This window comes from Bradysia coprophila, chromosome X (genome assembly GCF_014529535.1).
Source record: "Bradysia coprophila strain Holo2 chromosome X, BU_Bcop_v1, whole genome shotgun sequence".
Classification (NCBI taxonomy): Eukaryota; Metazoa; Arthropoda; class Insecta; order Diptera; family Sciaridae; genus Bradysia; species Bradysia coprophila.
The window spans coordinates 5582870-5839882 of record NC_050737.1 but is presented as its reverse complement, the minus strand read 5'-3'; the positions used below and the strand labels follow the sequence as shown (position 1 = coordinate 5839882).

At 35.0% G+C, this 257013-nt stretch overlaps 17 protein-coding genes and 9 long non-coding RNA genes across 58 annotated transcripts; 14 read left to right on the top strand and 12 right to left on the bottom strand.

Moving 5' to 3' along the window:
* Positions 1-12815: 12815 nt before the first annotated feature.
* LOC119085495 (copper metallothionein 2-like) lies at positions 12816-13780 on the bottom strand. The gene is made up of 2 exons (XM_037195914.1): positions 13627-13780; positions 12816-13561 (listed from the first exon to the last, which is right to left on the bottom strand). Exons 1-2 carry the CDS (start codon positions 13669-13671, stop codon positions 12917-12919), a joined length of 690 nt encoding a protein of 229 aa, XP_037051809.1. The 5' UTR covers positions 13672-13780; the 3' UTR covers positions 12816-12916.
* A 3101-nt stretch (positions 13781-16881) lies between these two features.
* Positions 16882-18700, top strand: LOC119085485. The gene is made up of 2 exons (XM_037195904.1): positions 16882-17102; positions 17158-18700. Exon 2 carries the CDS (start codon positions 17483-17485, stop codon positions 18491-18493), a length of 1011 nt encoding a protein of 336 aa, XP_037051799.1. The 5' UTR covers positions 16882-17102; positions 17158-17482; the 3' UTR covers positions 18494-18700.
* An 8212-nt stretch (positions 18701-26912) lies between these two features.
* On the top strand, positions 26913-28510 carry LOC119085477 (HSPB1-associated protein 1). Its single transcript, XM_037195895.1, has 5 exons — positions 26913-27472; positions 27546-27667; positions 27735-27856; positions 27958-28068; positions 28131-28510. Exons 1-5 carry the CDS (start codon positions 27012-27014, stop codon positions 28497-28499), a joined length of 1185 nt encoding a protein of 394 aa, XP_037051790.1. The 5' UTR covers positions 26913-27011; the 3' UTR covers positions 28500-28510.
* Positions 28511-31850: 3340 nt separating this feature from the next.
* On the top strand, positions 31851-35957 carry LOC119085676 (ionotropic receptor 40a). The gene is made up of 13 exons (XM_037196124.1): positions 31851-31997; positions 32066-32374; positions 32463-32726; positions 32781-33019; positions 33069-33090; positions 33210-33261; positions 33316-33459; positions 33512-33600; positions 33680-33854; positions 33920-34016; positions 34111-34251; positions 34312-34394; positions 35878-35957. Exons 1-13 carry the CDS (start codon positions 31851-31853, stop codon positions 35955-35957), a joined length of 1842 nt encoding a protein of 613 aa, XP_037052019.1.
* A 2217-nt stretch (positions 35958-38174) lies between these two features.
* LOC119085457 lies at positions 38175-39989 on the bottom strand. Its single transcript, XR_005089299.1, has 5 exons — positions 39860-39989; positions 38879-39074; positions 38646-38809; positions 38461-38578; positions 38175-38404 (listed from the first exon to the last, which is right to left on the bottom strand). It is a non-coding gene; the product is annotated as an uncharacterized LOC119085457 (long non-coding RNA).
* A 2913-nt stretch (positions 39990-42902) lies between these two features.
* On the bottom strand, positions 42903-53491 carry LOC119085442 (CTP synthase-like). 2 transcript variants are annotated; one of them, XM_037195865.1, is made up of 6 exons: positions 53156-53489; positions 51821-52905; positions 51366-51510; positions 51183-51306; positions 50919-51115; positions 50558-50772 (listed from the first exon to the last, which is right to left on the bottom strand). In XM_037195865.1, exons 1-6 carry the CDS (start codon positions 53376-53378, stop codon positions 50645-50647), a joined length of 1902 nt encoding a protein of 633 aa, XP_037051760.1. In that variant the 5' UTR covers positions 53379-53489; the 3' UTR covers positions 50558-50644. The 2 variants fall into 2 exon arrangements, with proteins under 2 accessions (XP_037051768.1, XP_037051760.1); XM_037195873.1 differs by lacking the exons at positions 50558-50772; positions 50919-51115 and adding an exon at positions 42903-43428 and having other exon boundaries at positions 53156-53491.
* LOC119085467 lies at positions 47432-48544 on the bottom strand. Of its 2 annotated transcripts, none has more exons than XR_005089304.1 (3): positions 48303-48544; positions 47675-47783; positions 47432-47616 (listed from the first exon to the last, which is right to left on the bottom strand). It is a non-coding gene; the product is annotated as an uncharacterized LOC119085467 (long non-coding RNA). The 2 variants fall into 2 exon arrangements; XR_005089305.1 differs by lacking the exon at positions 48303-48544 and adding an exon at positions 47875-48048.
* A 646-nt stretch (positions 53492-54137) lies between the features above and the next one.
* LOC119085433 (protein C3orf33) lies at positions 54138-56338 on the bottom strand. The gene is made up of 6 exons (XM_037195853.1): positions 56060-56338; positions 55837-55896; positions 55597-55773; positions 55387-55530; positions 54435-54598; positions 54138-54372 (listed from the first exon to the last, which is right to left on the bottom strand). Exons 1-6 carry the CDS (start codon positions 56132-56134, stop codon positions 54267-54269), a joined length of 726 nt encoding a protein of 241 aa, XP_037051748.1. The 5' UTR covers positions 56135-56338; the 3' UTR covers positions 54138-54266.
* Positions 56339-58057: 1719 nt separating this feature from the next.
* LOC119085343 (putative thiamine transporter SLC35F3) lies at positions 58058-86839 on the bottom strand. Of its 16 annotated transcripts, none has more exons than XM_037195726.1 (12): positions 86628-86839; positions 84520-84734; positions 77434-77659; positions 76804-76908; positions 76413-76749; positions 75901-76274; positions 75640-75829; positions 75477-75566; positions 75186-75315; positions 74561-74630; positions 70939-70968; positions 58058-60678 (listed from the first exon to the last, which is right to left on the bottom strand). In XM_037195726.1, the coding sequence occupies exons 3-12, from the start codon at positions 77632-77634 to the stop codon at positions 60457-60459; spliced, it is 1749 nt and encodes a 582-aa protein (XP_037051621.1). In that variant the 5' UTR covers positions 77635-77659; positions 84520-84734; positions 86628-86839; the 3' UTR covers positions 58058-60456. The 16 variants fall into 16 exon arrangements, 12 of the variants coding, with proteins under 12 accessions (XP_037051621.1, XP_037051634.1, XP_037051627.1 ...); XM_037195739.1 differs by lacking the exon at positions 86628-86839 and adding an exon at positions 86559-86574; XM_037195732.1 differs by lacking the exon at positions 86628-86839 and adding an exon at positions 85221-85372.
* On the top strand, positions 78501-83215 carry LOC119085423. The gene is made up of 5 exons (XM_037195841.1): positions 78501-78745; positions 81963-82048; positions 82102-82415; positions 82473-82986; positions 83053-83215. Exons 1-5 carry the CDS (start codon positions 78710-78712, stop codon positions 83162-83164), a joined length of 1062 nt encoding a protein of 353 aa, XP_037051736.1. The 5' UTR covers positions 78501-78709; the 3' UTR covers positions 83165-83215.
* Positions 86840-89219: 2380 nt separating the features above from the next.
* LOC119085308 lies at positions 89220-93283 on the bottom strand. Of its 2 annotated transcripts, XM_037195662.1 has the most exons (9): positions 92706-93283; positions 92469-92627; positions 91974-92254; positions 91752-91904; positions 91337-91691; positions 91145-91281; positions 90805-91068; positions 90470-90749; positions 89220-89665 (listed from the first exon to the last, which is right to left on the bottom strand). In XM_037195662.1, the coding sequence occupies exons 1-9, from the start codon at positions 93142-93144 to the stop codon at positions 89340-89342; spliced, it is 2394 nt and encodes a 797-aa protein (XP_037051557.1). In that variant the 5' UTR covers positions 93145-93283; the 3' UTR covers positions 89220-89339. The 2 variants fall into 2 exon arrangements, with proteins under 2 accessions (XP_037051557.1, XP_037051567.1); XM_037195672.1 differs by lacking the exon at positions 92706-93283 and having other exon boundaries at positions 91974-92129; positions 92469-92560.
* A 5975-nt stretch (positions 93284-99258) lies between these two features.
* On the top strand, positions 99259-100670 carry LOC119085335. Its single transcript, XR_005089277.1, has 3 exons — positions 99259-99401; positions 100205-100475; positions 100533-100670. It is a non-coding gene; the product is annotated as an uncharacterized LOC119085335 (long non-coding RNA).
* Positions 100671-105786: 5116 nt separating this feature from the next.
* Positions 105787-111683, top strand: LOC119085312. 2 transcript variants are annotated; one of them, XR_005089273.1, is made up of 5 exons: positions 109786-109929; positions 110824-110942; positions 111000-111200; positions 111289-111415; positions 111474-111683. It is a non-coding gene; the product is annotated as an uncharacterized LOC119085312 (long non-coding RNA). The 2 variants fall into 2 exon arrangements; XR_005089272.1 differs by lacking the exons at positions 109786-109929; positions 110824-110942; positions 111000-111200 and adding an exon at positions 105787-106166.
* Positions 107758-109270, top strand: LOC119085329. The gene is made up of 2 exons (XR_005089276.1): positions 107758-107892; positions 109223-109270. It is a non-coding gene; the product is annotated as an uncharacterized LOC119085329 (long non-coding RNA).
* Positions 111684-112778: 1095 nt separating the features above from the next.
* LOC119085316 lies at positions 112779-113774 on the top strand. The gene is made up of 2 exons (XR_005089274.1): positions 112779-112906; positions 113727-113774. It is a non-coding gene; the product is annotated as an uncharacterized LOC119085316 (long non-coding RNA).
* Positions 113775-114311: 537 nt separating this feature from the next.
* Positions 114312-116291, top strand: LOC119085322. Its single transcript, XR_005089275.1, has 5 exons — positions 114312-114450; positions 115415-115533; positions 115591-115791; positions 115880-116011; positions 116070-116291. It is a non-coding gene; the product is annotated as an uncharacterized LOC119085322 (long non-coding RNA).
* Positions 116292-120647: 4356 nt separating this feature from the next.
* LOC119085300 lies at positions 120648-121613 on the top strand. The gene is made up of 2 exons (XR_005089271.1): positions 120648-120775; positions 121566-121613. It is a non-coding gene; the product is annotated as an uncharacterized LOC119085300 (long non-coding RNA).
* Positions 121614-124232: 2619 nt separating this feature from the next.
* Positions 124233-126650, bottom strand: LOC119085288 (kanadaptin). Its single transcript, XM_037195649.1, has 4 exons — positions 125916-126650; positions 125252-125857; positions 125013-125192; positions 124233-124950 (listed from the first exon to the last, which is right to left on the bottom strand). Exons 1-4 carry the CDS (start codon positions 126513-126515, stop codon positions 124285-124287), a joined length of 2052 nt encoding a protein of 683 aa, XP_037051544.1. The 5' UTR covers positions 126516-126650; the 3' UTR covers positions 124233-124284.
* Positions 126651-129530: 2880 nt separating this feature from the next.
* LOC119085240 (V-type proton ATPase 116 kDa subunit a1) lies at positions 129531-149187 on the bottom strand. 8 transcript variants are annotated; one of them, XM_037195600.1, is made up of 10 exons: positions 142456-142603; positions 141491-141493; positions 132753-132813; positions 132465-132549; positions 131543-132401; positions 131382-131479; positions 130379-131311; positions 130092-130311; positions 129850-130021; positions 129531-129785 (listed from the first exon to the last, which is right to left on the bottom strand). In XM_037195600.1, the coding sequence occupies exons 3-10, from the start codon at positions 132782-132784 to the stop codon at positions 129689-129691; spliced, it is 2496 nt and encodes an 831-aa protein (XP_037051495.1). In that variant the 5' UTR covers positions 132785-132813; positions 141491-141493; positions 142456-142603; the 3' UTR covers positions 129531-129688. The 8 variants fall into 8 exon arrangements, with proteins under 8 accessions (XP_037051495.1, XP_037051468.1, XP_037051477.1 ...); XM_037195573.1 differs by lacking the exons at positions 141491-141493; positions 142456-142603 and adding an exon at positions 149000-149187; XM_037195582.1 differs by lacking the exons at positions 141491-141493; positions 142456-142603 and adding an exon at positions 143624-143817.
* A 4581-nt stretch (positions 149188-153768) lies between these two features.
* Positions 153769-157761, top strand: LOC119085279 (CUE domain-containing protein 2-A). The gene is made up of 5 exons (XM_037195637.1): positions 153769-153913; positions 154146-154311; positions 154380-154518; positions 154582-154965; positions 156640-157761. The coding sequence occupies exons 2-5, from the start codon at positions 154146-154148 to the stop codon at positions 156824-156826; spliced, it is 876 nt and encodes a 291-aa protein (XP_037051532.1). The 5' UTR covers positions 153769-153913; the 3' UTR covers positions 156827-157761.
* A 5809-nt stretch (positions 157762-163570) lies between these two features.
* On the bottom strand, positions 163571-166407 carry LOC119085227 (deoxynucleoside kinase). Of its 2 annotated transcripts, none has more exons than XM_037195543.1 (6): positions 166208-166407; positions 165276-165481; positions 165075-165208; positions 164280-164398; positions 164052-164203; positions 163571-163981 (listed from the first exon to the last, which is right to left on the bottom strand). In XM_037195543.1, exons 1-6 carry the CDS (start codon positions 166224-166226, stop codon positions 163826-163828), a joined length of 786 nt encoding a protein of 261 aa, XP_037051438.1. In that variant the 5' UTR covers positions 166227-166407; the 3' UTR covers positions 163571-163825. The 2 variants fall into 2 exon arrangements, with proteins under 2 accessions (XP_037051438.1, XP_037051445.1); XM_037195550.1 differs by lacking the exon at positions 166208-166407 and adding an exon at positions 165708-165925.
* Positions 166408-168073: 1666 nt separating this feature from the next.
* Positions 168074-168750, top strand: LOC119085218 (U1 small nuclear ribonucleoprotein C). Its single transcript, XM_037195532.1, has 2 exons — positions 168074-168455; positions 168527-168750. Exons 1-2 carry the CDS (start codon positions 168192-168194, stop codon positions 168647-168649), a joined length of 387 nt encoding a protein of 128 aa, XP_037051427.1. The 5' UTR covers positions 168074-168191; the 3' UTR covers positions 168650-168750.
* A 2640-nt stretch (positions 168751-171390) lies between these two features.
* LOC119085210 lies at positions 171391-171974 on the top strand. The gene is made up of 2 exons (XR_005089254.1): positions 171391-171550; positions 171613-171974. It is a non-coding gene; the product is annotated as an uncharacterized LOC119085210 (long non-coding RNA).
* A 1780-nt stretch (positions 171975-173754) lies between these two features.
* Positions 173755-244724, bottom strand: LOC119085168. 5 transcript variants are annotated; one of them, XR_005089248.1, is made up of 9 exons: positions 244503-244724; positions 241436-242096; positions 195943-196217; positions 190653-190924; positions 190356-190583; positions 184595-187203; positions 177538-178924; positions 176735-176830; positions 173755-176016 (listed from the first exon to the last, which is right to left on the bottom strand). XR_005089248.1 is itself a non-coding variant. In XM_037195469.1 (8 exons), exons 2-8 carry the CDS (start codon positions 241803-241805, stop codon positions 176788-176790), a joined length of 5184 nt encoding a protein of 1727 aa, XP_037051364.1. In that variant the 5' UTR covers positions 241806-242096; positions 244503-244724; the 3' UTR covers positions 173755-176787. The 5 variants fall into 5 exon arrangements, 4 of the variants coding, with proteins under 4 accessions (XP_037051364.1, XP_037051385.1, XP_037051372.1 ...); XM_037195469.1 differs by having other exon boundaries at positions 173755-176830; XM_037195490.1 differs by lacking the exon at positions 176735-176830.
* On the top strand, positions 191990-193541 carry LOC119085193. 2 transcript variants are annotated; one of them, XM_037195507.1, is made up of 4 exons: positions 191990-192170; positions 192253-193117; positions 193238-193374; positions 193431-193541. In XM_037195507.1, exons 1-4 carry the CDS (start codon positions 192165-192167, stop codon positions 193521-193523), a joined length of 1101 nt encoding a protein of 366 aa, XP_037051402.1. In that variant the 5' UTR covers positions 191990-192164; the 3' UTR covers positions 193524-193541. The 2 variants fall into 2 exon arrangements, with proteins under 2 accessions (XP_037051402.1, XP_037051409.1); XM_037195514.1 differs by having other exon boundaries at positions 192006-192170; positions 193238-193378.
* Positions 244725-251065: 6341 nt separating the features above from the next.
* On the bottom strand, positions 251066-252383 carry LOC119085675. Its single transcript, XM_037196123.1, has 2 exons — positions 251250-252383; positions 251066-251176 (listed from the first exon to the last, which is right to left on the bottom strand). Exons 1-2 carry the CDS (start codon positions 252381-252383, stop codon positions 251066-251068), a joined length of 1245 nt encoding a protein of 414 aa, XP_037052018.1.
* Between the last annotated feature and the right edge of the window lie 4630 nt (positions 252384-257013).

The window sequence follows — 257013 nt, the reverse complement described above, 5'->3', positions numbered from 1 at the left end:
ATAAATTCGAAACTAGATCTGAGTCTAAACAACTAAATAACTTATGATCTGGAGTCTAGAAAAGTTGCTTACGATCTATCGCTTTTGGTGTACCCAAATACTTCACAAGTAACAGATAATCGTTTCCTTGTATCCAACGAATTGTCTACAGTTTCTGTTAAAGGTGAACATCCGACTTGATTTCTGATATGTTGATTTGTTGCTGTTTTTGCGAAGGTCAATTGTGTCTAGTCACCAACAGACTGGCCAGTCCACCTGATCACGCGTATCGGCGACTTACAATCGTAATACAACAGTCTGCCAAATCAAGAAACATTCCGTATTTCACCTTGTTCCGAGATCCGTGTATCAAAATAATTTAAAATGCGCTCCTTACTAACTCTGTCGGTAGATGCGTCAGGGAGAATAAAAAAATAACCTCAGTAACTGACAGTGCTCATTTAACAACCTTGTCTGATCACGGCTCCGTCTGATCCATAAGTGTGAAACATATCATAATTGAACTAACTCCGTGAAAAAGGCTTAACTGTATTTTTGACGAAGTGTACGCTGATGACACGGCGTTATTCAATGAATTGTATCAATATGCGTGTCAGCAGTATACGTTGTAGTGTTTTTTTCCCATCGCAGTAAGGATAAAATTGGAATCTGCTCCATTTCGTCGCCACGGTTTGACCTAAATCAACAAGCACACATCATTGATCGCGACATCAGATGCGAAAACAACGACCAGAATCACAGACAAGAGGTATTCTGACGAAAAGACATAAACAAATATGCATACCGAAAAAATAGCGAAAAATACGAGTGAAAGTTCGGCTCTAGAAACTGGTCAGTTACATGGATGGATTGTTTTTTTGTGCAGAGGCTGCTACGGGAAGAGTGTAATAGAATTTTTTTAGAGGAATTCAAGTTAGACAAAGAAAGCCTAAAAGTGTACTCGAACTGATCCTTGGCTAAGACATAATATAATAACCAACATATTTACAATTAAAACTTTTGTTTAAGAATGTGACGAATTAAATTCCAACCATGTTACGTTCTTTCCCACGTGTAAATTGCTAACGCTTGGACTTATGTTGATGGTCTTTCCGGTCGATATCATATGTGTCTGAGGTCTCGTAATCCCTTATACAGAACAAGAACCAGAACAGTTGAAGAACTGAATGAGTAAAACTTTAAAATCTCAAGTCTAATATCTAAAGTTATGTAACAGCTGAGTACACAAATTAGCGTTGATATTAAAATAGCGTATAATACGATTGATATAACTCTTAAATTTGGTCCTCAACTCTAAGTCACATCTGCTTGTAAATTCTCTTCCGTAACCAGCATGACCTAATTTTTAACAGACTGTCGTCTGAGAGAAGTGCTGAAAAGCTTGCGGGAACTAATATGATGTTTTATGCACTCATAACACAGAGATGTCAGTGTGAGAAGGAGCATTTTATAGGCTTAAGAACTTCAAATAGGTTTGCAGTTCAATGAAATAAATAACAGTGGGGCAAGTTTGTAAGTACAGGTATCTAACATTTTATTATTGATTATAAGCTTCACTAAACGGACGCTCAGTTCCGCGCCATACGCTTTCAGTCGCTCAATCATAGTACTTTAATGAGCATCAAGTACGAGAAAATGTAAATGAAAGTACAGAAGTGACATATCAAATGCAACGGTAAAAAACTCGCAGCGACACGAAAGCGAGACGTATGCCGTATTGCATTTACGAGCATGTTGAACAAGTGGACATATAAAATACATTAGGCGTACCCACGTTGAACGTATCAATCATTCCAAGATCAGTGAGATTACACATTAACGATGGTTTAATTCTCTTACAACTTAGTTTCCTGAATCAATTAACATTTGCTATGTTGACCCAATCTCACCGAAAAGTCTTACTAACAGTATCGCACGACAGAGCGAAAGTTTACTGTATTCCAATTAACAAAAATTTTAATGAGCTTTTATAAAGCAGCGAAATATTGCAAAAGCAAGGCACGTATTGTCGAACAGGAAAAATCTGTCTCACAAAATATCGCTCGTACAGCGTTTCTTTATGATAATATGTAAATAAATATCACGATAAAATTCCACAAATTTGGTAAACATGTGCTGCACACAGACGTTTAGCACATAAAATTATGTTGTTTCGAGCGGGAAGTGTTGATTTTATGTTTGCGTTTAAGCACTTCGTGATAGAGTAACAGAATATTTCGAAACTTGCTGGAATTATTATCACAATTTCCTGAGTTTTACACCAAATACTGTTTGCGGATACAGAATTCATGTGTAAATGAAAACAGATTTCTATTTGTAATTTCGTTCCCACTTGTGTCAGTCCTTTTCCAAAAATTATTTAGCATTAGCACATTTATCGACGTGTTCATCTATATAAAATGTCGCCAAAACAGTCATGGGTTAACTGTCCATCATCTAGAGTTACATGTCTGTGTTTAATGGCTGTGTAAGGATTTGTACACAACTAAGTTGAGGTGGACCGGATTTGTTCGAAGAAAGTTTATAGTGCTAGGAATGGAAGACCTTCAAAATTATCGATAATATCAATCGAAAGAAATTATCGGTAATCGATTAATCATATCGTTTAGATAATTTAATAATTATCGATAATATTCAATATATCGAAATTCGATAATTATCAAAAATATCGATATTTTGATATTTATCTGAAAATTTAATGATAATATAACCGGGCAGTTCCACGCTCAGTGAGAACTTACAAAAATGTATCCGTAACACTTTTTGTTTGTTACCGGTATTTTACAGAAAGTAGTACGGTTTTTGGTTGATAACGTATTTGGTGTCATAAATCCTTGTTTTTAATGTAACACAGCGCACAAAGCGCTATTTGTATACCAATAATGCACTTTAGTAGCGTTGTGTTCGAAAACTTTTGCCTATCTGTATGGTATTTTGGATTTTTTTACTGATGAAACGTTCGGAACGTGATATTTTTAGTTATTTTATACTTATTTTACAATCAAATTTAAGTTAATACGTGATTAAAATGAAGTTTGCACTTATTCTTATTTTAAATCAACTAATGATTCACATTTTGTTACGATACCATAAGAAACACCTTTGCCGTCGATGACTGCATACCAATTTTACAAATTTTTCATAATACTTTATATTTTTTTTGTCTTAATATGAATATGAAGATTCATCTTTATTTATCATTTAGAAACAGTTTTTAAATCATTTCCAATGTTTAAAATATCTTTATTTTGTATTGAAAAATTGCCATGCACGAAAATGTTACAAAAGAACATGCCACCGATTTATCGGAATATATCGATAAATATTAGAATTTCGGACCGAAATATCGATATATCGAATTATCGATATCTTGATATCTTGATCAAAATATCAATAATTTTCTATTATCGATATCTTTTTGATAATTTTCGATAAAAAAAGTCGATAATTATCGATAATTGATAATTATCGATAATCACTATCATTTAGCCTAATAGTGACCACAGATAAAGTTTCACATTTCACATATTTCAATTTAATTCATCATATATTCCATACATAGTGCAGGCAATAAGTTTCACATGACAAGTTGACAGTGTTCAGTGTGGAATGAACTGGCGTGAGACCTTTGTATGGAGCCGCTGTAATACAGCGGCTGTATACCACGGTTAAATAACGGATAGAAATTTTATCAACAAGGTAAGAGTGGTTCTTTCTCTTCTTTTGAAAACCATTAAACACGACGATGAAATTTCTGCCATTTACTATTCGAATGCAATTGCTCTTTAAAGAAGTCTCTCTCTCTCCAATTTCTCAGGGTAAGTGTCCTCTTACTAAATTCTGTGTGGCAGCACTTTAAATGACCGAATTTTATCTTCCTTCCGAACATCCAACACAATATTGAAAAAAGGACCTAACATTCGGTGGATGTTATTAACAATTTCATAGTCTTAAAGTGATTGATTTTCGCATTATCCGTTGTGTCTTGTAAATTAATTACTGATGATTGATTTTTCCAACATTATGCTGCCACAGATCTCTCTCATGTTCCCAAAAAAAACCGAGTTTGTAAACACAACATTATTCATCTAATTATTAAACTCTACATTCAACTTGTGCAAGATGAATCGCGAGATTCAGATCGATTTTTACGTCGTCTTATGAAATATTTATGCAATATCTCAAATTTAATAAGCAATCTCGTTTCCATCCTTTCGTTCGTTCCTTTACTGAAATATCGTATACGTGTGTAACGTAATATAGACGAGATATAGACGAATATACTCACAATTGATTGATGACGTAGTAAGTATTTTGCAATTAAATAAGTGTTGAATACAGGCATTTGCTTGACCCCAATTCCAGAACGGCTAAATACATTGTAATAAAATGGAAAATTGATTTAGTGTACGCTTCTTTTTGTAGAATTTTTTGCAAAAATCAGATATGAGCCCGCTTAACAAACACCCCAAAAAAATTCAATGAAACCATAAGAACGACGCGACGTAGGTAATTTTAGTACTAGGAAAATCCTCGTTTTCTTTCGTCAATACAACGCCGCTAGATCCAAGAAACACTCAACACACACAAGTTTGTTGACATGACATTGTTTTTTGTTAACACGTCAGAAGCATTATTATAAGCATTGAATGGAGTCATTTGAAAACTCGGTTCTCGAATTGAACCTCGTCGAGCTCTGTCGAGCTTATTACGATTTTTTTAAGATTTTTTGGGGTCACAACTGTCGAGTTCATTTTTTTTGCTACCCTAACTGACACATTTCATTTACAATTCAAAATCCAATGAATTTCCTCTCCCGCATTCTGCACAAATAAACTGACTTTATGTTAAATCCGTGCGGATATCCAAATGAAAATAATCGATATCATTTAAAAGACATTTGATTCAACCGTAAACCGTAATATTTTCCTTTACGCCACCGCATACGAAAGCACAAAAACAACCGAAATTTCATCACTTCAAAAACAGCGCACATATAACTTTTGTGGTCTCATTTCATTCCGGAAGCATGTTAAAAAAAAGGAAGAAGATGAGGCACAACATACATAAAAGGCATTTCATATAAAAATTCGATTCAATTTGTTGAAACGCATAAAAAACCCATTGACCGGAAATTTATTGGCCGCCCTTATGTTCAATGGCAAAAATTCTACGTGATTGACAAAAAAAAGTGTAATAAATTATATGTTCCGAGCATACCCATTCCAAATCCACCGCAACAAAAAAAAAAAGTTGAATCAAATAAAATGGAATAAATTGATAATTTTCAGGATATTGTTTTAATGATTTGCATACTGAAATTAGATTCGTTCAGTTTGTTTGGTTTCCATTTTATTTTATTTTTTGTATGGCGCTGTAATGCGACTATAATGTACTGTCCACTAAGAGGATATTATGTGTATTTTATGCGCTCATTACGAATGCTAAACAGGGTCGCTTTACTGTGTAAATAATCACCATTTAAAGCAAATTTTCAGTTCGGTTTCATTTTGAATTCTTAATGGAAAAAGTTTTTTTTTTGTGAATTTCAAGCCATTTTCACAATTTACAAACATTTAAAGTAGATCAGGTGGAAGAGCAGTTGCTTCTTTAAATGACTGTTGCTGATTGCTACTCACTACTTTATCTCTCGCGGCACTGGCTTATTATTTGAAATTAAATTCAACGAAAAATACGAAAACTTTAATTTTTGAAAGCTTCTGACACTTTTCAGAGTTTGAAGAACTTAGAATAACTTTGTTCGCTACATTTTCAAACACTTTTAAAATAAACTAAGTCGGATGCTGGAAGTAATTAATTAATTCGGGACAATTTATGAGACTCGCGAACTCACTTGTGTGTTTTAAGTAACTCGCTTGGACACTGTTATTTTGACTCGTGTAAAGACACTCTACACTTGTCAAAATTACTGTTTTCCAAGCTTGTTGCTTAAATACACACACGTGAGCTCGACTCGTATCGCAAAATTGAACCTCCAATGAATGACTTCCGCAGCATCCAACGTAATCTACTATTTCACAGTCACAAACATTGATGGAAAGTGAACTTTACATGCTACATGCGTCGAAAATCGTACTTTTTCACTTCTTTTGACGTCTTCATCATGTAAAATCCATTACATAACTCGGGATAAAAATGAAAAGTCTTGTTTCCGTGTGTTTATTGAACTCGGCTACGCCTCGGATCAACAAAATTCACACGAAAACTTTTCATCTTTTTATCCCTGTTTATCATGTTACTTAAATACTCATGATTTAATTACGATACAACACTAAATACTTCTCTAATAAATGTGCTAGAAGGAGAGGCTGTTACCGCACAAGAAGCAGACGTTCGATAGATTAATTTTCGCCGTAAAGAAAGGGCAACATTTTCTCAAAATTTGTGATAAACCCAAACTAAAAAGCTAATAACTAACGGGTAATTGCAGTCGATTACAGCAATTTCCAAACCAATAGAGATACAGAAGATACGTAATGCAGTTATACTATTGTTGTTGGGTTTTCAGCTTGACCCGATCGATAACATGAATTTTTTGGACCAATTTTTGTAACGAATGCACTTTCCAGTCTTAAACTGCCTGCTAACATCATTGCTCACCCAAAATAGCCGTGTAATATAGAGAGTAGGTCAAAAAATAAGTCCAATTTCAGTCAGTTAATTCTAAAAACTCCTTAAAGGATTATCTGCATCATTGATATTGTGGACAGTAGTAAAACTAATCCACCAGAATCACAAGATGGCATCGTCTTGTCTCTCATCCAAGCAATTCATTGCTGGAAATATCAAATAACATCAATTTTATGTTTGTGTGTAATGTATCGAATTGAGTCGACACTTAAAAACCCTTGACATTTTCGTGTAATTTGGGTGGAACGTTTTTCCAACAACATCTGAGTGGATAAATCCGCAATTTGATAAATTACAAAACATTCAACATTGCAACATCTGAAACTGATATTCCGTTTGAATTTAAAAAAATGAAAAAAGATTGATTTTCGTTCTAGCATATTAAAACTTGCTAATTCTTTTATGTAACTCAACTCTATTATAAATGTATACTTGTTCGCGGTCGTTGCATTTTTCTTTCTTCCCTTTATTTCTCTTTTTTTTTGCATATGTGTCATTATTTCATTTGCAGCAGCCATTTATGTGTGCATTTCTTTTGAAAAAAAATAGTTCGACATAATAGCACTTGAGTACGACACAACGACCCATAATGAAATGAGATTTTTTTTCTCGCAAATTTTTTAAGAGAGAACTTTCAACTGAATGAATAAATGAATAATGAAGTTATGCAAAGAAAATGCAACATTTTCCGAGAAAATTTTCGTAGAGCAAGAATAAATTTATAACATTTTCCAACATTATCTGGCATCCACTTATTCAATACCTACTTGCCATTTTCTTGATAGCGTTGTGCTCGTTGTGCTGCAGAGTGAAAATATACTTACTCCTTTTAGATGATCACATTGTACCTTTACATGATGTGTGTCTTAGACATTTTTTACAGTTCATATTTCGTAAAAGTAAGAACATAAACAGACAACATTTATGTTATGACGATGTTGAGGACGCGCACAAGTTGAAATTCTTTCATGAATAAAGGATATGGATCTACTATACGTTATGAGGTTATCCAAAAACTGTATTGACGTTGCTTTTAAATAATTGGTTTTGTTTAATTGGATTGGAAAAGTTCAGGAATCCACATTATACACCCGTTTTACAAATACTAAAATAAAATCAGCAAAGATTATCAATATTCATTACTGAGCTGCTATATTCGATCGATTACGAATTGTCCCGTTTTATAAAAGCACCTAGCAGTAGCTTATTCCGTAGCAGCTTATTGATGAATCTCTTTCGCTGTGTTGACCACAGCCCTGCTACTAGCATGAACATGAGAAATATTCGGAGGCTAACGCTATCTTAATAGGCGTTGCATTTCTTTCGTAAAGACAGGAGTCACGATTTGTTAGTGTGAATAAAAACCCACACACATGCAATAGTACACGCATACATCTTTGAGATTTGGAGGCTATTTTGACGTTGATAGAATGAGTGCTCGAGCTAGCTAGTAGCAGTGCTATGCTTAGACTTAAAATTTTAATTTTTCTTATGTTTTTGACAGAACTTAGAATTAACTTTGTTCGTACAGGGGACGGGACGCCCGTGAAATTTAGACATGAATTTACTGGAGTTGTTTCTCGCCTGTTTCTCAACTAACTATGCAAAAATGTACGGAACATTTGGAAAATGAGAGATAAATATGAGCAATTATTTGTGAATGGCCTCTTACCGTGACGACAGCTACTAATAACATTCATGTGAAAAAATTCTGAATAAATATATATATGCAATTGTCTGTATTCTGTACCACTTTAATTACCTCACAGTTGCCATTTCCGGTTTTTTCGTAAGCATGGGAGAATTTGAAAATTTTCGATTCTATCCATCCAAGCTGAATACACACGAGCAAATGTAAATCTGCTTCGATAAAACTTTTCTTTGTTTTAATGTCACTTTCGAAGTTTATCGAAAGTATTGCAAAGACAAGTTTGATCTAACAGACTTTTAATTGTTCGTTGTAATCGCACATTAATCGGAATAATATTTAATCTGTAAGTTAGGTCTACGACATATTTCCAAGATATTTTGAAGACGCGATAAGTCTTACTATTGAATATCGATAGCAATGATAGAAAAAAGTATGGATTTTGTCGAAACCGATTACATTCCCATTATAACCGTCACTTCTATATGGAAAGAACCGCATATTTTTGTAGCTATGAATGTTGAATGCAAAATAAATAGTAGATCGAGGCATGTTATAACATACCTACCTACATTTTTTTCCACATTAAATTCGTTTATAGGACAAAGAATTATCATATACTCGTTACTTAATGCTGATTCATCCTTTTTCATTTTAATTTTGTATCTCAAGTACGGCTTAAGATGCAAATAGCGTCGTCGTTCAAAACCGTACACTCATCAAAATGAAGACATTTCATTTTTAATTAAATCTTTTCGTTCCAACCCTCCAGTACCCTACAACGGATTTACTCGCAAGATGAAAAGATAAAGAAGATAACATTACCTCATCATATTTGTTTGAGAGTCAAACGGAACGCGTATTAATATACTACACTATACGAAACCGTCAACCAGAAAATAATATGATCAATCATAATTACAGTTCTGTAAGAGGAAACTTTGCCAGACAGTATGTCGTCCTGTCACAGTGTTTTCATCATTTTGATGCGGAAAGAAAACAAAATTTTCAGTCGAGTCGGATTAGTTTTTGCGAGAACGTTGACCTAATCATATAGGAATCGACAGTTCACTGAGCATTTTGGAAGCGAGCATTTTATAATTAACAGGAAAGTTACGTCGTGTCTTTGTAGCAACCATAATAATGCTTCATTGATTATCGTGAAGTTTATTGAGCGGCGAAAGTATATTCAAGCGCTGCAAGGTAATTATCATATATCACATGAATCACTAGACAGTTCGTTGGCCAGGAGTAGATTACAGTGTGTTCAGTGAACATTGTTCATCTTTAATGAAGTTGCCAGTCGATTAAGTTCTTTCCAGTCTATGATATTTTGGCGTAAAATTTGAATTCACTAAGAGATTTTAAAATTTTGTGCCAAAATATCATAACCTCGAAACACTTTGTTGACTGGAAACATCGATGACTATTAGAGTCAAATATGTTGCTGACTACAACAATAATCCTGTATATCCAAAAGTGCAGATGCACAATTTATTCGTCCACTTAAGTTTCGCACAGTCTGAAGAATTTGTTACTATCGAAAAGTTGTAACTATCGAGAACTCGTACCAAAGCAACTGTTAGAAGATAGTTTTGTACAGTCCTTTAAATAAAAATATAAAATGCTATGCGCCCTGAATGACTGATGCCTGTAGTACTAAGAGTTTGCAATGTGATCACAATTGTTTTTCTTTATATTGGTCAAACACATCATAATTTACTCATTTATTCGTTCAACTGCTGATTCGTCTTCCGGAAGGATCCTACATGATTTCGTAACACAATGCCAACACTCCTATAACATAGATATGCTGGAACAGTAAATATTTGCATCAATTAATAAAACAAACATTTGTAATTTGCATTTATATCCCATAAAGTAGATAATTCTGTAGAGAGTTCCATTCGGCAATTCAATGGTAAAATTAAAGTAAAAAGAGAACAGAATTTGTACCATACAAAATACACATCGTACATATACTACGTGAATATCCATAAATGAATACGAGAACAGGATAATTTCCAAAACACTTTTGACGAGAATGACTAAACCGCTGTTCAAATGTACACACATGTATACGACTTATTCCATGATGGAACGCTGTAGAGTTAAATCATTTCATACCGTGACATTGTGACAGCTACAAAAAAGCTTCGCTTTTCTCCATGCAAAGCTGTTTATCTCGGCAATATGGTTTCGGTACAAACAACCGACCGTTTGCTTTGCACAAGTGTGGTGCTAAAATTTTCTGATAGTTAGACTACATCAGGCTAGAAAATAAAAAAAAATCTGCGATTTGCCGTACGTTTGGAGTGGAGTGACGAGACGAAACGTGGACAACCGTCTCTGGTGTTTTCACCACATTTTAACGCGTTTAAGGTTGATGATATTCAGGACCCGTTTGGCCCAATGGACACTAGGGCGATGGAGGGCAATGAAAGGCTTTTACAAATTTTCTTCATACAACACCTGATGGACATTTTCGAGTCAGTTCGGCCCTGAATCATAGTTCGTGTGGAAATTTGTCTATTGTTTCTTTCAGCTCTTTCAAAATTGATGCATTAAAATGTATAATTTCACACATCTTCGGCATCCATTGAAAATTTCTACCTATTCCAATCTCGACTCGAGACTTTTTAAAATTGTGGGATACGTTTTCTTTAGCTTTTTCCAGCTTGTAAAATACAATTTGCGTCTTTGTCAAATATGTGAGGACATTCTGCTACCTGTAGCGGACCAAACACTGAAAATTACATTGATACATGGAACACGCATGCAATAAGCCAGATAATATTTATTGTACCAATGAATTAAATTATTTTTTAGCGTGTTACAGCATTTAAATTAGAATGTTGATTGATTAAAAAAGAGGAAAAAAAAATCAACGAAAATACAATGAACAAAGTTGGGCTTTCAAAATGTATTACCATTTCTCTATACATAGTAGAGTAATCTGTAAAATTCGTTTTCATTAATTGCAATTCATTGAAAATAATCAAATCAAATTCACAAACAAATTAAATGCAAATCGGACCTATACTATTCTGTGCCTATAATTGCTGAGCAGGTTTCAATAAGTCCAGTTGCTCGGTGTGTTCTACATGCTTATCAACATCAACGAGACTAAAGGTAACATTATAATGTACACCCAATGTAGCAGTTAAAGCAAACGGATCAAAATGATGCTAAATCAGTGTATCCAAGCCATATGTTTCTTAGATGGTACTGCAAATTGTATGTTAAATTTTATAAAAAAGCGAAACACATTGAAATTTGAAAAATTTTCTTAATTCAGATTTAGAGTTGCACAGTAGGTAGGAGATAATGGGAGCGTTGCTGAACCATGTGAGCCATGATGATTTTGTGAGATAAATCATTGACTTGACCTAAAGATTGGTATATTGCATAACCAAAAACCAAAAGCAATAGTAGATTATTCACCTCTGTCCACATGTTTATTTAGACACTTGGGGAGTTGTTGCATGAGCCGAAGGCGAATGTTATAACCCCAAGTGTCTAAATAAATATTTGGACAGAGGAGAATACGCTATTTTATCTACCGACGGCGAAATAATAGCACTTTTTCACTGCTATTATTTCACCTAGGTAGATAATAGTTTTTTACATAACTAGGGATAAAAAGATGAAAAGTACAGTTTTCGTGTGAATTTTGTTGATCCGAGGCGAAGCCGAGACTTTTCATTTTTATCCCGAGTTATGTAATGGATTTTACATGCTGAGGGCGTCGAAAGTAGTGCTTGAAAAAATACGGTTTTCGACGCATGTAGCTTGTAAAGTAATTTTAAATTCCGCCTAAAATTTCTTAGTAGAAATATTTAGTGATATTTCGCATTAGGTGTTACCTGCGTGGAGAATTGATAGCAAAAAAAAAATCGTGAGATTTTCAAATGTTTTTAGAATTTTAGATGAAACAATGCAGAGATCTACGATAATTTCGTTTCCAATAGGAAAGTCATTCACTCAAAAATTCTTGTCGAATGGTTTTTTCGATAAAGCATATTGAAAAATGTAGATTATAACGGCAATGGTACTTTAAATAACTTCTCCGCTAAATGTTTTGAGAAAAAATTTCATTAAAACGCTGACATTAAACGTGAGACTTAAATTTCTTGGCTCTGACGAAAGAACATGGAAAAAATATTTTTTTTTACCTTTTGAGACTTAATTAAGTCGAATAATAATTTATTCCGAAAAATCGAGAGTAGACTTTTTAAGCGCAAAATGACTCAACGGGATGACTCGTATCGGAAGTCAAAAAATTTTCTGAACGGATAATTGTTGATTTATGCATATTCGAAAAACAAACACCAATTTTTGAACAAAAAGTGTCCACATCATCAATTCAATATACACTGAATGAGCTTAATCACAGGTAAAATAAAAGGCCCTTGTGTCAGGCGCACGAAGTTATTTGTATCAATATCGATGAAAATCAAAACATTAGTATATTTAGAACATAAGAAGCGCGAGATAAAGCCATCACACTCTCAAATTCACCAAAAAACATTTTATTTAACAAAGAAAATTCGATAAATAAGTTCGAAAAAAAACTTCGAAAAATCTATTTGATTTAAGTGATCATACTCAGTGGAATTAGCTATTCCTAGACTGAAACGATGCTACAATTGCTCGTAATTGAGCCAGTGCACGATCAATTGCACTTGAATTTACTGAAGCGGAATTTTGTTTTTGGCATCCACAGGTTTTAGCTCCTGGTCTTGTACCGCATGCACATTTGTCACCACATGTGCATTCTGGTTTTGGTGCAGGCTGTTGCTGTCCACATTGACACGTCCCCTTACAATTGCAGTCGGCTGATGGTCCGTTAGCACCGCAGCTACAGTTGCTTCCGCATCCACAACTCAGAGCGGCAACTGGTTTTGGCTCAGGTTTTTGTTGTCCACATTGGCATGTACCTTTACAAGTGCAGTCAGCCGACGGTCCGTTAGCTCCGCAGCTACATGTTCTTCCGCATCCACACGTTGGAGGGGCAATTGGTGTTGGTGCAGGCTTTTGCTGTCCACATTGACATGGCTTGTTACATGTACAGTCAGCCGATGGCCCGTTAGCACCGCAGCTACATTTACTTCCACATCCACACGTTGGAGGGGCAATTACCTGCGATTGGGAATCAGGAGCGACAATTGGTTGTGATTGGACATCGGCTATGATGGCTGGTTCTGTGCGTGGTCTTTGTGCGTTGCCTCCACCATATGGAGCTGCGACATTATGACTCACCTAAAAGGTATGCTAAATGTAGCTCTAGTGTTCTGTGAACAAGGTAGGAAATATGTTTCTAGTACCTGCATGAGAACAGCCAACGCAAATAAGATTATTGCGAACTTCATTTTGATAATCTTTTTTTTTGTTTTTCTTTATTATTATAAGTTTGTATTCGACAGTGTCTATCCACAAAATGATTACTTTCAGTTATCTACATCGAGAAATAAAGGAACGTGCTATTCGTAAGTAAATACAAGTATTTTTTTCGTGAAATTCAGAACAGACATCTCCAAAATTTTATTTGAACAGATTGCACAAACAAAGGAATGAGTTGAGAAAAAATAAAATTTTAAGTGGAAACTTGGAAGGTCGTTTTTCTTGCGTAGTAATTTTTAACACGAGATGTATCATACACACAAAGAACAACAATACCCAAAGTTTGGATCGATTATGTCGAACTTCACGTAATGCTTGATAAAACTAAATGCATCGACCATAGCTCTTCTTACTTGTGTGTGCAGTTGATTTACAAAAGTAGTTATTTATGACATCGAGTGCAAAATGCTATATTATGCACTTACGTATAATTATAGCGCGAGTCCGCAGGTCATTTGTTACAATACACATCGTGTGCCTAATCAAACACTTTGCACCTTCCTTTTATGAAACAGTGACATCTAAAGTTCGCAGCTTTCGAACATTGTGAGGCTGAGTTGCATAAATGTACTTACGATCCAACAGTTTCAATCCAAATAATTCTATTCGTTCTACATAACGTAATTGTATGAAACGGTAACGTCGATATCGCACGTGGAATGAGTTGGATTGAAATCGTTGCATCTAACATTCCACGAGTGTAATCAGTCTAATTTGCAACAAAGACTCTGGAGAATAAAAAAGGCAAAAATTATTAATTTACCCCACTGTAAATATGAGCGCAATGAATCTTTGCATCGCACTTGTTATTTTATTTGTAAGAATTATGGAGTCGTAACTCACAAGCCATAATTGTATGATCTGCTCCTCTATCCAATCATAGTTTTTTTTGCGTGTACAGACACAGATCGAGTTTTATTTAAATGTCATTATGAAAATTGTTGATCTATAAACAAAATTTAAATTTTGGGTGTTTTGCTTTATAATGATTGACTCAGGGGTTTTTACCAACATTTGCATCTATATTTTACACGATTTTCAACAGCTGACAATTAAAGCCTCACGCATCTAATGCTCAAAACAAACGAGGCATTGAAAACGTATTTTGGTCCTAGTTTTCATTGACAGATGCAGCAGTCGCGATTTTGAATAGAAAAAGTTCTAACTTCATTTGACAGTTTAGAAAATTTCGTCATGAAAAATAGGACCAAAACACGTTTTCAATGCCTCGTTTGTTTTAAGCATAAGAGACTTGAAATTGGTTGTATTTAAGTGGGAAAATTACAAAAATTTGTTTTGCGATAATTGCTTGCTCCTAAATTGAATCCCAGGCTTTTATGAAATCCTAACTGCTCACTAATATTTCTATACTGCAAACAAACAAACATCGAACACAATGAATGATTCCTCATTTTTAGAATCAGAATTTAACACTTTCTATAAGGTCTCTGTTTTCTATATGTAATCTGTAATCTCCTGCCAGAGATTATAAAGGCTGGTAAATTTAGTTTATTGTCATCATTTATTATTGTCTCTTTATATAAATTTCTCGATTCGAATTTTCGACGACACTACCCAACAGAATATTGAATCGATTTTAGAAGTTTTTGAAGTATGTTTTTTATCAGAAAACTATTTTTCCCATGGTGTGCCCAAAATTTGTATCAATATTACGAAATCAATTGTTGAAGTCTCGGAACAACTGGACACCGCTTTTCTTCATCTTATTTTTTGGACAAGCCTATTATTGAGAATTTTTTTTTATTGAATTTACCAAAATTTACCGAAAATAAAAGTCTTAATATAGTATCAATCTCGATCATCATCTTGTATCGTCAGACACCAATAATATTTGAGAAATATAAAATTAGCTAATTGCAGGGCACACAATTTACCAAAATTTACTGAAACTTACCGAAATCTACCGAAAATTTACCGAAATCTACCGAAAATTTACCGAAATAAATCGATGTTTAGATAAATTCGGTAAATGTTCGGTAAAAATTGAAAAATTTGAATTAAGTGATTTCGAATCGAAACATTCCCATAAGATCCATATATCCACAATCCACACACTTATAGGTTACACTATACAACACTAAACTTTTTGTATTGCCAATTCTAGTTTAACAAAACAAACATTTGAGAACAAAAAGCGATTGCATCAATCAGAACAACAAGGACATAATTAAGGACTAATCAAAATTTGAAAGGATTTTTTGTAATGACAAGAGGTCTGCCGATTTTTGAGGCTTTTTTTCGAATTTGAGGATTTATATCAGAAAATTTGGTAAATGATTTTTTGAGCGGCATATGATATTTGTACGTTTATCCGTCCCTCGTCGTACGATGAATTTATGCATTTCAATTTAATTCTAATTTAAAATTGAAAATATTTAATATTTGTAAATCGCTGTATAAAAATAGTCGATTGTTATTTTCTACTCGTAATCTTGGGTACTTCGTACGGGCTTTTGTAATTGCGCTATGCGCAATTTTCAAGATGAACACTTTCAGTAAATTTGCATATTTCGTTCTTTGGAAAGGTAGGCAATAATTGCAAGTACTCAATAGGGTAACGGACGCAGAAGAGGGTTGGCGACGTATTAGGGTTACGGGCATACTAGGGCTACGGGACGTATTATAGCTACGGACGAAATAGAATTACGGGTTGTACGGGGCTTAGTCGTAGCAAACGCTCCGACTGTTCTGACGGCTTGTTTTCTATTACCCTGCTAGGTGCATTGACTGGTTGCAATCCCTAGATTGGTGAAAGAACTGCCTCACAACGTCACAGATTAATTCAAAATGGGCCAATCGAAATATTTTGAATTTGTGCAGTAAATACTCTATCAGATTCAAGCAGAACCTGCAACCTCGGACTGTCATCCTCCCTTATCGAAAAAATGGGGAAAAAATATTCCGCCGTGTACACGCATGCGCTTCAACTGCAACAGACAGTATGTACAAGAAAAACCAATTTCATCGAAAACAAAAAGTCTGAATAGATCATTGTCAATGTCGTTTGAGATGTCAAATGAGCTGCCATTTTCACAAAGCTAACCAAAATGTTACAAAAATTTATATGTAGCTGTCATTGTTTGAGGTTAGCTTTGTGAAATTGACAACTCATTTGACACTATTTTGAGAGAAGAACAGCTATTTGACACTGATCTAATGGTACCATGAATATTAAAAGTGTCACGGTCGGCTAGTCAAATGTATCGAAAAGTATCAATGATAAATTTAAAGTGAAAATTTACAGCTAGTTTAGTTCAAAGATTAAAGGATGGCTAATAGTTTTTCCAACAAGTCTGCAACGATGAATGACCTGCCGAACGAGCTTCTGACATTCATTTTTGAACATCTCAATATCAAGGACGTAATACGATGCAATTTGGTACGTTTTTTTAAAAAGATAATCGATCCATCAGATAAAATGTCCCGTCTTCCAGGTATGCAAGCGTTTTAAGTTACTTTGTCAAGACGTTAGAATACCTGAGCTGATAATAAGTAATAAAATTGAAAATATCAAGGACTACTGGTTCTACACAAAAAAAACAATTCAACCATCAGGATGCTATCGAAGCGACAACATTCAATTTATACCGGTCGATCTTCAGATTGGACAAGTTTAGACGACTCTACTTCGAGGGATGTCAGTCAAAATACGTTCAACTGAGAGTAAATGATTTCACGCAGCTCCAACAATTGAGAATTGATGTTAAAGATGTGGTGAGCGTAAAACATGAAATTCACATCGATCTACCAAATTTAAAGATGCTCGAAATTGATAGGGATTCGTCCGATCCTTCATGTTGTACATTCGTTATTACATCACCCAAACTGGAAATGTTGAGTTGCTTTGATTTTAATGATATTCACTTAACTTACTGGAATACCATTACTCATTTGGAAACGAAATTGTATACCGAAAAATTTCATGCACTGAAAAATTTACAATTCCTCCAAGTTGATTATGGTTTCCCCATAGAGATCATTCGGCCAAAAATTTTCTCAATATTTCCGAAACTGGAAACGTTTGCATGTTCTCCAAACGTCTGTAGAACATCATATAAAAACTTGATCAAAGAGAAACATCGCCTCCAGCGGCCTGGACTGAGAATATATTTTCAATCTGTTGAACTGGATGACATAAAAAAAATCCGCGAATATAAACAAACCGTCGATGAGTTTGTGTTCCAGATCAAGAATTACAATAAGCTAGCTGAAATTGCTGCATGTTATTTCGCAGTTAGTTACAATGAACTGATGGATTTAATGGGAAACAAAATACCTGATGACTTTTACAAGAAATATTTCAACGCTCGACATATCACTGTTGCAACAAAAGTGGAGAATCCAGAACATCTGTTCGGATTTCTTAAAAACTTTGACTATTTGACCATCCTATACTTGTGTAGTGACTCATTGGATCAAACTTTTTTCAATGGTCTGGTCGTGTTGGATCAGTTGACCGAACTGATAATAAACAATTCAAAATCGATTTTCAACTTCGATTTTATTTTAAAGTTAAAAGGCTTGAAAAATTTTAGAACAAACACAGATTCTCCGAAACATTTCGATTTGATGCTTGCATTATTCAAACATTTGAAGTATTTCTGTTCTATAAAGTTCGTTTTCGAGGAAAGAAATTTACTCATAACCAAAAATAAAGCAACAAACGACTACAAAATCGTATCTTTCGCTTACGAAAAGAATGAACTTGATTTTAATGGACTGATTCGTGAGGTGGACGCACTAAGACGTCAACATATTGATCAAGATTAAGACAAATTACGTACGGATTAGATAGATGAAACCAAGGGTCTGTATGAAATTCATTTTGGCTTACTTCTCCGAGAACAGTAACGTAGTACGGATGCAAAGTGACAATGAAAATGTGCGGGAAAATGTGAGAATCCCATGTATTTAAAAATGTAACGTGAGAAATGATTATCGAGAAAACGCTTCCATGGAAACGACAAATACGACGAATGATCATTTACGAGAGAAAATAGCTGGTTGACCACATCGAACCAACGAAAAAGTCGACAAACGTCTAGAACTCGATAACTCGACTCGACTAAAAAGAAATCGTCTGATATGGCAGACGATGAGAAAAATGTCTCAGGAAAATATTTTGTTTGTCTAGTGTTGAAATACACTACAAACAAAACGTTGTTCCTAACTTATGCTAAGAGGCTTTTTTAGCGAACGAGAGGTTTCCAGCAAGAGCCGGAGGCCTAAAATATACCGTCCACAACAAATACGTAAATAACTATTTCATGGTATTTCATGCGAAAATCCTTATTTTGTCAATTATGAAGCAGTGGTGAAAATGGCGTTTTGTTGCTACTCTGAGAGGCGCCATTTTAGGTGAGAAAATAATCATTTTCTCCCCTAAAATGGCGGGTCCAGCCATATTGGGTAAGAAAATAATCATTTTCTCACCTAAAATAGCTGGTTATTTTATTTTCTTCAAAGTGGACAAAAATGCGGATTTTCGCAAAACGCAAGCATGAAAAACGTTGTGTTCACCTCAGTGAGAAAATAGGAAATTCCAACACGGGCGAATTGCGACCCTCACTTCGTTTTGGCCGCAAACTTTGCCCTGGTTGGAAATTCCTATTTTCTACCCTTGGTTAACAAATAACTATTATAAAGAAAATTTTACCGAAAGAAAGTTTGCGTCACAAAGTGGCAGATGTTGAGAAAAATATCCAAAAAGAAAAACATGAAAGCCGAATTATCCGCCACTTTGTGACGCAAATAGTTACTTCAACATTATGTTATGTTACCGGAAAGCTGCACGCACAGCACATGACTTTTTCATTTTTCCTTTGTAATAACTTGTCTTGACTTATTCTTATTCAACTCCAAAGATGGCTATGACTTTAACGTTTTCAAGTAGAATGCTTCAGTGCGATAGTAATATGTTGTAAATGAGTCAATGTGTTTACTTAATATGTTTAATAAATGTTTCTCATTTAAAAAAAAAAAATTAAATAAAATAAAACTTATTCTTCTAGTTGAATATGAGCATTACATCCGATTTGAACTCGTTGTGAACATTTTCATCGTAAATATATATTATGATAAGCAGGTCAAGGTCAGCCTTAGGCTGAACAAACGATCCCTTTTGCGTTGCTGAGGTGGACAATTATGCTGTAATTTCTATTGTAATCGAATTTTCACCAAACAAAAGAAAATACAGCATAAGTGTCGATCTGAGCAACGCAAAATTGAGCGTTTGTTCTTAGCCTTAAGTTCGCAACTCCAAAATCGGAGTTCTATAGAAAATCTACTGAATTCGAAGTTTAGAAGATTCTTTAAGAAAAAAGTATCGATTTCCAATAATTATGTTGAACTGTGTAGGTATAAAACTCTTTATCATCATGAAAAATGCATTAAAGAAGGGGCTTCGCGAGCACAATACGCCACTTAGTTGTTTAAACATTAATATCTCGACGGGTAGGATAGTAGTTATTAACATAACACAAGGGAGTTATGTAGTGGATTTTACATGCTTTTGAAACCTAAACCAAATTTCACTTTCGACCCTAGGGAAAACAAAAGCATGTAATAGTATTTTGCATAACAAGGGGCGAAAGTAAAAAAATTCAAACGTGTGAAGTTTGCAGCCCGCGCCGCAGGCAAGGGCGGCAATCACACGATTTGAATTTTTTTACTTTTGCCCCGAGTGATGCATACTATTTTTTATGCCAAATACTGCGGAAGATTTGTATTTTCGGTCCGAAACTAAACATAATTTTAATTAAACTGTTGAGTTATCAACAAAATTTGCTGTAGAAACACCAAAATGCCGAAAAGTGCGGGGGTCCAGGGGGCGGCAGCCCCCTGGTATAAAAATAAAAACAATTTAACAAATGAAATTACTGTAAACATACATTCACTTGCTCACAAAACATTTGGCTATCGTCAACACAACACTACACTCAATGCGTACTTTCAATCAAGTGAACATGTGCTTTCGTGACATATGAGGACCGAAAGTAAAATGATGACAGTGACATTTACTTTCGGCCCGCAAATACGCAAGCCCACGGGGCGAAAGTAAAATGATGACAGTGACATTTACTTTCGGCCCAAGGCCTGAATTTTTTTACTTTCGGTCACCATTTGAGGACCGAAAATACAAACTTTCGCAGTATTTGGCATAAAATAGTTATTTAAATCACATGGGTCGAAAAACGATTTTTAAAAATTCGAGGTGTAAGTGTGAGCTGAGAGGGCATTGTAACATGAGAATGCGTGTTTGTGAACCGAGGTTTACCGAGGTTCACAATCGCATTCGAATGTTACAATACCCTCGAGGCTCACACATACACCTCGAATTTTTAAAAATCGTTTTTCGACCCGAGTCATTTAATGGCTTTTACATTCGCCTTTCATCGAAAATCACGAAAAACACCAAAAATTATCAATTTAATCGAAAACTAAGCACCAAACAAACACAAAATATGTCGATCACTTCAATAGCACACAAAAATATTGCAACAACACGACAACGATTCTTGACAGCATTCGTTTTTGAAGAGAGAGAAGTCTCTCAGTTTGCTATGTCTACTACAATTATGATCGATTTGTATCATATACACGGCGCTTTCCAGTTTGTTAACTCTAGGTTAACAATTTCCAATATTTCATCCCTAGAGATTACAAATTCCAATATTTCATCCCTAGAGATTACAAATTTGTCTATGTGTTAGCGGTGAACATTTTGACATTTTCTAAATATGCGAATTCGATTTAAAGTCGTATTTTCGATGGAAGGCGAATGTAAAAGTATTTTCATACCTTGGGCGAGTCAGCTCATCAAAAAACAACTGTCTAAACGAGTACAGAATGTACTATATATATATTCATTTACCGGGAAATTTCGCTACTCTGTTTTATCAAATGATCCATATAGTCCAGAGAGATGCTAAGATAACGGCTGGGACGCCGTTTCGACGGATAGAGGGAATTTGTCAGCAACATATAACGAATGAAATGTCAAAAATGGCTGACTTTTTCCAAAATTGGTCGGTTGTTTACAAAATAATTCGTAAATGATTCAAGAAGCAGAATATGGAAATACGTTTGCACCGGTGTCAAAATTAACGTAAAGAGTTTTATTTGCAAGGTACTTTCGTATTATCTGAGATATACGCGTTCAAAAATTGGTCTCCAAAATTGCTTTTTTCAATTCGGAAATTGTGTACGAATACTGAATCTGATTTATAAATAAATGGACTTACGTTCATTCTGATCCCACAAGGATCATGTTAGCAATTTATTTCATTAGAATTGGTGATGGACAAATTCCCTCTATCCGTCGAAACGGCGTCCCAGCCGTCATATTAGCATCTCTCTGATATAGTCGTAATATGGTCAGCGTTGTTTTGGACCACTTTGTGATACATTGTGAGTATATGTAATATTTCGTTCGTGTCACATTTTTCCAACGACGTTTCCAAATTTTAAACAAAACTCGACTCAAATTTTAAAAAAATATTTTTAATTTTCTGAAGTTAATTAAAAAGCATAATCGGTATGGCAATGCAGTGGGTAAGCTCAAAAAGGTATTTATTTTATTAAATAAATAAATTAATTGTCCGCAAACCATTGTGAAAGGTTGTAGAGCACAAACGAATGTTTGAAAATGATTGGTCAACGGTGGTCGGCGCGACCCACTCATACTCATGCCCACAACGACTTTTATCAATTTCGCGTACCATCCTGCAATCAATAGACTTTCATCGTTTAGATAAAGGAATAGTAGTTAAAAATCCAAATGAAAGTATGCCTGAGCGTAACGAGAGACGAATGGCATTCGTGAAGGACGGAAGTCAAAATAAGATCACAGTGATCGTTTATCAAACCCCACTAACGGCAGGTAGTGGTGGGTCCAGATGGCAAATATATTTTTATGTGTCGCCAAGACACCGTATGCAGACATTGGAACACAGAATTGGATAAAAGTAAAATGCAGATCACCACGTCAACCGGTAGCGAACAAAAAAGCGAAGGAAGACAAGATAAGGGAAATCGATAGATCGATTAGTCAGGAATTGGCAATGTATAAAAATAAACACTAACCCACGCTCGACATAATGGAAATTGCGGATTACGAAGATGGTTTAGCTGCTTGGAATTGTGAGAATCCGGACACAGAATTACCAATGTCAACTAAGTCCCAGAAAGATTGGAGTTTAATAAATGTCCAACGTATATTAAAAACCATTCCCGTCGACAATGACGGAGACAGAGCGAGAAGACTTGCGATTTCCGAGCCGGAATCGGGCGCCTTCAAAGACAATTGGCACGCTACTGGACAACAATGTGTTCCGGATATGTGTCGGGCTAAGACTTGGAACTGACATTTGCAAACCTCATAATTGCGTCTGTGGTGCACCAGTGGATAGGAAAGGCCGACACGGGCTTCACTGCTTAAAAAGCGCCGGCCGTTGGCCAAGACATGCGGAATTAAATCAAATCATCAAAAGAGCCCTCGCTTCAGCGGATTGAATTTTGAATTTGATTTTTTGTGTGCTAAAATGTGATATATGTACCAATGCTGATAAATAAAAGTAACTCTAACATAAATTTAAAAATTTTATTCGCATAAAAATATAGGGCTACTAGATTATTCAGGTTCCTAGTCAAATCAAACGCTACTGCTTGGTTTACTTTACTCTGACGTGTGTAAATTCCAACGGAACAGTGAAAGAAGTGAATTGATTAAGGCACATGCAGTTCTAACAGCTGCAATCCAGCGAACAAAGACGAAAATCGAAGAAATGAAAAAACAGAAACCGTAAATAGAAAAATAGTTACTTACGTAAAGTACTTTGTTAAAGGGTTGATATTTTAGAATTTAAAATAGGCCGTTTGTTGCATCGTGAGCATAATAAAGATAAAGTACTTTGCATTGAGTCAAATACAATATTTTATGCCACAGAGGCATCTAAAGTTTGCAGTGGCATAAATAACTATTTTGAACCTCAGTTGGAATGTCTGCAATTTTCATTATTAAATATTAAAAATATGTCCTACATGTCCTTCGGTAGGACACGAAAGTTTTAGTGAGACCACTGTAACTCAGACTACAGGTTTCGATGATGTAGTAAATAGTACTTCGTCCTACGTTACGAGAAAGTTAAAATATTTCGAAGAGAAATTGGTCCTTCTCGAACACACATTCAAACATTTAGCAGCAATTAGTTCTTTAAAAACAGGTTACAGTTTACCAATGATTTTGGATAAAATGACCACTCGTTAGTTTCGAAATTGCCCAAGATCTTATTATTATACAAATTATTTGTTGTGAACGTTAATTACACACAGAACTCGTGAAGTCTCTGGAAATATATATCAACTTCAGTCAAAAATTCTTGTGGCTATGTAAATTGTATCGAATGAATACACCTTTCGGATTAGAATACACAAAGAGTAATGAATTTTATGCCCCACACGCCTTTCACATAACCGTTATTCAACTATTAAGTTTTCTGCATGGTCGTTAGCCACTTATCATTCATAAAATACTTTCGCTTTCAAACGTGTACCAAGAGAAAAGGCGCACAGAAAAAATAATTTCAATTGAAAAAGAATGTGCCCTAAAACGTTAATGACACCTTTTCACGCAACACACACATTTTTCACACATGAAAACAACCCCAAACCTCCCCATCCAACAAAATAAACAAACACTCAAGATGGAAAACGTAAATAAGTGCTTGCTTTCTTTTCAGGTTCTTTTTTTAACATATGAATGGAGTAAAAGATCCACACACCCTGTTATAGAAGAAGAGAGAAGAAAGAAAAAAAAATCATCCGAAAATATTACCGCGATGCGGTATAAATAACAACGTAACTACGACGTCGCAGATCTCTATGAAGCAATTTAACTTCACGTTTGTTTCACTAATAAAAATCCACTAATTTTTCTGTTTCAGAAAACTTGCTCCCTTCATAAAATGACTGTTTTTCCAGACGCAGAAACATGGAACATCTTTGTAGGCATTAAGTTTCTCGTTGTTAAAGCTGATTTCTTGTTGAAAGAAACTGCCTCAACTTTAAAAGATAAAAAATAACGGTGTGGTGCGATGTATTCATATCTACGCAAGAAATGTGATAAACAAATCAAGTGTGTGTTTCAATGGCTATCATGACCAACCGATGCGCGAAGGAGACTTTTGAATACTAAATATTTGTGAGTGAAATTAAAAGGAAAACTGTTGATAATCCACACGAAGTGTGTATTTGTGGTAAATGGGGAATTCGAGAAGGAGAAGTATATTTGCTCCTTATCCCGGTGGCTCAATATTTTGATGGTATTGAAAAAACATTTTCTCACACATCTAAACGTCGCTTTCTCCACAAATTTTGATATATTTTTTCAACCTCTTCAACTGCCAAATTACAAATCGAAAATTTGAATTTTGAAATTTACGTCCTTACGTGCCTTGTGTGATTTTATTCTTGATAGGAGTGTGGTTCGTTTTAACACTTTTGTCCCATTGATTGTGTAGCCTCAATGAAATCACCTACGAAAAAGTCATTCTTACATAGATTCCCCTATCGTCAGTTCAAACCTCGTTTCGCACTTTTTAATACAATTTCCTTTGAAAATTCTAAGAAATGTAGTTTTCAAACTGGCCTCTCCATTGTTATCCTCTGTTTATTAGATCCTTCAACCCTTACACCATTCAATGTTAGAGTTTTACGTGGTATGGTATATCCTTTCCGGTATACAATACAAAATTTATCAAAAAGGAGATGCCATACCCATCGAGATATTCACCCCTCTTTAGACGAAAGTTGCTCAATTTTCAAATGCTTCAAATGAAACCCTTTCAGTTAATTATTTTATTAGTTCCTGAAAATTTCTAAGGAGGTCCATCTTAGTTACCCTCACACTAGAACTTTTTTGTTACTCAGATGCAAAAATTTCTTTTATGCCACTCAGCTTCATATTATCTAAAATTTGAAAACTTTAGATGCCTCTGTGGCATAAAACGTTGTATGAAACTCGATGCAAAGTATTTTACGTGTTACGGTATGTTTCATTTTCATTTACATTGCCTAATCACGTAAAGCATTGTACTTACGAGGTTCCAAGTTGTTATTTGACAAGTGGGGAATACAGCCCTCCCCTTCGGGTCGGGCTGTAACACCCCACTTATCAAATAAACAACTTGGAACCTCGGAAGTAATATACTATTATTAGGGTCACGATGTGTCATATTTACACATCTAGAGCCTAATAAAGTACTTTGCACCTCGATTGCATAAATAACTATTACATACTACATTTTTTTCGACAGCCTCAGCATGTAATAAATATCACTTTTTATGTGTCGATGCAAAGATAAATCCGAACTCCCTCGCCGAGCTGATGCATAATGTTAGTCTTATCACTCAGCGACATATAAAATCCATTACAACTCAGTATTAAAAAGGAAAAGTCTCGTTTTAGTGTGTTTATTGAGCTTTTCAACTTTTTATCCCTATATAGTTATGTAAAATACTAATTTCTCAACTCAGTGCATGGTGTGGTTGAACAAAACTTAAATTGAGTCGCGATACCACCTCTGATTTTTCTTCATGTTCTTATTGAGGTACTCGAGTACTATAAGGAAAAGGAACCACATTCAGTTCGCGGATCCATCCAGCCGTTTCGGAGAACCGGCACTCATGGAGTCAATTTGAATACAGATTGTTATCGCAACGGATAGAGGACTAAATCTAAGCTAATTCGTGTTAAAATAGCTTCCCTCGACAACCTGACCACGTAACCACAGATCATGTGCTACCCTGATGTGTATGATTAGAGGTGCAGTCACTCATTTTTGGCAAAACATTTTCCCATATTTTTTGGAATTTTCCTACATTTTTTCAAATTCCCCCAAAAACATTTTATCAAGAAAATATGTTAGAATGTTTTCCCATTGCGCCTTTACAACAGACCATTAGAGTACATGAGTAAGTACATATGTACTCATATGTACTCTTATGGTCCGTTGATAACGCGAAATGTCAAATGTAAACAAAACCCGTCAATTTATATCAGTAAGAAACGGTAAGAAACTATCAATCATCAGATTAAAAAATTCCCGCGAAATTTCGTAAACAAAACTTTGAAAATGATGGAACAACTTCGTTGTACACGAACATGTTTAACGTCATTAATGATCGTCAGCTGTTTTTTGTCAGACAGTTTTCACTGTATCCAACAATAAAAATCATTTTGTTTTGAATGTAAACAAAACACTTTTGGCCCGTACCCGAACGAATTAATATGTTACTTGAGCCGATCGACATTAAACATATACTGCTGAATATCGACAAACCGTGCATCATCAAAAATTTGGACTTGGATTGGGAATGTTTAAAATCAATGAATTTAACGCAATGGTGTTCCTATTTGGACCAATCATTTGAGGACGGCATACCATTCGAAGTAGCAAACATTAAACACAACAAATATCCGCAATGGGAACGGCACCGGCAATTATGTCGAATGACGATGGACGAATACATGACCAGGTTTCATTTAGCCGAAAATCCCCAACAATGGGCGACATTCAGCTACAAGAGCCTAAATGTCCTGCCAAAGCAATGCTGGAATGGAGTAGACTTTGAACGATTCGGATTCCCCGATACGGAATACATTAACTTTTGGTTCGGATCGAGAGGAGCACACACTCCAGCTCATTTTGATTCGTATGGATGCAATATTGTCGTTCAGGTGTATGGCAGGTACGACTTAATAACACTATAGTCACTCGGACATTTAGGAAAGGGAATTGAAAAATTTCTTTCCAATTATTAGTAAGTCATGGCTGCTGTTTCCGCCTAATGAACGTTTATCTCCAACTCGGGTACCTTATGAAGAGTCAAGTGTCTACTGTAGCGAAAATTTTTACAGTCCGAATGACCTGGACCAATTTCAAAGTAAGGGAAAGCACAACAAAATGTCCAATGAACGACGCTAATTTTGCTCCTTTTATTGTTTTGTCAGACATTGCGCAACCACATCACTTAATATTAAAAGCCGGCGATGCGTTGATAGTTCCTCGTCATTGGTGGCATTATGCCGAAAATTTGGAAACATCTTTGTCCATCAATACATGGATTCCTCTGGTATGTGTCTTTAAGCCTATGGAATGAATCCCCACAAACTTCCTTTGCCAACGAGGTGAACACTTTAAGAGAAAATAAAATCTTCCATTTTGTTTTCAAAGGACATTGATGTGCAGTCACAAATTGACGAATGTATCGTACAGACGCAAATATGTGGCATCACAAATAGTTTAAATGACAATCTGCGATCAGCTGTCTTCAATCCCAATGAGGTGATTTTTCAACGTGATACATCAAGGTGATAAGATTCATCAAAAATTTCATTTTATTGCAGATTGAAACACTGACCGAATTTGATATCACCTCTCACATGAAACTGTTGAAGAGTCTGTTGTCATACTCAACCGACTCGATAAACAAGCGACTCAAAGTCAACAACTTTCCCTATAAATATTTATCGCCCGACGAACTAGCCAAAATACTCGACAAATGTGACGATGTCATCCAATCGAACGAATGCATAACGAAGGACGTGTTCATCGATATACTGAAAACAAATGCAAAGCGTTTCGACCCAACGGTGGAAGATGGAATTGAAGCCGCTGCTGAATACAGATCGATTCATTCGTTTATCAATTCAATTTGTCGACCGAATGTTATTGAGATTGCCAAAGCTAATTTAATAAATGAAATTAGGTCATAAGAGACGACAAATGCAGCAAATGTAGTTTAACTTTCCCGGAAATACGAAATTAGGTTGAGAAACATGTGACAGCGCTTGCAAATCTTTTCCTCCGTTTATTTTCATTGATTGAATATCCTGTGTAGATCGTTTGGGATCACTATAAATACCCACAGCTGAAATACCTATAGATGAATTGCTAAAATACAACGAAAGTAATAAAAGAAAGCAAAACAAACAGAGCTTTTACTCTTCCCTACCCAGTACCCACTCATGGTAAAGCCATTCGAGTAAAGGATCAACAGCTTAAAATTGTGGGCAACAGTAAGAAATAAATAAATTGCTACGTTTTTACAACCCTTTTTCTATGGCATCCAGACAAGGCTCATTGCGCCAACATTGTCGGCAAAGCTAAGAAAAATCTTAGGGTACAGACCACAAACATAAAGAGAACTGCAATATTATCTTTAAATCTTTCTGCTTATGTGATGTCAACGTTTCAGAAAAATGAAATTAATTGATTCCTTGCTGCACGGATGCTAGCTCTGCCTCAGAGCCTCTGAGCCGAATTTCCAAAATTGTCATTTTATACCAGCTGATTTTTATTACCCTTTAGTTCAGATGGTGGAGATGTAAGTTTGAAAAAGGTGCTAATATTATACCAATTGAATTTTCTTTTGAGATGGACATAACTTAAAAAGCACTTTCGTCCAGTTTCGCTATAATGTGAGATCGCACACATAATAACTTCTGGATCGGTTTCGCGTTTGCTATGCACTTACAAAAAGATATTGCTAAATATATTGCAACTTCATAACTCATTTTCGTGCTGTGTTCACAATTGTGTTGTTAAGTTAGCGTAGCTCATTAGCTCAGATGGTAGAGCGTCATTTCAAAATCACTTCAAAAGTTATGAAGGCCGGTGGTTCGAGTCCACCATGAGCACATTATTTTTAAATAAATGAATGGTGCTTGAACTTTGGGTCTCTTTTTTTTGCAAAATATTCACATTGGGATGTGGCATCCAGACAAGGCTCATTGTGCCAACATTGTCAGCTAAGCCATGAAACATCTTAGGGAATGGACATTAGAGAACCGCAATATTGTCTTTGAACCAGGGCCTACTTTTTGGAAACTAATTTCTTGAATTTCTTGAAATTTCTCGAATTTTCTCGAATTTCTTAAAATTTATCGAATTCGAGAAATTCGAGAAACTTCAAGAAACTCGAGAAATTAGTTTCTTGAAATTTCTTGAATTTCTCGAAGTTTCCCGAATTTCTTGAATTTTCTGGAATTTCTTGAAATTTATCGAATTCGAGAAATTCAAGAAACTTTGAGAAATTCAAGAAATATTTCTCGAAATTTCTTGAATTACTCGAAGTTTCTTGAATTTCTCAAAGTTTCTTGAATTTCTCGATTTTCTCTAAAAGTTTCTAAAAAGTAGGCCCTGCTTTGAACCCTTCTCGGTTGCATCTCAACAGAAACAATGAAATTGCTTTGTTCCTCGCTGCACGGTCTGAGTAGAATTTCGAAAAAGTTTAGGGAAAGTATACACTCAACTTACAATTGTGTACTAGCTACTTGTTATGGAATATTAGCCACGTTGGGTTCATTTCCTTGCAATGACTCATTCAAAGATAACCTCGCTACATCGTTTCTATTGCGTTTGCAAAGAATTTTGTGGATATTTTGCAAAAATGAGAACCAAAGACTCGAACAACCGGCCTTCAATTATTTTCAGTTTCGAAACTGACGCTCTACCATCTGAGCTAATGAGCTAACACAATTGTGAACACAGCACGAAAATGAGTGATGAAGTTGCAATTATTGCGTAATATCATTGTGTAAGTGCATAGCAAACGCGAAACCGATCCAGAAGTTATATGTGTACGATCTCGCATTATAGCAACGCACTTCAAGCAAAAGTCAAGTTATTATTTTTATCTGTCTAGAACGATAATGTCGAGCTTATCCCTCTAGGGAGTTTTTGTTTATCTCGACATATCTGTTCTCGACAGATAAAATATGATATGCACCTATTGCCAGACTGTTATTTTGACGTGTAGGCATTATGGCCCACGCCTTCGGCTCGGGCAATAATGTCCTACACGTCAAAATACCAATCTTGGCAACAGATGCATAATATATAATAAATGCGACAAAAAAGACAACTCCCAATTATTGCGCAGCCGGTAAAAAATCGACCTTTTCAAAAAATTAAAAACTTTACAGTAAATAAACATCATCAATCTTCTTCCCTAATGTTCCCAAAATACAAGCAGCGTTATCACGTTGAATGTTGCGATCGAGATTCTTTGCAAGCGGTATTTTTTCGATTTTACCTCACCCGTTGCTTTGTTCATTATCAATAAATTTCTTTGTTTCCGGACCCATGCAACCTAAAGTCTCGAAAGCAAGTGGGGTTAGCAAATAATTTTGTTTCAAAGAAATATAATGGTTATGCTTATGTCTCTCTGCTTTTTCAGCAATGGACCGTGCTTTCTTTGATGAATCATTAATATATGATGCGGCAATAGTATCCCGGACGGTTACATCCCACGAGAGTGATCAAACATGACTCCATGGTATCAAAGGCATACCGTCAGGTCTTTTACCATCTTGAAATACCTGGGGGTATTCGGAACACTTGCACTAGAGAAAACATAAGCGAAGCTAAATTGTTTCATAATGAAGAACTGAATTGTAACGAAAATGTATAAGACAATTCTATTAATACTAATACTTCTGAAGAATATGGCGAATCCTTAATTTTTTAAAAGGTGCGATACCATTGAACACCTTCTCTCTCTCTATCTATCTATCCTAACGAAACATTTCTAGATTTGAGTTCTCTAATTTGTTGGTGTGATTGTAGTCCGTTGTAATATCGCTGTAGTTTTGCTTTGATATAAATACCACTGACACACTTCTGCCACTTCTGAATGTGAATTTCCCTTATAAGGAACACTTTTTAATAATTGTCTGGATAACGAGGCAATTATTTCGTCAACGTCTCGACGTTTAACATTTAAGCTTATTTTCAGGTCAGTAATGGGGTGGTGAATTTATGGATTCGATTTCATGAAATTTAATTTAATCTGAACTGTTCCACGATGAAGATATCCAACGTAATCGATAAAATAGTTTTATTCGGTCAGCTTTCTTGCATAAGTGCTAACATCGACTATCAGCAATCCTCAAACATCTCTGAAATTACTATAGGTCTGCCGGACTCGATAATTTTCACATTTTTATTTCTTCTAATGTGCTTTCACCGGAACAGGTTTAACCGAAATAAGTAAAGCTCAGAATGCAAATTCGATAAACATTTTCGCATCGAGAAATTCCAACGTAACGGATATTGACGACATAATGAAGTACATCCATGAATCGTCCGAGCTGAAGACTTGCATCTTCTACGATTTCGAACAATATTTTCAAAATATCGAAGAGAATCAGAAAGGTTTCATTGAGACGACCAGTTTAATTTTCGCTGAACCATTTCATATTTTGCGTGAGGTGAGTGAGATTGTAGCAGAAGCCTTGATCGTTGATGCCGTCAAATGATAAATGGAATATTTTGTCAGTTACGTAATCGAAATCTAGGTCATCGTTTGAGTTTATTCGTATTTTTCTGGAATGCAACCCATTTGCCGAAACGTCGTGATGCCTATCATTTCAGCGAACCATTTCGAATTGTACTTATAATTAGATCAAGGTTAGCAGTACTTCGAGTGTACTACAATCAGGCGACGCCTCATGATATGGGTGAACTAAAATTGGTAAACTGGTATGATGCAAACAGCTTAGGACTGTTCAAGGTGCCATTGCTGCCCAGTCCGAAGGATGTTTATCGCAATTTCGGTGAGCGCGTTCTATCTATCCCTATTATTCACGTAAGCATTTCATTGATTAGGTACGGGCTGGAAGGGCCGGTCCTGTTCTTATTTTTACTAGAATCTATGCTAAAGGTTTATGTTGCAGTCACCGCCTTGGTATTTCGTCAAATATAACAATTACTCCGAATACAATGATAACAATGACGAGAATGGTCTTGGTGCAACAAATGAAAGTCTGTTCCATGTGACTGGTGGACGAGACTTTAATTTGTTGAAATTGATTGCCAAGAAAATGAACTTCAACGTTAACTACATAGATCCGTTGGAGCGAACGCAAGGCTCATCAATAATTGAAGCAGACACGGATAATCTCTCGTTTTCTGGAGCACTGGGCAAGATCCAGAGACGGGTAACTAACAAAACATCTTCACTCTACCTGCGAATTGAATATTTTCTCTGATAGGAAGCCGACTTACTTCTCGGCGATGTTGGAATCACTTTCGAACGAAAGAAAGCTGTGGAATTTTCATTTTTCACGTTAGTCGATTCGGGTGCGTTTGTGACTCACTCACCACGCAAACTGAGTGAAGCATTTGCATTGATCAGACCTTTTCGGAAAGAGGTGTGGCCATTCCTGATTTTAACCGTTGTGATATCGGGACCAGCTTTCTACTATGTCGTTGCAATACCATACTGGTGGCAAGATTCCACCTCTCGAAATTGTTTTAATTTGTGCGAAAGCAAACGATGTAAGAGGACGAAGAAGAAAAATGGTTCGGCGCTGAGGAAATGTCATGTTTTTAGTGAAGTCTACTTGAAAGAAATGAGTTATGGCATTAGAGATGTTCGACTGATTAATCGAAATTATGTGGATCAGAAAACCATTCCAAAGCATTTATTCCAGAAGTGCATATGGTTCAGTGTCACGCTATTTCTTAAGCAAAGTAAACCAGTAAACGCTAGAATTGATCCAGCCTTCAATTTGTTGTAATTTATAGGCTGTAACGTTTTCCCCTTTTCTGGGATACGAGCAAAATGTCTTTCGTCGATGCTATGGCTAGCTGCCACCTATGTACTGGCAGATGTGTATTCTGCACAGCTCACCTCGCAACTGGCTAGTCCAGCCCGTGAACCGCCAATAAGTGTAGAGAGTGTCAAGAAACGATTGTAGAATTAAATTTACTTTCATTTTAGACACACTTCAACGATTGGAGACAGCAATGTTGAATAAAGGATACCAACTATACGTGGAACGTCAAAGTTCATCGTTGAGTATACTTGAGGTAATAATATTGGCTTGGTAGAGACAATATGTAATGATTTTTGTGTCCTTCCACTCACACAAGAAAATTTCTGATTCAGAATAGCACCGCAATATTCAATCGTCTGTACAGACTGATGAAGCATCAATCTAATAGTCATAACCATGGCTATTTAGTGTCTTCAGTTGAAGAAGGCATCAGTTTGATTAAAGAGGGTTCTACTAAGGCTATTCTAGGTGGTAGAGAGACATTGTACTTTAACATGAAACGTTACGGTATGTGAAATTGTCCGATGTAGAATCAAGCAGATCAGTTAGTATACTGTTTTCATAATGTTTAGGAACGCAGAATTTCCAAATTAGTGAAAAACTATACACAAGATATTCGGCGGTAGCTGTCCAGACAGGATGCCCATTTTTGGAGAGTTTGAACGAAGTGTATGTGTGAACATTTAATCGCTTGTTACCGACAGGAATTGAGCTTATTTACGGGGTGTTTGTATTCTATGTAAATTGTGAATGTTTATTGTAGATTAATGCATTTGTTCGAGGGAGGAATCTTAGAAAAAATGACCAACGCTGAGTATGAACGAATGATTCAAATGAATCAAATGAATGAGGAAAATTTACGAACCAGCTCAGTTGAAAATACCAATCATCAACAGCCGAGACTGTAGGTATTTATTTTGTATAATTTATTGATGTCAGTACTGCATTTCGATTATTTTGATAGAGTCGAACCAAAACTACAGCCGATCAATTTGCGTATTTTGCAAGGAGCTTTCTTCGCCTTAGCTTTTGGATATGTGCTTGCAGGTAGCCTTTTCAAAAATTTAATCCAAGCGAGAGAAAAATCCTTTGTTTTCGTTCTCTAGGTATCTTACTGTTGCTTGAAAAACAGTCTCAAATTCCACATTTGAGGAAGGCAAAAATTTTATTTAAAAAATTCAAAAGCATCCTGAAATTGAGATCAGGAATCGCTTTTAAAAAAGTCAGAAATCATTTGCATAGAAAGCTGTAATAGATCTGGTGGATAAAGCACATGATACACATATGGTATTCCTAGTTTTGCAGTTGCTGGTTTTCCGATGCTTTGATGGTCATCATTCGAAGATCTAGAGTGATCTCAGTGTTCAGTGTAGACAAGAGGTCTTTATTGTAGGAATAAAGTTATCAGATTTGTCGGAAAGGCTTTTCATCTTTTTTTTCACGCGAAAACTCTCCTAATATGTTACAATTCACTATTCTGATTCGTTCGATCTGAAGATAATCAAAAGTCAATGTCCAAACAAACGTAAGTTATTATACGTAGTTAAGTGGTAAACCTCCTCGGAAATGAAAACTACTGCAAATGCAGGTGAGGGCCTGCGACTCAATTAACTTAAGCCAAATCAAGGAAAAATTCTTGATAATACGTACGGCATGTATACAATTCACATGCAATAGTCATTCGTTTATTGGTTATTGTATCTTGGAACTACACTGCAGCTCTATAAAGCTTAGGAACGGAACAGGTACCAGTAAGACAAGAAATCTTTAGTAACATTTCCGATTCTCTTCATAAATGTCGTTGAAGGTAAGCAGAGTAAGTGCAATCCTTTCTCCTCATATATTCCTTATTAAACTCGAGTCGTTACCATCGTATTTTTCATGAGTTCTGAATCAAAACAACTTTACTATCGCTGCCATCGTAATCAACTCACCTGTGAACCTGTTTTCTTAGAACCTAGAGTAATTGAGTCCCAATTTTTTTTTCCATTCCTGTCACATTTGTCATCTGTGGTGCAATGTAAAAATGTAGAAAACGACTAAATGAACAAAAATGACCATTACGGCCTTACGCCATGAAGTTTATGGTAAAAATGTACTTTGGTTTGGTAGAATTTCCAATTGATTTATCGATAAAAGCGTTGCTTTTTGTTGACAGCACGCGAATGTATTATGATCCGGTCATTTTATTCTCTACGGATCAGAATATTCCTTATAAATTTCCGTTTTCAGTTATTTACGAATAGAGGAAGACAAAATACTCGTCTTTTTTTCCTCACTTTACTATACTTCAATTCGCTGATGTCAATTCGATTTGTGGTGAAATGTGCCCGAGATCGATCCTAACGTCTCTTTTGATTTTTTTAAAAATTATAATTAAAAAATATTTTCTTCCGTTTCATTTCACTATTTTTGTTGACAGTAAAATTTGTCAGTCCATAGAACATCGTCATAAATTGTGAAACCTTCTTGACAAGTCTACTCTAAAAAAAAACTTCCACAGAATTAAAATGAATTGCATCTCCGACAGCTCTGACGATACTGATTCGGCTTTCGTCCAACACTTGTACGATCAAACTTCATCAGCTAAACAATAGACCTCTTGTGTAGCCACTTGATTGCGTATGTGTGCTGTCCACTCGCTCTAGCATTGGCAAAAAATTAAGATACAAAAACTCGTTTTTAGCATTTCAATGTGTCCGTTTATTTTTCAATTATTTGAACAACGATGTTCACCCGAATATATTCCGAATGATCTGTTTCAGCTAAAAACGTTGCTTCATCACCTATCACCGTGGCGCAGGTGGTAGCACTCGGGATCGAAAGACTGAAGCGCACCCAAAGACCGCAGGTTCGATTCCCGGGGAAAAAGATTGGTTGAAAAGGGTTGTTCAACCGGTTGATATTGTACATTCAGCCCCAAACGACAGTACCGTTCCTTACAAAAACAACTATCGTTCCTTAACGCACTATAAGTGCAAAACCACACTCTAAGTGTAAATAATGTGATCTGATATGTACCATATCAATTGGGTCCGAGACCAATCTTTTTTTTTTTTTTTTTTTTTTATTGGTTCGACCAAATGCACATCTCCATTCTCATCTAAATAAAAAAAAAGAAAACGATAGGATTATATGAGGAATGAAACAAGACGAAAAAAGTCTCAACACTAGAAATCGCGAAATGACCTTCTAGAGGAAAAAATTGTGCGGTGGACTTGGACAAGGCAAATCGATTGATAAACATTTTTAGTTTCTGCTTTTCCCATAAATCAATCGAAATTTCTATTAATCAGAACTTATCGATTAGAGAGAAATAGGAACGCAACTTCTTGCACTCGAACAATAAAGGCATATAATTCCAGAAAGTCAAAACTCAAACAAAATCGAATATTTTCACTGTTTAGATCTATGATCGAACATAAATTTAGTTATTAAAAATACTGGCCATCCGCAATACCTTAAGCACATTCACTGAATTGAAATCTACCGAATTCTACACCAACGTTCACTTTTAGATTTAAATGGGACCCTTGTTCGGTCCTTTTCAATTTCGTATCGCAATGAACTTACCTATTTCGCAGGAAAACAATTTTCCCATGGTAAGGCTTTAGCCAGATGGTATGAGCTACTATTAGACGATGATGTTATTTGTCCATAGTTTGTTACAGCCGGACACCGTGTGTTGTGCCTAGCAAAATAGTGACTGATTTTACTTTGTACGTTCTCCGACCTCATTACCTCGCAATGATAACATTTTAGGTGAACCATAATTTCAGGATGTCATTATTACAGCTGCCTTTGCTGGCATTTCTTCAGGTAAAAAAGATTCGGTTTCGTTGAAATAGGTTTTTTAAGTAAATTCTGTGTCACCTTTATGACCGCTGACACAGTTGAAAAAATGGAAACCGTAAGTAACGCGATTCACCACGATTTTTTGGAAGAAAAAAAAATCATATTTTCTTTCACATAATGTAACTCTAGTAAAGGTACGAAGGTTTTTGACACTGAATATTGAAAATAACAAATTCTCTACTACCTGATGTGAAGCCTCAAACAATAAAATGAATATTGTAAATTTGCAAACCAAATTTGTAAATCACAGTTCTACAGATTTGTCCCAAAATCAAATGATTAGTTTTATCCAATTCACCGCTTCAAATGTACATTTGAATCCGAACTTGTAATATAGGCTCAGTAATAATGAAATAATCAAACTAATAGCCCGTGGCATGTGGATTACTTATTGAGGAATGATTATATTGATAACCAATGTTATCCTCAACGATGAACGTATGTAGCTCAGTCTTTTATAACTCCTATAAAAGAGTTTTCCACTTTATGCAGTAAGAAAGCTCAAAATTCCTGAGAAAAAAAAAGTTTGAAAAAAATTAGTCTTAGGTGGACTCGAACCCCCGACCTTCATAAAACTTGTGTTTGTAAGCCGACGCTCTACCGTCTGAGCTAATGAGTTACTTTCATCGGACTGTATAAAGTAGAATTTTTTGCGACATCTGACAATTTAAGTCACTCGAGTCCACTATTTCCTTTAGCTTTTCAAGCTTAGTTTCTGTTGGAGCTAACTCCTCAATGCTTCAGATTATTTCACTTAAATTTGGTTTTAGGATACTTACCTAAAGATGGTATATGACGAAAAGGTCTAGCACCTAGACAATTTTGAGTCTTGACAAATTCCAACGTTGCGAATTATTAGAGAAAGTATTGCTTTTATGGCTTATCAACTACGTGACAGATTTACTGAGAGTTCTGCAAATTCTTTATCCAATTCACCGACCCAAATATGAATTGAAAAGCACAAACTCCTTTGATTGTGGCGTTTATTATGGAATTCTGTGCACAAATATTCCATGACTTAATTCCATCACAGCTTTCATTCCGAATGATTTTCTAATCTCAATTCTACGTTGATAAAACAAAACGAAGAACCACTGGCTGGCGATGCCTAATGATTACCGACTTTGGACGATCCAGCCGATGTGCGTTAAACAGGATGTTACTTTCTGCATGCTCATGATTTTGAAGTCAGCCTAACATTTCTGAAAATGCAAATTTGGTTAGAGATCGCAATGTCGATACATTTGCACGTTTTTACATAGGAAGTTCGTCATGGTGGGGAAGTGGCAGGAAGTAAGAATTCAGCATTTCGTCAGAAATATCTTCGAGTCTTGATCGTTTCCACTTGACTTCATCGAGTATCATTGCTCGCTAGCCTTGAAATGATGATTGAAAGTTGACTAAAAACACAGATTACGAATCGTTAAGAATTAATTAGCGAACCTTTGACCCTCTCCCTACGTTTAGCGTTTGTCGAGCCCATTCGGCCCATTCACGGCCGTCTCCTTTCAAAAATACTTCTTCCATTGATGATTCACCAAATGTTCGGTTCATTCTTTCGATACGTTCGGTTGATGTAAAGTCCGTTTTCATGTTTCCATGTTCACCTGGAGTATAAAGCGATCATTCAAAATTCAACATGAAAATTGAAATGCTTCATCGACTGGTATTCTTACGATATCGCCAATTGGACCACCTTATTCAACTATGCGCACTTGCGGTGTAATGTTCTCTTTCACTGATTATTACCCACACGTTCGCCGCATTATATTATTGAACGGCATTTGTGATAAGTAGAACCTTTTTCGTCAAATAGACGTTTCGATGACTTGCTGACAGATTTTCTCGGTAGTAATGTTACGAACACCTCACCTGAAAATTTAATAAAATTTTCTTATCGTCCTTGCAGTGGGTCTCAGTTTTAGTTCAAATAAACAGATAGGAGCTGTGTCTGTACAATGCATCCAAAAAATATCCGCTTTCAACAACACGCTAAAAAGCCTAAAACCGCCGCCCAAGAGAGACATGGATGTTAATATTGCGAAGAGCATATGGTCACTTGCAGTTAGTTTTCATTTCTTCTGATAGGTACGGTTGACCCACTAACATTTTAACAGACAATTCAGGGAGAGTTGAAGTTTCGTCAGTTCTGTACTTGACAAATAATTCACATGAGAGTTACTTCGATATAGCGCATTACGGACATTTTTGGTTAGTTCTTCGAACTATGTGCTGAATTTATAGGTGTAGCACATTTTAAGATAATTTTTCATAATTCTCCACACTAAAAAAGGAGCTCCATGATAAATTTCATTTATTTTCCCAAGCTAAAAACTGATTTGTCTTGACACAAACCGAATGAATTATGATCAACCGTCCAGTATTTTCTACGGATCAGAATATTTCTCATAGACTTTGTTCGTTGAAATGCTCATAATAGGAACGAGAAATTGTGCGGAAATGACAACTTCAAATGTTTTCAGTTGACGAATAAAAGAAAACAAAACTGGACATTTATTCATATCTTTACTACTTCTTGGCTGCTCGATCCACAGAGCCTCATTAGAGAAATAGTTAAGGTCGTTGATTTCTAGTGTACTGGGCCCGAGTTCGACCCCAAAGCGTTCAATTTATTTCAATTTCTTTTTTTTACTTACTTTTTTTTAATTTCACTATTTTCGCTAATAGAAAAGGTTCTTTAGACCATCCAACAACATTTCCGTCATACATTCTTAGACCTTCTTGACAAAAAACTTCCACAGAACAAAAATGAAAGTTGCATCAACGACAACTCTGACGATACTGATTCGGATTTTCGTCCAACACTTGTCCGATCAAACTTCATCAGCTAAACAATAGTCCTCGTGTGTAGACACTAGATTGCGTGTGTGTGCTTTCGACTCGTTCTTGCGGCCATAGACTTGGATACAAAAACTCGTTTTATGCATTTCAATGTGTCCGTTTATTTTACAATTACTTGTACAATGTGTTCAGAAAAGATCTAACGAATACATTCGGAATGATCTGTTTCAGCTAAAATGTTGCTTCATCACCTACCACCGTGGCGCAGGTGGTAGCACTCGGGATCGAAAGACTGAAGCGCACCCAAAGACCGCAGGTTCGATTCCCGGGGAAAGTTTGGTTGAAAAGGGTTGTTCAGCCATCGGTTAACATTGACATTGTACATACAGCCCACGAAAGCTACCTTATCAGGTCCGTCCATTCTGTATAATTTAGCATTAAGTGTAAATATGTATAAATGTAAATATTAATTGGCCTGAGCTCCATCCGAGACCAAGCTTTTTGTAATTTTCAATTTTTTTTTTTCGTTTCCAGCAAATGTACAGCCCCATTCTCATCTAAATAAAAAACGAAACGAAAGAACTTTTTGAGAAGTGAACGAAAAAAGTTTCTTAACACTAGACATTCAATTTACATCGCGAATTAACTTTCAAATAAGTTTCAGAGAGAAAAGATTGTTCACTCAGTGAATATAATCGATTAACACACCAATTTTCACGTTTAGATTAAAACAGGACCCTTATTCTGGCCTTATTATTTTTTGAAATGAACTTACCTATTTCGCACGAAACCAATTTTTCCATGGTATGGCTGTAGGAAGATGCTATGAGCCACTATTAGACGATGATGTTAATTTGTCCATAGTTTGTTACAGCCGGACAGTATATACGTGCGTTTGCCCAGCAAAGTAGTGACTGATTTTGGTTTGTATGTTCTCAGACCTCTTTACCTCGCACTCACAATATTTTAGCTGAATCATAATTTCAGGATGTACATTATTGCAGATGCCATTGGTGGCATTTCTTCAGGTAAAAAAGAAATATTTTCTGAGATCCTTTTGCTAAACCAAATGTTTCGTTAGATGGTAACTAATCCTGGTTTCGTTGAAAATGGGTTTTAAGTAAATTGTGAAGTAGAATGAGTGTCGCCTTTATGACCACTTTTACAGTTGAAAAAAATGGGAACTGTAGGAAACGCGATTCACCACTATGGTTTTTTCGAAGAAGAAACAAAAAATTATATTTCCGTTCACATAATGTAACTCAAAAGGTGCAAAGGTTTTGGCAATGGATACTGTAAATAACAAATTCTCTACTACCTGAAGTGAATATCTGAAACAAAAAATTTATTTTTTTTTCCATTTGCCAAACAAAATTCATAAATCCCAGCTATAAAAATCCTTTCTATGTGAACGAGTCCGATTTGTCCGAAAATAAAATCAATATTTTCATTTTTATCCAATTCACCGGCTCAAATATACATTAAAGACCAAACATCCTTGAATCCGGACTTGTATTTATAGACGTTTGGAACAGACATTCGAAGAGTTTTTTCAAAAACAATTCCGAATGATTTTTCTATATTGACTCCTAACAATCATGAAATGATCAAACTAATAGCCACTGTCATACGGATTACACATTGCGGAATGGTTATTGACAATAACAGATAAGTTTTTATTTTTGGGTTTAAAACACAACCAATTTTTAATTGTTTCGATCACAGAGATTAATTCCTGTTACCTCCTATAAAAAAGATTTTCGGTTTATATATAGTGAGAAAGGTAAAATATTTGAGTAAAAAAATTTATTCAATAGTGGGACTCGAACCCCCGACTTTCATAATATTTATGCTTGTAAGCTAACGCTCTACCACCTGAGCTAATGAGCCACTGTCAAGGGGCTAAAAAAAGTTATATTTTCGACGACATCTGATAATTTAACTCAATTGAGTCGACTACTTCCTAAATTTTAAGCTTAATATCTGTTATTATTTCACCAAAATTGGTTTCATGGACACTTACCTTTTGGCGAACAGGACTATCACACAATATCTGACAATTTAATAGCTGCACCTACGAAATTTAAGGTTTTGGCAAATTCCAAAGTTGCGAATGTTGGAGAGAGGATTGCTTTAGTGGATGATCAACTATAGTATACATGGAAACCGTGGACTCTTCAGCATCGTCGGCTCACATGGAATGCACGACCTATTTACTGAGACTTACGACCCAAATGTGGATTGAAAAGCACAAACTCTATGACGTCTTTTATGGTATTCTGTGTACAAATTACAAATATTCCAAGACTTATTTCCATCACAGTCTCATTCCGAATGATCTTCCTTAAGAATGATTCGCAATTTTGTAGTGAACTGATGTCGTTGCGCGATGTCGGGGAATCTGGTACACGGTGCCAAAAGAACACATTTTTAAACTAAGTAAAAGGTGAAATCGCACAGGCCCGCGTTCTGATTGCACGTGAACATTTCCTATCTGTTCAATAAGAGAGGAAAGTCCAGCTACCACGAAATTTGAAATATCTTTAAGGCGTTCTTCAAAATTGTATGCCTACAGCCTCGAGTGTCGATCTAAATATCTAGTGTGTAAAAACGCATTCAAAATGTGTAAATTTCGTTTAGATGGCTCGATAATCCAATTTTGAAGATTCGATTATCGGTTCATGTAAGTAAATATTACCGCGCATGCCATTTTCAACAACACGGTTCAGCCTTTAACACCAAATTGGTTACTGGACCGCGAGCAATTGTTATTTGTCGATTAACATGTGACGTCGTTCATCGTATGATCGATGTGGAAAAATGAGATGAAATTCACAAGCAAAGACTGTAAGGTTTACGAAATTGTCAATAACAAGAACTCTAAAATTTGTTTCATCTTCCTTTCAAAAATGCTTTATTTTCATGAATTTAACGTACAATTCTACAATATGTGTCTCCCAAAGTCAGTGAGACGACCAAGCTTTCTATTTATAATTTTCTCCAGATTCATCTGTACTATGAACCTTTTCATTCGGTTTGAAACATGAACTATGCCCATCAATACGAGGACTTGCCTCCCCATCTGTTGAAATTGAAATGTTTAATTGAATAGCAGCGTCGATCGTACACCTCGTACACTATGATTCGTGACTCTATTTCACGTCATGCTGGTTATAAGATCTTTGTCGTCACTGTTCTAACATTTAGTGCATTTAGTTTAGACAGACACTAAACGGATTCATTGTTGTCATTTTTGCTGATTCGTAATTCTTAAATCTGAACTAGTTAGCTAACACTACTCATATCACAAAATTAAGCTTAAAAACGGCAGACACAGTTACAGTGGTCGAGTAAGATATTCCGGATGCATTGTAATGCCACATATTATGGAAGATCATCCAGTTCAACTACTTCCATACGTTTTCTGAAATACGAAAAGAAACAGCAAATTAATCAGTCGTTACTCGGCAGTGGTGCACACAGTCATTTATCATTTATCGATTTCGATACTCGGACTGACTCAATACAATTTTTGACTATGTCTGACTTTGATTTTCTCCCAAGACTTCACGACATAATTCCGTAATTACTTAATTGAGAGTGGAAATATTTTCTAGCAGACGACGGCACTCTTACCTTCAATCGCAGTGCGAATTCGATGACTTTCCTTCGATGTCGCCAATTGTACCACCCATTTCAACTATGCACAATTAAATTGCGCTGTAATGTTCTCTTTCACTGATTTGTTAGCCACACGTTGAGATCTACTCCTGAATGGCATTTGCCACGTCGTTCCCTTTGGATGACTTGCTGATACATTTTTCCGATAGTATCGTCATTCTCACTATGCAGTTTGATATCGCGGAAACATTGATAGTAGGTGAGATTCAAGCCCACCTCTCCACCGTCATCCAAACGAAGAGCTCGCCTGAAAATTCAACAAAATGGAATAATTGTCTTTTCTGTGTGTCTCAGTTTCGATTCAAATAAGTACATATCTTCTGCCCGAGCTGTGTCAGTGGGAGAAGATTATGACGTGTCCTAAATGATCTCACTTTCGTCACGAGTCTAGGCATTTTGCGTGCTATAACACGGAACAAATCCTAAAAACCGCAGGCCAAAATAGACTTGCACATTGCTATTGCGAACAACATAAGTATATGGTAACGTGCAGTAAGTATCAGACACTTCAGGGAGAGTTGAAGTATCGTCAGAGTGATTGGCTAGTTAGTTCGACATGATGCATGTACGGATATTTTTGGTAAGTTCTTCGAATTATACGCTGAATTCATACGTGTACACAGCACACGATGGCGATATTTTATGGTAGAGTTACTTAAAACGAAACCATTTTTTTCAATAATTTCCCATAATAGTTCAAAATTAAAAGGAGTTCCATGATAGGTTTCATTTAATTTATCTTAGCTCCAAATTTCTAAATTATGTCAATGGACATTTTGATGTGTTGCTTTTTGTGGTCATTATATTCTCTACGGATCAGAATATTCCTTATAAACTTTATTCCGAAAAATGTTCATGATGCGGACTGTGCAAAAATGTCAATTTCGTTTACCGTTTTCAGTCATCACTTCACTACTTCAATCAGCATAGCCTCATTTGAGTAATAGTTAAGGTCGTTGATTTGTGGTGAAATGGGAACGCGGTTCGATCTCAGCATCTTTTTTGATTTTTTTTTCTCAATTATACTTACAAAATATTTTCTTCCGTTTCATTTCACTATTTTCGTTGACAGTAAAATTTGTAAGACCATAGAACATCGTCATAAATTGTGAAACCTTCTTGGCAAGTCTACTCTGAAAAAAGACTTTCACAGAACAAAAATGAAAGTTGCATCACCGACAACTCTGACGATACTGATTCGGATATTCGTCCAACACTTGTGCGATCAAACTTCACCAGCTGAACAATGGTCCCCTTGTGCTGTCCACGTATGTGTGTGGTCCACTCGCTCTAGCATTGGCAATAAATTTAGATATGAAAACTCGTTTTATGCGTTTCAATGTGTCCGTTTATTTTCAATTATTTGTTCAACGATGTTCACCCGAATATTTGCCGAATGATCTGTTTCAGCTAAAAACGTTGCTTCATCACCTATCACCGTGGCGCAGGTGGTAGCACTCGGGATCGAAAGACTGAAGCGCACCCAAAGACCGCAGGTTCGATTCCCGGGGAAAAAGATTGGTTGAAAAGGGTTGTTCAACCGGTTGATATTGTACATTCAGCCCAAACTAACACCAAAAGTTACCTGCCCAAGTAAACTTCCGTACTAAACACTCTAAGTGTCAAGACCCACTATAAGTGTAAATCTGTGATGTGATATGTACATATCAACTGGGTCCGAGACCAATCTTTTTTTTTATTTTTTTTTATTGCTTCCAGCAAATACTCAGCTCCATTCTCATCTAAAAAAAACGAAACGAAAGGATTGTTTTAGGAGTGAAAGTTTCTTAATACTAGGAATTCAATTTAGTTCGCGAGTTGACCTAATATCTTTTAGAGAAAAAAATTGTTCGGTGCACGAGACAATCCATTGGAACATAAATTTTCAGTATCTGTTTTTCACATAAATCATGCTAAATTTCTGCAGAACTGCGCTAATCGATAACAAGGCAACTTGCTTGCATTTTCCTAATTTTTTTGTTATTAAAGAAGCGAAAAATGTCTTCACACCTTCGATGACTAACATGTTTCCTTTTACAACCAAACGAGCGATTTTAGTTTTACAAATTATGTTCAATTAATGTTAAGATCAAATTAAAACCGATATTGTACGCCCTACACTAATTTGTAATTTTCCGAAAGCTTTGTGACCTTTTACTCAAAAATATTTTGCTTGAGAAATAAGTCTGAAATCTTTTACATGTTTTCCACTAAGACATTTTCGATTTGAATGACACTTAAGGCTGAAAAATCGCTAAAACGAGATCGACTTTGTAGGTGCACATTTTCACTATTTAGTCACGCAAAATTTAGCAACTCTAAAGAAAATTGCCAAGTGGATAAATGAAATGGACTATGAAACATGATCTTCATGACTTCAAGCTGCTTATGTTTGGAAAAACCGAGCGAAAAAATTAGCGGCCACCGAAATGGTCGGCCACCGGAATACCTTAAGCACATTCACTGAAGAAAATCTACAGAATTTTACTCCAATTTTCACTTTTAGACTTAGAACGTATACTCGTTCCTTTGCAATTATTTTGTGTCGCAATGAACTTACCTATTTCGCACGAAACCAATTTTCCCATGGTATGGCTGTAGGAAGATGCTATGAGCCACTATTAGACGATGATGTTAATTTGTCCATAGTTTGTTACAACCGGACACTATATACGTGCGTTTGCCCAGCAAAGTAGTGACTGATTTTAGTTTGTACGTTCTCCGACCTCATTACCTCGCACTCATAATATCCGCTTGAAACATCATTGTTGCGAAATTTACTTTTCAGATGAATAATAATTTCAGTATGTCTTCAGGTAAAAAATAAATATTTTCCGAAATCCTTTTGCTAAACCAAATGATTCGTTCGACTGTAAAATAATCTCGGTTTCGTTGAAAATAGGTTTTAAGTAAATTCTTAAGTAGAATGAGTGTCGCCTTTATGACCACTTTTACAGTTGAAAAAAATGGGAACCGTAGGAAACGCGATTCACCACTGTGGATTTTTCGAAGAAGAAAAAAATCATATTTTCGTTTACATTATGTAAATGTGCGAAGGTTTGTAGAAACAAAAAAAAACCAAATAACCAAAATACCAAATTCTCTACTACCTGAAGTTAACATGTGAAACCAAATTTATTTTTTAAAATTTGCAAAGCAAAAATTCTGAACTCACTGTCCTATCTAACTGTAAGAGTTCGATTGATAGGAAAATGATATGATCACTTTTACCTTTACCTCATGTGTCGATGAATTCAGATCTGTGCTATGGACTTACGTGAACAAATATTTTTATTCCTACAATCATGAAATGAAACTAATAACCACTATGTAACCCATATAAAAATTATTTTCAATGAGAAAGCTAAAAAATCCTATACTTTAACAAAAAAAAAAAATTGGAACATGGTGGACTCGAACCCCCGACCTTAATAAAAATTGTGTTTGTAAGCGGACGCTCTACCATCTGAGCTAATGAGCCACTGTCGTCGGACTGAATAAAGCAGAATTTTCGACGAATTTTTGATAATTTATTTCAATCCGAGTAGAGTAAAACCCGTTTTTAAACATAACTTCTGTCCAGTTTAACTGATCAATGCTATACACCACTCAATGACCGACCATTTCATAGCTGCGCCTAAAACGTTTGTATTCTTAACAAATTCTAATGTCGCGATATGATGAAGAAAGGATTGTTTCACTGCCTCAAATATGGATTGAAAAGCTCAAACTCTTCTGATTGTGACGTTTATTATGAGATTCTGAGCACAAATATTTCATCACTTATTTCCATCACAGCAGTCTCATTTCGAATGATTTTTATTTGAACCCATTGATGAAACATGATGCGTCTCCTAATGATTAGCAACTTGGTAGTGAACTCTTTTGTCATTGCGTGCAAAACGGGATGACAATTTCGAAGTCAGCTTTTCTGAAAATACAATTGTGGGTAAAAAGATCGCAGTGTAGATATATTTGCAAGTTTTTACATGGGGTGACGTAGTTGGGAAGTGGCAGGAAGTATAGATGCATCATCTCGTCAGAAATATTTTCAAATCTTGATCCACTTGTCCTCATCCAGTATCATTGTTCGGTAGCCTAAGAAAGAATGATGAGTGAAATTGAATGCGGGCACAGTTACTCGTGTTGATTTCTAATCGTAAGAATTCGTTTGGAAATACTAGCGAACCTTTGATAAAGTCATGGGAGTCCAAATGACTCATGTATAGACGGTATATCATCTGCATACACTCTACTAACGAAAGTCCAGGGCACTTGACGAAAAAAACATTCAAAATTCGTCGGTGAGCTGAGCAGCCATAAATAAACCTAAATTGATCGTTTCACATAACTTTCAGTCAATGCCCAGTCTTTCCCATATAGAAGCCAAGTTTTCCTTGTAGTCTCGGCAGAAAGGATGAATGTATCCTATTTTTGAGTCATAGCTGGTCGGGGAAAATCTCGGACATAGCCATCGGCGATGCGTTCTGCAGCTGTTAATTGAAATACTAACTTACGAACCCATTACAAATCAATCGATCATATACACAAATGTGGGTTTCAGGCATGCAAACGAACACAACAAATTAAGACATTTGTATTTTTTCATCACTTTACTGCTTCTTGGTTCCTGAATTCACAGCGCCTCGTTTGAGTAGTAGTTAAGGTTGTTGAGTTGTAGTGTACTGGACCCGAGTTCGATCCTAGCGTCTATTTTGATTTTTTTTTTCGTTTCATTTCACTATTATCGTTGATAGATACATTTCTTTAGACCCTGCAACAACATCAGTTCTTAAACCTTCTTGATAAGGCTACTCTGTAAACAAACTTTCGCAGAACAAAAATGAAAGTTACGTCAACAATAACTCTGACGATACTGATTCAAATGATTCTTCCAACACTTGTGCGATCAAACTTCATCATCTGAACGATAGTCCTTTTGTAAGCAAATAGATTGCGTGTGTGTGCTGTTCATTAGCTCTAGCATCGGCAATAGGTTTTGATACTAAAACTCGTTTTAAATTTTTCAATGTGTCCGTTTATTTACAATTCCTTGAACGACAATATGTTCACGCACGAATACATTCCAATTGATGTGTTTCAGCTAAAACTTTGTTTCATCACCTATCACCGTGGCGCAGGTGGTAGCACTCGGGATCGAAAGACTGAAGCGCACCCAAAGACCGCAGGTTCGATTCCCGGGGAAAAAGATTGGTTGAAAAGGGTTGTTCACCCAGTTGATATTGTACATACAGCCCAAAACTTGTCACACATGATTTGATTCCTAACAAAAAAAACCGTCCGTACTATTACACTAAGTGTACAAATATGCATGTAAATATTAACTGGGTCCGAGACCAATCTTTTTTTCATTTTTTTTATTGATTAAACCAAATGCATAGCTTTATTCTTATTTAGTTAAATAAAAAACGAAATAAAGGATTATTTAAGGAGTGATACAAGACGAAAAGGCTCTTATCACTAGAAAAAAAAAAAAATTGTTTCATTCGATGGATTCGGTGCAATCGATTGACACTCAAATCTTCCGTTTCTGCTTTTCACATAAATCATTTGAAATTTTTGTTAATTAGAACATATCGAGAAATAGGAACGCAATTTTCTTGCACTTTCCCAATGTTTTAAGAAGTTAAGAAATGCTTCAGACATTCAATGGCTAATGTTTGGTTTCATAGTCAAGCGAGGGACTTTAATTTTTACAAGCTTTATGTTCAATTAAGGTAAAAATCAATTTTAAACCAGCATTTTCTCTAAAATCTAATTTTCCGAAAGCTTCGGGTTGTCAGAAAACTGTTGGAATCCTCCGAATATCAGCGTCAGGACGAATAAAATGACTTAAGCTCAATCCGAATATGGTTTTATTACGAGTAATAGAATTTAGATGTAGTTTCCGAGAAAGTTCCAAACAGAATGAACAAAGTATGTTCACAACTTACTAGATTGTATATTAAGTAGGTTGCTACAATCCAACAAAACACAGTCGCTCTACTGAATAATACCCATTACTTTCTGAAAACCGTCTACGTAAAAATTTGTAAAGATTCAAAGCTATTCTCTGATATTTGGTCATAGTTACGAGACACCCCTGAGCCACACTCATGATAATTTGTCTCCATCAATCTAAAAGTTTTTGTTGGTGGTTTCAGCTTTCACACGTTTATACCATAACTAACGTTGAGGAAAGGCCACGTTTAACCTTTCACATGCGGTCTTTCATCTGTTATCGATAATGACGACAAAAATAATGACAATCTCTGGGTAATATTGTGGTTTATATAGTAAAATGCATGTTAAAAAAAATTGAAGTACAAGATTTGAAATCAAAAGATTAAAAATACTTTGATCGATGGAAGTAATAGACCCAATACTTTTTATTATGCTTGACATCAGTAACAGGTTAAAGAAATTCGAAGTGCCGTTTAGCATGTTTCAAATTTGTATGCCTACAGCCTCGCGTGTCGATGTACACATCAGACGCTAGTATCATTCGGTTGCATTGAACGTTTTTCTCAAGTCATGGACAGTTTTACTTATCGTCACTTTTCAATACCCAATCGACGTCAATACAAATTGAATTCCGTTTCGACAGATTTCCATTCAACAATTTCGTTGCGATGACACGACCATCCAATTTTGGAGAATCGATTTTCGGTTCATGTAAATATTTTCGCGCATGTCAATTCAACAACACGGTTCAGTCTTGAACATCGATAAGCAAGTGACGTCGTTCCAAATATTTCCATAGTTCGATATGCACGTAAGAAATGAAGTGATCAGAGATCGATGTGAACAAAGGAGACGAAATTCGCAAGGAAGAAAGGACTGTACAAGAACAAAAACTCTAAAATTTGTTTCATTTTCCTTTCACAAAAAACTTTATTTTCGTGACCTTAATGTACAATTCTACAATTCTAAAGTCAGTGTGCTAGCAACCTAGCTTTCTATTTATAATTATCTTCAGATTCATCTGTACTATGAACGCCATTGCCATTCACATGACCATTGAAAACATGTTCATTCGGTTTGAAATATGAACTATGCCCATCAATACGTGGACTTGCCTCCTCATCTGTTGAAAATGAAATTTTTATTTAAATAAAATGCAATGAAAACGACAGCGGCGATAAATGTCTTCTATGTATAGTTTACGATCCGCGACAGCCATTCCAATTAAAAGACCTTTATCGTCACTGCTATATTTAGTCAATTTTTCACCTGAACTAATGTCACTCATATCACGAGGTGACAAGCGACAGCCCTGATCGAGAAATTTTTCCAATTTTCTAACCGAAGCCAAAATTAGGCCCAAAAACGGCGGAGATGGTTTCAGTGGTCGAGAAAGATATTCGGGGTGGAACTGTACTGCCACATAATACGGATGATCATCCAGCTCAGCTATTTCCATACGTTTTCTGAAATAGAAAAAGAAAAGGATTTCAGCAAATGAAACTCGTTGCTCGGCTGTGTGACGCGGTGTACCCTTCAGTATCAGTAGCCACAAATTGCAGTCCATGTTTCTGCAATTCGTCAACGTAATTTGGATTTACTTCGTAGCGATGACGATGCCTTTCTTTGATGGAACTTTTGTTGCCGTACAGTTGTCCTGTGAATAAACGCCATGGTTACGAAATGAAATCCAAAGATTAATTGAATTGTTCGTACTTATGACACTTGTGTCATTATTTCTAAACACGCTTGTCCTAGCTCCAAGACGCATTGTGCCACCTTTGTCTTCTGGTGTAAATTCGGGCATGTCAATCACCAGCTTGTGTTCAGTGTCGGGGTCTATTTCGGTTGTGTTGGCTTTCTAAACGTGCAACGAAATTATGATAAAATGTAAGCGTCATTCGAGAGAGTCAATAGCGCCCAAGTCAAAATGATTTTTTTTTGTCGAAAACCAACCCAATATTTCCTATAAATCACGAGAGTATAGCGGAATAGCGGATCTCATTTAACAACTTCCTATTAATACTACGCGGACTGTCTCAATCCAATTACTCGACTTTAAAATTTGACTCTTATTTCCCACTTTTCTCCCTCGACTTCCCTGCGTAATTCAGTAATTTCATCTCAAATTGAAAATGAAAATATTTTCTAGTCGACGACGACACTCTTACCTCCAAATGAAGTACGTTCCGTGCAAATTCAATGACCGAAGCTTGCAGTCCCAAACAGATACCCAGATACGGTTTTTTATTCTCTCGACACCATTTAGCCGCTAAAATCTTTCCTTCCATGCCACGTGAACCGAAACCACCCGGTACAATAACACCATCGCTGCGCGACATAATCAGCCAGGCTTCGTGAAATTTGGTCTGGTCCTCGAATTTCGTTTTATAATCCAAATGCGATGCATCAATGAATTTCAAATTCAATTTGTAGCCAGCCGAAGTAGCCGCATGTTGTAAGGACTTCGTAACGGATGCGTACGAATCTTCTAATTTGGTGTACTTTCCCACCAATGCTATATTCACTTCTCGCGTTATTTTGTCCATTTTCTTGGCCAAATCTCGCCACTGGTGCAGGTATTTGATTGGTCTGGGAGATTTGATGTCAAGTTTGAGTCGATCTTTTAAAAAGTCGATGATGTTGTGCGCGTCCATAATCAGTGGTACATGATATATGGAGGACATATCGGGAATACAAATTACTTCGTTGGCTGCCACATCGCAGTACATACTGATCTTTTCTTTGACATCTTGTGGTACAGCTTTTTCGGAACGGCATACAATTAGATCGGGTGTCAGACCGAGCCGTCGAAGTTCGCGTACACTCGCTTGCGTTGGCTTAGTTTTCGGTTCGCCTGTCGACCGGGGCGTCGGAATCAACGACACATGAACGCAACACAAATTTTCACGGCCAATTCGATATTGGAATTGTCGGAATGCTTCAACGAATGGCATTCCTTCGATATCGCCGATTGTACCACCCAATTCGACTATGCACACTTGCGGTGTGATGTTCTCTTTCACAGGTTTGTTAGCCACACGTTCGACCCACTCTTGAATGGCATTCGTGATATGCGGAATGACCTGAACCGTTTTTCCCAAATAGTCGCCACGTCGTTCCCTTTGGATGACTTGTTGATAGATTTTTCCGGTAGTAATGTTATTCTCACTGTGCAGTGTGATATCGAGAAAGCGTTCATAGTTTCCGAGGTCCAAGTCCACCTCTCCGCCGTCATCCAATACGAATACCTCGCCTGAAAATTTAACAAAATTCATTATCGTCTTGTTGTGAGTCTCAGTTTTGATTCAAATAAACAGAGGGACAGAATTAATTGAGCACAGAAAGGGACAACTACCCCACGCGAACTACATTCATATGTCGTTTTGAATCTGTTATCACTAACGAGAGATTCAACAGGCTTCAAAGAGTCCACCCTTGAATTAAAGATTGATTTGATTTTGACTGTGTCCATATGCTTATCCTTACTCCTTATTGCCGCCTACCGTGCTCATATGGTGAAAAAGTTCCAGCATCAATATTTATGTACGGATCAATTTTTATAGACGTGACCGGAATATCGCAACTGTTCAGCAACGTTCCAAACGAACTAGATATAACTCCTTTTCCCACTCCGCTGATGACACCTCCAGTTACTAAAATATATTTCATTTTTTGTCGACTGTAGCTACTAACTAAACGCACTAGAGGTGTTAATCGACTGCACATAATATGTACACACTTAAAACAGAGCCATGTATGTGACGTGACACACAACCACAATCCGAAGCACGTTTCTCTTTGCGAATGATAATATTTTGACCTATGACAGTTGTGACGTCGTTCGTGGAAATTCGTGAAAATCTTTTTTTTAAATGTCATCACATTGGAGTGAACATAGCGGGAATTGCTGGAGGAAATTTGAATAAGGATGGAGGTCTATGGTGTGAATGAACCATTGTAATGGAATAAGAGAGTTCTATTTGAGTATTCATGGATGGCCGAGATACTTCCGATCCTCGACCATCCACAACATTCGAGCATTCTCAATTTTCGATGATTGCTTTTCCTTGTAGACTGTAGAGTCACTGTCGAGGATCCGTTGTTCTGAAGAATTCGTTACGATCGATAGCTCATAACCCTAGAATCGAGTCTCGATGGTCTCGTTGGAATTGTTGTTGGAGAAAATCATTGTGACAGAGGTGCTTGCTACGGCAGCAACAGTATGGTTATGATAAAACGGTGCACTGACAGTCATTAACACCGTTTTCATAAAGTAGCTACAGCTGCTTAACAGACACCTGTTTCCAGAGTTTTTCTACAGAAGTTCAGTGACTGAACTTTCAGGGGTTCTGATTAGACACTGGCCGATACCGGTACACTCACCTTATGTGATACTCATGAACTAAATGTTATGAGTAAATTAAGGAAAATTTAAACTTCGTATGATAGGCAGTGACGAGTACGATTCACGCAACATTTCCGGCATATATACAAATCTAAAATTTCTTTTATTGCACCAAATCAACAAGTAAAACAGCACATAACAAGTGTAATTAAGGCAATATTAACCGAACTTTAAGTCATATCCATTGAGACAATTTTAACAGTTTTGTTTTATCTGACAAGTTCAGGTAAACGTCGATTTTGTGGAAGGGCAGACATTATCGCTTTCGTCACATACTTCTGGATGATGTTGACTGGCCAGCGTGGCGGCGGTATCCTTAGAATATTTCATTTGAAATTAGCGAAAAGAAAGAAGGATTGAATGCGACAAACACTCACTTTTCTGCCCATAATCCAGTTCTTGTTCTCTTGGCCTTGTTCTGCAATTTGATCAAATTCTGAAAGTATCTTTGTAGTTCTTTGTCATTCTCTGTGTTGGTAGGATAATTCGTCACGTTTGCAAATCCAAGTTTGGTTAGACATTCGGCTAGATCGAGGACGGGCTGTAAGCAGACAGATAAAAGTTTCTGGTTAAAAAGGAATATGCATTTCTGGTCGTCAGATATTTTCAGATATTTCGTAATTTATCGATCAAATGATTCCTTTAATTATTATCTCTATTTCGTCAGATCAAAACTTAGTTCTGAAACCCCTTCTAAACCAAGTTTAAGTAGCTCCTCTAGGTTGAACGATTTTTCTCTAGACTTTCAGCTAACTGCTTGCTAAGACAATCCATATTTCGCCTTTGATAATCTTAGAATTGTACAACCGACGATGAATAGACCCTGTTCCTATGGATTAATTCAATAGTAACTTGGCTGTCAGCACAGATGTTCGTTCATGTTTATTACGTGAAATCGCCTGTGTATTTTCATCGAAGACAAGGTCACCCGTTATAGCATAGAAATTTCATTCTAAATTTATTCCAACTGAATCACAAAATGAAATTATTATTTTTAATCTGCTGTAATCTGATTGTGTTCGTCGATCGTTTCGCAATTAACGCGAAACTTTCATTGCAATGTACAGGTGAATATATCGTCGGATCGAATACTTAAATGAAAAATGGGCAGTCTAATTCACTTCACAAAAAATGGAGTGAAAATTCATATCTGGTAATCTATAAAAGCAACTTTTAAACTTTCCTATTCTTCCGAATATCGAATTTTGCAAGGCATGGAAGGGTTTATGGGATTCGAAGTCGCAATTCGACTAACTTCAAAAAGAAACTTTCTTTCGTAGATAAACTTGCACTGAATTTTGATCATGATCGATACCCAATTTCACTTACCTTTTGTGGCGACGAATCGACCAATAGCACCTGACACTCAACATGATCATCCTGTTTCGATAGAGGTAAAAATTTCACTTTGTGATTAACTGTTACTGACTGCAGCCATGAATATCCGTTGGCATTGATTTGAACTCCAGCTACCTGCATCACGACAACAAAAATATTTTATGACAAATAAAATTTGTTGTACCAGCAATGTAGTCATACCTTGACCGGCAAACGCTTCTTTGATGAAAAAAATATATTCAACGGGGGGCTATGGTTCACCCTAAGTAATGGGCCGGCATTTTGACTCGGTTCAATTGACGATACGGTTCCATGTTGCAGCACTTGATTTCGAATGAAATGATTTGGAATATCGGAAGGCTTACCGAATTTTGTTATCTGAAAGTAGATGTGTGTCTGTCACAATCAATGTTCGACATATTTGATTATAGACACTCATACCGGACGAATTTTATAACAGGCAACTGCGAAGAGAACACCAGATACAGTGTAGATGCCAATCTATCGGTGAAACAAGAAAATCATTCAATCGAACTGCACCGCTTATCGATAAATTTGGTTTTATTGCAACCTTCGCGTTTAATCTCGAACACCGATTCAGATTGCGACACAATCATTTTTTACGAAACATATTTGTACAAGATTCCACATAACATTTACTAACCTCAACACCCTTGGTATCTCGTTCCATATAGTCGCAAAATTTGTCATAATAGGAATTCAATCGATTTGCGATCATTTTTAATCATTAAAATAAACAGAAATTTCGTAATTTAAACTAATTTTTTTGCCAAATTTTATTTTTGGAGTATTACTTCACGTTTAGCGTTTTTAAAATAAATAATTCAAATAGACAACATAAATGTATAATACACGTACATAATTGTATGTGACATAAAAATATCAACAACAGGATGGGGAGGGGATGAGTGATATTGTATTTGACAGTTTTGATGTCATGTGACGAAAACTCTTTTAATGCCATCTATTTGGCACGGGGAGACTAAAATCGACGCGCATCAATTTTAAATCCAAAAAATTCCGAGACTCGAAACAAATTTTCATTTTTCTACGCATTCAGACGAACATTTTTGGAAATTTTTCTGACACATCACAGAGTCTTCACAATTGACCTAGTTATTCAACTACTACTCTACAGACGAAGACGAAGAAGCAAAAGACAAACTTCCATAAATTACTAAGAACAGTCTGACGAGCTATTGGTCATTCACATTTGAAGTGCCTTGAATTTCGATTGTACAAAGGTATCGCGAATTCAGTCGTAAGGCTTTCTTCCAACATAATAATAAATCACGGTGGGAACGAACTTTAAATAAAAGTGTAAGTTAACATCCCGGGTTTTTGCATAAGATAGTTAGGTGAGATAGCTCTAGATTGCGAGTAGAACGACCTCGATGCAAAACTCTTTCATCAATATTTATTGTACAGGATCAAGCATGGTATATTTGGTATCGTTGTAAAGCTGAGGCTATCACCCCAGCTAGCACATTAGCAACACATTGAGATGAAATAATCCTACTAGATAGGTATAGAAGCGGCCAAAGTTTTCCGAGGGTAGCCTAAAAGTACAATTTCTCAAAATGTAACAGAGAACGTTGAATCAAAAATATTTTTTTTGCTATTCGAAAGGGTTTGGAAAACTAGTCTGGGATTATTAGTTAGAGGTTTCCTCAGTTGCTTCGTAAGTGAGATAACAGTCTTTCAATATGGTGAAAGTTTGACTTTCATCTGCTATTGCTCCCTCTATGAAGAAAATGTCGAGAGCAACAATTTTTACACTGGAAGTCTTAGAATTTGTACCTCTACCGATTCCAATGTCAGTCTTAAGTCCTCAGTGTTTCACAAGACCTGGCTGGTGCTGATGCTGGTTCTCCGAAACAGCTCAGGAGATTTTGCTAAAACTTGTTTACTTGAATAGCACTTCCCTCCCCCAACTTACTTATGAAAAAATCCGGAATGTTAGCTTACACTTTTATTTAAAGTTCGTTCAGCCCCACCGTGAAATGTCATCAGTGTTGATTTTTCGGTCCATTAGTCCATACAAACTGAATCTTATGAATATGCACAGATCCAACGCACTTCAAGCATGAGTGGTACTCTAAATAGGGTACTGAAACTTGACTTGACAGTGTGTCACACAACTGTACAACACTGTAAAAAACCATTTCATACAAAAGAATACTCTATTTGGCAGCTGTCAACTATGATGATCACTTTCTATTGAAGTGCGTTGAGATCGAATTATAGTAGACTGATAGGTTAGAAAATAAGTGAATGAAATGGGACAGTGAATTAGGGTAGTATCTGACGATATACACCATTAAGCTTCATACAAATTTTCACTAATTTTCGGAAGCTTCAGTCTAGTTTACTGCCAGCAGTGCGTTGGTAGAATTCAGCTATTGTAGAGTCTGCAGTCCAGACACACTATTTTGAAAATTACCATATCACTGCTTGTAGAATATATTCGGAGGCTAATGAAATTACAGTCAGTTCATTGTTTCTTTCGACTTGTTGTAACTCATTCCAACCATACAAAACAAACAATCTAAAGCAGAGGCTGTCAATCTAATGTTAGTGCTAGGGGAGTGTTATGGTATTACGTTTAAAAAAAATATATGAATTACTCGACGAATTTGGTTTTAAATTATTAATTTTATTGATTTAAATAGTTGTCCAAAGTGTTCACTTCGTTAAATTACATTAAATTAAATGAAATTAGATTGACATTTATTACATTGCTTACATCTAATTTAATTAATTAATTCCTAATTTATTCAAATTCGGTGTTCATTAAACAACAACAGTTTTTTCCTTTAAATATTTTTTTTATCAATTTAATATCACTTCTGAAATTGAGAATGGATTTTTATTGACTCAACACAAAATAGCTTTTTTTCCTCCTAAAGAGGCTGCACCCATCTCTTATGGACTGACAAACATTCAGTGTATGAATGTTTGAAAATTTTAACATTCTGCAAAGTTTATAGAAAATTCTCAAATAAAGACAAAAATAGTCTGTTTCCGGTAAAAGTGGTGCTATCAGTTCCAGGATTTCTGAATCAATGACCAAAGATAATGAGAACTATCCATAAAAGTTTTCAAGAAATAATACGCGCTTTGGCCAACCAGCAAACAAATAAGTAGGAAATATATGGACAATAAAGTGCTCCACAAAATTAACGCAACCACTAGCTGTGGGGACAACAAAGACATTCAATTTATGCAATCCATTTTCTTCGTGTTAACACGTTGACTGGTTTATTGTCTCCACAGTTTTAGGCTTGTTTCTGTGAAGTAATTACACTCTTATTCATTACCTCTAAATGCTTCGATCACCATTAGTGAATTTGAGTTCTTAATTTGATAGGACAATATTTCACTAAAATCTTTGCACTTTTCTCAGCCATTGATTTAGAAATGTTGCCACTTATTTCATTTTAAATCACATAAAACATCTTAAAAGTTTTGAGTTCTCCATTCAAATTGTCTTCGGACGTTATAACATCGCATTAAAAATCTGCTTTTTTACTAAATCGATCATTCATAAAAACCCTTTTCGTGTTTGGTTCAGATCATTCAGCGCTTTAAATGTTTAAAGGTTCTTCGTAGTCTCTTTCAAAATTGATTCGTTTTTCTATTATTCTGTCACTACCACACAATCTACGCTTTATTTTGTGTCACTACACAATTATAACAAAAAGTTTTGCAGCATTCGAACATTTGAAAAACATAAAATCTCTTCCGAGCCATAGCTTTTGATTAAGAGTGATCTAATCGAAATTTTCAAAATTAATTTGAGTAGCACAAAGTCTCTATGACAAGCTCCAAAGCACTGTCCAACGCACAGTGCGTTGCAAGCTCCAATGCACGTCACCGCTGATAAATTTTACGTCTTATCAGTTAAATTTAACTGGACAAACAACCTACCAAAGGCTGGTATAAATTTACCCGGATGAATTTAACTGTTGGCTGTTAAATTTATCAGCGCTGACGGGAATTATTTAGCTAATTAAGTTATCTCACCTTAAAGAAATTTTATCATCCATTGCACGTCGGGTCAAACATATTATTTTAGATTAAACTTTCCGATTTAACCCATTACAAACGACAATCATAAGACCAGTATGATATTATCGGGTCTATTACTTCCATCGATCAAATTATTTTTAATAGGTTGATTTCAAATCTCGTACCTCAATTAACAGACGAATAGCCGTATTTGACAGGTTAAGTTCGGTCTGTACTACTATTCCAATCTAAACCAAAAACAACTTTTCATATTTCAGCGCGTAAATATTCGTTTTGATTGCGCGAATGGGAAATGTCAATCGTCTCATTTCTTTATTGTCCAGCTTGGCTTCTTCTGGCTATTACTGACAACTTTCAAAACTGTTGGTTAAGCCAAAACAGCGTATCGTATTTTATGAGTCTGTCGCAGAGCTTTCGAAAGCTTTGAGCTCTTTTTGGATTTCATTGGAAAAGTGATAGATTTCTATGGAATACAAAAGAAACGCAGAGCTCTCGAAAGCTCTTCAAAGCCCGAAACACAAATTCGATTTTTTTTTTATTTTGGTTTAAAATGGCAGAATTCTAGTGGCTACAGTACAGAACAGTTAATAACGCCTCTAGAAAATGACAATACTTCCAAAGATTCGCAATTTGTTCGCATTGTCGAAATTACATTTCGTCAGACTCAATTAGTTAAAATTAAAAAAATACAAATTCGATTCAATTAATATTGCTTCATGTCTATAACTTAACAAATTCTGCGACATAATGTTTAATGCATCCGTGTAAATAAATTTTTGGTTGTGATATATTTTGAATTTTTACATAATTTTTGACTACAAGTTCCAACACGCGAACACCTATATTTAAATACAAATATTTTATGGTTTTTACTATTTTAAACTTTCGACTAAACTTTTTGTCTTATAATTTTTTCCTTCTTCTTTGCAATTTCAATTTCATTCGTTTTCGCTACAAAATTGTCTAACACAAAAAAAAACCGTCAACACAAATCGCTAATTTGATTAATCAATCAGTTGATACATAGGAATATTTTCGTGCAAATCGTGTATCCATGAAATTGGTTTCAGACATTGTTTTATTGATCGATTTGGTGGTTGGAAGTGTGTATTCAGTCATCTGACCCTGCCAGATGGAGAGCGAAGATGGGATCGAATGTAACCCGTCCGATAATCTATGACAGCGGGATGATGACCCCCAGATGTTCTGCTGTGGGGACCTCGACCCCATCTGAAAGTTGGCATGTTTGGAGAGAAAAAAAAAGTTTTTTTTTATCAAATTCAATTTGGAAATCTTTTTTTAAAAAGCAATTTTCTTAAAAATAATTTAACATAATTTCTGTTACATTTTAATATCAAAAACAATGCTGCAGGCAAGTGCGGAGCAGTAATCTCGGTTTCGGTTTGAAATGAAACTTAAATCCTCTCTGCGGTCTCATCAATGGAATGTACTTGTGTCCACGTTTGTAGTTTGTATGTTAGTTTATGGTCATGCATTTTAACTTTTCAAAAAAAGTTTTGTTGTAAGGTTAACGGACTCTTTTTTTTAAATAAATAATTGAGCTGGAATGGCCTGACTTTCGGCTGTGCTGCTGTGAGGTTTGTTTTTGGTGTGTAAAAATGGTAAACGATTTGATAATTGTTATGCAGACCAAAGTTTTCGATGGACCTACAACACAGCTCGACTGTTAGTTATATTGCCATTTGCATCTGGGCATAACGAAGCTCACGTTTTAAAAAGGTTCTGTTCGTATCAAAAGGTCAAATTAGTTTGCAAACATTTGCACACAAGTTAAAATGCTACAATATCTGTGTCTCAATAAATAAAGTAGCAAATTGGATTCACTAGACTATATGTTTCTAAGCAAGCATAACAATTATAAAACGATGTACCATCGTGTGAGATCTGATCGATTTGAGGAACACTCATCTGGTGGAAAGATTTTTAAAGTATTTGAACTGAGAAAATGTCGGAAAGTCGTTTTCAGGCCGATGGATCATCTGTTATTCAGCACTTTAAAAGTGTGTCACGCGCGTGACCGTTACAATTTTTTAAATAAAGAACATAAATCCAGGTCCTGCCTTTGCATTCCTTTTGCGTCAGATCTATACTTCAAATGATTGACCTCTTATTTCGAAGGAAATGATTAACTACTTTCCACCAGGCCGGCCCAATTTATCAATCATTTCCACTTGAATGTAGTAAGGGCTACGAAGGAATAATACAAAAGGAGTCTAAACTAACAATTCTATCTTCTACATTCTCATCAATTATCTAGGTTTTTGTGGTCATTAAATTGTACATGTTTGCAAATCAAGAGGTAGTGTTATAAAAATCTGAAATGATTAACACTTCTGCGTTCGGACACTAAGTCTAGGACACATTGAGATGTATACCTTCATTTGGCAGTTTTTTTCTTCAATATACATTAAGTCATTCATTGTCTTAGATATTTTCAATATTAATGGAATAGAAAGTATGTTTTTCGTTAGAGTATGAGTGAGAGAGAGAGACATACAGACAGAGATGTAGCGAGCGTTAGCGGAAAAATAGAAAAGCGATAGTAAAACATTGAAACATAAAACAGTAAATTGCTACGATGTTACTACTAAATAATAATTTTAAGAAATGAATACTTCCTAAGTCGACGAAATATGATTTTTTTTTTTTTTTTATTCATTAAACTTTAACTTTACATCTATTTACTATATCTAACATTCAGACTAGTTATATCACTAAATATTCTATAAACTAACAATGTGGGTTCGTGTAACTTTAAATTAAACGAAAAAAAGAAATACTTTTTGACTTACCGATTACCGAAATGAGTGTTATTTTTACATTTTACATTATGGATTGTTAAAAGGCTTTTTTATTTATTTTCTTTGTATAGTTCGCTTAGCTTTTTATCTGGAGGTGGGCGCAGCAGAGGATGCTACAATAATGTCTCTTCTACAAAATGCTGGTCTGCTATTCCATTCGCAATTTTAGGTTTATTGGTATTTTGGATTTATTTTTATGTTAGTTAAAAGTAGAGTATTTTTTTGGTTTGCCAATAATTGTGGGTAGAGTGCACACATAATCCGGGAGGAAAATGTTATCATCGTTAATTTATCGCAATTATTTTTTTGATAATTAAAAAAAAAATATTTTTTAACAACAAAAAAAATCTAATTTTACTTTTAAAAATAATTTTATAAAATTTACATGTGCTTTTGAAAGTGTGTTCAATTTACAAATGTTTTGATCAAGCGATTTGTTTTTGATTTTTTTTTTACTTTTAAATTTATTTTACAGAATATATGGGTTTACTAATTTTGTGTAAAAATATTTACAGTTTTTGTTTACATCTAAAAAATAAAAAATTCCTGCCAGCAGAAACAGAACATAAAATGGTGAGCGTTGAACAAAAACAATAATCAATTATTCCAATTGCATGTAAATAAATCATAGAATTCAATAATTTTAGCGCTTAAGCTTCAGCTTTTAAATTAAAAATATTCTTAGTTATGTTCGTTTGCTGTTATTACGCTTATATGGCAGATTCCAAGCAAGGGTTACCACGCGTACTCTTTCTAGAGTACATGTACTCTTTTTAGACATCGTTGTTACTTTTTACGTTTTGTAGCTAGCCCGCTGCAATTTTAGTAAAAGTGTACTATTTTTGAACTTTTCTTTCTGCTACAAAATCAACCATACAACGTCTAGTCTCAATGCCAGAGAGAGCATTACCAGTCAACATCGCAATTCTGTTTTTCAATACATTTAAAAATCCTGAAATTATCTCAAACCTGGTGGAGAGGCAGAAGTTGTTTCTTAGAACATTTGTTGCTACTATATCATATTATTTACTACTTTCAATTCAAGTTACAGTACAGCACCCTCTTATAACTGTTGTAATATGCACTTGATACAATTCTATCTAGTGATAGATAAGCAGTCTAGATGGATCACAAGGTCTTAGTGGCCTTAGTTAAGAGCAAAATGTTATTAGTCACTTTCCAATAAACAGCCGAAAGGCAAAGTCGTGTTTCATAGGAGGTCCGGGTATAAGTGCTACCCGTAATATCCTGCAGCCAATCCACTACTTCCAACAGGTTATGGTGCTCAGGATGTACTATTTGTCGCTAATAAATTTAGTGGACAAAGTATAATCGCTCGTGGTGGCTCAGGAAAAGGATTTCGAGGTAACGGCAGTAACAGTTACGTAAAGGCGCTGGATCGTGCAAAAGTATTCGTGGTAACGGCAGTATCAGTTACAAGAATGGTGGCGGTAAACTCCAGAATTATGGTGTAATTTTTCATGGAGGTAGTCACATCAGGATTCACTCTAATGGAAAAATGGTTTACACGGTCAAGTGGAAAGTCGGTAGACAACGAAATGGTTTTAATGGTCAAGTAGATAGTCGATAGAAAAAATGGTCAAAGGTCGAGATAATGCCAACAAAATTCCAATCAATCGATGTCATTGCTCAGTAACGGTCAAAGTTGAATTAGCTCAACCATCAAGTCATGGCGTGGATTCAACACAATTGGTCTCCTACAGTCAATCAAAATTCAATCGTTAAAATGCATACGGACTTTAAACATCAAGGCAATGGTTAAAAATCGTCTGTGGATGTTGGAATATGTACTTGATATAATTCTATCTAGTGATAGACAAGCAGTCTAAATGGATCACAAGGTTTTAGTGGCCTTAGTTAAGAGCAAAATGTTATTAGTCACTTTCCAATAAACAACCGAAAGGCAAAGTCGTGTTTCATTGGAGTTCCGTGTATAAGTGCTACTCGTTCCTGCAGCCAATCCACAACTTCCAACAATAACTTTTTTCAGCCAAGAATGATGTACTATTTTGCCATAACGAAATGTCCTCTTTCTCAATGTTTTATTCTGGGAACCTTATTATACGTCTAAATTTGAAACAATTAATAGTTATTTATGACATCGAGTGACGAGTGCGAAGTACTTTAGTATATCGTGAGCCTTATCAAGTACTTTGCACCGAGATTCATACAACGTTTTATACAACAGAGGGATCTAAACCTAGCAGTTTTCGAACATTATGATTGATCTCGTTAAAATTTGGTGAATCTACGGTGACTTACATTCTAAAATCAACCGATGTATGGATAGTATACATTTTTCAATTTTTCTGCAAGGAATTTTAGTTTTTCGATATTCTTGACATTTTACAGTGTCGTGTCGTGTCGTGTTGAAATATTCCAACCGGCAAGGTATGGGAATAGCCAAAGTTCACCGAGGGTTGCAAAAAAGTGACTTTTCTGAAAATGTACCACTTTCAAAAAAAATTTATTGCCATTCGAAAGAGCACATTAAGTTTGTCTAGAAACGCTATTAAAGTGCTGGATCGAGAACTTCATCGAGGAGGCATCACCCCTTGAAGAGGTGGAATTTTCGACTTTCAGCTTCTATTGCTCGACCAAATGACCGAGAGCAATAATTTTTACATGGATATTCTTACAATTTGTCCCTCTACCGATTCCAGTTTCAAACACTAGTCCAACATGTGCCGTTGGATAGTACACGCCTCCCCAAACTCAGCTATGAAAAGAACCGATATGGAAGTCGACATGTTTATTTAAAGTTCGTTCAGCCCCACCGTGTGTTAGTAACGGTGTTAACACTGTGAAATGTCAAAATTAACTGAAAACTAAATTTCTTCAATGGGCTGGTTTAAGAATGTAACTCACTGTATGTACAACTAGTAAAAAAAAGAAGAAAAATCTACAGTCTTTCCTCCAGCAAACAAACACACTTTGTATAAAAACAGCTACGCGCGATGTCTACAATGACGTCATCTTTGTGTTTCGCACATTGTGCGTATATAGCACGCATCAGTGGAAGTAGATACATTATGAACATTGTTTTTTAATTGTTAGTTTACTATAAGCAGCGACTGTATGTTCATTGTTCATAGACCAGTTCAGATGTAGCAAACAACTGCATATTCCAAATTTGTAACTCGAAAAATTGAAAAGGAATGTGCTGTTTCCTAAATTTGACACGAACCCCTTGCTAAAGAATCGTCTGAATTATTCTATAAAAGTGAACTTAAATTTAATGAGCTTTATCTGAGTCAGTTGAACTGGTCCCGAAATTATGGCTTTACTCGTCCAAATATACAACGTAGTGCGGAAAACGGTATAAACGAAAATTGATCATTTTATCAAGTATTGGGAAGTGTTAGAGGCTAGCGTTAATTTTTTTTAGGAAATATCATGTCGAAATCATTTTTTCAGGTTGATTTTATGAAATAATTTGTTTTACAGTCGAAGAAAAATAAGAAACTAGCAATACAATCCAATCAATGCTATTTATCCCACATGCATTACCAAAGTTACGATATTTACGTATGTATATGTATTATAACTCGTAAATCGCACGTGGATCAAAATAATATCGTTTGGATTGTATTCGTTGAAAACACCGAAATCTATTTTTCTTCGACTGTAGATAAATAAAATATCGGCGGCAACCATGTGTGATATTCATGAGTTTTCGACGAAAACGACACAAATAAATTAAGAATTCTTAACTAATTTGAAGGCATACAAATAATAGTTATTAGGCTCTAGATGTATAATTATGACACGATGCCGCAAAGCGTGCTCAAAATACACATTGTGAGCCTAATAAAGTACTTTGCATCGAGTTGCATACAACGTTTTATGCCACAGAGGCATCTAAAATGTGCAAATTTTGTATATTATGACGCTGAGTGGCATAAAATATATTTTATATCATAATAGTGAAGTAAAAAAATTTGTGTCAATATATCACAACTTCTTAGAACTAAGGAAGTAACAGATTTCGTTAAGATTATAAATACGTCGCTATGGGGGATAGAACTTTTGACAAGTATTTTTTGAGCGCCGTAAAATAAAATATTATTCCAAGCAGAAAATTGATTTTTATTGTAAATATCGAGCAATAAAGTTTTTGTTTCAAGCCGAACTAAACTTGTAACTTGTAACAGCTTAGATGTTTCTTGATAGTTTTTTTGGTCCCCCATAAAATATTTCGCGGCTGTACGTAAAATGAATTTGATCAATGACGGTTATAAAAAATCGGTGCATTTTAAAAGCATACCGTACAACCATTTTTTAATGACAATAATATTAAAAATTACTTGTTGAAACTTGTCAAAGCTATGAAATGAAAAAGCGTATCACATTATTTTCATGTTCATAAAACAGCTTTTTCAGAGATTCCCATATCTTTCTGCATCAAAATTCAAAGAAAGAACCAAATCGAAAAATTCATGGAGCTCGATATCGAGATATAATAAGTGGCATAAACATAAAATTGGAACCAAAGGCTCTGAAAATAGGTCAGAGTGTAATTTAACATTGAATGTCTCACGCTACAGGTTTAGTATTTGTTAGGGACGAGTAGGATGCCCATGCCCATTAGGGTGGATCGATTTAAAGATTTTGATTTTAATTCAAAAATCACATAGTGTTCCATGACGATCATTTTCTAGAAGACTTTTTTTTTGATTTTGCCATTAAGTCGAATTTGAAAAAATTCACATTTGTAAACGTTCGACCTTTCGAAGGAGAAATTTTGTTCCCAGCAAAAAGTTGCTCAAATTTGAAGTGAAATCTCAGACATCTCAGACATTATTAGTCAGCTCGGAGCCCTGAACAAGATTCCACAAAAATTTTTGATTTTCATCCGTACCATTGGTGACATTGGTGCATAGCCCATCGTGGTGGAAATTATGCACAAAATTTCGCTGTAGAAGGACATATTTCACTTATTCATACAACACATTGGCACTGTTGACATGACTTTCAGCATTTCAGAATTAACCAATTTAATAACAAAAAAATTTAATAAGTGCGTCTCAGGACCTGAGACTCTCAGGTGCATCTGAAACCTGCAAATTTTACCAAATATGAGGGAAAAACTTTGAGCTACTGTCGGCATCTACGTAGTTGGTATACAGAAAATTTTTTTGAGTCATTGGTAGAGGAAATTTTGCTCTACTGCTAAAACTATTTATTAGCTTCATCCCTCAAGTCATCCACGTCTCTATGACAGTTTGAAAATCACGTTTTTTCAACTTTAGCGGGTCTCTGCCGGCTTCACTTTGACTTAGGGTACCACATTTTTGTACAATTTGTATTAGAATTTCAGGCACTATCGATTGAAACCATAACCAGTTATCCACCACTCTCTCTGTAGACAGGATGGGCTATGCACCAATGTCACCGACGGTAAGGATTAAAATCAAAAATTTTTGTGGAACCTTGTTTAGGGCTCCGAGCTGACTTATAATATCCAAAAACATCAAAAGTGCATCGAAATGCTCAGTTAAAATTCATTCACCCGCACCGTGCGGGCGGTACCCTTAAAACATAAAATTAAAAAAAGTTCTTGTAGAAAATTGTCATGGAACACTTTATTGGATAAAAATCAAAATTTTTAAATCGATCCACCCTAAGCCCACGAAAGGAAGTTAGGTATAGTGAGCCTTTGTGGTAAGTAACCACTGGTTACTCATATAAAAGGACTTTGCTATTAAAAGCAAGAAATGTTAATTTTTGCCTCTCTTTGAATGTTAGAGATTAAAGATTAAAATTAAATTAGGGTGTTTCCTTTTTAAACGTTTATATTGCAACGATGTCATCGTTGAACATTCTTTAAGTAGAGTACATCTAAATGTGTGTAAGAAAATTAAAAACAAAACTTTATTGAGTGCATTCGAAAAAAAACTGAAATTGATTCAACACAATTTTCATTTCAGTTGAATAATTTTTAACTGTCTTGCCAATGTCTTTAAAAAAATGTGCGTTTCAGTTGAATGTAAATTTGCATGAAGCCAATGAATAATATTTTATAAAATAAATCTGTGCGCGTCATTCCATTTTATATTATATATTGCAAACTAAAGGTGTTTTGTTTGAAGAATTCATTATAAAAATGTTCGTTTTAAATCCATTGGATTGTGAAATGTTTTTTATAGAAAAGAAAATCGTTCCAAAAGCTGTTATTGAAAGCGATGGGTTTTTTTTTGAATAAATGTATAACCCTCTCAGCTAATCGAAAATAAGAAAAAAATGTGGAAACCAAAAAATATTGCACCCTATTCGGCTATGCTATTTAAATAAAAACAGAAATAATTGAGATGTTTTTGCTTAGTTTTTCATCAATTCTTACCTTTAAAGACTTGGTTGTGCCTATGGTGAGGCATATATTATAAAAATGTATTTTGTTTCATGAAATAATTTTTTTTTTGTTTCATTTCATAAAATTAAGTAGAATTTGAAAATAAGAAAATTAAAAAAAATTTATACAAAAAACGAAACTTAGAATTACAACACAAATGGATTACAATGACTTGATGATGAAAGTATAATAGAAGAATTGAGAAAATTCCTTATAACTTATAAGTCGACCAATAAATTTATGCTTTACATTGTCCGCTTCATAGAATAGGCCATAGAACTTAGTGACACATTTTTGGCCAAGACCCCGAGACATTCTTCAAATCTTTTTTTTATGGTCCATGATCGTCCATTTTTGTGCAAATGTATATAAATGTAAGTGATGTTGTCTTCCATATTTTTTTAAAAACTAAAATGAGGTATCATGGCCTCACGGTAAAAAGAAATCTTTAAATCTCGGCCAAAAATGTTCCACTAAGTTCAAACTACAAATTGTATTGCTTCTCTTACAAACTTCGATTATATCTGTTATTCCTTTCGTCAAAAGTATACGCTGATACGAACAATGAACGTCAACACAAGGTATGGTCGAATGTCAAACTTTGTATTGAGCGCAGGACATAGCGATTTCATATAAACAAACTCACCGCCATGTCCTGCGGTTTGTATGAACATACCATACCTGGTTTATACTTTCATTGGATACGAATTCTTTTACTTCACTAGTTTTAACTTTTATTTGTGTAAATGTGGCATATGACTAACCGTTCACTTTAAGGTAAATTAACGAAAATAAATCTACAACTTATGTGGTAAGGCCTACAACTTACTGTGCCTTTACCTACGTATATAGTGTATGACTTTATTTTAACTATGACCTGCAAAATCCAATTTATGAGTCGACTTATAAGCTTTAATGCATCTACGCAATCCTTCTAACAGAAATATTGCTATTTTGACCAATATTCATAAAGCGAGCGAAATAACTAGACCAATTTATTAACTGTTTACTAAATATTTCCCTGTTCTCGGAACAGGTTAAATTCAGGTCATGCAAAATTAACTCAGTCGTATGAGATTGACATACGCAATTTATAGGATTTAGTTTGATTTATAGGTCAACAGAATCAGCTTTCCGGTTGCTCACACCGGTGTTGCAGTAGTGAAAATATTGACGGTTTAATATCCAAAACTGTGCAACTCCACGTCAGATTGAACCTGAAGGTAAACTGTTTGGAGATTCAAGTAATTCACTATGCAGAACCAGTACGTCTAACGGAAACATTTTACCGAGTTTTTTCGCCCTTAGTAAAATGTCTGATTTTAGGTTGTAAGTAATGTGGTTGTAACCGATGAAAATAAAAAGGCCTTCTATGGTCCATTGGTGAAAAACGATGTGAAAAGTTCTTTTAACGTTTAAGTCCTGAAATATATTATAACAACGGGAATTCTGGGCTTACCATTAAGATTTTTCCTTTTACAAATATTTTGGAGCCCTTTTCCGTTATGTCACACAATTTCGACCAATATCGGGGAAATGTGAAGGTAATTATAAATTGTTAAAACAAGTAAATATTTTCAAATATTTAACACTTAATCGAAGCTCGACAGTTATCAACTCAAAATCTTACGAACAGAATAGAGAATTTGGCTCCAACGAGGTTACCGAATTTCTGGAGTTTCAGAATTTTTTGTTGGAAAAAGTGCACGACATGGTAATCTGATTACTCTCTAGATTTGCTTAAATTTACTTTAAAAATTTTGAAGTCAAAATCAGAATATTTGGTCTGAATACCTTCGACAATATAGTGCAATGGCTTCTTGTAGCTCTGAACCACATGACTTAAAACAAAATATGTCGGACTTTTTATACATTGACTTAGCATAAAGTAATTATAGAAGTCAAAATAGCATATTTTCGTATTGCCGATGATAAAGTATGAAATAGGATGAACAAAAGAAATTCGATAAAAATTGAAACAAGTAAACCAATATATTATTTCCAATTCAAATATTTGCAGATCTACGGATACTATTATGTTCAATATAGAAAAGTGAAACTTTTCAAATTCAATTTTTAGTTTCTATTTTTTCGTTTGTTTGTAATTGAAAATTTTCGTAATTAGAAGCAATTTTTATTCATAAAAATACATAGGTGATAGAAAGAAAACTTAGAAAAGCAACACATGAAAATCGAAGAAAAACAATTTTATTGTAAAAAATTTCAATATTTCAATATTCTCAAAACAAATGTTCAAAGTAAAAGAAATTATTTGAAAATTTTGTTTAAACTTACCTCGCAGAATGACCCAACAAGATGATATTTCTGTAAAGAAAATGCAATTGAAATGAAAATTGGGACTTCATTTTTACACTACGTAAAGGTTTTGAAGAGAAATAGCTGTTGTTAGTGTGGGTAACAACGTCCGAAAAGTTACAAAATTAGGCAAAGTTCTGGCACCCCTCCAGAAACATTTTTCTACAAAAAAATAAACATTTCTGGGAAGGGATGCCGATATAGGCGTTTTTCCATACAAATTCACGCCGTAAGTGTGCCTTAAATTTGAATTTTAAGTGAACGATTCGATGAAAAATGGAACCAAAAAATACATTTCACCGCTTCATTGTATAAAAATGACGCTACTTTAGAAAGACCTCCGCACTTTCCATTTTGAATTTCGACCGCACTTACAGCGTGAATTCGGTAACAATTGAGACGGTATCACCCGCACTATTTTAGTGCTACACCAAAAATCCCTTTATTTACCAGATTTTTATTGACTGGGTCATTTTGAGGCATAATAAAGGCATATAGAGATTGTGTCATGCAATTTAATTTTACCATCAAACATTTATATTTATATTGATCGTAGCCCACCACAGAACATTATACAGCTTAACAGAGAGACAGAGAGCAAGAGAGGGAGCATCGAAACACCAAAGCTAAATAAAATTGCTATTTTGTTTTTCCTTTTAAAATTTCGGAATTGTGCCAAATTAGCACAGACTGGCTCTGTTCGTCTGATTTATATTTTTTAATGTACATATATTTATAGGCGTTATGTTTTATGGATCCAATTAAATATGATTCGTAGATAAAAACCAGCTGGTAAAAACTGTGAGGAAATTCGTGTTAGGATTTTAATTTTTTCTTCTCAAATTCGAGTTCGAGGTCACACAAGCAGACGAAACCTTAGTTCCGTGTGATTCTCCCTGCATTCGCGTTCGATTAAATTTGAAAAGAAAGAGGAGACCAACGAATACGATGTGACATATGTTTTCCAAAACTTACCTTATCTTTCGTCGTGAGTTTAGAAAATAGAAATAGAATTTTCGTATTTACAAATAAAAATGAATTTCGTTACTTGGATTGACTCAAATGGAAAAGCCACTAGGGGAATTGAGTATCCGGGAATGAGGTTTGTGAAATAAATTTTTGAGTATTGGTTTCCGCTCGGATCTACTACAGTTGAACATAGTACTGAACACTTGTTGCCCATAAAATGTACAAGCGGAATTTGATAGAAAACCCTGAAATTATCCTATTTTTTCGAATGATTTTTGAAGCATAATACTTAGCATTGAAGGAGAGTATGTGCAATATAGTTTGTCAAGTATTTGTTACGTGAATCAAATTGTGGGATATGTTTCGTTAAATTTTTAAGAGATACTCAGCAAACGATCGATACACGTTTCTATAATGTAAATAATAATTCTTGATATATCGAATATACAAAAAAATAGTGCCTACGTACCCCATACCCCACATTTAATATTTCCGACCGTTTTCTACCAGTTCATAAATATCAACTCATAATACAAAAAAAATCGGTTTGCCTTCTAAACATTTAGGATATGTCAACCTCTTACTCCACTTCGAAATAGTTTTCGGTGTTAGTTTTTAGTAACTTTATTATCCAATGAATTGACGACCAAGAAAATTTAGAAACAGAATGTGGAACGAAAAAATTTACAGACATTTCATGCAGATATCTGTTTGATCGCTAAATATTTTCTGTAAATATTCAATGAAAGTCACGTGATTGAATCCGAAAATATTGTTGCAACTAAATACCAAACAATTTAGTCATGAATATTATAAAATAATTTCAATAAAAAAAAGAGAGAGAAAAGGATGAAGGTGGGAAAACAGTGTCTAAAGATTATAATAAATTTTCAATATTTTACATCAGAACAGGTATAAAAGGTGCCAACGTAACGGTTTTTTGATGTTACTTTTAACAAAAGCATCTTTTATTTAAAATCTATTTTAGTTAGTTGTAAGCTGTAATGATTTTCTAAAATTAAAAACCCCTAAAAAAACGAAAACTTAAAATTTGAAAAAAAACGACTAAAAAAACCACGAAATTTTATGGCGTATAGTTTTTACAGACAGCAGAATGAAGATTAGAGATAGATATGTTAGCGATACAGCGAGCTGATGGTTTAAAAAATCGATCTGATTGAAACTAATCATTTGGATGAACAAAAAAAAAAAGACTAAACCTTTCATGTTCCAAGTACTGCATAAAATCATCTTGTTGGCGTACATTTTTGTTCTTACAACTACAATTTCTCTAACACTGACGACTCCACAGAGTTACAAATTCTTCAGATGTAATTGTAATAACATGAGAATTCAATTCGTCAAAATAGTTTATTGAAGAGTTGGATTTAATGTTACGTATACGAGTTCTCTGTCTTAAAGTTATCGAAAATTATTTAAATTGTGCTTCACTAGAATTCCACTGCAATTGCCGCTGAAATGCCGCTTAAAATATTTACGAAAATAGCGAAGCGACAATGTCTGATTTGAACACTTTTTCTGTACTGTTCAACCGATCTATGTAGCTGCTGCAGATAGAAACTATCGAGTTCTTTTTGAAATCACCACAAGGCGAAAAATTGACACATTTGCTTTTTCCTGGATTGTATGTCGACAGGGCTTGGTTCCCAGATGCCAAAACTAGCCTAAGAATTTTTCTTTCCATCCTGGTTGGGTGTGATGACTCGTTGAAAGTAAAAAATTCGGAACGGAACGCTTCACATGGATAGGAAAAGGCTCATTGAAAAGTTTTAGTGGAGTTGCGGATGGGTGAGTATAGTTTTCATAAGATTTGACGACAATAGTTCAAAGAACACATTTCTTAGCCCAAAAATGTTAGAATCGATTTCACTTGGAGTTGAATTAGTTTTGATTTTGTGTAAAAGCCGGTACCCACTTCGGCGTGGATATGCGCGGATAAAATTTCTCAGACAGTAGGGTTCTTAATTTAATGTACTTACTGAGTACAAAAACAATAGAATCCGTGCCTGCTTGAAACTGAACTTATAAATTTCTATCGTCAGGATCATTCGCTTATTGTAGTTTTCCTCCGTTCGTTCAAATTAACTATACTCTCTTCCTGAGCCTAATCGACCGTACGTTTGGAACGCTAGTTTAAGATAACGAAGTAAATGTTTTCATCCAAATTTTAGTAATTAAAAAAGTTTCAACTAGATGGAGCTTTTAAAACCGATCGACTCTCCGAAAAGAAATTAGGATAGTGAGAGAGAGAGATAGAGAGAGGGTCCATTAGCAAATATATATTATGTTAAATATATCTGTTCATAATTCAGAATAATAAAAAAATGTTATCGACATTTAAAATTAGCGAAACAACTCAATTTTGTGATAAAAAATGAAATAAAATAAAAATTTGCAAAATAAGTCAATAAAAATTTACATAAAATGTACAACAATGAACAGAATGTTAAATGTAAAAATGAATTGGAAATAAAAAAAAATCTTTTTTCGGTATAAATTTCAAATGATTTTAAATTGATTTTGTATTTAATTTGTTTGTTTATTTTTATTCTCAATTGATTTTTTTCTGTGATTTTTTTTCTGTGGAGTTTTTTTTTTAAATAAATCCTACCGACTTATCGTAATCAATTTCGGCGAATTCGCAACAACATTGGTTTCGGAGGATTGCACGACCAGTTTTTCTGGAAAAATTTTGACAAAATCCCAATTTAAAATACAAAACTAATTGTTGAAATGGTTGAAATCATAATAGATAAAATGAAAATGATAATTGAACAGTTTCAACAAACACAAACAATTTGAATAATAATTAATTTGATTTTTTTACGTTGTAATATTATAATAGTAGAAGCTGGAAAAATGACAATTTCAATCAAGAAAAGTGTTGTGTAGATTTTCAAGTTTTTTTTTAAATTTATTTTCATATGAAAAATGTTAAACTCTGTCATTTTTTAACATCCAGAACGGGTCTGGTTCGGTTTGATTCAAACTCGAACCTAATTTTGACCCCAAACTTGAATTAGGATTTCAGGCTCAGTTCAGGTCGAGCCCGAAACTGAAAATTCAGGTTCAGCTCAAGATTCAGGTTTCGGTTTAACCTGAACTTAAACGGGTCAACGTGAACCCGTTCCGAATCTTATTTTAAGTTGTAATGTAATCGGTATAAAAATTATCGTCTCTCGTCAATTTACTTATTTCGTTTTGTTCAAAATGATTATTTTGCTGTTTACACTTACCGTATAAGTCTTGTTATGTAATCGGGCCAATTATTCGGAAACATGACTAGGAAAAATCCAATTGATATCAGTACTACACCAGCTAATTTCATACCAGCGAAATTCGCACCATAAAGCACCACATCCAAAGCTTTGTCATTTTTTTGTTTATTTTAATTTCAATTAATTTGGGTTTTTTATGTTATAATGTGAAGAAAAAAAAAAATGATTTCAAGGAAAAAATTGATTTCTAATAAATAAAGACGATCGAGAAAACTAAAAAAACGGATTTAGCAAAGTCATTGTACATACCAGCCGAAACGGGAACCGAAGTAATCAATCCTAATGTTACGAACAGATTGTATGTGACCGCAGCACTAAACTGAGTTAAAATATGAAAAACTGAAATGGAAAAGGAAATGGAAATCGAGTCTTAACACATTCTCTAACAAACGAAATGACCGTCAACATTTACCTAACATCAGTACACTGGCTATAAGTAAAATAATCCAAGATACACGTTCCCACGGCATACTCTCCGTTCCCGAAAAATACAATGCCAAACACACCGGCCATATAAGCGACGCATTTATAAATCCTAATATTGTGAATGTGAACGCTACCTGGCCAACAGGTGGTTCACGCATGACCTTTCTAAACATCACCTGGTAATGAAATCAAAGAAAACAAAATTAAAATTCATCGCACAACTGAGCTATATCAGCGTAAGCGTTACTTTGAAGACTGCGTAACCAGCAGCTGATAAAACAGCTAACACAACTCCGCCTAATGTAGGACTCCCTGTTATGCCGTCCATATAGGCAAGTAACGCAATTCCTGTATCACACATTATTACAGCTACAATCTGTTGGATAAAAAATTGGAATTGGTTGATCGTGGCCACAAGTATACGTTTGGTCGATTTACTTACTCGAACTCCAACGAACTGTTCGTGAAGTATCACCCATGATAAAAGATAAGCGCACGCAACATTCGTGGCAAATAGGGCCATCACGTCCGTGGCTAACAGGGCTCTTAACGATAATGCATATAAGTACGTAGTAAGTTGCCATAGAACACAAAATGTGATGCAACGATTAAAAAATCGACCTATGGAATGGTAGGCATTAGAAATTTTGTAGAACATTTGACGATCGTAAGTGTTCCTTAATCATATCAGACTAATTTCCGCCACCTTCCGCTTTGCACAGACATCGTTTACGAACAGTTCCTAAATATATTGTTTACCTGGTGTAAAGCCACGATCCCGTAAGCCGCGCAGAACATCACCCAGCATTTCACTCGGACTTTCGCACTTTTTCACCGCAATCCGACCCAGTAAATATATCGGAAAGAATAAAATAGCAAAATTCGTACAAAACCATGATGCAAAAAATGGTGCATTAAATTCACGTATCGTCGTCATCTTTGAAATGTAGAAAACTGATGAATTACTATCGATGTCATCGGATATAATAGTTTGATGTGTTACGCTACTTCGTCGAATGTATAAGAATTTGATGCAATGCGTTGCGCCCACCCATGAGGCCGTTACAAGTATGGTCACACATACGCCGAAATACATCTGAATGATTGGAACGATTTATTTTTGCATGATGCTCTTTCACAAATCACAAACCTTCTGAGCCAATTCTGAGCAACAGGAATCTTTGCATTTGTTGCTGGATCGAGAAGAATTCGGCAGCGTTGGAGCTGTGTCGGCTGTTGGCGTTGATGCATTGTTCTGAAAATTCGTTTGATTTGCTGAAAATTTGTTGACTCTGTTTTTGGGTCACAATTGAATTGAAATGTTTTATTAGTTCAGTCCACGGTTTCGATCACCGTAAAAGTAAATTAAAAAGGTCCGTAACTTCAAGCTGAATTGGTCGGATCTGTCAGGTTAACAATCTACTTGGTATCACTAGTAAAAATCTACTGCAGTGCCACTTTATAGATTAGGAAACTATAGAAAACGAAGAACACGTAACCTCGTAAGAGTACGAGTTTAATGAAATGGAAACTCCTCTTTAACTACCACCCACTTTTGTGCTTACGCTTTTTGAACACACTTCAAGCATGAGTGGTACTCTAAATAGAGTACTGAAATTTGACAGTGTGTCACACAAATGTACAACACTGTAAAAAAGAATTTCATACAAAACAGTACTCTACTTGGCAGCTGTCGACTATGATCACTTTTGCTTTAAGTGCGTTGTTTAAAGTATTTTAAGTAAAGTAAATAAACTCAACCTCGTATTGATGTACTCACCTGAATGCAAACAATACTCTCAACGGTATCTGGATGCCCGGACGCTATAGAATCTGAATGAATCAATTGGGGAGTGGTAGTGTTCGCAACATTCGTAAAGCCGCTAAAGGGACCATTCGGTGAATCGCCAGTGACAACAACGGATGGTGCCCGAACCCGTCGAGGATTGAATATGGCAGCTATTTCACCGTCTCTGGGCATTTTGTCAATGTTTGCACAAAATTATCTGAAAATGAAAAGTTATCGATGTCAAGCTTAGAGTTTGAAGAGTTCTACCGATACATGGTGATGGTTCACGAAGGTTTACGTTATGTTGGACATTTTTGATTTTTCTACTTAAAAATGAACATCAAATGGAAGAGGACATGCAGTTATAGTTGTAAGTACAAATCTTATCGATCCTAAAAATTCTAAAATGGAACTTAAAATACACAGCCAAATTAGCCACAGTGCAATACCGTAAAGCTGAAAGTTCTTGGTTTTTTTTAACCAGTTATGATCGTAAATCTTTCAACTGAATGTATGTTAAATTGTAATTCTTTCCGCAATATCGTAATCTGCAGTTAAATTTAAATATTTTATTGAGCATGATCATCTACCCGTGAATAACCAATTCACCTCAAATATGCATATATCTTATCGGCTAGTGAGAGGTAGAATTCACTTTACTTCCCGTTTCATTAACAGATGAATGTGTTTTACTTTTACTGATATAGTCTGTGTCTGCTTCGAAATCGTTTTCTGGTCTTATCGGGTAAAAGACTTTAAATTCTAACATACTAAAAAGCCAGCACAGCCATTCGGGTGAGGGTACGTAATCTACTGTTATTTTCCCAAAATAAAAACAGCATCCAATGGCGATACCATTTCACACTGAAGTCGAATTTATTTTAGAAAAAAAAGTATTTCAACCAACCAAGAAAAGAACATTTTACCACAAACTCGTTTTTTGCAGTTCAATTTTACAGCCTCTGTATTGAGTACGCGACTTGAATTATCTCATTAAGAATATTTATATCGTCTTAAGTTCAAATCGAATTAATTTTCGTTTTGTTTTTTTTTTTCTGGTGTAATACTTCTAAGAAAGCTTTAGTATGACCATTACACAGCAAACGTAAAGTGATTCTTAAAATTTATTTTTTTTTGTCAGTTGAATCTTGAAATTCTATTGAAGTAGATGTGTAGTATGCTGGACCAGCAATATACCTTAAATTTAGTGAAGAACAACAGTGAATAATACATTTTGGTGGAACGTTTAAAGTGACCATCGTTCGAAATGTTTTTGGTATCTGTGATTTATATTTTGATAACGGTATGTTTACATTGTGTGAGAATTCATGAATTTTATTCATAAAATGGTATCATGTGTTCTGATCTGCTGGAATATAGTTTGTGAAAGATCTTTTTAATAAAAATGATTGAAGCAGCGAATCGGAAGCAAATCGGATAACATTATGTGAACAGAATTTTATAAGTATCTAGAATCGTATGTAAGATCTCTTGCTTAAGTGAGGAAAAGGGTGTTTCTTGGATGTCTCACTCACTAAAAAGAGCAATGTCTTGCAAAAGTTGGATTTTTCGACTAGCAAACGTACATTTCTACCTTAAATTATGCAAAGGAAATTCAACAATCATTGCTTTGATAAGTTACACAACTTAATCTTTCTGTCTTTCACTACTCAAATGGTCAAAGTTGTGTAACTGGTCAAAGTTGTGTAACTGGTCAAAGTTGTGTAACTGGTCAAAGTTGTGTAACTGGTCAAAGTTGTGTAACTGGTCAAAGTTGTGTAACTGGTCAAAGTTGTGTAACTGGTCAAAGTTGTGTAACTGGTCAAAGTTGTGTAACTGGTCAAAGTTGTGTAACTGGTCAAAGTTGTGTAACTGGTCAAAGTTGTGTAACTGGTCAAAGTTATGCATCATCGCATCGTAAGGAATAGTCATTTTATAACCAAAGGAAGAAAAAGTTGGAAATTTCATCGTATTTGTGGTAGACAATTTCAAACCACAGTATCACTTTTCCAATATTCTCTCTCACTCTTTCATCCACTAACTCTCATATACAAGACAAGGATGTCACTATATTGCCGTGGAATTGACCTGAAATCTGATATAAACTGAGTACATGACAGTTGTTTGACCTTTTAATTGTTTTTTTATTATCTTACTGTTTGCAATGGACATAAGCCAATATTGCACAAATGTTATCACTTTAGACCAATCTCAGGTTTCGCACTTGCTTATCGAAAACAAGGAAATTTCTCTGATAGAAGTAGTAAGGTCTTGAGTAGGGAACAAACGATCTTTGATCTGGGTTCCTGTTGCTCAGGTCATTAAGGACCAGACCAGACAGCCTCTCAAATAAAAACCTGAAAATTCAAGTAAGGTCAACCTGACCTGATCTGCGGTATGTTTTAGAACTGCAAAAAAATGTTTTGGAAGTGTATGCACAATGCACTATGCACGCACACATCTAATACTACTCAACATGCAATTGAGACTTACTTCAGTTATCAGTTCAGTTAGATTATTCAACGAATTTTACTCTGACCATTAAATAAAGATAATTTAGTGCTACTTGCGTTCAACAAACTTTAAACAATTAAAGGTCAATTTCGGAGAGCTCGTGAAGTGTTTCTACCACGGTCAACACAGAAGTACAAGCAAAAATCGGATATACCTTGAATCATACGGATAACACATTTTGTTAGAGATTATATTGAGATTGCCGAATAAAATCATTATAACCGGTGAGGGTCAACTAATTGAGATTATCAACGCATTTTCGTTATACTTTGCTTCGGTGTATTTAATACAATCTCGAGTAAAATCCATTTCTTTCAATAAAATAATAACAACACGAGTGTGCTACTGGGCATACGATTGATTTTATATATGATAACTAACAGAAAATTAAACAAACAATCTGGTATAATATAGACATATTACCTGTTGAGCATCGCCATAACACTTTAATTATGCAAATGAGTAAGTCAACAGTTTTGAACACAAAAAAATACTTAATAAAATTTAATCATTTAAATGTTTTGCATTGTGAATGTAATCCAGTGACTATTTTCAGAAAATTATGTTCAATTAGTCACTGATTAATTTATATCTGAACTGCACATTGTTTGCGAGCAATGTTCTATGGCGCATTAAAATTTTTATCAATTAGCTCGATGAAAAATTCTGCATTTTTCTAGCGGAATTTGTTCCAATTTTCTGTTAAAATAAACATAGCATTAGGTCGTCACTGACGACATCCTGGCTGAATATGAATCATAATTTACGAAGGTTAGCTGAAGAAATTGGGTCAAAAAGATGCATGGAATGGAGACATTTTGAACAAAAAAGTAATTCCGGCTTTCAACTTTGTTTTATTTGAAAATGGCACATGTACTAGATGTATGCTGAGATAGTTCTTGAATTCTTGAATTAATTTACATAATTTATGCAAAATTGAAACGTTTCATGCAGACTGGAATTCCTTGCATGCATCCATTTCATGACTTATAATCAATAGAAATCCGAAAACACTTGACGTCAGTAAATTTGGGACCTGAATTCACTTCAGCCATTTTTCAGCTAGTCCAATTATTAAATAGTTATTTACGCATCTGTTTTGGACCACCGTATACAACTTTTCATGCTGAGGGCCTAAATTATGATTCCGTTTATGGCCAAGGCATGAAAACATAGTTGCTCATACATCTTTATACGGTAGTAAACACGCGCATTCAACCGTATAACAACGTATAAGCACTTTTGTTTGTTGGAGTGAACTAACTGAAAACCAGCTGAAACAGATGCATGTCTAAGTTTCATTGACGTCGACAACGCTTTAAAATGCTTATGATACGGAAATTGTTGATAGATCAATTCGGAGTTTTTTTTAACCTTTCTCAGACGGAAAACAGCAGCTTTACTATCAGATCTATAGCTTTACTTATTTTAAATATGTTCCAAAGACTGATTTGAAATCTGTTACTTCACTTGATTAAACAAGCTGCTACGAATACGTTAGTCAGAGCTTTCATCCGTTAAGTCCGTTATCAACAACATATGATAGTTGCCCTTAAGAGGGTACTGATATCGGACCACAGATTGAGTGATATGTAAGTGTACATTAGCGATAAAAGGAGGTTCTGAAACAAAATTGCATAATAAGACACTGTGTAGTATAGTCTCACCTCTCACCCGATCTGTTCGTATACAAATATACCCATCCTTTAGGCCGCATGCCTATGTCCTATTTCTTTAAATTGAGGATAATATGCAACACCAAACTCATTGTAAGTTTGACTCTCGTAATTACGAGAATTTTTGGTTTGAACTTAGCTCTCGCAGACAACCGATTTATTCTGAATCGTATGAAATCACTTTTCGAGTGTGCCATAAAAGCTGAATCAAATTTGACTAGTCATCGCGTATCGGTTAAATTTAATAAAAAGTCTAATGAATTCGGGTTTTTTTCTGTGCAAATATTTGCCACTCATATAACGAAAAATGACTAAGATTCTTATTTGCAGGTTGGAACAACATATGCCGGTGATGAAACCGAAGTGACTGTCAAGCATTTGGATCCTGAGGAAGGAACGGCCGGATACGATTTATTGTAGGTACTCAAGATTTCTTTGTAGACAAATTTACAGAGTATCCGTCACTCAGCTATTACGATGGAGAATCGTTACGCGATGAGAAATGGCGATTTGATCCGAAGTCCGGATCAACCGTTGTGAGTCGACGGAACGGTTTCCGCGACAAGGATAACTTTCATCTCGTAGACGCTACTTTGGATGCACTCGGAAGCTTCACAAAGTCTTATAAGATGAAAAACGAACCAAGTTTTTTAAAAGAGCGAGTAAGAGAACCACAAATGCACAAAAATGGTGATAATATTGGCAACGAAGATGTCAACATGTCGAATGCATTTTCTGGTGTTAGTTTCAATACACAGTACAGCACACAAAACGGATTCCCTCGTAAGTACAATTCTGTTAATGGTAGCAGGACACGTGAAAACGACTCAAATTTTCCAGATGTATCGAATGTTGTCGGAATTCAACAAATTAATGCACCCAATCAATACAATGGTCTGAACTTCCAGCAAGCATTTTCTACATCCGGATTTGGCGTTCAGCAACACGGTTCATTGTTTAATCATCAGACACAATTCCCCCCATCGAATCCGACAGTGACATTCCCAAACAATCAAAATTTTCAGCTGTCCAGTTTCATAACACAATTTTTAAATCAACACAACAACCATAATCAACATCTACCATTCGGTTCGTTTCCATCATCGTTTGGAACATTCGGTTCCGGAATGGGTCACGAGCACGCTACGGAAAAGCCTGTCGCTACAAGTACCATACAAAACACGCCACAAAGTACAACTGAACCAATTGTAAATGAGCAAACAACTGCAACAACTGCAAGAACGACAACTACGACGACAACAACATCAGATCCAACATTAAACTTTGACGTGCGACTCGAAAAGGATGAACAAGAATCAGCAAATGAAACTGATACAGGAAATGTACAAACGACATCACAACTCGACGATGTTAGAAATGATTCAACAAATGAAAGTGAACCAGCAAGTATACAGACGACATCACGGCGTACTATTGAAGGACTACCATCGTCAGACGAAGATTATTCCGAGGATGGAGGAGTTTTAGATGATAAGATCGGTCCAAAGGTATTGTTATCAGCGGTGGGGTAGATGGATTAAGATAGAAGAAAAATCAAATTCATTAAATTGATAGATCACTGAAACGAAAACGTTTTTTTTTACATTGACCACCTCTCTTCCGTATAATCCGCATGTGAGTTCGAGGTTCTCGAAGTATGGTCCACATTTCGTTAATAATTCAAGCTATCAATTGTAATAAAAGAAAGAAATCTGACGGACTCGACTCTAAGATTCAAGATAGGTTTCAATGATGGACTGATGTCTAGTGCGCTCGGTCTATTAAATTTGGACTGAATTGAATTGAGTTTAAAATTGGGTCATCAGATATCAGAATTTTGTTTGAACTTAAAATGTCACAAATTCTGAAACTTATCGCTGAACCCTTATTCATCTGATTTTAATTTTATTGTAGACTTGATGGCGTCGTCCCACAAATATTACCGTTTGATTATTTATTTAATGAATTGCTAAATGATACAGGTCGGGTGGTGTAATTATTTCGGAATGTAAATTAAAATATTGATGTTATGTATACGTACACAGTTTGCATAATAAAAGCACAGCGAGGAAGAATTCTATTATGAGTACGGTTTGTTGAGTGGAAAGTTCCCGCTTGGATTGTTGTATTGACAACAAATTTAAAGAAATGTAAAAATCATAGGGTCTTCTATCTCAATCCAGAAACGAAATTTAAAATAATCGTTGCTTGCACCTCTCGGTGAGTGATAAACTGTTTTTTAGACACTAGTGCCTAAACAAGCTTTCATTACTCGGTTGCATAAATTAACTAGTTAAGACGAATCTACACATGGCTAAATTGTTCCTACATTTCGTGGCGAAATTATTATCATTTGGTAGAGTACGACCATCGTTTGGCATTAAAATGTGTTAGTTTTCAGCAAAAATTTAAATGTTTGTGGTGATGTAACAACCTAGCTCCGAGAAAACTCAAAATATGTGTCAATTTTCGTGAAATATTGAGTTTTCTCGGACTGAGGTTACATCACCACAAACATTTAAATTTTTACTGAAAGGTAACACATTTTAACAAAAACAATGCGAGTCTAAAATTGTCATCAAAATAATAATAATTTTACCCCGAAATATAGACAACAATTTAGCCATGTGTGGATTACTCTTAAATGAAAACTCGGTTTAATATTTGTTCTCAGTGTTCTCGGTTTTTCTCGGAGAATTATCCAAATTTGACCAAATATTGGAACTTGCGTATGCTAAAAGTTCACCTTAAAACACATATGTTCCTTTCGACCGCGCTATTATTTTTTTGGAATTTTACTGGCCGAGATTTTTGTTGTGAAAATTAAAACTTATCGAGTAGAATTCCTTAAAAATTACCAGTCAGTAAAAAGTTAACATTTTCTTACCATTTGTTCCATTTCAAGTGTGATAAGCCTCATCCTGTTGCTCCATACTGTGTTTCCAAAGTTTTTCTTTTCTTCTTGTTTGAATCGATGTTATCGAGTTTTTTGTTTACGGTTCCTTTGATTATTCACATCCATTTAGGAAATAACATAACAAATTTCCAACATTCACTTTTCAATACATTTTCAATTCGTTTGTGGGCTGAAAGTTGGGTTAACTGACAAAAATTATGAATAACCCGCTACACACTTTTCCACAGCTCACATTATATATTATTATATGACGCGCATCGCACAGGTCCGCACTGGCACTATAGACAGTAGTAGCTCGATGTGCTTTTCGATTTTAACCTGTTACAGAAGGCTGTCATCTGTTATCGACAACGACAGCAAGAATAAACGACAAGCTCTACCTAATGAGGTCTTATTTACAGCAAAAACATGTTCAAAACAAATGAAGTAAAAGATTTCTTAAATCGATATCTTAAAATCTTCGATCAAGTGAAGTAGTAGTTTGAATAGTAAAACTGTTAATATGCTTGCCGTCTGTGACAGGTTAATGTTGTAATTCCTAGATTGGCTTCACATATCCTGAAATTCCCAAATTCTCTCTTTTATGTGACCAGTGCGGTACTGGCATCGCATGACAAAAAATTGATTTGTCTTTTCTGTAATATTTCATACATAGTCGTAACAACACTCACAACACTCCATTCATTTCACAACACACTTCTTGTTGGCTTTAATTATAAGTATTTTAGTTATAAAAGAAAGGAGGAACCCCCCTCTTATCGTGAGCAGAAGTCTTTCCACTCACTTTTTTGCCTTTTAATTTAATTTATTTGCGGTACACTCCTGATATGAATGGGACAGGCAATTTATTTATTTCATACGAAAATACAAATTAATCGTTATGCTTTCGCTTCTACATAGAATAATATACACCCCGTTCGGAAAACATGTACCCATGCTGAGAGAGAGGAAAGAGAGAATGTGTGTAGGTGAACCTAATGACCTTTTCTTCAAATTACTTTTGGTTGCTAATCAGTTAGATATTTACGTGGAAAATTACATGATTACGTAATGGTAATTGCACATTGAGCGTGCGGTTTATTGCCGTTAAATTACGTACAGCTAATGTACCTCTTACAACATCGCATCTTCAAATATCAAAAGTATATTTGAATTGAGGTCACTACAGGACTTTCTGTAATTGTGTACCGACGACAATTAACTTTATTAAATCGGCTATAGAATGATTTTCTCATGAAAAATAATCTGGACATTTGATTCCGTTGAAGTAAGTCCTTGGGTAAGTCGATGACCTCTGTCTTTGCGTTGACTCGAGTAGTGGACAATTTTTTGGAAATAATTCCTTTTGTTCATTGAATCAATGATTTTATGGACGACGACTTATGTAACTTATGTATGACAACCTAATCAGAACAACCTTCATATGCATCTATTGCCATGAACGGGGAAGTTTTCGTTATGGTCCTATCGTGCTTATGTTGATTTATGAAGATATTGTTTAATGATTTATAGAGAATCGACCCAACACCCAAGTTTAATATTTCATGTCAAAATTTATGCAAGAAATAATGTAGAAATGAAGTGTTGAGCACAAAAGTCGTAATTAATTTTCCACTTTGCGAAAATGGCATAGGAAATTTCTGAAACGATATTCCATTATGTAGCTTATCTACTGTACATTGTGTACGGGAAAACTTCAGTTCGACCGATAGGGTTATAGTGGCTATAATCTACCCTGAATGAATTGGTTTATTTCAAGTTGTACTTCGAGTACTATTCAAGTTGCAGCTCTTTTAAAATCTGTAATTTACCGAGGGAAAACTAATATTTTTTCAGACATTATCACCAAGCACAGAGGAGAAAAAACAAAAAAAATATATATTTCATAGCGAACGCCCTTCCGACATGTAAAACACGTTGAAAGCAACAAAACATTCCACACAAATGGCACTCAGTTTTCAATATTTTGTTTCCTAAAATGCACAATTTTACTGGTGCATATGCCCCACCAACGTAAATGTGTAATGTCACAACAGGTTCACACTTTTATTGCAAACTCTTAAATCTAATTGATTTACTTATTTATTCAAAAAATCGTCGAAAAAGAAACACTTGAAATCGTTTCACTCGTAATTCATTGAAATAATAACTTGGAAAACTAAATTTCACCCACCAATTGATTGATAAAAAAATCCCCTGATGAAAATCTGTTATACGCATGCGCATGAATTTGTTTTCATGAAATAATACATGAAAAGCTCGATGAGAAATCGGATTTATACTGTAGGGTACGAGTTGACGTGGATATTTTCTCAGTCTCAACATTTATTTCAATTTTTACGTGCAGGAAAGTGAGCGAATTTTGGAATTTGTCCCATGATTTTCTGCCGTGTTGCATGAGTTTCCGTTTGGGACGATTGATTTTAAGCACGTTTGCATGTAGCCGGGCTCTAAAATCGATCGATCCGATACGTAAATAACTATTCCAAGTTTTTATTACGATTCTAGCTCATGAATCCAGGAATTTAGTCTTAAAATTCACCGTTAATAGTACATTACTTACCAATGGGACACATGATGGAAATGGTGATTCTTGTGTGAAGCTTTAATAATAAAATAATAATTTAGTAGATTAATAGGCATGCAAGTTGTTTTAACAATTTTGAATTTTTGTTTCGCAGTCGAATATATCCATTTTAGGTAGCAGAAAAATTAAATTTTGTATAAATGGATGTGAACTTCAATAGATGGTCCTATTGGAAAGTTACGATTGTCACTTGAGTTGTATTGCGCGCATAGTGAGTATGAAAAGCTTAAAAAAATGCTTCGCTGGTACGTTGCTTTCTTGTTTCAAAAAAGTTGTTAGAGAAAATAATTCAAAATGCAATGTTCGCTCACGAATACATAACAATGATGTCATGGATCTGCAGCTATTTAATTTCAGTTTGCTCTAAAAGCTTTTTAAATTACTTTACTGCTCCCCAGTGCCTATTTTACGGAAACATGTTTCTCAAGTTTTTGAAAGTTTCCAAAATGTTTCTTAAAGTTTCTTAAGGAATCTTTTCTAGAAACTTTAAGAAACTTTGAGAAACTTTAAGAAACTTTTCAGAAACATTTTGGAAACTTTCAAAAACTTGAGAAACATGTTTCCGTAAAATAGGCCCTGCTGCTCCCTATAATGAAAATGGCTTATTCCTACAATATGAAAATCGTTATTTACATATTTTCTGTGGGTAGTAGATTTTAGCCCAAAGACAAGTGAAAAAGTCTAAAATCAACCGTCCACAAAGGACGTATACAACGTTTTATGAAAGGGATCAAATTACGAGAAAAATTTGTAATTCTGTCCCGTGGTAAGAAAATATTCGTGTGAATTATTCATTTTAATCCCGAGATTTGCAATTGATTTTACATGTTGAGGACGGGGAAGGGCCTATTTTAACGGAATATCTTGAAAATTTTTACATTTTACAAGCGATTTTCACTGTGTTCGCTCCTCAGATCGCTTATCGAAATTGGTTTTCATGTACTCGAGCCAACGAGCTAACTTTCACTTTCATATTTTTTGTCATTTTAACAAAAAAATCAAACAAAATTTCAGAATTTGGACGCAAATGGCATGTAAATCTAAGAGTAATTATACCTAGAGAGGAAATTTCGAACAAAATTACGTAATATAAATATGTGGTCCCAACATGAAATACGAAATATTTATTGGCATGTGTGTTTGCCCTCTTAATGAAGAGGGCAATGTGAACTATCAAAAGCGAAATAGCGTCAACGCATACATGTATTGGTGTAAAATTATACGAAATGTGTATATTATACAAACTGATGTTGGGACCACATTTCGTCGTGCAAATTTCCTCGAAGATGTAAATAACTCAGGAGGATCGTATCAAAACGTGCTATCTTCATTATTGTGTAAACAAAAGAAGCATGTATCGTAATACGATATCGCCTACCACGAGCAGAGTTATTTTTCATCATCTTAGAAGGTTAAAATTTCAACAAACAAAATTATTTCTGCTCTTATTGATTTACACAATTGGAAAAATAACAAAAATGGTTTTTCCCCATCGTACAAAAGATAAACCGTAAATTCATCAGGTCAGGCTACATGTTTACCCTTGCATGTTATATACAATTTATTTTCGGATATTTACTTATTTACTCAAGTGGTCGATCTGTGCGTCAACTCTCATTATAAAGAATCCAAAAAAATAAACTCACAAGTAGCAAATTGTGATACAGTTCCAAAATGAAATTACTTCAATGAATTGTTGGCGTCGTTATTCAAGCGTTACATATGGTATAGCAATGCTAAGTCCCGGGTTTACTTACAATTGATTAATGGTAGCTGATAATTATATCCATATCTCAAAGGAAGATAATGTTCGATATGATCCGCTTACTCTGAGCGCTAGTCCTATAGGACCTAGAGGAGGTGTAAACTCCAATGAGATTGTATAAAAACTATATTTTATGAAGCATAGAAGGTCTTTCAGAGATAGACTGAGATGTACACTAGGCCTGCCCTCGTTCATAAGCACCCTTCTAGCACTCAAAAACAAAAATGTGAGAACAAATATTTTTCCAACTCTTACAAGGATTGCTGCGATTTTCTGAGAATTATTTCTAGAATTCATCAAACACTTCAAATGGCTGGAATCAAACAATTTCTTCTTTATTTTTATAGATGTGTTGATACCAATACCAACTGGCCTCTTTTTAACTGACAATTTATAAAATTTGAAATTTTGAAAATTTGAACCGTTCCATACTCGATATCAGTGAACGTTTGACTCCACATTCGTACAGCAATTATTATTATTTTCATTTGTATTACAATTCGGTCCACAAAAGAAATTCGCTGCTAGTTTCGATGTGAGTTTTTTCAAAACCTTTTCGCACAATTCGTCGATGAAACTATCATTTTCCAAAATTTCATTCCGTGCCTCCCGATCTTTCGCTATGGAGCTCAAATCCGAATAGTCTGTTAACACTTTTGGCGCAGTGTCTTCATACACTTTCTGCAAATGCAGTTTGGACGACGAATTTTTGAGTAAGTTTTGGTTTTTATGATCCATTTCAACAGCTGAATTCGCTTGTACACCTACCAATTTGCAAGACAAAAATTTTTTTTGTTAAAAAATGTCTCCCTCGCACTAATGAAAGTTGTAATGTTGAACGACTGCTACATTATTTTGATGAGAAAAAGAGGAGAGTAGAAGTACACAGATTGACCTGCTCAATAAGTGTTTTCCAGTACACAGAAAGGTATTGTGTGAAAATAAACATTCTGTTTGGTCAGGAGAACTTAGAGTATTTTTATGGTCAGATGAATGTGAGGAACATTTTGCGAGACACTATCAACAACTTAAAGAGATAAAAAATGGGTTTAATGTGACTATATTTTCGCTTCAGTGCTCTGCCTGATGTGTCTGCCAATTGTCCCCAACGTTCGACACTACCCACTATCTGTGTCTTCTTTAATGAATGCTGGAATATCGCTTTCTGATTGCGATTCCTCTTCACCAATCACCATGTTTGTATCGCTCTCTTACGCCATTTTTCATTCATTTAAAAGTACAGCGGACGATAGTGAAATTTATATCGAAACTTGCTTCAGCTGGTCCACTAATAAAAACAAAACTGTTTATACGTCGTTAGACGGCTTTACAACCTCCACACGCCTAGGCGTTACTAATCCACCCGGATGAACAAGTATAAGTAGTTTTCTTTGCATGAGCTGATCAGCTGAAACATAGCTGAAGCGATTCGATTGCTACCGAACAAATATTTCAAGCAGAAACGTTCATTAAAAACTGCTGATTTGCTCATAACACGTCGATGACATTAACACGACCCCAGACCTCGGATGTGCTATAAGTTTACTGTAATACCAATCTAAACTTACTTTGTATTTTTAAGATTTGAATAGCACTTTCCTTGCATTCACTTGTAGCGCATTGTGAACCACTGCTTAATAACGACGAACTCTGCTCTAGCCTTGAATTTAAATTGGAATACAAAACTTCAGCACCGGGATTGGACTCAATATTTGCGTATTGGTCATTGATCTCTTCATTGGGCGTCTTACGATCCATTTCGACGATACCCTTATCCATGCATAACTGATAGATCTGCGATCTTAGTTCGGAAGTAAAACTTCTATTTGGTTCTGTGGAAAGTTCTACCTGAAAAAATGCATTTTTTATATGTCCACTATGGTGATTCTACAGGCTCTTGTACATTTTCACCCTGTTGAGTTGCGTCCTCGTTACTGTTCCTTTCAGAAATGATCATCAAATTTTGCTCGCGGATCAACTGTTCGGTTTGATTGTCGATTTCGCTGTTCACATCTTGGCGACCACAGCATATCGCATTTTCTGAGACGGTTGACCGACTAACATTATCAGCAGACAATTCACTATGAGTTGAAGTGTCAGCTCTGTGCTTCACGAATAATTCGTAAATGAATCGAAGATCAGCTTTCAATTTTGAATTGGATGCCTTCTGTGGATGTACAAAATCAAAACTAAATAATTTGCAAAGGACATCGGTCTAACTGCTCAGCCAAGCTACCACGCACCTTGAGTAGATTGCGAAAAATTCGATGCAAATTTATTGTGTTACCGATCGCGACGGCTGAATCGTTTAAGAACAGTGTGCGGAGAACCTGACCAACGTTTACCTGAACGTATTCGTTTGCTACATTCAAGTATCTGACTAAAGGCAATGGATTGAAATGAACGAGAATTTGTGGAGTTAGCGAAAATCTCACCTGACACAACGATGAAGTGCGGCACATTTACAGATGCAAATCCCGTTGTATTCTCTACATTCGTCAGTACCCTCAGTAAATCGGTCATGCATTCCATGTGAACGATCGATGCTGTATGTTCCACCATTTCCATGTGATTGATCAGCCATTGGAGTAACCCTTTGTTCAACATATCGCGACGTTGAAGTTCGTTGAGACTCAACTTCTTCAGCGCATCTATCAAATTGTCAGCCATTGAGTCGTATATCTGTTCTTTACCGCTCCAGGTAAGTAGCTTTACCATGGATATTTTGTTGAAATAGTCTCGACCAACTTCGAACGAGACTAAAGCATTGAGTAGTTTGGCCGTACTGGTCTAACAGAAATAAAGTTGCAAATTTCGGAATAAGTCGATCCGTAGAATGTAGATATGTACCTGCATCGGATGGGGAGTTGTAATATTGACTGGCCACAACAGGTCCTCCATGGTATTACCATTACCATTTTCACCACTTGCACCTAATACGTCATTATCAACAATGTCCTGTACAGTTATAAGTCGTTCATCTGGTTCCTGATTCGATAATCTCTGGAATGCGTGAAAAGTAACAGGTTTTAGGAATAAGATTTTCATGGAAATCCTTTCAAATAACATTACCAAAACCAGCGACTGGATGAGATCGAATTTGATTATCGCCGACGACGAGTTTTGCAGGATCTGTCTCACTGACTGGAGGTCAACATTCTCAATGCTGTGTTCATTGGTCAACGTAAATGATCCCGTTCCATTCTGAAGTTTACTCGGTGGTTCACTCTGTGGAAATGGTTGTTCATTTATATCAATATTTGCCAGAGCGACGTCATGCCGCGTTTGCTGTAGCTCTTCTTTCGTTTCCCCTTTGTCCGCCTTTAGAATTGTATTCGATTTCAATGGTGTATCTACACAAATTAATGTTCATTTTGCAGTCCCAGTTCACAATAAGTATGAGACAAAGTCAGGATGGTTGCAAAAAGAAGTAGCAACTACGCAACCTCCTATTAAGAATTCCGACGGAAGCTTTCAACGTCAAAATTTCTGAATTTCTAATTATTAATGTTAGGAATTGTTATGATTTTATAGATTTCGAAGAAACTCTACTCAGGTTTTACTTACCAACATTCTGATTTATCGGATTTTGCCGGGTAAAAGAACGATCTCGAACGGAAACTATTTCATTTGAATTTGTACATCTCATAGTTTCGTCGATCGTAGATTTCTCACAAATCTCTGTATGATATTCGTTTCTCAAGACAGACATTTGTCGGTTTGACCCTTGTAAGCCAATTAAAAAATTTGTAAAAACGATATTTCTTTCTGTGGACAGGTCATGAAATAGTGTTCGAATCTAACCTTTTTTGGGATGACCACTTCGGGCAGGATCTCGAACGAATTGTCTTAAAATTGAAGTGGACACTTCTCTGCTTGAATGTCTCCTAAATTTCTCTACATCGAACGGTTCATTGTACCTCGTTTGTTCAGATGATTTCTGTGAAGGTAGTTTTTCACTGGCTTTGTCCTTATGAAGTTGGTCCAGCATCAATCGCTGTTGAAATGTTTTCAATGTTGGTGCAGATGATCCAGATGGCTGGTCATAGTTCCTAAACGCACCCAGTTCCTTTGCATTTTGTGTGTGCCTGATATCGTCCTTGTAATGTATAAGCAATCGCGATTTCGTGTTGGTAAAAACTTTGGTGTGATCTCTCAAAATATTTTCTTCATCCTCGTTCGTACAAACCGTTAAGTAAGACGACAAACTTTCAGACTTGATGACGGCATTTATTTCGTCCATCGCTCTCTAAGCATAACTTTGAATTTGTTTGGATTTCGATATAATTTCTGGCTAATCGATGTCAAAATATTGACTGGTATAACTATTAACAGTTGGATTTCATAAACGACTGAGGTAAATTGGGAAAATTTGGAAATTGTGAACCCGATCGGTTCGGTCATATGACTGTGTCGATTTGTTCATTTCCCCTATATCACGATTGTCAATCAAGTTGTAAGTTGTACTAGCTCGATTTATGACAATTTTTGATAATTGAAATGGGATTTCGTCAATAGAACTGAAATAGTTGGTTACGTCTTTGTTTGGAACTATGTATTTTGCCAGGTGTGGCGTTCTAAGTAAATTCGCCGGAGTAAGACATAATTCCATGAACATCCGCTGATAATGCTGTTTTATGTAGAAGTTCGCTGACTGTGTGACGCATTAGCTCGGATGGTGGAGCGTTGGCCTTTAACTAATAAATTGAAACTAAATGACGGTGGTTCGAGCCCCTCACATGAACCTGTTTTTTTTTACTCAAACATTTTAGTGTTTTGCTGACAAACTATAAACATTTTCAATATGTCCTACTCTCTGACGGTATTTGAACAAGTCAACGGGTATAAGTCCTTACCCAAAGTTAAGGTAACTTTAACCTGTTACAAACGGCTGTCATCTGCTATCGACACGACATCAGTAATAAACGACAAGCTTCAACTAATGAGGTCTTATAAAGCAAAAAGCGTGTTCCAAACAAATGAAGTAAAAGATTTCTGAAATCAATCTTTGAAAATATTCGATCAAATGAAGTAATAGATCAGATAGTAAAACTGTTAATATGCTCAATAATGAAAATGGTAATATGAAAATATGACCATCATTTAAGAGAATAATTTGAACTCTGAACTTTGAATGTTTAGTCTGATCATATCCATGAAATTCCCTATTCTCGCCTTTGCATGTCCAGTTTTTGTTGTATACAAGTTGAAGAATGTACATACCTATTTGAAAGGTCGGAGAACGCGTCGTTTCGAAAAATTTCCTACTGTTGATTCGGATGGTACTAGGACCACACTACGAGATAGAATCACTAGATTTGTTCACTAACATTTCAAAAAGTATGCAAAAGTATCAGTGTTTCATTTTCATACAACAGAAAACTGAGAGAAAGAAATTCTTGAATGATTCTGCATAAAACGTGACTCAGAAAAAGTATGAAATCTTAGTCTTCGACCCACCCTACGGGATATATTGAACTCAGATTTAAAATGATGACAGACGAGTTTACGTTTGTGTTTCTGTTTTGTTTCAATCTGTGCAGTTTGTATTTCGGAAGTTTATCAATAAATGTGGTCGTACACGATTTCTGTAGCAGTAAAGTGAAGAACAACATTCCAGCATGGTAAAGCAATACTTCCGGCGTTGTATTACTTCCGGCGTTGTCTAAGGCTTTAGAGAAGCTTATGAAGGGTCAAATGAATGAGTACATAGCTGAATTTGGACTGTTACATAGATTTCAGTCTGGGTTTCGCTCAAACCATGGTACTGCTACGGCCTTACTGAAGATTACGGATGATATAAGGGTGGATCTTGACGGTGGATTAGCCACGGTCCTCTTGTTACTCGACTTTTCTAAGGCCTTCGATACAGTTAGGCACGGTCTTTTGCTTAATAAACTTGACCAAAATCTGACGTTCTCCTCTTCTGCACTTAATTTCATTTGGAGCTACCTGAGTAATAGGCAGCAGAAGGTAATGATTAATGGATGCAGCTCCAGCTTCTCGGACATACTGGTCGGGCTCCCGCAAGGCTCGGTTCTCGGTCCGTTACTTTTTTCAGTGTTTATAAATGATCTTCCAGCGACAGTTAAGTTTTCCCGTGTGCACCTTTTCGCCGATGATGTACAACTCTACTTGTCTGTGCGTAAGGAAAATGTCAGGGAAGACGTGAATAACCTCAACGCTGATCTTAGGGCTATTTCGTTCTGGGCGGGAGCGAACGGTCTGGTACTTAATGCTAGTAAAACGCAGGCAATCAGGATCTGCACTGGGAATTGGTCGTCAACTATCCCTCAGGTGGAGCTGAATGGGACTCACATTGGCTATAGTGACACGGTCAAGGATCTAGGGATTCTGATTGATAATCTGATGAACTGGCGAGCTCATGCCCTTTCGGTCTCGTCGAAAGTCTTTGCTGGACTCCGATGCTTATGGCCTCATGCTGGCTACCTTCCTAGATCCGTCAAGCTGACTCTAGTCAAGTCTCTTCTGATGCCTCATTTCACGTACTGCTCGCAAGTCATGGGAAGGTTGCAGGCTTTGACGAAGAAGGTTCTAGAGAAGGCATTTAAGGGTTGCATTAGGTTCGTTTGTGGCTTGGGCCGTTATGACTCCACCGCAGCAGCCAGCAATGTGCTTCTTGGCTGCGACTTGTTCTCATATTTCGATTTCTTATCATGCGTGCTAATGCATAAGACATTACTCCTTAAAGAGCCTCGTTACCTGTATGAACGCATAACCCCCACCTCAAATACGCGAACTTTTAATCTGGTTATGCCGAGAGTGAGAGGAGACATAATGTCGCGGTCTTTTTTCGCGGGTGGGGTCTCGACTTATAACTCATTGCCACCGAATATTAAAAAAATTAAATCGTTAACTGGCTTTAAGGTTGCATGCAGGGACCATTTTTGTGTCTAAGATTCATGTGTTGTACCCATTTCGTTATTTCATCGTTTCAGTGACTGAGTTATTTGCCTACGTCCACGAATAATGTGTCGATGCTTGTATGTGATTCTATTGTAGCTCTTTCCCAACTGTGTTTATTATTATTTGACTTAAGCGGTTTGTTATCGTACTTTGACTAGATTTACTGCCTGTAGTTATGAACTTACAGTCCGAATTTTTCCTTATATTTAATTATTAATCTTGCGTTGATTGACATCCTACTGTAATATGTACTAAAAAAGGCTCACAGGCCTTACTCATATTATGACATAAATAAATAAACTAAACTAAACTAAACTAATATTGCTAGCACGCACAGAACAAACAGTGAGACCGTCACACATCAGACAAAAAGTGTAAAGCATCGCTTACAATATAAGAACTTTAAGAATGGAGCCATCAAACGATTGTCGGGAAACTATCTGGGTGTTGACAGAGGAGATTGAAGATAAAGGAGTAATACTATTGAATCGTTCCGAGGCTCTGAATGCTTTAAGTTATGAAATGGCACGCAATCTTATTGAAACCATAACTAAGTAACAGAGTACCAAATCATTGTTTTTAATCAAAGGAAATGGACAATCATTTTGCTCAGGCGGAGACCTCAAAGCATATAAGCAATTTCGACACGTCCTGGGACCACTCAGTCGAATAACCGATCCAATGAGTTACATGATTGCATGTCTGAAACCTACATTTGTGTCTCTAATCGATGGAATTGTGATGGGTTCGGGCAATTTCAGTTCATTTCAATTATCGCATAGCTACAGAACGAACAGTATTTGCTATGACCGAGATTGCTATCGGTGAGTAAAAAATTTGCAAATACATTGACAATGCGACCTCTTTAACGAAATTTAAATTTTCAGAAATGTTAAGCTGACTTCAAAGCTATGACCATAGAGAAAGTGACATACTGTTTTGAGCGTACTGACAGTTCCCTCCAAAGTAATCATTAGGCGTTGCATGCCAGGGGCAATTGGTCTTGTTTTATCAACGTTGGATTGAAATTTGAAAAATCATTAGGAATGAGAGCTGTGATGGAAATGAGTCTTAGATTATTTGAACACAATAAACGTCACAATTCAGAGAGTTTCAGGCTTTGATTCCATATCTGGGTCGGTGAATTGGATAAATATTTCTCAGAATTCTCAGTCAATCGGTCATGTATTCTTTGTGAAGCGACGATGCACAACATTCCACGGTTTTTCCATGCAGTTGATCGATCACCCATTGAAGCAATCCTCTCTCCAACATTCGCAACGTTGGAATCTGCCAAAACCCCAAATTTCGAAGGCGAGCCATCAAATTGTCAGTTATTAGGTGATAAATGTGTTCGCCATAGGTAAGTGTACATGAAAACAATTTTGGTGAAATAATTTGAAACATTGAGCAGTCAACTCAATTGAATTGTATTATCCGATGTCGCCAAAAATACTTCTTTACACAGTCTTATGAAAGTGACTCATTAGCTCAGATGGTAGGGCGTCAGCTTACAAGCTCAAATTTTATGAAGGTCGGGGGTTCGAGTCCACCTTGGACTCATCATTTTACGAACTTTTTTTTTTGAAATTGAAAATCATTTTGTATAGTTTTAACAGGGGATCGTTGAGTACCACCTCTGTTATCGTTAATAACCATTCCTCAATGTGTAATCCACATGAGAGTGGCTATTAGTTTGATCATTTCATCTTTGTAGGAGTCAATTTAGAAAAATCATTCGGAATTGTGTTTTAAATAACTCTTTGAATGTTTGTTCACAGAAGCCCATAATACAAGTCTGGGTTCAAAGAGATCTGATCTTTAACGTAGAATTGAATCGAACTGTAAATGCGGTCATAAATTTACTTAAAACAAAACACATTTTCCTTTTTATCTGAAGAAATGCCAGCTGCAATAACCCACATCCTGAAATAATGATTCATCTGAAAGTTAAACTTGGCCACAATGATATTTCAAGCGTCTTAATGTTATAAGTGCGAGGTAATGAGGTCGGAGACCGTACAAACTAAAATCAGTTACTATTTTGTTGGTCACAATGCACGTATAGTGTTCGGCTGTAACCAACTATGGACAAATTAACATCATCGTCTGATAGTGGCTCATAGCATCTTCCTACAGCCATACCATGGGAAAATTGGTTTCGGTAAGTTCATTTCGACAAAAAATTGAAAGCGAACGAATACGCTCCCTTCTGAATAAAAAATTGAAAATTGGTGTAGAATTTTGTAGGTTTTTCTTCATTGAATGTGCTTGAGTTATTACGGATAATAACAAAATTATGTTTGATTCGTATCGTTCTGATTTCCGCAAGACGGTTTTTTGCATTATGACCGGTTCATTTATTATATTCGCTTGGCACTTTTCTGTAGGCTCACTAAACATTCCGTGCCTAAATAGCGATAATGCGTACTACCGCAAAATCGATTTCGTTTGTGTTTTGACTTTGTGAACTTTGTCGACTTTTAAGCATCTAATGCTGTTGAGGCAGATTCAAATCGAAAATTTCTTCGTGGAAAATGTTTAACGGATGGTTGACTTATTTCTTAAGTATAAATTTCAAAAATTGAATACTTCTCTGCCTCTCATGAAAACTTGAATTTTAGAGTCGTCTGAAGACTTTCTTCGCTTATTTGATAACAAGAAAGTTGCGTTCCTATTTCTCTAATCTATAATTAACAGAAATTTAAAATGATTTATGCGAACAGTAGAAACTGAAAATATGTGTGTCAATGATTGCCTTATCCACCGAATGAATTTTTTTACTAAAAGTTAATACTAACTAGTATTAAGAGACTTTCTTGGTCTTGTTACACTCCTCAAATAATCCTTTCATTTCGTTTTTTTATTTAGATGAGAATACGTCTGTGCATGTGCTGGAAGCGATTATAAAAAAAATAAAATAAAAAAAGATTGGTCTCGGACCCAGTTGATAAGGTACATATCAGATCACATTTACACTTAGAGTGTGTTTTTGCACTTATAGTGCGTTTAGGAACGATCGGTGTTTGTCTAAGGAACTGGCACAGACGTTTGGGCTGAATGTACAATATCAACCGGTTGAACAACCCTTTTCAACCAATCTTTTTCCCCGGGAATCGAACCTTGCGGTCTTTGGGTGCGCTTCAGTCTTTCGATCCCGAGTGCTACCACCTGCGCCACGGTGATAGGTGATGAAGCAACGTTTTAGCTGAAACAGTTCATTCGGAAAGTATTCGGGTGAACATCGTTGTCGAAATAATTGTAAAACGGACACATTGAAATGCTTAAAACTAATGCTAATGCTACAGTACGAGTGGACAGCACACATACGCAATCTAAGTAGCTACACAAGAGGACTATTGTTTAGGTGATGAAGTTTGATCGCACAAGTGTTGGACGAAAATCCAAATCAGTATCGTCAGCGCTGTCGTTGATGCAACTTACATTTTTGCTCTGTGGAAGATTTTTTTTTTAAGGTTGACTTGCCAAGAAGGTTGACGAATTTATGACGGAAATGTTGTTCCAGGGTCTAAAGAACTTTTTGTATCAGCGAAAATAGTGAAATAAAAAGAAGTAAGTAAAATCAAAAAAAAAACAAAAACAAAATAGACGTTAGGATCGAACTCGGGCCCAGTGCACCACTAGTCAACGACCCTACCTACTACTCAAATGAGGCGTTGTGGATTGAGCAACAAAGAAGTAGATGAAACGTTTTAGGTTTCTTCCATCCGTTAACTGACAACGGAAACATTGCAAACCCTGACATTTACGCACAGTTTCTCGTCCGCAACTATGAGCGTTTTATTTAGTTGAATATTCGGATCCGTAGAGACCAGTCAGTCATAATTCATTCGTTTTCTGTCAATAAAAAGCAATAACTTTCTCGATCAGCTTAATTGGATAGTCTAGAAAAGTACATTTTATGAAATCTATCATGGAATCAAACAAAGCACTGTCAAATCAAATTTTAACTATTCCATAAAGCAGTGTTTGCTGTGTGCATCTAAAAATTCTGTGTATAATTTGAAGAACTAACCAAAATTGCGTAACTCCAATGCACCGACAGTGCTATGATAACTCTTATATGAATTATTAATCAAGCGCTGATGATATGTCAACTCTCGCTCAAATGTCTGCTGATAATGTTAGTCGGTCAACCGTATCTGAAGAAATGGGAACTAACTATACCTAACCATTATGGTGTTCGCAGATAGTAATATGTATGTCTTGGCTAAGACTTAGACTTTTTAGCATGTTCTGGTCCACATGCGAAAATGCCTAAAAAATCGTCTCCCAGAAATCTCTAGACGAAAGTGGAATATCTGTTTATTTGAACCAACAGCAAAGACGATAATAAAATTTTGTTGGATTTTCAGGTAAGGTATTCGAATTGAATGATGTTGGTAAGGTGGACTTAGACCTCGCAAACTATGAAAGTTTCCTCTACATCAAACTGCACAGTGAGAATATTACTACCGGAAAATCTATCAGCAAGTCATCCAAAGGGAACGAGATGGCAACTATGTGGAAAAACAAACCGTTCGGGTCATTTGTTACATATCACAAATGCTATGGATCTCAACGTGTTTGGCCAACAAACCGCAGTGAAAGTAAACACCGCAGGTGTATCCATAGTTGATTTGAGTGGTAATATAAAATTGTCGATAAGGAATGCCATTCGTTGAAGAATTCCTTCATTTTCAGTATCGAATCGTACGAGACCTGAAAGCATACATGCAATTTCGACACGTTCTGTGACCACTCAGTTGAATGTAACCGATCACGTGATTGTATGCCTGAAACCTACATTTTTGTGACTCTGATCGATGGAATTATGATGGCTTCGGGTTTGGGAGTTTGTATTTCAATTTATGGCAAATATCGCATTGCTACAGAAGGTTCGAAATTGTTATCGATAAGTCACGAAATTCAATTCCAAATTTTTTCAATGGCCCGTTATGACTCAAACTTTCCAGATAAAGCTTGATCATTCTTTCTGCCGAGACTATAGGGAAAACTTAACTTTTATTTGAAAATGACTGGTCATCGACTGAATGGTATATCCAACGATCACTTCATGCAGGAATCGCCACCCACTACTGCAAAGGCTGAAAACATCCTCAGTTACTTTTAAAAGAATGATCTGTGCATTTGATGCGTCATCAGTGGAAGAAATATTTGAAAAATTGAAAGAAGACGGCAGTTAATGGGCTCACCAAACGCCGAACCTACAATACATTCACAGATACTCAAATCACTGGCACCATAAGTTTAAAGTTCACATTTCGCTCATTTACCCTGAGCCTTGGCCTTTCGTTGGGAGAGTGTATGCAGATGGAATACCGTTTATGCATGAGACATTTGGACGACAATGACTTTATCGAAGGTACGTAATATCTCGATTCGTAATCATGCCAAGGAACTGTGTTGTAATTTAACTTCCACTCATCATTCTTAGGCTACCGAGCAATGGTACTGGTTGAGGACCAAGTGATGAAGATGTGAAGATAATTCTGACGAGATGGCGCATTCTTACTTCTGCCACTTCCCAACAATGACGAACTTTCTATGTAAAAATCTGTCAATGCATCAACACTGCGACCTCTTTTACCAAATTTGCATGCCAGAGGCGATTGGTTTTGTTTCATCAAAAAGATCATTCGGAATGAGAGCTGTGATGGAAAATAAGCCTTGGAATGTTTGTGCACAGAATCTCATATTAAACGTTACAATTCAGAGAGTTTGAGCTTTTCAATCCACATTTGAGTCGGTGAAATAGAGGATAAAGGATTTTCAGAACTCTCAATAGATCAGTCATACATTCCATGTGAACCGACGATGCTGAATATTTCACGATTTTCGAACAATTCGTAACGTTGGAATTTGCCAACACTCAAAATTTCGTAGGCGTAGCTAACAAATTCTCAGCCATTAGGTGGTATATCTGTTCGCCATTAAATTAATTTTGGTGAAGTAATCTGAAGCATTGAGCAGTTTCACAATTGAATTAAATTGTCAGACGACGCCGAAAATACTAATTTGTTTAGTCAGACGACAGTGGCTCATTAGCTCAGATGGAAGAGCGTCGGCTTACAAGCAAATATTTTATGAATTTCGGGGGTTCGAGTCCAGATCCACCATGGACACACTTTTTTCAAACTTTTTTTTTATTTAAGAAATTTTAAGCTTTTTCACTACATCAAGTGAAAATCGTATTTTATAGGAATTAACAGAGGTAGTTACATACTTTAATCGTTGGGTACCGTCTCTGTTATCGATAATAAGTTATTTCTGAATGTGTAACCCATATGCTAGTGGCTATTGGTTTGATCATCTCATCATTGTCCGAGTTCAAAGAGATTTGTTCTTTAATGTATGTTTGAGACAGTGAATTGGATAAGGGTGAAAATAATCATTTTGATTTTCGGACAAATCGCACTCGTACACAAATAGATAAGACAGTGAATTAAGAAGTTTTGCTTAGAAAATTTTAAAAAATCATTTTATGGTTTCAGGCTTTACATATTAACGTCATGTCAGGTAGTAGAGAATTTGCTATTTCCAGTATCCATTGCTAAAAACCTTCGTATCTTTTATGTGAAGGGAAATATGATTTTTTTTCTTTGAAGAATCCACATTGATGCATTGCGTTTTTTATGGTTCCCATTTTTTCAACTGTATTTAACTGCGGTCATAAAGTTGACACTCATTCTATTTCAGAATTTACTTTAAACCGATTTTCAACGAAATGAAGATTAAGGAACCGTCTAACGAAACATTTGGCCTAGCAAAAATATCTCGAAAAATATTTCTTTATTACCTGAAAAAATGCCTGCAATGTCAGCTGTGATTATACACACCCTGATATGATGATTCACCTGAAAGGTAAATTTGGCCACAATGTTTCAAACGTATGATGTTACGAGTGCGAGGTAATGAGGTCAGAAAACAGACAAACTAAAATCAGTCACTGTTTTGTTGGGCACAATGCACGTCGAGTGTCCGGCTGGAACAAACTATGGACGAATTAACATCGTCGTCTAATAGTGGCTCATACCTGCAGACATACCATGGAAAAGTCGGTGCCGTGCGAAATACGTAAGTTTAAATCTAAATTTAAAAGTGTTAAAATGTGTTGAGTTCGGTAGATTTCGCTTCAGTTAAAATAAGGTTTTCGATCAATTTTCATTATCAAATTTGCGAGTTTCGCTTGAACTTTTAGGAAAATATTTTCAAAAATATAAAGAGTTTCGGTGACCTACGAGCGACCAAATGACCACAATATTAAATTGGCAACTCGAAAAGTTAATTTTTTGACTTTGTGGAACCCACTTGAAAGTTTATGAGTTCGAGGCCTATTTCTCAATTATAAATTTCAAAAACTCAATACTTCTCTGCCTCTCGCATGAAACGTAAGGGAAGCTTCAAGAGGACACAGAGCTTTCTGGTTTGTAATGGATTTTTCCTTTAATTGAACATACTTTGTAAAAGTAAAATCCCTCGTTTCGCTATAAACCATTGAAATTCTGAAGACTTTATTGCTTCTTTGATAGCAAACACATTATGAAAGTGCGGGAAGTTACGTTTGTATTTCTCTAATAGAAAAGTTCTAATTAACAGAAATTTCAAATGATTTATGTGTAAAATAGAAACTGAAAATTTGTGTGTCAATCGATTGCCTTATCCACTGAGCGAAACAATGTTTTTTTTCTAAAACTTATTAGAAGGTTAACTTGCGTACCATGTTTATTTTCTAGTATTAACAGACGTTACTCGTCTTGTTTCGCTCCTCAAATAATCCTCTAATTTCGTTTTTTTTAATTTAGATGAGAATGAAAATGGGGCTGTCCATCTGCTGGAAGCGATAAATAAAAAAAAACAAAAAAAAAGATTGGTCTCGGACCCAGTTGATATGTACATATCATATCACATTATTTACACTTATAGTGTTTCTTTACACTTAGAGTGTATTTAGTACGATCAATTTCTTGTAGGACGGTAATTGATGTCGGCGATTTTGGGCTGAATGTACAGTATCAACCGGTTGAACAACCCTTTTCAACCAATCTTTTTCCCCGGGAATCGAACCTGCGGTCTTTGGGTGCGCTGCAGTCTTTCGATCCCGAGTGCTACCACCTGCGCCACGGTGATAGGTGATGAAACAACATTTTAGCTGAAACACATTATAAATACAAATAATTGAAAATAAACGGACACATTGAAACGCATAAAACGAGTTTTCATATCTAAATTTATTGCCAATGCTAGAGCGAGTGGACAGCACACATACGCAATCTAAGTAGCTACACAAGAGGACTATTGTTTAGCTGATGAAGTTTGATCGCACAAGTGTTGGACGAAAAGCCAAATCAGTATCGTCAGAGCTGTCGTTGATGCAACTTTCATTTTTGCTCTGTGGAAGATTTTTTTTAAAGGTTGACTTGCCAAGAAGATTGACGAATTTATGACAGAAATGTTGTTCCAGGGTCTAAAGAACTTTTCTATCAGCGAAAATAGTGAAATAAAAAGAAGTAAGTAAAATAAAAAAAAAAACAAAAACAAAATAGCCGTTAGGATCGAACTCGGGCCCAGTGCACTACTAGTCAACGACCCTACCTACTACTCAAATGAGGCGTTGTGGATTGAGCAACAAAGAAGTAGATGAAACGTTTTAGGTTTCTTCCATCCGTTAACTGACAACGGAAACATTGCAAACCCTGACATTTACGCACAGTTTCTCGTCCGCAACTATGAGCGTTTTATTTAGTTGAATATTCGGATCCGTAGAGACCAGTCAGTCATAATTCATTCGTTTTCTGTCAATAAAAAGCAATAACTTTCTCGATCAGCTTAATTGGATAGTCTAGAAAAGTACATTTTATGAAATCTATCATGGAATCAAACAAAGCACTGTCAAATCAAATTTTAACTATTCCATAAAGCAGTGTTTGCTGTGTGCATCTAAAAATTCTGTGTATAATTTGAAGAACTAACCAAAATTGCGTAACTCCAATGCACCGACAGTGCTATGATAACTCTTATATGAATTATTAATCAAGCGCTGATGATATGTCAACTCTCGCTCAAATGTCTGCTGATAATGTTAGTCGGTCAACCGTATCTGAAGAAATGGGAACTAACTATACCTAACCATTATGGTGTTCGCAGATAGTAATATGTATGTCTTGGCTAAGACTTAGACTTTTTAGCATGTTCTGGTCCACATGCGAAAATGCCTAAAAAATCGTCTCCCAGAAATCTCTAGACGAAAGTGGAATATCTGTTTATTTGAACCAACAGCAAAGACGATAATAAAATTTTGTTGGATTTTCAGGTAAGGTATTCGAATTGAATGACGTTGGTAAGGTGGACTTAGACCTCGCAAACTATGAAAGTTTCCTCTACATCAAACTGCACAGTGAGAATATTACTACCGGAAAATCTATCAGCAAGTCATCCAAAGGGAACGAGATGGCAACTATGTGGAAAAACAAACCGTTCGGGTCATTTGTTACATATCACAAATGCTATGGATCTCAACGTGTTTGGCCAACAAACCGCAGTGAAAGTAAACACCGCAGGTGTATCCATAGTTGATTTGAGTGGTAATATAAAATTGTCGATAAGGAATGCCATTCGTTGAAGAATTCCTTCATTTTCAGTATCGAATCGTACGAGACCTGAAAGCATACATGCAATTTCGACACGTTCTGTGACCACTCAGTTGAATGTAACCGATCACGTGATTGTATGCCTGAAACCTACATTTTTGTGACTCTGATCGATGGAATTATGATGGCTTCGGGCGTTGGTATTTAAATTTATGGCAAATATCGCATAGCTACAGAAGGTTCGAAATTGTTATCGATAAGTCACGTAAATTCAATTCCAGATTTTTTCAATGACCCGTTATGACTCAAACTTTCCAGATAAAGCTTGATCATTCTTTCTGCCGAGACTATAGGGAAAGCTTAACTTTTATTTGAAAATGACTGGTCATCGACTGAATGTATATCCAACGATCACTTCATGCAGGAATCGCCCCCCACTACTGCAAAGGCTGAATATATTCTCAGTTGGTTTTGAAAGAATGATCTGTGCATTTGATGCGTCATCAGTGGAAGAAATATTTGAAAAATTGAAAGAAGACGACAGTTAATGGGCTCACCAAACGCCGAACCTACAATACATTCACAGATACTCCAATCACTGGCACCATAAGTTTAAAGTTCACATTTCGCTCATTTACCCTGAGCCTTGGCCTTTCGTTGGGAGAGTGTATGCAGATGGAATACCGTTTATGCATGAGACATTTGGACGACAATGACTTTATCGAAGGTACGTAATATCTCGAAATGAATTCCCAACGATTCGTAATCTTGTCGAGGAACTGTGTTGTAATTTAACTTCCACTAATCATTCTTAGGCTACCGAGCAATGGTACTAGATGAGGACCAAGTGATGAAGATTTGAAGATAATTCTGACGAGTTGGTGCATTCTTACTTTCTGCCACTTCCCAACAATGACGAACTTTCTATGTAAAAATCTGTCAATGCATCAACACTGCGACCTCTTTTACCAAATTTGCATGCCAGAGGCGATTGGTTTTGTTTCATCAAAAAGATCATTCGGAATGAGAGCTGTGATGGAAAATAAGCCTTGGAATGTTTGTGCACAGAATCTCATATTAAACGTTACAATTCAGAGAGTTTGAGCTTTTCAATCCACATTTGAGTCGGTGAAATAGAGGATAAAGGATTTTCAGAACTCTCAATAGATCAGTCATACATTCCATGTGAACCGACGATGCTGAATATTTCACGATTTTCGAACAATTCGTAACGTTGGAATTTGCCAACACTCAAAATTTCGTAGGCGTAGCTAACAAATTCTCAGCCATTAGGTGGTATATCTGTTCGCCATGAAATTAATTTTGGTGAAGTAATCTGAAGCATTGAGCAGTTTCACAATTGAATTAAATTGTCAGACGGCGCCGAAAATACTAATTTGTTTAGTCCGATGACAGTGGCTCATTAGCTCAGATGGAAGAGCGTCGGCTTACAAGCAAATATTTTATGAATTTCGGGGGTTCGAGTCCAGATCCACCATGGACACACTTTTTCAAACTTTTTTTTTATTTAAGAAATTTTAAGCTTTTTCACTACATCAAGTGAAAATCGTATTTTATAGGAATTAACAGAGGTAGTTACATACTTTAATCGTTGGGTACCGTCTCTGTTATCGATAATAAGTTATTTCTGAATGTGTAACCCATATGCTAGTGGCTATTGGTTTGATCATCTCATCATTGTCCGAGTTCAAAGAGATTTGTTCTTTAATGTATGTTTGAGCCAGTGAATTGGATAAGGGTGAAAATAATCATTTTGATTTTCGGACAAATCGCACTCGTACACAAATAGATAAGACAGTGAATTAAGAAGTTTTGCTTAGAAAATTTTAAAAAATCATTTTATGGTTTCAGGCTTTACATATTAACGTCATGTCAGGTAGTAGAGAATTTGCTATTTCCAGTATCCATTGCTAAAAACCTTCGTATCTTTTATGTGAAGGGAAATATGATTTTTTTTCTTTGAAGAATCCATATTGATGAATTGCGTTTTTTATGGTTCCCATTTTTTCAACTGTATTTAACTGCGGTCATAAAGTTGACACTCATTCTATTTCAGAATTTACTTTAAACCGATTTTCAACGAAATGAAGATTAAGGAACCGTCTAACGAAACATTTAGCTTAGCAAAAATATCTCGAAAAATATTTCTTTATTACCTGAAAAAATACCTGCAATGTCAGCTTTGATTATACACACCCTGTTATGATGATTCACCTGAAAGGTAAATTTGGCCACAATGTTTCAATCATACGTTTGCGAGTGCGAGGTAATGAGGTCAGAAAACAGACAAACTAAAATCAGTCACTATTTTGTTGGGCACAATGCACGTCGAGTGTCCGGCTGGAACAAACTATGGACGAATTAACATCGCCGTCTAATAGTGGCTCATACCTGCAGACATACCATGGAAAAGTCGGTGCCGTGCGAAATACGTAAGTTTAAATCTAAAAGTGTTAAAAGGTGTTGAGTTCGGTAGATTTCGCTTCAGTTAAAATAAGGTTTTCGATCAATTTTCATTATCAAATTTGCGAGTTTCGCTTGAACTTTTAGGAAAATATTTTCAAAAATATAAAGAGTTTCGGTGACCTACGAGCGACCAAATGACCACAATATTAAATTGGCAACTCGAAAAGTTAATTTTTTGACTTTGTGGAACCCACTTGAAAGTTTATGAGTTCGAGGGCTATTTCTCAATTATAAATTTCAAAAACTCAATACTTCTCTGCCTCTGGCATGGGCATGAAACGTAATGGAAGCTTCAAGAGGACACAGAGCTTTCTGGTTTGTAATGGATTTTTCCTTTAATTGAACATACTTAAAATCCCTCGTTTCGCTATAAACCATTGAATTTCTGAAGACTTTATTGCTTCTTTTATAGCAAACACATTATGAAAGTGCGGGAAGTTGCGTTTGTATTTCTCTATAATAGAAAAGTTCCAATTAACAGAAATTTCAAATGATTTATGTGTAAAATTTTTTTTTTTTTTTTAAAAAAACATGGCATGAAACCATGTTTTTGACACCTTTATTGGTATGCTATAGTACAATCTTAACTTATATGTTAATTTATTACTATTGATGACAAATGTTACCAACTGTCTCTCTGTTAGAGACAACCAGCCGAACGTGTGTGAGTTTTTCCATTCCATTGATTGGATCTCATTTTGATGATGGTAGCATCGTTCACTGCGACATCTGTATTTCAGCAACCCAGACCTTGAGAACATTCTCTTCAACGACATAGCCAAGCACCTTACTATATCGCTTGCTTGATTGCTGATTGAAGAGCTTTTCCCATGATAATACCGACCAGAAATTCTATGAGAATGTCTTCTACGACGTAGCCAAGCACCTTACTAAATCGCTTGCTGACTGCTGACTGAAGAGCTTTTTGTTCCCACCATTTGCTGATAGATGGCGATTGGTGTCTGATGTATTCGCTCGTTGGATTCGTATATCACATAGCATTAATAATTTTTTTATTAATGTGTCAGCGATTTCGAACTTACGAACTTTCAGCACAATAATTCAGTGTGAGGCTAACGACTTACACACTGCGCTATTAAGTCGACGTGTGTAAAATAGAAACTGAAAATTTGTGTGTCAATCGATTACCTTATCCACTGAGTGCAACAATTTTTTTTTCTCTAAAACTTATTAGAAGGTTAACTTGCGTACCATGTTTATTTTCTAGTATTAATAGCTGTACTCGTCTTGTTTTGCTCCTCAAATAATCCTCTAATTTCGTTTTTTTTTATTTAGATGAGAATGAAAATGGGGCTGTGCATCTGCTGGAAGCGATAAAAAAAATTAAAAAAAAAACAAAAAAAAAGATTGGTCTCGGACCCAGTTGATATGTACATATCATATCACATTATTTACACTTATAGTGTTTCTTTACACTTAGAGTGTATTTAGTACGATCAATTTCTTGTGGAACGGTAATTGATGTCGGCGATTTTGGGCTGAATGTACAGTATCAACCGGTTGAACAACCCTTTTCAACCAATCTTTTTCCCCGGGAATCGAACCTGCTGTCTTTGGGTGCGCTGCAGTCTTTCGATCCCGAGTGCTACCACCTGCGCCACGGTGATAGGTGATGAAACAACGTTTTAGCTGAAACACATTATACAAATGATTGAAAATAAACGGACACATTGAAACACAAAACGAGTTTTCATATCTTAATCTATTGCCAATGCTAGAGCGAGTGGACAGCACACATACGCAATCTAAGTAGCTACACAAGAGAACTATTGTTTAGGTGATGAAGTTTGATCGCACAAGTGTTGGACGAAAATCCAAATCAGTATCGTCAGAGCTGTCGTTAATACAACTTTCATTTTTGCTCTGTGGAAGATTTTTTTTTAAAGGTTGAATTGCCAAGAAGGTTGACGAATTTATGACGGAAATGTTGTTCCAGGGTCTAAAGAACTTTTCTATCAGCGAAAATAGTGAAATAAAAAGAAGTAAGTAAAATCAAAAAAAAAATCAAAATAGACATTGGGATCGAACTCGGGCCCAATGCATTACTAATGAACGAACCTACCTACTACTCAAATGAGGCGTTGTGGATTGAGCAACAAAGAAGTAGATGAAACAGTACAAACGTTTTAAGTTTCTTCCATTCGTTAACAGACAACAGAAACATTGCAAATCCTGACATTTTCCCACAGTTTCTCGTCCGCAACTATGAGCATTTTATTTAGTTGAATTTTCGGATCCGTAGAGACAGTCAGTCATAATTCATTCGTTTTCTGTCAACAAAAAGCAATAAATTTATCGATCAACTTAATTGGATAGTCTAGAAAAACACATTGCCGACATGTAATTTAGTTTGAGGCAAGAAACATTTAATGAAATCTATCATCTGAAATCAATCGGAAAATTAACTTAAAATTTGTTACATTTTAACTAACTCCATAAATTCATATGATATTCTAATGGTCCTTTGCCAATTTGTGTTAAAAACGTTAAAAATACCGATTTTCCTGGCATTGTGTGTGCTGTGCTGTGTGCACCTAAAAAATCTGTGTATAATTCGAACAACTAACCGAACAAGTATAACTCTTATATGAATTATTAATCGAGCACAGAGCTGATTAAACGTCAACTCTACCTGAATTGTCTGCTGATGATGTTAGTCGGTCAACCTTATCTGAAGAAATGAGAACTAACTACACGTGACCATTATGTTGTTCGCAATAATAATATGCTATGCACGTCTGGTCCACACAAAGCCATGCGCAAATTCCTAAAAATCGTCTTCCAGAAATCTATAAGCGAAAGCGGAATATCTGTTTATTTGAACCAATGCTGAGACCCACAGCAAAGACGATAATAAGATTTTGTTGCATTTTTAGACAAGATATTCGTATTGAATGACGTTGGTAAGGTGGACTTGGACTTCGGAAACTATGAAAGTTTCGTCGATATTACACTGCACAGTGAGAATATTACTACCGGAAAATCTTTCAGCGTGGTAATATAAAATTGGCGATAAGAAATGTCATTCGTTGAAGAATTCCGTCATTTTCAGTATCGAATCGTACGAAACCAGAAAGCAGCAGCCATGGTTGAAATTTTTGAGAAATTAAAAGAAGACGGCACTGAGTTGGCAACTCAAAGAGACTCAAATTTTGAGAAATAACCCTGGACCTTGGGCTTTCGTGGGGAGAGTGTGTGCAGATGGAATACCGTTTATGCATGAGGCATTTGAATGACAATGACTTTATCGAAGGTTTGTTATATTTTCTACTGAATTCTCAACGATTCGTAATCAGGACGAGGAACCGTGTCCTTATTCAACTTCCACTCATCATTCTTAGGCCTCCAAGCAATGATACTCGATAAAGACAAAAAACCGAAGTGAAAACCATCAAGACTAGAAGATATTTCTGACGAGTTGGTGCATTCTTACTTTCTTCCACTTCCCAACGATGACGGACTTCCTATGTAAAAATATGCAAATGCATCGAAACTGCGATCTCTTTAATCGAATTTGCTTTTTCAGAAATGTTAAGCTGACTTCAAAATTATGAGCATGCAGAAACTGATATCCTGTTTAACGCACATTGACTGTTCACTCCAAAGTAATGTCGAATGGCAGTGACTGTTGGCTTTGTTTCATTGAAATTACAAAAGTCATTATGAATAAGAGCTGCGTTGGTTGGAAATAGGTGTTGGAATATTTGTTTACAGAATAAACTTCACAATTCAGAGAGTTTCAGCTTTTCAATCAATATTTGAGTCGGTGAATTGGATAAAGAATTTCCAGAACTCTCAGTAAATCGATACTGCATTCCATATGTGAACCGAAGATGCTAAATATTTCACGATTTCCATGTAGTTAGTTGGTAAGCCAAGCCGTTAAAATAATCATTTTTCGAACAATACCCAAAGCTAGAATTTGTCAAGACTCAAAATTTCGTAGGCGTAACTAACAAGTCAGCTATTAGGTGGTAGATCTGTTCTATCCATGAAATTCATTTTGGTTAATTAATTTGTAGCATTGAGCAGTTTGACCCAACAGAAGCTAAGCTTGAAAAGCTAAAAAGGAATTAGTCGACCCAGATTGAATTAAATTGTCAGATGTCGTCGAAAATTCTACTTTATTCAGCCCGATGACAGTGGCTCATTTGCTCAGATGGTAGGGCGTCAGCTTACAAGCACAGTTTTATGAAGCTCGGGGGTTCGAGTCCACCATGTACCCATTTTTTGTTCTAACTTTTTTTTTTACTGAAATTCATGAATTAGAAGCTTTCTCACTACTAAAGTGAAAATCATTTTTTATAGGAATGAACAGGGAGAGTAACATACTTCAATCGTTGAGTACCGAGTCAATAAAACTATTATTTGTCAATTTCCTCATTATAAGAGTAAATTCAGAAAAATCATTCGGAATCAGAGGAATGATATTTTAAAAAATCATTTTAGTTTCAGGCTTCACATATTCACATCAGGTAGTGGAGAACTTGTTATTTACCGTATACATTGCCAAACACATTCGTATCTTTACTGTGAACGGAAATATGATTTTTTTTTTTTCGAAGAATCCATATTGATGAATCGCTGTGGCTACTATTTGTTTTAAATCTGTAACTGCGGCCATAAAGTTTTAGGATTTACTTAAAACCCATTTTCAACGAAACGGAGATGAAGTTATACCGTCTAACGAAACATTTGGTTTAGCAAAAATATTTATCCAAAAAAATGGTTCTTTTTTACCTGAAAACCTTTTTTACCGATGGCAGCTGATATTATCCAAATGCGAGGTAATAAGGTCGGAAAATAGACAAACTGAAATCAGTCACTATTTTGTTGGGCACAATGCACGTCGAGTGTCCGGCTGTAACAAACTATGGACAAATTAACATCGTCGTCTAATAGTGGCTCATACCATCACCTACAGCCTTACCATGGAAAAATCGGTTTCGTGCGAAATAAGTAAGTTTAACTCTAAATTTAAAAGTGAAAAATTGGTGTTGAGTTCGGTAGATTTCCCTTCAGTACAAATACCGTTTTCAGTATCAAATTTGAGAGTTTACCTCAAACGATTAGGAAAATATTTACAAAAGTATAGATCATTTCAGTGACCGACGAGCGTAAAAAAATCACATATTAAATTAGCAACTCTAAAAGTTAATTTTTTCGCTTGGTTTTTCGTTTGTGTTTCGACTTTGCGGAACCCACTTGAAAGCCTTTATGAGTTTGAATATGTATTCCTAGAAAATGAAAATGTTTCAGGCATTTCAGACTTATTTCTCAAGCATAAATTTCAAAAATTCAATAAATATTTCTCTGCCTCTCAAGGTATGAAACGTACGGGAATTTTCAATATATTATTTCGGAAAATTGGTATTTTAGAGTACGGCGTCAAGTGGTGGTTTGTAAAGCATTTTTACATTAGTTGAACATACTATGTAAAAGAAAAGTCACTCGTTTAGCTATAAACTATTGAACGTCTGAACGACTGAACGACTTTCATAGCTTCTTTGATAACAAAAACGTTAGGAAAGTGCAGGAAATTGCGTTTCTATTTCTCTAACCGATAAGTTCTGATTAACAGAAATTTCAAATGATTCATCCGAAAATTATAAACTCATTTGTGTGTCAATCGACTGCCTTATCCACTGAATGAAACTATTGTTTATCTCTAAAGCTTATTAGAAGGTTAATTCGTGTACTAAATTGCTTCAATAGTGTTAAGAGATTTCTTTCGTCTTGTTCCACTCCTCAAATAATCCTTTCGTTTTTTTTTATTTAGCTGACAATGAGAATGGGGCTGTGCATCTGCTCGAAGTGAAAAAAAAAACAAAAACAAAAAAAAAAGATTGGTCTCGGACCCAGTTGATATGTACATATCATATCACATTATTTACACTTATAGTGTTTCTTTACACTTAGAGTGTATTTAGTACGAACAATTTCTTTCGGAACGGTAATTGTCGGATGTTTTGGGCTGAATGTACAGTATCAACCGGTTGAACAACCCTTTTCAACCAATCTTTTTCCCCGGGAATCGAACCTGCTGTTTTTGGGTGCGCTGCAGTCTTTCGATCCCGAGTGCTACCACCTGCGCCACGGTGATAGGTGATGAAACAACGTTTTAGCTGAAACACATTATACAAATAATTGAAAATAAACGGACACATTGAAATGCTTGAAAATAAACGGACACATTGAAATGCTTAAAACGAGTTTTTGTATCTAAATTTATTGCCAATGCTAGAGCGAGTGGACAGACACATATGCAATCTAAGTGGCTACACAAGAGGACTATTGTTTAGCTGATGAAGTTTGATCGTACAAGTGTTGGACGAAAGCCGAATCAGTATCGTCAGAGCTGTCGTTGGTGCAACTTCCATTGTTGTTCTGTGGAAGTTTTTTTTAGAGAAGGCTTGTCATGGAGGTTGTAGTATTTATGACGGAAATGTGGTTCCAGGGTCTAAAGAACTTTTCTATCAGCGGAAATAGTGAAATAAAAAGAAGTAAGTAAAATCAAAAAAAAAATAAAAATAGACATTAGGATCGAACTCGGGCCCAATGCATTACTAATCAACGACCCTACCTACTACTCAAATGAGGCGTTGTGGATTGAGCAACAAAGAAGTAGATGAAACAGTACAAACGTTTTAAGTTTCTTTCATTTTTTTTTAACGTTTAAATTTTTTTTTATTGTCGGAGAAAGCGTCCTCTCCCGCACTAAAACTTTCATTCGTTAACAGACAACAGAAACATTGCAAATCCTGACATTTTCCCACAGTTTCTCGTCCGCAACTATGAGCATTTTATTTAGTTGAAAATTCGGATCCGTAGAGACAGTCAGTCATAATTCATTCGTTTTCTGTCAACAAAAAGCAATAAATTTATCGATCAACTTAATTGGATAGTCAGAAAAATACATTGCCGACATGTAATTTAGAAATTTGAGGCAAGAAACATTTAATGAAATCTATCATCTGAAATCAATCAAGTGGAAAATTAACTTAAAATTTGTTACATTTTAACTAACTTCATAAATTCATATGATATTCTAATGATCCGTTGCCAATTCGTGTTAAAAACTTTAAAAATATCGAATGTCCTGGCATTGTGTGTGCTGTGCTGTGTGCACCTAAAAAATCTGTGTATAATTCGAACAACTAACCGAACAAGTATAACTCTTATATGAATTATTAATCGAGTACAGAGCTGATTATACGTCAACTCTACCTGAATTGTCTGCTGATAATGTTGGTCAACCTTATCTGAAGAAATAAGAACTAACTACACGTGACCATTATGTTGTTCTCAATAGTAATATGCTATGCACGTCTGGTCCACACAAAGCCATGCGCAAATTCCTAAAAATCGTCTTCCAGAAATCTATAGGCGAAAGCGGAATATCTGTTTATTTGAACCAATGCTGAGACCCACAGCAAAGACGATAATAATTTTTTTTTGCATTTTTAGACAAGATATTCGTATTGAATGACGTTGGTAAGGTGGACTTGGACTTCGGAAACTATGAAAGTCTCCTCGATATTACACTGCACAGTGAGAATATTACTACCGGAAAATCTTTCAGCGTGGTAATATAAAATTGGCGAGAGGGAATGTCATTCGTTGAAGAATTCCGTCATTTTTAGTATCGAATCGTACGAGACCTGAAAGCAGCAGTCATGGTTGAAATATTTGAGAAATTAAAAGAAGACGGCACTGAGTTGGCAACTCAAAGAGACTCAAGTTTTGAGCAATAACCCTGGACCTTGGGCTTTCGTGGGGAGAGTGTGTGCAGATGGAATACCGTTTATGCATGAGGCATTTGAATGACAATGACTTTATCGAAGGTTTGTTATATTTCCAACTGAATTCTCAACGATTCGTAATCAGGACGAGGAACCGTGTCCTTATTCAACTTCCACTCATCATTCTTAGGCCTCCAAGCAATGATACTCGATAAAGACAAGAAACCGAAGTGGAAACCATCAAGACTAGAAGATATTTCTAACGAGTTGGTGCATTCTTACTTTCTGCCACTTCCCAACGATGCGATGACGGACTTCCTCTGTAAAAATATGCTAATGCATCGAAACTGCGATCTCTTTAATCAAATTTGCTTTTTCAGAAATGTTAAGCTGACTTCAAAATTATGAGCATGCAGAAACTGATATCCTGTTTAACGCACATTGACTGTTCACTCCAAAGTAATCTCGAATGGCAGTGACTGTTGGCTTTGTTTCATCAACGTAGGATTGAAATTACAAAAGTCATTCTGAATGAGAGCTGCGTTGGTTGGAAATAAGTGTTGGAATATTTGTTTACAGAATAAACTTCACAATTCAGAGAGTTTCAGCTTTTCAATCCAATATTTGGGTCGGTGAATTGGATAAAGAATTTCCAGAACTCTCAGTAAATCGATCATGCATTCACCAACGTTACAACAGTTCCACTTTTTTTAGTTTCACTTTTTTGTGGAACTAAAAAAAGTGAAACTATCTTCACGTTCCATATATGCAGCGTTACAATATTTCCACTTTCTAGATTTCAGAATGCTGAATATCTAGATTTTCTAGCCTAAAAAAGTGGAACTATTGTAACACTGCATATATGGAACGTGAAGATGGTTTCATTTTTTCTAGTTTCACTTTTTTCAGCCAATTCCAAAGAGTGAAACTATCTTCACACTGCATATATGCAGAGTTACAATAGTTCCACTTTTTTAGTTCCACTTTCTTTTTGAACGTGAAACTCTCTTCACCTTCCATATATGCAAGGTTACAATAGTTCCATTTTTCAATTTTCTTACAAGGTTCGCTTTAAAATCTATTGAGGTAATACATTTTTTCTAATAAATGGTGCCTCGCACGGATGCCCATATTGAGTTAAAAGTATGAGGGGTTTTTGGAAGGAAAGGGTAGCAGCAGGGTTGGGTTAGAGTAAGTAGCGAAATAAATTTTGGCAAGTAAAAATAGTGAAGCGAGATTTGTGTCTACAAAAACTTTCGCTATTCATAAACAAAATTTGATTTTTCTTCGCTGCACTTTTTATTAATTTACATAAAAATTGTTAAAGTAGTATGGAAAGTGACCATCGAGAAGCAAAAGAGCTGCGTCGGTCGTGTTCGATTGTTTTTATCAAATTATGAAACACAAGGCAAAATCACAATCAAAACGGAACAATATTGGAAATTTTAATATATCCTGATGATTTTTATTTTGTATTTAATTGATTTTATTTATTTGACGTCTGACATCATGCACACACTGAAAGAAACATTACCGTGCTGTACGTAGAGTGTACGTACATTCGGATTAGTTTACTTATGGTGCCTTAGTAAATGTACCATACGCATGCCCTCATACCAAGCAAAAGACATTTTGATGTACATATTTGTTGGTACATCTAATTTATTTTTTGTTTTTGGGAAGTTTAACAGCAATATTTTGATCTGAATTTACATATCTGCAGTGGACGCTAGATTTTATACAATTTCTCGAATTGTAGCCCGACCCGACGCATACAGTAGTATATCATACATATCCGAGGTACACCTCGAAAATCTTTTTTGTCAGTGCAGGTATGCGATTTAGTTTTTGTAATTAACATTTTCCAAGATTTTGCCTTCGGCACGGGCTTCAAACTTCGCACACGGTTGATTTTTTTTTACTTTCATCCCTTGTGATCCAAGTAGAACTGTTCTTTGAGTTCGGTTTGTTTACAAAGTACAAACGTAGGATGAATGTGACAAATAAAATAAAACTGACACAATTGGGAACAGAAAATGGAAACTGGGACGAAAAGTGTCACAACTGCGAGGAGAAAATAAACAACTAGAACAAAAAAGAAACTAAACATCGGGATAGATCAGGTCAACCTGATACCTGTCCTGAAATACCTGAAACCTGATTCGACCTGAAATTTGATTACCTAACCTGACCTTACCTGAAGTGACTCGAAACCTGTTTTAAACCTTTTAGGCGCAAATTAATTGCTTGAGTTTTCCGCCTTTACGTTACATTTCGTAAAGTTTTATTTTCAAAATAACCGGATTTTTTATTCAAATTTTAATTTTTCCGGGTGCCAATAGGCTTTTTGTAATACTGTGGCTAATGTCACCGGGTTCCAATAGTCTCTTTATAATACTGTGGCTAATGGCACCGGTTGCGATTAGCATTAGTATAATAAAGAGACTATTGGCACCTGGTGCCATTAGCCGCAGTATAATAGAGACACTATTGGCACTCGGTGCCATTAGCCACAGTATTATAAAGAAACTATTGGCACCCGGTGCCAATAGTCTCTTCCTTTTCTTATACATGATACAGGAATCAAGGACACGATTCCTGAAGGACCACTATTGTATAGTTGAAATATCTTGTTAATAGATCTGGATTTACTCCGAAGTCAAAATAGAATTATATTTTGTTTTTAGTGATGAAAAATTCAGCTTTCATCACGAGTTACAAACGACGTACAACGTACATACAAACAATATAAACAAAGAAATGACTCAATCATTCTAACAACAAAGCAAGGACACTTGATTACGTCCTAAAAATTATATATGAAAATTCAGCTTCGGTCACCCTCTCGGCCGCATATGCCCGTCTCTGAGTAATTCAGTTCGGATATGTGTGTTCAATCACAAAAACTCATTTTACATGCTTTATGCCCCTTTATGGGGAGAGCTTCAGGTCAGGTTCAGGTAATTCACTAAAAACCTGACTTAAACTTTACCCGACCCGAGTTATCGTCGTCCTAACCTGACCTAACCCAATCTACTTCATTTTTTACTTGAAATACCTGACCTGTTCGGTTAAATTAGCTGTATGTTACTTAATTTTGAAATTGTGTTTATTTAAATTTCGTCATGTCAGGTCAACGATGGATCAGGTCAGGTTTTTTCAGGTCAGGTTAAATACTAAGATAACTTAAGCAATTAATTTGCGCCTAAAAGGGTTAATGATTTGGCATTTACTGGTACGAATATGTACCATTTTTTCCAATTTTCAAAAAATCCTAGGTAATTCTTAACTATGCCTACACGGTTGTGTGAGATTGATTTGGAAAGGAGGGCTTCATAAAACAACGATCGCAAAAATCGGTACGATCCTAAGTTTTCGAAATAAATGAGAAAAACTGAAAAATGCATTGTGTGGATTCCACCTCGTAGCCGTTCGAACTAATTGATACATTCGTCTCGCCTAACACTACAGTCTTACATTGTTTGCTATACATCGAGTACCGACTATAATAATGAAATGTGGGGAAAAAACTGGTACAAATCGTGACAAATCTTATTCAGTCTAACCGAACCTTGTAAGAAAATTGAAAAGTGGAACTATTGTAACCTTGCATATATGGAAGGTGAAGAGAGTTTCACGTTCAAAAAGAAAGTGGAACTAAAGAAGGGGAACTATTGTAACTCTGCATATATGCAGTGTGAAGATAGTTTCACTCTTTGGAATTGGCTGAAAAAAGTGAAACTAGAAAAAGTGAAACTATCTTCACGTTCCATATATGCAGTGTTCAATAGTTCCACTTTTTTAGGCTAGAAAATCTAGATATTCAGCATTCTGAAATCTAGAAAGTGGAACTATTGTAACGCTGCATATATGGAACGTGAAGATAGTTTCACTTTTTTTAGTTCCACAAAAAAAGTGGAACTATTGTAACGTTGGTCATGCATTCCATATGTGAACCGAAGATGCTAAATATTTCACGATTTCCATGTAGTTAGTTGGTAAGCCAAGCCGTTAAAATAATCATTTTTCGAACAATACCCAAAGCTAGAATTTGTCAAGACTCAAAATTTCGTAGGCGTAACTAACAAGTCAGCTATTAGGTGGTAGATCTGTTCTATCCATGAAATTCATTTTGGTTAATTAATTTGTAGCATTGAGCAGTTTGACCCAACAGAAGCTAAGCTTGAAAAGCTAAAAAGGAATTAGTCGACCCAGATTGAATTAAATTGTCAGATGTCGTCGAAAATTCTACTTTATTCAGCCCGATGACAGTGGCTCATTTGCTCAGATGGTAGGGCGTCAGCTTACAAGCACAATTTTATGAAGCTCGGGGGTTCGAGTCCACCATGTACCCATTTTTTGTTCTAACTTTTTTTTTTACTGAAATTCATGAATTAGAAGCTTTCTCACTACTAAAGTGAAAATCATTTTTTATAGGAATGAACAGGGAGAGTAACATACTTCAATCGTTGAGTACCGAGTCAATAAAACTATTATTTGTCAATTTCCTCATTGTAAGAGTAAATTTAGAAAAATCATTCGGAATCAGAGGAATGATATTTAAAAAAATCATTTTAGTTTCAGGCTTCACATATTCACATCAGGTAGTGGAGAACTTGTTATTTACCGTATACATTGCCAAACACATTCGTATCTTTACTGTGAACGGAAATATGATTTTTTTCTTCGAAGAATCCATATTGATGAATCGCTATGGCTACTATTTGTTTTAAATCTGTAACTGCGGCCATAAAGTTTTAGGATTTACTTAAAACCCATTTTCAACGAAACGGAGATGAAGTTATACCGTTTAACAAAACATTTGGTTTAGCAAAAATATTTATCCCAAAAAATGGTTCTTTTTTACCTGAAGACCTTTTTTACCGATGGCAGCTGATATTATCCAAATGCGAGGTAATAAGGTCGGAAAATAGACAAACTGAAATCAGTCACTATTTTGTTGGACACAATGCACGTCGAGTGTCCGGCTGTAACAAACTATTGACAAATTAACATCGTCGTCTAATAGTGGCTCATACCATCACCTACAGCCTTACCATGGAAAAATCGGTTTCGTGCGAAATAAGTAAGTTTAACTCTAAATTTAAAAGTGAAAAATTGGTGTTGAGTTCAGTAGATTTCCCTTCAGTACAAATACCGTTTTCTGTATCAAATTTGAGAGTTTACCTCAAACGATTAAGAAAATATTTACAAAAGTATAGATCATTTCAGTGACCGACGAGCGTAAAAAAATCACATATTAAATTAGCAACTCTAAAAGTTAATTTTTTCGCTTGGTTTTTCGTTTGTGTTTCGACTTTGCGGAACCCACTTGAAAGCCTTTATGAGTTTGAATATGTATTCCTAGAAAATGAAAATGTTTCAGGCATTTCAGACTTATTTCTCAAGCATAAATTTCAAAAATTCAATAACTATTTCTCTGCCTCTCAAGGTGTGAAACGTACGGGAATTTTCAATATATTATTTTGGAAAATTGGTATTTTAGAGTACGGCGTCAAGTGGTGGTTTGTAAAGCATTTTTACATTAGTTGAACATACTTTGTAAAAGAAAAGTCACTCGTTTAGCTATAAACTATTGAACGTCTGAACGACTTTCTTCGCTTCTTTGATAACAAAAACGTTAGGAAAGTGCAGGAAATTGCGTTTCTATTTCTCTAACCGATAAGTTAACCGATTAACAGAAATTTCAAATGATTCATGCAAAAATTTTAAACTGATTTGTGTGTCAATCGATTGTTTATCTCTAAAGCTTTTTAGAAGGTTAATTCGTGTACTAAATTGCTTTTCTAGTGTTAAGAGACTTTTTTCGTCTTGTTCTACTCCTCAAATAATCCTTTCGTTTTTTTTTTATTTAGATGAGAATGAAAATGGGGCTGTGCATCTGCTCGAAGTGAAAAAAAAAACAAAAACAAAAAAAAAAGATTGGTCTCGGACCCAGTTGATATGTACATATCATATCACATTATTTACACTTATAGTGTTTCTTTACACTTAGAGTGTATTTAGTACGGACAAATTCTTGTGGGACGGATTTTGTCGGATGTTTTGGGCTGAATGTACAGTATCAACCGGTTGAACAACCCTTTTCAACCAATCTTTTCCCCCGGGAATCGAACCTGCTGTCTTTGGGTGCGCTGCAGTCTTTCGATCCCGAGTGCTACCACCTGCGCCACGGTGATAGGTGATGAAACAACATTTTAAGCTGAAACACATTATATAAATAATTGAAAATAAACGGACACATTGAAATGCTTAAAACGAGTTTTTGTATCTAAATTTATTGCCAATGCTAGAGCGAGTGGACAGACACACATGCAAACTAAAGTGGCTACACAAGAGGACTATTGTTTAGGTGATGAAGTTTGATCGTACAAGTGTTTAACGAAAAGCCAAATCAGTATCGTAAGAGCTGTCGTGATGCAACTTTCATTATTGTTCTGTGGAAGTTTTTTTTTAGAGAAGGCTTGTCATGAAGGTTGACGAATTTATGACGGAAATGTTGTTCCAAGGTCTAAAGAATTTGTTCTATCAGCGAAAGTAGTGAAATGAAACGGGAGAAATATTTTGAAAGTAAAAAAAAATCGAAAAAGAAGTTAAGATCGAACTCGGGCCTTGTGCACTACAAGTCAACAACCCTAACTACCACTCAAATGAGATGCCATGGATTGAGCAAAACAACAAGTAGGAAAATGATGAGAAAATGCGATTATTTTGGTTTGTTCTATTCGTTCACTGAAAACGGAAACAATTCAAATTAAAATTTTCGCACAGTTTCTCGTCCGTATTATGATCATTTTATGGAAATTCCATTAAATGGAATAAAGTTTATAAGAAAAATTCTGTTTTACAGAGAATAAAATGAATGGTTTGCTGTTAACAAAAAGCAATAAATTCATCGATCGATCAAGCGGAAGGTCTACAAAAGTCTAAGTACGTTTCCAACATATAATTAAGGGAAGTTTTCCATTGAGCTGGAGCATTGACTTTGTACATATTGTAACTGGGAAGAAATGTTCTTTTTAGTAGGCCCTTCGTTAGGTGGTGTAATTCTGCATTCTACAGGTTCTTGAACATTTTCATATTGTTCAGCTTTGACAGTTACTTACATTAAAGATCCCAGTAATGACCTTTGCCTTTGCATCACATTTTGCGGATGAACAGTTCAGTGTGATTGTCGATTATGCTAGTGAATCAACTAACAATTTACTGTTTGACTGATATGGTCATTAACAGTTTTATTTACTGAATTTCAAAATAGACTGAGTTTTCAAAAGTGGGCAGGTATTGGACTTAACACGGTTAGTTAATTGCGGCTTGTCAACTTTCGGCACCCTGGACTTTACTTAAATCGTCGAGGAATGCCTCCAAATAAATTTTTAAAAATCTAGAATTCCGTTTTGGATTTTTTGAAATTTATTTTTAACTTCAACGTGTTAAAGAGAATCTTAAGATTAGTAGAAATCGTTCAGTCAATACTCTCTCATTGCTGTTGATTCGCGACTTACGATTCCATTACACAAATCTAAGGATGTTGGTAATATCCTTGGACCTTTACTGAGTAAGTCATTAGTAAGAGAGTATGGGATCATTACATTGAATTCTTCGATGAGAATTTTATCTTAGATCTTAATCCTAATCACCTAATAACGATCGAGTCATAGCCGTCACAGCGGCTAAAATACAAGTCCAAAAAAACGCTACTTTCAAAACATCGCCTTTCATTTAGATGTTATAGGACCTAGTGATAAGAATAGATAGGTTTCAGTTCAGTTAGTATTTTCATAGGACCGAAAGGACCAACCAAAAAGTTGAGTCAAAATTTACATACTTAAAACCACAACAAAAACAAATCTCAGATTCGGATGTCTTTTCTTAAATCTTTCATATCCAGAATCAGAGCACTGCTACAGTAGCAGAGCTATGCCAGAATTGATAACTTTGAAAATAACACACTTTTCTTAAATCTTTCATTTTAGAAGAATTGTGTGCGCAATTTTGTTATTGAAATTCATAACTGTACCGTTGTGTGTCGATCACCTGATTTGATAATCTCTGGAATACATGAAAAGTAACAGTTTGAGAAATATGCTTTCCATCGAAATTATATAAAACTTCCAGCGACTGGATTAGATCCATTTCGATGTACATTGTGCAACGTAAATAATTTCGTTTCATTTTGGAGTTCATTCGGTGATGTGCTCTGTGGACAGGGTAATGGAGAAGGAAAACTATTTCTTGTGTAAGCTTTATACGTAATGTAGTTTCGCGGGACATGACATACATTTCTCACAAATGTCTGTGAAATACTTGTTTCTCAAGACGGACAAAATTTAAAGAAAAAACATTCCACTTTGTACTATAGAGTCTGTAGACAACTAAAATAGTGACATTTTTGTCAGAATCAAACCTTTTTTAGTCAGACCACTTCTCCGCTGTAGCCGAACGCTTTGTCTCAAAATTGTCGTGAAAACTTCTCTGCTTGAATGTCGTCTAAATTTCTCTACGCTTCTGTTAACGCCTGTTAAGTCTTGTACGCGTCTAATGAGACAGATGACTGTTTGGGTTATGGTTTTATTAATAGCCATATTTTACATTTAAATCGGTACTACCATCTCCACTCTGACCTTGAGGGGGAAGCCACGTGGAATATTTCTCTGTGTCAACCATTTCTTCATCAAAATCAACATTCTCTCGATTTTTATCTGTACGGATCCGAATCCGATTACGCTTTTTCTTTGTGCTGTTACTGGTGCTACTGCTGTTGTTACTGCCAGTTGTACTAATTGTTTTTGTATTAGCTTCAGCGTTGGCATCAGGAACTACAGTTTTGTCTTGAACTTCAGACGGTTCAGCTTTCGATTCTTGTTCGATTGGTTTGGATGGAATACTGATCAATCGGGATGATGTTGAAGGCTCAGCAATTTGTTCACTGTCTAAAACCGTCTTCTTATCCACAGGTGCGGCTTTTTCTGTGTCTTCCTTTTCATCCATTTCTTCAACTTCTTCTTCATCAGATTGGTTGTTGGTTATTGGTAGAACGGAATTCCTCGATTTGACTTCAGGTGCAACAGAAGTGTATTTGAATGTGCCACGTTTGCCGAACAGGGGAAGCGTTGGAGTTTTCTTCGTGCTGTCTGTTTGCTTCGTCTCTGTATGCAAAGGCATGAGATCAACAGGACGGGCAATTTTAATTAAACGTTTCAGATTGGTGTGCTCGTTATTGATGCGTTGCGCTTCAAACTAGAAATGAAAAATATTGCGGGTAAGACAGGTGATACGACCAACGGATGGTGAACACTCACCCTTAATTTTCGGATTTCTGTTTTATCAATCAGTGTCTCGCTGGTCAAAGTAGACATGAATTCGTCTAAGTCATCCTCCTGGTACGATCGCTCTTTCAGCTTCTTTTCCAGTTTCTTGTAGTTGTCAATTTTTGTGTTTATTTCGCTTAAATTTTGTAAAAGCTGCTGTTCCTGTTCCAACTGATATTGAAATCGTTTGGTTAAAAATCAAAAAAGAATTTTGAATGTCAACGTCTTACCAATTCATTGTAGCTGAGGGCGTTCCTCTGATTTCCTGCTTCTCGTTGCTGCTTTTTTCGTTCCACGTCTCCAGTTCTATCGTAAAACTCATCATCGCCGTCCGAATCGGAGTGATGCTCAATTTTCCTTTTGCGTGATTCATGATTCGCTTGCCTTAACACTCCCTGTCTGTCTAGTATCCGACATGCTTCGAGAGCACACTGTAGAACGCATTCCTTTTTCTTGCCCTTGTGACACACCTCAGCTATCATCGGTCGCCCATTCGCATCACTCACTGGCAGTTCAATTCGACATAAAAATGTTCCGGGAGACATTTCGTCCACTTTGTAATCCAGATCGTGTCCTTCTCGTTCGAAGTACCCTCGAAGCGTTTTCTTCGGATCTTGCAGGAACAGCTCTTCGTTATTGGTTGTAGCAAATGGATTTATCGAGAGATCAGTTTCTTCTTCGGCATCTTCGGTCATGCCCCAACTGATGCCTTCAGATTCTTTACGTTTCTCTTCAGCTTTTAGATTTTCCACATATTCTTCCTCCTTTTTACGGCGAAGTTCCTTGATTTCAGTCACCGACAAATCGGATTCCGCTTCTTCATCGAATTCGGGACCCTAGAGAATGGAGATTGTTTTTAGTAAAATGTCAGTTAGCAATTGTGACTCAACCCACCTGTAGTATGAAATTCCGTGTACTGCCACCGAATTTCAGCATATATCCAACCCTCACTCTGACGTACGTTTTTGGAGGTATTCGCGTCTTATTGACAAAACTGCCGTGTGTACTGTTCAGATCGTACAAATACCATCCCTTTTCGATGTCTGGTTTCTTTACCTCACTTTCAGCTTCTTCTTCGGCAGTCTCATCAGATTCGCTCTTGACATCAGGTCGATACTGAAACACAGCGTGATAACGTGACACTGTTGGATGAGCCATTGATATGTGGTTATCCGGCAATTTTCCAATTAACCAATACGCCTTATTTTGCAGATCCTTAAACGTTTCTGCGATGAGGCCACCTTTTAGAACTTCAAAACTGTACACATGCTCTGACTTTTCCGACCATTTCGGTTCAACGTATGGACATTTCAGTTGACTTTGTTTCACTGGTGGTGGATTTGTTTTGGTTTTCTTGTCCGCATCGGGCGACAATTCACTGTCAGACGTACTGGACGGTTGTTCGCTGTTGTCGTTCGATGATTTTTCAGATGATTTACGTGCGACAAACTTGATTCGGTTGTCTAAACTGGGCACTTTAAAGTTCTCCTCCATTTTAAGCCTTTGCTGAGGTTTGATCTTTTAAAATTTAAATTTCTCTGATTCAATTTCTTTTGATTATACTTATTGTGACCCTTATGACAGATCCGTGGTCAAATGTCAATCGTTGAATATTTTTTTAAACGTTGTCATACCTGATGGTTGCAACCGTTACAACTGTAACCACTGTAACAAAAATAAAACAAAACAGCTACCAGGTGTCGCTCTGATAAGTTTTTGGATGCGTCAATTCGAAATTACTGAACAGAACTTCTAGCTCACACAGAGGGAGTCTTTTGAAAAGCACGCATTTTCCAGTGGAATTTTTTATATGTGCCCAGTAAGGTATTCAACCCTAGAAGCCAAAACCACTTTACAAAAAATTCTTCGAAGCTTATGTAGTAGGTGATCAAAAACCGAAAACGTGCACTTTTCATACAAAAATTTCTCTAGTTACACGAGCCGTACAGGGTCGTGTGGGGTGTTATTATAACGGTAATTGCATGTACTTTCGGGGCAAATAGAGTTTCAACCGAAAAGACTTAAAAACTTACACTTTTCTTACAGAAATTTCTCGAGGTACATGAAACGTACATAGTCGTGTGGGGTGTCATTAGAAAGGTAATTGCATGTACTTACAGGCGAAGCAGAGTCACCATCTTCTCATATTTCATCGTAGATGCTTCCAAACCCCCATAAGACCTCATTTGCCCTGAGTACATTCAATTACCTTTCTAATAACACCCCACACGACTATGTACGTTTCAGTTGAAAACTTCAACTGCACATATCTCAGTGCAGATGAATTTTGAACCCAATAAAACCACATTTGCCCCGGAAGTACATGCAATTACCTTTCTAATGACACCCCATACGACTCTGTACGGTTGGTGTAACTGGAAAAATGTTTGTAACAAAAGTGCATGTTTTCGGTTTTTGATCACCTGCGACTAGGCACACAAACTTCGAAGAATTTTTTTGAAAGTGGTTTTGGTTTCTAGGGTTGAATACCTCACTCGGTCTGCTGTTTTTCAGAAGAATCCCTCACAGGAAAGATGAAGGAGATTGCCTCACAGGCTGATTATTTTCGATGAAAATATAAAGCAGGTAATCGTCGTACATAAAAATTTTGTAAACGGCCTCATTGTTATATTATTTTCGTATTCATTGTTACTGGGTTGAAGATAGATGGTCGTTCCTGTTTTAAGATAGCAGCTGTACGAATACTGAAGTTTTTCGGGGATTTGCGTTGCAAAAATAACCATGTCGTAGAAAATGGATGAGTAAACGACGGTTTCTCAATGCTAGGGCATCATTCATGAATCCTGTACTGTTCGGAGGGGCACTTTGGGGCTGAACAACTTTTTTATTGACTTGTCGAAAAATGAACGTTGTACATGAAATGTATGTCGAAAAAAAAGTTGTTCAGCCCCACTGTGGGGGTGACGAGAAACCGAAACGCGTGGTATGGGAAAAGTGGCGAAAAAAGTGAAGACGGAATTTATGAACGGTCCCTAGGTCCCGATTGTTTACCACGCGTCCTATTTACCTGACTAAACACAGAAATGATAACCTCATTCCATTTTTATTTGTTTTCTCGTTCAAATAAAATCAAACTCTCAACAGGGTCACGTCTGTCTACAAAATCCACACTATAATATAGAAATCACAAAAAGAGGTCTGGGCTACAAGCTGTTTCGGACGATAGAACTAAAATGACTTTATATACCGGCCATGAAGCACCCAATTTCAGTCGAAAACAAACTTTCAGCGCAAAAGACTTTATACTACAGAAATGAAATTATTTGGAGCTTTTTCATCTATTTGTGCAGCGATCTTTGTATTGACATCATTCGGTGTATTCGGTCAAGAAACGGATAACGAACCCGTTACGAAAGAGCCTGAGAAAACAACGAAAACACCACTAACGCAGAGCCCTATTGAAGGAATAACAAATTCAGATCAAGTTGATGGAGAAGTTTTAGAAGATAGACTAACTGTACCGTTGTTTGTTGATGTAATAAAAAGTCTGGTGAGGGGGTGAGTCTAGATTTCCTTACTTGATAATCGGATTCCGTTTTTATTTGTTTTCTCATTCAAATTAAATTTTTTGGGCAGAAGTATTTCGGAGAATTGTTGGAATCGGCAATTGAAATTTTCTTATGTAAGCTTTTTAACAAAAAATATTCCAGACGAAGTCAATACTCAGGTTCCCCAGGTTCCTCGACAAACATTTTTCATGTATATTGTGTAGAGTACATAGAACGCTAAGAAATGAAACAATTTCACAATTTGTGTGTATAGAACAAGCTAATACTCGACCGGATATGTGACAAACACAGGCATTATTTTCCGTTATCCTTTTCTGATTTCAAAAATTTTACTGGCCTTTTCTCCTTGACGAAAGACAATATACTTTTGTTTCGAACGTCATGATAGATGACACCACTTAGCGGCTTGATCTGATTTCACTTTCTTTTCTTTTTAAATTTTATATTCCAAAAATTGGCTGAGCTCTAAAAAGATCCTTTTGCATTCCGTCAAGAAAGAACTGTTAAGGAATAATTTTTAATTTTTTCATTTCCAAGTTTGACCTTGAAACGACAACTGCAATTTATTGCCACAGACGAGAAGTTGACGTATATTTATTACATTCTGATCCGATTTCATCTTTATTTGCATTCTCGATCAAATAAGTGAAATTACACGGTCTCGTTTTAAATGTAGTAAATGTAGAGCATCAGAAAGATTTGCCTCTAAAGAAAAAATCAACCTCGAAATTCTCTCTGAATTCAGTCGAAATTGCATCTGCAGTGAACAACATGTTCGTAATAACTGGAATTCGAGTACTTTTATAGTTATAAGAACTATTTTGTTTTCGTCGTCAACAGCCAAAAAAGTTAAAATGAGTTTGTGACACAAAGGGTAGTACATGGTCATCCATAAAAAACGTCCGCGTTTTTTCAATAATTTTGGACCCTTACGACGACCCTTACATTTGATCGATCGTGAAAATAAAAACCCCAAACGTTTGAAATGAAAGCACTTTTTAGTACATGAAACTAAATCTACAAAATAATAATGAATTTCCAAATACAGAAGGTAAAATCACGGAATATTCACTGCTAAACATGCTGCCATTGCATTTATATGCACCTCAATACATATCATGAGCGCACCGAATTTATTTATTCAGCGTTGTCTTCAGCAAACAAAATTGCTTGGAAGCTAAATGGCTGGAATCCATGTCCAAGACCTTCATAGAATTTGCTCATAAACTCGACCCTAGACGAAAAAGGCGAGTGAAATTAAACGGTTCCCGTAACACGAGTTCTGCATAACAAATTACCAGTGCAAACGCAATGTATGTAAGAAAGCCGAAAGTCCTTCCATCATGACCAAAATAGCTAAAGTGAAGACGGCCCAAAAACCAAAAACGAACCACAAGAAAATTGATCCGGTGTACGATGAGCTTTTGAGACCCATTGACAGAACCATGTTCCACAGTACTTCCGACAATTCTGCGAAAGTTTATTTTAAAAATGAATTATCACTTAATTGAACATACTAACGCTGGTGCGAGCAACTTACGTGCATGGGCTAGAGATAAAGCCCACAATCGAAGATACGAAGCTGTATGGGAAATTGTGCTGAGAACATACTCGATAGTATGAATGGCAGAGTGAATGAAAACTTCACTCATCGGTTCCTCGTCATGACCACCGTGAGCTGGAGCAGCAACCGCTTTCGGTTCTTCCGATGGTTCGGGAGTCATTTCCATGCCTTGATTTATATCACCGTTGGTGTGAGACTGATGTGCGAACGTAACACAGTTAATGGTTGGGCTTCATTGGCAGCAAATAATGAGCAACACTTACTTGAGCTTTTCCTCGTGTAAATTTAATGTAAAATGGTTTTCCCAACAACATCCATGGTATGCAAATAACTGCAACGATGACAAACACCGTTTGAATCATGGGCTGGGCTTCGAACATGAATTCTTTGCATCCTGGTGACGGTTCAGCTTTACCAAACAGCATCATGTTAATAAATAGAATCAATACGGACGGTGCACAGCCGGGAGTGTACTGTTGGATGTCTGTTTTTGGACTGAATGCCACCCACTTGAAGAACATCATGAAAACCATGTACGCGAAAAGCAGACACAAGAACACCATTTGCGGTACGAATTCCAATAAGATGCTCATTGGTCGGCGGAAATGTGTCATGTTGACGACGCTCATCGCAACACCGAAAATCATGTGCACAACACCGAAGATGATCGACAGTTTCATTTTGTACGAGTTCAAGAATATGATTTTGTTCACCGCCAATTGCCATACGGGATCCAGACCGATCGGATAGACACTGTCCGCCATTAAGTCATCCGACGCTGGGTTCAATTGCAGTTCCGGATTTTCCATGATTGTAGACACGTTGTAGGTGATCTGCCAAGATGATCCGAAAATGTTCATTGACTTCGAAAAGATGTCGTTGTAAACGAATCCGGTGTAGACGGAGAACATTCCCATGAGCAAAATTATGTAACGTCCACCGAAAAAGATTCGCCAAATTTCGTCGTTGATTTTCTTCGCTTCTAACGGTTTTTCCCAAATGCACATCCAGGCTCCGAACAAAGTCATAATGAGGCCGTGTCCAATATCGCCGAACATAATACCGAACAAGAATGGGAACGTGATGATTGTGTAAAGAGCGGGATTAGCCTCGCGATAAGAGGCAATACCATAGGCATCGATCAAGTTTTGGAAGCCACGAGTGAATTTATTGGTTCGGTTGAATGTTGGTGGAACCTGAAACAAAATTTCAAAAGGAAATTTAGAAATTTACAGCCCACTGACGCGATAGATGTGACATGGGTACCTCATTAGTCTGGATTAAATTTAAGAAAGACGGAATGGTGCTTCCAACAGCTTCCGATCCCTCGAGTAATGCTTTGCGTACAACTGGAAGATCGTTGACTGAAATTCATTTCGAGATTAGTTTTCTCTTAAACGTCATATCCGTGTCATCTATGGTTTTACCTGGAACCCAACATTCGCCAATCAAACACTTTTGTGAAACGTCCATGTTGAACAGATTCAAAGTGTGATAAATGGCCTTCATTTTACGAACCATGATCAACCATAGCGGAAGTTCTTTTGCCACACTGAGCAGCACACGTTGGCGATGATCTTGCGTTTGATTCAACACCATGTTCAAATCTTCTAAGCGAGTTCGAACGCCCTTTACCATGTCTTCACGTTCATCATGGGCACTGGGGCATGGATAGAGTGAAGCATGGTATCCAGTACAGACTTTCTTAATTCTGGACTTCAGTTGTTCGCCTTGAAAGAATGCTACGAACACCGTCTTGTACAGCGGATTGCCAGTGAGTGGATCTTCCAATGCTCCTTCCAATTCAGCCTGTCGTAAGAAAATGTTACCTCTGGAGATTCTCCACAACATTCGCTCGAAGCCGGGAACACGCTCGCGTTGAATAACTCCAGCTACAAATCCCAAACGACCGCGTGCAGCATTTTGATCTTCCGGTATCAAAGTGCTTTTCATCGAATCCATGTTCATGACACCCTCTTGCTCGGCGAAAAATCCTTGCGTTTTCTCCAAGACTTGACGCAATTCGGTCAGTTCCAAATAGTTTGACTTCAGATTGACGGCATTTTGCGACAATTCAAGAATTTCATTTTCCGTTTTCTCGAAACGAGCCTCCAAATTGATAATGTCCCTTGGATTCGGTGCCCGTGGCAATTCGTGAACATCTGGCATGTGGACGCCATCCTTTTTAATTTCAGCTTCAATGTACCGAAGCTTACGTTCCATTTCATCGCATCGGCGCACTTCACTAACGAATTTCCGTTGGAATGCGTTGACATCGGGATTTAACTAAAAATTAAATTGGAAATTAGTTTCACATCGATGAGTGGAACATATGTTCAATATACGTACATCACGGAATTGAACAGTTCCGGTTTCACCTAGCTCTGAAACGGAAGTGTAAGCTGCTTCTGGTTGGATAAACAATTGGCATAAACTGAAAGGTAAATTTTGGATTTCATTAATTTGATGAGCTTAGTAGTAATACACAGACACAGTTTTTGATTCAAAAATTACTAAAAACTGATGAGCTTAGCTATCGATACAAAACGAGTTAGTGTTTGTTGTATTTTCTACTGATTTTTCAAATTAAAACGGCAATTTTAGGAAGAGATCTCTGAAGAGATTTTAACCACTTACGCCATTTCTTCACTACGGAACATCGCCCCCATGGCTTGAGTGTTTTTGTCTCCTTGTGTTACTGCAATTTATAACAAAAATTAAGCAAATTAAAAATCGTGCGAAAGCTAATCGGAGATTTAAAAAAAATGGGCGAAAGTTCAGGACATCAATATATTCATGCAACTCGTGTCATAATTACGCATCTAGAGCATAATAACGTAGATACTTTGCCCTCGATGTCATAAATAACGATTTCAGTTCACCTCTCTGACTTATTCATGTTTACACAGCCAGTTCATGTCCAGCCGTTAACACGACCGGCGACGAATTAAGTTCATTCATCTAAAAATCATCAATTGACACGCAAATGAATGACATAATACTCATTATTACCACTCCATCTATTTTACATGACAGAGAAAGGAGGTTCTTTTGCATGTCGTCACGTGTGAAAGTGCATTCGTGCATGATAAATAACATTAAGAAATATTATATTTATCAACATGATCATGTTTCATCTCCAACTTGAGGTGCTGCGTTCTGTTAATCAATACATTTTTAACGCGATTTATCATTTTCATCGCAATATCGCAATATCAATTCCAAATTATGAATATTTCACCTGTAAGGAACTGTAGTCTTCATTTACCGCTAGAGTAAATCAGTGTGAGTTTTTCTACGTCTGGCTTTCATACTGGGCTACAAACTTCACACACTTAAAACAAATAGTAGTCTTATTTAACATGCTAGGAGTAAGAAATCGAAGATGAGAAACCTAATTTGCCATTAGTCATAATGTCAATGTGTAATGGTTATTTGTGTACTTTCGCTTGTAAGCCTCACTTCGTTCGGCCTACAATCCGCGAAGTTGCCTAAAATCAATCGTCCCAAACAGGTGCACATGTAAGTTTTCATGCAGAGGGCCGGAAACCCGAGAAAATTCAAAAAATTGCCCTCATTTTCGGCCCCGAAGCATGAAAAAGTAAATTAGTTTACTCACTGCACCTGGAAAATGTCATAGTCATAGTCATTTTCCGGGTCGTAAAAGTAAGTGATTAAAATAACTTACAGCGGAAGTCAGTGAAATTTATACAGTTATTGGTTACAGCTGTTTTTCAGCTGGTCGACTCGTACGAACAAAACTGTTTGTAGGTCTTCATACGGTTTTGCCATTATCGCACACGCCTGTGCGTCTATTCTGACCGTGTAAACAAGTATAAGCAGTTTTGTTTGAAGCAAATTTTTATCTAAATTTCATTGACGTCCACTGTACGTAATTGTCTGTAACTTTTGATTTTGCTAAGTGTGTTGGATGCTACACGAGCCCAAGGCAAGGGCTGCAATCATACAAAGGTACCTAAACTATTAATCGCCATGCTCAGAAGAAAAATGCCAACACACTCTTCCACATTTTTGTTTTGACGTGCCGATAGATATAGCCTGAAGCGGCCTGAAGGCTGCGAATTCCGGTAGCGAAGTTTAAGTGAAGTTTTGCTTGTGAATTGTTCTTTTTGCTCGTGCGATTGCTTGATTTCGTCTCATTCGTGCAAGCGTCACACATGATCAAACAACAAATTTCCAAGCAAAAGCGTATTCTATCAAAGTCAGTAAGAAAAAAAACCTTTTTTTTTGTCGATTTCACAGTCTGCTGTTAGTTCGACCGAATAAAAATATATCAAAACTTGCAGTAAAAACTATTTGCACCAAGAACTCACGGCCGCAAAATTAAATGAAAACATTTAATTTTATTGCTGATAAGAATTGAGAGTGTAACCAAGCTAAGTAAAATAAAGGTAATATTTGAATGAATCAACACTTTTCTACGGTAAAAAGGCGTAACGTGTAATTTAATGATCTGGCATTTCATACAATAATACGCAAAAATATTGCTCTGAGACGTCTTACATTATCTTGAAATTGGTTAACTAATTGGATTATAAATTATCGTCCAGAATTTAAATAATTTAAAATTCAATTTACATTTCCGATACTCCGTCGACGATGATGGTCGTTGGTTTGTAGCCATTATTTCGACGATTAATAGAAATATTTCTATTCTTTTCACTCAGATAAAAATACGTTTGATCCAGTCTCTTTTGCCCGAAAACTGATTGGGTCTTCTATTATCACTTAAGTGTTCAAATTGACTTCGATATGTTATTTAATTAAAACTTGGGTAAACATTTTCTTCAATGAAATTTCGATCGAAAACACCCGAAATTGAAACAAAAACCGATACGTCAATTCCAAACAGAAACTATAAAACCATCACAGTCAAACTGTTAAAATAACTAAACCAAATTTTTCTAACCAAAGTCACGAGCTCTGCATAGAGTCATATGAGATCTCTTGCGACTTCAACACACCGTGGCTTTGGGTGGCGATACATAATGTGCAGACTTACAACATTTAATTGTTATTGCTTTTGTGTTATTTAATATACTCTTATTGCTTGGGATCGCTTTCTTTGGTTGTATTGGCGGTTTATTAAGTTTTATTAGCATTTGATCAGTTTTATCCGTGTATTTGATATAGTATCGACGATATGTATACAGAAAATGGGTTTTAGTTTTATGGATGGATTTTATTTTCTCAAGTGTAACATTGGTTAATTATGCAAATGTATAAGCTCATTTTGTATACATATTGCTACACGTACATACAACTACCATTTATATTTTTCTTTATGTAACCACCAGCTAGTGCAGCTGTATTTATAAATATATCAGTCAGTTTTGAATGTATTCGAATCAATTTATTTCCCATTAGAGTTTCTAAGATAAAGTGTCTTGGCAAGTGAAGTGTAAACCACTTAACCGTGTCAACAGGTGCGATAAGACAATTTCCTAATACTTTACGAACAATAGATTCGGTTTTCGAAACCATGGGAAATGTTCTGAACTGATGGTCACGAACAATGTGATTCTGAAAATCTACTAGGGTTAATTGATTACAGATAGTCGAGTAGCAATGTTTCCTAATCTTGTATAGGGTTTAGTCTAACGATGTACAAGATTACGCGTTGCAATTGTTGACATCGATCCGACGGTTTTTTTTAATTTAATTGTGTTGACAAATTTATTCCATCATACCGCTGATAGATGACCATGTGAATGGTAGCGGCTGAAGGTTGAACATAATGAATACTTAAAGAATTACCATTTTTTTTGTCCGATCGTTTACAGCGAAAAATACAAATATCTTTGACTTTATCAATCGTATTCTATTTATAGGGCTATTCGGAATCGGTTTATTTTTCGATGAAAAATATTCAGGCGCGGACGGTCCACACCGGAGAGCTTTTTCAAGTTTTGTATGAATGTTTAAATCTCTATCGGTTCTTTCGATTTTTTTTTTGCATACAGTAGACAGTCCCGAGGCCAGTCCGGCCGTGATAATAGTATGGTGTCGATTGTATGATATGAGATTTGGATATGGAAAATTACAATAAGTTTGCTCTTTCCTCTTTGTAAACTTCCACCCTCTTTCCGTTTACTTTAACAAACGCCCGTTCCCCCTCTTAAAGAGACGCGAATTATGAATGCCCCCCAAAACTTATTTACATCTTCAACGAACACAATATTTGCATAAATTAATATGAAATCAGCCAACTTGTTTTCGTGCGGTTTCGCTAGGAATTTTCTAGTATACGTGGTTTTGTCGCCTTTTCTAAAAACAGAATTATGTAAACACTCGGGTGTTTGATATGCCAATATATGAAGTATACTCTCACAGTCCAAGCGAACATTAAATTTGAATCTACTATGTCGGGATGTTGCACCAAGATCCAAGATTCCAAATTACGGCCCTTATTTTATGTTGTAATATAACTACTGTTGCAGTCCATTTAGCATATAAGCTATAGGCGGTGCTGAATCGACTATAAGAAATTTTCGTCCCAAACAAATGCAAGCGGAGCAGTTATACCAAAGAATAATATTTACGATCTTCGATAACATTCTGTGGTCTCAAACGGATAATATGAGTTAATAATGCAATGGGCTAATGATATAATTTGATAACCTTGCGTATCCGGATGTGTACAAGTATCTTGAGATCCCACACACAGTGAAATTCTTTAAATTAAATGCGAAACAAAAATAAGAAAATCGGCACTACTCCCTACCATGAACATATAAAATATTGGGAGGTTGATGAACTCACAGTATCGTGAAATTCGTCAAATTTAACGCTTGTTAGTCCAGTGTTAATGCTAGCAGTGCTACGATTGAGTACTAAACCTTCTAGAATGATTATAAGAAATGCTAACTTATAAACATCAAGCCACGTGTAATTGTAGCAACACATCTTAAACTGCCGATTGAAAAAAAACACACAAGAGAAATAAACGAATAATGATATGTCTCGAGTGGATTGTAATTCGAAATTTCGGGCAATATGATCAAATATTGAAATTATTTCGTATTCATCTGTTCATTTGAATGACAAATAATTCACCTAGAAAAAAATGTGAAAATTTACTTGTTACCTAGCTGGGAACATGATTTTAATGTGTAAATAAAATTGTTATTTATATCTTTCAACGACATATATTCGAAACATCAAAGAATGGAAAATAGTTCAAATATTTTGCAAAAATAATTTTTGTTTTCTATATTTCGAGAATTATCATTTTGAAGAGTCATATAATTACACAAATCGGTGCAGCTCACAGGTATAACACTTCGACATAGAAATTGTCATAAAATACCACGTAATACTACAGAATTTCAGCAATTATACCATTAGGTAAATTGAAGTATTTTATAAAAGAAGTCGATGTTACCTAAATTTCTTAAAAAACTAAAAAACGGATCGAAAATTGTTCCCAAAATTATAAGTACCAGAAGGGTATGGATGTCTTCATACGTCATGTATGTTATGTCGTCAACATCATTTATTCTGTTACAGTCAGTGCAGCTCGCTGATTCACTTTTTAAAACACACGTTTTGTTTTCATGACAGAAGAGGGTTGACACCAGATATCTTCAATACCGTCAGTGGTTGAATGTTTAAATGTGTTACAGCAAGTGTATGATTTGAGTGGTAATGTTGGTACGAATAGTGTCGAATTATTTTATCCAGAATTAAGATATCCCAATTGCAAATTCAATTCAGATTAATATCGGTTTTTTCAACGCACTTCAAGCATGAGGTAAACACTTTAAATAGAGTACTGAAACTGGAACTGGAAACTGGAAACTGGAAACTATCGAACAAATTTTGGCACTGTAAAATTTTTTTTCATACAAAACCGTACTCTATTTGGCAACTGTCATTAAAAGCACTTTTGCTTGAAGTGCGTTGGTTTTTTTTTCATTAAAAACTTTAAAACACGCGCGTTTGTGATCTGAAATTTTGATTACTTACGGCAAACTTTAAGAAATAAACGGACAAATGTTGAAACGCAAAAACAATAAGTTTTTATAATTAATTAACAAATTTCACATCACAACCTTTAGGTTATTGTACCCGTTTAAAAGTTTAATTTAGAAAAAAAATCCGAATTGTATTGCTTTTAATTAACCAACTTGTTCCGATTTCAATCAGATTCGATCTGATACAGTCCAGAACCGGTAGCGTATTGTGTTCTTTGTGTTATCGAAGGGCTGCTCAATCTTTTCGATTAACCTGTTGCAGACGGTCTATTACATCCATCGATCGAAGTATTTTTAATCGATTGTTTTCAAATCTTGTACTTCAATTGTTTATGCATTTTACTATAAAAAGGTCCATATCACCCTCGATATTACCCAGAGCTTGTCATTATTTTTGTCGTCGTTATCGTTACATCAGGAGGATGTTGTGACAACCTTCAGCAACACAACATCCTCCTGATTTAAGAGGTTCCGAGCCTACGCTGGAATTGTAGCCTACATTTCTGCGTTTCGAAATTTTTGATCGCTGATATCTTTTTACGAGAGCCCTTTTTGAAAAATGTACGACCACATTTTCGAGTAAAAATATGTCAGCTTTGAATAAAAAATAAAATTGTCTGTGAAAGTTTCATGAGCTTTGAGAAAACTGTACCGATGCCCCAAATTTGCATCAAAGGTACACTTTTCTCAAAGCACATGGAACTTTCACAGACAATTTTATTTTTTATTCAAAGCTGACATATTTTTACTCGAAAATGTGGTCGTACATTTTTCAAAAAGGGCTCTCGTAAAAAGATATCAGCGATCAAAAATTTCGAAACGCAGAAATGTAGGCTACAATTTCAGCGTACGCTCGGAAGCTCTTAATTATATGCATGTTCCAGCAAGACAACAATAACAAAAATAAAAGTTTTCCTTGCTAAATCATGGTAAATCACTATTTTAATTTTTGGTAAATCAAAGTGAGCAACCCCTCGGGTGTTATACCAATAGGTTCTGCGTGGAAAGTTGACAATTCGATTCTTGAAAAATTAAAAAACGGACACAGTTTGAAGGACTTCGAACAGGGCTAGTACAATAATCAAAAATGTACTGAGCACCAACAATTAAATTAGTTCTAAGTTACACCCCTGTAGTGCAGCTGTTAATCGCTTCTATCGTTTTTACCTAAAATTTAGCGAATAAGAATGTAAATTTCTTGTAAGCAAATAACTCAATAAAATACAGAAATACAGAAAAAACATACATACACGAGCTGGAGGTGTACGTTAATTTTAATGTCACTCATACCTCAATAAATTATGCCGACATTTCGTTGATAAGAGAAAAATAAAACGAATTCGTATAATCAATTTAATTGATACCATTATACTTTAAACCGATTTGAAACCGAAATTAGGTTGTTTTGATTAAAGCCTTTTGGAATGGATTAAAGCTTGAAGTGTACATTGTATATAATACTGCATGATGATTTATGTGTACGTACCGATAGTATTGATTACAAAATTGCTCTCATCAAGCGATCATCGCAAAGGAATTTGTGTTTTGTTTTTTGTGTCACGTTCACCGAACAATATTGAAACAGTTGTACGTTGGGCACATTTTCATTTATAGGAGCATACTGTTGACATATTGAGAAGAGGCATCTAGGGGAAGCTTTATTGCACAAGCGAAACCGAGAAAACAGACGTTAGGAGATGATAAATTCCTTTGCCAGTTTCATGTCACAGGGTGACACCGGGTTTCTCTTATACTTGTACGATAAACTTGAAAATTCTAGGTTGACTCTTCATATGATTTGTATGGAGAATGGTCATTTACATAACAAGGGGAAAGTGATTTTTTTTTGGCGAGTATGCATATGCAGTGTTGCATGCATACTAGCAAGAAAAAAGACTTTCCTCTGACTTATAATTTCCAACTTATGTATCATTTGGCTCATAAATTATACGTGGTTTGCGCAAACTGTCTTCTATCAAAATTAAAAAATTTACTTTTTACAAACGAAAAAAGTTCAAAAGTTGTATATCATTCGCAGCTAACTTTCTTTATTTTAATTAAACTTGTGGTTGAGGTGATTTTGTCTACTATTTTAGAATTTGATCTTTGCAAAATTCGAAAAAAATTCGAAACAAAAACATATCGCGGCGGCGGCGGTGTGATTTTTTTTTTATTTGTTTAAAGACCAATTAACAGGCACAAGGTCCAATAACAAATCAGTCTGAATACTTAAGACAACTAAGCTTCCACAAAGGGTGAATTACACACTTTTTGTTCCCGCAATTACTTTAATTTTATTTGACGCCCCGCCTAATGACCCTCAATGTAGTGCAAGGTAGAGCAGTGATTTGTGCAGGCAAGGAATTTACAATAAATTCAAATGATTTATCTATCGCATTAAAACAAATTGCCAAAACCTCTTGCATTTTCAACAACGTCCAACTTCCAGCCTTAAATTTACACATGTACAATTGAGGACTGTGTACCGTAGTCGATCAAAATCATCATCTGACGATTAACCACTTTGGAAAATTATTGAAAAATAGATAACGGCTGTGGGATAGTATTGCTTTCTGATGATGTACGAAATTCCCTGATATCGATTATTGTCAAAGCATTTGAGACGTTTCAAGTGTCGACATCTCAATTAACTTGTATTTGAAAGTGGTAATCGAAATTTGATAGCTTGTCTAGTGAAGCAAATGTGATTTTGATTAATCCATTCAGAGCGTAATTGTAGTTTCTTTCACACGTTTATTGTGTTGCACCTTTGAATATGCAACATTGCGTCATTACATTATTTACTTTGAAAAGTTCCTCAATAATCTCTCCTATGCAAATAACTAGTTCCTACGGCTAGTCCGATCTGGACTAGCGAAAGATCACAGTAAGTTGAATTACATATACATACTGGCCAAGTCACTGTCGCCACTGCTGAAGGCTTATAGTTGTTTTATAAATTAAAAATTGCAGTTAATGTTAAGTGAAGTCGAATCTACTAAAAGCCAAAAATCAACAACGAAATCATAAAGATAACGAAAGTAAAAATCTTCATCGAAATTGCAGGATAGACGAGTAATGTCAAATTAAAGGTAAATATATCCGTTGAACAATCACAGAGCAAATATGCAAACGGTTGTAAAGCTTTCGAGGTTAGGTCCTTTGGTATACTTAAAAATTATTTGATTAAAAGTGTTGTAAAACGTCGCATTCGGACGAAAAAAAAATCAATGCGTAAAGCACTAAAAGTGAAGGATATTGGTGCGAATTGTACGAATCAACGTGAACTTGGAATGAGTGATTTTTCATCAGGTGACAAAAGAGTGAATCATTTTGACTTTCTTTTGAATGGATTTGAATTGAACTTCACCACCGCACAATCTTTTTAATTTTTTCTTAAAAAACGAAAAGATTTCCACAGTTAACGATATTCTTTTCTAGATCATCCTTTACGAGTGGAGAGAAGAGGACAAGTCTTATGACTTGTACATTGAGTTTACACCGCCCAGATTGTATGTAAAATTCTCACGTGAGTTGGTGAGTGAATTTATCACATGACTTTTCACTGTCGTAACGTAATTCAGATGAAAAGTAGAAGAGAATAGATCATGTTTTGACACTCTCCAAATGTTGTATCACTCGATATTTACACCTTAAAAAATGTGTAATTGCGTTAATAGTAGAAAAAATATCTTAGGAAATTGGAGCAATGACATTCTCCACTGAATCATTCCAACAATATCTTAATTAAATGCAACTTACGATTGACTATACTAGTTCTATGCAACGATAAAGGTAGTAGCAAATTGTTTGTGGGTGTGTCATGTGACCTGTAGACTTACAACAGTCTATTTGTTGTTTAGGTGTTTTCTTTTCTTTAATAATATTATATTCGATAGAATCGATAGATTTGTTTTATCGATACGTTCACAAACATTTTATACGACTGAAGTGTACCACTAATTACACAGTCACTTTTCACGTGATAGCAAAGTCAATTAAGTTGCACGATCAAAGTATAAAGAGTCACAAGCTCAAAGTTTAAGTATAGAGTCACACGATCAAACTGTAGAGTCACAAGAGTAGAAATGAAGATCACAAGATCGATATGTTTCTGGTGCTACCTGTCATCTGGCTTAACGGAACTGTTCTGTCCAACATTATATACTCACGGATAATTAAATCATTTTTATTTCTTTTGTTATTATCCTGTGATTGCATTAATATATAAACTTACTAACTAAATCGAAAATTAAAAATTTATTAGTGGTGTTCAACTGGTTAATGCCATCACTCATAATATCGATTCAATCGAATTAATTTATTTCTAAATTTATACTCACAATGTTCGAATCCAACTAATTAATGGATATTGTTTTTGTTTTTGTGATTGAGACGATGGAAATTAAACCAGAATGAAGACCAAAAATTAGAACGTTTGTTACGAACAGAGCCAGTGTTGCTAATCCGTTCACAACACAGATCGGTTTTTGTATGACGTACCCGATTACTATATTAATATTGTGATTATTATGAACGAACTTCCAAAGTGATAAACACGATTTTGCAAAGAAGAAGAAAGAAAAAAAATGATTTAATTTGCAAGGCTAAAGATATTTTCTATCTATTTATTGTTATTATTATGATTACTATGATAATTGAACGGAGCACTGTTTTCATGTGCAATCAATTCGGGGTCACCTGATAAAATGATAGGAATTTAATTGTAGGCAAAAATATCGTTTAGAAATTGAATGTATTTTGAAATATTCGAAATGATTGATTGATTGATCGATTTTGTTGGAAAGGTGTTCAAAAAACAACAAACTGAGATGGTGACTTGTTATACAAAAAATAAATAAAATTATTTCAATTTACCAAAATATTCGATAAAATGTTCGCTAATTTAATAGCTAGCTGGAGTTAAACTGACTTTCTATACGACGACATGAATTCACTGTAAAATTTCGATTCACACTGATTTTTCGTATAAGCTTTTAAACACTTGAGACGAACTGGGTTTCGTCAACGAGTTTTATCAAAGTCAAATGTAAGCATATAAGGCAATACAATTGTATTGTATGTTTGTCTTATCTCTCTTTTATCTAAATAAAGTCAGAAGACCACTTTAAACGATTTTTTTTATACAATAATGTTCGTATTACTGTATGTAATAGTATACCGCAGTATGGTTATAATGTTATACGTGAAGTCACATGTTTTCAGTTATGACCAAATACCAACTTGATTCAATTCTCCAAAAAAAAATTTGGACAAAAGTTGGGAAAAAATGTGTGCAGATTTTCACCTCTATTAAATCATCGAAGCTGGAGAATAATTTCAACGTACAGCAACGAATGCTTTATCTGATTAAACTGCCTTCGCAAAAAAATTAATCACATCGATAAAAATGCATATCACGTGACGGTATCAATTAGATTATTCGATTGAAACAATAATTTATATTCCCTTTTGTGGTGAAGCTTGTTAATTCATTTGTTAAATACTAACCGAATAGAGTTTCGTTTGATTGGTGTAGTCAATTAAAAAAAATTTAAAAAATTAAAACTCAAACAAAAAACATTCAACGAAAATGTTTGATTTGAATTAAACAACCATTTAATATATAGCCGAGAGCCACAATATACTTTTCTATTAATTTTTTTTTGTATTTTCAACCGTTCACGAAGAAAAACCAGAAGTAACTGACATCGCGCATAGAGCAATCGGAATTATCAAATTGTTCAAATATATTTTATTTTTCAGGTCGTCATATGTTACAAAAATCGTTTGTGTAGATATTCATTTTTTTTGCCATGATTGTTACATCTCTTTCTAAAATATGTTCAAATCATGAGTTATGATGTTTGGAGAAAAAAATAATAATAATACTCCGCTCCGCATACATTATAGGTTGTTGTTGATTGTTTTTTTTATTGGAAATACTTAATTGGGAGACATCTTAAAAAAAAAAACAAAACATGACATGATAAGTGTACATACATGCGATTAATGTACGTAGCTTTCCAGTTGCATCGCAAATGTTTTGTCAATTGAAGCGCCATGTCATTAACATTTTTGAGGAGATGTATTGGTCATTCATAAGTATATAAATCAATCAATCACACTTTTTCTACACATATAAGTGTGTGGTGTGTCGTTATGTGTATTTTATATTCGCTTGAAAATCCGTCATTCGGCAGATAGAGAGATGTTGATCGTTAATAAGTTAGCAGACGAAATTATCTTAATTATTTGTTATGTCTGCGCGGTCCTAATTATACTTTGGAGTGGTCGCTTGCGGATTTTTGATAACTTGGTAGGTGCGAAATAAGTAATTTTCGTAACTGATTGCTGTAATGGAAAATATTTGAATTTTACTGGCATTTTGATGGATTTTTGAAGTAATCATCGCTTTAAAATAAATATTTTTTAACTTTTGTAGCGAGTATTCGAACCACTTGTACAATATTCACGATGCTTATACCGTATAATCGAGCTTACGCATGCGTATTTCAGCCGGTTACAAGTATTAAACCTTATGAATGTTGTACAAATGGTTTAAAAGCTCGATAAAAAAGCTTATAATTTATTGTAATATAAAGATTTTACTTGAAAATCGATCAAAACATAATGCTTCGACGTTACATGGTATTAGCAAAATAATTGAAGTAAATTTTATGGTGTCGCCTTTTTGAGTTTATCGGTGAACGGAATACTATCGTTCTGGTTACATAGTTAACGGACAGACGAAAATCTCGATAAAATGTCCTCTTTCACAAATGTTATCAAATCTTGCAGAGGATACGAACTTGAGTGCAATCCAGAACATTATAAAAAATTTGAATAATTTCCCATCCGAACGAAATATGGACAAGCCGTACTTGTTACAACCCAAAAGCCAAATTTTCTAGTCTTCGACTTCGACACTCTTCAATCACTATCGATTAGCGAGTTGTTTCAAAAGCTACTTCATAAAAACGAAGGAATTTGTATGTGCACGCTGTGGGATTCTTCAACCACAATTTGGGATTCCTTGATGAGTCGTCAAGAGTCATAAGTTCTTGATAGTTACGATATCTTATCTGATACAAAGAGAAAGTTACGCATGCTTGAAGTGTTAATGCTCGCGAGTAATGTTGGTAGTTGGTACCGAAGAAGCTATGAGAGTTATAGCTACTTTAATCTTGGCGATTTTCCACCAACTTATCGATTTCACACTGACACTATCATTAAATTGACTATTTAATTCGCGAAAAAGCTTATCTTACCATTTTTAACAGACAGATGCAAGATATGTTACTTCATTTGTTCTAATATTATATTTGCCCTATAAGACAGCGGTTCCGCGTCCCTTTTTCTGATCTATGTGACTTATGTCATAACAAATCAATTACCATACATTTAAGGTCAGTATAACGGCCCGCGTGGTGGCTAATTACACCTTATTTAGTAAATAATAGAAAATCTTTCGAAGTGAAATAAAAAAACACACCTCAGATTGCATGGAATAAAACCGCCAAAAGTTATGCTATAAATTTATAAATACAAAGTTGTTAACTACTCTCTTGTCAATGTTATGATGGTGTGATATGAATATTGATTTAAGAGGCATGGGTTCTTGGTGAAACCTCCACACTACACTCGTAGTCGTTATTGCTGTCGTACATTTTTAAAAAGGATTCTGGTTAGAAGATATCAACAATATTCTCAGCAGTCTACTACTACTCTACACTATAGTATTTCAAAAACGTTGAACTGTATGGTCTTGAGCCTCTGAAGAGGCATCGGTGCTTTTCTGAAAAGCATACATTAGGGCGATTTTTAAATACTGGATTTTAGTTTACTTTTGATGATATCTTTCCATCAGAATCCTTTTTGAAAAATGTACAACCGCAATTCCGACCACGAATGTAGTAGCTTTCAATAGAAGATAGATTTGGTTGTAGCAGTATGACCGGCTCTGAGAAACGTAAGCAGTTTATGAAAATAAAGTTAAACTGCTCACTTAAAAACCAAATGTTTTTTCTGTTGAAAGCTAACACATTCGTGGTCGGTATTGCGGTCGTACATTTTTGAAAAAGGATTCTGATGGAAAGATATCATCAAAAATGAAATTTGAGGCACACAAATGTAGGCTACAATTTTAACTAAGTACCGGTGCCTCTTAAGAAGCATGGTTAGCTGAAATTAGAACATCGTATTGTATTTCCGCTGATATCTTTCTACAAAAATACTTAAAAAATATTTAGGCGACAATAAGCACCACAAATTTGTTGGCTTTCAATTCCAATTAGATTTGTTTGTGGCAGTTTGATCAGTTTTGCGAAAAGTCAACAGTTTGCTTAGAGATGTTCAAACTGTCACAAACAAATAAATGTGCTATTGAAACCTAACACATTTGTAGTGATCTTTGTCATCTTAGAGGGATCCTAAAAGAACATTTTTGTAAAAAGGTATCAGCTAAAGTACAATACTTAAAAGCGCCCTAATGTAGCCTTTTCAACAAAGCATCGATTCCTCTTAATACCAGATATCTGCGACCAAACTCAAGGAATCATTGCTCTTAAATATATTTGATAAGTGATTTAAACTTGTGGTCATGGTTAATATTTATGTCCAGGTATAAAACTATTCCGGTCGGTTAGCTGGTTTGCGTGTTTAATTTATTTGAAAAAAAAGCGCAGAAATATTTCATTTTATTGGGAATGGGATGCTATTTTGAACGTTAAATTATACATAAAGACACCGACAGTTTAGTGATCAATTTTAAATAATAATTTTTTTTTTTTATTAACATTTTGTCGTGTGATCAGTAGATATCAGTGTACCTTTCGTTATATGTGCATACGTGAGTTATATCCGCCGATATGGTTGATGTCGGTCAATGAAAACGAGAAAAAAAAACTACTCACAGGTCTTGAAATCATACATGAATGTATGTAATATCTATATAGGTATTTCCATTATAAACCATAACAACGCATTCATTCACCCATTCATTGAGAATAGCCGTTGTGACATTTCTGTAATTCATTTATGGTTTAATAAAAATTAAAATTTCGTATCCTCGATGACGATTTTTTCGTTTGGCTCGGTACACATTTCTGCAGAAAAATTGAGTTTTATCAATTTGTATTTCAATGAGAGTCATTTACATTTAACATTGTAATAATATAAAAATAAAAATTTCTGTGTCATTTACGTGTCATTTCTGTTCAATTTAGAGCTAAAATGCAGTTTTATCTGATCGAAATGCTTCGATTTATTAGTAAATTTAAATGTAATTTCAAAATTGTTTTCCAACAAAATTGTAAAATGCCAGGCATGATAAAATTCATATTAATGTACATAGGCTACACATCTAATTGTACAAAATGTGTGATACACACAGCATTCAAGGTAAATGGTAATGTTATTATGTGAGTGTATGTATGACAGACAAAAGGCTGCCATAATTGATCTATGGAATATTAAATTATATTTTAAATTATAATGTGTCGTAAAATTAAATTAAACTGACACTTAGAATATTAATGAGAGCATAAAAATATAATTGAACGAAAATTCATGGGGAAAAGCTAAAGGTCTCCGAATTAATATTTCTTTGGAAATAAAATTCTACAGCCAGCTAGCTGGGCAGTGGTTTTTTTATTTGCGGAGACAAAAGAAAGTCGAGTCTGCTCAAAATCTTGTGACATTTTCTCTAGCTGCATTACATCTGTTTTACATTTGACTCAGGGCACACCATCAATCACTTACTTAACATTGTTGCTTTTCTCTCGACTCGACCCTTATTCCGTTCAATTCTTAACGTTTCTTTAAATCAGCTCAATCAAAGATAATTGGATTCATACTGTTCTCACAGGGCCTAATATTGACATTTATTTCACTAAATTTCACCAGATTCCACTAAGAAATCCATTAAATTTGGTGAATTGTTTCAGTGAAATAATTATCCATATGAGGCTCTGGTTCTTCATGTTAAGATCACCTGATCAACTTTACTTAGGAAACGAAGTCTTTTGGTTTGGAGACTAATATTGCCCTTACATTACGAGATCACGACAAAGAAAATCGGTGAAATATTAAATTCCAATTCCACATTTATTTTACTAACATTGCGGTCCTCCTAAAGACTCTTTAGTAAAGAGTTCTATCACCCAAACTTTTACCAAGAGAATGCATTTTACCATTATCATTACGAAGTTAACATTGTAATCAATTATTGAATCTACTTCTACTTTGACTAAGTTGTTTTTAATAGATTAAAAGAAAATCTTTTACTTCATTTGTTTAAACATGCATTTTGCTACTTACGACCGAGTAAGTCAGAAGCTCGTCACCTTGTTTTCGTGTCGTTGTCGATAACAGATGAAAACGTTATCGCATAGATCACGTAGATTGATTGATTGATTGATTGAACAAGTAGATCTGCCGCTGAACAAAAAAATATTCAAATTCATCTAATATATGGTCGTTGATGCACTGAAACACTACTGAACGTATCGATCTGCTTTTTTACTTAGATTTAAAGTACAAATTCTAAACATCAACGATATTAATAAGGAAAGGAGCAACTTTAAAACTTATATTTAGACTTTCATACTACTACTTTCCAGTCCAGTGGATCCTCTAACTAATTAAGCTGACGATAATTGGTGTGCGCCAATTTTACAGAACCAACAACACATCAGGTATGCTTCCGAAAACTGGCGATGTTTATAAAAGACTGTAATTTTTTAGGTTCGTGGTGTCTTGGTGACGAGTTTAACTGATTTTCAACATCTGATGCCTTCATCAAAACTATCTTAGGTCTCCAGATCCAATGTTTAAACTCAATAGAATGTCACCAGGAATTTAAAACATTTTATAAGATAAACTTACACCTCATTTTGAAGCTTTGAAGATCTATTAACAATCACAAAATATTTGTTTTCTGTTTTGGCCCGACACCAACAGACGAATAATATTACAACTCAATTACACAATTCGTTTTGTTTTTTTTTTACTTGTTCACTAAATCACTACACATTTTACTGAATTAGCATTCGCATTGATCTCAAGCTTATAACATACTGGCAGCTCAATGTGAACATAAAAACAATTTCGTCTCAGACAAATTTAATTTCACTAAGTAAACAAGCTCACTCTATATGCTTCACCAACAAGAGGCTATAATGTAAAAGGAAGTTATTTCATTACCACTGGATGCAGTAAAGTGGGGTAATGTATTGATTTAATGGACTTTTTCGCACCGTCGTCTGTTGAGAGAATATATGAGAAGAATTAGCCGCCAAAGTAAAACGATACAAAATATTCCAATAGTTTTCAGAACACAGCAAAAAAAAACGTTTCATGGGAAACGAAAAAACTTGTTTCAAAATAAAAATGAATTTACTATCAAGGCTTAACGGCAGAGAGCGATGTGTTTGTTTATATTTTTTTTGTTGCTACAAATAAGTACTTAATAATTTCGATGCAACACAATAATTTGCTGTCGTTCGGTGTGTTGTAGAAATGAAGACAATAACCATTGATACACGAAGCACCAGGCTCATTCATATTTTATGTGCCGTACAGTTTTGTCAATCGAATTCTAATTTATTTATTATTATTTTTTAAATCAATCCATTCTAGTGCGTACATAATGTTTTAAATATTTTATTTATCGTGTTCGCTTTAAACAAATAATTACATTAGTACATTCGGTAATGAATTCCGAATATTAAACAAGTCAATGTCTGGAGCCCACTTCTGCAAAAACGAATCGAGCGAGATGAAACGGACAATGTTTAGAATTTGAACAAGTGTATGGTAATATATGTATTGCGCCAGACATTTATAGAGTCTCGAAGGTCGAAGCCTTATTATATATACCTTGAGAGTTCAGTCACTTCCTTCGAGTATGGGATAGTGTATGATTTATTCGCACTATCACGTCTGATGATTTCTTTTATAGATTTCAATTAGCTTACAATTTTTGTTTCTATATAATGGAAATGTTTCTTTGTTGGTTTTTAAAAGGGTCCATTAGGTCCACGTACAATAATCATTTCTTTCAATAGTCACTATTCAATGATTTGTTGCATGCTGAACTTTTCCAACATTATGTGTTTTTCTGTCTTAATAAATTCGTTTATTTATCATCTCATGTCATCCCAAAAATGGCAAACGAAAGTAAAAAAAAAAATCAAGAATCTTGCTTGATAAATTCTCAAAAAGAGATTCGCCAAAAGAAAAGCGAATAAAGTTCAAAATGACTAGGAAATTATAAAGATATAAGTCACCTCAAATCAGCTAAGAAAACCGTAAGGCGATATCACATTGTATTTGTGAGCATTGTCTTTCATGACAACAGTCCTGAGCATTATAGGGATGGAAGACGTTCAAAATTATCGATAATATCAATCGAAAGAAATTATCGATAATCGATTAATCAGATTAATAAGAATTATCGATAATTATCAAAATATCGAAAATCGATAATTATCAAAATATCGATATTTTGATATTTATCTGAAAATTCATGATAATATACCGATATATCAAAATATATCGATAAATATCGGATTTTCGGACCGAAATATCGATATATCGAATTATCGATATCTTAATAATTATCAAAATATCAATAATTATCGATTATCGATATTTTTTTGATAATTTTCAATAAAAAAGTCGATAATTATCGATTATCGATAATCGATAATTATCTCATTATCGCCCATGCCTACTGAGCATGGATTTAAAAGTCTGAAAGTTTGTCGGAGCAATGTAAATGTTTCGCTTGACGAGTGCGATGTGAATGAATCTCATAGTTAAACAGGTTGTCGAAGTTGCTTTTGGTAAGCGAATTGACGATTTTGTGGACGTAGGTGATCTGTTCAACAACTACCAGTTTCTCAACCGGAAGAATACTTGTTGAGTATAAGAAGATCGTTGAGGTGAAGTGATGTACGTGGTGCAGAGCCTTAATACATGTCCGTTTCGTCAATACAAAATAAGCCTAAATAGAAGGCTTGAAACACGTCAGGCTAAACATATTACTTTCAGGTTCAGACCGAATCAGGTTCCAAATTGACCTCACACCATACATCAATGATGTAAACGCATTTTTTCTGATTATTTTTGCACAAATACTGCGCAAGGAAGGTGGTTTACATTTTAGAAACGGCAGTTCACCTGCTATCTGCAGCGTCGACAAAAATAAGTGATAAAATCTGAGTAATATTAAAATTAATGAAGTAAAATATTTTGTGTCAAACACTATGCGGTACTTAATGAAGTAACAGATTCAATGATTCTATCGTTATACGCTTTCCGTTGATGATAGGTCAACGTTAACTGTTATCTTTATAATAAGTTACTGAGTTGAATACAAACATTGGAACAGTGGATTGTATACAATCCAGGGTCTATTTCAAGTAATTTTTATTACTAAAAATTACCAAAATTACTAAAATTTACAAAAAATTACCAAAATTTACCAAACAATTTTTTGGCAATTTTTAGTAATTTTTGGTCAACTTTAGTAATTTTGGTAATTTTTAGTAATAAAACCTCAATTCAGTTTGAAAGAAATTTCAACTTCTCAACGGAAAAGCAACGATACAGATGTTATCAGTGAAACTGACAAACTTTTATGTGTTAAAAACGTCAAAATTTAAGATTTTTCACAATCAGCAGTAAAATTTTAATTAGAAAACGAAAAAGTTAGTTGAGAAATCGGGAATTCATGGCCTTAGCTGTTTGAAAAACATTGGAAAATATGCAAAACACAGGGAGTTAAATAACATATTTCATAGAACACTTCATTCAGCGAATGTCCCTGCAAAACTAGAGCCTGATGGGTTGTCCAGAGATGACGGCAAACGTTTAGATGGATTAACATTAATACCATGGAAACGAGGTGCCTGTCTGGCGTGGGACGCAACATGCGGGGAAACTTTACCGGCATCCTATATCAACATATCAAAGGTCAAAGCTGGTAGAGCAGCGTTGAAAAAGCACAATCTTTACAAAGCGATCATGGAAAAGAATATCATTTTATTGCCTTTTTTTATTGAAAATATACTAAAAAAAAGTGTATGCATTAACCCACGGCAGAGTAAAGTTAACCAGGCAGTAGTGGACGTTTGACAACGGACCTGAATAATCTAGTAGCTCTATGTTTTTTGCGAATCAAATTTTTCAATTTATGACAGTGTTCATTTGAGTTCATTTTCATCCAGTGTATTAGGTCCCTTATTTGACGTTTCGAAAACGAACCGCTCCTGCCTGGTTTATTTTACTCTGCCGTGATTAACCTGTTACAGACGGCTGTCATCTGTTATCGAAAGAGACAGCAATAATAAACGACAAGCTTTGACTAACAAGGTCTTATATAGCAAAAGGCATGGTCGAAACATATGAAGTAAAAGATTTCTGAAATTAATTTCTGAAAATCTTAGATCAAATGAAGTAATAGATCAGACAGTAAAACAGTTAATGTGCTTGCTGTCTGTGACAGGTTAATATCACGCAAATTATTATCATGAAAAATTATATTGATGGTCTAGTAGATCCAGTGCATCTGACGCACTCATATTAACAGAGCCGTTCCTTGAATACAACAAAGATAAAACTTTGAACTCCGAATAATCACCACATATTTTGGTGGCAACTGATGCTGAAGTATAATGAATTGATTCGGTGAACATATGATTCTCGGAAATTTTTGATCATGCTACGAGACATTTTACAAAAATAATTTGCATTTTACTTAGAAATCAAGCAATCAAAATCAATTTATTGGCTCGAAATCAATTTCAAATCAAATCAAATCAAATTTCTGTAGGCTCAGAGACTAATATTTTTTTTATCTACCTGGGTGAAGTAATAGCAGGGAAAAAGTGCTATTATTTCGCCGTCGGTAGACAAAATAGCGTATTCACCTCTGTCCAAATGTTTATTTAGACACTTGGGGTTATAACTCCCCAAGTGTCTAAATAAACATGTGGACTAGGGTGTAGCGGTTTTTACAAAATGTGTTAGTTCTTTTAAGGCTCAGCCGGAAATCCACTCAGCTGGTCCATCTGATCATTTTATGGAAGAAAAAAAAATTTCAAACTTTTATTTTGTGCTGCCGCCAAATCGATTTTTGAAAATTTTGTCGTTTATGGTCTTCGTCACATATATATCGATTTTTTACGGTGGGCTCAGTGTACAAAAAAAGTTGAGTCAACATGGTAATCTAATCTCCAGGCTTCACAGATTATTTTATAAAAAAGATCAAGTCTAAAAAATATTTTTTTCTGATTTTAACTTCGTAGAAATTGAAACTGAAATATTTGGCCAAAATAAGTTAGAACGCTAAATTTAAATTCAACTAGTGTATCAAAGTGAAGCTCGACGAGTATAGTCACATGTCCTATATAAACACACACTTAACAGTTGATTTGTAGTGAGATTTTGTTTTTGTAACTGGTTTAAAGTCATTCTATCGACCTGATCAAAAAATACTTTATTCGAATCGACTATTTTCAAGAATAACAAGAAGACGTTAACCCAAATTCAAAAAGTTTCATCAACAGTGCAATCGCAAGAAGAGACGAATCCGTCAACAGATGTCGCTGTTTGTTGTTTCTTTCATTTCTTTTGGACTTGACATTTCCAAATGTTAAATGACATGTTATATATTGATTATTATATGTTTTGGGCCGCCTTTAAATCGTAAATTTTCATTAAAACTGTGCTCGCAAAAAGGCTGAAAAAAGCTGATTATCGAAATAATCAAATCGAACCAATTGACGATCAAAGGTAAGAGTTTGTCTTATTGTTCATGAATCAATTCAATTTGAATAGTTAAAATGCGAAGCGTTTGATTTTTCGCTTGCTGGAATTGGCAGTGTTTTTTTTGTTGTAAATTGTTTTCGACTCTTTGTTGAAACTAAAACAATTTGCACGGTGGTTTTTGAAGCTGATTTTTTTGTCTCAAATTTTTTTTTTCTTTTAATAATCGACTGCGTTTTTCACTTTACTGTGCATTCAGATGGCAAATATTGAGAAACAACATGAAATCGTGAAGACAAGCCTATTCAAATTCGTGAACGAGCATATATCCGGGGCTGATTTATCCGTCGTCGATGAAATCGTATTGTCCTATGTCATATCGATTTTGGAGGAGGCATCGCAGGATCCATGCTTTGATGTGGACGGTATGTGCAAATAAGAAATATAATATCGACCGGACATTCAATGTAGCGCCTCTCTCCATTCATTTCAGGTTTTATTGAAATGATGTCCGCATATTTCCCAGAATTTTCAGGAATTGATCCAGCAACCGTATGCACATGGATATTCCAATTGGAAAATCAATTGTCCAGCTTGAACAAAACTGCCGAATCGCAAAATTTTTCACTCAAGTAAATTCATTTTTACTGACTGGATCAGCCATGTCTCTAACGATTTTTGTTCGTTTCTTCCAGATCGTTAAGTCTTTCCGATATAATTCCCGAATCGAAACTTCGAGCACGACCACCATCCATTTCGGATGGCGTTGAAACCAGCTCAAATAATGCCAAACGGACGCAGCATCTGTCGGAAACCAGCGATTGTGGATCGACGGACAGTTCGGGATGTGATTTCTTTTCGGATGAATGCGATGTACTGCAAGAAATGTTTCCGGAGAGCTCCTTCTTGGAGGTGAAACATTGTGTGACGATTGCGAATGGTGATATCGATAGAGCCACTCAAATTCTACTGGATAGACAGGAGGCTGGCCAGAGTTTAACCGCCAATTTTACCAATTTACATGCACCGAAAAACCAAGTCATCGATGATAACGAACTCAAAAATCGCATTATTTCTAGGTGAGTTTAACCTGCGGGGCATTTTTCTATTTTAACGTTCAAGAATCCGGACCAAAATGAAAAGTCCATTCACAACAGTTGGATTGGTAACAGGATATTTTGTTTGTCTCGACATCACCCCAAAGGTAGGGATGGGAGACGTTCAAAATTATCGATAATATCAATACAAGAAGTGAGTGGTCTTACCGACTGGTATCGGTTATTGATGCCTTCGGGGTATTTGAACTATAAATTTTTACCACGTTATGCGCTGTAAACAACCCAGACAATTAAAAGTTCAGACCAGGCTAGATAATTTTAGAAAAGATCTGACTAACAATAAACAGTTTTCAGGTAAGGTCAACGAAGACTCTTCAGGTTGAGGTTAGAGAAATTTCAAGTCAGGGTGAGCTCTACCGAGCTAAATAAATAACACTCTGCGAAAACGTTAGACCTAAGCCGCATCGCCACTTTCACTGATTCAACGATTCTGACTTTTAGTTTATCCCTTCAAACCTAATTAAGTTCCATTTTATCACAGGCAAATATTTGAAGTTTTACTTGATGTTAACGACAACGACTTACTGATTCTCGGTGGGGTTGAACAAAACTTAAATAGAGTCGCGACACCACCTCCGATTTTTTTTTTCATGTTCTAGTTGAGGGACTCGAATACTAAAAGAAGCTGTATTCAGTTTCTGGATCTGTCCAGCCGTTTCGGAGAACCGGCACGAGTGGCCCTGTGGGACCAAATAACTCCAAATAACGTAATACACTTATTTATGAAGAATGGATAACAATACCACTCATTCTAAAGGAACGGGCACTTGAAGAAAGATGAGAAATTGACAATTTCGTCGTAGAGTGACCTTGCTGCAAATAAAATGTAACAGATACTTGTTGTGAGTCTGGTATGGCAAGTTTGGTATCGTTGGAAAGCTAAGACTGCAGGCTGATCAGGCATTATTGTTTTGATACAAGAAGGGTCTACCTATGTATTACAGATGAGTTGAAGTTTCGTTGAGGATGGTGAAAATAAACTTTTTCAAATATTGTACAATTCAGACAAATTTTGTAAAATCCATTCTCGGCGTTTAATAGAGCATGGAATCCTCTACCGATAGAGCCATTCAAAGAGTTTCAAACTTTTTTCGTCTTAGACATATCACCATTCAAAAATGTCGAAATTTCGACTGTTGCTCCGTGGCCAGGTTGTTGAGAGAAGCAATTTTGACACGAATTAACTTGCAAGTAGTCCCACTATCCATTGCTATAACAATCTGTATCTAAATTGACTCGTGGGTCCCGCACGGCCACGTGTGCCGGTTCTCCGAAACGGCTGGACAGATCCAGAAACTGAATACAGTTTTTTTAGTACTTGAGTCCCTCAACCAGAATATGAAAAAAAAATCAGAGGTGGTGTCGCGACTCTATTTAAGTTTTGTTCAACCGCCCCGTGGATTAGTGTCGAGAAGGAAAAATGACTGAATTTTGCTGAATCCATTTCTTCCGATAAATAGATTTTATTTACTGCAGTGCGTACGATAATCATTTGATTAAATTGTCTTATTAGATGTGTAAACCTCGGCCTCACCTTTTTTGGGTGATTAATTCACACACCCTAAAGACAATGATTTCTTTTGCTGCCCCTTTCTGTCGGTCTCTAAAATAAAAATTGTTCTGTTCTGTTTGCAGATACTCGTACGTTGATAAGAACGCTGAAAATAAGGAATACAAGCCAGTAATACCGAAAGTCGAACCAAAAAAATTGGTTCGTTATCGTGACAACAAAATTGTTTCGCTAAAGGGCGAACGTTACACAGACGTTCGTCGCGATGAGGATGCTGAGTTGAAAAAACCCAAGAAGCCGATTTGTCCGTAACTAAAATTGATATTAATTCATGCAAGGCATTTTACACGTTTTAAACAAATCATATTCGTACTCGTAAATGTGTTAGTAGTAATTGTACAGATCGGAAGCAACCAACAACAACAACAACAAAAACATCAACAATTGAACACACCACAAAAATCCAAAATTATTACGGTCGTACTAAATGTTATTGCTGTTATTGCCCTAGTCAAATGTGCATTTCGTAAATATGTTTGTTATTACAGTCAATGTGACATGATCGATGTGCTCGACAACGATACGGATCGATCGAAACGTACTAATTCAAGTCATTTCCGTGAAATTTCGTTTTATTTTAAATGCCCTGTGTTGAATTTCGTCAATTTTAGTTGTGCGACACAGCCAGCGACGAAAAGTGACATTGATTGCGGTTCGCTGAACAAACCATTTATTCCTAACGAACAAGAAATCTCGCATAGAACAAATATTCTTAGTTTATCATCAATATTATTTCCAGTAAGTACTGAACGCCAATTAGTTATCATATTTTGTATAGTAGAGTACCGTAAAGAAGAAGAAGACTTCATCACACATAATAACAACAACAAAAAAATGAACAACATCGTTCCGGACACCGATGCCATGGTTAAGTATTTAAACAACAACAACAATTCAATTTACAATTTTAGTTTATTTATTGTCAATGATTGGCTGCCAATCATTACAACTATTTTGTACTTAGCGATTAACGATTTCACTTTAATTTTAATTAATTTTTACGTAGTAGGATGTTCCGTTCAATCGTATTTGGGTGGATTGATTCGAAATTTGCTGCGAAATGTTCGATTAATTTACACGGATTTGATTGGTAAACGCTGGACGCATTTGATGCGAACAGCTTTAAAGAATTCCATGATAATTGAATTGTGATATTTAGAACTCAATTGATTTATGCGAGCGTGTGATTTTTTTGTTTTAAAATTATTTATTCCGTTTTTGCCAATTTTTAGTTTTAAGATTTTCTTATTTATGAGTTTGAGTCTCGATTTTTATTTACACAAAAAATCATTTTTGACCGTTAGCGCTACTTAATCCAAATTGTCGACTAACACAAACAGAAATATCAAAAACAATTTTTAGCAGGGACTTATTTTCAGAAAATATTTTCCCATAATTCTCCTAACTTTCCAATATTTTCACTAATTTCCCAAAAACATTTTTTTTGATAAAATTGGGAAAATGCAGGAAAATAGGAGAAAACGTAGAAAAGTGTTTTCCCGAAAACAATCCCCTTGTTTTTAGTTAGACGGATCGGATTCAGTTTTTTCAATTCAATTTTTTCAAACGTCTAAGGCACGGAATTGAAAGCTTATCACTCAGTAATTTGGTATCACATAACAAACAACTGAATAATTGTGAATAAAAATACCGAGAAAATTGAACACAGTTAATGTCGATCGTATTTGTATCTAAGTTCGCTTCAGCAGTTTTACCAGCTGGTCCACTCATACAATCACACTGCTTATGTATCCACATACGGTTTTACCAGTAGCACTATGATTGTGACTATGAAACCCGTATAAAGATAAGTAATGGACTTGTATGCGTGGACCAGCTGGTGAAACAGCTGATGTTAAGGCGTTGACGTAAACTGTAATCGTACTCTCGCTTCCGCGAGCGGATAAATCGTCAAAAATTTAATGTTAGTTTAAGAGGAGTCTTGAATATAGCCATTGGAATAGAAAATGAATTTCAAAAAGTATTCGCGTGAACTTTCCTCGCAATCAACATTTGAAAATATGAGAATATGAAAAGATAAATGGACTGACCGGCTAACTCCAAAAGTTATCACGCACGCTGGACGCAGTTGAGCAATGTACATACTTATACTCTCTTACATAACGAGATATTCAAGATACGTTCATTCAAACGATTCAAACGATTCAAACGAAGAAATTCAGAGCAAATTATTAATGGTTGAGAAGAGGTGTTCTCTGGCTTTAAGCATTTAGAAACGGCAAGTGTACCGGAACAAAATCATTTAAGTCTTCATTTAGTGGTTTCAATACAGAAAGTGTCACGTCAATATATTTGTGATATACGAGAACCCTAGCCAGGGCTAATCACAAAATTCTTGTCCGCCGTTAGCACTTTCTATACAACGTATTCTGACATTTAAAAGGATTTTTTTTATCGAGATTTGTGAGTCAGTCGGACCAATGAATGTAAACTACCCAGATACGGTCTAATGTCACCTCGGAGGACGTAGTGATTAAAAAAAAGGATTCTAACGAACTCATTTTCATATTATTTTGACGAAAATATTAAATGCGTTCAAGATAAACTAACCGATTTTGAAGAATCGGCCGTACCTGGTACCTGGTATGTACATTCATTGAATCTGACAAGATGGGAAAACATTCGTTTAGGAACCAATAGTGTGCACGACAAACAAAAACGGTTTAGAAGAAAAATGATGAACACGAGAAACTATAGATTCTTTGAAGGGTTACGTGCAGCCCACAATTCCGATGTATTGAAACTATGAATTGAATTGCAAAACGATTCCGATCCGTCAACACTTAATCCCTACTTAATTATTCAATTGTTGAACATGACCCTACTGGGAAATCGGTCATCAATTGAAATAGATTAATCTCAGTGGAATGTAAAATGATCTGGTTATTTCCATATCATTGCTACTGTCCAATAAAATTGAAAAGAATATTAAATTGTTGTTGTTCCACGCTCATCATCGATATTATAAACGATATTATAGACATGAATGTATTTTTAGAGAGATACACACTATAGATATGCGCGTAGAGAATATCGAATTACAACATTTTCGGTTCCGAATATTTGTTTTTGAAACAAACATTTTTTTGTTTTGTTCTTTAATTTCTATAAGAAAAGTTCGTAAATCATCACCTTCACGCATCACAACAATCAAACAAGTCTTAAATGAGTCGTTCAGTGCTGGTTTTTTCTTTGGTTGAGAATGAAATTCTGAAAAATAAATTCATTGATCACATTCGCGAAAAATGTGCGACGATTTGTTGTTCGATCCATTCATGATCAAAATAAACTTAGTGGTTGAATCGTCAATTGCATCTCAACATTTCAGATCTGTTATTTTACAAAACGGAGGCTTTTTCCATACAGTTGAGTTTTAATATCACAAACACAACATGGCTTTCGTAAACAATTTGAATTTCGCTTAATTTACAATTTTTTTTTGTTTGATTAATATAATCGTCTGCATTTATGAAGGAGAAACACTCATTTTCTTTGTGTATATTATATTCTAGTTTGTATGGTTTTTTTTTCGATTTTCGATTTTATATAAAAAAAAGTTTGATCTCAACATTGCATTGTAAGAAAATTTATTGTGAGAAAATGTATCCGAATCATTTGAGACTTTTGTAATATTATTTTAGAAATTTTATTACGACAGAAATGAAAATGTATTTAAATATTAGTACGTTTACAGAAAGAGAAAGAAAATGAAAAGAAAAATAAATTTAAAAATGAAGATATTTGTGATGGTAAAAATAAAGATTCAATTAAGAATTTGAATGAATCGGGCGTTTTTTTTATATAATTTTCGATCTGTGGCGTTTTCTAAGTTTTCTAAATGACAAAGGATTGACAATAATACGGCATCGGGGTATTTGGAACACGGTGCAAAAGGAACGCACTCTTGAACTACGTAAAAAGTGAACTCACACGCGTAAGTTTAACGCTGCAAATGCTTTTTAGCCCTGTTGTCGACTTAATGACTCCTTTTACAAAATGTTGGTATCGAAAAATCGTGGTGAGTTCATATTTTACGTAGTGGCACCGTGTGCCAGATTACCCCACGCCAATAATACTACGTGATCTGAAAATTTAACAACTGCTTTCCAGTGGCAATTTTTGGAAAATTGTTTTGCTAAAATTTCCAAAATTTACGAAGATTTTCCAAATAATTTTAAAATTTGGAAAATTTTAACAATTTTAGCAAATCAATTTTCCGAAAATAGACCCTGGCGTTTCTATCATTTCGCTGAGTTTTCAAAAAAAAAAAAAATCCGTCAGAAGCTCACGTACAATTTCAGCTAAACAGTGGAAATTGCTATACACATTACTAGGTTTTTCTCGGTTCCTTCACTTCCTCACTTCCTTCACTTCAATCGCAAATTCAATGGAAACACATTCTACCATAAAGAAAGGTCGAATAAAGATGATGCCAAAAAGAAAGTCATATTAAGGGCAGTATGTTCACAGGGCGAAATTAACACAGTATCTCGAGTACTACTCATCCGGTTTTGATACAATTTTTGCACTGAAAGTTTGGAACATTACTGCAAGCCCTATATCATTCCAACCAATGGTTTGAAAAACCTCGTCGGACTTTAAGAACACCCAATGGCCGAAACTTTAATCTAACCAATTTTTTCTTTAACCAAATTATAGCAGATTAGCTCAAATAATATTTTTTTTATCGCAAGCACGCCTAGCATTCTGACATGTTCGATGTAAACACTAACTTCCGGTGTTATCTATTGACCATGCATGATATCTGTTTGTTCAGCTTCAATTTGAAATAGATACTGGTGATCGATTGAAATTATTTTAGCTTATTTTTCAAAATATTGGATAAACAATTTGCAATACACACTGCTGTAGTCCATATGACGACCACCCAAATTTATGAGCGGTGAAAAAACAAACATAGCAATTAATTTTCCATGTCTGCATGAAATTAAACATTGTAAGTCTATCTGAACCAGTTGACCGGGGTATTACATTTGTTAATTACTATTTTTTTGCGAATTAGCAAAATGCGAGGCAAAATGGATCGATGTTTTTTTTTGTGCAAAAACAAGCTTTTCACTTTATATCGACTGTATGTTCGGTGTCGACGTATAAATGAAAATTTATCGGGCGATAGATCTAATGATTTTAATAATAACATTACCGAATGTTATCATACAACGATTGCAAAAGGTCTTGGTTTATATATAGTAAATACAAACATTGCAAAAAAAACTGGTTGATAAGAAGCTTATCAATTTATTCGGAATACAGTTTTAGATTGCATTTCGCTGTTGAGTGTCATAATAGACAAGGCATCAGAACAGTCGGAGCGTTTGCTGCGACTTAGCCCCGTACAACCCGTAATCCTATTTCGTCCGCAACCATAATACGTCTGTAGCCCTAATAAGCCCGGAACCCTAATACGTCTACAACCCTCTAATGCGTCTGTTACCAAAATGCAAGTCAAGTTGGGAATTGTCAAATTTACTGAAACTGTTCATTTTTAAAATTGCGCATAGCGCAATTACGAAAGCCCGTACGAAGTACCTCTCAAATAAAACCAACAAATTACGACAATATTTTAGAAACCCAAAATTTTTTGCCAACTTTCCATTGGGTATTCAATTACCTCTCAAATGAAACAAAAACTAGCAAAATCGGATGAGATTTACTCGATTTATGTGCAAAAAACACTTAGGGCTGAGTAACGACCTTTGAGCCCTCCCAACAAGCCCACGTTACATCTTACCCAAAAACAATGTTCAGCAACTTTGTTCTACTCGTCAATACCTTTCATTTGATATATCACAAGCAGCTATTGCGTGCGTATTTCGGTAGATATCGTCGAAAGACTGAAAAACACCTATAGGGCCCTAGCTCTGGAGGGGCCGACCCTACCATGCCCATTTTCGAACTTGACCTTACTTTTGTCGATACCAATCGGGGAAAAAAAGAATTTTGAAAAAAGGTTGTGATTTACTCTAGCTAGAGGGGTCACGGACGGACGGACGGACGGACGGACGGACGGACGGACGGACAGACGGACGGACGGACGGACGGACGGACGGACGGACGGACATTTTTTTTATTGCGGATTCGTCATCTATGAACATAACCAAATGCTTTGCCCTTACTGTCTGCTTCCAATTCGACGTGTTACAAACGGCATATTAATCTTATAAGCCCCCAGTACTTCGTACGGGGCTAAAAATTATCCAACAAAACGATAATTTATTGGTTCTGTTCAACGCATCCTTGTAATGATATAAGCTGCATACATGTTTAATACAAGCGGTATTCACATTTCGTTAATTCAGCCGATTTTTATGCCTTTAGCTGTTGATTTCACATATTTCCTGATTTTTCAAGAACTTTAAGAAAATTATTAAAACTTAAGCATCTTCTGTCTGAACTCTTTGGATTACTTGACTACTTGGACAATGTACATCCTTTATGTTTACTTATTAGCCGAAAATAGAACGAATTTCGTAAATTATTCTAACATGGTAAGCGTTTACGATTTCATCATTGTTCAAGAAGAAATTGAACAAGGAAAAATAAGACTCAACGTATTTGAGAGAAGAATTCTGTTTTCCTATTCAAGAAATCTACTTTCGGTAAGCAAGGAATAGCAGAGAGTCGAGACAAACCATCAAAGGTTAGATAGTTAATTAGAACTTGAAACTTCAGGACATGTAGTAAGAATGGATAACGATTAGAGTAGCAAAACGTATACCTTTACACCAACATGAAGAAGACCTTAGAAAAATTAAATATTTTTATTGAAAAGTCGGGTCCGGCAGCTCAAATTTTCAATTTGTACGGCACGAGTATTTCAATGATTTTTTTTTGCAAATATCGTTCGTCGTTTTGGTACCGATACCTTTTACAGTTGCCTCTGACTGTAATTTTTACAAATGTTTTTCGTGAGACTCGACGTGTCGTGAGACATGACCCAACGATTTTGTTTTTCTTTCAATTTTTGTTTATTGCTATCTGAATTGCCTATAAATTTTAAACTAAGTACAAATAATGATAATAATCGGTTAAACAGAGAAAATTTAATGACCTTCCAATAAGGAAAAAAAAATTTTTTGGCAAAGGCACACAATTCTATATCCGGCATATTTGCACAAGATTTTTTTTAATTTCAATTTCCACAAAAAATCAGTAAAATCCTACCTTACACTTAAAAATACATCTCGTACCCGCGTTCAATCAATTGGATCAATTGGTTCGCTGTCGCTTTGTTGGTGTTGTGTACAATGCTTGCTGATTTGTATTCTCGATCAGTATCGGTTTCTTCGAAAGAATACTCTGTTCAGATCGTTCATATTCTTTGGTTATGTCCTCAATCGGCAGATCGGCATCCAGCATTAGAACCTTGCGAGTGAGAAAATTTTCGTTATCGATCAAAGACGATGAAAAATACATAATAAATACGGAAACTCACCGGTGCTGGCCTTTCGTGATGTCCATGAACCAACCAATTTTCATGCAGCTCGTGCAACTGTTTCAAATATTCGAATGGAATGCATTTCTCCTCGGACCGGGCACGAGCTTTCATCCGTTCATAGACCACCTCGGGCGTTGTACGCAAATACACTAAACAAGAATGATGAAAGAAGCTTCGGTTAGTCGGATGCATGCGATGTGAGAACAATGTTCTGAAGTAACGCACCAATTAAGTCAGCCTGTATGTGAACATTTTCGCGAATGTATTTGTACCATTCCTGCATCACATTGTACATGCCCTGGTGCAAAACCCCATTGGTCAGCATGTTCTCGACAAAACAGTACCTAGTGGTAGACGGATACATTAGGAAAATTTCGTTCAGCTTGACAGAAGCTTCATCATTTGGGTAATTAATAACTGCGACCACAGCTCTTCTGAAGAGCCTCTTCAGCTCTTGGGCTGAATACAATACATGCTGAGTGACAGGTGCCTTCAAGTCGAAATCAACGATAAGATCAGCCGTAAGCGCATACTGAACGATGGCCTACCGCAAGGATCCGTCCTGTCGTGCGTTTTCTACTGTCTTTACACCAGCGACATCCCGAACGCGAAATCGAGAAGGTTCATTTTAGCTGACGATATAGCTCTTGCTGCTCAAGACAAAGCTGAAACTGAGAATCAACATTGTTCAATAACTGATAGAACATAATCGAATCTCCACTTTTCCAGGGCGGCGAAGTTCAAACTTTGAAACATTTTGTGGAGGAGTGCGAGATACACAGATTTCAAGGAAACCCTTGATGCGTTGGTCTGGCTGAACGACTTCACGGTCAATATTTAAATTTCGAATTGTTAGGGAACGTACCCAGTCATTTTCAAATAAAATAAAACTCTTGGGCTGTGGTTCGCAACGATTTCTGAGATCCTTTAGTACTAAACGTTGGTAACGAAACTCTTCAGCAATTTAGACCAGTGTCGATGATGTAAATATATATAAAGTGCAAAAAGCCAAAATGTTACCTTGCACTGAAAAGAGAACGTTCCATCAATTTAATACTTTTCTCCGTTGCCAAAGTGTGTGTTTGTAGCATTGTCAGGGTGACATATGTTTGGAAAGGCATAGCCCATCGTTCCGGATCTTTGTACATTAAATCCTGTAAACGGTTCGTTGAAAATCAAACCTGGTCGGTTGATCATCTGTCTTTGGGGTACAAGACTTACCAGCAAATTTACTCCAGCAACATCGCGCCACTTTTCAACCGGTTCAGCTTGAAGGCACACTTCGTCGAATTTTTTGAAGTAATTAAGGAATGTCGTTTTTCCGCTGCCAATGTTGCCTTCAATGAAAACGGTGAACGGTTGACCTTCGGCGGCGAATTTCGGTCGAACTGTGGTTGATGATTGGGCCATTGTTACAATAGAGCGTCCTGGAAGAGTTTTTTTTAAGTGGTGACGGTGAATAGATTGTAGCGTCAGCAAAACTATTTTATCATTTGAATAATCTTTAAGCTGTAAGTCACTTTGTTCACATCAGTCACTAGCCAATTCATTGACAGACTGAGAAGTAATTTTCTTTGCAGCAATAAATCGCAGAACGCAATTGAATTTTCCAAACAGAACATCAACATTGACATATTCGGTTCAATGACTCACCAAAATAAAAATATTTAAAAAAAATCACAAAATCCTTAATTTATTGAATTAATTCGTCATTAAGTCACCGATCCGGTTGCGAGAACAAAATCGTACAGTTAATATTGCTTTCGTAGAGTTAATATTGCTTATAGTTTCCGTTCAAATTCAAAAGAATTGACTTTTTTCACCGAGTCACGCCTGCTCTATGCTACGTTCGAGAGGAAAATAGTTAAAATGAGCCATTGGCGCGAAAAACACCCTTCTACGTTTTGGCGCGAGTAGCTTGTATTGTCTGATGAAAAGTCACTCATAGGTTCATTAACCTCAAAAAATTTGACTATCAACATGAAAAGCAAAATATGTGAAATCCACAATCCATGCGCCGATTGCATTCACATAAATTGGTTGTAACAGAATTCAATTGAGTTTTTGTCTTTAATGTTTCATTTCATTCATTTTTTTAACCAACAAAACAAATCGATTGGTAAAAGAAAGACTTCAATTGCAAGTATACTCACTGACAATAGTCGATAGCATCGTTCAGCTGTATAAGACATCGCTGTCCTCGTATCACCAGTAATTATTAATTGAAATGACTTCAATTGTTCCACTTAAATGCAATGTCAATTTTACATTTATTGCGAAATTCTACGCATTTTTTTTTGTTATTCCAAAACATGCCACTTCAGGCACTTCTATGTTGACAAGGGTAAACAAAGAAAAGAACGCAGTCTCTATTTTGACGTCGCAAACATATGTTTTGTGTGGGGTTTACAGATGCAGACGAATAAGAAATGAAAACTGGTAATAAATTTGAAATGAACGTATAGAAGAGGTATGGTGAAATGTCGACCCGGAGCACATATAGGTTTTTGGAAACGCACTTATTTTCGTAAAACTTCCACATGAATTATGAGTATGCATCCAAGATAAATCGGCCGATTGGCCATACCTAATATCTGAAGTTTCATTACCTTTTACAATCGTTTACAACAATGAATGTACATACCAGGTATCAATGAAAGTAGATAAGTAGGTATGGCCAGTCCATACAAGTCGGAGCACATACGGATTTGCATGGCGCCACCTCAAACGAACTCATTTCTAGTGGAAATTTGCACTAGAAATGAGTTCGTTTGAGGTGGCGCCATGCAAATCCGTATGTGCTCCGGCTAGAACAAATTTGAACGTTTGGCCATACCTATCTATTTACTTTCATTGCCAGGTATGGCCGATTCTTCAAAATCTGTAGATTGATCTTGAACGCACTCATTATTTTTGTCAAAATAATATGAAAATGGGAGCGTTAGAATCCGTTTTTAAAATCGATATTTCCTCCGAAGGCTCTGAAAGAACAGGCTTAGACCAAAATTCTGAAAAAAAAAACAGATTAAGACAACCACTGAGGCTAGTGAGGACTGTGAGAAATCAACTTAAAGAAAATGTTTTTTTTTTTGGAAAATTCAATTGTTTTTTGGTAAGTTGCATTTTTAACATAAACTTCACAGCCGTTGGCGGCACAGAAGAATTTGGATGCCACCGCATTCGTGACCACCTGAGAGGTGTCTTGTTATTTCAAAACCTTCGTTAATTCCACGGATGTAAATGAGGGGCTTACGCCGACCACCATTTTTTTCGCAAAAAGAAAATGGCAGGCGTTGGTAACTAAACTGCATTTCAGTATACGAAATCTCAACTGAACTAAAACTGTAAATCTTGTATGAAAATTGCAGCAAAGTTCAGCAAATTTTTTGGTTAATTCCAATCAAGGTAAGCACATAATTTTGTAGCACGTATGAGCGCGTTCAGGATGAATCATAGTCTACAGTTTCATTGGAAAATTTCAGCCCAAATTAATACTGTTGGCCGACCTACCTTGAACGCACTCACAATTTATGTCAAAATAATGTAAGTATGAGTGCGTTTACCTATACGTCCTACGAACCGACATTATATCATATCATCTGTTTTATTAGGAATTATCCTAAGAATTTTCTCTTGACGAACAGTTAGCGTTGCCTACAAACCTCGCCTAATCATGCTAACATTGATTTCAACTACTTTAACCCAAAGTATATAAACATACTGAAGGTAACGCAAACGCTCAGCGGATCACAAATTTTACGGAACCCAAGTTTCGGGTGAGTTTCGTATGTCGCCAATACATATATTTACAACATGTTGTATGTATGTGTATCGATATACAATAAATTCACCTCAAACTTGGGTTCCGTGAGTTTTTGTGGATTTGCATTACCTTCAGTATGTTTATATACTTTGCTTTAACCATCAGTAGAAAAGCAAAGAAGTGCATTTAATGTCACATGAATGCAACGAAGAATGACACATAAATTCAGCTGTGTAAACCCCTTCTCTTGGGCTAAGCATTTTGACAGCTAACAAAATGGCAGACGTCAAGGCACAAACAAATAAGCGCATCCATGTGTAGTCGTTGTTTATTTATAAAATATCCTTCGACCGAGACACACGCATCTAGCAAATATGCCGAAATACTACTGCGATTATTGTGATACCTATCTCACACACGATTCACCCAGTGTTCGCAAGACACATTGTACCGGCCGCAAACATCGAGACAATGTGAAATTCTATTATCAAAAGTGGATGGAAGAGCAGGCTCAAAATTTAATTGATGCCACCACAGCAGCATTCAAAGCTGGGAAAATTGCACAGAATCCGTTTGCCGCACCTCCGCCGAAACTTGGAGTCAACATTCCGCCTCCACGGCCTGGCATGATGCCTCCGGTAAGTTTTTCACTTTTGGTTTTTGTTCGCACAGTTTTTGGTCTACAATTTCGATTACTATTTTCAAACAGGTAATGATGATGCCACCGGGTATGATGGGAATGAGACCACCAATCATGGGTATAGGAGGACAGATGATGGGACCGCCACCAATGCCAATGCGACCACCGATGGGACCACCGGCAAAGCAGTAACCTAAGTGAAATGATTGTGTGTGTATATAATAAGACATTTTTGACGTTGTAAACGTTCCATATTCACCTTCATATTGAATAGAGAATTTTGCAACATTAATTGGACGCTGTTTCTTTGCTTCGAATGCATACGTGTGTGCTGCATTGTGAAATTAGTTCTACATTCAAATGGGATGTTCAATAGATGGGAAATCCAACTACATTTTAAGAGTGCTAGACGCGACATGCTCTTCTGTCTACTTATGAAGTACCGACCAAATATGGTACCCTGTCATTATTTGTGTCCAAGTGGATTGTACCGTTATTTGGTCACTACTTTGAGAAATTTGGACAATAGTTCAACCTTAGTGCTGAAGTAGCGACCAAAGCAGTTACCAATCCGAAACCTTTGGTCACTGGTTTGGTTGGTCACTACTTCAGCACTCAGGTAGAACTAGTGACCAAAGCTGAAGCCGAACCCGAAAAACTTGGTCACATCTTTAGTCTTTCGCGAAGTAAACTTCCCAACTAATATGAGTGAATTCATAATATTTTTCGGGTGACGGAAATTGATTTTTAACATTAAATCCCTCTGTATTAATTGATTGATTTCTATTCAAAAGTTCGTGAAAATCTTCTCAATTATTTGAACAACATCCGTTAAAATCGATGTATTCTGTCAGTAGGTTTCTTCCAAGGTGATGTCCATACTATTCCGATACGAAAATAAAATGGTAGTCGAGACCTCAATTCAAAAATTTTGTTCGGTTCTCGGAAATTATTCTTCTACGAAATGTAACATTACGGCATTTTGTTCGATCTCAGGGAATTTATCCTTTTACTAAAAGTAAGGGCGTTTGTTCAATCCTAGGCAAATTAAACCGGTCACACCGTTTGGTCGGTGCTATATGACGGTAGTCATAGAAACTAGTTATGAGGACTTTTGGACGAATATAGAAATTTTCTACCAAATACCAACCAATTTACTCTCTCTCAATTTGTCAGTTGTATTTTGTAATATCTCTGTTCAGTGCCGCCACTTCACACGGACAATCTTCACATTTTCCTAGAGTGTAACGATCTTAGGGGCGTGAAATTGTTGTGGGAAATTTTTCTAAATAAAAAAGTCTTTTATACCAATAGCTCTTCGCCTAGGGCGTCAAAAATCTGTTGGCATTACTGTCTCTCTTATCGTTAATGTGAAAATTAAGTGTTCTTCTTGTAATCCGAAGTTCACATTTCCCTTCGACAAAATAATTTCAGTTCGATAAGAATCGGTTTTATGTCAATAAATGAAACGACTTCACCCTTTTAACCAGCTCATTTTTTCAGTCTTATCACTGTTAACACAATCTATTGATTCTCAATCAATTTAATTTTTAGCCACATTTCTCCGAATGGAGAAAAATGTAGAAGAGATCATGATCTACATTTTTCTCCATTTGGTCAAAAAAGTGCCATCATTGCTTCACGGTTAAAAAATGATTTTAAGAATGTGTAGGCCAAAAATTGGCATTTCATTGATAAGGTTATTTGAAAGAAAAACTCCTAGAATTGACTCGCTAATTTCTAAATGATCTTTAGTGAAAGCGGAGCGAATTTTCATCATAAATTGCTATACTGAAACATCATAGACCACGGATATCACTTTGCTATTTTAAATACGTCAGTCTTTCGAGTAAGGTAGCTCTTCCGTAGCTCTTTTAAATTGATTTTGTCATGCTAGAGCTACGCGGATGTTTTTGTAATAACTTCTATAAAAAACTGAAATAAATGAAATGAATTGAAGTCGATGAAATCTAGACAGTGCCTGACAGTGCTATGCATACTCAGTCCACTTTGGGTGTGTAAAAGTAAGATGATGCCAAGGGGTGAAGCAACCCTAAAAGTTGAAACTTTGTAGAAATGTTGGCCTATCCACGGCCGACATTTTGATCAACTTTCAGATAGAGCTGCTACTATCCAACATTGTTGTTCTGATGGGAAGGCCACTAGTTTACAGAAGTGAGGACCATTTGAAAAAAAAACTTCACATGCGTCGAAAATCGTATTTTTCATGTTTCAAGCACTACTTTCGACGCCCTCAGCATGTAAAATCCATTACATAACTCGGATAAAAATTAAAAGTCTCGTTTTCGTGTGTTTATTGACCTCGGATCATCAAAATTCACACGAAAACTCTACTTTTCATCTTTTTATTCCAAGTCATGTAAAATACTATTTCAGCCGGGAATATAAGAGTAAATTTGATCCGAATCATCTTTCGAAATGGTTCTTTTTGATATTATGAAACAGTCTGGCGGGTCTGGAGCACCTTTCCATAACCTATCGATCCGGAGTGATTTTTTTTTTCTTCAAAATATCGATTTTCAAGCATTTTTCAGAATGTGTTTTTGGGGACCATGGGGGAGATCTTACCGATTTTCACATATTTTTTTGTTCGGTCCAAAGGGTACAAAGCTCAGAAACTTTTTTCTGAGGTGATGTTTCTAATTTTCATTATTCGGAATGGTGCCATCTTCAATACATTATGTTTCTTTTGCGTCGCTCGCGATTAATTTGTAAATTTTATGGTGCTAGGTAATTAGTGACAACTTTTACCTAATGTAATTAACGTCGGCTCGTTGAAGATCATTCTACTATCTACAAATACACGTTTACTCCACCGTCTACCTTGACTAGATTCTCAGTTGTTTGTTAATTGCTTACAGTTTGAAATTGTTGGTATAAAAGAACTATCCATTGCTCTTCCAACAATGTTTACTTTTTGAATAACTTAAAAGACAGTCGTTCAGCTCTAAAACTGCACTAAAATGCAATTTTATCAAATCTTGTTCGTACTCATTTCAATAAGCTTCTGGGGCGATTCTCAATCACAAACCATTAGAGACGATGCTCTATTCCAACGATTAGGAACTTACAGTAAGTTGTCTTTTCATATTTTTTCTTCCAAATTTTCACCCTTCCTAATCGTCAACGTAAAGCTTTTGCAAACGTCGAAAAAACCTACTGGGTATCTCATCTCATTAAGGCAGAGTGGCACCTAACGCGACCTATATGTAAAGCACATGGTTTCGATATTGTCACCATTGAAACACTGGAAGAATGGCAAGTTCTCGCTGAACTGTGTGAAGCCCGTAGAGAATTGTTCGGATGGTTCGTTCACATTGGCGGTGTAGCTACTAGCAGTAGGTCAAGGACAAATTGGTACTGGGTTGCCAATAATAAACAAATTTCGGATCAACTGCCTTGGCAATATGGACAACCTGATTTTTCTGGTGGCAATGAATGGTGTTTAACGTTGGCTTCAGGTGAAGGGTTTAAATTGAATGATCTTTCCTGTTATGGAAGCTGGGAGGAGAGGTTTATTTGTGAAAGCGTTCGTGATTTGAATGCTGAAATAGATGTGAAAGAAGGGGTTATTAAAGTCGAGGAAATTGAAGTTCTTGAATAAAAATAATTGCACTTCTCGAAACGTTTTCAACTCATCTGGAGACTATACGGTCTTTCAAAATAACATTTTCCGATACTCCTGGGGCTGCTAGGAATTTCACGCCGGTGTCATTCACAAAGTGACCTGCGTGATTCACAAAATAGCATTTTGTAAAAGGAAAATATCACTTTGTGACTCACGCAGGTCTCTTTGTGAATGACGCCGGCCAACGCACTTCAAGCAAAAGTGCTATTAATGACAGCTGCCAAATAGAGTACTATTTTGTATTAAATTTTATCCCCACTCTTTTTACAGTGTAAAATTTTGTATGGAGTATTGTCAAGTTTCAGTACCCTATTTAGAGCACAACTTTTGCTTGAAGTGCGTTGCGCCGGCGCGAAATTCCTTAACTGACACCACTACACTGAAATTTCAAGAGGGCATGGGACGACGTACTAGTTTACTCTGCAAACTACAAAAGTCCCATCCTTGTTCACATACTGTTTATTCGTGAAATTTTACCCATATTCAGCTAAAGAAAATTTGCTGAGAAGTACTGAAAACGTCAGCAAGATCCGTGCCCTATTGTACCCCTATTGTACAGCCATTATATCATCTTTTCTTGCAACTTTTTTGAAAGGTTTAAATGTGAAAGACTGTAAAAAAACTCTCAATGATTGACGCTGTCGGCAAGTCGGTCACTTCTGTCACTTCACCGAACCATCTTTTCATGGCCAACCTGATCGAAAATTTAATTTCCTAACAAATGATTTTGATTTCTAAATTTCGTATCTCAAAAGACCGACTCGAAGGTAGTGCCATCGCTGATTTTTGTGGTAGTCACGATAACAATTTCCACAATTTATGTGAATGTGAAGCCAAGGTTGACAACGCATCGTAAGCACAAAATTCATGCAGTAAGTGCGCTTCAAAATTTAAATAGACAATTGTTTATGTATTGTCCGTTGACAAGTGGATCGCCACACGCCACCGGTTTCTCGCGGGCTTTGATTTTTGTTTTTTACACGTTGTCACACGCTGTTGACGATTTCAAGATATTTCAATTGGGAGACTACGCTGATCGCTTAATGAAAAAGGACTTCACCTACCACCAATTAAAGACCTTGGACAAGGTAAATATAGTGAGGAGGTTGGCCATCTGTTGTGAGATAGCGAAAATATTTTTGTGAAATACAAGTAAATCGTAGTTAACCATCTTAAAAAAAGATGTCATTGGCATCGAACTTATGTGCTAGGCCGCGCGTCTGAATAGCATTACCTCCTCACTATATTTACATTGACCTTGGACATAGTTTCACATTGCAATTTGGGCAACATAGAGAAACTTAATTTCAAAACCTGCCGAAACCCCGTGCTACCATCTAAAGTAAAATCACATACCGAGCGAGCTAATCTTTATCTATTTTGATTGAATCAGTGAATGAAATAGTATATTTTGACCAAAGTGATGAAGACGTCCAAAGATGGTTATAAGTTACGTCTTTTTGGTCCGAGAAAGATTTTGAATTTCGACAGCACGGCGTGTTTTCGTTCCAGAAAAAGTGAAAAAAAACTGATATCGTTTTGGCTCTCTGGATCAAACAAACCAAATCAAGGCTTAGACTCAGATCAAATGATGCGTCGATTTGTGAGGATTCCAAAGACAAAATCAAAAACCAATTGCACGTGCGTGTTTTTTTTAAGAATGCGTATAATATATTAATATGACATAATTTTCCATAAACAACTTACGAATACTAAATTTTATCGTATGAGATGTGACTAAAAAAAAACTCCATACAAAGTTGAATAATTTAAACAGGAAAACGATCGAAATTTTCATTGCTATTTTTCGTCTTAAATTTCAATAAAAACTGTCTCAATAATTATACCTTATAATTTAACGGGGAATCCGAGCTATAAAATATAAGTTAAAAATTCTGTGATGTGACAGAATTGGCATGATTTTATTAATTTTTTTTTTAATTTTATGTTGTTACTGTGGCATTTTTATGTATATCGATACGTAAAAGTTTTATTTATCTTCTCCACTAAAAATGTTTCGTTTGTTCCATTGTTTGGCAGTGTTATTTTGTCGTAGGAAATTTGGTTTATTGGAAATAAATTTTTATGACTGAGGGTGATCGAATTTTTATTCCTTTTTTTGCTTTTCCCAATCTGAGTCGAATGAAGAATGTTGAAAAAAATGCCGAAAATGACAAAGTTATTTGGATGTAAATGTCCACCTATGACTGGATCTACTTATTTCTACACAAAAACGTCAAATTATGTGGAGGAATAAGTACATACGTTTCGGTTTGCTAATTTTGATAAAGTTTCATTCGACATATTTTTCGCGATCTAAAAACAATTTTAATTTTTTTCTTTGTGCAGCGAAATTTTGAAAAACCTTTCAAGACGGAAATATAGAATTGAAATAAATTTCATTCGATTCAGGTCAGACTATCATTTTCTGAATATTTTTAGGATTTACTCACAATTCTCTGTTTCTACGTTACTTCTATGAGAATTTAGGATTATTTCAGACGCAGAGAAAATGACTACTCGCAAACGATTATATCATTTGTTATTAGAAGCAACGATAACAATAAGCCTTGTTTAACGAAGTCTAATATATCAGCATGAATGTTGAAGTTAATGAAGTAACAGTCACCTTCAAAAGTCACCTTCAAAATTACCATTTCACATACCGCGTCCGACGATTTAAAATTGAGCATTCGCTTAGCTGCCTAAAAGATGGACTCCATTCATTTACGTTATTTACGTTACTATGATCTGAAAGAACTTCAAATATAATGTCAATAGAAGAAGTGGATGTATAAAGAAGTCTGAGACAAATAATGCTTGGCTCAGGTTATTGTTACGAGTAGATGGAAATGATTGTGCTAACAATTTGGATCTATAACAAAATTCTGTTTTTTCCCAAACAATTGTCCATCTCACCGAACTTCCTAGCAGCGAACCGTTTTTATATCATTTCATTGTCAAGACACTAAAAACCGTTTAATCGTCCGATTTTATCTGTGTGTCTGAAAATTGCGAGTAAAAATGAAAGCTTTTATCGAAATCAGCTTTTTATTCTTGGCATCAGCTTGAACAAATAAAGCTGGAACAATAAAGAGTTCCATCATAGAGATGCCATAGTCGTTCGAATGAAATTAATTTCGAAATTGTTTTTCATTTTTCATTGTAAAAAAGCAATTGAATAAAGTCAGTTAATTTACATTTTGCTTTTATTGGGGCAACAAAAAAAAAAGATCGAAAATTAAAAAATTTGCCAGTACACAATTTCAGCAACAGAAAAATGTAATAGAAATCTGATCTGTTCGCTAAATATCTAGCTAACACATTTTTTTTTTAAATTTCAATAAAGAAATATTTTAAAATTGTGAAAATAATAACAATAAGGCAATTATGTGTCGTGTTATCGTTTTGGCATTGGCATAATGTCCACCTTTATTTATTTATTTTTCATCCGTTTTGTATTGATTTATGGTTCTCATTTTTGTTGTGTTAAGTTTTTTTTAATTAATATTTTCTTTTTTAAATTTAAATAAATTACACAAATAAATAGAGAATATAAAGTTTCGTTTTTTTTTAATTTTTTTAATATATTAATTTTCATTCATTCCTCAATATTAATTCTTTTGTTTTTATTTCTGTTAATTCAAACACCGCGTTTTGTTTTTTTTTTTTGTTTTATTTATTCTCAGTACTGTTTTCATTAATTCGATTTTCAATAAATGGAAACTCTGTTTCTACGGTTCCATATTTTTCTTCTTCTCACTTGTTCATTTAAAAAACATTCAATAAATAATTGACTTAAACATAGTCAGTTATTGCTTAAGTGTAATGCGGAGTATAAATATCCGATAAAATTAGCGTTTATATATTAAATAGCCATTGGAGTCATTTTTTGTTTTGTTTGCAATATCTAAAAAAGGCGGAAGTAATTAAAATTGCTTTTAGTGGATGGCTGAAGGACAAGTGGCACCAAGTATACACCAAGACCTAATTTAAGGAATTAAATTCTTAAATTTCACAAATAATTCTTAATAAAATTACTATTTTGTTAAAACATTTGGAAATTTGTGATACGAAGTTAGTTGGTTGGTTGGTAGGTATTTTGATACGCGATCTCTTAGGAGTAAATATCGCGAAAATTGTTTGTTTTAAGAACTTTTAAGAATTTAATTCACTTAAAATAGGCTTTGACGCAGACACAGAGTACGAAGCACGAGTGAAGTACACACATAGCGTTTGCATTGGACTGTTTTGAAGTAATGCTTTAATGTAGTCGATGAGATAGAGTTGAGAATGTCTCTTCAAAATTTTCTTACGACTCTTAACATTTTATTGAGTAACCAATTTATGATACCTTCACCAATACCCTCATCATATATAATGAATTGATATAAATGGAAAGCAGTTTTATTCTAAATTCGAAGAATATTCACGCAGTAAGTGCGCTGACAATTCAAAAAGAAAGCTGTATGATGGATGTTGTTGATTGAATGTTTTTTTTACTTTGTAAACGATGAAGACTTGTTTTCGACAAAGTGGGACTCAGCAGAGTAAGAAAAAATGAAATGATTGAGGGATGTTTGGGGATACTGATACATTGATAACATGAAAATTGAAACCGAAATTACCTTTTCGTCCGTGAGTAGTAGCCCAACACATTTTCCTGGGTTTGCTTTTCTCACTAAAGCACGATTGGATTGGACGAAGACCCATCTCTAAAATTCCTAATGTTTGAAAAATGTTTGCTTTATACGTTTTACTTTAAATAAAATCAGTTCTCCTACTCACTCATACGGTCTACTCTACAATAGTCAACCATTGGTTAACTTATAAAACATTTTCATAACAACACCCAAAACAGACCTCTATTTCTATGCCCTAACGCCATCTACCAAACTGTAAAAGGAATAATAGGAACAAACTATCGTTTCAGAAAGATCATCTAAATCGTTTCATAAATTAAACTTTCCTATATGTTACACTCAAAATGCAATCGTTTTTCTTTCCAATAAAGTAAAAGCTATTCCACTCAACCACGTCTCTAGCTTTTCGCTCTTAAGCCCGGTGTACAACACACAACGAAATCTAAAATTTTTGACAAAAAGTCTATGAACATTCTGTCGTTATTTTCACGTAAGATGACAGATAGTTCATACATTTTCTATCGAAATTTGATGTGTGCTGTGTACCCGGCTCGAATACTATATTGACACTGTAAATGCCTCTACTTGCTATTTTGTAGATTTCAATTTTCAATAATTTTTTGGTGGGAAATTTTCGTTTTCATCTACTTGCACGTCATTTTCGCGATTTTTTTTCTAGTTTTTGCCACTAAATTTTCGTTTCATTTCTAAGCCCTCATTCCCTTCCCCCCAATAAACATTCAATTACAAAAACAGTCAACAATTACAATTTAACCTAAAATACTTACAAAGCCGTTTCCAGTGTCGACGTGACTGGATTATTGGTTTCAGTTATATTTTTCTGTCCGATATTTGGTTCGTTTTGTTTAACACTCGACGACATGCCGGTGTAGTGACCCTTTCGGAACTGTGCACTATTAATTGGCGACGGAATTTTGTTACCGCCCATCAAAAACTGAGACCTTGCCTGCAGCAACTGCGCCCTGGTCATACCAGCAGTTGTTTTAACAATGGGCGATTCGCCTCTCATGAAATTATTTTCTTCTGCCTGTAAGAAAATGTTTCCGCTAATATTGAGCGGTTCCTCAATCACACCTTTTTCGGCAATGCTTTCGTTCATCGGCACAGGCGATTGAGATTGTCTGGTGTTTCGTTCCTTCGAACTGTTAGGACTGGAATCTTCTTCGCTATTCACTTCAGGAATGGGCGTCGACATCACGTCGGTTCGATAGTTGTACTTCCAATTTGTACGAGGCGATTTTCCAACTGGAATGGCAGTCTTACTGGGTGATCCAAAGTTACCTTGGCGAATCATTCGACGATTTGCAAAGGTTTTCGGCGATCCGCTTAAATTGAGAATATTCATGCTGGAATTGAGATTCGCGATTGCCGGCTTTGTGACTTCTTTAGCCAGTTTTAATTGCTCCACGGCTGATGGCTTTGTAGCAACAGATTTACCTGCTTTGGACAAAAGCAATTTTTTGAAGTCCATCAAACTCGTTTTTGGTGTTCCAAGTCGATCGGAGCATCTAGCCAAATCATTCGAATCTAACGGCTGACCAGATTGTGGCTCTAAAACAGCACGGGGTGTTGATCGGCCCGAACTAATCGGAGAGCTATTGTTCGAATGTATACCACCTTCCTGTATATGAAGTTTGTTACGAATTTCGTCGGCTAACGATGGCTTGGAAATCGTTGCATATTCATCTTCTTTGGATGGTGTTGATGTTTTGAAACTGCTCGAATTTCTCGGATCGATCGGTGATATTTTGATCGCATTCTCGTTGGGCAAAACATTTCGATCGATTTTAACAGGCGAAAAAAATGTAGCAAAACCGATTGGTGTCGATCGCAAATCCTGCCTCTTTTTAATTTTGTTCGGGATCGAGTATAAATCCTCAATTCTTTTCGGTATTTCAGAAGTCACTGGTTTGGTCAAAGTAAAGTCATCCCTTGCTCCTTGTTGTTCGTTGAAAATATCAGTCTTTTTGTTCGATTGTTTCCGCGATTGCAATGTCCAATAGATGTTGTTGCTTCGTTGAAATGGACTAACTTGAATTTCGGTCGATTTCTCCTTGGCGACCGCCAATCCAGTGTTGGCATGCCGGGGAAGCGTTGAAGACGTATACCGCTGGGCACCTGAATCGGTTTGATCATGTGATAAACGTTGAAAATCTGTGAAGGTTAGACAAAATTGATTGTGATTGAGAACATTCCATTTCCTACAGACGAATTTTGTGTTTCATGAATCGATGGGTTTCTTTTTTATTATGTTAGACACGTGATATTTAGGAAAGTTAGGATATTTAGGCCATCATGTGCGCATAGGTTAGTTGCTTTGTGGAGTAAAGCGTAAACTCTCACCTGCATCTTTGACCAATAAACAGAAAATAAATGGTACAAAATATTCAACTCTCCCATATTGTGCTCAAGGAGTTTGCAGTTCTGGCGTACAAAATAAAATGTAAATACAAACCTAGTCCAATTATAACAACAAGGATGATTACGTGGGAATCGTTACTACTGGTCTAAATCATGTACATAATGGTTTCTAAGTTAATTATAATTGTGTCACTAATAAATCACACACAGGCGCAGTCAGTGCATTTCGTGCAATTTTCTCGAAGTTATATTTCCAATCAAATTTACAAAAACAAAACAATTTGTCCTAGTCTCTCGTACTTACCAACAATGATTTTTTTCATGCAAACTGATACGACACACTATAGCGTGAAAGGTTACGACAAAAAGCTTATTAAGTGCAAACAAAAAACACAAACACAAACACATTTTGCGTAAATATAAACGTATATTAATGAAATGGTAAAGTAAAATTAAATTTAGTTTTTTTTATGTACAAAACAAAACTACCGTGTACGTCGTAATTTATTTTAGTTTAATTAAAAAGAAACATTTAATAAATTAATTGATTTCCGTCAAATGTTACTCGATCGATTGAATCATTTTATTTCGATTTCAAATTTTTATATTAATCATTCCTTAATTCAATTTTTAACTTAATTAGGAATTTTTTTTTTGAAATGTTGTAAATTTTTTCTTCACATGGAAAATGGATGGTCCATCATAGGTGAGGTATGAAGTAGGGTGAACAATGGTCATATCCTACGACCCTGAACACAGACATTTTTTTTTTGGAAAAATTCAGAGACATTTTCCTCGTTACTCCACCATATAACACAAAAATATGTATGTGCAGAGTGCACTCAGAAAAATATTTTAAACAAGGTTAGGAAAGAAGAGGAAGTTTTAGTTGTGGCACGTCCATCATGTAGCATTTCACATGCGGTATGTGTAATCCAATACATACAGGGCCAATTTTTGTAAGATTGAAAATTGCTATTTTTAAAAAAAATGTTTTCTAGTGTTTGACAAAATTTCCCATTAGAAAATTTTTGGCGAAATTTAGGTGGGAATTCTTTGCAAATATCAAATTATTGAAAATTAATTTCTTAAAAATAGCGCCCTGGGACAACTGCAAGTTTAACTTCCTAACATCGCATTGTTTAATAAATTTTTCTGAATGTTTTTATCATTTGAAGTAGTTGATTTGATTCGATTCCATGAATTCTGATGATCAAATTGGAATTCTATTATCTAAAACAAATACTCCAAAATGTTTTAAGTTTGGCGGAATGGAAATTGATGTTGGTTAGATCTGCGTCAAGACAAGTAGAGAATCAGGATAGACATTAATCGTCGTATGAAGACAATTTTCCTTGAATGTTGAACAAGTTCAATCCAAAATATGAAAAAAATTAATTCAATTCCAAAAGACTGAATGCAAACCTCAATTGTATCCAACATATTTATCGTTATGCCACAATCTACTTATTCGAACATAAAGACTCTCTGTTCGTACACAAACTTCACCATGAGTTTTCCAAAACACTTCGAATCGTATTCAACAATTTCAATGAAACGATCAATTTAAAACTTTTTCGTATGAATACGAAACTACGTCCACCCAAGCAATTCCCATAATTTTTTACAATAAAAGAGAATGAGAGAAGTTTTTCCCGATTGGCATTTCCCTCAACATTAGGAATTTTCTCATATAAATACAACCAAAACGTTTCATAAAAACAATTTTTAAGTCATTTGCAATGCTCATTAACAATTCACCAATACGATATTTCGCATTAAGTAGAATGGAAACATAAATTTTTCAGATCATCCTGTCGTTGTTCCTTTATATTCGAAATTTTTGTCGAAAGTTTCCAAAGTGTTGTTTTTCTTCTTCTTCTACTTCTTGTTCTGTTTGTTATCGATGCTACAGTTCCACTGCGAGTAGTATACTCGGAGATTTACTTGCCGAATAGGAGATGGTATATTTAAAAAAAGGAACAAACTAAACTTCAGTAATTTTAAAAGCTTTTTCCAGAACATTACATTTGACAATTTTTTTTGCTGTATATTATCCATACATAAACCACAAAGTTTTGGGAGAAAATACTTTTAGCGGAAATGAAATTCTCAACTTGCCACCACATAAAAATGTGCAAGGATAATTGTTCACCGCAAAATAAACGTTACGACGGAACGAAACAAAAAAAACTTTCTAAATTCTTATTTGAAAATGTTCAAATTGCTATTTATGGTTGTGACGGAATATGGTTGTAATGCCAGGTACCTGATACTGCCGAATGGGGGATAGACAATTTTTTTGTCCGTTTCCATTGAAGAAAAAATTTACACAAAATCGTAAACTTACAACTAAAGGGAATAATAAACATAAATAGTAAAATAAATTCGCTGATGTGTATGATCAAAAATAATAATAATACCAAACCAAAGCTCATTTAAACATATAAGAAAAAAATGTTGGTGCAAAATATGTATAAAAATGAGTGTACGATTAAATGTTGTTATTTTGTCAAAATGGAACAATGGTATAAATATAATGTTTAAATTTACACAAACAATAATTAGTTGTTTCTTTCGCATTGAACAAACAAAACTCGCTGCTGATGATATGGTTAAACAAAAAAATTTGTTAAACTAAAAATGTATGAACAAACCAAACACATCGTTATAAGTGGTCGTGTGCAATAATAAATGTTTAGTGAATGGGTTTTAATTTTGTGTGTAATATAATACTGTACAGTTTTGTTAATAACAAGGAATAAAGTGAAGTGCATTATAAATATTAATAAAATTGTTGAATCAATATACAAAATTATCGAAAAAAGAAATTCAATTGCAATTATTATGACCTAGGATTGTATTTACAGTTTATTCACTGACGTGTTTTAAACATTCTTTTCCAATTTTTATTTATGACGATTAAAATATGGAATGAAGGTTAAGGGATGAAGGAAGCGGGGAACCTTATTGTCATCTTTGAAATTGAAGTGCTATCTTGTCGAACGAGCTTAGCGAAATTTGAAATTTTCTTTCTTCTTTCTAAGCAAATTTTAAAAATTAAAATAAACAAACTTGGCTGATACTAGAAGAGTCAATGGGTGATTGAAGTTTTTCTAAGTTATTTTTAATCGACGTAAAACATTATTTTTAACAAAAAATTGTTCAACGGTATGTCTCTAAAATGCACTGATCTTTTTATACGTTCGTCTAAACTTCGAAACATACAGCCGCCCGTAAGAAAATTACAAAATGGCGGCCCTATATTTTTGATTTTACATCGTTTTTAGAAATTCTTTTGATCAGAATTGTCGATACCCATGTAGTTCTTGCTGCAGAACTCCTTACACATACTTATTTTCATCGAGACTAGAAACGGCCTCCCCAATTACGATAATCACCTTTTCCTTGATGCTAAGTTTAATGCTCAGGAAACCTGACCTGAACCTGATTTTTTTTAAATCAGTCAGTTTTAAGGTTGACCAAGAATTTTCAGAAGATTTTAAACAAATTAAAAAAAAAACTCAGGTCAACCTGAAACCTGACCTGACAGGTTAACCTGATTTAGATTCAGATTGCAGGACAGATTAAAATTTATTTAAATCAGGTTCTGATTAATTAGGCTGTAGGTAAATTCATGGAGAGTTCAGCTTCACCTGACCCATAAAATAAACTTATTTCCCCAGTAATTCACCTGACCCGTTCCGAACTTTAGTTAAGTTTATACTTTAGCTTTGACTGTCCTCAGTTATCAGCCAGTTTTTTAATGAATTTTAAATTTAAGAAACGAGTAGTCTTCTATTATCGCAAGAAAAACGCTGAGCTCTGGCTAATTGCCCTTCTGTTACTATTGAACTATTGAAGTACAAGATTTTTTATCAAATGCCAGTATAGGCCTTGAATGGAAGAGTGTCGAGAAATGTATACATCTGTACTAGATGCACTTTCCTTCACCTATCCCTATGGCTTTATGTAGGAACAATAAATTGTACTGTTGGAGAGCAAATAAATGCGGTTCAATAATTGTATTGAATTATCAAATGAAAATGCTCTTGCAGTAACATAATAAACAAACCTTTATTAACCTCAAACTCGAGCACACACGCACACACTTCTCTGTAACAAAACAACCGAAATTGGTTTAATTCGGTTCATGAATGAATTATTCAATGAATGAAAATAGTTGAAGTTACACCAGGAAAAGCTATGCTATCAAGTGAACGTATCAACATATTCAAATTCGTTACAGCACTCACACACGATTCTACCCTTTATGCATATTTTAAAGCTGAGCAAAGTATGTGCAGGGTAAATGTGCGGGTAAATTATTGATGCTACTATAGCACGCATTGTTGGTATATATGGAAGAGAATTGTGAACGAAAATGAAAGTAGTGAAATTGAAGGACGATCAACAAATGAATAACGCGATTAGAGGTACATCGAGTACAGCAATTGCATCGGAATTTATATGACAAGGTGAATTACCAAATATCAGTTGAACAGCTGGAATTTTCGCTGAAACTTAGAACCCGGGCGCGAAAATTGTGACTGTCACCAGGTATGGTAATTTTGTTCGGCGACGGGGTGTAGAAAATTACTTTCTTCAGTTTCGGTAACATTAATTCATTGTCTGAATCGAAAAATTCGTCACTCGACTCAATGTTTTCGATCGACTTACTCTTCAAATACGAACTATCACTGGCTGACGAATCATCCAAAGATGTTGACAGTGAAAATTCGTCCATTAATTTCTCAAAAGACTTGGCAATGCTCTTAACATTTTCATTGTACGTTGTGCTCGACATAATGTCTGATTTTGTCGTGACAACAATACTTTCGGTGGAAGATGAACTTTTTCCCAACAATGTAATGCTGCCACCGCTGAAAGCACTACGTGCGGTATAAGATGCATCGTTAAGCATGGATACAGCAGAAGTAGAGGCGTTACTTCTTTCTTCGAAATTTTCTTTATTCGCCTCACTGATTACGGAAGTTGGTGAACTTTGATAAACTGTTGTGTTTGCATTATTTGGAAAAGAATCGGAACGAGCATCGGGTATATGAACTTTGTGTTGTTGAATTTTATCGATTTTCTGTGTGTGGTTGGAGTGGAAAACGTGTGGTTGTTGTTGTTGTTGTTGATGCAAGTGTGGTTTAATGGTACATTCTGCTTTCGGGTATACTATACGGGGGTGAATTGTTTGTTGATGGTTTGACTGTTCAGTCAATTCATATTTATTATGAGTGGAATTTGTATCAGATTCTTGAAGTGACATAATGGGAGAATTAGCCATTCTATAGCTATTGCTACGTTTGACTTTCTGATCAATATTTGCACAACAATTTTCAGATGCCAATAAACGTTTGTTTGGCTTTTTGACGGACGAGTAGAGGGTTGTGGTGGAGGTGGGATAATGGGATATGTGGGTTTTGGCAATGTTTCGCTTTACAATAACCTTACCTGGTTTGGTGTAATGTAGTTCGTTATTTCGATGATATTTCGTTGAATTCAATAAATTCCCATTGCCGCGAGATATTTCTTGGACATTAACGTAAGCACCCTTCAATGCACTACCAGCCATTTCGTTGGATGTTGCTTGCAATTGATTCGATGATGATGATGATGGTGGTGGTGCTGGTGATGATGATGCAACCACGGTTGCAATGGGCATTCGTATCACTTCCGTACCACTGTTGGTGCTGCTATCAGCACGTATAACCACTTTATCAACTTGTTTATTTTGATCAACGTTCACGATTGGTTTATGCAAACTTTGCGAAATCACTGGCCGTACTAGCATCAATTTACGATTTGAAACGCCACCAGCAATTGGTGCTGTCGGTTGCACATTTGTATTTTGATTATTCGTTTGGTCAGATTGATCTTTTACATATGGTCCCGGAAGGAACGTTGTATGTGCACCCTTTCGTCTTTTTAGACTATCTGAATTGAAAACAACTTTTCCGTGCGCATCTAATGTGACACGCGCACTCCTTTTTATTATTCCTTCTTCGTCCTTACTGTTGTCACATTCCTCATTACAGTTTCTATTGATTTTTTCGTCTTTCGATGATGGCGAAGTGGGGCTATTCGACAGTAGGTTGCTCTCGCATCTGATATTCGACGGAAGCTCGTTGAGTGAAACATATTCGGTTTCTTCGTTCAATTTACCAGATAAAACCGTTGCTAAGTTCCTTTTGACTTGGTCGTTTGAGTAGTATATACCGTTCGCTTTCTTTTGATTGTTATTAGCAACGTCAGCAATGGTCACATATTCACCGGTGTTATCGTACAGTGGATCATTTTGCACTGCAATGTCTTTCATTGGTGACTTTTTCAAATGTGGCAGAACACCTCTCAGCCTACCGAACATGTTGTTCAATGGGAGCAGAGTAGTCTTTTTGAAGTGCTGAACATCTTTCTTAAATTCGTTCGATGCCTTTGTCACTACTGGTTTTTCGTATGTATTCACCGTAGCGTAGCCGGTTCCTTTGTTGATCGACATTAGCTGAACTTTTACATTACCTTTGGCCGCTGATTCAGTATTGAATTTGATTTCATCCAGGTCGGTCTCTTTAACGGGACTGGCGTGCCGTTCTCGTTTCCGTTCCTTTTGTGTCGAAGCGGTATCGTCGTCGTCACTGTTCGATGGAGTTATGATGCACATTGAAGGTATTCGACTCGAATTGATTGTTGTCTTGAGACGGATTCGTTCAACACGTTCCACGCCCTCGAAATCAGATTCTGAATGTTCGTGTTCGTGCTCAGAATTACTTCGAACTCCACCGTATGTTGGACTGGAGTTAGAGTTTGTCTCAATCGGAGACGAACTAGTATTGTTACCACTGTCCGGTGACTCTACTCGACTATTTGGTTGAGTTGGTGTCACCTTTGTCGGAATTTCTTTTTTCAACAAAATGCCATTCCGTTTGATCGTCCCATTCCGCTCCAATGTACTTCCAACCGTGCTACTGGAATAGCTTCGTTCCAGTGTGCTATTGCTAGTGTTACTTCCGCTGCGATGTAATTTGGTCAGTGAACTTTTTCTTTCTGGAACAGCCGGCCCATTAATCAAACAACGATCACTGCCAGCAGTCATTAGTGTTGTACAAACAGTTCCAGCTGAGCTTGCGGTGGTAGAAGTAGATCCCTTACCAAAAAGTTCATACTCATTCTCAGCTGACAAAACTGTTTTATTGCTCGAACTTCCGAAAGAATTTGTGCTTGATAATGCGGACGACGTGTGTAACGGCGTGATGGGTTCCTCTTCTTTCAATGTTTTCAGTCCCGAATCAATGTGGAACGAGGTGTAGTAACCCTCTGTGTCACACGAATAAGCGGAACTAGTCTCATCGTCATATAAATCATGAACTTGAATATCTGGTGTTACGGTTCCTTCACTTGTCACACTGCTAGAAGCTGAGGTATTTAAGAACCTTCGTCTGCTAATAATTGAGCTCGGTGGACCACTTCCCGGATGATGACTATGATTTAACGATGTACTTGATGCACTAGATTTCGGCTGTGCTGTAATTTCACTACCAATCGATGTACGACCCGATTCTGAACTGGCACTCCAATTACCACTCGATGAATTCAATTCGTCTTTATGGCCCAACCATGAACGTCGTTGTCGTCTAATTGCTGAAGATTCTCTCAATTTTACCGGATTAATGGATGCTGGCTGAGTGGAATGCGATGATGATTGTGATGTGATGGTTAAACTCTTTTCGGATGAGGAATATGAAGGCTTTCGTTCGTGCAAAAGTTTTCGTTCCTTTTCCATAAATTTCTTTTTATTTTTGCTAATAACAGTTTCGTAGACATTGATGTCATCAATGTCGGAAACTTTCTCCTTTTTATTGTCATCACTGTTACGGTTCATCAGCCTCAAGCGATTCCGTCCCCATTGCTTTAGCGTATTGAAATGAGACATTCGCGCTAATGTCTTAACAGCATCTGTTGTTGGCGAATCTTTCTTTAGTATATCGTTTGACTTACTGCGTGGAACAATGATATGGTCATCATCATTATCGATCGGCGATGCGGGTGGTTCATTATCATCATCCCTGTTAAAAGAAAGATATTTTTGTGTGTTTTGTTAATGAAACTCCAGTATGGCGCGATTGGATAATTTTTATTAAATATTTTACGATTATACTTTCTATAGTGCAAAATGTGTGTTTCATTGAAGGAATATATTGAGGAACAAAAGAAAAAAAGTTTTCATCTTAAGGAACAAAAATTTTTAAATTCCATTTGTGGCAAGAATGCAATTTTTGGTGATGTTGTTTCGAAATTGCAAAGACTTTTTTTTATAAATTTAATTTTTGTACACAGGTGCATGACCGAAATGACCGAAAGTTTTCAGAACGAAACATTATTTTAACTTTCTTAATGTTATGCGTATATGTCTGGAAAGGAGAGCAAGCAAATTGCAATTATGTGAAACGATAACAAATTTTCAAACTAGTTTTCCGCTCTTGGCTGTCGTATACATTTCTTATGTTATGTGCACAATTGTACATACACTGTGCAATGTGAATATATATAAACATTAATTTTCGTCGCTGAGAGGTTAAACGATAAACATTTGATCGTAAAAACGCATTCGGTTTAACTTGAGACAAAAGTTTTTTTTTACAAAATAAAAAGGTGAACTGTGGTATGTGGTATACAAGGTATATAAAATAGTCTCATTCAAATGGAAATGAAATCCGTTTTATGATTAGACAAAGAGAAGTTAATAATTAAAGAAAAGAAGAGAATTTTATTGCATTGGAAGTTGCAACTTTAGTCAGAAAATTGACACATTTGTAACCTTATAATCCTGCAAAACTTACTCTTAAAATTATACCGCAATCTCTTGAAATTCATTCCGTTCAAAATGTGGCATTCTCAACATATTTTCTCACATTAAATTGCGGTTTCTAAATTATTTCTCAGTTTCTGTATTTCCATTTTGAATAAAGACACCTCTTCCGACACTTTATTAAACGTATTTACGTTACAGCCTCGGTTACAGCATTAAATCAGGGTCTAGTCTATTGTAGGTTGTCGTTTTCGTGTATATCGAGAAATCGTCTTGAAAATATCATGAAGCAATATCTTGGCGAACTAAGAAAACAGGCCCTGCATTAAAATTACTGTTGGCATTTGACTGAAAGGGTGTGAACAAAATCGAAATCTAAAATTCAAACGTATATTCACAGAGAACGGGTACACAATGGAATACATTGAGATTAAGAAAATATTCGAAATGATGGTAGATATCTGGCAAAAGCATCTACATTTGTCGTTGAATCTGTTTTCGAATAAATTTTGAAAAAGTTTTGCCGGTCTGTTTTGATATGTTTAAGTGGTTTTCGCTCAACTGTCTTTCCATTGTCGTTATTACCGTTCGAAATTTGAAGGCCTTCTAAAATATTCTAGATTCTTTTGGGAGTCATACCGGTATCTACTGGCCGACTATCGTCAACATCGACAACAAAAATCGACGATGAGCTGCGGCCGGTGATTTACTTCATAACAATACACATGTTTAAACTAATGAAGTAAAAGATTTCATATCCAATAATATGAAAACACTTGAAACCAATGATGTGCCCGATTTAATAGAGGGACAATTCCGTGATAAAATCATGTTAACGCCAAACTCCTGAACTTTTCAATGGCACACCATTGAGGATATGTAGATTTGTCATGAACATATGTAGACAGGGCTGATTATTGGGAATTTTAATTCTCGAAATTCGGAAAAACTCCTAACAATTTGGGAACTTTTCGGTACTTTTTTCAGAACTATTTGGGAATTGTTTCGTAGAGTACTTTGAGGTAATCTGTGGTTATCAACATCAATATCTAGGTCTTCGACTATGCTGTAAGACTAAAAAAATCTTCCACTGAGCTGTGAGAAAAAAATTAAGACAACATTTAAAACGATACTCGGTAAACCTCGGTTCACAAACACGCATTCTCATATTACAATACCCTCTCAGCTCACACATACACCGTTTTTGTCCTCTTGTAATTTAAATAACTATTACATAACAAGGGATGAAAAGTAGAGTTTTTTGTATAAATTCTGTTGATCCGAGGCGAAGCCGAGGTCAATAAACACACGAAAACGAAATCCTGCTGAGGGCTTCAAACGAAGTTCTAGAAACATGAAAGTACGGTTTTCGATGCATGTAGCATGTAAAATATATAATTTTTTCGCTGACACCTACAACTTTGTTAAAATTGTATTTTTAATTCGACGACACGACATATCACAGACATAATTCAGTAAATAATGACAGAGAAAATCTTTGAAATATTATAACACTTAAACGCACTGGATAACATTGTATCAATACCATAATATGTGTGATTAAAAAAGTCAATGATACGACAATATTAAAAGTAAAAAAGAAAGAATTAAATTCTACTCGTTAAATCGGTGCATTGTTTTGATAAACAAATTTTGTAAATTCTACGAAACGAAATTAATTTGTACAATGAAAAAAATAAATAATAAAGAATCGTTATACTGGAGTTTCTATCAGAATATTGCACGTCCACATTTAATTAGAGAGATAAAGTGTGTTATTTGACTATTAGTATTGTGGTGTATTAAAAATCAATTCATATACAAATTTGATTAAATTAATTTCCTGTTCACTGTTCGTTATTCAATGTTTGTTGCTCATTAACATTTATATATATATATATATCAAACGAAAATGCAAAATTAAAAAAAAATGGGGAAAAGAAAACAACATCAACGAAAATGCAAAATTTCGACAAACGAAAACCATGCAAGACTTTAGTTTCTGTGTACATGTTGAAACTCGTATAATAATTCTATTCCTTTTGAACATCAAAACCTCGTCTCAAACACACATAACACAGTCGAGGAATTAGTGTTCCGTTTTGCATGCGATAATATTTCTTTCTTTCTTTTTCTATTCGTAAAAATGCATCGGAAAAATTATAAATTTTTTAGCGCAAAAAATATTGTGAATGACTTTGGTATTATCCTGTACGGCAATTGTGGAATTGCCAAACATTATATACGGGTACAGCAGAGATATCGAATCCTGCTTTTCTTATACGATAATTACCTTTTTTTAATTTCAAATTTTCTTTGCTCCACTGTGCCCACATAAACATCAAAGTCATCACACAATTTTAATTAAAAAACCGAAAAATAAAATAAAAACAAAAACTGCACACATACCCTCTCACAGCCTCTTCAATTTCCTTTTGATCCGTGCCGGCAATTGTATTCCGCCGTTTATTTCGTGGTTTCCTTGATCTTGATCGTCGCTTCACCGTTTGCACCTCGTCATTCAAATTGTTATGCTCGCCAATGTTCAATGGGACATGTAACATGGATTTTCGTGCGCTACACATTCGTTCGAAACGTTTTGCCGACGTGTCCACGCGAATTAATTCAGCAGGGAATCTAACAATGAGAATCAAATTTCGTGGCTGGTGATTTCCTATTTTGTTCCACTACAAAAATTGAACCTACTTTAATGCAATTATCTGGCATTGTTCTTCCGGCGACGGTAATCTATGGTCTAATGGCATATCGTTGGGAATTTCGTTGAATCGGCTAATTACGGCGAAATCGTCGGTTACATCGTGGGATGGACCAGCATTCACTGAATACGATGTATTATCCACCAATGTTGAATTGTTTTGTGAATTGTAGCCAACTCGAGCCACACAATCCGGTGTGACGGTAATATCACCAATAGCTTCGGATGATGTCCATTTACGCAGTTCTTCAATAGCAGCGGGCTGTAATGGAAATTGTTTTCTTTTTTTAGTACTCAAAAGGGGGATGTGATTATAACTAATTAGCACAAGAAAGACGCTTACATAGCAGATTTACGTCGTTCATCTGTTACCAATACCAATGAACAAAATAACGCAAAGATTTCCGGTTAGTGCTCTTTTACATAGCAAAATGTATGTTAAAACGCCAATTGGTATTTATTTATTCAAAGCGAAAAAAAAGACTGCTCGCATAAAATTTTTAACAAAGAAGTAAAAGATTGAAATGTTTATTCAGGTTTGTAGAAGGAAGAAAATTCAAGGAATCGACAATTCTATATGCCTTGACATGGAACGAAATTATCTCCTACCAACTGTGGAATATTTGTGTGACTGAAATGTGACGCAATGTCTGCTCCACGATGGTCTATGTTTTCCATCACAACAATGTGGCGGACAGTTTTCTTTTAATATTTTACATGCTTGCGTGTCGACGAACTCAGCTTGTAAAATCCATTACAAAACTCGAGATAAAAATTAAAGTCACGTTTTCGTGTGTTTATTGAACTCGGCTTCGCCTCGGATCAACAAATTTCACACGAAAACTCGACTTTTTAACTTTTTTCTCTGGTTATGTAAACGACCATTGTTGATAGTTGTGTTGCTAGTCGGTGGAGCTTTAATTGCAATTTGTTGTCTTGCATGCATCGATCAATGACCGATACAAGCAAGACAACAAATTGCAAGTAAATGAGTATTGTGACATCGATTTCCAGGAGACACTACGACTCCATAGTTCGTATCCAAATTACTGTTTTCAAAATTCGTTTGTCAGTTCTCCGCTGATAGAGGCATCGAATGTAATAGAAAACGAAAATGTGAAAACGAGAATTTAATATATAAAATTTACATGATCAACTTAAGTAAACATTGTTTTCCGTCTCAATTGGATGATCAAATCAAATAAAATTTAATACAAAAGCGATAACCATTGCACATGAACGATTTCTGGGTTGTTCAAATATTATTTATCAAATAAACAAATCACGCATTTTAATTGAATCTGGTCGTTTATCGTCTATCACAGCCAGTAGTCAATTGGAAAATGAACGAATACAATCGGTGGTGGTCTATACTTTGTTTGTGCTCACGAATTGTGTTGATATTTTCTAGTCGATTTTATTTGAAAAATTAGGCTGGAACTCGTGCAATTATCTAAGATTCAATATATTGAAGTTTTAGGCAGAGTCTTAGCCAAGAAGCTATGGGTGTAAGTGTTGTCAATGGATTGGAATAAAAGATTGAACTTGGAATAATTACAATATTGATTTGTTTTTTTTTGCAACGCTCAGCTCGGTCAAAGTGCTCCGTCAGAATCGGAAGAACGTAATGTGGGCAACGCAAAAAGCGCTTCTGTTGAAAAACCAATGCAGCCAAATTCACCAAAACGAGTCGGGAAACACATTAACGTGATAGATAGTGAGATACTAACAGCAGACCCTCATCACGAAATTGTACTAAAATTCCAAAAGCTGCAGATGGATAACATAATTGAAGAAAGAAATCACAGCGAAAGGATTATTAGAGAGAAGGAGAAGTTACTGAAAGAAAAGGAGGAAACCATTCGACAACAAGCTAATTTAATCAAAACCCAAAATGAACTTCTGGGACAAAGAAAACAACGCAGAGCCATGCCCAATGTTGGTGCGGTAAAGTCACACCAAGATGTAGGTTATAAGCCACGCTCATCGAAACCTTTAGCAAAACACGCACCATTATCGAAATCTGTAACTAGTATCGAAAATATACATTCGAATGGACAGGATTATCGTAATGAAGTTGCTAATGATGACTTCGAGACAAAATATTACGATGTTGAGCCTTACCCATCATTGCGCCAAGAACAAACTGGTCAAACATTCAGTGCGACAAATACACCAATTAATAATTTTCCGTACAGTAATCCGTTTCAACGTGAGGCCTGTAGTTCTACCGTTTATTATGCGTTGAACAATGTTCGACCATCGAATGGATTACTTTCAGCAGCAACATCTAGCCAGCAAGCGAGACGTAGCCAGAAAAACGATTACCGAAGGATTAATAGTAAAAACGATGATTTTAGCGATTATAACAGTAAACAATCGGCGGATCAGCTTCTCGCAGACCTCGAAAAGCAAACTAACTATGAAGTGCAGAAGTTGGATAACACTCAAAACGGTAATTCATGAAAATAGATAAAATTCTAAAAACAAACCATGCGTCAAAAATGGCAGTTATGTCGACATCCCCTTTTGAACAGTCGTCTAATGCAAAACTTTTTCGCTTAAAATAATGTAGGCAAAAGATCGCTTAAGCCAGTGACTCGGGGTCAATGCAATTTTAAAACTTCCGTATGTAGAGTCGCTCGGAAGAATAAAACTGCTCTTATTGGAGCACCACAAAAATGCAAGAAGTGTGACGGTTGTCTAGGCAACGTAAGTCAGTTAATTTACCCGACGAAACATAAATTATGAAAAAAATATTTTTTTAGAAATTGCCACTGAGGAACTGTAAAAGCGACGATGAATGTGAAACTCCTAATGTGTGGACCTCAGACACCCAATTTATTTCGGATGTTGATTAATAAATGCAATTAAATGTCGAATATTTCTTATTATGCTGTAAACAATGTGAAAAGAATGAATTCAGGTTTTGTAAATTCCACTTAGAAATCTTCACTAATTTCTTCCACCAAGTTAAGTTATCCGAAGACTGATATCCTGACAGAAAATAATTGTGTAAGAAACGGCTTATCATTTATTATCGATAGCAACGACAAAAACAAGATGACCCACGCCTAATTTGGTCTCATGTGGTAAAATGAATGAACAACATCATCATTCGATTCAAACACTTTCGAAATATCTCTGGACTGATGCTTCTGATGTAGGAATATCGAACAAACATCGAACTATGCCACGCATCTAGGGATTCTCGATGCTATTTACATTAAATTATTTTTCTGTTGAATTATTTTCGAGCTGCCGAACGACACGCTTGCCGCTTCTAGACGCTTAAATATAGGCTCTCTGAGCAATTTGCTTGATTTTTCAAATCATTTCGTGTATATTTCGACTTTAAAATTGAATCTCATTTGCTGTCGATTGCGTTTTAAAATATTTTATAAAAATCTGCACAACCGACACACGTATATCATGTACCTGAATAGCGTTGATTTTCTTAAGAATTTCAAAATTATGATGGTCCATGAGAGAAGTGTGTACGTTAGACATGCACACCGTGTATTACATTTAACGAAGATACTCGTTTCGTTTCATAAACATTATTTCTGAAATCCGTCGAAACATTGTAACGGTCTTTGGAAATTTAAACACATCTCTTGTTTGACGCGGGGAATGGTGTTTATTACACCTACATTTCAGCTGATTAGATAAAATGTATGTTCTTCGTTCCAACTTTAAAATCCAGTTGTATTCATTTGCATCACTTTATTTATACAACGTTTGCAGTAAAAGACAAGGCTCCATTTTAGGTATTACCGTCTTGTCAAACAATTAACCTATGCCAAGGAAATTCTGTCTTAGGGCGGAAACTGTAAAATGTTGTTAGTATATCAAACGCATCGTGACAGCGTATAATTTCGCACGAGTTGTGCCTATTATCATTTGTACGCTCGAATCAGCTTTGTAGCTGGTTAGACAAAAATATATTGAAAATGTTCTTAACAATGTTGAACTCAAATGAATGCCAAATTTCATAAACTCATAAATCTAAAGTGCATTTTGTGCTGAAAGTTTGCAACTTGTGCTTACAAAATCCGGTGTACAATTTTCACCAAATCATACGCACACTGTGTGGTGACTACAGCCACACTTCAATACAAAGCACAATAACATTCACTTCGTTTCTGGCGTTTTATTTTTTGAATGGATACAAGGCATTGTTGTATTTTGGTGGTGGAAAAATCTGTTCTCAAAGAAGATTAAGTTATTTTTCAGTGAAATATACTTGAATCAAAAGCGTTGAAACAAAAAAAAAACGAAATTTGAATAGACAAATTGCGAAGAATTTCTTTTTTGTTTAATCAAATTCAGAAGAAGGTCGAACGAAAGGTTGAAGCGAATCAGGAATTCAGGATGCTGGGTGGTTGGGTGAAATGGTACAAATTTTGCTGTAATTATTGTTGTGTGATAATTACATTTAAGCATAAACAAAATTTCAGAGACTCAAAGCATTAAATCTTTGTTTTGTCCCGAAAATTTTATTCATTTATCCATGACAGAGCAGCACACAGTTTTTTCCCACTCAATTTAAATTTTTCGTTGAAATATTGCTATAGAATATTTTCAACATAATGGGACTGCTCTCTACGTTCTTATGGGTTTGTCGCTAGTCGCGACATGAGAAACGTAATGGATGACTCTCTCCTCCACAAAAAACAAAGACGTTTTCATTGGTTCAAAGTGACAAAAAGACAAGAGACTAACAGTAACATCATCTGTTATCGACAACAACGACGGAAATATGCGATGAGTCTTGGTCAGTGGTCTCATACATAGCAAACCGTATGTTAAAACTAATAGTAGATTTTGTACCAAACACTAGGCGGTACCTTAAACATAAATAATAAAAGATTCAATCAATGTGTATATGACGATACACATGCGGCATGTAAAATTATTTATCTGTCTAGAACGATAATCTCGAGCTTATCCCTCTAGGGAGTTTTTGTTTATCTCGATATATCTGTTCTCGACAGATAAAATATGATATGCACCTATTGCCAGACTGTTATTTTGACGTGTAGGCATTATGACCCACGCCTTCGGCTAGGGTCATAATGTCCTACACGTCAAAATACCAATCTTGGCAACAGGTGCATAATATATATAACGCAACTTGTGACCAGTGCTTAAGTGAGAATGACTGAACGTATTACAGCGAAAAGATAAAAGTATGAAAACTCAGATCGGAATGTAATTGTCTCGAAGGAGAATCTATCATCTAACAAAAGAAAATTTAGTGAAAACACACACACTTACCCTTCCTGTTTCAATGTCCAAATTGCAGTTGGTCTTAATCCGTTTTCGCGACTGGCCCAACACCGGCGTACACAAGAAGATGTCACTACTTCTTCGCTCATGGCCTAAAATTCGATCCATATCCTCCATTGCATTGACTGGAGTTTTAGCGGCCGCATCGTATAGCTGTTGAAGATTTTCACTTCGCGTGGACGGTGTAAATAATGAGGTTTCAATAGGACGGTTCGTTTGAAAATGGTTTTTTATTTGTACGAATGTGGCCAAATCTCCTTCAGCTGTAAAATAAGAGAGAAAGACACAAAAATTATTTTTCAGTTTAATTCCATTAAATTTAATTAATTAACTGAAGAGAATGTCTAGTCTAATTAAATCATCTTCAATCGACGACCGAGCTCCTATTTTACATGGAATTAAATGGTATATATGTTCCCTCCAAACATAAATCATAAGCGTACACATTAGATGCATGTTTCTGGTATTACGTAAATGATATTTCCATTATGAGTGTTACATATGTAAAAATGATGCCTTTTCATGTTATTCAATTTTTTTTATACCGTTCCTCGGCTTTCCCAGCTTTCGTATGCAATTCAAAGTAAATTTACGACAGTGTCTCCCTTCACAAAATATCTAGCAACGGTTTATGGTGAGTTATCGTAATCACAACAGCCACAGAGAGTCGCTATCTTTAAAAATGTAATTAATTTTACATGATGTTCCTATTAAAATATACACAACCGAAATTGTGATTGTTATATTATGATGTTATGGTGATACGATTTAACGTTGAACCACACAAAAGTAAAACATGTGTCTAAACTGTACAGCTGGTAGCTGGTTTTTGTTTGGCTATCTATATACTAAAATGTGTACAGGGAAAATACACTCAGTGGTTGGGTATGAAATATAAACAGCCGAAAGGTACATCACACACATCACATATTGTCGAATTAGAATGTTAAGCGTGCAACGAACTCAATGCTTTGCAACAGAATATATACATAACATACACGATACATTATAGCAATATTCACCATCATCATGCTGCCGGCATCATGTGCAACGACACCTTTGATGAAGAAATGTGTTAATAACAGGCCCGAAATAGGTTACTAGGAGCGACTGGGCGATGCTAATAAATGTTTTTTGGGCTTCCGAAAAATTTGTTGGACTAAATTGATGAACTCAGTCAGTTGTTTAGACTGCTACTTCTGGGTCATGATATTCTATTGGATTGAATTGGAACTGGGCCTGGTTTGAGATTTTCTTGGACAGAAATTGCTTAGAGCCATCGGTTAGTCATTTATGATTAACATCGTGGTAAAAATACAAAGAGTTCTTTCTAGTGTCTCCTCACAGCAAGATTTTCGGAAAAACTTAAAAGTTATTTCATGGAAAACTGAACGATGTATTGAAAAAGAAAGGAAAGATGATGCCGGCACGGTTCTGATTGTCTTTAATTCTAATAACAATTTTTTGCTCCCAGGACTTTAATGAAGCTTTAAAGCTTCGCCTCCCCGAAAGTACAGACATTTCAAATTAGACTTTGAACTTCTTCTCAGTCTTTTATCAAAACCAAGCCGGCCCTGGTGTTTGCATTTATTTAATTTCATATAATTTGTAATCTCATTTAAAATTCTAAAATGTTGATCCACGTAAATAGTGCTCGTTAGACTCGAGTCAATTCAATTATAAAAATGTAAAAAAGAACAATAAACGTAAATTCACTTACAAATAAAGACCTAGAACAAAATATGGAGCACTTCATTATTTAACAATGTGATGAAACAAACATAAACGACACGGAACACCTCTCTGTGTTTAAAGAAGAAAACGAAAGAAAAAACAACGAAATGTTGCAAAGGAAAATGATCTAATAGTAAAGAGCCCAGCTCTTACATATCGCATTTAATAAACATCTCAAGCATATCGTTACAATTTATATTGAAATAATTGTTAATTTTTAATTTGAAACGTTTATATTTTCAAGAAAGAAATTGCATTATAGTTTCTCTGTATATGTAACGATAATTCGCTCCGTCAGAATATAAATATTTAAATAAGTCACTCGGATATTGTACGTTATGTATATGGGTATGAAAGATTCTAATCACATGAAACTAGAAGAAAAACAAATAATTTCATAAATACAAACAGCTTCGTTTGTTGATTATTTTTTTTCTCTTCTATTTGTATTCATGCAAACTGTGTAATTGGAAGTAAAATGCTGTGGCTGTACTTAAGAAACATTTATTCACAAATTATTCACGATATTTTTTAAGAGCCTCTTTTCATCACTTCAATATATTGCATGTGTACTTAAAAGCTGTTAAATAATTTTTTTTTATTTCAAGCTGTTTGTTCTTTTGAAGATACAGAAAAGAGAAAAAAAAAACAATAAACCGAGAGTCATACGCAGCGAATGTTAATTAAATGAGACGTTTTAATGCAAATAAAAAAAACGAGGTTCGGATAGTCTATAATCATACTTATGGCAATGAAAAGAAGAAGAAATTGCTAAATTGTCAGTTTCGATTTAGTCTATCGAACTGTTTTTTCTCGAAGAACAAATGACGGAAAAATTTCAGTTGAATCAAAAGCGATAGGAAAGCTTATAGAATCTCAATTATTTTGAACGGTAGGTTCTTGGTTCTTTATAAAATGAGAAAAATTCCTATTAGAGTTTGTTTGTTCCAATGAGGTTTCTATATCCCTTCGTTTGGCCACCCTGTTTCCTTTTTTCGAAGGCTAGAATCTGTTAGCCACAACAACGACAAAAATAAGCAATTGACCTGTGACTTTTGTTCTCCTAAACAGCGTATGTTGAGACTAATGAAGTAAAAGATTTGTATCAACCACGTAAAACGTTTAACAAGCAGAAGTAGCAGATGTAAACATTGAATCGCTCATTAAATCGTTAGAAAGGCATTTCGAAACTGTCTGGTATTCTGGTTATGCTAAACCATTGAAAAACTACGTTGTACTGACAAAATTATTTATTTGGATTTTAGATGTCCAAATACCTTTCTTTCTGATTGCTTGTTTCATTACTTTTTCTTCTACTTCATAAACATAGCGTCTAGCGCAAATACGATTACATCCCGAAGGCAAGCTATTAACACAAAATCACGGCATTGAGTGATATGGGTACGAAATGACTCTATAAATGCAAATCAAATCATTATTCCTGATACACGATTGGGTATTAGATGAATTTGTGTCCAATAAAACCTTTAGCATTTTCTCATGAATTTTGAAACATGATTTTTGGAAACTCTGAACACTGTTTCTAATGTTGTTTTACAAACATTTCGTCTCAGCATAATTAGCCGACTGACAATTTCCAATTTTCACGTCGAGTTATCGGCTATGATACACATATTTGCGCAACATATCTAATACTGGTGTTGATGAACACAACGTACGTGGTTTCCATATATAATAATCGAATTAAAAGCGCACCATAATTGAAAATGACACAATTAGATCACGCAACTCACACGTAATCGCTGGCAACAGTGTGTTAAAGTTAAATGCAATAAAAACCATTTTCTCATGTCACTGCAGCACTTATACGTTTAATATTAACCAAGAATCTTTGTTTCTTTCTTTTTAAATATTTTTTATTTTATTTAAATTCTATATGATTAAGTTGGATATGGACGCGCAGACATTAATTTCTGCTATTATGCATTCATAAATTATATACAAGTTGATTTGTTCAAATTGAAGAAAAATAAAAGCGAGAGAGAGAAAAATTATTTTTTCAAGTGTTTCGTTTTGGTCAGACAAAATGCTCAAGTAAAAAGATCGTGCATGGCTAATGTGTGGTGGAATAATGGTAAATTAATAATATACTCTTTATGTCAATCAAAATATGAATATTGAATTTGTAAAGAAAATTACATTTAAAGACAAACATATAATAAAGCATTTCATCTTCAAGCTCAGACTCAATGAGTGGTGTATATATATGAGGCATGCACCACACCAACAATTTTCTTAATTTATAAATAAAATTATATTATTCATTTCCAGCAATTCATTTTCAGAGTCTCGAAACGCAGACAATTCTAGAGAGGCGCACTCGAAGTTCTTCTTTTATCGTCATATCATATATTTTTGTGTACACACCACAAAATGTTACTGAACCATTTGTAAAAGATGAACCAAAAAGAAAAAAAATTAATTTATTAATATTTCCCATTCATAATAATTGTAGCACAGTAAGTACATTCATGCACATAAGCACTATATCCATACATATACAAATATATATAATACACCAAAATTACTTTGACCGTGTGGTCAGACCGTGACCTCAAATAATTCACGATTTTTTCTGACTCTTTTTTTATGTGAATTATTTGTTTATTCAAAATCGTGATTCAGTTATGAGTTATATGATGAACGGATTTATTGCTTATATTCTCTCTCGTTTTTTATTATTATTTCGTTGATTAAATATTCATGATGGTATTTTGATTTGGTTGGATTGAGATCCATTGTAGGAACAGTCAATCTACTAAGATTTTTTTTTTTGAGAATCGCTTGTAGGAAATATTTTTTTTTCTTAAAGTAAAATAAAAGCATTTTTGTCGATCAATCAGATACGGGAAACAGGTTTTCTGTCAATTAAGAAGCTGTAATGAAATTACGTTCAAATATTTTATAACGACCACCGTGGCTGGATTATTGTAAAGATTTTGCAGGAAATCGGAACAATAAGTCGTTAGCGTGACGGAGAAGACAACCGCCAGAACGTAACATCAATCTTTCATCGAAAATATTCCAGAAATATTCAAAATTCACATTTCCATTGAACCGTTCATGAATACATTTCGTCAGTCCGGCGACCCACTTTATAGAAAATTTGCGGAGTGGCAAAATTTTCTAATGAAAAGTGTAATGTCAACAAAAAGTTCAGTTCCAATTTATTACTCAGAGGTTCGATGATTGCACATAGAAAGTCAGTGTTTTGAATTTAATTTGAATGACCAATTTTGGATTTGATTTCAATTTTCCAGTTTAGCTTTTATCACAACGCCCGAAGCACGATCTTATTTCTGCAGTTGCTTTAACATACTTTACACGATTAGCAATCAAGGATTTTGATGAGCTCGAAAGTCCGTTTAGTCCTTTTTACTCCATCTCGGAAGTTTGAAAACTCGGTAACGCTTTAGTAGTTTACCTGATTATAAAATAGAGATAAAAAAAGATGAAAAGTAGAGTTTTCATGTAAATTTTGTATATCCGAGGCGTAGCCGAGGTTAATAAAAAAGCGAAAACGAGACTTTGAATCCTTTTGTAATGTATTTCACATGTTGAGTGCGTCAAAAGTAGTGGTTGAAACATGGAAAGTACTGATTTGGAAGCATAGCATGTAAAACCTATTTGATTTTATGAAAAATTCAAATTACTCTGTTTTACATTGGTGCTCAAGTAACTTTCCTGTTGCACTCCATTGGGAGTAAAATTGGAAAAACATATTTTTCCACCTTCTCCAGTTTCATCGAGTTCATTCCATTCACCGTATGGGAAGCACAAAAGATTGTTTTCAATTTATTCCTCAACATAAAATTTCACTTTATCAATGAAAACATTTTTTTTACAATTTCTAGCGATAATAACCTGTCATTGATATACTTCCCCATATCGAAATTTATAGGCCTGTTTTATATCCAATATGTTCATTCATTCTTGTCATTCATAAAAGAGTTGTGGGTTTTTTTTACTTCTATCTCGTGTGTGTATGTGGAAATAAATACAGGAAACTATTAATTTCGGGAAACGTGTATATCATTCGGTGTTCATATATTTAATTTATATAAATACGAAATTCGATAAACATAAAATTCAATATAAAAATATTGTAACAATAAAAAATGAGATAGATAAAAAGAGCATTAGAATTGAAATTCAAATAAATAAATTTAAATTCGATTCGACAATAAGAGCAAACAAACGAACTTCCATAATAATGGCTTCTTCAATGTAGATTTACAGCACACAAAACTTATGTGTGTATAATCAGACATATCCTAAATGCATATAACGAAAAGACCCCAGTTACTATTTTTGTTAATACGAAAAAAAATATATCCCAATCGATATTGACGTAGCAAAACGTGTGGTTTCTTAGACACCCTAACCGTACTTGTACAGAAAATATTGCATTTTACTTCCGTTGTAGGAGTGGGTATAGAATTTCGGAATTTGTGTCGGTTTATGGGAAGTCAAAACATTATAATGAATATTTACATTGGTTTGCTATCAGATCAGTCCCTAAATATGTGTCAAGTCATCGTGCATATAGTGGAGGGGAATTTAAAATTAAAAATATTAAATGAGGAACCGATTGAAACAGACGCTGAAACTGTTCGCTATTGAATAATTTGGGTTATTCGTTTTCTCTTATTAGCAAATAATTATTAAAAAGGGTTTTTCCTCACGCTTCTTTCAAAAATCTTTCTACTCAACTAAATCTTGAGCTTCACTTTATCAAAAACTATTCATCGCTGATCACTCATCGTACAGTTGCACAATTTTTAATGTCTATTTCATCTGTTATCCACTGCTAACACAAAAAATACGCGATGATGTTTGCACAACCCGCTATGATATAACAGATTTCATGTTACAAATAATGAAGTAAAAGATTTCAATCTGCTGAAAATACTCAAATCAAATGACGTAAAAGACACGGTAATACTGGAATACTGGTCATATGCATACTTGTATGTTAAAGCTTAAAGGATGCTCAAAATTTACTACATTAGGTGAATATGACCATCCATTTTTTTTTTCTATCAATTCTATAGAATCTGTGGTTAGGGATTGGTAGATTTTCCTTTTTAATTTTGTATGCAATCTGTGATACTGTTCGCAATAAAATGTACAATAAACACGAGTATCTATACGAAAATGAAGAACATCAGTTGGATGAAATAGATTGGTAGGTGAAAGCAGAGGACATTCAATAGAAATTCCATGGATACACCATATAGGTTACGTTGACGATGATGACGAGTGCGTATGTGTTATCAGTTGTATTTTGTGGGTAAATGGGAGAAAATTATATATTCAAAACATGGACTTCAGCTTTATCGATGGTAATCAATCAAATTTCATACGGGGACAAGAGCATTATGTTTTCATCAATTTTTTTTTTAAATAAAAATTTATCTAATCTTGAACAACTCGTCTTCAGGTTCAACAAACAATAATTAAATCATTATTTTCGAATAAAATTTCTCGTAATGTTGAATTCAAATATAACAAAATCAAACGCAAACGAAATGTTCACAAGTGAAAAACTATGAAGAGATAAGGAAATTTATAGTACTTTGATATGTTTGTTTGATAATAATAAAATGTGGAAAATATGTTGAGTTGTTTTGGTTTTTGAACAGTATTATTCGGACTGGTTTTTCATTGAAATTTACGTATAGAGCGCGGTTTTATGCCAGATTCATTCCAATTGAAAGGGCTTATGGATTTTCACCATACCACGTCGAGATGGAATATTTCAATACCATATGCACTAAATGTTGTAGTTTTGTACATAGGTTCTTTCCACTATTCATTGTTTTTTTGTCAAGTTTTCACTATGCCAATACATACAAAGACAAAATGTACAAAATTTATTTGAAAAATTCACAATCAATTCCAACTAATTGCCCACCGAACACACGAAACAGAGCTGGAAATGAATTTCAGCCGAGAGTATTATTTATTGTAGATAGGTGCCGTGCCCATTATCTGAAATTTTTGGAGTGTTTCAGGTGGTCAATATAATATCACGACTGGATAACATGGTATTGTCGATCTATGATGTCAACGACATTGTTAAAAAACAACAAAACATTAAAAATGTCGACATACGACACAAAAACGGTGAAATTCTGAGGATACTTCATATTACCGCAGCAACGAGAGGGAGTCATTCACTCATAGACATAGCTAACGCCAAAAATGTAAAAAAATGTAGAAGCCACCAAAATCTACATTTCTGTAGATTTACACAAAAATTAGCCATCATGTCTTAATGGTTAAAAAATTGTTTGAAGAATGACTCGGACAAAATATAAAGATGAAGTTCCAGCCACTTGATCGTTTGTGACAAGACAAAAATTAAAGTGACAAAAACCGTTAAACTATTTCGGAAAGGTAAAACGTTACAACACCTAGAAATTTAGTATAGGCTGCTGACAAAGGAAAAAACATTGATGGAGGAACTGGAAGCACCTTCTAATATGTCATTCACCCGATGCAAGGTGTGAGAGAATGTGTCACGATTTCATTTGATTTTACTTTATAAAACGAGTGCACACACTTTTGGTACATCCATCCCGCCCACTTAGCACGTTTATGTATAAGCTGTTGGAAATACCTTCCCCCTTAGATGCGAGCTTAATTTGTGAATAGCCCCAAAGGGAATTGTTATTGATATTGGTCCTAAAGCACTCCATTAACAATTATTAACAAAACAAAAATTTATTCGAAAGCTAAGACAAATCAGATAAGAAGAAGATCAGAAGAGACAATGTACGTTGCTCACCTCTCTCTAACCCGTGAAATGCTAAAACGATAACAATCACAAATTTTTACCATTCTCGTTTCTTATTAAATTGCAATGCAGTAGTGCTGAGTGTTTTTTTACGTATTTGCCTTATCGCAAAATAATTTTCTTCAAACAATTCCGATATCTGAAATTTATATATTCGATATTCGTGTTGTGCGTCTTTGGAACCGACAAAAAAAGTGGAATGCATATATTTCATTATATTTTATTAATTAATGTTGAAAACATATTTTATCGAAGAGAAACCGCGTAATTCGATATGTTTATTATTCTGTTAAGAAAAAAACATGACCGAAGTTTTATTTGGCTTCAAATTGAAATTGCTTTATTGGTCTCGAATTGAGTGTGTGCGTTGTTGTTTTTTCTCCTCCACCATACGTTTTCTTCGCGTCTTCTCATTTTATCGCTTTTGTTATACGTTTTAAAAAGTTCCATGTAAAAAAAATGGTTAATAATATAATGAAATAAGCATTGAGAAAGAAATGAAAATATGTAGCAAAAGCAAAACAAAAACAAATGTGACGAGAGCAGAAAATCAAACAATAATATTTGGCTGAGTGGCTGAGGGACGGATTTATACATTATTACGAATACGAAAAACCTGTGTGTGATGTAACAACACCGCGTGTTTTCCTATTGGAAAAATATTTTGCTTCTTCAAACAAATACAAATTTTAATTGAATTCGATTTTATAATAACTAAAAGCAAATCAAATTTCATTGTAAGCGGCAGCCAGTTCATCAGAAATCATATTATTGTTTACTAAAGGTTGGTGGAATCGAAAATAATCTTCGATTCAATCATTCCATCACGTTCAGTAAATCAAATTAAATTCGTACATTTAAACAATTTCCTACTAAAACTCTTCCAATTAGGAAGCAACAGAGAACAAAAAAAAACAGAAGAAAACAAAAAAGCCACACAGCACCAAACGCCAACGATTCTAGTTTTATCGTCAATCAAAATTATTATTGATACGAAATGCGTTTATTCACTGAATATCACGTATATTTTCCGAATCCATACACAGTACAAATTGGATCTGAACGTAACCGAATATATTCACTTAAGAATCATATTTCCCGAGGCGCACAAATTAATAAAAAAAAAACACAAACCAATAAGACTTGAGTGTTGGACTTTTTTTCCATTCTTCAAAGCGTTTTTTTCGTATTTTGTTTTAAGAAAGTCATGCAACCGTCTGTCGGATAATAGGCGAGCTTTGTATTAATAAACTGGAATTTTATTTATTTATCTAAACATCTCTTGCATCGCTCTATGTATTGTATATTATAAGTGTAGCATACCTTCCATCATAACCACGTAATAAAATCAGCTAAGTTATGTTCATTTCGCTGAACAAATCTTTAATGAGATTATGATTCTTAAAATATAATTTAATATTTTTTTTTTAAATTTTATTTATAAGTGAGTGTTTGTATGTGTTGTAACGCATACACTACACACTTCGTTGTGGTTTTGGCGCATATGTAGTCACTCCAACAACAGATAAATTTTCAATCATTCCATACTGAAAATTTACCACTGTAAACGTTAATGCGAAAGGGATTTAATATAAATTAATAACACCGACGAGTGGGTACATAAAACCGAACCGAACAATAATCTAATAATGAAGAATTATGGCATGGGTTTGTCGGTATATATGTATATACATTGCATGTGCTCGGAAATGAAGTAATAGAAAATGGATAATTTTCATTTTAATTTCATTGTATAAAACTGGAAATCTGGAGTTTTAATTAGAAAATGTTCAGAAGAGCAGATCGGTCGCTGGGCACAAAATGTGTACAACGAATAACTTTTATCCATGATGATTCTCAGCTATTGGAGAATGAGTTGCAATAAAATATTATAAAATGAGAAGTCTAACAATTCAAAATAATAACTTAAATTGCTGAAATTATAAATTCAAACATTTTATATTGAAAGATTTATTGTTTTGTATCTTCTGCTCGTTGCCGCTCGTCTTCCCAAAAAGAAATTCTGTATATTATTATACGGGTCGGATTTTTCGGTTAATGTATCAAATTATTTGACTTCTTCGACAATAAATTATCTCTTATTTAGAGTTGGTTAGATGTTTTTACATGAAATTTTCGAATTAATTAAAGTCTTGTTATGACACATTTTGATTTAATTCACATGGTGGATAATTCCAACTTCGTAATTTACATGCTAAAGCAGACTGTTGTTGTTATTACAGTTCAACGATTAAATGGAAAGAAATACAGGTCCGCTACATTAAATGGATAATTATTCAAGTCGCTATAATCGACATAAATTTTTTTATTCTCTCAAAACGCAGTAATCCTAGAAAAAATATATTCCGATTTAATGGATTGAATGGCGGTACAGTCACTTAAAGTGAAACTTTTTCACCAAAGCTGAATTTATTCCGTTTACAATCTCTGAGCTAGAGAAGACAGTTTTGAACAAATTGCGGAAAAACGTATAAATCGCTTGTATAAATAGATAAAAGCGACTTTCCCGTGGATTGGTCACACATACCAATGGTCTTGTAGAGACTATAATCCGAGGGCGTAATGATTTGTAGTCGGAGTTGACAGATGTCCACCAAAAGGAAACATAGGCAACCCTCAATCTGCAAACACATTTAGCTTGGATTCGAACATTCCTTGCTGCATCAGATCCACTGAAATTCATTACAAATAAATTTTGACAGTGATGTGAGGCCGCTAATATTTCTATTTGGCCGCAAAAATGTTGCAAAAATAGACTTAATACGAAGTAAACACGAAATGGGCAAAACAGTTTTTAAACAAGAGTTCCAAAAACAGGGTGGCGGCATTGAATTTTATGTGTTGTGTGTAATAATGTCTTTTTGGACGTCATTGAAACGTCTGTCAACCAACTTATTGCTTTGGTTAAGAAACTCCAAAATTCAGTCCTTATAACCTACAAAAAAAAAAACATTCGGTTAAAATGTCCGTAAATGGCAATAAAATCTGTGGATTTTCTTCCGACGCATTGCGAACATTAAAACTTGTTTCGTAGAAGTATAGCGAGAAAATGGTTCGTCCAAAACTAACGAGGCACAAAAAAATATTAGCGCCAACAGGTAGACCAACCATCTATAAAATGTATATACGCGCTGGTCTCTAACTGAAAAGAGAAACCAATTTGTTTTTGTAATATGATCATTCCAGTTTCAACGAGCGTTTTCGGAAAGTTCTCAGAATCTCAATTATGAACCAAAAAAAAAATGTGCAAACGATAATAAATATGGAAATAAAATATACCTAAATTTATGTATGCAGGGGCATACAGGCATGTATGTAACTCATTATTCACTTACGTTAATTCTTTATTTTTTTTAATCTTTAATTTTTACTAACATCAAAATTTAAATAAAATGGCGCCATAAAAACATATTTTGTAGTATAGACATGAGCAGTGAACGTTTAAGGAAATTTATTCGAAAATTAAGAAACATCTTTCGATAGTTTATTACGCTATTTAAATTGATTTGAATCTATGTGCGACCATCTCTCATTTTATCGAAGAAATTCCAATGTTGTTAAGTTAGCTTGTTATTTAGAGAGTTATACAGATTTTTTGTGTGTAAATGGCTGCAAGTATGTATATACAATGATCGAACACACACACATATATGGCTTTAAAAGGTGTATATAAAATCTATAAAAATTCATTCTACACCGCATTTTCGTTGTAAACAAACTAAACATTTATTTATTTTCCTTCTCCTTGGCTTCGATACATATTATGCGCTCTTATATAAAAGTTGCAGAACAGGTTTCGTTGAAATTCAATTCTCCATCTCTCCAGCATAAAACGCATCATATCGTCAATTCAACATTAAAAAAAAAAATCAATTCGAAAATCTTAGAACCAAACTTGGATATGAAATGCCACACACATTTAAAAAAAAGAAACATTTTTCTGATTATTATGTGAGGAAAAGGTATGGAGTGGTGATAAAGGGAATTGAAGGCATTAGATCTGTCTTTTTTCTATCCCATACTCTCAGACTAATAAACGTAGAAATTGTTTTCAATTGTTTTTGTTTTCCATGAAATGAAACTTTTTAAACGCTTTGTATGCTCGTTTTTATCTATGTATTATATCCCGTCAATGTCATTAACCTATTTCTTTATAATTTCTATGCGTAAATTCCTTCAGGCTATTCCCGCATTCGACCTAACTTTGTGAGTCAGAATAATATTAAAACGAAAATAAATACGCACATCCCCCTGGTGTATTTTCAACTTAATAAATAAGACTTAGCACTGTCGACATCTAATACTCTTCTGCGTATTTATATACACACTTTACCCGAAAACGATCTAATAATTTTATCCCGACAAAGACTAAAATCGTCTAATTTAATGCATTGACATACACACCAACCCGCCGCTATATTTATTTATTTCATCAAACTACGACGAAGTGAAAGAGTGGTGTGTTTATTCTACAACGAAATAATATCCCTGTTGTGTATTGCCTTATATAAACCAATGTAAAAACGAAAATTATTAAGTCGGTGATACGCGTTGTTATCATGGAAGAGTGTGGAGCCGGAGCGTTTATACACATCAGATTTTCATTGTACGTTCTTTTCGTTCACTTTGGAGATTCGGCCATTTGTTATGAGTGTTAAGAATGTCTTATTGAATTTTTTCATATTAAATACGCTACCACTAACTAACTGTTGACCTAGAGTGCTGGGCTGTGGAATGGAATAGTTAAGATCGTAAAACATGTCAACGATCGTACGGTTTCTCATTTTATATCAGGTCGAGTAACGATCACGTAGTTCCTTTCCTAATGCAAGCTGAAAAGCTGATTTTAGAGCACGAGCTGCAGGCGAGGTCTGAAATCAAACAAACTTTGTATTTAGAACCCCCAACCCCAAAAGTGTACAATACCGGCAATTGCGTTGTGACTGGTGTTTTCATTTGTCAAAACAAACTGGAACAATGGAAAATAGTTTCAACAATTAGAAGTACAAGATTATTTCGGTAAGTCGTTTGTAAGAGTGAATGAAAGATTAATAGAGCAAAATTCTGCAAACGAAGCATGAACATCACTTATAACAATAGAGCGTCACCATTTCCATAGGATTAAATTGAAATAATCAACTGCGTAGAGAGTGTTCAGCTGACACTGACAAAATACCTATGGCAGAAAATGGAAATTTCTCTGGTTATAAAGTTATTTTACGGAGTTAAACGTAAATTCTTTTCGAATTAGTTTCGGTAAAATCTCATCCCAACTTTCGAGTAAATACACGTCGCGTAATGCGTATTTTCAGAATATTACATCATAAATGCCATCATGAACACTATAATACGCAATTTCAAAATGTAGTACATGTTGTTCTGCGACGTTACATTCTATTGCCAAAGTTTCCCCGATATAATACAATCCAGGTTTCAGCCTCGGGCTGAATAATATTCTTTTGATTTGATATAGAAGTAATAAACTTTTGATTTCTAAATGACGGTATATACATACAGCGAAAAAGGAAGCAGTGTTGACAGAATAGACACGACGACAGTGATCTGGAGGAAATGTAGAAATGACAACGGACATTAAAAGCGTTGATGTGTTATTATAGTTTGGCGGAATTGGTGGTTGGAGTGTAAAGACGCATGATGAATTTATAATTAATGTGGATGTAGATTTTGAAATGATAACAGCGACGGTATGAGAATCAAAATTAGATGAATTTCGTCAGACGGGAAATTTCTGTAGTTTAGTTCAATGGGACTAGATTAACCACTTTACATGGTGAATTTAAAATGAAGTCGAGTCATTGCTGTATGAAAGTCATTGCTGTATGAAAAGCGTAAATTTAAATCAAATTTGGCATTGAGTTATTGTAAATTATTATAAAAAAATAAAATAAAATCGAACAGCAGAGTTGTCCATTGTCCATTAATTATAAATGTTCTGACAAATAATTGTGCTTGAGCAATTATTTATTGGCAAGCATTGATTTAAAAACACAATAGCGAGATACTAAATAAAATGAATTATTGATTCCGATACTACACAATTTCAATTTTATGAACAAAATATCGAAAAAATAAATAAATTGAATACAAGAATATGTCTGCGAATAGTTGTTTACTTTTCAGCACACCACTCAACAGTTACTAAAAGCACTTTCGGGTGTATATTCTGTATACACACAGCCACAATTCAAACGGCAGAGATATATCAGTTGCATAAATAATTCAATGGAGTGCCAAATTTTCAGGATTTTTTTTTTCTTTTTCTAAATTCAAAAGATCTGATTCCGATCGATAGTTTAAATCCTGCTAAGGAAAGAATGGTGTATTCATTGTATAAGAAGCGAGAAATCAAAGTCGTTTTAAAGTCTCTCCGTAACAAAAAATAAAATAAAAATAAATAAAATACATTTTGAGCTAGCATCCCTGGCATCTGACAAAAATTTATCCGATTTCTATCGTTAAGTGAATAGAGAGAAAATGAAAGTGTGTATTTGTGTATCACCCCAAGGCGCTGTATAGAATAGGACTTCACATCTATCACTTCACGCAGAAACGTATATGTTCCATCGTTCGATCGAAATTTCGATGATAAACAAATAACAGAAGAAGATAACAAAAAAATAATGTCAATGTCAAAATGTGTGTCTGATCTACTTCGGTATAATATCAAAGCAGGAAAATTTTCTCTTTTTGTGTCGTCATGCCAATTGTTATGTTAAAAAGTCGACAATATTTTCACGAAGTTCTTTATCATGATTCCTTTCCATCAAAATATATTTGCCTAACGTCCCTTCTATCACCATTGTATATCGATACGTAATGCACGATTACATATACGTCTAACATACATAACATAATATCTTCCACAACTTCTTCTCGGATTCTTTTTGCTTTTTTTTATTATTTATTTTTTCCTTCATCAAACACAACATTATGTTCTCTGTTTTGTAATTTTATTACGTCAAATAAAAAGAAAATCGAAAATATGTTATATCTCTTCATATAGCTCTCTTCAACGTTATTTTATATTTTATATTACTTGTGAATATTCTTGAAAGATTGCAATCTTCCACTTCGATGTTGTTCACAAACAAAATGGTATGATATACGGGGAAAAAACACTTTCTAGTACGAAACCTCAAAGCATAATGAGGAGCAAAAAAAAGTATTCTATCTTTGTGGATAAAAAAAACCATGTACCGGCTCGAATAATAACATTGAGAATTCTTAAATCCCAAGGTCGATTATTCATATTGTCTGTAAGAATATTTCTCGGTATACGGAAAATATATTGAACGCATAAAACAAGTGAATTATTTATTAGACGGTAATGGATTCTTTTTCTTGTATATTGTACGTTTTATTGGTATGAGACCTTCGTCTCTTTTTCGTTATTTAATGCCACGGAGAAGGCTTCCTGGTTTAAGGACAAAAGATTAGATGAAGCGCGACGGTTTTTGTGTGTGTTTGAACAGAACAGAATTATTGTCAATTTATTATTTGATTTCAACAGAATTAGGTGTACCAAGCTCGGATTAGCCACAAAGACACTAAGTATTATTGAAACGGATAATAAGAAATCCTTGGATAAGGTAGGGTATGCAAAATTTGATTCTTAAATTACCCTCTCAGGAGTCATATCGCCAAGAGGTCAGGCGATTGGGGAACAAGCGCTCCCCGATTTTAATGAGTGATAGCTCGTTGGATTCGTCTTTCAATTCTAGGAAACACGTATCTTTCACTTTTTCTAAAAAAAAATAATTTCTGTCAAAAGCTCTCAAAAGTAAAGACAAGTCAGAGGGTACCGTAAACAGTTTTTCGGCAATAACTCAAGAAAAAATTATTTTAAATTGTTGTAATGTTGTAGGAATGTCGGCCTTGGAAAGACCTACAGGTAGAGTAGACGCACTGCTTGGTGCGAGTACATCCAAGAGAGCTTTGACTAAAAATATAGTGGATGTTCGGAGAGTCCGGATTCTCTGCAGCTTCGTTGTTCCACGGAACTGAGTATGTGGTGTTGTAGCTGGCCTCACCCACTATCGTTGCACATATAAATGAACCCAGTACTTTTCTGCTGCAAGCCCACAGATGTCTTGGAAAAAAAGTTGGTGCCAAAATGCAGATCTTTTCCTTGTTTCTGAGGGCTCTACAGCTGGAACAGCATCTGGAACGGTACTACGGCAGTCATTTTTTATCGTCTACTATTCTTTTACCTTATCAATAGAAAAACTCTTCGATTACCCCAAGCGGGTTTTGGCTGACCTGGTTTCAGGTAACCTCAAATATTGGTCAATTTAGGTAAAAAAAAGGTTTATAAACCTCAGGTTAGGTTTAGGCTTTATTCGGAAAATGCAACTGATAAATTAAAGAAAGAAATTTAAAGTTATTTTGTGGAAACTCAAAAAACAAATTCAGGAAATAATTTTCTTTTAATTAAGCTCCACTATACTGATCATCTTTTCGTATTGGAATGGGCGCAGTGTAATGGCTGACGATGAAGACAGCTTATTTCTTATGTGATTTTTTTAAGGTCAGCTTCATATTCAAAAAGTTTCGTTTACCACTTTACCACACGTAGAGAGAACCCCATCAGCCACAGTGGATCAAACGGATGTATTCAAAGGTTAACATTTTCGCATAGAATCTTTCGTTATTTACGGCTAAAATTTGTTTTCTTAAATTAAATTCCTGACTGATGGTTAAAAATCTCATTTTTCTGTTCAACCAAAGTCAATGCAAGCCAATCTTCGTCTACACGAAACCATACAATGCGTTAGGCGTTACTAATTATTTTTCCGGTTTTTATGTTTTTTTCCTTCCTCCTCTTCATATTGTATCTATATACGAAAGTACTTTTTTTTAATGTTAACAATTTATATGATTAATGACCAAACCCATAAAACGCAAAACTGGAATTTTGAATTCTCTTTTATGCATAGAAGAGCCTCTAAAAGAATCGTTTCGGATTCTGGTTTATTTTCATTCACACTTCGAAGATCCCATGAGCGCGTATGTATAATATACATTTTCGAATGTTGCCTATATTTATATTGACGAATATACGCGCTGAGAATACCATTAAACGCACATAGTGTTGTAATTATGGCTATTTACGAGAGAAAAAAAAACAACAAAATATCGTAGGTAGATCTATCATGCATTTTAACACAGGAATTCGTTAAAAGTTTGTGTTTATTTGACCTTTTCCTTCACAGTTTTAAGAGCAAGTGCATGGCTATTGTGTGTTAAACAAAAAAGAAAAAAAAAAACAATTTACAGTCTTTTTTTGTGTATTTATTTTATCTTCTTTTAGCGTTGAACAAATAATAGTGGAGACTATTATAGAAAGGTAAAACGCAGTTCTGTGCACAAACATTCAATATCCTATATACACAACGGGCATAAATTCGACACAAATTTTATGATGCATTTTGTTGCCAGAAAATTGTTAAAGGAAACGAAAATATTTCCAACGAATAGAGGGATAAAGGGAGAGACAGACATAGATCTGAACTCTTTATCTGGTTATATTGCAAGTTCAGTTCCAAACATGCACTATATATATGTATGGATATACAGACAATCTAACTGTGTGTACACAATGTAAAGTGAAAACAAGACAGGATACATTGTTCTATAAATATCTTAGCGTGAGATGCCTTCATACATATTGGAATAAATGCACTTTTCCAAGAGCATGTTTATACAAATTTATCTCTAAAATTGGATAGGAACACTGAACAAACAAAATAAAAATTGTGTCTGGTGTATCGGGATCTGCATTTTATTCAATTACGGTTACATGTTGTTAAATGTGCTTTGTATTATACAGTGATTGTTCGCTGAACATGGTTTTAATTGCTTTAAACAAATAATATCGTTTTCGCTGGGATCTGGGATCTAAGGGTTCGATTGTCAGGGCACAAAATGTTGCAGTTCCCATTAAGCGTTTTAATCGTTAAGTGGTATTATTTAAGTTTCCTATCTAATAAACTTAACTCTGACATATTAGGAGCCACCTGTAAAGGATGCCCATGCCCACTGTCCACATAAATCTCTTCATTAAGTGTGACACTTCACGGTGAAAAAGTTTGGATTTGTGGTAGCGGGTTAAAGTTCTGGAAGTCCTTAGTATCTGTAGATGCAGCGCAAGGTGCATCGGAATTCAGGCAACGTACCAGACAAACAAACAGGATTTTATTATGTTGGTTCGTCTCTAACACAGTGGAGGTATGCTTATATTATACATTCATTGAAATTCTACTCTTAATCACTACTTGAACTTTGGGTTGATGAGACAAATAATCCAATCACCTTTAATTATTCACTGACTGTTGTTGTCGATTGGTTAAGATAAAATGACATTTCGCATTAGTGGGTAAACCGAAGATTACCGCTGAAAACATCACAGTTTGTTGAAAACCGAGTCCCCAATTAATTTTAAAATTCACTCAATGTTTGTTTTGCACAACGTGTGAATTGTGTAACACTGATACTGTTAAAATACCAGAGTTTGTTTAAGCCAGTAACGACAATGCGTTACAATTCACATAATATCCTCACAACTTTCTACATCTCCAAACATCTCAGACTCATTCATCAAATTCTGTTTGGAACGAAATAAAACATGTCGCATTTGATGACGGCCTGTCATGCACATTGAAATTAGTTTCATTGATTCAACAACAACAACTTGGGTCCCATTCGTTTAAGTTCTTGTAACTGAAGGGAATTCGATGGTACAAATTGTACTACCGGTTACATGCCATCCAGATAACATATCTCTCTTCAAAACCGCTGTGAAACGTTTAAGGAAAAACAAGAGAAATTACCAGCACAACAATCACAGCATCATGCCCTTTTTTTTTTGTACGGAACACAACTGGAATTGTTTGGGAGGATGTTAATTTAGAATTTAACTTTTGGGAATTTCGTTGGTAGTTCACTAAAACGTAATGTAGTAAACGAAGGCCTTGTTATATAGACACGCACAACACACGCACGCCCACCCTATTCAGACAGAAAATATAAACTGTCTAATATCTCTAACCAAAAGAGTGATTAATCGACATAAATGGTCCTTTGTTTCTAAATTAACCAAATAGAAATTGATATTTTCGAGGGAAAACTACAGTGAATGTTTAGCTGGTATAAATTGTGTGTAATGCTGAAGATGCATTTACTGTAACAGATGAAGTATGAACTGTGTATAGTAAATTGTGTAAGTGTATCGAGCGTAAGCATCAGTACAACATAATTTATTGCTGGCATTTTCACATATGTAAGTTAAAATTACTTAATTTTGTTGTGGAGGGACAGGGCATATCTTAATTAACTGTAATTCGATAGACGATGTCCCGTAATGTTATTAAGTTATGAGGTTTGTGTAAACTGTAAACACCATCATATAATGGCATTCAACTGAGTGACTTGGAATTCCTTTTTTTTGCTGCTTTTAATCAGAAATGTTACAGTCACTCTAAAGGTTACGCTTCTCATATATTATATACGAAATATTGTGTATGATGTTATAAAAACGTAGACCGTAAAAAGTAAACGGCCTGTAATGAAGATACAAAATATAAGACACGAGTGTTTAAAGTCATAGATCGATTTGTCTGTGTGTGTGTGTTGAGTGTAAGATCATCGAAGCGAATCAGTAATGGAGCTCTGTTATTTCACCCTGAATCTTAATCATACGATATGGGATGCACAAGCACACAACCATTATTATTACATGATTTACCCCATAGAGTAGAGAGAAAAAAAAAGAAAATGTGGTCGTACATTTGCCACATTAAACGGTTCCGTTTTATATCTTGTTCCACTGAAAAATCAGGCACTTAAAGATTGAGTTTAAAAACCTTACAATTTATGTGCGTTGTAAAAGAAAATAAAAAATTTAACTTCTAAGGGTACGTCGAAGCAATGGTTTTTAAAGTCCGTTCGTGTGTGCGAGAGGGACTGGATGTAAAAGATGCGGTTAAAGTTTTTCCATTAAATTGGTCCCTGGAGTAACATCAACAGTATATGGGTCAGGTTGTTTTTGAATTGTGTTTCGGATGAGTTTTGAGATACATTATTTCCATAGAGCAGCTTGTATCTTATAAATATTTACTGCGTGGTGCTTATTCAATCAATGCGAAGAGTTCAACGGACTTCATTTTCGACTTTTTCTTGAAGATTGGAAACAATTGTGCCCGCAATGAAGGAGCACGTGTAGAGGCATCCGTTGGACACACTGTGTTGGGCACATTATAGTTTTAGGCTTGAACACCTGTTGATGTATGAAAACTTTCGAAAACTTTTTGAAAACAAAGTGGACGGACAAATGTACAGTCTTCTCCTACTCTTTTGATTAAATTTATTTTTTAACAGAAGAACGTCTTGTTGAACAAATGATTGGGATTTTTTTTTTAAATTAAGTTTCGACAGCCTTCTAATGCCTTACATTGAGTCGTTTTTCTATATAAAAGTAAAAAGTTCTTCGTCGTCGACCCCCTCCTAATAGTAGACGACACACAAAAAGACACTGCAGTATAATCCGTTTTTTTATTAACCATGTAGTACGACCATACATCGACTACATTCAACTTAATCGTAGCGATGAAAACCCTTTTTCTTTGCAACTAGCTGTTCGTAATTTTCTTTTTCTTTAAAATTCTTATTCAATTTGTACTCGTCTTTCGCGCAAAAAAAGGGAATAATATTTCATTTAATCCTACACTATCCATTGCCATGTTTCGCTTTATTACGAACATGATACTGTGAATACAGAATTCATAGCAAAAAGTACGGAAAAAATTGAACAAACTTAGAATAGTAATCAAGTTTCTTCTATGGGGACATATTTAGAAGCATTTATGTAGATTATAAACATGGCAATCTTAAGAGAAGCCATAAATATATATCTTCAGACATTGCGGCACTCGTACAAATGCAAAAACTATGCTTTGAATATTTCATTATATATACATTTCACTGTGTGTACTCTGGGTACAAAATCTATCGGAACGTTAAATAATAAAATGTGTATCGATGATAACAAATTTATGTGTTGGATTGATAAAAGTGAAGGAAATTTTAGTTGGGTGAAAAATAAGCTGTGGAAAAGTCAATGGCGTAGAAATAATGGAATCGGAAAGAAAAATATTTATGGAAGAGATACAAGATCTGTCTAATTTTTCATTCAGGATTAAGTTTCAATCTGTTCAAAATTTATGTGATGTTAGAAGAAGAGGCTTTTGAATTTACAAGTGTCTAAGGTTTTAAAACAGAACGTCATTTACATTAGAAGGACATTTGAAGTTCGACTAGATCTGTTAAGAAATACGGACATGCACAATTAGCTAATAACCGTAGATTGGTGGTACACGGTTTGGATTGAGTAAATCTTGAAAAGCGTAGATCTGGAAAGATGTTACAGTTCGGAGAATCGCAAATGTTTATCTGTCTCCTTTTAGTTCTAAGATCTCTTAGTGAGACCCTAAGCTAAATGCAGCTCGAAAGTGTTAAATATTCTTTAAAAGTGAGCCGATTTCATAGTAATAATTCAGCTACGAAAATCGTATCAAAAAACCAAAAATCAAATTCATTTTCCCATACTTAAAACGGTCTTTGCAACAACAACAAAAAACGTTACATCAACAATATTAAACTGATGTGGTGTTTCGTTTTGTATGAAAACAACAGATTTCCGTTCTCTATCTCTCTATGCAGCGTTCAGCGTTCATTTTAATTGCGAGACATAATTCCGTAAATTAAAGTAATAAATTTTGGATCCATCAGAACGACGCCTATGTGGATATAAAACATGAATTAATAGTAAAACGACGAAATGAATGAAAGAAAGAAAGAAAAAACAGTTTCTGATTCCAATTCTATCCATTTGGATGTTTATGGTGTCCAACTCCAATACATTAACTTTTGTAGTCTTTTATTGATAAGTCATTATCGATGTTTCTTATTTATTATTCGCATTAAGTGTGTGTTGATAATAAATGATAATGGACTGTTTACTATTTATAGACTCCGTACCCAGACATATAAACGTACGGCATTACAATCGAAGAATTTCGTAATCAAGAGGTAAAGCTGCTGCTGTTGTATCCTTATCTAATGAAATGATTAAACGAAAAGACTTCCGAAGAGCTTTCGAAATAAGAATCATTTAATCCACCTACTTAAGTCTATTAATTTGCAACATATTGTCTGTATTATAATTGAAATTTTCTGTTATACCTGCTTGGTTACCTACACCCCGCAAACAAAGACTGCAAAAATGATTCAGTGTTCTCCCCCATCTACATTCAAAAATATTACTCTTAGAAATGAAAAAAAAAATCGTAGAATTCAATGGAATTTAACTTCATTGTCGGTGCACGTATAAAACCGGAACAGAAACATTCTACAAAAATTTTCTACCCTTGTTTCATAGCGCGAATCCATATTATACATATAGGGCTGTTGATGATTTTTATATAGACATGATGAAAAACATAACGAATTCAATTCATAAAACAGATAAGTAATATGTTGAGCGGTGTAATGGTGAAGTTGGTGAGAATTTTATGAGTTTTTTTTTGTTGTTGTTGTTTTCAGGCATTGCTTGGTGGGTATTAGGATTTTTCGTTAACGAATGTAAATGATGTTTACATTAGGAATTTGTATTTTCATTTAAAAAAAAACGACGCTGATGGTTGATCTTTTATCTGTAAAATACATTTTTTAAAGACTTTCCACATTGCGATTTAAGCAGACAGCTGAAATGTGCTCCAAATCATTTTTTTTTTCAATGTTAGTGCATGTCCCTTATGGTTTGCGTTTGCCATGAACAAAACAGTCAAAGTAATAGTACATCTCGTTTCGTAAACGTGCTTCCAAATTTTTTATTTTGACGAGTGGAAAGATAATATTTCGACCCAAAGGGGATGTATTCCCACTCGTCAAAATAAAAAATTTGGAAGCACGCACGTACAATATTTTGGAACACGTAAAATGTTCTTAAGCAAAATGATTACGAAGCAACCGTATGTGTGCCCATTTCCCTACTCTAAAACGATTACATGAAATTTGAAATTTTCCAATTTAATCTGTAAATTCCGGAAACCCGAAACATTGACTCGGATACCCCGTAAAAGTACGTAAGTTTTTATTATAGATAATCAATGATAACTTAGTGTTACCTTTTTCCTTCTAGAAACATTAGTTTCTGTACAATTTTCCCACTTCACATACAAATTATCGACCAATTGAATTTTTTCAGGTCTCTCGAATTGGTGAATTTGGTGAAAATGAAAAGTGATGCATGTGCAAGGTAGTGGTGATCATGCACATATCACCCACACATCATTTTAAGTTGAACCTAGCCATCATTCATAAATTACGGGAAACTTTTTCATTGCTGTCACAAAATTAAGTCTTAAACAACTTAAAATAATCGTTCTGCTAAGTTAAAATGATATTCTTCCCCCCTTTTAGGAATGTATATTGGGGGGTAGAACATAGTCTTAACTTCGCAGAAAGTACATGTCCAGAGTAATTTAAAATTTGGTTTTATGACAGCACTGAAAAACGTTACTTAATTTATGAATGGCTCGGACTTGAGTGTGTTTATTGAGGTTGTTTGAGGAGTCTAATCAAATGTTTAAAAATGTGAATTTTCCTCTTTTAATATAGTTTCTTCAATATATGATAAAGAAAGAGAAAAACAGAAACAACTGTAACGTTCACTAGACTTGTATGAAACGTTGATCAGTTTCAACGATGAAGACTCAACAAATATATAGATGGGAACCATAGCCGTTTTTTTTTCAAAAACATAAATATTTCCAAAAAGTTCTAAAAAAAATTGCTAAAATTTCGCAAAGTTTCTAGTTTTTCAAGTTTTTGAAAAAATAGGCCCTGGCTAACGTCAACAACTCGCAAATAATAGGTAATTTCAAAAAGAAAAAAGACAAAAAAAATAACAAACAAATACTTTTCCGTTCGTCTTCCACCCCATAGTCGACCAAGTCAACAAAAGTTATGTTTCCACATTATTATGCTGACATTAAAAATTAGATTTTCGAGTAGCGTTTATGTAATTAATTAGATACAAATCTAATTTTTTTTTTAAAAGAAGAATAAGTCATAAAAATTTGAAGGAAAACTTTTTTTTATTTTGTTGTTGTTCCTCATTTTTATAGAAGGAACTTTGCGTGTTTAAAATTTTTGATGCGTTTTTTGTTGGTTTTTTGTTATTATTTCGTTGTCCCTTCATCGAAATAGACCGGAAAAATAGGCTCTACCTTAAGCAGAATTGAATGTTGAAGTCTCAAAATGGGTGAAAGCAAAACAGCACCGAAAAAAAAACAACAACATAGAAACCAAAACAGTAGCAACGAACGAATATTTAATTTCTATGGGTAATTACGGTAGATATGTATGTTTTTAGTCGAAAAGTAAAGCACACGAAATTAGAAATTCAAAAATAAAAAAAGATACATTCTATGTAGAAGATGTAACCGTATGTACAATGCGTTCTGTCTGGATGGTAGACTGTGGATGTGCATATAGAATGTTCGTTGCATATCTGTATAAGCAATACGCATACTTGCCTACGTAATAAATAAACAAATAAAAATTTGAACTTTAACTTTCACTTCCAATATATAGAGCACCATGTGGTTTTTGTACGAATAGAATTGTCGATTATAATAAACATTTCGTTTGAACATTTTGGTATTACGCATTTTATTTAATTTCGGTTCTGCTGTTGAATGTAACCATTTTAACATTTGATTTTGGTAGTGAGATTAGGATTATAAAAGTTATTTCGAAACGACACGATTATGTCCCTCTTGCACGGAACCCAACGAGGGTAATTCCGGTGGTTATAACTAACATTATTTGCCTAGCGACCAACATTGAGTATTTCCAACTTATATAATATATTGCTAGTACTACTATTGCTACATCTCTTTGTTATGCGCTGCCAATGACGACGGTTCCATGATCTGAATTCTTCTAAGTCACGGATATATTTTGTACTTCAACGCGTTAGACAAAGTCCGAAAAGTAATGACATGGAAGGGTTGTTTTATTCGGCACGCAAAAATACAATTCGAAATTAATCATTTTGATTTTCGAATTAACCGTTCACATGTCTTAACGATAGTGACAACGAAAATAAACGATGGACTCTGTCTAATGTCACCTTTTATATACTAAAATTTGTCAATTTGTTTGTTTACACTGACCAACAAGGTTAACGAGGTTAAATTGAAGTTGACCTCGAACTGAGTGTCGAAAAATTTCTGACAAATAAAAAAATCTGAGCATCATCAAATAAACTTTTAAAATATATACTAAAACGTATGTTAAAACGAATCAAGTAATAGGCCTAATAACGATCTCTTCACTATACTTTGATCAAATGAAGTAATAGACTTAGCATTTTTTCTGATGATAATATGTGATAGGTCTTGGAAATCAGTTGGATATCAAATATTTGCGACAAATAACTAAAACCTGCATTGAATTTTCGGAAGATACCAAACTAATCAGCTCCCTAACAACCCAATTGAAATATCTCTTGACTTTCACTTTTTTATGATTATCTAAATCATCTATATCACCCCCGTGGTATGAACTAGTTTCATCATATTTATTTTAGTTACCAACGACCCGATGAAGTAATGAAAGCAAAATTATCCCTATTCTGTTTTCGGCAAACAGTGCTCAGCGTTTGATTATTATTTTTCCTCATTACAGCTTTTATACATTCACGAAAATCATAACAATAATTTATTCGCATCATCTAATAAACTTCTAACTTATTGACAAAAAAAAATTAGCAGCAAAGTTATTCCATTGAATGTAAGTTATTTACCAGCAATCTGACCTTCCACACCAGTGTATATTGTTATCAATTTATTATCCAAGGAAAACTTACTCCCCTACTTATTATCGAGTAAAAAAACCTAATTTCTTATCTCCGGAACGGGAGGAACGGAAAGAAAACTCAAATGAAAAACAATTACAATGTCTAAATAGGGAAAACCTGATCCAAAATTAGATTTCTCACCATCGAATAAATATAGCATCCCATAAATATCTTAACGATTGCTCTGATAGTAACATTAATCTTTTCTAATATTGCAGAAAGCATGTTAGGTCTACCTACCTAAATTGTATGTTTCGGGATTTATTTATAAATGTAGAAAATTTCCAATGGAATCCATTTGTCTTAATATTCCTGAATTGTGTAATTTATCAAGACATTTGTTTGAGGATGATCAATTAAATCTTAAATGTTGTTTCGTATTTTTCTTCCTCGATTTGGCTGTGCTTATAGGCATCGACATAGAACCGACTTGCCATTAAGTAGTAAAAACTGTGTAAACATCATTTGGGATTGTGTTGAAATCTTAACAATTTCGGTTTTTCGTCTCAATCGTTAACAACTGAAAATACCGTCGCATTGCAGCGACAATCGGCGACATTGAAAAATAAATACGAGAAAAAAAATTCTTTGCTATTTAAGCACCCTAAATTAGAGTATATTGCATTATGGATTTATGGAAGTAGTTTTCGTTATGTTCGACAGGGCACGTTGAAATGTACACAATGAAAATTTTTTGGTTTTGTTTTCATTATAATGTGTATACCCGAACGGGACGATGAACGTGTAGCGGTTTTTCCGATTACATCTTTTAATAACTTGGTTGTTTAGTTTGATTTTATGTGGAAATATTTTTTCTTCACCAAAATTTATATTTTGATTGTTTCTAGTAGCAGGACCTAATTGAAACGGTTAATCATCTGCTACCGACAACGATGACCCAAATAAGCCAAGTTCTTTGGATAGGTTCATCTTTTCTAGCAGAATGTAAGCTTTAACTTTTGAAGAAATAGATTTCGTATGAAACATTAGACCCTCAGACAGCATTCGATACAAGCGAAGTAACATAAATGATTATATTGCGATACGATTGACGTCTATGATAAATTAAGAATTTTTTAGATCTTTTGCCGGATTCTCACGCAAACAATCTCGTTAATTCTGAAGATAAGATTCTGTACTTTTAAGTTCTTCGAATTATTCCAGTAGCTCAAACAAGTAATGACCATAAATAAGGGTTACAATTAACAGACAAATACACTGCTATGATACCTGCCTATGAATATTCTATCATAAAATTCAAATTCAATCAGTCGTAACACTTTTACGGGTACCGAATAGTTGCAAACGAAACAAATGCTACACATTTGCGTTCAAAGTCTATCAAAATTCCTGTAGAAAGATTTTAAGGTAATGCAACGTTTAAAGTGGATGCAGCTGTTGCAATGACGTGTTATATTATTGAAACAAGAGACGGCTTGATAAAAACTTTTTCAAAACCATCGTGACAATGTTGCACGTTTTTGTCAAAAGATTTATACTAATTTAAATGCACGTCACTCTTGAAGGGTTAACACAATAATAGTAAATGGATTGGGTTATAGTTTAATAAAATGATTTTTTCGTTTAACGATTTCATTTAATAATATTTTTTCGTCTAAAATTAAAAAAATTTTCCTCTTTGATGAATTGTTTATGGCGTTGTTGTTATTACAATAATTTGTTTAAAATGTTCACAAAAGTTCCATTAAAAAATTATTATGATTTACCCTATCTTAATTAAGGCAATTCCGTTCTCACGTTAATTCAGAACTGTACAATTAGGGGGCTCGTTAAAAGTATACAAATTTAGGTTTCCACATCTCGAATTGATGTTTGAAGGCGTGTGGTCTGTTTAGCCGTAGAATGTAATACTAATTAATCATTGCGCACATTTTCTAAATTAAACACACTTTTGATAAGGAAATTTCTTACTCTGCACTTCCCGCATGTATATTTCCCTTCATGGTATTACGTTCTCTAGTAAAATTATACGTCACTCAAAGTACATCGGGAAAGAAAATGCATCTTCTCAAGGATCAATTCGACATCCTGATTGATTCTTTTCTCCTTTGTAGTTGTTGGATGTTGAGTTTGATTTACCAAGTCAAAATGACCTTTTTGCAAGGTACACTTTTCTTTTAAGAATAGGAGAAACACAAAAAAAACTCTTCAAAGATAGAATGGGAAACTGACTATTTTCAATGAACATATCCTTTCAAAGAGATTACAAGTACAATGTTTAAAATGGAATGTCCACAATTGCGGAAGAGAGAAAACAAATTCAAACAGGATAACTTGAAGAGTCGTTAGAAACCCCCCGCATATATCGTCAAACAGAACTTATTCACAGAATATCCTTTCCATATAAGATGCACATTTCGGACATCAGAGACAGAGAGAGTTAAATTGCTTCCAGGAACCTTTTCTCCTATTAGACTGATTCTGTAAGTTCCAACCACAATTACTTATCCTTCTTAGACTTTGAAGTATTAGATTCGGAAATTCATCTAAATCCAATACCTCGACGGCAATAACAACTTTGCATCTGTGTTAATCCGAAGAGAAAGAATGATTGAAAAACAGTAGACTTTCTTCACTTTGCACATTTCGGGTTCAAATAATGTTAAAAACTAAAATGTAATTTCCCGTTCAATGGCGTGTATCGATTGTTCATCCTAATCATTACTGAAATTAATATTATATAAAAGTTGTACATTATGTACCATTGCCTACGTTCGATTATTTTTTTTATTTTGTTAAATTTGAATCTCTAAAAATGTCATTGCACCGTAAAAATATTCATCTTTCTATTGATCATTCTGAATGGGTTTTTTTTTCGAATGTATAGTTGTAGATATATGTTGTATAGGAAAACTACATCAAACTCTGAAGAGAAAAAAAATCAAATAATATTATTTATTGTGAGGTATACAACTGGATATATTGTAGGATCATGAAGTGTTCTGTACCTACAGTGAATATATATAAATTTTCAATATGGGCAAGACAACTTTTATATAATTGAATATCTTCGCATCAAACAAGAGAGACATAAACATGCGGTTTGGTTCGGTTCGGTTTGGTTTTATATACCACACATTATATAGAAAATAACGTTAAGAGTGCATCCATATTTGCAAGTAAAACATTACCATCGCAGGAATAATACAAAACGATATCAAATAAATTGGCATTTTTGCTGTTTAAATGCTATAAAAGTATTTTATATTTTATTTATATACAATTTTTTTTCTTCTTCTCTACCTCCTATATCTGCGCGCACACAAGAAAGTGGTATGAACATAAATGGTATACAATTTTCGTATTAAATGTCTCTTGATTTCAAACTGTGTCTTTAAATGTTAAACGAAGAATCCAAGCACATACTCCTCATAACTAACGACATAACGTTTTTATTACTTTTGCAGAAAAAAGGCATTTGAAGAATTAAATAATTCCAAAACATAAACTTTTTAACCGCTTGTTGTGCGACCCATGAGAATAGTAAAAATGTTGACTAACAATTGCTACAAAATGCTTTGAATTTTCAGTGGAAAATATTTAAACGAAAGCGACGACGACGACTTTTTTTCGGGTGCTACACACCAACAAACGATGTACTCCCATTCATAATGCTGAAAAATTGTGCAAAATTAAAATTAATTTGTTTGGACCATTTATCATCATTATCCAGACAAAAGTGTTTGCATCATAAATTTTCTTACACACTCTTTCTCTACCCTTAATAAATTATGATATTTGTACATACATTTTGTTATGCCTAGCCTACGAAAAAAGCAAAAAAAAAGGTAAAGTAGCAAAGTTATGTGATCCCCGGCCCATCCACCAGTTGGATTGGGATAACAGAAATGATTTTTAAATAGATTATAAAGACTCAAAAATGTACACAACAAAGAGTACCGGAAAAAGAAATGGATGGAAAATTTTATCAATTGTAAATGATTGAGTCATGTCATGATGATCTTTTGATGTTGATTCGTTTCCCATCAGAAGTCATTTAATTGAATGGTTTTTCAGTTCGCATTCTATATTTCTCACATTGTTCACTTATTTTCTTTTCGTGGGTCACGTTTGAATTCAGTTACCTATTAAGCCTTCGAAAAGCTACTTTCGCTCGCCCCGAAAGGAATGTGAGAGGAGTTGTATGGTGTATGGAATAATGATTGAAATAGTCTGAGCTGAAAATCCACAAATAACGAACGGACAAAATAATAATAAAAAAAACGTTACGTACACATACGTTTCCCCGATCGTTCGTGTGTATATATTTCGTTCGAAATGGTTTTTGTCCATGACAGTATAATATCCATTTTCATGTCTAACAGCCATTTATTCGGGTTATATTTTTTATAAAAAAAATGATTCCGAATTATATTAGAGAATGTGTTTCTAAGTAACAAATAAGTAGCTCAATATATTTCCACTTAACAGTTCATATATCCTACCAAAATATATTGCGAGTTCGAGTTCACCTTAAAAGCAAAAAAAAGAGAATAATAAAAGAACCGATATCACCATCATCAACCATCAACCACCACACCTCAATAATATTACATTTTATTGTTCAACATATCTTTTGATGCACGATTGGTGAAAAATCACTTTACCACCAGCTTTTACAACAAGTCTTTTCAGACGTTTCCATTGTTTCTGATCATTTTTCCCTTCTTGATTTTAGCGGGGAGTGAAAAATAAAAATCGTACGAACAGAAGAAAAAAACGCACACACCAAACCAACATTCTTTTTTAGTGTTTTCGTTACGTTGAAAAGCCAATTCAAAATATCTGGTGAGAGTGATGTGAAGAACCATTGGTAACAACACACAACAATATCCTTTACGAATTTATTTATTTCCGTTCAACTAAGGAGCAGCTGATAGGAAACCGACAATGTATTATAAGTAATGTGAATGAAGGGATATAAAATGCATGGTGTGATATAAGTATACCATATGTGGTTCCACCGTCAATACGTATATGTGCGTATAGAATATATGTTTTATTTTCATTTATATATATCCAGACCGCATTTCGTATGTGGCAAGAACAGTTTTATGCATTTAATAATCTTTTTATGACGTAAAACAGAATAAACGAACGAAAAAAAACCCGTCTCGGTACCGTTAGAAAAACATATGATCGTAAACAGCGACGACGTCTATTCAAAGTACATATATATAACATTGAAATTACTATCATTTCTTGCAGCGTAAACATTGAAGTGGTTGGGACAGCACTTACGATTCACATCCCCAACTATCGTATTTTATCAACGGTTTTTTTTATTATCGTTGGATGTTATACATATATGTACATACGGGATGATAACTTACATGAGTATTATGGATACTTTTATTAAATATAGATTAAGTTTGATTTATGGGTACGGAAGACTAGGGAAATATATAGGAGAAATGTAACCAGTATATGTAAGCGATTACCACATATGTGTACCTACAAATACATGTATACACATCGGATAATCGAAATTCGAGTAATATTTCATTCATATGTCGGTTGTCCTGACAAAAAGCTATGATTTACACGAATGTTCGAATATTTGCCGAATGTTCATGCAGCCACTTTCAATCGACAAACTGTGTTCGAGTGTGGGTTTGTGTGTGGGGGATACAAAAGTGTCGCACAAGAAAAACAAAATTCTAAACTTTCGGTTGTTATTTTAGCTCGCCTGTTGTTACACTGTAAGAAAAGTGTAATATCAAAAATAATGTGTGTCATACACATGCATATTAGTCACACCGTTGGCATCTCAGTCATTTCGATGTTTCATGTACACTGAAATACAGTGCGCCATGAAATGCACCTGGCATCTCAAATTTCACAGAGCACACAAGTGTTTAATACGTCCGGTATTCCAGTATAAACTCCTTTAATTTACAAAAAGCTAACCCTATTTTCACACCCAATCACACCCCTTTTTCATTTATCTTAATAGCATGTTTTCACGACTACAATTGAAGCTTAATAAATATTTACGATTACTACATATCTTTGATTCATTACTCTGAGACTTGATTTCATTTTTCATTAATTTTTTTTATGGGTTGATGCTTGACCTAAGTATTTAATACGTGCGGACCGTATATATAACATTCTTAGCAGCGCTAAACTGAAATCGTGAAGTATTGCCATTTTCACCATTTTTTATCAGAGAACCCAAATAAACATCGACGAAAGACACTTCTTCATATCATAACATCAACGGTATAATCACTGTTATAAGATTTTTCAAGAGTATTCCCTCAATGATTAAACGTAAACAACACAGATTTGAAAATGAAGGCATCCAATTTACCTATAAGATCCACACAGTATTTACAATGTATATGTTCAGCGACAACATCTGAGTGCACTCGGTGTAAACGCTACGTGAAACCAAATGAATATCGCAAATTCCATGGGGATTTTCGTATGTAAATTATGTACTCTCTGTAACAATTTAGTGGATGAGATAGGCGTAACTCTCGTGGTAGCTTAATAGTTAAAATGCAGTTATTGCATTACCTTTTTCCGATGCGGCAGAGTTGATGAAAATGCGACACATGAGATGTAAAATCGTAATACAGACTAAAAATTGTTCAGATTCAACAGTAACACGAATTTGCATGACATCTGTTAACGTCAGCAACGGAAAACAGTAGTAATAGTAATATAAATCTTAAATAAAACAAATGAAGTAAAAGATTTTTTTAAAATTTAAACGATACTTTGAACAGCAGAAGTAGCACATTTATTGTTAACCCGCTATACGCTTGCCGTTGCTGAAAGGGTGACCTAGCATTGACAGTAGGAAGAGCTATGTATCAGCTTCGTATTACTTATCTGAGTGTATACGTTACGCCGTGTTGAGGCTCGATATAAATGAATAAATATACTTACCAAACGTGTAAGGAAAACATTCCAAGAAAAATTCTTTTTTTTTCCCGAGAAACACATTCATTTATTGGTTAGGGTAATCGCATAAATAAACCGTAATTCGTACTAAAACAATAATTATAATGCGAAGGTATACGAGCACTATGTGGAACGGGAAAGAGAGAAAAAAAATAAAGGAAAACAATATGTCCTTAATTACACTCAATGAAATAAACCTCATAGACCGTATGTACAGTACATTGTACGTATAGTACATCAGGTTTTTCGGACGAGGGAAAAAAGGATACGCATTTTTTGTTGTTGTTCTGTTCATGTTCTTCATGCAATCATGTTTATTACCTAATATTATATTACCCACCTATAGAGGCCTTGAAACCATACATAAAATATTTCGGTGCAGATGTTCACAAATGTCACTTATTTTCATATTTTACACACCATGAAATATTCAAGTATGCTACAAATTTATCCACATCATACCTAAAGTATAACAAAATTTTGCATTTTGATGTGATATTCCACATCAAACGCTTCCATCAAAAAGTGATTAACTAAGTGGCATGGAAGAGAGTCTTTCAATTATCGTTCCATTGGTTTGTGTTGGATCATTAATTAATTTATGTGTGTGGGTTGTGTTGTTCGGTGGTGAAATGATTATGTTCACTCCTCCGTGATTTTCGATATGTAATTTCTCAATGAGCGTATCACAATACGATTGAGTTATCTCTCTATGCGACGGTGAATGCCATCACCAGACATTTTCGTGTCATAAATCAGATATAAGTCGAAATGTGAATGAATGGTTCTTAACACAGACACTCGGATGTGTAATGAACAGCCGATAAACTTCAACAATAATGAAATATCTGTTGTCCTACTATCTTGATGTGGTTGAACAAGGAATCTAATAAACGTCATCGGATACGGTCTTCATGTCTACCTAATGTAAGTATGATTCAATCCAATTTATTCCTGACTTACCGTAAGAAACGCACCACACCCCTTCCGTATTGATTGTGCATGTTCAATTAACACTTTAATTCTTTAAAAAAATATTGGCATATACCTTACCACTCAGACTATAAATTTAACCAAAGTGCCTCATATTTGAACACATTGTCATTGTAAATCCATACAAATACGAATGCACACATATTTTATCTCTCCACCTCACTACTCAAATTACACATGAGAGTCGTGAATGGAAAATAGAATTAAACAAAAAAAAACCATAATCGGAACTGGGGAAGTTAGATGTTAATCGTCGAGGTAGGCAAACACATTATAAAACGTATAATTTCATCTCAATTGAAGCGCAGTAGGATTTACGAGAGAGAAAAACCTTCTCAGCATAAAGGCTAATATTAACCACCGAATTTAGATCATCGAAATTACGCACTTGAATTCTATATTATTGGGAACCAAACGATTAATGGAAATTATTTTGACAACGTATAGTATGTTATGTGCTGTATTAACAATATAGTTTTAGTCACGTACGAATTAGAGTGGGTTATTAGGTTTAGTTTTCGATGTTTCTTTTTGGGAGTTTTAGCTTTGTCGCGTTTCGAAAATCAAGTGGCTGATAGAGTTTTAAAAGAAATTTTCTGGTGAACTTTTTAGACCTACGTCGAAAGTCCATTTGATGAAAATGATTTTGCCAAAAATATTTTTTTTTTGGCTAGCCAACTTCGCGCGGGCTTCCGTAATAGCGTTGCTACACGCAATTTCTGGATCAACGATTTCACGGTTCACGTCAACCCTAAACATTTGACAGCAATAGGGCGGATAGTTTTTTGTAAAAGGTTTTATTGCATCTATTCTGTTGCTATGAATTTCGTACCGTCTGGTTTTAAGCACTTTTAGTCGGGGGTATATTGAACTGATTGAAAACATAATGTAGAACATATGTAAAAAATAAATAAATTATTGGGTGAGGTCATGTGTTGTCACGTTTATAAATAAAATTGAAAAAAAAAAGATATTTGAAGTTGAAGGGTAACGATGTAATTTTTGGTGTAAAACCGATACATGTGTCCTTTCATCACCTTTCATAAAATCCGGCACAGACAGCACAATTAATAAAGTGCGAGTACGGTATATTTTCCGATCTAGACACACATTTTATTTTTGGCTGTAAAATTTTTGATATTAAAAAACTGTGCAATAAAAAACATTAGTCGGCACATGACATTTGAGTGTTCGCCAGAAAAAATGAGTTATCACATGGCAAAAGTTATTTTATGCAAAACATTTTTTTCCCCATGTTAACGCACACGACAGATTTGAATATAAAAAAAATAAAATAAAAATAATGACGCATCGCATACGGGAAAATTATTTGATTCATTTTCCTCACCTAATTAAAATTAGAACACAATTTGTTTGGGTGAATTCATCAAAATTTTAAGAATTTGTTAAGGTTTTTTAAGATCGTATAATATTCATGGGAAAATCGGAAATTAGCCATTCAGATGCCTCTATAGCTATGTGCTATCTACAACGGCACAAAAGAGCGTGGAACGATAGTTAGTTAGACATGTCTTCACAACGAAACGTACAATAAAACTAATCAAGTAAAAGAGACTCATGAAGTTTCAAACACTAACGAGATACAATTGTTGTTTGTTGTAAAAGGTTTTGTTTCTTTCGCTACGAACTATGAATTTTATTAATAATGAATCAAAAGAGCAAAATCTTCGAGTAAAAAATGGTTCGTGTAAAAACTTTATTGACAATGGATATTGTCAAAGTTTTGCAACATTCGTCATTTATTTTGTGAAGAAAAAGGCTCGCGAATCGCTGTGCAAAATAGTCTCTTCATACAAACTTTGGCTATTCGCAGACAAAAGTTATTATTGATGGACTATTTGATCAGTGTGCGAACAGCAAAAGTTATTATGAAACGACAATATGCACAGTGTGCAAATTGTCTCTTCCTTTTGTTAATTTGTGAACAAAACTTCCGACAAATTAGTACCACATGTATAGACATAGTCTCCACCGCAAGTGTTACGTTGTTTTTGTATTTAAGATTAAGTTAAATTCTGCACTTGACACAAGAAAGTTGAAAAATGAAATTGATTGGATGAAGATTTCGTTACGTTTACATTCTGGATACATGCAGAGTATTTCAAAGTTGTTCTTGTCGATACAGTTCAAGATACGTTAAGTCAGATGTTATGCGTCTCGTTTAACACCTTCCAAAGATCTCTTTGTTACCACGCCAAAGCCTCCGCAAATAGGATTTTAGAAAACAATAATTGTACGGTCTCTAGCCTCAACCGGTTTAAGCGCGAAAGAAAGAATTTCAATTTTTTTTTTATTTGTTGTAGCGTGTTTTCTGGAATTGTGTTCTTAGAAGAGAAAACAACAGATAGCAAAATGTTACCTTCACAGTGTTCTATACCTGCTAACAGTGTTATAGGCTATAGATACGTATAGAGACTATGAAACAAGTGTAATATTTATAGAGTGTTGTCTTTAATCACGAAATCTGATTTAATCTGCACGAATACGCACCAAAAAAGGGAACATAAATCCTTGAAAAGGCATACACAGCCGTCCAAAATGGTTAATGGACTTTAGGTTTTTAAACGGTTATTCAAATTTGTGTAAAAAAAAACATTAACATTTCCCAAAGCATGAATTTACTCATTTTACCGTCGCCGTTTCGGTGAGCCAACGAAAATACGACAAAAAAAAAGTTACAAAAAAAAAATATTAAAATTCATAAATTTAATCAGAGGGATAATACATGCTTTAAACTCTTCATTATTACTTATTACCATGCAAAAGAGATATGTTTGGTATCGCATGCATAAAAAGAGGTATTCGATGTCACGTCGAATTTATGGTTGAAGATTTTCTCGTTGGCTTAATAAAATTGTCTCAGCGAAATGAGATGAAAATAAATGGTCGCTTTTGCATTGGGTAACATATTTCCGTCTTCGTTTCTTTTTTCATTTAATATAAAAAAAATAATCATTTAAATCTATGTGAGAAAGATAAGCAAATTTATTGCTTCCATTGAATGGTATTATATAGGATGTAAACGACCGATGTGTAATGGATAACGAGAGCAAAGAAAAAGAAAACATTTTCCACTCAAAATAAGGATATTCAGGATCATATGTGCACACGAAACATATTTAAATGAGTGTTTGTGTTGAGAAATACAGTAGAACGATGGTACGATGTTTTTCTTTTCTTCTTCTTCTCTTCACTTCACTTTTGTAACGATTCATGTGAGTGCATTCCGAACCTCACCGGTTCATTCTCGAACACACATTCTTAGAAAACCTTTTATTAACAAAAGATCCGCATCCAAACCAATATCGCTTCATTGTTATAAATGTATGGGGTCCAAAATCAAAAACCTTTTTTTCATTTCATTTGTATATGTGTGTGTGTAAGAGGTGTAAGAGGTATACGAATTATAATATCGTACGATAAAATAGAGCCATTTTGGCGAAGATCTTGTGTTTTTTGTTGAATCAGATCGAATAAAAAATGGAGATAAAAAGGGGAATAATTCTAATATTTCACCGGCAAATTCGAATCGAGTCTTTCAAGCATGAAAAATGTGACCGATTTTTGTATATTCACGATTACACCTTGGTGCTTTGGTGAAGATTTCATGAAATTTTGCTAATCTATCAGTTGTCAGTTTTAGAGTTTTGACTGCATCGCCGAAAGCCTTTACCATTCCTGTACAATAGTTTCATTTATAATTAGAGAGTAAATTTTTCAATGATTTAAAACAAAATGAAAATTGTCTGGCAAAGTACATATAAGACATTCCCGCAGTTTTAGGTAAGGTTACGTTCTAACCACTTCAGAAAATCGTAATATGACTGCAAGAAAAACCACATCCAAGTGATATGCCTTTTCTTAGTATAGGTGCAATAAACTGGAACATAAAGAGCCTTCAATAAAATGGTCTTGTTCTGTTGAACATGGGGTTCGTAGAATTTATGGCTAAAAAAGAAACTAGTTTTCAGTTGAGAAAAAAAAACTATTTCCAATGATGAAGCAGTTTGTATAAGTGAATACCTTGCTTGCGAAACATGAGCAAAAAAAATTCACGAAATAATTCTGTTTTTAGCAAACAAAATTCTTAATTGTTTTCGAAACCAATTTGTGAGAGGAAACAAGGGGAGAAATGTTGTGTGATTTCAGATGATATGAAGGTTTGTTTATCCTAAGCTAAACTAGAGATAACCAAGGATTTGAATTATTCAAAATTCCACTATCATCGACTCCAAAAATTATTCGAATCATTTTGGAGATTCAATTTTAACTGAAATGTTAGAATGGAATTCAGGCTTTATGTTCTCTATTTACTCGCTCAAAACGATAGACACGAAGGTGACTCCTCATAATTCCATGTAAAATTGGAACGAAACAATTCAAGAACCAAACTTTTGTTCAAAACATAATGCCGTTGAAACGCGAAAGATGTTCCAGAATTGGAGATAAAAAGATGGAAAATCCTTCTTTTTCGTTTACAGTTGACTGAAAATGTAATTGAATTAAAAATAGATAGCGGTACGCTGAGTTTGTCACCCCTATAATAAGGCGCCGTTATAATTATGCTGTACTGAGTGACTAAATGAGAGCTGTTACAAGATATAACATCAGAATATATACAAAAAGTATCGTCAAACTCGGTCGACTACCTAAGAAATTCAAACAAAACTTAAAAACATTACACCAATTAAGTGGCATATTCAACAGAAAAAAGACATAATTGCTTCTTATTCACAAAAATAGTCGTGTATACATTACGTACGCAGCATAACGAATTTTCCCAATTCATACAAAAATTTTGAACAATTGCCGCATCCGCTTTAATTCTCATAATACGAATTAAATTTCAAAAAAAAAATATTTTTTTTACATAAACTAACATGAATGAACTTTGTTATCTCTGTCTTTTTTTGTGAAGTGTAATTACGGTGCACATTCTTTTGTCTCCTCTTTGAACGAGTTAAGTGATGTTATTCTTGGTTTCTTTTCTTTGATATTATTGTGGTGTAGTGTGCTGCTTTATTATTTTTTTTTGTAGTTAACTAAGTTTGGAGTTTAAAATAAATAAACTTTAACTTGAAATTACGTGTAAATGCATTTTTAATATGCTCAGCCATTAAAATATGGCCAGAAGTATTTATAACAACAATGTGGAAGACACCGGCAATTATTAACAAACGAGATGGGCTTGACATTCTGATGAGGATTTTTTTTTATTTTGCAATGACACCTATAATTGACCATAAAAAACACTGAAAGTAGGACCGCAGATTATAGACAACTTTCTTGTTTGGACTCATATCATGAAAAAATTGAGTAGATGTAGCGTTATTATGGTACAGTCTGTATGTGTCCCTAATCGCTAATGTGGCTCAGTCGACTATAAGTAGCGCTATTGCAGCACAGTCGACTATAACTACTATTTTGTCTGTAGCTCAGCGAAATGATAACTGAAGGTGACTCGCTGGCCGCTGTCGAATTGAATTGAATGAATCCCATCATATCCCACCATAAAATCGCTTATTTAGATTTACGGTACGTGAATATACCTCAAATGTCATACCTCGGATCATTCACTCCTAAAGTGAATTCTCAATTGAGGTGCAAGATGTCTTTTCCGTTTAACAAATGCTCTCGTTTAGCCTGCAGCAAGAATTTATTTTTCAAAAATTCTGCATTTCTATCGCTTATTGCTTAAAATAGGCCGTGGTCTAAACGACTGGCAATCGAAAAACCAAACTTAATTACTTAACTTAACCACTCGAACCAGCCGCACGTCGTGTTAATTTTAAAAGGCAGTTGGATTTAATTTGTCTGACAATTTAATTCACAAAACAATAACCATTTCGAACACACAAAACGCTCGAATGAAGTATCATTTACCAAAAATTAGTTTTCTTTTTTGCATCATTTCCTTCCCATGGCACTAACAATCGCTACATGATTCCACATGAACTTCGACTATCCATACAATATTGTATATATAGTCAACAGTCGGCATTTTGGTAACTCTTATGCATGCCGTCGTACACAACATACATATCAATCTACCTTCAATATATATATGTATTGTGTGTATGAGCATATCAGCTACGTAATAAGTCCTTAATTTGCATATAGAAAGGGTTTATACCGAGTAATACGAAATGTATGCAACTATTTTCCGTTAGATTACATTGTTGTATGAATTGTCTGGTTTCGGAATTTCCTTCACCCATTGTACGAATATTTTTGAAACATTTTACTCATAACATTCCCCTAAACGAACGAGGCTGATCTGTATAAAATGGAAAAGGGGGTCGCGTTGTTTTTACAACAATATTCACTCGAATTATATACCGCAAAGTACACACATACTAAAATGCAAAGATCTACTTTAAATGTAAAATTTTTGGATTTTCCTCGACTTTTTTTATTATTAAAAAAATTTATCAAATCTTTCATATTGCCGGAGAAAGAGAGCATTTTATTTAACATACTCATACATATTATAATCCGAGTCATCGGCTTTTTTTTAGTGTTTATTTATTCAAAACTTGTTTTGACGATTTGATACACCTGGTTTTAATTTGAACACATCAAACACAAACACTTTGAAGTTACAGTTACTTTTTCTGAATAAGGTGACAGAAAATTTACTTAGAATTTTTCGTTGCGATAGATTCTCGTACCGATAATGATGCATGTAGGTGAGCTAAATTGTACGCTATACGTTGAAATGAACGTTCAAAGCATAAGGAGAGAATAAATATTAACAAACAAAAAAACAACTTCCAACAACAACAAACGAATTTCTAAATATTTCTTGTTAAAATATATTCTTCATACGAGCATCTTATGGGTTTGTGTGTTAGTTTTTTTTTTGATAGGACAAAAAAGAAGGTGTTATGTTGTTCTACGAAATTAAATTAGATTAAATGAGTGAGATTGTAATTGATGTGAGCGAACGTTTTAATTAAATTTTTAGATTACACGACGTGCACAAAATTTCCAATTGAACATTTGTAGTCGACGTAATACGTAATAAAAGTTGAGAAAACGTTGCTCTAGGGTAAAGTGAATGTATTAGCGCCAAATATGTAATATACGAAGGACATGTGTACATACCCATTGGGAAATACAATTTTGTCCAGACAAACATAATTTTTGGTGAGTAAATGTAGCAATCGTGAATTAAATTTTTCTTTAAAATATATTCGACTTTAAAGCAGAAATCCCCGTAGTCATCGAACGCTGTGAAATGATACTGAAGGAATATCAAAACTGGTATACACATCAGAACGATAAACAAAAAATCTAATGTTCTCTTAGCTTCACGATTTTTTTTTTTGCTTTGCCAGTTTTTTCCTTTCTCTTTGACTGTATATATTTAACAACCTTAATACTTTATAATCTGGCCTGCGAAAGCTCTACTCAAAGCAAACAAATGCCAGCTAGCACTTTTTCATTAAAAGGCTCCTACCCATTAAGAGGACAAGAGAACGGCTACATTAATGAAGAAAAACAGCACACACAAAAAATCACGGTACTTTTTCATTCTCCTACCGAATTTTAATTGAAATTTTAATTGCATTCTGTTTACTAGAATATGAACTAAATATAAGGTACTACGGTGCCAGATTGCCATTAATGTTTTAATAGTCCACTCTATCAACTACACGTATTGTTTGAGCATTGCATAAAATTAATAATTAATGAGAATGCAATCTCCAGTTGTTTTCGAAACGAATCCATTAAGAAGACGAATTTTTTGTAATAGAAATGTGTTTGCATCAGATTTAATATTAAAGTGTGTTACGTACCACTGCAAACTTAACGATGATCTCCACAGGATCCATCAAACCTATCTGTTCTTATGCCTTGGCACCTGAGACTGGTGTACTTATGGATACGCCCTTTATACCAATCTCAAGTTTTGCACCTTCGGAAATCGTGAACTCCAGGATGAGGATCTACCGTCAAGAAGGCAAGAACCTTAAACGACTTCTAATCGAAAACAGGGAAATTTCCTTAATAGAAGTAGTAAGGTCATGGAGTAGGGAACAAAGGGTCTCTGATATGGGTTTCTGCTTCTTAATTGAAAAAACCTAAAAAAACTTTGATATAATCTAATCTAGGCGTGTTCTTCAGGCATACATGGTATAACAACAAGAAAATCAGGTCCTCTTTATACATAACAATGATGAAGGGAGTGTTTTCTCTAAACACTTTGCACACCCGAAATTACAATCAAAATCGCACCAACTGCAAGATCAATTGAATGTATGCGTTGGAATATCGCTTACGCTGACATTGTCTTTCTGAGAATGTCTTACGTTGCAAGCTGATGTCCGAGTGTATATTTGAAAGAAGATGTCTGCACGTACTAAACATTTTTTTTTGCTACATAAATACTCTATGGTATCGTGAATCGAATGGAAAATATTTTAAAACTGAATTGTATTGTACGGAATGATTCCTCAAAATGTAACAAAAAAGAAGAAAGAAAATAAATATAAAAAAAACGATTCTGTGTATGCAATCATATCACATATTGTAGTCATAACACGTAATTCTGACCATTTTCGTTGTGTTGTTCCCAGAACATCAAATTCACGTCATTCAACAGCACTGGACAATGGCATATTGGCGAGGAAATCATAAAGTTTTTTTTTTTTATTAATTAGAGTTTGTTTTACGACGCCAATGTTGTAATACTGGTTTTATGCTCCATTTTTTTATGTAATCACTAAAACAGAACCGATATTTCGTATTACAATTTCCAATGAAAAATTCATGAAACTCGTAAAAATGACGACGTACCATACGCGTCAGAGTCGATAAAATTTTTGTAAATCTTTTTTTTTTTTAGAAAGAAAAGATCTTGTGTATGTGTTGAAGTCACCCTTCACCTACATGGTAATGCATATTATGCATATGATTTTATTACTTTCAGTCATATCACTTAATATTATAGCAACCACTTACAAGTTAGAGCTCGTTATACGAAGCTATTTTAAAGAAAATCTTTTTTTTCTCCCGTTCTTAAGATGAAAATATTTTATGAGAATTTACTGAGCACCATCCATCCATTTATGGAACGGTTAGGTATAAAAATAACGCTTTATAATGATGTGTACCATATAATATACACACAGTACACATGCACAGATTTTTTTTTAAATTCTTAAACCTTTCGTGTTTTGTTCGTTTGCCGCCCTTCAGTTCTACTCAATTCCATTTTCTTTAAACTCTAATCTAAATCGTTCTCATAACTCAACTTTCATTAACGTTTTACCATAGGTATGGTCGAGTCATGTAAGATGTGAATAATTTGTTTGATAATTCTTTTTTTTTTCTCTCGAGTATACTTATATGTGTTGCATATGAAACTCACTCTCTCTCTATATATATACACGTAATATTTACACGTAAAATATTCCAATTAGTCGGTACGAAAGCATATAAATTCAACGATGATTACAGAAAATTATTCATCTTCGAACCACAAAATGGATACTATCACCGAATCCCTTTAATGGAATCCCAATAGCTATTCTGAATCATCCGAACAAGATTACAATTAACACTATAGTGCCCCTCTCACTCTATACGTGTATCTTCTCTGGGTGCTTTATATTCCAGTCCATTTAGAAGCCATCAACTTTTTATTTATTCAAGTCATATACGAATCCGTTGTCTATATAAAGCATTATAGTTTGCTATAAAAATATATTTTTATTTTCGGTTTTTATGTAATGTAATGTAATGAAAATGATGTTGAACAACACACCAAAAGGGAATCAACGAACATTTTATTGATGAGTTACGGTAATTATAAAATATAAACCGAATAATGGCAAAATAAATATGAAAAAGAGAGGAACAATTTTTTTTCGGCGAAAATGATGATTTTATTAATGTTTTAATCATCATGTCTAATTAGAGAGGCCATTAAATATTCAAATCAGGCGATTTTAACGTTTTAATTAACGTTTTGTTCCATGAAAAGCTTTTACATTTCCTCTGGCAAAATCTTGATCTTTTTCCGGATTTAACTTCACTTTATAGGGGTTATGGTAAAAGCTGTCGATAAATTGGATTAAAACTTAGTTGTGGGAAACGAAGAATTTTTTTTCTTTTTGAAGCAAAAATTAAGCGAAATTGGCTAATGTGATTTGCGTGACGTTGAAGGCAAGTATACTCATAACTGGAGCCTATTTTAACAATGACTAAATCCATTAGTTTATACATATTTAATGATTGAATGAGAAAAATAAATGATGTGACTATAATAAATACATAAATGGATGTTAAATCTGATGAAGTAATAGATCATGCAACATTTCAGGCAAAAGATGTGACAGACTTAGTGATTACTTGGCCATATGTTTGCCGTTTATAGAGTTTTAAATACAATATTTGTCAAAATTCTGTAGTCTTGTTATTGGAGGACTAATTAAAAATATTTTTGAAGTAGAAAGGGTCAAAGACAGAAAGAATTATCATCACTTGGAAGGCAATAGTTGCAACGACTTTGCTCGTCATTGGTCTATTGAACAATACGATGTTCATCAGTTAGTAAGCTTTGCTCACCTCACGTGGATGACTCTTATGAACTGGCGAGGATCTGGAGCAAATTGTTGCAAGCAAATAAGTTATTTAAGCTCAGCAAAAAGCTTATTTATTAAATTGTCATCATTCACATTTAATCAAACTGAACAGTAGTATTAATGTAAATGGAATAAACGTTACAACGAAAGTTAAAAGATTTTGCCAAAAATCAAGGGATAGCAAACGACACTTGTCCTCGGATCAGATTTATATTGTAGCGATTTAACTTGTCCTAATTAAAAATACAACAAAAGGTGAGTGTTTCGTTCTTTAAAGAAAAATCTTATCTGCCTTCTGCATAATTAAACACGCCTAATATATCATATTCTCTGGCCCGTTCTCTTCGTAATCAAATGAAATTCGTTTTCAATTCGATTTTATATAGTTTAAAATTGAACAAAACAAAAGTTACTTACGAACTGTTACCAATTTCGGATCGAATTCATCGACAATTTTCTCCAGTTTATTCAATCTCCCCTTCAGGCCCATTGTTCTGCCGCCAACCAATTGCAATTCTCGATTCAACTCCGTAAAAATGTCATTGGCAATTAATACCAACGATGCCAATTGTCGTAATGCATTGCTCAATGTTAAATTGGTGACTGCCTCAAATTCATAATCACTTAATGCTGTCGACGACGTTGTCGTCGGCCGTTGCGTTGCAACGCAATTGTTAGACGTGGTTGCGCCTCCATTTTCCGTTGTGGATGCTGTTGCTCCTGCTGTTAATGGTCTCTTTGTTCGCGAAATATAAATAGGCTGTACAACACGTTGAACAAATGGCATTTTGGCGCATTTTATACTAATTACCAAAGTTTTTTTTTTGTTTTGTTTTTTAAGTGTACGCTTTATATGCCACGTTGGGTGGAAACACAAATATTTTCACTTTTTTTTGTATAAACAATAGGCACATATCACGTAAATGGTATTTTTATTTAAATTTATGTCACTTTTTATAGTTTTTGCATTTAATTTTTTGTTGTTGTTGTTGTTGTCGTCGTTTTGTTTTGCTGTGCAGACATAATGCTTTTGAAACTGGTTTTGTTCGTTCGATTGTTAGCAACGCTTATATGCTAACTATGAAAATGTAAAAAAAAAAATCCGAATAAAAATGATTGCTAATTAATAAATGGTTATGATGCATGAATGGATGCACAAGCGAAACGGAGAAGGAAAATCTGTAAAATTTGGCATGAACGTCAATTTTTGTTTAAAAAACGAATTGTGTGCAAAAGTTAACGGAATTACGGGGATTTGGCTATAGAGTTTCGGATTTAGCGTAACTGCCCTATGATTCGGACTTCAAAACGTTTAAATTTTCGTTATTGGAATGAGAATATTTCGTTCAAAAAAGCCGAATTGAGACTAACCTAACTCTGTTAGCAAAATAAACTCGAGATCTTACAAGAATCTTTCAAGAAATTTGGAGAATATTTGTCCTATCAGACATCTAGGAAACGCCATTGCTGATTCATGTGATGAATCCGTAGAGTTGCTGGAAATAAGGGCTCCGTCGTCGATATCGATAAACGTTTAGATTAGATCGATAACATGGTTAATACGAGTGGTTAAGCACTTATTCGATGAAATTGTATGGGATTACATGAGGCAAATGGAGAAGTGCGTAATGTTAAGGACTGAAATAGTTTTAGGCTTCGTAAAGGAGGTTCAGTAAACTAACCACCTGTTAAATACAGAGGTTTTTGGCATCTTGGTGAAAAGATTTTTTCATATCTAGGACCTAGGACTCCGTCCGATATGAAAAATATGATTCGTACCACGGACTAGCATTTTTAGCGTATTCGATTCGAACCTCTCACACGCTAAAAAAGACTTTTAGTCCTAGGCACGAAATATACTATTTCACAAATCGAAACATGTGGACTTGTTTTAGAAAAACTGGGAAAATTTCTTAAGATTATCGTGGGACCAATTTCAGCGGCTGAACCGGATATGAACAAATTCAAAAAAATATTGCGGACGTTTCAAACTCTGGGGCATATATGTTCAAAATTGACTTTTAATTCAAATGTAATCGACAAGTCTCCACCCCTTCTTGACAAATCTTTCTAGCTTATCAACTTTCGTGTCATGGTGTTAATGAAAATTGTCCCGATTTTATGTGTACAAATGAGAGATGGGATGAAATCAAATATTTTTTGTTACTATAACGTCGACTCCAAACAAATTTTCGATTAAAACTTGGACATAAAGTTCATGTCTGATCTCGCAGTTACGTATGTGGAATAACTAACATCGTATGTGCAAAGCTATAATTACGTGTTGACCATGTTCGATTCAATTAGACCTCTCATATCCTTTTCACGTTATCGTATGAGTATGTTTCCGGAAACAAAAATGTTGAATTTTGAATTTTCAACGATGTTCATGTATGATGCAGGAAGAAATAAATGAAACCAGCATGAATTTACGGAGTTGGTATAATATGAGCTAATATTAATTTGGTTCTATATTCCACTCGGACGATGACGTGCCGAGTGATGGTGAAAAAATAACAAACAAAAAAGAAGTTGGAAAAAAAATATTCGAAGTTAGACCGTGACCACTGAACAAATTAAATGTTAGCCATCACTATAGAAACAATGTTAGCCGAAACAAAGACCAAACGAATATATACCGGATGTGTAAAGTGAATATCTACCAGGTTAAAATCTAGAGACATAAATCACACGAAGACATTACAGTTCATAATTCCATAACGTGTCTTAAAGATAATCTTGTTGCGGTCAGTTAAGCTTTTTCTTCTTCTAATTATCAAACAGTTTTTCGGCCGAACAACAAGAAACAAATTTTAATTTCAAACAAAACAAATATTTGACAATCGTATGTCGCAACGAGCCCAAAAAGCAAATATACAATGCATCCAAAACAACACGTTTGAAAGGTGCGCGTTTGCACAATTGCTCAGTAGGCAGATTTTTTTTCTGCTCGAGCATCGAATATTAAGCTACAACTGTGTTTTTCTGGTCCGGAAGAGTCAGAAGAAGGCATTCGTATTTTTTTCTGAATTTATAAACACATTTTTGGGGTGCCGAGCAACGAATTCATTCATATGAAAAAATGCGTTGGTTAGAGCAGTAAAAAAGATGTGTACCATACATCTCATCTCTTCTAACCAACGCATTTCTTCATATGAATGAATTCGTTGCTCGGGACCCCAAAAATGCGTTTCTAAATTCAGAAAAAAATACGAATGCCTTCTTCTGACTCTTCCGGACCAGAAAAACACAGTTGTAGCTTAATATTCGACGCTCGAGCAGAAAAAAAATCTGGCTATTGCTCAGGAAACATAAAAAAAGACCGATGCAATTATGGGTATATATAAATTCCTCGTATGCTGCACAACTTTAAGCAACACACGAAAACGTTGTATGTTACTTCTTTCCACACATCAAGGTATATTTTAATGCAATTCGTTCTTCTCATTTCGAGACAATATGATTTTAATGCACAATTTTTTACCAATAAATTGAAAACATTCTGAACCAATTTTTTATCCAATTGATGTCAATTAACCCAAATTAATTTAATTAATTTAATTTAATTCAAAGAAAACATGTTTTCCATAAAATTGAATTCACTACAACACTTCACACACACATTTTAATAAACAACAAAAAAACACACAGAGCACCGACGAAATTTTTCCAGACATTCGAACCGTATGCCGGTGCTGAGTAGACTGAAATTTTATGAATTTGTATAACATTTCTTCAAACGTAAACGAATGCGGCTCACAACATCTACCTATACATAAGGGAATTTGCTTTTTTCTTCTTCTTTGATAATATATTATTATATAGGACCACTGCAACGGTTACAAACGAATGGTACAGCATTTTATGGTATAGGTACCGTGTGTATGGATAGTATGTGTAAGGGTAGAGAAGATTTTCTTTATTAAAATACACACACGGAATTTTGAAAACCGACACATTTTCTGTTTCTGTGTTTTACTTGATTTTTTGATTTCTCCATACATGTAAAATTCACAAAAAATCACGAAACAGAAAATGTGTTGGTTTTCAATATTCCGCGAGTGTAATTCTGGCGGGTAGTTTTGAATTAAAATCCAAAATAGCATCGGGCTTTGAAACACACACTCCTTTCAGCATTATATTTATGAAATATATCTTCTGTAGTTCAGTAGTTCATATACAATATACACTTTATATTAAGATATTAAAAATGGTACTATTCCTCTTCGCCTAATTTTCATATTTAGTAATGACAATACAACCTAAGAATATAAATTACTGAATGTGGAAATCCACAAAAAATATAAGTACTGCGCCGTATAGGTCTGTTACAACGTCATACACAGGCATAACCAACAAAATTTGTGAACAACGTAGAGGTGGTGAAGAATGCTTTCGTTGGTTTAAGCTTGTTAAAATTCGTTTTTACAGTTTTTAGGTGACACTTAACGTTTGATGATATTATAATGGTTTTTTTTATCCAAATAAGTTACATATCGTGAAGATTTTAACGAATTTTTTGTATGCAAAATAATCAGAAGTGATGGTTCTACATTACCCACTCATAATATTCACCTCAACACACCTATTCTACCAAGGTAAATATAGTGAGGTAAATATAGTTAAAAAGATGTCATTGGCGCGTCTGAATGTCATTACCTCCTCACTATATTTACCTTGTATTCTACCAAATGGTGTGTGCCAAATTAAAGAGAATATAGCGCTGCTCTCGAATTCAGTCGAGAGTAAGATCCCGTAATTAATGTATTCCGCTGAAGGTTTCCATTACATTTAGTTGTTTGCATTACATTGAATACACCGACCACATATCAGTAAAAAAACACTTCTTTGCTAGTATAGTGTACTATCTGACTAAAAGATGGCGCTTGATTTTCTGTTATTATTAACATCAAATGCTCCAATGATAAACCGAATTTGTAACAATATACACGGGACTGCATCTTTCTCGATCCTTTTTTTTTAGTGAGTTATATCAAATTTTTATTGCTAACAATTTTTTCGTATTGTAAAAACCATAATTACGTGATAGCAGATTTGAATGTAAGTTGTTGATGAAAGTTGTTAAATTGAGCTTTTTTTTTAATAGAAAACGAAAGTTTTGTGCTATGCGCTCATAGATGGTTCTGCGGTTTTGTCCGTTTTCGCAATAGCATTTTAAACTTAGAGTAATTATACCTAGAGAGGTATTTCGTACGATAAAATGTGGTCCCGACATCAGTTTGTATAAGATTCACATTTCGTACAATTTTACGTAGAGCTTTTACTAACACATGTAGGCGTTGACAATTTTGATAGTTGTCAGTTTTGTATTTTCTAAATCGCGTAACTCTATTTTGAAATTTTGTTTGAAATCATTCGCAATAATAATAATTAAATATGGTGCAAATGTGATTCATTACGGGATGCCAAAGTAAAGGAGTCAAGGGCAATGCCTGTTCATTTTTCCGGTGATTTTATGCGCTTAATAAAAAATTGCGCGAGTTGCATCTGTTTGTTGATTTGTAGTTTTCCTTCAAGAGACCGATTGCCCAACTATAATTTGCTGCATAAAACAACACGGGTCAATTTCTATTATTTTCGTTGTGTTAAACCTGTTAAACACAATGTGTTTGTTGATATCAGTTCATATCAGTGGTATGTAAAAGGTTCACATTTTAAAAAGAATCCTTCTCGCAGGCACATTTAAATTTTTGCGCTAATTTGCCCACCAATTTAGTAGGGAAAAACCAACACTATCAAATATTACGTATTTCATGTCGGGACCACAAATTTTACGTAATTCTGTTCGTAATTTCCTCTCTAGGTATAATTACTCTAAGATTTTAAATGTTGAGCTGCAGTTTATGATTATTTCGTATGGTTTGATACATGAGCATAAACATAAATCACAAGGGATTCTTTTGAAAAACAGCCTACCGAAATCGGACGCATTTTCCAGTGGACTTTTTTATATGTGCCTAGAATGGACTTCGACCCGAGAAACCAAAACCACTTTCAAAAAAATTCTTCGAAGCTTTTGTGACTGGTGAAAGGTGATCAAAAACCGAAAGCTTGCACTTTTCTTACCAAAATTTCTCCGGGGACACGAGCCGTACAGGGTCGTGTGGGGTGTCATTAGAAAGGTAATCACATGTACTATTGAGCCGAATAGATACTCATTGGTTTTAAAATTATTCCACACTGAAATATGTGCAGTTGAAGTTTTCAACCGAAAACTTGCACTTTTCTTACCAAAATTTCTCCAGTTACACGAGCCGTACATGGTGTTGTGGGGTATCATTTGAAAGGTAATTTTATGTGCTTTTGGGCCAAATAGGGTCTTATGGGGGTTTGAAAGCATCTACGATGAAATATGAGAAGTTGAAATGTTTAAGTGCCCATATTTCGTCGCATATGCATCCAAACCCCATAAGACCCTATTTGGCCCAAAAGCACATAAAATTACCTTTCAAATAATACCCCACACCACCATGTACGGCTCGTGTAACTGGAGAAATATTGGTAAGAAAAGTGCAAGTTTTCGGTTGAAAACTTCAACTGCACATATTTCAGTGTGGATTAATTTTAAAATCAATGAGTCTCTATTCGGCTCAATAGTACATGTGATTACCTTTCTAATGACACCCCACACGACCCTGTACGGCTCGTGTACCTGGTGAAATTTTGGTAAGAAAAGTGCAAGTTTTCGGTTTTTGATCACCTTTCACCAGTCACAAAAGCTTCGAGGAATTTTTTTGAAAGTGGTTTTGGGTTCTAGGGTCGAAGTCCTTTCTAGGCACGTATAAAAAAGTCCACTGGAAAATGCGTCCGATTTCGGTAGGCTATTTTTCAAAAGAATCCCTCATTAAAGAAGAGAGAAAGGAAAATATTTCTCCTAGTCATTAGGAAAATCATAACTTGATGTCCATAAGCTGCAACCATTGCACCGCATCGGGCGTAATTTCGTGGAGTTTCATGAGCTGCAGTGAATATTACCATGGAGACTTACGTTCACGTCGAGTAGATCGAGTTGAAAATAAAACATTCCATGAGTGACAAATGAGTTTCAGCAAACGTTGGCGATATATTCTTCACAACTCAACTGTACTATGAAAATGGGTCAATCTGCTATACCCGCCAATGTGATAGGTAATTGTTGTCTGATTGGTTTCATGTTCTCTTATGAAGGCAGAAATATGTAATACAGTTAAAAGCAACCAAATCTGTGTCTGCTGTACACTGCATATACTATTATCGGGAGATTACGATTTTCCCCTTATTGACTTAAAACTTGAAAATTGTAAGTAATTCATCCATACAAAATATATGCAGTGGAAAATGAATTGTAATTTTCACTTTTTACATTAAGGTAACTGATTGAAAGTTGAACTAATTTGACAAATCTCAACTTTGAACTTAAATTTCTCAGCGATTTCGGAACTATGTTACTGTTACATGGAACCACTTTTATTTTAAAGATTTGTCTTTTGTTTACTTAATTAATATAAATTTTATTAATTATTGCCGATTTCGTCTTACAAAGTTAATGAATTAATAAAAATGCAGAGTTGACCTATATGAATCGTGAGTGGTCATTTATTTCACATTTAAACACATTGAATCGTGAGTTGTCCTATCTACACAAAAGCCATAGGACATATCACGATTTATTGAATGTTGAGTTGACCGATAATTTTTTCTCCATACAAATTTACACGGACAACTTAAGATTACTTTTTAATTATGTCGGGCAACTTTTTCAAGTTATTTTTAAATCGACGTAAATCATGATTGTTTAGGCCCTTCTTCAGGCTTCATAAAACCGTAAATTAAATCAGATTTTTCTTATTAGCACTTGTTTAGATTAGATTAGATTAGATTAGATGGGAGGGTGTAAGCCCAGCACCTAAGCCTCAGATGGGCCTGTTGTGCTATTGTACAAGTCTCTTGATCATATGGACTGTGATTTTACATCATATCTCTCCCGACTTAGATTGTTCACAAATCGACCGTGTGTTAACGTCCCATACGTTGTGAATTCTCCAAGCCGTGGGTGGTATGCGAATACCACAACCATCACTAATTGACCTGTACATTTTCCCAAACACTTGTTTACAAAACCATCAAACATATTCCACATGTAAACAAGTGCTAATAAGAAAATTCTGAATAATTTAGAGTTTTATGAAGTCGGAAGAAGTGCCTAAACATTGCCCGAAATATAGCGAAGACAGAACGTAGTTTTATTCAATTAGAAACGCCGCTAGAATATAACAAAAAATACCCTACAATTTCTGCATCATCGGCGAATAAACTCAAACACATTTATGGACATTATGACAGATGAACTCTTCTCTTCACACTTATAAACATACAAATTTTACATTATTTATAAGTGAAGAAGTCGGTCTATAACGGAGGACTAATAACCCTAAAACCTACGACCTATAGGCGTGCTTACAGCTCACAGTGCGAGTTTGTAGGTACGATAAATTATTTACACAAACTTCCTACTATTATAATGACCTTAAATTGTTGAAATTATCTAGTTGAATATTGGCAATCAATTTAGATTTCATTGCAAAATATTTTAAGCCAGTTACTATCTCATTTCGCCACTCGGTTGGTATTGTTATTTACTCTATTTTTAATGAAACACAAATTGTATGCTGAAGCAACTGGATAAATAGAATTGTTTTCGTTAGCCTCACAGTCACTTCAAGAACAATATTTGCCAATTCAGGTTAATTGGGTGGCACATTGTATTACCTACATTCTGTTTTACGTTTTAAAAGACACCGAATAATAAATTAAATCACTTGGAGAATGTATTACTTCAGCATGATATTTTTTTCTGTTTTAACTTTCGTGATTGTTGGTTTAAATGCTGAAAATACTCAAAATTTATTTTCTAGAGACTGTACAAGCGACAATGATTGCTTATTTGCGCATTCCGATATGTCACCAGTATTCCTAAAATGCAGTTCGGGCAAATGCCAGTGTGAAAATTCATCCCACGATATCGCGGATATAGCCTGGTACACAGTACGGATTGTTGACAATCAATGTGTGGTCAGTTACGAGGCCCCTTGTGGATTTTCCGACGGTTTGACGCTGGTATGTGACACTGGAAAGCGTTGCATTCAAAGGAGATGTCGTGCTGCCATTCGAATGCGACCATTAAACTATTCATGCGACGAGGATATCGATTGCAAGATTGGCTTGACATGTAAGCAACGAAAGAACTCGTCGTTTCCATCATCAAGTTGTCAATGATGTGCAAGTTTTAATGAAATTTTGCAGTGGTTTGGTAAATGTAACCTTTTTGAGGAAATAAACGTTACTGTATAATAGCATTGATTCATTTACTCGACTAAACACAACTTTCAGTCGGGTGACAATTTTAATATTTTACCTAATTTAAAAAAAATCATCGAAAATGTTTAAACTTGTGTAGAAGCGACTAATTTGCCGCAAGTCTTATCAAATTAGCGATCCTACCTGCTACTATTGTAAGAAGTAAGTGTTTTCAAAAATACTACAGAACACGGCTTCGAAGATATTGATGGCGATGATTTCTACCTTGAGGTACACCTACAATAAGGCTATTTAACAGCTGAGGATCTATACCCGGTTTTGGTAATAGAACCATCAGGATTCTCTTCGTAGCAAGATGTACTTTGTACTTCACAAGAGGTAGCCGTTCCCAAATATGGACGTTGGACTTTAATAAAATTCAAAATTCTTCGTGTAAGCGGTGAAAAAGGCATTCTAAGAAGTAAGTGTTTACAAAGAACTACATACCATAAACCTAGCGCACCCACTCTTCCAGGAAGCCACAATTTTTGTGCAAGTATTTATACTACGAGAAAAATTCTCTAGACTCCACTTTTCATACTTATTTGTATTATTTGTTTGTGATATTTGGTATAAAATAAAAGATTGTGCAATTGATAAACTAAGGAATTTTTATTATTTGATCGAACTATTTACACACACTGAGAAGCCACAACTTCTTAATTGAAACTGAATATTTTCTATTAATACTTAAAGCTGAATCTGAGGAAAACGACCGTCCATTCCAGGATACGATATCTCGAACATATTTTGATTTTTTACGTAGTTGGTGATGCGTAGACTTTCGGCTGATTTGATTGTCTGCAAAGAAGATAAAAAATTCGATTTTAGAAAACTTTAGTCAAATTATTTCTCCTTATTTAAAATTGCTTACCTTGGGTGACTGGTCACAATCAACGTATATTGCAACATTTAGAGTTCGGTGCATACGCTTGCCACTTAGATCATCGATTACCAAATCTGCCATCCAATCAAAATCGCTGACCCAAAAATCGTTGCGCAACAGTTCGCAATTCTTTAGAAGCATGTCTTCGAGATTTATAAGTTGTTCCACCACCGGCGCGATATTGCCATTAGCGATGCGAAAACCTTCCAATTTTAGTTTCTTGAGATTCGTAGGCCAATCATTGGATGCTGGAAAAGAACAAGAATTAGTTGACGTGGTAATTGACAATAGTTTTAAATTCTGAAGTGATTTGATAAGCGGAAACGTTCGTTCATTTATGTCCACATCGACGAGTGCCAGTTCTTCCAAACGATTACTCTTCCCCAAATCGGCCAGCACATCGTTTATATTATCGTGATCACAAAGCAGTGTCAAACAACGCAGTGACGGCAATTGCGACAGCATATCAAGTGTCATATGTGAGTGGTTATAGCGCAAACTGAGCCTCTCCAGAGTGGGTAACAGTGTCAGCATCTGTGGAACTTGAAAAAACTGATCATTGCAAGTAAAACTGATTAATCGATTGATTTTAAAGCACCGTTGGATGGCAAAGACATTCATGTCTTCACAATTGAATATATTGAAACTCTTCAAATTTCTGTAACCATCAAAGAAGGAAATTTCATTTGCAAGCGAGCACTCATTCAGTGTAAGCTCTTCCAATTTTCCATTGCCAAAGTTAGCAAATGGATTACATTGAAATTTTTCCATGTCAAATCCGTTGAGTGTAAGGCACCGCAATTGTTTGCAAGCACGATGGATTTTTATCAGATCACGCGGTGTATATCTGGCCTTGTTCAGCGTTAAAATCAGCGCCGTTGCGGTTCGTCCTGCATAACTCAGGATGCGGTTTACAGGCTTCTGGAAATCCAAAGCAAATTTGTTGAATCTTCTCTCGCATATCCATTTGGCAACTGGTCGTAGTCCATGGTAGGCCTCTGCTAAGTTGATGCACTCCTCGAATCCAACATGTTTAAACAATTCGTACGAGCAATCGTAGTTCAAAGGAAACGTTTCGGCAGTTGAGTTATTTTCCACTTCCATCATTTGATTTTTGGCCATCTTTCACACTTTCTTTTGAAATATTTTTTTGTAAATTTTTAATAGACAAGATCGATAGAGACCTTCACTTGACAAACTCTTCAACAAGACTGATGTGTCACTCTTGGCAACACCTGATTTTATAGTAAGTTGTCAGGTAGCAGGCAGGTGTACTACTGTAACAAAACGGATTAAGACGGGTTGGGTAGTTACTTCTAATTGCATGAAAGTAAAAGGTATATACGTGAAAAATTCACTGTAGCATCCATAATATAATAGAAATTTTGTTTGGCTGGGGGAATGGTGTTAGGACCTCCAGTTGTTGTGTTGCTTACTATAATAGAAATTGTTTTTTTTTCCTAACTAGTGAATATTGTTTGTTTTGTATTAGTACAGTAAACATAAGCCGGATGTTGTTTCCTAGAAGAGTGGGTGCGCTAGGTTTATGGCGTTACGAATGGTAGAAGTCATCTTCACCGTCCATCGCCATCGTGTTCTGTGGTTCTTTGTAAACACTTACTTCTTAGAATGCCTGCTTCACCGCTTACACGAAGAATTTTGAATTTTGTTTGAAGTCCAACGTCCATATTTGGGAACGGCTGTGACCTCTTGTGAAGTACAAAGTACATCTTGCTATGAAGAGAATCCTGATGGTTCTTGTTGAGAATTGTATCTCATATCAGACAAAAAACCTCTTAGAAGAGGAAGGGTGACGCAAGTCCTTTACTTACAAAAGTATTGATATCAGAAAGGGTGACGCGCAAGGCTCCGATACGCAAAAATTTAACTTTAATAATTTTTAATGAATCTGTTGTTTGGTTGTCCTCATCATCTGCCATTTGTGACGCAATTTTTTTAATATAAAGAATTGGTGTTAAAGTTAAATTTTTGCGTATCGGAGCCTTGAGCGTCACCCTTTCTGATATCAATACTTTTGTAAGTAAAGGACTTGCGTCACCCTTCCTCTTCTAAGAGGTTTTTTGTCTAATATCAGTACTTTTGTGAGTTTTAAGGTTAAAACGCCAGTTACAACATATCAAAAGTTTTTATTTAGAGACTAAGAAAGCAGTTTTATATGTCCGGTAACACAAAAGATAATACCAAAACCACATTTGAAACAGGAAAATCCAACTACCCGACAATTTTCATATTTGGGACTGTTTTCTGCTTCTAAAACACTGAGACTTTGTCGAAGACACCAACCTTAAAGAAGACACTAAAATTCCATCTGCCATACATTTCGAAAAAAGTCCAAAAACATAAAATTGAAACACTTTTCCAGTTTTGGTCATTTCGCCCGTATTCTACTCCCAAAACTCTAAAACTTTGCCGAAGACACCAAAATTCCATCTGCCATGCATTTCAAAAAAGTCCAAAAACATAAAATTGAAACACTTTTCCAGTTTTGGTCATTTCGCCCGTATTCTACTCCCAGAACTCTGAGACTTTGCCAAAGACACCAAAATTCCACCTGCCATGCATTTCGAAAAAAGTCCAAAAACATAAAATTGAAACACTTTTCCAGTTTTGGTCATTTCACCCGTATTCTACTCCCAAAACTCTGAGACTTTGCCGAAGACGCCAATTCTCCATCTGCCACAGTTCCCGAGATATGTCTAAAAACTGATAGTGACCAAATTTTACAGTTTTTGTACATACTGCCCTATTCTACTCTCAAAACTCTAAGACTTTGCCGAAGAAACCAACCTTCCATCTGCCACAGTTCTCCAGATAAATCTAAAAACTTTTGCAGTTTTTGCACATAAGACCATTTTCTACTCCAAAACTGAAAGTAAAAAACTTTCCAATTTCATCTCCAAACAGCCTTCATATCATAACATATCTAGAAAGACATACAAATACTTACACACACACATAAAACGTTCATTTTACATTTAAAAATATGGGGCTTGTATGGGAACTTCCGAAAGCCCTAGCTCCTAAACGAGATCATGTCGACCCAAATTTTTTTTGTCAAAAGTCTTAGAATCATGCCCAGAAACAACTCCCAAAATTTCAGCAAAATCGTAGGCGACGTTCTCGAGATAGATTCCACAAGCAAACAAACAAACAAGCAAAGGTTTCATCATTTCAGAATGGGTCAAATCTGACCTTTCCCATACAAAAATCTAGATTTTGAAATGCAATATCTCGGCCAATTTTGAACCTTATGAGACGTGCGATAGCTCGTTGAACTCGTATTGACGCCTAGAAAACGATTATAATACTTTAAGAGTCGTGGGAGCCAAGGGGGAAAAGTCAAAAAGTTGCTGTTCCTTAGTCCCTAAATTTTTTTTTTTAAATTTTTTGTAGTGTGGACTTGCGTCACGCCTGCTTACTAACGTGCAGGCATGAAACACTCGCGGAAATCCTGATCAAGAATGCCATTGAAATGAACGAGATCATAGTGGACACGAACAGAAAAAAGGAAATAAAAAAGTGAATTTCAATTGTACAAACGATGAGAATAAACGTAATTCTCGTGGACAGCATCCCCAAGTCTCAGTGTTTCCTTTGTAGTGAATGTAGAATTACCAACAGTTCTATTCAGGGCCTATTTTTTAGAAAACGATTTCTAAAATTTTCTAAAATTTTCTAGAAAATTCTAAAATTTTCTAAAATTTTCTAGAAACTCTAAAATTTTCTAGAATTTTCTAGAAATTCTAAAATTTTCTTGAATTTTCTAGAAATTCTAAAATTTTCTTGAATTTTCATGGACTGATAATTAGTCTTAAATTACTCCCAAAAATATTATATTCAGCACAGCTGAACTTTGTTTTTGAGGCGGGACAAGTACAAATGTGTACTTACAACTAAAATCGAGGGGTAACTCACTTCTAGATTAAATGGATTAAATGGATTAAATGGTATTAAATGGATTTAATGGATTAAATGGATTTAATGGATTAAATGGATTTAATGGATTAAATGGAATAAAAATTGGATTAAATGGATTAAATAGGAAAAAACTTCATTTTACCAAATACTGTAAAAGTCTCAAAAATTGTTGATTTTGATCGAACCACTTACTACAACTCATACTACAATGTTAAAAAGCGAAAAAATCCACTTTCAGTAGTTTTTGATGTAAAGTGGATTAAATGGATTAAATGGATTAAATAAATTTAATACCATTTTTAACAAAAAAAATTTTCCTATACCTCACGAGTACTTAAACGAGCTGGGGATCGTGCAAATCTATTTTTCGCAATTAGTTTACAAATTTTTCAGGTGTGTAGCCTAATTATTTCGGTAAAACTAAAAATTTTTTTTTGGATTAAATGGATTTAATGGATTTAATGGATTAAATGGATTAAATGGATTTAATGGATTAAATGGAAGTGCGTCACCCCTCGACTAAAATGCATTAATATTCAGCTGAGCAAAGCATCAGTCTCTTCTATCTTCTACATAGTACAGCACAACAGACAATAATACTGTTCAAAAGTACAATAGTACTGTTCAACAACAACGAAAAATATACTGATATACTGTACAAATTCGGGACAAGTATGTACAATTGTTAACGTAGCAGTACAATGTACATCTTAGATGCACTTAGTGAGGTATGTAAAATGTACATTTATGCGGAACATAATATTCAGCTGTCTTGTAAAATAGTTCTGCACAGTTAATAACATACTCAAATAAAAAAAAATTCCGTGATAGGTACCAGTTCTTTTTGAAAATTTGTTTGACATGCTTTTGTTTTCCGTAGGGTCAAAAGTGGCTTATAACACAACTAGGTAAAACAAGAAATTTGCTTTAGGTTTCAAAAGCATGTAAAATCCATTACATAGCTCGGGATAAAAGTTTTATCTTGTTATATAAATAACAATTTTTTTGTTTTAACGTTCAAAATTTAATTAAATAGTCAGAAGCAGTCTTGATATGGTTTTACCTCTATCACGCTCGCGCGTGAAGCAGTTAGCTTCAACCATGTCAACAAGTATTAACAGTTTCGATTGTATCAGCTAAAAAACAGCTGGAGCAAATTTCTGCTGAAATTTCTCTGCCTATCACTGTATTTTTAATCATTTTCTTTTTTCGCAACAAGTGACGAAAAGTAGGACCATCCGTTGCCTCTTTTGCGAAAAACGTTTTATACAACCGAGGGATAAATGCTTTTTTTAGGCACACGATGTGTATTGTCACACTCGACCTGCGGATAATCTAAACATCTAGTTCCTAGAAAAGGATTTATCCCTCGATTGTATAAATAACTATTTCGCATCTGTTTTACATCGGAACATCATCACTTGGATCGAATAATAAAGTTAATTAAAGAAAGTATCGGGTGATTTTTGAATAGATTGTGAACTCCTGAACAAAAAATGTGTTGTTATTCAACCTTCGTAAACATAATATGATGAAATTACTTTGCCGAATAATTCCCAACATTGATTAACGTGGCTTATGACCAATATTCAGTCACTAGGAGGTTTACTTCTACTAATTTTATTACATGTTTCCAGTCAAACTTATTTCGTTCAGTAAAATGTTTTTCACGATTTCCGTCACTGGATTTTACCGTTTGATTTTTGAGAGCAATTCAAATGCTGATTGCTTGTTCTACTGGTTTGTTGTGTTACGATTCGGATCACTTGGAAGTTTTTGCGTTCTCCAATTTTATTTATTTCAGTTTTTAGGC

Bases quoted from the DNA above. Each gene is read 5' to 3' on its own strand.
- LOC119085495 (XM_037195914.1), bottom strand. From the start codon at position 13,671: ATGAAGTTCGCAATAATCTTATTTGCGTTGGCTGTTCTCATGCAG. The intron at 13,562-13,626 runs GTACTAGAAACA...CATACCTTTTAG, and splicing joins CGTTGGCTGTTCTCATGCAG to GTGAGTCATAATGTCGCAGC.
- LOC119085485 (XM_037195904.1), top strand. From the start codon at position 17,483: ATGCTCGAAATTGATAGGGATTCGTCCGATCCTTCATGTTGTACATTC.
- LOC119085477 (XM_037195895.1), top strand. From the start codon at position 27,012: ATGTTACTTGAGCCGATCGACATTAAACATATACTGCTGAATATCGAC. The intron at 27,473-27,545 runs GTACGACTTAAT...TCCAATTATTAG, and splicing joins GTCGTTCAGGTGTATGGCAG to TAAGTCATGGCTGCTGTTTC. The intron at 27,668-27,734 runs GTAAGGGAAAGC...TTGTTTTGTCAG, and splicing joins TGACCTGGACCAATTTCAAA to ACATTGCGCAACCACATCAC.
- LOC119085676 (XM_037196124.1), top strand. From the start codon at position 31,851: ATGAAGTACATCCATGAATCGTCCGAGCTGAAGACTTGCATCTTCTAC. The intron at 33,601-33,679 runs GTAATAATATTG...TTTCTGATTCAG, and splicing joins CATCGTTGAGTATACTTGAG to AATAGCACCGCAATATTCAA. The intron at 33,855-33,919 runs GTATGTGAAATT...CATAATGTTTAG, and splicing joins CTTTAACATGAAACGTTACG to GAACGCAGAATTTCCAAATT.
- LOC119085442 (XM_037195865.1), bottom strand. From the start codon at position 53,378: ATGTGCAGTCGATTAACACCTCTAGTGCGTTTAGTTAGTAGCTACAGT. The intron at 51,307-51,365 runs GTACGAACAATT...GTTTATTCACAG, and splicing joins TAATGACACAAGTGTCATAA to GACAACTGTACGGCAACAAA. The intron at 51,116-51,182 runs GTACACCGCGTC...TTTCTATTTCAG, and splicing joins GTGGCTACTGATACTGAAGG to AAAACGTATGGAAATAGCTG.
- LOC119085433 (XM_037195853.1), bottom strand. From the start codon at position 56,134: ATGATCGCAAATCGATTGAATTCCTATTATGACAAATTTTGCGACTAT. The intron at 55,774-55,836 runs GTATGAGTGTCT...ATCTACTTTCAG, and splicing joins CCTGTTATAAAATTCGTCCG to ATAACAAAATTCGGTAAGCC. The intron at 54,599-55,386 runs GTAAGTGAAATT...GTCTGCTTACAG, and splicing joins TCGATTCGTCGCCACAAAAG to CCCGTCCTCGATCTAGCCGA.
- LOC119085343 (XM_037195726.1), bottom strand. From the start codon at position 77,634: ATGCCCAGAGACGGTGAAATAGCTGCCATATTCAATCCTCGACGGGTT. The intron at 76,909-77,433 runs GTGAGTACATCA...ACGAATTTTCAG, and splicing joins AGAGTATTGTTTGCATTCAG to AACAATGCATCAACGCCAAC. The intron at 76,750-76,803 runs GTTTGTGATTTG...CCAATCATTCAG, and splicing joins GCTCAGAATTGGCTCAGAAG to ATGTATTTCGGCGTATGTGT.
- LOC119085423 (XM_037195841.1), top strand. From the start codon at position 78,710: ATGTTTTTGGTATCTGTGATTTATATTTTGATAACG. The intron at 78,746-81,962 runs GTATGTTTACAT...TCTTATTTGCAG, and splicing joins TGATTTATATTTTGATAACG to GTTGGAACAACATATGCCGG. The intron at 82,416-82,472 runs GTAAGTACAATT...CAAATTTTCCAG, and splicing joins CACACAAAACGGATTCCCTC to ATGTATCGAATGTTGTCGGA.
- LOC119085308 (XM_037195662.1), bottom strand. From the start codon at position 93,144: ATGGACGAAATAAATGCCGTCATCAAGTCTGAAAGTTTGTCGTCTTAC. The intron at 91,905-91,973 runs GTAATGTTATTT...CACGCATTCCAG, and splicing joins TCATCCAGTCGCTGGTTTTG to AGATTATCGAATCAGGAACC. The intron at 91,282-91,336 runs GTGAGATTTTCG...CATTGCCTTTAG, and splicing joins GCACTTCATCGTTGTGTCAG to TCAGATACTTGAATGTAGCA.
- LOC119085288 (XM_037195649.1), bottom strand. From the start codon at position 126,515: ATGGAGGAGAACTTTAAAGTGCCCAGTTTAGACAACCGAATCAAGTTT. The intron at 125,858-125,915 runs GTGGGTTGAGTC...TCCATTCTCTAG, and splicing joins CACGGAATTTCATACTACAG to GGTCCCGAATTCGATGAAGA. The intron at 124,951-125,012 runs GTGAGTGTTCAC...TTTCATTTCTAG, and splicing joins CAGAAATCCGAAAATTAAGG to TTTGAAGCGCAACGCATCAA.
- LOC119085240 (XM_037195564.1), bottom strand. From the start codon at position 134,760: ATGGCTACAAACCAACGACCATCATCGTCGACGGAGTATCGGAAAT. The intron at 132,402-132,464 runs GTACGTATATTG...TTTAATTTTTAG, and splicing joins GAACTGTTCAATTCCGTGAT to TTAAATCCCGATGTCAACGC. The intron at 130,312-130,378 runs GTAAGTGTTGCT...TTCGCACATCAG, and splicing joins TTACACGAGGAAAAGCTCAA to TCTCACACCAACGGTGATAT.
- LOC119085279 (XM_037195637.1), top strand. From the start codon at position 154,146: ATGGCAAATATTGAGAAACAACATGAAATCGTGAAGACAAGCCTATTC. The intron at 154,312-154,379 runs GTATGTGCAAAT...CATTCATTTCAG, and splicing joins TCCATGCTTTGATGTGGACG to GTTTTATTGAAATGATGTCC. The intron at 154,966-156,639 runs GTGAGTTTAACC...TTCTGTTTGCAG, and splicing joins AAAAATCGCATTATTTCTAG to ATACTCGTACGTTGATAAGA.
- LOC119085227 (XM_037195543.1), bottom strand. The intron at 165,209-165,275 runs GTAAGTCTTGTA...AACCGTTTACAG, and splicing joins TTGCTGGAGTAAATTTGCTG to GATTTAATGTACAAAGATCC. The intron at 164,204-164,279 runs GTGCGTTACTTC...ATTCTTGTTTAG, and splicing joins CATACAGGCTGACTTAATTG to TGTATTTGCGTACAACGCCC.
- LOC119085218 (XM_037195532.1), top strand. From the start codon at position 168,192: ATGCCGAAATACTACTGCGATTATTGTGATACCTATCTCACACACGAT. The intron at 168,456-168,526 runs GTAAGTTTTTCA...ATTTTCAAACAG, and splicing joins GGCCTGGCATGATGCCTCCG to GTAATGATGATGCCACCGGG.
- LOC119085193 (XM_037195507.1), top strand. The intron at 193,118-193,237 runs GTAATTCATGAA...AAAATAATGTAG, and splicing joins GTTGGATAACACTCAAAACG to GCAAAAGATCGCTTAAGCCA. The intron at 193,375-193,430 runs GTAAGTCAGTTA...ATATTTTTTTAG, and splicing joins GTGACGGTTGTCTAGGCAAC to AAATTGCCACTGAGGAACTG.
- LOC119085168 (XM_037195469.1), bottom strand. From the start codon at position 241,805: ATGCCATTTGTTCAACGTGTTGTACAGCCTATTTATATTTCGCGAACA. The intron at 190,925-195,942 runs GTAAGTGTGTGT...TTTCCATTACAG, and splicing joins TGGACATTGAAACAGGAAGG to CCCGCTGCTATTGAAGAACT. The intron at 178,925-184,594 runs GTAAGGTTATTG...TAACCTTCACAG, and splicing joins ACTACATTACACCAAACCAG to ATTTTCAACGTTTATCACAT.
- LOC119085675 (XM_037196123.1), bottom strand. From the start codon at position 252,383: ATGGCCAAAAATCAAATGATGGAAGTGGAAAATAACTCAACTGCCGAA. The intron at 251,177-251,249 runs GTAAGCAATTTT...TCTTCTTTGCAG, and splicing joins ATTGTGACCAGTCACCCAAG to ACAATCAAATCAGCCGAAAG.